Source organism: Puma concolor, chromosome D1, assembly GCF_028749965.1.
Source record: "Puma concolor isolate L17-30 chromosome D1, mPumCon1.1.hap2, whole genome shotgun sequence".
NCBI lineage: Eukaryota > Metazoa > Chordata > Mammalia > Carnivora > Felidae > Puma > Puma concolor.
In genome coordinates this window covers 19,733,427-20,021,784 of record NC_141676.1, presented here as the reverse complement: position 1 = coordinate 20,021,784, position 288,358 = coordinate 19,733,427, and the positions used below count along the sequence as shown (strand labels likewise).

The window sequence follows — 288,358 nt, the reverse complement described above, 5'->3', positions numbered from 1 at the left end:
ATGTAAAAGATATCAAAGATCTGTTCATGGGGGCCCTAAAACCCATGAAATGAAGAATAATATCAGTGTCCATGTTTCTGGAATATCCAACTCTATATATACTCTATATATATACTCAGAAAGAGTTCTCTCTTATTTTATTCTCTGTATCCCCTCACAATAGCCAATGACAATATTTTACTTTGTGTCAGAAAAATTCTGAGAAGACTAGCCTCTGGGTTGCTTACCAGCCCGATAATCACTAATACCGTTTTACATAGATCAATTGACTTGTTCAAAACTTTTCTGTTAGTAAATGATGGACACAAAACTCAAAATAGGCTTTCTGATTCCCAGTCCACTCTTCTTTAGGAAGGGAAAGGATGGCACAAACCAAGCCCTTTGGCAAAATGTCAGAGTTTAAAAAAAAAATAGAAAGGAGCAAATATGAAAAATAGTTTCTCAAAGCTCCAGAAACAGCTGAACTCAAAAATCTGAATCATGTTTTTGTTTTGTTTTAAGTTTATTTATTTATTTTGAGAGAGAGAGAGAAAGTATGCATACATGCGAGTGGTATGAGGAGTAGAGAAAGAGAGAGAAAAGCAGGCTATGTGCTGTCAGTGCAAAGCCCAACACAGGGCTTGATCTCATAAACCATGAGATCATGACCTGAACCGAAATCAAGAGTGGATGTTTAACCAACTGAGCCATCCAAGCGCCCCCCCAAAATTAATCATTTTAATTCAAACTTTCATGAATCAACAATACATCAAACAAAAAAAAGTATTTATTGAGCTCTTTCTTACTATGTGAAAGACACTATGTTGATGTTGGCGAGGATGTGAAGAAAAAGGAACCCTTCCGCCCTGCTAATAGGAATGTAAATTGGTACAGCCACTGTGGAAAACAATATGGAGGTTCCTCAAAAAATTAAAAATAGAAATACCATATGATCCAGCAATTCCAGTATTGGATATTTACCCAAAGAAAATGAAAACACTAATTCAAAGAGATATATGTACCACAATGTTTATCACAGCATTATTTATAATAGCTAAGATATGCAGACAACCCAAGTGTCTGTTGATAAATGGACACACACACACACACACACACACACACACACACACACACAATGGAATATTACTCAGCCATAAAAAAGAATGAGATCTTGCCATTTGCAACATGGAGGGACCCACAGGGTATTAAGCTAAGAGAAATAAGTCAGAGAAAGACAAATGCCATATGATTTTGCTTATGTGTGGAATGTAAAAATAAAACAAACAAAAGAGCAGAAACAGCCCCATAAATATAGAGAACAAACTGGTGGTTTCCAGAGGTGAGGGATGGGAGGATGGGCAAAATCAGTGAAGGGAAGTGGGAGGTACAGACTTCCAGTTTTGGAATGAATAAGTCATGGGGATGAAAGGTACAGCACAGGGAATAGAGTCAATGGCATTTTAATAACATTGTAGGGCGACAGATGGTGAGCACAGCATAACATACAGACTTTTCAAATCACTATGTTGTACAACTAAAACTGATGTAACATTGTGTGTCAACGATACTTCAATTTTAAAAAATAGGAAAGAGTAGTTCTTTCCCATAAATTGTTTAGGGTCTTCAATAGGGAATATCAGACTCTTTTATTGATTCATACTGCTACCAGTGGCCTTGAGAAATTCTGTGTGGGGCTAAGTAGGAGGGGGTTCCAAAGAAACAGGCCATAAGAACTCAAATGGCAAAGGAAAGAAACACACTAATTACTGGAAGATTCTGTCTGTACTGCAGCCCTGCCCAGAGGTAACTTCCAATAGCTGAGTCAAAGTTTTCACACCACCAAGACTTTTCTTTGTGTTTTTGCTAACTCGGATCACTTATGATTCTTCAAATGTCTGTGCAGATGTACAAAAGAATTTCTGCGCCCAACAATGAAAGCACTACCAGAGGGAAACTATGTGGAAGGAAAATTTATAGATTTCCTTCTCTGTTTTCTTAGAGTGTAACTTCAATTGTTGGGGCCATGACAAATAAATGGACTAAAAAACAGGAGGCAAACATAGAAGACCACATTATTCTGAAGATGAGTAACAGGCACTGACAGAGAAGAAAGGAAGGAATAAAGGAAAAATGGTATTGGCTCTAAAAATAAATGCAGGGGCCACATGTGGATACATAACTGAGAGGTAAGATAAGAAGTGCTGAGAATAGGTAGTACATCGAACTATGAAATACTGCTAAAGAAGCAATAAAAGGATCCACGCAACCATCTTCAGAGAATAATGCTGATTCACAACAACCAATCTCCAAAGGTAACATACTGTATACTTCCTTTTATATAAACTGTTTGAAATTACAACATTATAGAAATGGACAACAGATTCATGGTTGCCAGAGGTGCAAGAGACAGTGGGAACAGGGGAGAAGTGAGTGTGGCTACCAAAGGGCAGCAGACAGGATCTTTGTGGCAATAAAGGGTTCTGTATCTTGGCTATTTCAGTGTCATGATCCTGGATGTGGTATCTACTAGAGTTCTTCAAGATGTTACTGTTGATGTAAGCTGGCTAGAGGGTACATGGGACTGCTCTGTATTACAGATTACAACTGCATGTCAATCTATAGTTATCTCAAAATTAGAAATTTAACTTGGAAAAAATGAGGTGAAGTCCATGACAGAATCAAAAGTGGTTGACTCTTAGAAGTAGATATTAAAGATGGAGAAGGATGGGAAAAGTGGCTGCTCCTTTTCTTTAAAATTCTTGCAGAGCCATCTAGATTTGTTGAATATTTTATAAAGAATTAAGGTTTAGATACTAGTGTGATGAAAGACATAAAAATGGCTTGGACTTGTGAGGCTTGACCTTTTTTAGTGGGAAAAATAACAATTATTAACGTTTACTAAGCATGTGCTATTTGCCAACCACTGCACCGAGCATTTCACATACACATCCTCATGTAATCCTCAGGAAAATCTATGACATACATGCTATCTTTCTCTTCAATTTCACTCAGGTGCAACTGAGGTTCAAAGAGTTTGAAGGATTTCCCAAAGGTCACATAGCTAGTAAGCAACACAGTCCAGCCAGGCATTCAGACTTTAGGTCCATGTCCTTAATACTACTCTTCGGGGCAGGAAATATCAGCTGCCAAACTTTCTTGGTGCCCAGACCTACTCCTGGTAAGCAGAGGGGGAGAACTTGGTGGTGGGGGCAAGATAGGCTTTGGAATCAAACAAATCTGGACCTGAGACTCATTCTACAAATTTCACTTACTTCACCTTGGTCAAGTGACTTAACCAATCTGAGCCTCTGTGTCCTATCTACAATGTAGGAATGATGGTACCACCCAACCTCAGAGTTGTTGGTAGAATTAAATGAGGTAATATGTATCAAGTGCTTGACACAGTGCCTGACAAATAGCTCTCAATAAGGGGTAGGCATTATTACTATGATTATTATAAATTTTTACTTTGTTATTTCTCATAACAGATTTCAGGTAAAGCTTTCTCTCAACCATATCCAGAGGCAGTTAAACTTTTCTTTATAAAGGTAACTCTGAACTTTATGTCTTATATCAGATGAAAGAGCAGGAAGGGTTGACTTTCATAAATGACATTAGTCAGAAAACCTCCAGGGATTCTGTGATTGCTGAGCTCTCCTTTGGTATCCAGGAGACTCAGAGGAGAAAATGCTGCCTGGCTACTTAGTTACTATTTTTTGCTCTGTTTTATTGTTTTTAAATGAAATATATCAAACATGCAGAAAAGGCAAAGACTGCCATGGCACCCACGTTCCCATCTCCCAGATTTAACCAATATGAACATCTTTCCATATTTGCTTCATATCCTTCTGCTAAGAAATAAAAACCTTACAAATATTACACATGCAGGTGAAGGCTCCCCCATCCCATCCATCCCCTTCTTCTTCTCTGACTTCCCCCCATTCCCCTTCCCCAGCTTTCCAAGGCAGCTTTGAATGCATCTGGGTTTCAGGCTATGACCCACGAAGCTCACTTCCTAGTCTTAAGGGCAGACAACACATGTAAGTCCATCAAATAGGAAATGGTTTGTTGAGCTTCTGCCCCATGTTAAGCATGAAATAGGGGTCTGATGCTACCCTCCAAAAATAGCGTACTATAAAAACTGGAATGGCAGATACTGAGGTAGACTTATGCCCTAATTTCTCTATGGGGGACCTCCCAGCCACATGATTTGACCAGGGCTAACTCTACCCTCTATTTCCATGGTCTGGACAGTGAGAATCCCAATGGATACCAACTTTGGTTCACCTGTAGACATGTGATCTGAATTGGGCCAATTAAAGCTATTTCAGAATTTTTGCTGGGGCTCACAGGAAAGAGGTGCTGCAAGATGGGTGTGTGAGATTGTAAATCTAAAGCTGGAGGGGGCACCTGCCTGGGAATTAATCCAACACAGAGAAAAAGCATTGCTGAGTGTCACCACCGAGTCCCTGGATCAAGTGATGCCCATGTTAGGCATATCATTGGATTTCCCAGTTAACAGACCAATAAAGTCCCTTGTTTACACATGCTTAGATGTGTTTCAGCTGAATTTCTGTCCTGAATAACATAAAAGACAACAATTAATGAACAAAGCAGGACATAACAGCAAACCACATATATAGTACTTGATATAAACACTAAATTCTTGTAAGTGTTTTTTTCATAGAAACTCATTTAACGCTCACGAGATCCCTCTAAGGTATAGATTCTATTATGGCCCCCAGTTACACACGGCAAAACTGGCTCAGGAACACTGAAGTGTTAAATGGTGGAGCTGTGGTTCAAATCCAGGGAATCCGAGTTGGAATCTAAACTGTTAACCACTACTTCAACAATTCAGAAAATTAATAGTTATAGGAATTTACAACAGAAGAAAAAAATGTAAGCCACAGTTATCAAAGAAAATACACTTCATAAAGGGCACTGTGTTTTCAAGTGGGCTTGGAAGGATGAGAAGCGTAAATAGTAGATTATAGAAAAGGGGGAATTCCAGGGAGGAGGAAGACTTGAGCAAAGGCAAGAAGTGAACACAATAATACCATGTGGGGAGGGTGAGTAAAGACCTTGTACTGATTTTTTTTCATTCTAGGGAACCACGGAAACTGTATGTAAGATTTAATGTGTACTGTGACAGATACCCTTATTCTATAATTACTATCTCAGGAACACTAATGGGAAGAGAATGAGTTTAGCCAAATCCCTGAGCATGTTCGATTTGGGGCAGCTAACCTCCGCTGTGAGTCTCCTGTCTCTCTAACCAAGTTTGAGCCTCTCAGAGCATATTTTGGGATCTGACTAATGGTTAAGAGCTTTAGAGTCAGGTAAGTTGGGTTATATGACCATGGACACGTTACTTACTATCTCTGAGGCTAGTTTTTTCATCTGTAAAATGGGGTTGGGAATCTCTAACTTACAGCATCACTTTACAGTTTAAATGAGATCGTGTATGTTGGGAAAACTGGACAGCAACATGCAGAAGAATGAGCCTGGACCACTTTCTTACACCATACACAAAAATAAACTCAAAATGGTTGAAAGACCTAAATGTAAGACAGGAAGCCATCAAAATCCTAGAGGAAAAAACAAGTAACAACCTCTTTGACCTCAGCTGCAGCAAGTTCTTACTTGACATGTCTCCAGAGGCAAGGGAAACAAAAGCAAAAATGAGTGATTGGGACCTCATCAAGATAAAAATCCTCTGTACAGCGAAGGAAACAGTCAGCAAAACTAAAAGGCAACCAATGGAATGGGAGAAGATATTTGCAAATCAGATAAAGGGTTATTATCCAAAATCTATAAACAACTTCTCAAACTTAACATCCAAAAAACAAATAATCCAGTGAAGAAATGAGCAGAAGACATGAGCAGACATTTTTCCGAAGAAGTCCATATGGTTAACAGACACATGAAAATATGCTCAACATCACTCATCATCAGAGAAATACAAATCAAAACCACAATGAGATACTACCTCACTCCTGTCAAAATGGCTAAAATGAACTCAGGCAACAACAGATGTTGGCGAAGATGCAGAGAAAGGGAAACCCTTTTGTACTGCTGGTGGGAATGCAAATTGGTGAAGCCACTCTGGAAAACAGTATGGAGGTTCCTCAAATATTTAAAAATAGAACTACCCTGTAAATCAGCAATTACACTACTAGATATTTATTCAAAGGATACAAAAATGCTGATCCAAGGGGCACACGCACCTCGATGTTTATAGCAGTGCTGTTGGCAAGAGCCAAATTATGGAAAGAGCCTAAATGTCCATTGACTGATGAATAGATAAAGATGTGGTATATACATACAATGGAATACTACTTGGCAATCAAAAAGAATGAAATCTTGCCATTTGCAACAACGTGGATGGAACTAGAGTGTATTATGCTAAGTGACATAAGTGAGAGAAAACAAATATATGATTTCACTCGTGTGGAATCTAAGAAACAAAACAGATGAATATAAGGGAAAGGAAGCAAAAAGGTAAAAACAGAGAAGGAGGCAAACCATAAGAGACTCTTAAACGCATAGAACAAATTGAGGGTTGCTGGAGGGAAGGTGGATTGGGGGGATGGGCTAAATGAGTAATGGGCATTAAAGAGGGCACTTGTTGAGATGAGCACTGGGTGATGTACGTAAGTGATGAATCACTAAATTCTATTCTTGAAATCATTATTACACTATATGTTAAAGAACTTAGATTTAAATAAAAATAATAAATAAATGAGATCATGTACACATGTGCTTAGCAGAGTATCTGGCACAAGTAAATTCACAGTAAATGGTCAGCACTGTCAGTAAGATTATTAACGTCAATATACAGTAAGAATCAATAAGGAACATTCTCCTTGGTGCTGAAAAGAGCTAGACCACTTGGCTAGACCATTTAAGCTGTCTGTCCACTCCCACCAAGAGGTAAGAAAGAAGACATTGAGGCCAATAGAAACCATCTATCATTTTCCCTTTTCTAGCCAACTAGAGTAATTTTTCAGCCACCAAACTCATAAAGAAGATGTTCAATCTGCTGATAATTTGATTCTAATTAGAACCTCCATCCACAATGCTGGAATTGCAAGGGGGAAAAAAGCAGAAATGAAATAGCAATTAACCTTTAGTTCTGAGCTTTATTTGCTTCTACCCAACACGGGTCAGTTGCCATAGAGATTATACCTACGTGATCTGCAGATGTGACCAAAGCCGCCTGGAGTCTCTGAACCAGCCTCCTCAGAGCAGAGCTTTGGGATAATTAAAAATCTGCTAAAAGAGAATTGAAAGTTGATCTGAAACTCTAATCCAAAGCTGGCTTGAATGGGAGAGAGAGAGAAGGGGGGAGCAGGGAGGTGAGGAGAAACCAGAAAATAAAATTAAAGAACACACACTACTTTGAAAAAAAAAAAAAAAGCCAGTCTCTTTTATCCACAACTTTCCAGAGTCTCACTATCTGCCACTTGGAGACACTGAAGGATAGGAAAGAGGAAATGAGGGCGTTAAAAGTTTGTCTCTTCTCCTAAAGAGACTTTGTAGCTTCAGATTGTGACCAAGCCCCCTTAGCCAAGGAAGACAAAGGGTAAGGGTGTTAGCTATGGTGAGCCTTCTATTCTAATATCTAGAAACATGGGTGCGGATGAGGCCATGCAAAGCCAGTGGGTGGGATGTAGACTTCTCAGTCCAGGCCATACGAGCAATAGCATGAGAACAACTGTCTGGACCAGGATAGCCAGTGTGAAAGAACCAGAGACCATGAAGCCCAGACCCTGAAACCACCTCCCTTCAGAAAATCCATTGTCCATTCGTCCAGTGGATTACTTAGTAGACAGATAGAGTTTAGTCTACATCTGTCCCTACCACCCAGCTACATCCTGGCCCCTTTTACTCCTTTGACTCAGCACTAACAAAATCAAGGTCAGGCAGATAATTAAGTTATTTTCCCCTCCAAATCTAAGAGCTGTTAATTACCCAAGACAGTCCTAATCACTATTAGGGAGCAAACTAGCGTCTGACTTAAGTGGATTCTAATTAAAACTTGAGTAGTATCTCCTAGAGCAGTGACTTTGAAAGTTTTTTTCTTTCATACACGTAAGATATATGACTTCATTTCAGGAAGCATTTTCCTTGAGGTCTTCCAGACATGTCCCCTACTCAGTGAAGCCTCCTCTGACCACCCTCTCATCATTCTTGACCACCTCATCCTGTTAGGAATAAATTCTCCATAGAACTTATTACTTGCTGGAATAATCATGTTTTTTTTTGTTTGTTTGTTTGCTAATATTTGCTATAAGCTTCTTAAGAACAGGGAACTTGGTGCCTTACTTTTAACTGCATCTCCAGTGCCTAGAACAAGGCCCAGCGTAAATACTCAATATTCATTTGTTGACTAAATAACTATATATCCCCACAGGCTTACTCAGTAGATGTGCAACTTACAACAAACCAGTTATCATTCCACCCTTTCCTTCCCTCTCTAGAAGTGTTTCAGAATGTGTAAGAGTGACAGAGCTATCGAACTATTCTTTCTTTCCTTCAACAAATATTTACTGAATGTTTACGACGTGTCAGGTACTGTGCTAAATGCTGCCAATAAGATGATAAATAAGTTAGACAAGGCCCGGCCTTATGGCAGTTCTGTTATATTAGTGAGGATGGCTGCTGTACATTGATATACAAATAAAGAGTAAGATTTAATCATTAACGATGGTGATCATTGCTATGGAGGCCACCAGTGGGAACAGTAGGTGCAAGAGGTTATTCCAGCTCAGGTGGACACCTCTCCCATAAGGTAACATTAGGCATCCCTTTATGGAAAGAGCCAGGATAAAGGAATTCTAGGTTGTGGGAACAGAAAACACAAAGTCTCTGAGGTGGGAAGGAACTCAGGACTTTCTAGAGCTCAAGGGTAGAGGTGCAGGGGGAGAGAAAGAGATGTTGGTGGACAGGTGCGTTCATCAAACGACGGGTCTTGAGGCTTCGCAAAGCTATTTGCAGTTTATTTTTTAGTACAATGGGAAGGCACAAGCAGATTGAAGCAGGAAAATGACATGATCTGAAGTGCATGTGAAGAAAATCATTCTGGCTGCTGAGTGGAGAAAGGGGAGCCGGAATAGATGCGAAAGAGCAGCAAGGGAACCACTGCAGTTAGATGGTGGCTCACACTCTTCCCTTGGCTGGTTGCAAAGGCAAAGAAGGAAAGTGGAAAGAACTTCATCTTATTCTGCTATATATTTTTATTAAATGTGTTAATAAATCATTTGTGAATCTGTGTTTCTCATTAAGGTAACAAAACATGTATCCTACTGCCTAGGCCACACTAGCATGTGGGGATGTAAAGACTGGGAACTGAAGTTCTGGAGAAATTTACCCTGATGGGGCAGCTCTAGGAAGCCAGGTTTATATACATGCACTTTGGGTCCTATAGGTATGACTACTTTGCCTTCTCTTCTGGCCTGTTACTGGATTTGTCATCTCTCACTGCCATGCATCACCTGGGGTCTGACCTCAACAATGCCATTTTGATCACATCTCTTTAGGGCAGAGTTCATGGCTGCTGGGTTAGTTAGCACCCTGACTCCACTACCAGAATTCTCAAGTGATCAGTATTACCTCAATAAGTCACTGGTGACCCCCAGGCTGGGAACCCAGTCACACTGAGACACAGGTAGAGGTAGACCGTGCTTCCTCATCAAAACCATCTGCCTCCTAGGATTGCGCCATAGAGTGATTCTCAACCAGCTACACAGACTCACCAGTAGCTTGGAAAAAAAAAATAATATTAGAGATGAGAATCTCTGGGTTCAAAGGTCATTATGATTTTAAAGAATTTTTTTAAATTTTATTTATTTTAAGAGAGACAGAGTGAGACCATGAGCAGGGGTGGGGGCAGAGAGAATCTCAAGCAGGCTCCAAACCATCAGCGCAGAGGCCAACACAGGGCTCTAACTCGCAAACTGTGAGATCATGACCTGAGCTGAAATCAGGAGTTGGACGCTTAATTGACTGAGCCACCCAGGCGCCCAGATCATTATGCTTTTAAATCCCACCAAGTAATGCTAATGAATTGGCAATCAAGTGCCTTAACCAACTGTACTATCTACCACAGACTACCTTATTTAGGACCTCGTGGGAACTCTGGCTTCTCAATCTTCACTCCTACATTGGGTGTGGATAAAGGAATACATTCTAACGGCCTCTAACAGTTACCATTTATGTGGTGCTCATGGGATGCCCAGTAATGTGATCTATACCTTGCCAGTGTTACTTTATTTCACCCTCATTACCACCTTCTGAAGTAGCAATATCAAGAGAGGCTGAGAAAACTCTGGTTCAAAAAAAGTTATGTAACATGCCCAAGGTCACACAGCTATTAAGAAACAGGTCAGGGTGTTATGATTTCATAGCCTATGCTCTTCATCACTAAGCGACTGGAACTCTGTCCTTTACAGAAACCAAGGTTGCAATCCTAGTCCTGCTCCTTATTAGCTGTGTGATTTAGGGTGAGTTACTTAACCTTTCTGAATCTCAGTTCCCACTCTGTATAGAGTTTTGTGCTCACTCCAGCCCTCCCTTGTGCTCCCCCGATTCTTTCTCTGCTAAGAGTTCTTAGTTCTTAAAAGTATTGCATCTCCCTCCTACCTGCCTTAGTCTCCATATGCCATTTCCCCATGGAACCCTTCAAATCTTGGCCAAAAATCCCCAGTACCTAGCACAGTGCTTGGCCCAAAGTAAGCAGCCAATGTCCATTGAATTGAACACTATGGTGTCCCACTGGGCTATGACACATAATTTGGAAGTTTGAATTGTGCTCTGGCCTTCAGTCCTTCCTCCCACAGGAGCCACATTGACCCCCACTGGCCTCTCCTATCAAGAGACCAGGGGCACTCAGTGGAAAGCTGCAAAGGGCATATTGTCCGTGTGACCCTAGTGACTAATTTAGGAGGACTGACTATATTTGCATAACTTTGCATACGTTATGCATCAATCTATGATATATTTATTCAAGGCAAAGTAGTTGCAGATGCAGAATACCAAAGAAGAATATTTTCCCACAACATACAAGGCAAGTGTTAGAAAATCATGCAATTCTACAGCCTTGCTCCACAATGCAGCCAAAATTCAAGCTTCCAATATTATCAAAAAGTGACCCTTGACAGCATAAGGAGGGTAAACCTAGGTCAGAGTTAAAGATCAAAAATCAAGAAACTTAATCAACACCCTTTGTCTCCACTTCTACAATTTTTCTACTGTGAAACCTGAAGGCTACAGGAGAGGAAGACAGAGGGCTCACTTTTGTACTTCAAACTCCTGCAAAGTACCAAGAGAATATTTGCAGTTTGGGGACCTTTGTATTAGAGAAAACAACCATTTCTTCCATCTCATAAGAGATTTATCATTTAAATCTTTGTGAGATGGCAGGTGTGCTCTATTGGGGTGAAGGGGAGAATGTCATGAGATCCCTATTGTAGGACTCAGAATCCTAAGAGATGAAAAACAACAATATACTACATGAACCTGAGAAACTCCATTCTTTTGGCCCTAGTTTTTTTTTATCTGAAGAATGAGAATAAAAAGCCAATTTTCCATAGTTAGTGTAATAGAATGTGTGGCTTCTGGTACATAGTATGTACTCGATAAGTGAGAGTCATCACCACAATTATTGCTACCAGGGAATACAATGAAGTTACTACGGAATTACAGAGGCGGGAATGCCTAACTGTGTGTAACTATTCAGTAGGAGAATAAAGGCATTGTGTCACCAAGTTAACACTATACTTCAGGGTTTTACAGCATCACAGCTTATGTACCATTTAGCAACTCCCAAATGCCTATTAACTTGTCATCTGGAGACCTCAACTCATAGCTCTGTCTCTCTATCTGTCCATAGTGACATTCGACGTCTACTCTTCACTTTCCTGATAGACCTGGGGGTCTGCTAGGGAGAAAAATAGAGGGAAATTGAGAGTACATAACCATTAAAATTAATTGCTCACAAACATTTGAACCCAGACGCCCATTGTAGTCATGAAATATGGATAAGGATTTGCTGAAAGCTATTTATATTAAATTACTTTTATAATAATATTTTTTTAAGCATTAAATATTTAGTGCTCCTTTTTTGTCATTTGCAAAGAAGCTTCCAGCTGTTTCATAGCTAGGGGGATCCATGCCCATCCTGTTTTGAGAGGCTGTAGGGCTGAACAACATACCAGAAGTTCTGAAAGTTGAGACCAGCAGATGTCAGTGACTCAGTATTAGCCAGCTCTCACTCATTCAACGAAAACTTACTGACGCTCTTGGTGTTCCAGATACTGGGTTATAAAGATATACAAAGCATGATCCCTGAACTAGAAAACTGGCAGGAAAAGACAGATATAAAAACCTACTAATTACAAAGAATTGCTTACATTTCCCTCATACTTATCTCCAACAAAATTACTTAGTAGTTTTTCAAATGCTTAGTAGTTTCTCACTTCCCTGTCTTGGCTATTCTTCCTGTCTTGAACAGCACCCCTCTGCCTAGTCATCTCCCAGTTCTCATTATTGACTTACTTCAACTGATGCTGGAGTCTTCAGTGCCAGGAGGATTTCCTAAGGCACCACCTGCAGTGTGATTTGGACTCTTGTCCTATTAACCCTCAGTCCACCTGTGCATACGTTAGTCCCCAGGCTGCTCTACAATTGCTGATTCATTTCTGGTCTCCCCTACCCACCTGTGAGTTACCTGCATCAAATTCATTGTTGTATCCCCGATGTTCTCTGCAGTGCCTGACACACAGAGTAGGTGTTCAATAAACTTTTCATGAGTCAATAAATCAACTGAATAATCAATTAATTTGATATGTGTTATAATAGATGTATTTATTTACATACATGAGGACATAACCACCTATTTGTGGGGGATGTGGAAGAGGGACGCTATCAGGAAATAATACTTAGAATTAGTAGTGATAATGACATTTGAACAAATTCCTGGAAAAACCAGATATGTTATTATAATGGAATTAAAAATTAAAATTACTTATTTAATTATCATTATACCCTCAACAAACTACTTCAAATGTTTTCCCATCTAATTATCATTGCATGGCCTCTGGTCCTCTCTTTATTCCATCATCCATTGCATCATCATCACCACACCCATCAACACTGTCTTGAACACCAAAGGACAAGTAAAAACAAAGGGAAGAAGAAATAGTCCTTCTGCCACTTCCTCCTACCTAGTGTATGTTGGGTGCAGTCCCTAACTGTGAGCCTTTCTGCTAAGGCATACAGAAATAACTCCAGCCAGGCACCTGGATGAAGCCTGAGTTGCCTCCCAGGAAAGTCTCCATCAAACCCAACCCTATGCCTCCAACTCATCAGTTCATTAAAACCATTCCCATATCTAGGTAAACCTCCTAATCCACCAGATTCTAGAGCAACAGTAGAATTCACAGAGATACCAAATTTTCTCCTGACTCCACTTCAATACCCTAGAAAGATCTCAAGAGACACAGGGTCAAAGATAGTTCTGAGATCTTCAGCCCTAAATTAAGTAGAATCCTGTGATTATCAGGATCACTAACATAATCTTAGTGCCAATTAACACCAAATAAAGTTGATGATTCACTAAGGGGGAATAGAAATCTGTTACTATTCCTAAGAACGCTTTCTCTTTTTTTTATTTTTTTACAATTTTTTTAAAGTTTATTTATTTTGAGAGAAAGAGAGAGGGAGAGGGACAGAGAGAGAGAGAGAGAGAGAATCCCACACAGGCTCCATACCATCAGCACAGAGCCCAACGCAGGGCTCAAACTCACAAACCAAGAGATCATGATCCGAGCCAAAACCAAGAGACAGACGCCTAACTGACTGAGCTACCCAGGCACCCCTAGGAACACTTTCTTATATGATAAAAGAATTAGGCTGATCTCTGAACAAAGAGACAGGACTTTCATCTGCTTTCTCTGTAACTCTGAGTTCATTAGGCTTGCAGTGCCCTGGAACTTTCATTAAGCAAACCCAAAGGATACCTACCCCTTGCCATGTATGCAAGGCTTACAGGCTTCATCTCTAAATTCCTTTGACCTAGTCCCAATGCTTACTTGGAACAGCCATGCTGGGTTCTCTAGAATTTTTAAAAAAATTTTTAATGGTGTTTTGTGTAATTTGGGTGGCCTACTATCTCTAAAAATAGATCCAAAAAAATGTCTGGTGGCTAAACACAAAAGAAGTTTATATGCTGTTTATATAACAGTATGGGCAAGTGAATGGGTTATGAGTAGGGAATGGGGACTAAGGTCCAGCTCAACACAGTCATTCAGAAACCACTCTAACAGAAACTACATGCATGTGGGTTCTATCACCCCAAGGAAAATCTCTATTACAACTAGCTACAAGGAGAAGAATGTCTGGAAGTGAGGCATATCACTTCTGCTAGCCTTCCATTGAATAGAACTCAATCACATGGCCACACCTACCTGCAAGGAAGGCTGGGAAACGTAGTCTAGCAATGTGCTCAAGAAGAAGAGGAACACAGATTTTCATTAAGAAGCAGTTGTTAACGGAAAACACACTGGATTTTTTTTAAGAGCACTCACGTAATGATCAGCCTATCATAGGCAATAGCAAACTTAGGGCAACAAGGGCAAGAACACAGATAGACCTGAATTTGAACCTGGGCACCTCCTAGCTGTAATCCTCTCTGACCCTCAGGGTCTCTTCCCCAAAACAGAGATGAACTCTGATGTAGAATTAAATGAGTCCATGTGTGCAAAACACCTATCACAATGCCTGGCACACAGTAGGTGTTGAACAAATGTAGTGGTGCTAGTAATAATTTGCAATTAATTTCTATTCATGAGTAAAAGAATGTCATTATTTTCAGTGTGGAAAACAAGTAAGCACTGGTTCTAGCCCATGCTGAGGAATTAGCTTTCAGTTCATACTCTCCCTCCTCCACCTCAGCACTTTGCTCCCTGTGGCCCCGTCACCTGCATGGGAACTCTTAGCCCTTGATAAGAGACCAAACATCCAATCCCTACTCAGGATGCTCCTGTTCAGCCTTTCACTGCAGCCTGGACAAACCACTGGGATTGTTCTGCCTGTCACAGCACAGAAAATTCCAACCATCATATGCTGATGACATTGCACCCACCACTGGGTGCACAAATGCGTGCTGGCTAGAAGGAGGTCTGATTGCCCAGCAAGTCCATTTGTTCCTTGTTTTAAAGTGATCAATCATTTACTCAGATTTCAGTGAAATGGCCTGCAACGGGGAAGGAAAAAAGAGCCCAGAGCTTGGACACAGTAGATTAGAGACAAGTCTTAGCAGTGGCACTGAGCATGGCACCCATATCAGGAACTGCAAAGCCCCCACCCCACCTCCCCACCTCCACCGGGCCCAGGGCTTCTCAGCCAGGAGTCGACAGGGTGCCGTGTGATTGAGTCTCAGTAGGGTTCTGCTGCTCTGGCTCCTGCTAAACTTCAGCTGCCATCACTTGCCAGAGCTCTCAGAGCCTTTTCAGTTCAAGGTCACTTCTGGAGTCCTACTCTCCACTTCTGGAGCACCCCCTCTCCAGTTCATTTCAAGCAGCTCTCTTTCAGCAGCTGCCAAAAATAGGTGTCAAAAATCTTTCACCCATGCAGATTCTCTAACCCAGCAATTCCACCTTCTCTAATCTGTCCTAATGAAATAATCATGAATATGGAAATAGCCTTACATACAAAGATGCTCGCCAGCAAGACTATAATAACAAAACAACCTATGCGATTGGTTGGAATACTAACAGATGTCCAACAGTAAGGAAATTGTTTAGAATATGGAATATCAAGACACTGAATATATACTTACCATGATTTTATGTTAAAGGAAGGTGTACAGATTATTATGTTAAGTGAGAGGAGAAAGAAACAACAGCAGTAAGAGTTTAGCTCTATAAAAAAAATAGCAGAACTATAGTTACATAAGATATTATCATCGCTGGGTGAAGCTTGATGACAATTACACAGAAAATCTCTGTACCATTTTTATACCTTCTTGTGGGTCTCAAACTATTTCAGAATAAAAATTATATTTTGAAAAACAGAAATAATTGTGAATGAAAAGGCAACATAGAATAATAGCTAGTAGCACATGCTTTTAAAAAAATTAAGTGTAGGGTATCATTAGGGAAGGGATGTTAAATCTAACCTGTTCTTTCCATTTCCTCTCTGCTCATCATAAAGCCCTCATAAGAATCATTTCTGAAAACCTCACCATCTCCTTGCAGCTGACTATCCTATTCCTTGAGTCTTCTTAGCAGAACAAGTCAGAAACCACAGTTGACCATGGAGTTGGCCCCTTATAACCATAATCGTCAGAGCAATAGTAGCATTTATTCATCATTTACCACTGTGTGCCAGGCACTGCACTAAGTGTTTTACAAATACTATTCCTCACTACAACTTTCGAAGACAGGCCTTATTAATTCCATTTTAAAGATGAGGAAATGCAATTGAGAGAGGTCAAATGACTTGTCCAACATATCATAGCCAATGAGTAACTCAGGCAGGATTTAAACCAAAGCCATTTAACTACAAACCCCAGACTCCTTCCAACACAAGGTAATAGTCTGTTTTTCTTGTTTTGTTTTGTTTTGTTTTGTTTTGTTTTAGAGTCTCCTTATCTGATATAGCAGCAAATACTCCTCTGGGGCCTCAGGTGCTCATCTGTGACACAGAGTTGTTGCATGGGATGAGGGCCACAGTCTCCCCAGCCCCAAGACACAAGGATTCCCCAGCAACTTCAGCCCTCTGAGACATTTCCCCCATCAGGCAATGGTCTCCTCATTCAGTAATGCCCAACCACTCAGAGAGCTTTTAATTCTAAGGCTGGGACCACAAACCCAGAAATGCTGATTTACCTAACCTGGGATAGGTTTAGCCATAAGTGGTATAGCCTGGGTTGAGAACTACTATTCTAACATGTTGACCTTCTTCCTTGTCCATTCTCCATCCTATTCCACAATCCCCTATGACCCTCCTAGCCTGCCTTTCCAAATCATGCTTCACTGAAACCACAATGATTTTTCTTTAATTTTTTTTCAAAGTTTATTTTTTTATTTTGAGGGGGAGAAGGGGCAAAGAGAGAAGGAGAGAGAATCCCAAGCAGGCTCCTCACTGTCAGCACAAAGCCCAACATGGGGCTCTATCCCACAAACCATGAGATCACGACCTGAGCTGGAGCCAAGAGTCAGACGCTTAACCAGCTAGGCCACCCAGGTGGCCCCCACAATGATCTTTCTAAAACAGATGTGACCATGAGACCCCCTGGTTTATACAACTTCAGTAGTTCCATATAGTTTATCAGATAGAGTAAGGAAGGCTCACAGGGCCATTCCTAACCTGGCCTCAGACCAACCCCCCAGCATCTCCCACAGTCACTCCAGACCAGCACCCCACACAGATTACCCGACATTTCCCAAACACACCATATGCTACCACACCACTAAGCCCAAGCTCAGCCTGTTTCCTCCTATCAACCCGTTAACTATTTTACCCATTCATTCAGCATTCACATCCACTGCCTGCCTCCCCTTCTGTTCTCACCTTCACACCTCCCTTATCTTCTGAAAATCCTTTCCTGATTCCCTCTGGCAGAGCTAAGAATTCTGTTGTCCATGTGCCTATGTATCTTTCAGGCAGCCATTGAAGCCCTGACCGCTGAATCATTAAGAGCACCAATCTTGCTCACCTCTCCTCTGAGACTGTGAGTTCCTTGAGAGATCATACCATGTTCACTCCTGTACCCCAAGAGTATGGTATGGGTCTGAAATAGCCCCCCTATTTGTTGAATAAGTGAATGACTAAATGAAATGAAAGAACAAGCAAATGCTGTGCTCAGGTTTTCCCAAAGAGGCTCTTCTCTAAACCAACAACAAAGTCTCCTGATGAACAGCCACTTCCACTGAAACCAAATAGAGCCAAGTGGCAGGGAGACATGAAGAAAAAGTAGCCAGAGCTGGAACTTCTCACAGCTTAAATCAGTGTGCTAAAAATGGCAGCCCATACACCAAACAAGCCCACAGAGATATTTTGTTTGTCCCAGAAAATGTCCTAAAAATTAGAAAGGTTCACACAAAATCCAGCTCTATACTTTCTCCAGAGTTATCAGAGGATCAGGCAACCCTCCACCTGCATTCCCAACAGGCTGCAACGACTGGAGCTGGGAAGAAGATGCCCCCTTCTGAGAAACTACAAGAAAGCAGTTTGCCATAGTCCCCACCAGCCCCCCCCCCCCCACCGTTGTCTTCACCTAACTCGCCTCTCTCGGTAGCGTTCCAGCCTGGCCCTTGCAGGCAGCATTTGAGTTGCAACCCCTGGTTTAAACAGTCTGCCTGGCTTAAGGAGTTAAAGTGCCAGAGTGTGCTCATTCTTTGCACCAAGAATAAGAGAAAAGATCTCTTCAGTTCCATTTCTCTCCAGTCTAGGGAATTTAATAAACACCCAGCGGAAGCTGCGTGGATTTAGCCCCGAGAATGCGAAAGGCCATGGCTAAAAAAGGAGAACGAGGCGAGGGAGGAGTGGGCATCGTGACCCTCCGCTCCGCCAGGCTGAGATAAGCTCCTCAGTGGACTGTTTGCTGGACACACGCGGGGAAAGGCTCAGGCAGGAATTCTGAGCAGGTCTACTGGACAAGCCCCGGTCTCATGAAGCTTTAGCTCCACTCACTGGCTGGCTATAAATTAAGCTTCAGGAAGTGAGCAAAACTCTGTGAGGATTTCCAGCAGCCACAAGGCTTAAAGAAGAGGAGCTCAATCCGTGCTGTAGCTGAGCCCCTTGGAGGGAGTCACAGCCTGTGTTAAGGAGGGGGTCGGCCAGGAACAGGGTTAACATGGCCCCCGCCCTGCCAACCACCCATCCCCTGAGGTCCGTGTCTCACTTTGCCTATTTCTTCTTCTTTCTCCTTCCAGTCCCTAGACCCCACTGTCTAGGAGAGAAGGCAGCTCTTTTCTTTTGAGCACCCACTACAGTTAGGCTCACAGGCAGAGGCAGGTTGAAAGTTTATATGATTTCAGATGCCCTTTTTTGGCAAAGAGTTATAAAATTATGAAAACAAAGTAGATTCCATGCCTTGAAAGGGAAAAGTTGTGGTAAATCCTTCTCTGGCCAGGCATGTTCCATATGCTATCTTAGTGCACAGAGATAGAGCTCGAATTCTGATTCTGCCACCTAGCAACTGGCAGAAAAACAACTTCCCTGCACCTCAGTTTTCTGCTATGTAAAATGGGGATAATACTGGCAACTAGCTCATGTTGTTGTTAGGAGGACTGAGGTAACACCTGTAGATGGTATTTGCTTCAGAAATGATACGTGTTATTGTTTCTTCATGTTATCCTTACAACAGCCCTGTAAAGCAGTCATTATTCTCCCAATTTTACAGGTAAGACTGGGAAGCCTCTACCCTCCCGCCCACTGCAGACTACACCCAAGCCTGCCTTTGTTGGGTGGGATCCCCCAAGTGCCTGGACCTACTCTTTTTATCTCCTCAATTACAACCAGGATGGACTTGACTAGCTAGCTTCTGCTCTGTGAGGGACCAGCCAGCTAATCCGACAACATAGCGGGGATGTATTAACAGGTGATGATGCATGGCATGTATCTCCTCTTGGAGGACACACTGGCAGGAGCCTTTAGGAAAGAAATCTTTTCCCCAGGGGATGGAAATGTTAGGTCAGTGGTAGGTCATTGAGAGAGACATGAATCAAGAAGGAAGAATGGTAGGATGGAAAGAGCACCCAACTCGACATCTGATGACCTACCTAGTGACCTTGTTTAAGTCACCCCACTTCTCTTAACCTCCATGGCCTCATTTGTAAACTAGGAAGAAGATGAATAACATAGGGTTATTGTGTAGTGCAAAAGAGGCTAATGTGTATGAAAATGCTTTTGCTGCAATACACTAAAAAAAATAAATTTTTTAAAGTTCTTATAATAATTTTTATTTTTCAATAAAAACTAATAGGTGTACCAGCCAACAGTTATCTGGATACTTACTTCATGTCAGATCCTGTTCTAAGTGCCTCAAAAACATTTAAGATTTACATTTCATCTGCACAACAGCTCTATTAAGTAGGTACTACTTGTCATCTATGTAGATAAGGAAACTGAGGCTCCTAGAAGTTAAAGAACTTCCCCAGCTCACAGAGCTGATATGCTCAGGAGCTGGGAGCTTTTCTCCACTGAACTCCCAGGAGTCCTTCATGCACACCTCTAGCAAAACGCTAAGCACACTGCTTTGTTACTGTCAGTCCAAGTCTTTGCACGGCTGCTCTATGCCAGGTACTGTGCCAGGCCCCAAACACCAAAGATGAAGACACTGGCCCCATCCTGTAGGAGCTTACAGTCTAGAAGAGGTTGTAGAACTTGCTATAGCCAACGGATGTGCTAAGTACTGTGGCACGACAAAGGAGGCAGTGATGAATCTTCTTTGGGAAAGGAGACAGACCAGAAGAAGCTTCTCTGAAGAGGAGAGCCTGGAGGACAGAGAGAATTTTACAGTTTGGCAATGAAAAGTCATGGGAAGGAGCTTGACAAAGGGAGCACAGAAGCATGAAACAGCACACTGAATCCAAGGAAGGACGCATTCAGGGGAGCACAGAGGGGGGGAGAGGGAAGAGGAGATAACACCAGGGAGTTGCAAGGTCTGGAACACCAGCCTAAGGGATTTGGGCTTTATTTAGTAGGTCATGGGAAGCCTTTGACAAGCTTCAGGTAGACGAGCCAGTAAGAAATTGTGGGTTTTATAAAGAGCATTCAGTTTAACTGAATTCGTGAATGAATAAATGAATGAACATTGCTAAAGCCCATCTACCCAGGCTTCTCTTTTCTGCAATATAATTATAATAATGAAACTAACTCTCACACTAATGAGCCTATATTACCTAATGGCTAATTCTTAATACAAGAAAGATGTAAATAAATTAACATTTTTTGAGGAACTGTTTTTTATTTATATATATATATATATATATATATATATATATATATTTTTTTTTTTTTTTTTTTTTTTTTTTTTGAGAGAGAGAGAGAGGGAGAGACAGCATGAGCAAGGGAGGAGCAGAGAGAGAGAGAGGGAGACAGAGGATCCAAAGCTGGCTCTGTGCTGACAGGCTGATGGCAGCAAGCCGGATGCAGGGCTTGAACTCACTGACTTGAGCCAAAGTCAGACATTCAACCAACTGAGCCACTCAGTCATCTGCATTTTTGAGGAATTTCTATATGCTATATGCTTTAGATTTATTATCATGTGAGATAAATCTAATTACCCCATTTTATAGATGAGGAAACTGAGGCTAAGAGATGCCCCACAACTTACTTCAAATCACAAAGACACCAGTAAGAAAAAGCCTATCTGAATTCAGGCCTGTATGACTCCAAAGTCCGTACTCTTTACTCTACTTTACTGCCTATATTCAATGAATAAAAATATTTGTTTTCTTTGAGCAGAGATTATATTTTCAAAGAGGAGGTAAACAGTCTAGCCATATTCCTCTGTATGAGTTTTTCAATGACCTAAGCTATTTTAATATATACCATTACCTCAGCATCCATACTAATTAAAAAAAACAAACATGTCTATCATGTAAAGTTTCTTATTTAGAAAATAGAGCATAATTTACTCAAGTGAAGTCACATCTGAACTGGAAAAATTACCCCAAAGGGTACTACTGAATGCTGACAGAATTGTCTCTAACAAATGTTTGTTTTGATGCACACATTTCTGAAAAGCATGTAGTCAAGGATAATAAAATAAAATCTTATTCTCATCAAGTAGGGGATAGTGGGAAAAATCTTATCTCTGGAAACAAAGAACAAACAAAAAAATGAGTTCAATTTGGGTCAAGACAGTGACCGTTTGAACCTTGGTCTGCTCCTCCATAAATTGACAATGAGAATACCTACATCACAGGGGCACCTGGATGGCTCAGACAGCTGAGCCAACTTCAGCTCAGGTCACGATCTCCCAGTTCCTGGGTTTGAGCCTGGAGCCTGCTTCAGATTCTGTGTCTCCCTCTTTCTCTGCCCCTCCCCCACTAGCACTCTGTCTCTCTCAGTCTCTCAAAAATGAATAAAAACACTTAAAAAAAAAAAAAAGAATACCTACATCACAGAAGGCAATGTGAAGACTGTTTGAAATTGTAAACCCCTATTCTATGTGAATTACTCATTCTTAAACAGAAGACAAGTTCCATTTAAGAGCCTAAAATAGTTTTTTGTTCCTAAGGGTATGTGCATTTTAAATGAAAAGGCCTGGGGAAGATAATGTTAAGTTAAAGAAATAGATCACACACTGATGTTACGCTGTTGTAGCATTTGACCTAGAAGGGAAGGGCAGTGTCAACCGGGCATTTTTTAGATCTTATCAGAGAGATAGCCTTCCATCAAGACAGCACATTCAGTGCCAGCAGCCACCCAGTCAAGGTATTGCCCTTGAGCCGGGAGCACCATTCACAAGACTGTAATGCAGTTGGCACTTTTTAGGGTTGAATAGTGCACAACAGGCACAACTGTTGACCACAGGTCGGGCTGGGTGTTAACAACAAGCCTCCTTGATCAAAATGGATATTTTCCAGGAATTCTCAAATGGGAAGATGCCATTGTCAGAATGGGGAATGAGGATCAGCTTCTGACCCACTTGGCGTGAGCCTCTCTTCTAAAGAGCAGCAGAGTGGCGCCTGGGTGGCTCCGTCAGTTTAGCATCCGACTTCGACTCAGGTCAGGATCTCACGGTTCGTGAGTTCGAGCCCCATGTCGGGTTCTGGGCTGACAGCTCCGAGCCTGGAGCCTGCTTCAGATTCTGTGTCTCCCTCTCTGTCTGCTCCTCCCCCACTCAGGCTCTGTCTCTCAAAAATAAATAAACATTAAAAAAAATTTAAAGAGCAGCAGAGACAGCTATATGCTTCCATGCAGGGTTGACTGGGAATGAGGTTTTTCCATTTTGCAAAATGAGGCCAATAATTATTGACCTCACAGGGCTGTAGTAAGAATGAAAAGGCATCAAAAGAGGGCAGCCCGTTTGCACAGGTAAAGAATTGTCATCAATAATGTGAAGAGGCCCACACAAGGCCCCACTGAGGCTTGGATTTAGGTTTCTAATATTAAAAGATACAATCCACCTGGAAATGCAATGCCCATCTAAGTTCCAAGAGTGTCCGTGCTATAAAACCCAAGTGTGAGGTCACTAAGGCTGTGACTGTCAACCATTCTACATATCAGGACAGCCGGGGAGATTTACAAATATATTGATGAGTAGCCTCTCCTCCAAAGATTATAATTTAATTGGCCTGGGGATAGTGTGTAGCCATCAGTATTTTTTTTTAAACTCTCCAGGTGATTTTAATGCACAGCCAGCATTGAGAACCCCTGCACTACAGGATTGTTCTTCCAGCAGCCAAGCTACCTTTTGAGACAACTGTGTCCCACCTGGCTCCAAAGGGGCCCATCTGAGAGGGCAGAAGTGAGAGTGACAATCTCAGAAAGAATATTCCAATATCTGTAAAGTGTGTTACAATCACAAAGTGTTTGCCCAGACCCTCGTGCATTTGGTTTTCACAAGAACATTGAGGGGCAGATATTACCTCTGCGATCCTCCTCTCCTAGTTAAGGAAAGAAGCTCAAGGGCAGGACTCGAATCCAGAAGATCATGCTCACAAGCCAACAGCACAAACATCACAGGGTTGGGAAGGAGAATTCTGTGATGCACGAGAAGGAGACAGAAGACCTGAGTTTCTAGTTCTGGCGGTTTGATCTCGGACAAGTCACAATGCCTCCCTGGTGAGGTGCTAGACACATTTGTACCAGGAAGGGTCTGACCCCCTGAGCTCTAAGCTCCCTTCCACTGGCACGTTAGGAGACAGGATCTCAAGAGTCTAGCCCCCAGTGTGTCATTAAACTGTGACTTTCAAAACTTTAACTACTCTGGGCCTCAAATTCTCTGTCAAATCAGGAGAGGGCAATGGATTAAAAGAACAAGATGAGGTACTATGGTGAAGCCATAATGCTCTCTCCCTGTGATTGTATCAGCCAACCAAACACCTCCTGGCATAATTCTTAGGTTCCCTGCATTCATCTGGAGTGAAGCAATTATGCTTCTCTGCTCTGCTGGTTGTAAGCCCAGCCCTTCCTAAAGGCATACCCCAAGGTCCAGTTGTAGCTGGAGTCGGGGGAGTATGAGGAAGGGCATTTGGGCATAGATCCAAGACCTGAGATCCAATCCATGCTATCCACCTGAAATTGGAATCCCTGACTATCGTATATATTTTGCACACAATACAGTATTCAAAAGAATGAGGAATCTGATTAAGTGGCCACTAAACTCCCAAACCAAATTCTCCCCCGGGTATCTCCAAAGGGTTGTTGTAAGGATCCCAAGAGACAATGGATAAGACAGTCCTTGCTTCCCTATCTTTTCTCCAGCAGCAGAAGGTGAATTTCTCAGACCAGGCTCCAAGGCAAAGTGAAGAAAACCACTTATTCCAGGGATTCTCTTAGAAAGGCAACCTCATGTTTTAATCATGAGTTTCAGTAATTGCCTAATTAGCATGGCATTTTTACCTCCCTGGTGCCACTGCTGTATGCTGAGCCTCAAAATTCTAATGGGAATTTCTCCTCCAGTCAAGTTCACTCCTGGCCTTTTGAGAAAGTGCTCAAAATGGTTTTGACATTCACTCTGTTTTTTGGTAAAAGGAGGAGGAATGCAGAGCCAGGGGGAAGCTGTCAACACTAAAGCACAGGGAGGAGAAAAGGGGTAGTATAGTGGTTAAAGACTATCGGCTTTGGAACCAAGGAGGCTGGACCAAGCAAGGCTCTGCTCTGAACTGACACACCACTTCAGTCCTTTCAGGCTGCTGTAACAATACCATAGACCCGGTGCCTGATAATCACCTGAAATATATTTCTCACAGTTCCGGGGGCTGGGAAGTCTGTGATGGAGGCACCAGCAGAGTCCATGTCTGCTGAAGTCCTGGTCATGAGGGGTCTGTCTTCATGCTGCCTCCTCACATGGCAGGAAAGGCAAGGGACCTCTCTGGGGTATCTTTCATAAAGTCACTAATCCCATTCATAAGGGTGGCGCCTTTAATCACCTCCCAAAGACCCCACCTATTATTAATACCAGCACATGAGGGGGTAGGATTTCAACATATAAATTTGAAAGTGATACAAACCTTCCATCCATAACACTAACGATGGGACTCTGCAATTTGTTTCATTTTACTGGTCTTTGTTTTCCTGACCATAAAATTGGGGTGGCAGTAATACCTATCTTCTCCAATGGTGTGCAGATTCGTAAGATGCTGTGCATCCAGCACCTAGTACAAAACTTAGAACATGATACACACGCCATTTAGTGACTGAATTTTCAATTAGCCATTTACAAATAGTTGGACAATATACTTGGTCTCTCTGAGCTTCAATTTTCTGTTTGGAAAACAGAGATGGTAAAATGTCTAGAACTAGAAAGGGACGAACATCACATCTAGCATTTAGAAGGAAGGCACTCAATAGGGGTGCCTGGGTGGCTCAGTGGGTTAAGCATCTGACTCTTGGTTTCAATTCAAGTCGTTATCTCACGGTTTGTGAGTTCAAGCCCCGCACCAGGCTCTGTGCTGACAGGGCAGAGCCCGCTTGTGATTCTCTCTCTTCTTGCTTCTCTCTGTGCCTCCCCTGCTTGCTCTGTCTTGCTCAAAAATTAAATAAATAAGCTTAGAAGGTATTCAATAAATATAGCTATTATTAAAGAGATCATAAAACTTTGGGGAAATTAAACATAGGTCTTCATTAGGAAACACTTTAGGATGGGCTTTTTAAAAGCTTCTGTTCAACAATAAGCAATTCAAGAGAAGAAACCATGTCTCTTTTCATCTCTGCGCTCCCAAGGCCTGATACCTGCAACACAGTACACACTCAGCAAAATTTTGTTTAAGTGAAGCAGACAAACTCCCTACCTCATCCCTCAAGCTTGACTTTATGGGTCAACTCTTCCAAATTTTCCACCAGCAAAGAAACATTCATTAAGATATTTTTTCTTAAACTCCTGAGGAACCTTGCTTTAATGTGGTTAAGGATAATGTAGTTTTCTCTTCCAAAATATGGACAAGAAAAAGCCCCTAGATCTTACACTGATCTCACAGTATTTCTTCTGACTGGATCTCCCTCCTCCCTTCCTTCTTCTGTCCCGTATCTGTTCCTTATTTCATGCCTCACCCTCAATTAATTATTTCCTAAGCATTGAGGAGCCTATACATGCTATCTTCGGGACTCACAGAATCAAGGCACCAGAAAGTCCTGTGAGTATTTTAAAGGTCATCTAGAATAACCACTCCTCAGACACAATAATGCCCTCTACAAATGCTGCCACTACAAATCAATTTGCTCATCCAGATCAGCTGCAATACCTTGGATGACAAAAAACTTGCCTTCACATAAGGTGGTTCAACCCATCTTTGGTCAACTCTGTTAGAAACTTACATTTAACCCAGACCTCTCTTTCTATAGCTTCTACCCATTTCTTGGCTGTAGCTTTGCCTGTTACAGGCTCACAGTATGGGATGACTCTGCCTTCGATATTACAAACCTTGAATTTCACTTATGGTGCATGTACATCCTCAAACCAGATTAAAAGCTTCTAGCAGGCAGTTACCATGTTTTATTTTCTCTGTGCCCAATAGGTGCTTAACAAATATACACTAAATAAATGTTGGAAACACTTCTTTGCTATGTTGTCTACCTTCTCTTGGCCAGACTTATCCCATTGGGGTCACCATAAACAATTCCTTTTTCTCCTCAAGTGCTTAACAACAGAGTCACGTAATGCTGAGTAAATGGAAAGAGAAAAGGAAGGAGGAAGAAACATTTTTTAAAATTCTATCTTCAAGTGCACCAGGAGGCAATTCCCTTTTGCAGACACATTATTTGCAACACTGACAGTCACATATCAAAGTAAGGAACAATCAAAGTGCTGTCCATTTCCTTCCCAATATGCATGGGAGCTCACGTTATGTCCTGGTGAGCTATGAACGAATGGAAAAAAGTAGAATATATCCCTAATTGCTGTTTGCTTGGATTATTTTGAAAGTGGTCAGAGGGCTTTCCACTTTGCTGAGCGTTTTATAGAATACATCCAAATTTCTACTGAATATTTAAGTTTTTGGTCCACATTCAAGTGTTTGACAGCTGGTTGAGTGGGGTTTTTTTAAACCAAAAGAAGATAAAGGGTCCCACACTTCCTGTAGAATACTGAGTACAAAATTGTTTGACTAATTTAATACTGTTTAGGGCAAAGGAACCCAAATCTGGTCAGATTTACAAAATATTCTGATTTTTTACATAAGAATGGTCGGTGTTTTATATGGACCCTGGGGAAGTTATGTGACTGGAGACCGTATTCATTAAAATTATGCAAATAATGGGCATCTGATCATATCACGTTGCAAGAAAATATTAAAATGGCAGTTTTCTATTGTCTCAGGTTGGACTGAAGCCCCAGGGTTCAGAACAATAGTTGCCAATTACACCCACATTATAGAGAAAGGCCTGGGTTTGCAAAGAAGATTGTCTAGGGCGAGGCTTGCATATCTCAGCCCACTTGTTCAGCCAATCGAGGATTAATAAGGAAAGCCTGATGGATCCTGGGGTATTTCCATGTGTGGGTAGCTTCAGAAGAAACATCTAAAGAGCTTGGCACTGGCCCCTGGAATCTGGGAGAACACAAAGGCAGTGAACGCATGCCTGAAAAGGTCTGAAAACAAGAATCTGGCCAGCCTAAAGGCAGAGTGAGTGAATGAAGTAAGGCTGTTGGCAAACAGTTGCACTCTTGTTTAGTCTGACAGTGAGCCTGCCTCCTGCAGACTGCTCAGCCCCGAGTCACCATGAAAAGGGTTTCACCCAAAATGACCACTTGGGGTAGAAGATGAGCCCAGCAGAAAGAGGCTGAATATGAACTGGCAGAAGTTAGGGTTTAGAAGTAGGGATGAGGGATGGGCACCTGGGTGGCTCAGTCAGTTAGGCGTCCAACTTCAGCTCAGGTCATGATCTGGCGATCCGTGAGTTTGAGCCCTGCATCAGGCTCTGTGCTGGCAGCTTGGAGCCTGCTTCTGATTCTGTGTTCCCTCTCTCTCTCTCTGCCCTCCCTTGCTCATGTGCTCTAGCTCTCGCTTGCTCTCTCTCTCTCTCAAAAAATAAACATAAAAAAAATGTAAAAAAGAAAAAAAGAAGTAGGTGTGAGGGCCCAGAAAGAGAAGCACTGTTGACAACAGGAAACTACAGGCGCATTAAAGAAATCTCTCAGGAAAGGGACAGCCTTGTCCCTCCTCGACCTCCAACACAGGAGGAGCCAGAGGTAGCACAATCAGTGACAAGAAGGCAGAGGAAAGTAATGTGGGGAAGCAGATAACCACACCTTTCCCCAAAAGCAGCTTCAAAGTCTGCCTTCGGCCTTGGCAAAGAGAAAGAGGAACTTTATAATTGGATGAAAATGTGGAGTTCTGATATTAGACTGTACTAGATATTTCACGACAGGACCAGAAAAGGAATGGCTCCTTAGCCATAGCTTATCCAGAATCTAGGAGGAAATGACTCAGCGGAGCAAGTTTAACAGGAAATGTAAGAAAGAATACAGTTGCTTTCTACTTGTACCCCACTGAGTCCAGCTGGCAAAGCACGTGAGCTATCAGTGTCTTGCTTTAAAAAAAACAAAAAAAAAAAAACAAAAAACCCACACACACAGAAAGAAAACAAAACAATAAAGTATTACTCTTCAGATAAAGCCCCACAGCCTCAAATGGCATGTGCTTATATATTTGGCTCCTGCCAAGCTTTTGAACTTCATTTCTGACCACTCTCTACCTCACTCATTACCTCCAGCCACATGGCTTTCTCACAGCTCCTCAGAAATTTTATAAGCAGCTTATCATCTCAGGGACACTCCTCTCTCTGGCTTGCAATTGTTTGCCTCCTCTTGTCCTCACCTGGCTGATTCCTTCTGTTCTAAGAACACTTTGGTTGTAAGCAACAGAAACCAGCAGAAACCAAGGCAGGAAGTGAATTTATTGGGAAGAAAGGATGTAGTCCACACAGTTAGAAAAGAACAGAAACCAAAGAAGCCTAAGAGGTTAAGATGGCAGGAAGGGATGGGCAGACTGTTATGGAAGGTGGATCGTCCTCAGCTATTTGTTTTATCGGCAGCATGTACCCAACGCTAACTAGAGGAGGACAGAGTACAATGAGCAGAAATTCCTCCAAAGAAAATCAGGACACATGGGGCACCTGGGTGGCTCATTCGGTTGGGCGTCCGACTTCAGCTCAGGTCATGATCTCGTGGTCCGTGAATTCGAGCCCCATGTCAGGTTCTGTGCGGATAGCTCAGAGCGTGGAGCCTACTTCTGATTCTGTGTCTCCCTCTTTCTAACTCTCCCCCACTCACACTCTGTCCCACTCTCTCTCTCTCAAAAATAAATAAACATTAAAAAAATTTTTTTTTTTTAAAAAAGGAAAATCAGGGGCGCCTGGGTGGCGCAGTCGGTTAAGCGTCCGACTTCAGCCAGGTCACGATCTCGCGGTCTGTGAGTTCGAGCCCCGCGTCAGGCTCTGGGCTGATGGCTCGGAGCCTGGAGCCTGTTTCCGATTCTGTGTCTCCCTCTCTCTCTGCCCCTCCCCCGTTCATGCTCTGTCTCTCTCTGTCCCCAAAATAAAAAAGGAAAATCAGGACACAGCCTACACAATAATGGTAGGCAGGCAAAACAACCAGAATCCACTCCATTTAGGGACCACTTTAAATACTTCTCACTCTGCCAGTTAGTAGCCACAGACCCCTGAGCAGGTTACTAACAGTATCTGTGTCTCAGTTTATTCATGTAGAGAGAGTAAAATACCTATCTCATAGGTTAGTGGTGAGGATTAAATTAATGAATATATGTGACCCACTGAATATAGTGCCTGCACATAGTGTTAGCTATTACTAGTTTTTAGCAAGAATTTCCATGACCTCCCTAGACTTTGCCAGATCAGTCCACTATACTCTCCCATCCCCTCTTACATTTCCCCTTTGAGCACTTGCCAAATAAACTTGCAGAATTATTTCTGTAATTTGTATTTAAATGTGTGTATCCCATCTACACTATAAGTGAAAATCAAATCTTTATCTTTTTTCCCTTGTATTCCCAAAGCATAGTACCTAGCAGAGTATAGTAGGCTCAGTAATAGCCCCAAAAGATATCTAGGCCCTAAACTCTGGGACCTGTAAATGTTACCTTACTGGCAAAAGCCACTTTGAAGATGTGATTAGGTTAAGGATCTTGGGATCCTTATAATCTTGGGAAGATTATCCTGGATTATCTGGGTGGGCCCTAAACATAATCACAATTTCCATATAAGAGGGAAGGCAAAGAGAGATCTGACTACAGAAGAGGAGAAGGTAATGTGGCATCAAAAGCAAAAGGTTGGAATGATAGATACAGCTTTCAGAAGCTAGAAAAGACAAGGAAGAAATCAGCCAACACCCTGACTTTAGCCCAGTGAAGCAGATTTTAAATTTGTGGCTTTCAGAAGTAGAGAATAAACCTGTGTTGCTTTAAGCCACCAAGTTTGTGGTAATTTGTTACAGCAGCCATAGGAGACTAATACACAGGCATTCAAGAAATATGTATTGAATGAATAAAAGAGACTTAGAAAATGACAAAAAGAGTATAAATCAAAGCCAGCTTAGAAACTGAAGTACAGGACTAGTTTTCACGACATATATAGCTCTGAGCAATTTATTTTTGTCCATACATCTAAAATTCCATTATAGGTGGATCAGTTAAAGGCTGAACATCCCTGTGTATGTCAAGCTTCTTAGCTGAAAACTGAAATAGTCATTGTTGCTTGATTTAAGTAGGGAAACAAATTTATTTAAAGGATAGCGTTTACCTCAGACTCACCACAATGACTGAAGAACTAGGTTCAAGGCCAACTATGCACATTGTGCATTGCAACATGGGAGCCCTGTAGAAGCTACGCAGCCAGGAGCAACATACAAAATATGCCTCACCATTGGTCTGGGGAAGACACCATCGGCTCCACCAACAAACACATTGTATCATAAGCTCTCACCAAACACTGGCTGCCACCATGATCAGTGCAGCTTCTAGTCTTCCTGCAGCACTCAGAGTTCCTCAAGAGTCCCACGCTGCAGTGAAGGCTAGAGAAGGAAGTAAGAACCGGCACTTTCAGCTTCTGTAGGAGGATGCAGCTCAGCCTCCTACCAAGATTCAGAATGGGGACAGAGGATATTCCCCAAACATGGGAAGAAGGGGTTCAGGTAATGGGGAACCATAAAGGATAAATATGTACTACAATCTCATATCCAAAGCTTATAGTGAACAGATTTTCAAGCATCAGACTTCAACAAGAAGTCACACAATCAGAGTGTCTAATCATGCATCTGATGACCTCCTGTGTCTAATCACTACTAAATTCATATGAAAGCAGGTAACAGAATACAGAACCTATTGAGGTTAAATACGCCCTCTTCAATTTCTAATTTGATCCCTAAATTAAATGAAAATGTCTTAAGGAATTTTTAAAGACTGATCTCCTTGTCAGATCCACAAATAACATGATCAACAAAGCAATGCCTTGTTTTATTTCTCTATCACAAGGTCCCATCAGCCTGAATTAAAGTCATCTCAACTACCTGTCAAAAAAAACAGAAGGTTTCTTATAGACAATAAATGTCTATCATTCTAAGCCACTCAGTTTTTGGTACTGTGTTATAGCAGCCCTGCATTCTGCAAAATTGCAGGATAGAAATCAGTATACAAAAATCAGTTGTGTTTCTATACACTAACAATGAACTATCAGAAGGAAAAATTAAGAAAACAATCCCATTTAACAATGCCATCAATAGAATAAAATACTTAGGAATAAATTTAACCAAGGTGGTGCAAGAGAACAAATGTTAGTGAGGATTTTCACACTGTTGGTGGGCATGTCAATTGGTGCAGCCACTATAGAAAAGAGTATGGAGTTCTTCAAAAAATTAAAAATAGAAATAGCATATGATCCAGCAATATCACTTCTAGGTACATATCCAAAAGAAATGAAAGCAAGATCTCAGAGATATCTGCACTCCCATGTTCAGCAGTATTCACAATAAACAAGAGTGGAAACAATCTAAATGCCCATCATTGGATGGCATTGAATGAGTAAAGATAATATCATATGTACGTGCAACAGGACATTATTGGGCTTCAAAAAAAAAAGAAAAGAAAGAAAAAGAAAATTCTGCCATTTGCAACAACATGGATGAACCTGGAGGACATTATGCCAAGTGAAGTAAGCCAGACATAGAAGGATAAATAAACATTACATCACAGTACTAACACGAGAAATCTAAAAGAGTTAAACCCTTAGAAGCAGAGAGTGGAATGGTGACTGCCATGGGCAGATGCAGGGCTGTGCAAGGGAGATATTACCCAAGTGTACAGAGTTTCAGGTATACAGAATGAGTAAGTCCCAAGGATCTGCACTGCAGCACAGTGCCTACAGTTTACAGTGCTATATTGTATACTTAAAAATTTACTGGGAAGGAGGACCTTATGTTGTTTTTTTTTAATGTTTATTTACTTATTTTGAGAAGGCAAGACAGAGTGCCAGCAGGGGAGGGGCAGAGAGAGAGGGAGAGAGAGAGAATCCCAAGCATGCTCCATGCTGTCAGCACAGAGCCAGATGTGAGGCTTGATCTCATGAACCGTGAGATCATGACCTGAGCCAAAACCAAGAGTCAGACACTTAACTGAGCCACCCAGGTGCCCCATTTGTCATGACATAATAATAATCATTATTATAAGTAAGGAAGGCAAGTGGAAATTTGGAGGTGGGGAACATGTTTATGGCATAGACCGTGGTGATTGTTTCAAGGATGTGTACTTATCTTCAAACTCATCAAGGTGTATACAATAAATATGTAAAGATTTTGTATGTCAATCATACTTCAATAAAGTAGTTTTAAAAAATTAAATCTAAAGATATAATTCACTCTACCATTCTTAACAAATACACAGAAATGATACTGTGACCACCAATATGGGCTCATTCAAAATGTAAAATGTTGACTTGGTGCAGTTTTAATAATTACAAATTATGCATTCTTGTTGAGTGACTGGAATCCACATTAAATCATGAAGAACATATTTGTAATTTGGAGAATTTATACCTAATGACACAGAGTTTCCAAAACACATTCTAAGTTACAAAATGTCTAGCACGAATGTCTACAGATGGTCATTCATTAATTCCACAAATATTTATTGAGAGAAGCTTTGTATTAGGCATTGACCAAGACAACAAAGTTTTACATACAAATATTGCAAATTAAGAAAGATATATTAGTTATATACTAAATTGAAACATTTCTGCATTTAAACTGCTGGGCAATCACCTAATTCACTTTTTTTACATTAAAGAGTTAGCTCATACCAAAATTAATCTATAAGTCCAATGCATTGCTGATCAAAATCCCAACAAAGTTTTTTTACAGAACTGATATGTCAATTCTAAAATTCATATATATGAGTAAAGGGCCACAGTAATCAAAATTATTCTGGGAGAAAGGATGGGAGACTTGTCTTACTAGAGATTAACATATATAAAACTATAGTACTTAAAACAGTACAGTTCTGCTTCAAAGAGGGCCAATATACTAAGAAAACAGAATAAGAATGCCACAAACACAGGTGGAAATGTGATATAAGACAAAATTAGTATTTCTGATTCCTGGGGAATGGATAGACTATTCAATAAATTACATTGTAGCAATGGGATTTCCATATAAAATAAATTATATCCCTTTATCACATCATCTGAAAATTTTGTAAGCTCCACATGGATGAGAGACCTAAGTGTAAAAAACAAAATTTTACAACTATTGGGGAAAAAATATAGTAGAATGTCTTTATGACTGTAGATTGGGAAAGGAATTTTTACTTTACCCATACACTTGACCTCAAAGATAAAACTTTTGCAAGACCAAAGACATAATAAACAAAATTAAAAGCCAGGGAACAATTTGGAAATAGACCTTTGCAACATATATAACAAACAAAGAATTAATTATACGAAAGAATACAGTTAGGGAAACCAAGGCCTGGGTGATCCAAGAACCGCATATTCAAGATCAGAAAACTCCAGCCACTGGGACTAGTCACTCTCTTCAGAGCTTGCTGAGAGGTACAGATGCAAGATAACTGACATTACCATAACCTATAAACCTCTAATTTATACATAGTTGGAAGGAAATTGTAAACTGTCTCTGTGTGTAAATAGAAGCTATTCCCCCACTCCTCCCCTCTCTCTGAGGGAAGAGAAGGAGGGGCTTCATCTTCCCCAAACCAAGGGAACACAAAGACAGTGATTACTAAAGTCTGATGATGCCTACAAGAAGGTCATATTGCTTCCTGGTACACTGTTTATTTTGCCACTGAACTTGATAATCTGTCTTGTACTAATGGAGTCGCAGAAGAGAGGATTGGGAGCAATGGCAAGGTGGACCACAGCAGGGCAAGAAGAAGGAGGGCCAAGGACTCCCCAGTCCCCACGCTGAGTTCAGGCTTCCAAAGGATTCAGATTTGGGGCTCCAGTCTCACTGGTGATGGTCATGCCAAGAGGCAAAGAGGTGCTCAACTCAAAGATGTGTTCTGCAAAGCTGACCACTGAGGATCAGTGGAAGATGCCAATCATGTAAGGAACCCCCCAGTGGGATCCAAAGCAGCTTGAGAGGGAAACCATCATCTACTTAATCTGTTGGAGCCATGATCTTGCCCTGTGGAGCCCACAGACATCAAGTTCAACCACCATTGAGAAAAAAAAAACTAAACCTCAACACTTAGAAGCAGTGGAGCAGGGCAGCATCCTTCCCACTCATCTCTTCTGCCTGCCTGGTGTCCCATGGTGTGTGAGATGAGACATGTCTCACACCCACCCACACGCACTAACTCCTAGTGCTGCAAGGCTCACCTATTCAGAAGGGAGATCTAGAGGATTCTTGCATCAAATCAGAGATTTATCTTTTAAAACACAGGGATAAATCTGAAACAATGCTACAAGTCTGTTCTAAAAACAGAATGTGGCTGAAAAGTAAGGAAGATGCTGAGCTATCCTCCTGGTGGAAAAGAAGGCTTCAACATAGGATAAATGGTAGCAGTTGATGGAAAAAATAAAAGCATTTGGGTTTATACCTCAATGAGTAGAGAGTCCTCACAAAAGTATCAGTAATTGTAATATATAAAGCATAACATATAAAGAATACTTTCTAATTAATACAAAAAAAAGAAATACCTGTAAGAAAAACATGGGTATTTTGATTATCTAAACATAATGGCTCAAAACAACAATAACCATTTCTTTGCTTTTGATTCTGCGGCTTTGGCAGGGCCCCAGTGGGGACAGCTTGCCTGTGTATCATGTGACATTTGCTATGGCTGGAATCTCCAAGGTGACTTCTTCACTCATATGTCTGGCACTTCAGTAGAACAGCAGGGAGGCTGGAGGGACTTTCTCTCTCTCTCTCTCTCTCTCTCTCTCTCTCTCTCTCTCTCTCTTTCTCTCCCTCCCTCCCTCCCTCTCCTCGTGACCTCACCACGTGGCTAGCTTGGACTTCCTCACAGCATGGCAGTCTCAGAGTAGCTGGATGCCTTACACAGTGGCTGATTTCCTCCAAAGAGCAAAAGTAGAGCTTGCCTCCTTGCCTTAAGCCCAGACTGGCACAGTGTCAATTCTGCCACATTCTGTTACTTATCCTACAGTAACTTGCCATCACTGTGCCAAGACATAAAGATGTTCATCACAGCATTGTTTGTAACATCAAAACACTGGAAACAACCCAAATGTCCAATCAGTAGGGTTTAGATTAATAAAATATGTTATAGTCTTATTATGAAGCAAAAGAGAATTAATAAACTACATCCTTAGTTATCAACAAAAATAGATATAAAAGTAACATTGAGTGAGAAAAAATAGTTGAAAACTCACGCGATATGAAACAAATTATGTATTTTTTAAAAAACACAACCTAGAACTACATAATTTTTTTGTATATATATGTAGTGAAAGTATTAAATTGTAAGGACACATACCAAAATCAAGACAGTGATTGCCTCCAGGAAGGAAGAGAGAAGCAATGTTCTAAGAAAAGCCCAAAGTAGAATTCAACTTTTTTTTTTTAACATTTATTCATTTTTTGAGAGAAAGAGAGAGACAGAGTATGAGCGGGGAAGACACAGAGAGAGAGGGAGACACAGAATCTGAAGCAGGCTCCAGGCTCTGAGCTGTCAGCACAGAGCCCAACGCGGGGCTCAAACCCATGAACCACAACATCATGACCTTGAGCTGAAGTCAGACGTTTAACCAACTGAGCCACCCAGGTGCCCCAGAATTCAACATTTTTAAATAATATTTCAATTATTTTATTTTTTTAAATCTGATGTAATTATGATGACATTTTAACATTGATTGATGTCTTTTTATGTTAGTCTGAAATATTCTAAAGTTTAAATATTCTTCAAAACTGAGAAAAACCCCAAAAAACTAAAAACAATAAATTTATTTTTTTTAATTGCTGATCTAGCTGGGGAGACCAGACGGTTTAGTTGAGAAATTGTTAAAAGCTATAGACAGTCTGAGATTTTACCCTACTAATCACCTAATAACGTAGCTTGTCACATATAAAAATATATGCTAACAGAAGACATGAGACTCTTGCGTCAGAAACAAAAGACTTTATCATGGTAATAGCAGTAGGCAGAAAACCAGCATTTGTGCCAGTTCCCCAAATCCCAACTCCCAGAAGGCAGTACAAAAAGAGTTATATTCGGACAACGTGCTGAGGGAACCCTAATTTGTTGGTAATGGGCAGTAAGACTGGCTGGCATATACTCTAGACACTATCTCTATCTTCCACGGGTATGAGGGAAGCTGCCCTCTTCTCCAGCTGGAGACTTTATTATCTGTCTTCCAAGTCTGACTACAGGTATAAGCATCCTTAAAAAGATAGTCCAGAGGGGCATCTGGGTGGCTCAGTCGGTTAAGCACCTGACGTCAGCTCTGGTTATGATGTTGGGGTTCATGGGTTTGAGCCCTGCATCAGGCTCTGTGCTGACAACTCAGAGCCTGGAGCCTGCTTTGGATTTTGTGTCTCCTTTTCTCTCTGTCTCTGTCTCTCTCTCTCTCTCAAAAATAAATAACCATTTTTAAAAAAATGTTTTTAAAGATAGTCCAGGGGCTCCTGGGTGGCTCAGTTGGTTAACTGTCCAACTTCAACTCAGGTCATGATCTCACGGTTCATGGGTTCCAGCTTCACATTGAGCTCAGAGCCTGAAGCCTCCTTCAGATTCTGTGTCTCCCGCTCTCTCAGCCCCTACCCCACTTGTATTCTGTCTCTCTCTCTCTCTCTCTCTCTCTCTCTCTCTGTCTCAAAAATAAATACACATTAAAAAAATTAGAAAAAGATAGTCCGGGATGAAGGCAGACAATGACTTTGCTATAAAATTTTCAGAAATGCAAGTGACCTACAGAGAATGGTCTCCTAATAGGACACTTGAAACATGTAAAGAGGTACTCCACTGTAATAGCAATATCATAGGACTAATTATTACATGTGCTAAAGAACTACACCTAAAGTTTTAAAATTTTAACACAGTACTTTCCTTATTCCTTTTTGTTAATGTTTATTTATTTATTTATTTAGAGAGAGAGAGAGAGAGAGAGAGAGAGAGAGGATGCAGGTGAGTGGGTGAGGGGCAGAGAGAGAGGGAGAGAGAGAATCCTAAGCAGGCTCCTCACTGTCAGCGGAGAGCCAGATACAGGGCTCAGTCCCACAAACTGTGAGATTATGACCTGAGCTGAAATCTAGAGTTGGACTGACTGAGCCACCAGGCACCCCAGTACTTTTCATATTCTAGCCACAAACCTCTACAAGCCAAAAACCATAAAATCAGAAAAAGTAAACCTTTAACACAAGCCAGGTCAGTAAGATACTAATGATTATGAAAAAAGCTAACTTGTAACAGAATAATAAAACAGCTTTGTACCTCAAATACAATGTTTCTTGAAACATTAAATGTCACTTTAAAATTTTATCAGGAAATAAAAAAACAACTACATAGGACCAGAATATTTAAAGGTATCCTAACCCATAAATATGCTGTACCATAAACAAGGTGCCATGGCATAAAATAAAATGAGCTATAGATATGCTTCAGAATTAACTTCAGTACACATTATGATGCATAATAGCTTCTGGGATCTTTAAACAACTCATAATGTATGTTTTACTTCTTTATGTTAATATAAAAATGTTCAAAATACTGTACAAAGTTTTTTTAAAGGTCTACATTGAAATTCCAAGAAAGTCAACCTGAATTTTGACAGAAGAAAAATGATAACGGATAGTTATATAAAACTTTTCAGTCTGTAAGAGACATAAAGCATTTTTACACGCAAAATATTAAAATGCTAATTTTCAAACAACTTAGGAGCCAAAAAATTATGAAGACACTTACATGTCCCTAACTACGAAGGGCTTCTTAGTACATAGTGGGCACTCTTTAAAATATGATTATTGTAGGGTCTGAGCGTGGGGCCAGAGTGTGAGACAGTGGGAAACCCACAAGCGTTGGATCCTAACTACCAGGTTGGAATCCCAACTCTGCCATCTCGCTGCTTTATGACCGTTAGCAAGTCACAACTTCCAGAGCCTCAGTTTCCTCACTTGTAAAATGAATAGAATATCTAACTCATATTCAAAAGGGCCAACACTACGTCTGGTCTTTTTACTTGATATTTAACGACCTTAATAAGTAGAAGAATACAGGTCACTGTGGCTATGAAATACAGTTTATTACATGCCAGTAATCTTCTTCCATGACTGTAGGTCAAAGTGGAACATGGTTGATGGACTCTTATGGGGAAAAAGACATTTAAATGTGCGTTCCCTTACTTAAGTTTCAGGAAAAACATATGTGTTGTGTAACTTAAGCCATTCTATCAAATATCCAAAAAATAGAAAGAGAACATGTTGCCTTATCTTTTCTATTAATAATAAGACAAAAACCAGTAAGTGGCTTTTCTGATAGGAGGAACTTCAGGCCCAAAATGAGTACAAGCGAGCTACAGTTCCACTTATTCTTCTGATTAGCTGTGTGGTCTTGGGAAAATCATATACTTCCAATAGGAAGAGAATACTCAGGGCCTCCTTTTATCAGTCAGAGAGGTTCATTTATTCTAGTATTTATGGATTTTTTGTGTCAGCTCAGGCATTTTCAAAAAATAAATCAGGGACAATCCTTGCCTGTGGCTGAAACTATTAGTTTCCTTTCCTATAGCCATTGGCTCTTCTGCCCCACAATCTTCCCAGATTTAAGAGAAAGAATGAAAAAGAAAACCCTATTTCGTTCAAGCTTCAATGTGCCCAGCTCCAAGAGATAAACTGCAAGTTTTCTAAATGAATCATGGCAATTATTCCCTTTGTCAAATATTCTCTTTTCTAACCTCTCTTGAGCCCAGTAGTGGCTATGTCGCCCATTTCTGGTAAGTAAGGCATAAGGGAACATGAAGTGAACTTCTGGAATGAATTTTCTTCACTAATGAAAGGAGACCTCTTTTCCACATACTCCCTTCCTACCTGCTTGGGATGTTAGGGATACAGTGCCTGGAACTGTGGCAGCCATCTTGTGATCATGAGGATACAAACACAAGGAAGATGGAATCAAATCACTTAGGATGATGGAAAAATATAGGGTCTTTAATAATATTAACGAGGGGCGCCTGGGTGGCGCAGTCGGTTAAGCGTCCGACTTCAGCCAGGTCACGATCTCGCGGTCCGTGAGTTCGAGCCCCGCGTCAGGCTCTGGGCTGATGGCTCAGAGCCTGGAGCCTGTTTCCGATTCTGTGTCTCCCTCTCTCTCTGCCCCTCCCCCGTTCATGCTCTGTCTCTCTCTGTCCCAAAAATAAATTAAAAAAAAAAAAATATTAACGAGCCACTAAATACTCCTTCACAACTTTCTATTAAATAAATAATATACATCATCATGACTTAAGCTACTGTTACCTGTATATTTCTTACTCAGTCGCATTCCTATTTGATAGAATACATTCATGGGAATTTTCTATTGGTAGAGGAGGCAGACATATCATTAGAAGAGTGCTGTGTAGTTAAATAATGACTATCATACAGGTGAAGATAATTATTTCTGTTTTACCTACTGACACATTGCTGCAAGGACAAAGAATAAAATAGATATGAAAGTCCCACTGAAAAAAAGCATTGCAGTTCAATGTAAAAGGTCGACAGTATGAAAAAATGAATTGCATCAAACATCTGGAAAAGCCAAAATCTACAAAAGACATATAATAACAATGATGATCACAGCTAACTCTTTTATTTAAAAAATGTTAGGGGTGCCTAGGTGGCTCAGTCAGTTAAGCATCCAACTTCATCTCAGGTTATAATCTCACAGGTCATGAGTTTGAGCCCCACATCTGAGCTGTGCTGACAGCTCAGAGCCTGGAGCCTGCTTCAGATTCTGTGTCTCCATCTCTCTCTGCCCCTACCCAACTCATGCTCAATATCTCTCTCTCTCTCTCTCAAAAATAAACATTAAAAAAAACTTTAATAAGTGTATTTAATGAATATATCTCCTTTCCCTTGAATGCTTCATTGTTGGTGTATTTGACATATTGGGTTTGGGATAACTTTTACTATTTGTGTGTGTGTATGTGTGCGTGTTAAGAACTTTTAACAACTTTAAGTATAATAATACATTATTGTTGGCTACAGGTACAATGTTGTACAGCAAATCTCTAGAGCTTACTCATCTTACTTAACTGTAACTTTGTGCCAGTTGATTAATAATAACTCCCTATCTCCCTCTCCCCTCAGCCCCAGGTAATTGCCATTCCAGTCTTTGACTTTATGAATTTATAATATTACACACCTCATATAGGTAGAATCATATAGTGCTTGTCTTTCTGTGTCTGGCTTATGTCACTCAGCATGTCCTCAAAGTCCACCCATGTTCTTGAATACAGAATTTCCTTCTTTTTTAGGCTGAATAGTAGTCCATTTTATGCATCTACCACATGTTCTTTATCAATTTGTCTGTTAATGAACATTTAGGTTGTTTCCATATCTTAGCTACTGTAAATAGTGTTTCTAGGGTGTGCTAATATCACGTCAAGATCCTGATTTCAATTCTTTTGGATATATACCAAATATGGGATTGTGGATCAAATGGTACACCTACTTTTAATCTTTTGAGAAAGCTCCATACCACTTTCCACAATGGCTGCACCATTTTTCCTTCCCACCCATAGTGCACAAGACTTCTAACACTTGGTATTCACCAACACTTGATCACCAACTCTTCCAGGCCCTGATCTAAGGTCTCTACATAAAATCTTCCCAACAACCCCATGAGACCAATTCTATGATTATTTCCATTTTACAGTGGAGGGCAACACAGGCAACAAAGTGATACAGAGGCCACAAAGGCTGCACGGTAAAGAGCTGGTATTTGAACAGAGGCAATCTTATGCCAGAATTGAAGGACTAAGGCATCACACTGTACTTCCAACCTGCAAAGCTGTTTTTAAAAGAGCTATTCATCCTATTTACTTTTTATAAAACAGTAAGAATTAACTTCTAACTATAAGAATACCCAAGTCCTTCAAGAGACAGTTAATATCAGAGCACTGTAGTCCCCATTATGTACTGATAAAATTGCTTCAGATAAAATGGTAAAGAGTGAATTATCCTGCCTTTTATCAAGCAGCAGAGAGTCCACACTGCACACATTTCATGAAGATGTAATTAACTATAAGAGAAATAATCAAATGCATATAAGCCACGTATGCTGCTCTCCCATGCTATCTGTGCTAAGTTTGTATCCTGTTCTACAAGTTGCTCACAGGTAGGGCCACCACATAGCTGCACAGCCCTGGGGACACCAATTATATTGCATCTTTTGTGAATGGCTCTGCCTAGACCTATAGAGTATTGTGCCCTGCCGACATCCCCCTTGCTCAATCTTGCTTTCTTACCATATTCCTCATACTTTGCTAGTACTTTAAAGGTAATTGAAGTGCTCAGCCAAGTACTTTGGAAGCAAAATAAAAGTGGAAAACATTCATGCACAATGTACAATGTACACACAGGTGCGTGAGCGCACACACACACACACGTGTGTGCGCACACACACAGGCCTGCATGACCACAATGACACGCTGATTGTGTTTAGCATTACTGCACTTATAAATGGAAACTCGGGCTATCTATACAAGAAGTGGACCAAAGGCCATCTTCAGTGACATTGCCATCTGGCTTCAACCCTCCATAGAGGAGTTATTAAAATACTTTATTAAAATCTCAATATTATTCTGTTTTCTTATCCAGTCAGGACAAGCCCAGAACGCTTCTCAGGAATATAGAGTCACACAATGCAACAAGAGCTTTGAATCAATCTCGCAGCCAATAAATGGAATATCTCAATTGCCAAGTGTAGTTTCCACTTTAATGTTTATTCTGTAACAGGTATTGTGCTGAGTGCTTTGCATACGTTATTTCATTTAATATTCTCCAGGCAAGTGACATAGGCACATAATACAGATAGAAAATTTGAGGCTCCAAGGAGTTAGCAAGTTGCAGCGAATGCTGTTGGCTGTCTACCCCTTCTTCTTTCCTAACAGAATACCAGTTTTGTTCAAGTATCCACTCCTCCCTCAAATTATTCACAGTGATCTGAAGCTCAAGCTCCCAGAGACATCTGTTTAGTTTGTGTTAATCATTATAATCCCATTCCCCTGGCATGATTGGTTTAAAAATGGGCATGTAAATGGGCTCCTGGGTGGCCCAGTCGGTTAAGTGTCTGACTCTTGATCTCAGCTCAGGTCATGATCTCCCAGTTTGTGGGATCGAGCTCCACATTGGGCTCTGAGCTAAAAGTCTGGAGCCTGCTTAGGATTCTCTCCCACCCTCTCTCTCTCTCTGTCCTCTCTCGCTTGTGCTCTCTCTCTCTCTCAAAAATTAATTAATTAAAAATAAATAAATGAAATAAAACTCTTGAAGATGGGAAAGTGAGCATGCAAGCCTATTCTGTCCAATGACAAATGGGGGAGAGGTTTGCTGTGGAGCTTTTCAGAAAGGTTTTATCACTCCTGCAGAAAAGCCACACAAATAAACTAGCCTCCCTTATTCCTGTAGAGACGCCCATGCCTAGCTCTGCATGAACTCCTGACGCTATTTTTCCACCCACTTGGAATTAAGCCTGGGAAGGGCAGAACCAAGAGAAACGGAGCCAGAGCCCTGACATAGGCCTGCAGCCTGTCTTGCCTCAGTATTTCTTGATATGTGAGAAAATGAATAGTCTTATCCTAAAATCCACATCTAATGCTGAAGCCTTAACTGTGACACTGTATTTCCTGTGAGGCTGAGGTATAGGCACAGCATTTCTCTCCCAACCAACCCTACACGTACACGCACTTTGGCGTGGGGGCGCGGGGGTGAAGTTCCCTTCATACATACACTTCCGTCCAAGACTCTGAAACTCAGTCTTTCGTTCGTTTTTCTCCCCCAAACGAGTACTCATATTCCCAACTACTTGAGCTCATCCAAAAACTAGCCTATTTGGTAGAGACAGAAACTGATTTAGCTCTTGATAACCAGGCCCAGTTCAAGGTGCAAGCCTCATCTCAACTCTCAGTCACTAGAATGGCTACTTCTTAGGACCACTCCCAGGACTCCTTCCAAAGAACGAACATTACCATCTTGTAAGATGTACTAACAACTTTTTAGCCTATGCAGGTGTCATTCAGCTTCTATCTGCCACCATTGTTTGAATAATCTGCTAGTTCCTACATTGTCTCTCAACTCAGATAATGTAGAGCTTTTCCTCAAATAAAATATTTAGCTCCACTACTACCTGCTTTCTTTAGAAAATCCGAATATCAAATCTTAGAGCTGCTGTCACTTGAAACAGTATCAGGAAAAAATAATATAGGAAGAGAACCTAGGCTCATAGCTTTGCATCAAGAATTATCAATTCAGGGGGCACCTGGGTGGCTCAGTCGGTTAAGCATCCGACTTCAGCTCAGGTCACGATCTCACGGTCCGTGAGTTCGAGCCCCGCGTCAGGCTCTGGGCTGATGGCCCAGAGCCTGGAGCCTGTTTCCGATTCTGTGTCTCCCTCTCTCTCTGCCCCTCCCCCGTTCATGCTCTGTCTCTCTCTGTCTCAAAAATAAATAAACGTTAAAAAAAATTTTTTTAAAGAATTATCAATTCAGAATTACCTCTGAAGCATTAAGACAGCATCCACTGCTGTTCAAATAAGGAAAGGAAACTAGCTTTAATTGAGCATCTATGTCAGACCCTGTGTTAAATTTTTTGTTATCTCATATTATACTCAGAATAATTCTATGAGATAGGTAATGCTAGTCCCTCAATTGACAGATGAGGATAGCCTTTAGGCAATACAACTAGTAATTTAGAGCGAGAACTGGAACTCATGTCCAGCGGAAGCTGATCTCTGCAGAGAAGAAGGCCATCCATGAGTATTCAGAACCACTCCAGCATACTTATCTGATTAGATAAGTACACTTGCTGAGTCTCATCTATAGCCTTTGATGTTATATTTTAGCCAGACATGGTGCCTGTACTCTTCCTGCCAGACACATCGCCCAGTGCATTAGTGAGGGGGAAGACGTAATAAGAGATTAGATAGGACTATTGCAAAAGGTTTAATAATAGTCATGACTGCAGAAAAGAGGCAATCTGCGCCATTTTCTACCTTAAAAGAAAGTGTGGGTCAGGAAATAGCTAAGGTTAAACTAAGTCTGGGGCTCATCATAATTCAGCACCAAAGGCAGCAAAAGAGGGACAATAAAACTGAAATATGAGACAGACAAGAGATAAAGGGAGAAGAAAGAAAATGCTTAACTCCCAGGTTCCTCCAAAGGAATTTCAAACTGTCGAGGGTTTTATTCACCCTTTTATTCAAGGCTATTTATCTCCCTTATGCCATCCAAGCTCCTTCCTGCAGAAAAGCCAGTCTCCCTCATACCTGACAGTGCAAATTACTTCCTCCAAAGGGCTCAAACCAGTTTGTTTAACTAGTTCTACAGTGGCTTTACTGACACAGGTACATACCACCCTTCTAAGAAACATTTCTAGGAGCATGAGGTGAGGGCTGACCACTTCCTCTTCTGGTAGAGGTCAAGCAGCACCATAGACCATGAAGGATGTGGCACTGGATTCATCTGGATTAGTTAGGCAAGCAAAAATTGTTTCCATGTTACTAACACCATGGGGAGCACTGTAAACCTAAGAAAGTGGAGACCTTGATAAGAAGCTGATTGTGGTTCTGCATTCTCCCCTAAACCATAGAAACATCCCTGGAGTGATCATCAGCCTTGAGGAACAGATGTTGGGAACAAAACAGAGGTACTCTAAAGACAGGGAGTGATAGAGGTTGCCCAGGAATACACATTAAAGACAAAAGACCAGGGGGCCTGTGTGGCTCAGTCAGTTGGGCATCTGACTTTGGCTCAGGTCACCATCTCATGGTTTGTGAGTTTGAGCCCCGTGTTGGGCTCTGTGCTGACAGCTCACAGCCTGGAGCCTGCTTCAGATTCTGTGCCTCCCTCTCTCTGTGCCCCTCCCCTACTTGCACTCTTTCTTTCTCTCTCTCTCTCTCTCTCTCTCTCAAAAATAAAGATTAAAAAAAAATTTTTTTAAGACAAAGACCAAATTCCTAGAATAGAATAGAGCATTATATGAATTCACCAAATACATTCAACCTCTTGTTAAGCTAAACTGCAGATTTGTGAGAATATGCCTAGACCAGTCTTAAAGAGTTTCTCTAGTGTTCACATGCTAATGGATCCCCAACTCCACCATGACCAGCTCCACTCTATGGGTCCTTTATTGGACCAACCTGCCCTGTGCTTACAATATTCTCTGATAATCCTCCTACTATTATACTATAATTACATCACATATAATCATATAAAATTATATCATATGACATATATATTATAAAACATATAATATTATACTACTCTTTGATCTTTACTGGGCAAGGGTACCACACCTTTCACATCCCTAACAAGCTTATGAACAAATGTCAGCATCAAAGTTTCCCCCAAAATAAGCCTCATTTCATATTTGGATTTCAGTAATAAAAGAGAACTACTTTTATACTCTTTTTCAAAGATATTTTGTCTCCTGTCGGAGAAAGTTGCTCCTCCTCAGTGTAGTAGAAAGCTGTACCTGAAGCATAGTAGAAAGGATAGAATATCCACAAAGCTATCAGATCAGCCAAACCAACCAAACCAACCACAGTGGTAGTTATTCACCGGGTGACAAATGTCATGAGCTGGCATACACCCTCATTCCCAGAATTAAATCCCAAGCTGATTTATGGGTGTTAGAAGAACCTATACTCAACAGTTTGAACCAAAAGAGCAACTTTCCATAGTGGGATAGTAACTGGTATTTACCAAAAGGGGTTAAAAAGTGAACTAAGTTTGGGAAACACTGAGTCAAAGAAATAAAGAGCAACTTTTTTTTTTTTATTTTTTTTTTTCAACGTTTATTTATTTTGGGGACAGAGAGAGACAGAGCATGAACGGGGGAGGGGCAGAGAGAGAGGAAGACACAGAATCGTAAACAGGCTCCAGGCTCCGAGCCATCAGCCCAGAGCCCGACGCGGGGCTCGAACTCACGGACCGCGAGATCGTGACCTGGCTGAAGTCGGACGCTTAACCGACTGCGCCACCCAGGCGCCCCAAAGAGCAACTTTTTAATGAAGCACTTCTCGGAGACTTTAACCTGTTCATCTCCATTGTAGGCTGCCCAGACAAGTAGTATATTATGCAGAATTATAAAAATAAAAAGTTTCTGTTTGGAAATTCTTTTCACATGAAGCAACTTTCTAGACAATGTCCTGCAGTGGGAAATGACTGCAAGTGACCCAAAGAGAATATTATCATCTTGAAGCTTGCACTTAATCATAGATACAATAACCAGATGATAAAAGGCATCTTCACTGATAAAACAAACAGACCACGACAGGGGAGCTAATTTATACCTATGATTTCCTTGATTTTGATAATGTTTGTTGTTGTGTCGACTGGAGATGTTATAACATTTGAACAGAAGTGCATGACTATAATGTGAGATTATCTGAGATTGACTAAAAGATGCAGACAATTGCACGCCTTCACACAAATGAGGAACATGAGTTTCTTTTTGTAAAACTGACTAGGGTGAGGTCCTCTTTAAGGAGATTTTACTGCATGTAATCCAAGAGTTAGACAAAAGAGGTGATTGATCATAAAGTCACTTTTACACAAATTAGCCTTTCTGAAAAAAAAAAAAAAAAACAATCATGTCCTAAGTCCTACTTTTCTTTCCTAAAATTTCAAAACTCTACTTCCAAATTGGGGTTATAACATTGTAAGTCTGGCTTGACACACATGAATGACCATCACTGTACCAATTTAGTACCATTATCAGCAGAAAACAGCCAAATATTCAAGATAATCACACTCAAATTCGTTGTATTTTAGAAAAAAAATAAAGAAGCAAAGTCATACAGCACACAAACATACCATTCCTTCACATATTTATCTGTTGCACATACATGCTATTAATACAAAAGAGAGGGATTTAAAATTTCCCCAAAAGCCAATTTGGATCAAGTCATACAACAGATATAAACCTACTCTGAATCCAAAAGAAACATTACATTTTCTTTAACGAGAATCCCTCTGTACAAGTAGATCGGTTCTAATCTAGCTTCTCCCTAACACATCCCCTCTCTGCTACACCCAACTCCCTTTAGAAAACATTGCAATTCTGTCACGACTTGCCAAAGAAGTTGTGAACACTTGAGCACTTCATTTATAAAATGACACAATAAAGCAACTGATGCCTTCAGACTTAGAACAGGCTTTCAGAACAGCCCATGATCTCATTCCTGTTATGCCCAGGATAAAACAGTTAGGTGGTAAGAAACGAGTCAATGTAGCCTCAGGTATCTTCACTTGCGAACCCCAAAGTGGCAAAGACATATGTATCTCTTCACGTGTCACTCTTCAAACATAACTAGTGGCTTACATTAATTTCTTTGTCTTGGAAAGAAACATTGTGCTTTGCTTCTGTTTTAAAAGCATTTTGGCCTCCCCGGAGATTAAATCCTGTGTCTAGTCTGAAAGCAGCAAAAAGGTAGAGTTTTACTCTCCACCATTTCTGCATATCTAAACCTCTAAATCTACCCGAAATTATAAATACCCTGAGAGGCTCCCCTGAATTCTCAACAGTTCAGTTATTACACATTGTAATTACTGTTTAGAGGCACTTCGCACAGTGCCTAACACATGGTAAGTACTCAATATATATTTGTGGAATGAGGCACGATACCACAAATGGGGATAGTTTTACCAAAACTAACTAGAATGACACCAACATTTCATTCACTGTCTTTCATTCATTCATTTAAGAAATATTTGTCAATCATGGCACTGGGCTAGGCACTAACAAAACAGTAAATAAAACCTACTCTATACCATCCTGGAGTTTTTAAAGAATTAAAACAATATGGAAACCAATTTGACAATAAACTTCATATATTGAAAAAAAAAAGAATTAAAACAAGGTCAGTGTTTCTGGACTGCAGAGATTAGAGGCCATATGATTACAGAGCATCCAAGGTCATGTTGCAAACCTCTTTTTCCTGAGAATAAGGGAAATCCACTGAACAGTTATGATCTGTAGTTTTAAAAAGTCCATGTGACTCATGGTGAAAAACTGATTGTTGGAAGACAAGAGAGGATGAAAGATTCCAGTCATTACTAGATTGTTCTACAGAAGATGAGCTTAAAAAGTTCTATGCCATAACTGGACATGCTCTTAGCAAGTCCACTAGATTATTTCATGGGCACCAAAATAATCCCCTTGCCCAGAAAAACTCCTATTCTCTACTTCCTGTAATCATATTAAACACCAAATGGACTTTCATTCTATACTTTAAGAAAACTTTCAAATTCAAACATTCACGGGAGGGCTGGTTTGATAAAGGGAACAGAGGAAGGTGACAGTGTTCCATAGGTGGGGGGGGGGGGGGGGGAAGAGGTGAATAAAATCAAGGAATAAAAACACATTTTTACTACTTCCCAGTTTTACCTAAATTTTAACCATGTATCCGTCTCTGTCTTAGAACAGAACTGCGCCAACAGTGCTCTGAGAATCAAAATCAAGCACCTTGATGTGTCAAATCCCTCATTTCTCCAAAGGCTCCGAATATGTTTTCTCTGATTGCATTTCCATTTGCTTCCTTTTATGAGTTAAGACACTTTCACTGCTTCTGAAATTACATTGTTCCAAACACAATAAAATACATCTCTACATGAAGGGAAAATTAATAAGCCAACTTTCATGTAAGTTAATTTCCTATTTTTCCTTCGGCTTTTCAATGTTTCTATTGCATTCATAAAAATAATGTAGAGAGCCCTCCAAAGGATAATTAAATAAATTACTTTAGTTTTTACCCAGTGACTATGCAGCCTACAAAATAATTTCTCTTTAGTAGCTTGTGAATTATACTGGTCTGTTTGCAACATATATGGAGTACTACTGAGAGTCTGTCTTGCAAGTCTTAAACTACAAAAACATCCTCTCAATACAGGATGATCTATTTGATACAGGCTCAATTAAACCTGGAATTTGTTTTAAATGAGCTACAGGCACTGCAGGCAATTGATCATTCGGTTTTGTTACAGTTCAGCAAGTGGCTTCTGCTCTTGGCAACAGAACAAGACAGCTTCAGTATCGTGGATAGAGCCTGGCTCCCACCTTTGGCTGTTTATCTGTATTTACAACTTCCTTAGGCCTCCACAATTCCTAGCCATAAATACAGAAACTCAATGCCAAGTGTAAGAATAATAATGTGTAAGTGTGTGTAAGAAGTTAAGAATCAAGAGAGTACTTGATTTGCCTTTTGAAACGATAAATGCAATTTTTCTAGAAAGAAAACCAAAAGCCGAGCCAAGCATGTTAAAACTCTGCAAGAGATTGTACTCTCTTGAAAAGATGTCCAACTGAAGTATTGTCATGTAAACTAAGAATCTATGAAATTTCCTTATTCCATGGACTGCCGTACTATCATAAGATTCATGCATATTTCTTGGGATGTCAAGAATACCTCTTTTCAGCAGGTACTTATTAAGTAACTACTATTGCTAATAAGAAAGGACCTCTTTTAAATCAGTCAAACTAAAGCAGAGTTTGGAATGTTTTGTTTTTTTTTTCTTACCAGAAGACCCACTAGGTTCTAGGTCTTAAGAGTCTTTGCTAGGTCTGAACTCTGAGGTAGTTGACAGGCCATAGTCATAAATCTTAACTGAGACCATGTAAAAATATCCCTTCAAGATTTAAAAAAAAAAAACCCTAAAGACTATTCTATCAAAACGACCACATGTGATATTAACTACAATAAGCCAATACCAGAAAAAAAATTTTTTTTCATATTCATGCATTCTGAAACCAGGAAAGAAATATAGGCCTAAAATCCCTTCAGAAATCCTTGGGGTAAGAATTCTTATGTTCCAGAATTCAGAAATTTTTACATTTTAGAAAGTTAGTAAAATGTATATTATGTAATGCCCCTAGAAGGGTCTGAAACAGCACAAGTAATCAAACACTTATGTTTATGCAGCAAAACCTACAAATATTCACACACAGTAGGATAAAGACCATAAATAACTTCACGTGAGCAGATGAAACTTCTCTGCCAAGTAAAATCAGAACAGTTGAGGTCTTGTTACCAAGAGGAATTCAACAAAACAATTTTCACCACTTCTGGAATTCAAAATTTTGAGTATGAGACTGTGAACCTAGATTTATTGAGCAGTAGGCACTGCTTCTGATGTAGAATTTAATATTTACAATGAACCTCTGAGGAACATCTTATTAGTTCCATTTACAGAGGAGAAAATGTAGACTCGAAGAAATTAAATACCATGATGAAACTCACACATCAGTAAGAGGGGTAACCAAGAGTCAAAGGAAGTCTTTACAAGGTTTATATTGAGTTTAATTATCACTAAAAGAGAAGCAAGCCAATGCTTACCAAGGAAACTAAATGTGATGATGTATTTACCTAGGATCATCTCAAAGTATAATTCTCAAAAAAAAAAAAAAAAAAAAAAAGAACAAGAAAGAAAGAAAGATGAATTGAAATGAACATCCCCCTTAGCAGGAGCAGAGTTTGGAGAACTACAAGTAAAGGGAGAGGCGACATGTGACTCCCCCCGACCCCCGGCCAAACAGTACACAAAATATTTATCAATATGCTTCTTATATGACAGCATTGCCATAAAACTAGACATGACTTTAAAGACAACTAGATATTCCTTAAAAGAAGCCAATTTATCATGTATGGACATCAATTTCATTTGCATCACTGGCTTTTCCAGTTATATTTGCTAAGAGAAGGATGGTACTATCCCCCCAAACTGACTATTTGGCCAAGAAAAGTTCCATACTGTTAACGACAGATGGAACTGCACGAAACAAACAAGCACCCTGAACTGAGATGTGTCAGTATGTTAAACAATAATGAATTTGACCCTGTGTGTGAGTCAGCCAACATAGGGTAATGGTGTCATACAAAACCGGTTGACATTCCCAAGGAAGACTGAGCCTTGACTTTGCCACTTATCATCAGATCAGCATGACCTTAAACAATTTACTTATCTATTGTTTCAAAATGTTGCATATTGATTATGTGTTGCTTTCATAGTAATAGAATAATATGTTAACTGAAAAAAAACATTGCTTTTACCATCTATGGTGAAATTATTCTTTATGCATATATATTGGGCATCCAGAGGTCAGGCAAAATGATCAAACCAATATATAGGAGAAGATTATAACAGAGAAAGAGCATGAATTAACACAGCCTTTTACAAAGCTATCATTGCTATGCATTTCAGTTTCCTCATATTTCCTTATTAGCATATCTATCTAGCCAGATATCTAAGATTGAAAAATCCAGCCTTTACCTGCTGCATAGAATATGCTCAAAAAATGATAGCTATGATTTTTATGATGCACCTATGTCTATATATGTTCTTTAAACCCCAATCCAGATAAGTTCACAAAGAATTTTAAGAGTAGTATTTTCTTCTTATCCAATTTATCCAATTTATGGGTTTATTTTTCTGATCACATTAAACCCCTAACTCTCTTCTCCTGTAGGGAACACAGTCTGTTAATTTTGGATCCAATTGAATTGAAACAGCCTGTATCCAGGATATCTACTCAGGAGGAACCCAGACACTGAGGAAAGCCCAATCTGGTGCCTGGGAATAATTTGGCAGGCAATATATAGAAGGAAGAAAAGAATAACTTGGCAGGCAATAATATACAGGGAGGAAAAGAACTGCGACAAAAGGAACATAGTATCCAGCTGTAGGGGAAAGCCACTGAAGGAGCAAGGGCCAGAATTAGATGATGATGATGGTGGTGCTGGTGGTAAAGGTGTCAATAATGGTGATGAGAAAACTGAATCACAGAGCAGTTCAGGGAAATAGTCAAGGTCATACAGCAGTTAAGGGGTAGAAGATTTAAATTCAAATCTTAGAAATCTGGCTCCAAATCTCTAGCTCTTAAGCCCCAAATGATGAGGTAAATACAATTCCCAGCTCACACAAAAGTGGAAGTGTGGCTCACTTTACTGTTTTGGGGGCAAGTCCAGATGTTTCCATCACAAACCTGGCCCTCGCCTACCACTCAGAACTTGGCCTTCACACTCAGCCACGATTTCTCATTTCAAACCATTTTTTTCTGATCCTATACAAAGTAACCAACCCTGTTTGAAATGACTTAAGTAAAGCATTTTTCTAGAGGTAGGTTGGCCTGGTAAGGCCCTCTCTATCACTATAATCATAAGATTCAGTCAAACACTCAAAGGGGAATAGAAACCAGGCCTGGTTTTTCTTCACTGGTAGTTGCTCGTTCTGAAGTGATTAGGTGGAAAATAACCTTGGCTTGCACCCCGTATAATTACAGCCCACAGCTCTGATGTAACAGAATTTGAGAAACTAAAGAGTTTTTCTTAACCACAGACAAGGGATATGGATATGCATGTAACCACACAAATGCACAAGATATGATGGGTATGTCTGCTTGTGCATGTAAAAAGATAGAGGGGTTGAGGTGTTCTTGGAAGATAGGTCATTGAAAACTGGAACTGGGTCACTGCTAGCCCCCAAGTTTCCTCGGTGTGAATTTGAAAAGGCAGCCCTTTTGAGTGATTACAGCCACAAGGGAACATGGCTTGACTAACATAGGATGTTTCTGGCTAACTTAGAAAGGGATACCTCTTTCTCCAGATGGATACTGCTCCATGACAGGGTACATGGCTTGACAAACAAACCACAAGTGGAGTGTAGCTCCACATGCACCCTTAACAAGATGTCCTTATACTTGGCACAATCCACGCAGCATACATGAAGATCCCAACTGGGGACATCTAGAAGAACAAAGAGTGAACTAACCGAATGACATGGTACCCTGGGGAACCAATGGGGACATTCAGACAACGCGTTGACCAACAGACCATAAGAGATACAAGGACCACATAGGACAGAGAATTCTGCCAACCCTAAACACCTTACCTTGGCGCCAGAGACACAATTAACCTAGAGTTCATGAAGAAAAGGCTGGAGATCCAGAAGTCAGAAAAGCATATCGGAAATATTAGAAGCCACTCCTGGTTCTCGCTCACTTCTTCCACCAACATAGACAGGCCTCTTTAATTATCCTTCTAACATTTATCAAGAAGGCTAGTTCAGGGATACCTGGGTGGCTCAGTCAGTTAAGCGTCTGACTTTATCTCAGGTCACAATCTCACAGTTTGTGGGTGCAAGCCCTGCATCAGGCTCTGTGCTGACAGCGTGGAGCCTGGAGCCTGCTTCAGATTCTGTGTCTCCCTCCCTCTCTGCCCCTCCCCCACTCTCTCTTTCAAAAATAAATAAACTTTAAAAAAAAAAAGGTTAATTCATAGGGACCCAGAATCATTATTGGAACTACCAGAGAATCAAATAATGCCCAGACTCAACACAGATTCAAAGGTCTGAAGAGGTATTGCTGAAGGAAGCCAACTTAAGAGTAGGAAGAAAGATTTTGCAGAAAATGAATCCTTGTGGTATACAGTTTTCTCTCTCTCTTCTGGATGATGCTCATAACCTTCTGGAATCCTATCATGTCCCTGGGAGCCTTCAACTTTTTACAATAGATCCATTCATTGGCTGTCACCTGCCCCACAGCAGAGCCTTCACCCTTGTATGGAATTACTCAAGACCCCTCCCCCAGTGTGGCCCTCCCCCACCCCCCCCCACCCCCGCATGTTGGCAGTGACTGAGCACAATCTGCAGGACTCCCAGGTCTTTGCTCCACAACCATCTCCCCTAATCGTCATCTGAAAAGCCATTATTAACTTTTTATTTCTTTGAGTTGAACATGTCCTTCTCTAGTACTCTAGCAAAGATAATAGAATACATTCCCTCAGATACCTACACAGCTCTCTTCTTTACCTCCTGATTACTGCTCAAATGTCAGTGATACCTTCCCTGATAACCCTATTTAAAGCTCTACTCCACCACCACCCCCACTGCTTTCTTGGTTTATTTTTTCCTGTAGCATGTACCACCATCTGCCATGTGTACCTTATTTTATTTTTTATTTATTTTCTAACTCCTCCCTGCTTCCAACTTGAATATAAATTCTATGGAGGCAGAATTTTCTGTAAATTTTGTTTATGCCTGTATCTCTAGAGCTAGAACAGTACCTATGACATAGTAAATGTTCAATGACTATTTGTTGAATGAATAAACTAATCATCTATCAGTGAATAAATAAATGAATGATATATTTGGTGTAAATTGGTCTGAGGATTTTTTTTAATGGAATACCAGGCAGGATAGGAGTCTGGAAACCTGGGAGAAAAGATTGGAGAAAGAATCTGAAAAGTAGAAAAGAGAGCTAAAAAGCTCTATTCTCATCTTAAGTGAGGTTTTTTTTTCCCCAACATTTTGTAAAATCACCTGAAAAAAAAAATCAGTCTTGATACATTAGGGAAAATATATAACTATCTTCAAAAGACATGACCTATTACAACTGAATTGTCTCCTCTCAAGTATGGGACTCGATGAGTGTATTTTAACATTGTTTCCTTCAAGTGATACATGCATTAATCATTTTCTCTCCCCACTACTTCCTCTAGATTTGTATGTTTGCCTATGAATGTGTCCCCTTGCTCATTTAATTTTCCATTTTTATTCCTTTCTTCTGCTTTCCTAAGTCTTCCCTTCAACCTCTCAAGCCAAAGACAGCCACCCAGACCTAAAATTATGACGGTTCCACAGAAAGCACAACCAAAACAGCCAACAAATAAAAGAAGTCTGTGTATTCTATTTATAGAATTTTGGAAGAGGGTCATTAGAAGCATAAAAACCCTTTAATCCAAGACATTATTTTCAGCAAAGCTGTCACTGTTTCAAAACTTTTAGCTCCCGGGGCGCCTGGGTGGCGCAGTCGGTTAAGCGTCCGACTTCAGCCAGGTCACGATCTCGCGGTCCGTGAGTTCGAGCCCCGCGTCGGGCTCTGGGCTGATGGCTCAGAGCCTGGAGCCTGTTTCCAATTCTGTGTCTCCCTCTCTCTCTTCCCCTCCCCCGTTCATGCTCTGTCTCTCTCTGTCCCAAAAATAAATAAACGTTGAAAAAAAAATTAAAAAAAAAAAAACCTTTTAGCTCCCAAATTAAATTTAAAAACACTGTGGGGAGCCTGGGTGGTTCAGTCAGTTGAGCGTCCGACTTCGGCTCAGGTCATGATCTCATCGTTCATGAGTTTGAGCCCTGCATGGGGCTCTGTGCTGACAGCTCAGAGCCTGGAGCCTGCTTCGGATTCTGTGTCTCCCTCTCTCTCTGCCCCTTCCCTGTTCATGCTCTGTCTCTCTCAAAGGTGAATAAACGTTAAAAAAAATTTTTTTTAATTTAAAAACACTGAATACTTCCTATGGCTTTATGTAAATTCATATTATTTAGGTCAATTTTCAAGTTTTAAAATAATAATATATTCCCCATATGTGTGTGTTTTAAAGCTTTCCATGTTATTTAATGTAATTTTATTATGCCTTAGAGTCATGTGTTTCCCACGGGTGTTCCAGGTTCAGGCTCAGCCCTCATCGCTTTATCTATGCTTCAGAGAGTGCTATGGCATTAGAAAAACCTTATATGCTAATATCAAAGACTGGAATGGAGGTTATCAGGGACTAAGGGGGAGGGGAAAATGGGGAGTTATTAAATAGCAGGCATAAAGTTCCCATTGAGTAAGATCTAGACACCAGCTGTACAATACTGCACCTATAGTCAACAATAATGTACATGTAACTTTTGTTAAAAGGATAGGTCCCAGGTTAAGTGCTTTTATCATAATAAAAAATTTTAAATTTTTTTTAATGTTTTTATTTATTTTTGAGACAGAGACAGAGCATGAGCAGGGGAAGGGGCAGAGAGAGAGGGAGACACAGAATCTGAAACAGGATCCAGGCTCTGAGCTGTCAGCACAGAGCCCAACATGGGGCAGGAACTCACAGACCGTGAGATCATGACCTGAGCTGAAGTCGGATGCTCAACAAACTGAGCCACCCAGGTGCTCCACAATAAAAAATTTTAAAAGAAGATATCCATACACTGATTAATTCCCTAACATTTAACTCTAAATCTGACCTCTACCTCTGAGTGCCTGGCTCATATCTCCTTGCCCCCTGGACATCTTCACTCAAGTATGTATGTAATAAACAGATTAAATTTTTTTTATGTTTTATTTGTTTTTGAGAAAGAGTGAGACAGAATGTGAGCAGGAGAGCGGCAGAGAGAGAAGGAGACACGAATCTGAGCAGGCTCCAGACTCCCAGCTGTCAGCACAGAGCCCCACGCAGGGCTCAAACCCACAAACTATGAGATCATGACCTGAGCTGAAGTTGGACACTCAACTGGCTGAGCCACTTAGTCGCCTCATTATGTAATAAGCAACTTATCAACCCCCATCAAAATAACACCAGCATTCTCCACAGAGCTAGAACAAATAATCCTAGAATTTATATGGAACCAGAAAAGACCCCAAATAGCCAAAGCAATCTTGAAAAAGAAAACCAAAGCTGGAGGCCTCACAATTCCAGACTTCAAGCTGTATTGCAAAGCTGTAATCATCAAGGCAATATGGTACTGGCACAAAAACAGACACTCAGATCAATGGAACAGAATAGAGAACCCAGAAAGGGACCCACAATTGTATGGTCAACTAATCTTTGACAAAGCAGGAAAGAATATCCAATGGGATAAAGACAGTCTCTTCAGCAAATGGAGTTGGGAAAACTAGACAACAACATGCAGAAGAATAAATCTGGACCACTTTCATACACCATACACAAAAATAAACTCAAAATGGATGAAAGATGTAAATACAAGATAGGAAGCCACCAAAAGACAGAAGAAAAAACAGGCAAAATCCTCTTTGACTTTGGCCACAGCAACTTCTTATTTGACATGTCTCCAGAGGCAAGGGAAACAAAAGCAAAATGAACTATTGGGACCTCATCAAGATAAAAAGCTTCTGTACAGGGTATTTATCCAAAGGATACAAGAGTGCTGTTTCAAAGGGGCACACACACCCCAATGTTTATAGCATCACTATTGACAATAACCAAAGTATGGAAAAAGCCCAAATGTCTATCAGCTGATGAATGGATAAAGAAGATGTGGCATATATATACAATGGAATATTACTTGGCAATTTTAAAAAATGAAATCCTGCCATTTACAACAACATGGATGGCCCTAGAATGTATTATGCTGAGCAAATAAGTCATTCAGAGAAAGAGAAATATCATATGATCTCACTCATATGTGGAATTTAAGATACAGAACAGATGGACATAAGGGAAGGGAAGCAAAAATAATACAAAAACAGAGAGGAGGATTCCTGGGCGGCTCAATCAGTTGAGCATCCAACTCCAGCTCAGGTCATGATCTCATGGTTCACGATTTCAAGCCCTGCATTAAGCTCTCTGCTGACAGCTCAGAGCCTGGACCCCGCTTCTAATTCTGTGTCTCCCTCTTTCTCTGCCCCTCCCCCATTCATGCTCTGTCTCTCTCTCGCTCAAAAATAAATTTTAAAAAAATATTAAAATTAAAAAAAAAAACAGAGAGGAAAACAAACCATTAGAGACTCTTAAATACAAAGAACAAAATGAAGGTTGCTGGAGGGGTGTTGGGTGGGGGGATGGGCTAAATGGGCAAGAGGTATTAAGGAGGACATTTGTTGGGATGAGCACTGGGGGTTATAAGTACGTGATGAATCACTAAATTCTATTCCTGAAATCATTATTACACTACATGTTACCTAACTTGGATTTAAATTAAAACTAAATAAATAAATCTATAAATCCATCCCATGGTATACTTTTAAGGTTTTACCGTCTTAATATTTACTACATTTTGGGTCCTGCAGGAAACTGCCTCCTAAAAGCAGAAAAGAAGATTTATAATCTGAATAGATTAGAGTTTCATAAAGCACAATGAAGCATGCAAGGGGCTCTATCAAAAACCATAAATAAGCCACCATGCTTGTATTATGCAGTCAATTCCCTGTTTTTCATGTAAGGAAGGAAACAGAAGGAGACAGTCCAAAAGAGTGAGTAATCTAAAAAAAAAAAAAAAAAACCCTTAGATTTATCTTGACATTTGCACTGAATTCAATTGTATATGATAGCCAGAGAAAGGGATTTTTAATGTATTTTTCATATAAAAATCAGATTCTGGACAATCAGCCTGACCATGGCCCTTTTCTGTATCATTTCCCACACAAAGACTAAGCAGACCCTCAATGAGGTTGATTCAAAAAGAGCAGTGTAAAGCTTCACTCATTCAAAATTTCCCAACAACAGATACAATTTCATGCATTGATAAAATCTGCATGCAAAAGGTGAAAATGGAGTGAATATGGAAATATCAATAGAGCAACTAATTGGACCACCTCAGATAAATTAAAACATATGTAATTAAAACATATATAGTGAAGATTTGGGTACGTTTTGCTTTGGTGATAATTCACAGTATTAGTTTTGCAAAGACAGAAGGCCTAGCAACAAAAATCATGTTAGTATGGTCTAAAACCCAAAAAGAATGTCCATGAGAACACAGCCCCATGAAGTACTTACATTGGGCATTGCATTGATAACTGGAGACAGAGGGCATTTCAGTCAGCCCCATGGAGACCTCTAAATTCTAGACCTATATTTGGAAATTCCTAAAAAATACAGTCTAATGTTTTCTTCAGACTTGCAGAAACTAAGGCTCCATAACCCAAAAAATCTATCCCAAGTAAAACACAAGCCATCTTCAGGCTGTAGAATATTGCTTGTAAAATATGGTCTCAATTATTCCCTTCCCTGTATCCACATTTCTTGCAATGTCACTTTGCAGATCCTTCTATCAAGAGGTAGAATTTATTTCCTCACCCCCTCCAATCAGGACTGCCCTTTTGACTTGCTTTGAGCAACAGAATGTGGCAGAAAAGACTATTTACAAGTTACAGAGCCTAAACCTTAAGAAGCCTTGTAGCTTCCATACTGTCTCAAAATCTTGTCCACTAGTCATGTGAACAAACCTAGGATTGGATACTATAGGATGACAGTCCACATGAAGCAGAGATAAACTATCCCCACTGAGCCAATGCTAGCTAACCAGCCACAGGACAATCTGAAGTTAATTAAAATAAAAGATTGAGCCCATCAGAGAACAGAAAAGCCTAGCCCAAATTTCCAACCAACAGAATTATGAGGCAAATAAATGGTTGTTGTTTTAAGGCAGTATGTTTTGGGATCATTTGTTACACAGCAAAAGCTAACTGATACACCATCCCAGGAATAGATGTTTGAAATACAAGCTTCAACTGGCAACATCAATGACCCTGGGTTTGGAGGAGGATATCTGGTGAAGGACTGACCCTTGAGATTAAAGCAAGGGAGTTCTTAAGGTGGGGTGAGTAACACCAAGGTCTAGCATCACTTTCTGAGCCTCCATATAGCACTTCACCTCATAACATAGTAATCATCACAGGGCACCAGATTTTTACAGTTTTCCTACATTCATTAAATGGCTACAGTGAACAGCTATTGTGCTTTTACCAAGAGATAGAGCCCAAATTCTGTCATCTCCAGCAAAGTGGCTTCTCCCACTTCAAAATACTTCACAGGCTTGTAGAAATTTCCAAAGCAAGACTTGACTGACCCACAGCTAACAGCATACTCAAAGGTGAAAAACTGAGAGCTTTCTCCCTAAGATCAAGAACAAGACAATATCTACTCTGACCGCTTTTGTTCAACATAGTACTGGAAGTCCTAGCCACAGTAATCAGACAACAACAAAATACAGCTACATTGATAAGGAATAAGTAAAACTTTCATTATTTGCATATGATGTGATACCATATATAAAGGTCTAAAAACTCCACCAAAAAACTACTAGAACTGATAAATGAATTCAGTAAGGTCACAGGATACAAAACCAACGTACAGAAATTCATTGCATTTCTATACACTCATAATGAAGTAAAAGAAAGACAAATTAAGAAAGTAATCAATCCCATTTACAACTGCATCAAAAATAATAAAATACCTGGGAATATATATAACCAAGGAATTGAAAGACCAGTACTCTGAAACTATAAAACATTGATGAAAAGAATTGAAGACAATACAAACAAATGGAAAGATATTGCATGCTCGTGCATTGAAAAAACAACTATTGTTAACATGCCCATACTACCCAAAGCAATCTATACATTCAATGTTTTTCCTATCAAAAAGCAGCAGCATTTTTCATAGAGCTAGAACAAACAATCCTAAAAGTTTTATGGAACCACAAAAGACCCCGAATAGTCAAAACAATCTAGTAAAAGAAAAAGTTGGATGTATGGCAATTACAGACTTCAAGTTATATTACAAAGCTGTACTAATCAAAACAGAATGGTACCGGCACAAAAGTAGATACATAGATCAGTAGAACAGAATAGAAAATCTAGAAATGAACCTAAAACTATATGGTCAATTAATCTTTGACAAAGCAGGAAAGAATATCCAATGGGAAAAAGACTGTCTCTTCAACAAATGGTATTGGGAAAACTGGACAGCAATAAATGAAAGAATGAAATTGGACCACTTTATTACACCATACACAAAAATAAATTCAAATGTATTAAAGACTTAAATATGAGACGTGAAAACATAAAAATCCTGGGTGAGAACACAGGCAGTAACTTCTTTGACATAGGTCATAGCAACTTCTAGTTACGTCTCCTGAGACAAGGGAAAAAAAACATATGTAAACTACTGGGACTACATCAAAATAAAATCTTCTGCATAGCAAAGGAAACAATAAAACTAAAAAGCAACCTATGTAATGGGATAAAATATTTGCAAATGACATATCCAATGAAGGATTAGTGTCCAAAATATGTAAGAACTTATCAAGCTCAACACCCAAAGAAACAACCCAATTAAAAATGGGCAGAAGACATGAACAGACATTTCTCCAAAGAAGACATACAGATGGCCAACACATTACAAGATCCTCAACATCATTTATCATCAAGGAAATGCAAATCAAAACTACAATGAGATATCACCTCACAGCTGTCAGAATGGCTAAAATCAACAGCACAAGAAACAATATGTGTTGGTGAGGATGTGCAGAAAGGGGAGCCCTCTTGTACTACTGGTGGGCATACAAACTGGTGCAGCCATTCTGGAAAATAGTATGGAGGTTCCTCAAAAAATTAAAAATAGAACTACCCTATAATCCAGTAATTGTACTACTAGGTATTTACCCAAAGAATACAAAAATACTAATTCAAAGGGATACATGCACCCCGAGGTTTATAGCAGCATTATCTACAATAGCCAAATTATAGAAACCACTCAAGTGTCCATCAGCTGATGAATGGATAGAAAAGATGTGGTTTATATATACAATGGAATATTACTCAGCCATAAAAGAATGAAATCTTATCATTTCCAACAACATGGATGCAGCTAAAGAGTATAATGCCAACTGAAATGAGTCAGAGAAAAAAATACCATATGATTTCACTCAAATGTGGAATTTAAGAAATGAAACAAATGAACAAAGGGGGAAAAAAACCAAGATTGACAAACCAAGAAACAGACTCTTAACTGTAGAGAACAAATTGATGGTTACCAGAGGGGAGGTGGCAGGGCAGGGTTGGGGGGGGAGGTGGGGGAATAGGTGAAGGGGATTAAGAGCACACTTCTCATGATGAGCACTCAGCAATGTATAGAATTGTTGAATCACTATATTATACACTTGAAACTAATATAACACTGTATGCTAATTATACTAGAATTAAAATAAAAATGTAATAATATTTTTTAAAAAGACTGAAGACCTCTGGGTCTCCCACATATCAGTCTCTCTCACATTGCGACTAATTTCCTTACTCTTTAGATTTGAGGGCAACAAGTACCAGGAAATATGTGAGGACCCAGAATTACCTCTGGGAATTGATCTAAAATGACCAAATTGTTGGGGTGCCTGGGTGGCCCAGTCGGTTAAGCATCCAACTTTAGTTCAGGTCATGAACTCATGGTCCATGAGTTCGAGCCCCATGTTGGGCTCTGTGTCTGAGCCTAGAGCCTGCTCCAGATTCTGGATTCTGTGTCTCCCTCTCTCTCTGCCCCTCCCCCACTCATGCTCTCTCTCGAAAATAAATAAATAAATAAATAAATAAATAAATATTAAAAAAAAACTTTTTTAATTTTTTTTTTCAACGTTTATTTATTTTTGGGATAGAGAGAGACAGAGCATGAACGGGGGAGGGGCAGAGAGAGAGGGAGACACAGAATTGGAAACAGGCTCCAGGCTCTGAGCCATCAGCCCAGAGCCTGACGCGGGGCTCGAACTCACGGACCGCGAGATCGTGACCTGGCTGAAGTCAGACGCTTAACCGACTGCGCCACCCAGGCGCCCCAAAAAAAACTTTTTTAATGACCAAATTGTTTTCATCTTTACTTAAATCTTCATCTGTAGATTCCATCAAGAGACTGAAATTTAGTATGACAGTAGTGACACTTCACAAAACCATTTCTTACAGCAATATATTTGTCTTTTAAGTTACAATTAAAAAAGAACCATCAGAGGCCAACAAAAGCCTTTGCCACCTCTTATAGGCAGCAGACCACACAAAAGTACAAGACATTGTTTCTGTTTCTTTAAAAAGAAAATTGGGACTCCTGGGTGGCTCAGTTGCTTAAGCATCCAACTTTGGCTCAGGTCATGGTCTCAGTTTGTGGGTCTGAGCCCTGCACTGAGCTCTGTGCTGGCAGCTCAGAGCCTGGAGACTGCTTCCAATTCTGTGTCTCCCTCCCTGTCTCTCTCTGTCCCTCCCTTACTGTGCTCTCTCTCTCAAAAATAAACATTTTATAAATAAATACTCTGGATCCATTGAGAACTGCTGGACTTAATAATCAGTATCAGAGGACCTAGGCAAAAATGAGCTGATGCTCACAAAGGGATACCAGGAAGCAGTATCCTGAGAGGAAAGAGAATTCACTTTGGTTTAGAAGTGATCCTCGGAGGGGTGGGGCACAGAAGTTTGGGGGAAAGTACTGAATGGAGCAAATGCCCAAAAAGATAAGCTTAGAGGAGACTTAACACAGGAACATGTAGGATGAGGCACAATTGTTAGAACAAAAATCAGTTCAACCAAAAGTTCTGGGTTGGTCATTTCTAGTCTAGTTTCACAAGAAGAGGAAAAAAAAAATGGACAGCTGAAGGAAGAAGTAAGACTCTTACTCTTTTAGTCCTTAAAACAAGGAATACACCATATCCCTCTCCCCTCAGCCATGACAGTGGTTAGGGCTTTGCTCCCCTCTCTCCAGTCCTCATGCTCCAGAGACAATGGACACAAAAGCCACCATTCCCAAGGCTACCTGCAACCTCCAGCCCACTCTGGTCCTGGACCTGCCAGGAGAGAAAGAGCTTAAAGCTAATAGTTCTTGGATAAAAGCAGTTTGATGAAAAGGAGGAAACAACAAGGGGGCTCTGTGGTCAATATCAGGCCTTTGGAGACATAAAGACAATGTGCACTTGACCTTTGGGTGGTTGTCCCAGCTCCTTCCTTATCTGAGCACTAGGTCTCACCTGCTGCCTCCCAGTTAATACATCGTAAGAGCTCTCTGCTCAGGAGAGACAATAAAAACAGTCATCTCCTCTCGACAGTATTCTTTCTATCTTGCACTCCTCTGTCGGTATTCTCTCTCCTGCTGCTCCCTCTGTGGCACAAGAGTTTAATTTTGGGGGCTGAAGAGAGAAATTCCCATTTTATGGGAATACCTACACAGAACGAACCCGAGGGCAACACAATACATACCATGACCAGTTAACTCAGTTGATTAGCTGAGTTTTGTGGTTAGATCCCAGGGATAACGAACACCAAGGAATAGAGGGTAGTCCCCCAGACAGGCTGGCACATACTATCACCCCAGCACTTACCTTGGGGGTGTTAGTGTAGGAGACCCAGTGCTCATCCAACCTAACGGTGAGAAAGTGAATCAACCAACATGTCGCAGGGACAGCAAGCCCGGTGTGCCATCCACTTGAAGAACAGCTTGCTGTTACAAGGTATCATATTTCTTTTCCCCATTCAGAAATCATACCCTTCTCTACCGATGAGAAAGTTGTGAGACTTTACCCAATTGGAGACCTGATTTACTTCTACCTATCATTTTCTGAAAAATTCCCCTTAGAAGCCTTGAGAATGTGTCACTACAAACAGCATACTTTCAAAACAGCAATACTGGTCTTGCCTGCAAATCCAACGTGAGAAGCCCACAGAAATAGGTCTCCTTGGGGATATTCTCTCAGAAAGGAAGTTGAAGAAGCTCTCAGATCATTTCCTTCCAATGCAAGCCACGTGGGTATGGCAACAGCACTAAATGCCCAGATGTGGGTGTGGCTGTGTGGTTAAAGCTCTTCTTTTTTTTTTTTTTTTCTTATTTATTTTGAGAGAGAGAGAGAGAGAGAGAGAGAGAGAGAGAACACATGAGCAGGGGAGGGGCAGATAAAGAAGGAGAGAGAGAATCCCAGGTAGGCTCCGCACTGTCAGTGCATGGAGCCAGATGTGGGGCTCAAACTCACAAACCACAAGATCATGACATGTGCCGAAACCAAGAGTCAACTGCTTGACCGACTGAGCCACCCTAGTGCCCCAAAGCTCTTTTTTTAAACCCACATTTCTATATCCATTGGCTACTTGTCTTAACTTTTCCCTCTGTGATTTTATATATATTGCAAAAGTCAGCCACGATTTTCTATATATTGCAAAAGTCAGCCACGATTTTCTAAGTACTAGTCCCTGTTTGTTGCATTTGGCCAGACCTCCCTGATGTTCTCTCCATCCATCTAACAGCTCCCTATGCAGCACCTACTGTATACCTCCTAGTGCACTAAGGCTTTATTTACAGTTATCGCATTTAATCCACAAATCGTTATAGCACACGAAATTATCCACTTTTCACAAAAGAGTTCAGAGAGGATGAGTGGCTTGTCTGAGGTCATAGAGTAAGAAAGAATGGAGGTCAGGACTCAAAACTGGATCCTGAGCCAAATGCTTAATGACTGTGCTCTATAATTCTTTAATTCTTTCACCTGCTAAATGAATCCATCCTATCCCTGAAGGCTTCCAGAGCCCACTGCCTGCCTCTGTCAAGACTGGCTATTGTCATCCCAGGAAATCACGATGGCAGCACTTGCTAAAAGGTATTACCTCTTGTTCAAAGTCTTCTAAGCTACTCTGACATGATGTCCAGGAACAGAAATCAAATGTGTCCTCTCTTCCTAATGTCCACTACTCTCCTATGAGAGTAGCACCTACTAATAGGTACACCAGTTGGGGTCTGGATCATTCAGTGGTCAGGATTAAAATAGCAATGCCACCATTTACTTATGTGGCTTTGGGCAGGCTCTTTTGCTCTGTTTCCTTATATGGAAAGGGGACAATTACATTGCCCCACTTCCTGCAAGGACAGTTTAAGGTGATTAAAGGAAACAATACAGATGAGGTGTTTAGTTGAGATAGCACCTGACACTAAGGTTTAGTAAATGGAACTCAGGTACTTTTGTACTGGGGCTAGGGGGCAATATTTTTACATACAGCAAATCAGATGTGCAGAAAAAAGACATTAGTTCACTTTCCTTTACTGGATATTAAGTACCTTCATCTGACCCCACACCATTCATGACTGAGGAGATAATAGTGCAGGAGTTTCTGTCATCTGTTTTCTCCTTTTTAATCTCTGTTAAAGTATGGAAATAGAAATATAGAACGAGATCCATTTTGGGGTGGCTGGGTGGCTCAGTCGGTTAAATGTCCAACTCCAGCTCAGGTCATGATCTCACAGTCCAAGAGCTCGGGCCCCATGTCAGGCTCTGTGCCGACAGCTCGGAGCCTGGAGCCTGCTTCAGATTCGGTGTCTCCCTCTCTCTCTGCCCTTCCTCACTCACACTATGTTTCTGTTTCTCTCTTTCTCAAAAATAAAATACCATTAACAAATTTTTTTAAAGAAATGAGATCGATTTCATTTTTGTCAGGTTGGCAAACTTTCAGCATTATGGGTACCACAAGCATTATGGAAGATGTGGGAAAATGGAAACCCCCTTTCATGGCTGAAAAAAGTATAAATTGGTAAAATAACCATGAAGAGTAACCCTCCCCCATGTCATTCCAACCCAACTCTTCTTGAATCTGTTTGAGAATCACTCATCTTCAACACTTAGAATGTACCTGGAGTTATTCTATAAATGTATATACAAAAGTTCTACTATTCATTCTATCACACAATTTTTATCCATTATAATTCACTGGATGGTAATTTGTAACATGATGGATGATCGTCGGATTTAATCCAACACTGGATTACAAGTGTAATCTAAAATTACATTGAACTTTTAAATCTTAGTTCCTTAGAAGTTTGGTGTTTAATTTTTAAATCTAAGAATGACTAACCTTTTGGAAATAACTTCTAATACATATTAGCAAAGATTCTAATAGATGAATTAATTTCTCAATACAATGCCTACATTCTCTTATAAAATTGTATGCCATTGCCTGTAAGAGACTGTAGACAGCTGATCAAGTTCTCAAATAACCCTTCTTTGGGTCCTTGTTGAATGTCAGTGGTATAGGCAGAGTGATAACTTCAATATAGTCATGACTTGCTACGTTTTGTGAAACAGAGCCAGTAAAAGTGAATTCTAGCAGAAGAAAGTCTTTAAGCTCCCTCTCCCAGGCTCCAGGGAACTAAGCAGCAGAGTTATCATTTAATATAAAATGCCAAAATGAGCAACATTAAATGCTTTCTCATCCACACAGTATAGCATAATGTTTAAGAGCGTGAGCTCTGGGGCAAGACAGCCTGAGTTCAAATGCTGACTACATCCATTACTAGCTCTGTGAACATGGGGTAAATTACACCCCTGTGCTTCAGTATCTCAAAATGAAGGTATTAATGGTACCAACCTCATAGGATCTTTAAGAAGTAATCAGGATGACCATGAAAAGCACTTAGGGCAGTGGCTGACTAGCAATTAATGGTAGCTATTTTTACTATCCATACCTTCTTCCTGATATTTTTCTGAGGAGGTGAACTGCTTATGAATTATGAAGCAAACTGGCCTCAAATAAGAACCCACAAAAGTAAAAGAACTGAATGCTTAAGAAAAGTTTCAGGAAAGGGGCACCTAGGTGGTTCAGGTGGCTAAGCATCCAACTCTTGGCTTCAGCTCAGGTCATGATCTCACAGTTCATGAGTTCAAGCCCTACATCAGGTTCCATGTTGGCAGTGTGGAGTCTGCTTCTGATTCTCTCTCTGTCTCTCTCTGTCTCTGTCTCTCTCTCTCTCTCTCTCTCTCTCTCTCTCTCCCTCTCTCTCTCTGTCCCTCCCCTGCTCACACTCTCTCTCTCTCAAAATAAATAAATAAAATTTTTTTTAAAGTTTCAGGAAATATAAACTACATGTAAGTAGGCATTTGAATCACTTCATTGATACATACTATGTACTTTAAAATACTGTTATTGAAGTCTAGAAAAAGCAAAATTCTAGAATACAACTCCAGTTTGAAAAATTCTAAGCAAGTAGTTCTGGGATTCTAAATGTGGTCAAAGTAAAAAGAATACCGGACTAAGAGCTCAAAAAACAATATTCTTGTTCTAGATCTACCATTACCTTCTGTATATCCTTGAATAAACTGTTTTAACTCTTGGAATCTCAGCTGCCTCATCTAGGACATGAGAATAATAATAATAATCCAAGTATTACATACTGCATATCTATGTACATGTATGTATAACTTTGTTGTTGTACAGGTAAAAGAGATACTGTGTGTAAAAGGTTAATACATTGCAAAATGCTATGCAAATTTGAGTTATTCATTACTATTACTCTTAGAATCTTTCTTTGCCTGGGTTTCCCCCTTAAAAAACCTAGAGCTAAGGTTTATTTGTGTGCACAGTTTACTTGGAAATATTATCCCCAGGAAGAGGAAGAAATCATGGATAGAGGAAATGAAGTAAAATTAAAAGAAAGATTAAGGGTGTGTTACTGAGTTGGCCACCAACTGGATCCACCAGGACCTTCCTGGATACCTACCAAGGTGCATCTCAGGACCATACACCAGGAAAATAAAGAGGATTTTATTTATCAGTTTCTGTTTCCCATTGCTCATGGGAGGTGCCACGGGGCATTGAATACTTCAATTTGATAGTTGCATCTGTTCTGATTGGTGACCACCATCATGATGTCAAAGAGGTCCATGGCAAGAAGTGAGGGGTGGGGAGTGCTTGAGTTGGCTCTACCTAACCTGGTCTATGTCTGCACAGAACTGGTTGCCACACAATGGTTGGAATAAAAGGCTTGGGATAATTTGAAGTGGTGTGTACACAAGGGATGTGCTGCAGAGCCCTATGGAAAGATGGTAGCCCTTATTATCCCTCTCTTAGGATAACAAAGAAAAGCAAGCATAGTCACTCTGCAGTTTGGAGGGCAGAGTTCTTGTCTTGTCTTGCAGCCAGACAGATGTTCACCTGATCCCATTTTACCAAATCTCTGCTGACCTCCCTCACTTCTTTTGTTTCTTGTCTTGCAGCCAGACAGATGTTCACCTGATCCCATTTTACCAAATCTCTGCTGACCTCCCTCACTTCTTCCTCTTCCCGGTGCCCCAACCTAAAGCTACAAGATAAAAACTTAATGTATAATCCATAGTTCAAAGATTTTTACAAAGGAGCTCAAAGCTGGATGGCTTGTGTATGCATAATGAAATGAAAAATATAATTGGAAGGTTTGATGGCTGCATGGGCACAATTTCTTATCTTCCCAACTGTGATGGGGAGATAATTCAGCCATTTTGAACTGCCATTCTGATGTAGTCAATCTTGATCTATAGTCAGATAAGTGATACACAAATTGGTATTTAGATGGCTTTGCTCGCCACATTTGAAAAACATTCTCAATGGACAGTGTCACAGAAAGGAAAAGAGTACCAAATTCCCTTGTTGTCAGGTACGCAAGGGTTCCTTTTCTTGCTCTGGCACATATAGCTAAGAGATCTTAATCTCGCTAAGCCTATATTTTCTCATCTGTAAGAACAGAGTATTGAAATTTATGCCACAGAGTCATAGCAAAGATTAGAAATTAAAGATGATGTATATTCTCAACTAAAACTATGCCTAGAAAATAGGAAACATTCAATACATAGCCATTATTATTATCAATACCATTTATTGTTATTAATCTTTACATTTCTGATGCTTCTTACAGAAAATGCTTCCAGCTCCAAATTTGAGAGCAGTGGCAAGCCAGAGGGAAAAGTCATATCTATCCACCAAAGAGACCCTCCAGCTCAGTGGTGTATTTGCCAGGCACAGAATTCAGTCCATTCAAGACACATTTATTGAGCAACTACTCTGGGCTACACACTGTGCTAAGTGCTGTGGAAAATACAGATATGGCTAAGGTTCACATTTGATGAGCAGACACCCAGTCTTATCTCTCATTGTTTACTTAATTTTTCCTTTCAATTTACCCTCTTAGTTTTTCTATTTTAGCTACATTCTAAGAAATGATAATCATGAAATAATAAATTTGATACAACAGTTACACATTTTTATAACACAGTTTACCCTATTAATAAGTAGTGCTCAGCTTTGCGCTATGTTAAAAAGAGAGCATTATAAAAACCACATATTTGGAAACATGAACCTAGTATGTTGCCAAGCAGACAGATTTGCCAACTGGAAACCAGGTGAATAGATGAATGAATACATCAATCTATCACCTCTGAGTTTGACTCTAGTAAGAACCTAGCCAGGAGATGGAGGGTCTCGGCCTGGCTTCTGAAATTCCTTCCTGCGCTAATTATTTTGTTCATTAAACGAATCAATCAATCGATCCCATGCCTGCATCCAGAGCAAGCTGCAAGAAAAGAATAGAACTGGCTTCTGAAATTCCTGATGTGGTCACATGGACAAACTGTGTTTGAAAGGAAAGAGACATTTGTAATCCCCAGGCAGTAGTTTAAGAGTGCCTTTTTTGGCTGCATCTAGAGTTGCAAGAACATCCCTCCCCTCATGGCCCATTAGATTCCAAGAAACGTTGAAGAGTCTGGCAACTGCCTTTCACTTGATCTCTGCTTCCCTCAAAGGAAGGAAAGTGCTTTTAGGCTGAGCTCTAATGGAACTGGAATCCATCTCTGCTTTGGTCATTTTAGTTACTACCCCTTACTGAACTCTCTCAAATCCAACCATTGCCTGAGCTGTGGGCTGAGCATTCACACAGGAGAGGAGGGGGTGGGGGCGGGTGTAGGGATACAGATTCATTACTTCCTGCACAACACATTCCATGTCATGTATACTGTCAGTCTCAGTGTTAAAATTAAATGGTGGGTTTTTTTTTTCCTTTTGCTCACAATGTATGTTTATTAGTTAGGGCCAGATCTAAAAACTGCATGTTCTAGTACAGTGGAAATATCATGATTGTTAGAATTCAGGGAAAAAAAACAAAATTTTAATTCACATTTTGCCACTTACTCCTTGTGAGATCTTCAGTAAACTATGAACCTAAGCGAACTTCGATTTTACCTGCATAAAAGGAGCACAGCAGGATTTAATCACCCAACATGTTTCAATGTGAAAACCTAAGTCTGGGAATTTTTCCTCCTTTATTTTGTTTCATTAATAGTGGCACAGCCCAATCAAGAGATGAAGCTAATCATGGTCAATAGACACATGAAAAGATGTTCAGCATCACTCATCATCAGGGAAATGCAAATCAAAACTACAACAAGATACCACTCACACCTGTCAGAATGACTAAAATCAAAAACACAAGAAACAACAAATGTTGGCAAGGAGAAAACGGAACCCTCTTGCACTCTTGGTGGGAATGCAAACTGGCACAGCCACTGCGGAAGACGGTATGGAGGTTTTTCAAAAAATCAAAAGTAGAACTACCCTACAATCCAATAATCACACTACTGTCTATTTACTCAACGAATACAAAAACATGAATTCAAAAGGATATATCCTCCCATATGTTTATTGCAACATTATTATAGCCATATTATGGAAGCAGCCCAAGAGTCCATAAATAGATGAACAGATAAAGAAGATGTGGTATATAAATGCAATGGAATATTACTCAGTCATAAAAAAAGAATGAAATCTTGCCATTTGCAACAATATGGATGGATCTACAGAGTATAATGCTAAGTGAAATAAGCCAGTCAAAGAAGGAAAAATACCATATGATTTCACTCACATGTGGAATTTAAGAAACAAACGAACAAAAGAAAAAAAAAAAAAAAGAGACAAGCCAAAAAACAGACTCTTAAATATAGAGAACAGATGGTTACCAAAGGGGGTGGGAGAAGGTGGGGAGATGTGTGAAATAGGTGAAGGGTATTAAGAATACACTTGTCATGATGAACACTGAGTAATGTATGGCTGAAACTAATACAACACTGTATGCTAACTACACTGGAATCAAAATTTTGAAAAAACTAAAAGCCAAAAAAAAAAAAGAGAAGAAAGGACAGACAACCCACTCCCTCTCTAAATCCTATCTTCTCCAGAAAAAAATAATATCTTTCATCTAGGGGAGATGACAAAGAGTCTAGGTTGTTTTGCTTTTTTTTAAGATTGAAGGGTTTCCCCCCGCCCCCCCAGGTATTAATGATTTGGGATGCTCACAATTGTGCATGAAATTGGAAGAGAGAGAATGTGTGTTCTTCCCATTGGGGAATGGTGAGAACTTGGAGGGAGATCAGAGAGGGAACACACTGGATATGGGTAGTTTGCTGTGGCTGGATCTGATACTGAAGAGTTTTCCAAAAAGCTTCTCCTGCATTCCCACTACCCATCCCAATACACAAACAAGGGGTATGGTCTGAAAGCCCAGGAGCCATATTGGATTCAGTATTTGCCAGGCAACCCCCTCACTTTTACTCAACAGAGAGCTTCTCATTATGTGCACACCAAAGCCAGCCTCTAAGGAGGAGGAATTTTGTTCCATCTGTAGCAGCCCCTTGCCTGGTGACCACCCAATAGGAATGACGGATGACCATTTCCACATGAATTTATTCTGCAGGTGTCCACATATCCTCTGCAGTAGATGGCTCTTCACAAAGTTTTAATAGTGCCAAGTGTATTAGAAAGGAAACTCACCTTAGTTTTATGAGAATCGTTAGTAAACATTATTACTGCAACATGTGGATAATGCTAAAGTTTAAATAAGTTAATTAGACAAAGCATACAAGATCTGTTCGATGGCTCTTCTTCCTTTTTATCTGCCCGTTTTCTATTCTGAGTTTTTCCATGGCCAAGGAAACTATTAAATTCAACACATCTATCTCCCCAATAGTAAGTGATTTCAGATGACCAATACCTTTTTCTCTTTAGTTGGAGGAAAGCCAACCCTAGTAATCTCAGGAGTGAAACTCTAGCATAGTTTGTTTACAAAGGTGAAAGTAAAGTATGTCCAAGAAATTTTTTTTCCATTTTTTGATTCATTAGAATATAATAGCAACACTTCAAACTGTGTTGGTGTTAGGACAGAGTGCATCCTCCAGGAGGAAAAAATGGAGTATGTTTAAATATTCATTGAAATCTTCCCAAACTACTCTTGACTTTCTTCATTACAAAGGGATGGGAGAAGTGTAGGAGTTTGGGGGATGGCTCAAATGAGAAAAAACACACAGTAAGACTCTGGATTTAATATTTGAGGATAATACAGAAGGTCCTGAACGTGTAATAACTCTTATGGCCATTCAGCAGAATGTGAATCATGGGTCACAAAGCTGGTGTTCTGGACCAAGTCATTTAGTGGGTGAGCTTAATTGATCATCTAGCCTCTGCATCTCAAGGCCACCACTTTTTTTTTTCTGTATTCAGTGACTCTGATGGAGCTATAAAAGAAAAATATTGCTTGGTGACAAGAAAGCCAACTACTAGTGTTGATGTTGGAAAGAGAAACCTGAGAAAGCAATGAATGAGTCAGAAAGTAGAACCTGTGAACAAATTTAAAAGTAAGCAAAGCTGGTATCAATTGCAAACCAGAGATTCAGGTATTCTAGAAATGTGATTTTAAAACTTAATTTCTGGAGCACCTGGGTGGCTCAGTTGGTTAAGTGTCTGAGTTTGGCTCAGGTAACGATCTCACAGTTCATGAGTTCAAGCCCCATGCCACACTGAGGTCTTTCCATCTCTTTGGGTTCTACTCAGAAGAGAGGAGTATGGTCAATTGTACAATTGGCTTGGTTCTTCATATCCCCCTGTAGTCATGCCTTTTGCAGTTCCTCCAGTAGACTGTATTTCTCTGCCCTTGGATTATGATTTGGTCACATGACTTTTCTTAAATAATTGAATGAGATAAAAGGGACATTGTGCCCATTCCAAGCATAGGCTTTAAGAGGCTTTGCATGTTTCCATTCATTCTCTTACACCTCTACTATAGCCCTAAGTATATACCCAGGCTAGACCACTGGCCTGAGGAGGAAGAGAAACATGAGGAACAGAGTCAAGCTTCTCCAGTGAGCCCAGGCTAGATCATCTGATCCCAGCCAACACCCAAACACTGAGTAAACAAGCCCCAGCTGAAATCAACACAACCACCTAACCAAAACAAATCCATATCACCCACTTCCCAGCCAACCCACAGATGCATGAGGTAAGTAAATTCTCATTATTCAGGGTACTTTGTCACAACATTAGTTAACAAATATAATACTAGATTTCCTCTCACTGGACACAACTCTTATCTTACCTAGAGGATTTTTTTGCCCCAGAACTCAGCAAAGGGTGCACAAGGTGCAGTGTCCCCCAAAATGCCATTTTCTATCCGCTTCTCTCCAACCTTCTTTCTCTATTTCCAGAGGTCTTGTCTAGGCTGTGGCCAGAAGTTTTGCCCTCACTCATTATTTAGTTCCCTCAAGACTTAGATTCTGTTTTAACTGCATTCTGTTGGATCAGTCCTTCACTAAGGTAATAAGCATCAAGTACATTATCTGAATGCAAGGGGGGGGACGAGTGACAGGGAGGGACATCTAGGGATATAAGAAATGAAAGATGAAGGGGAAAATCTCCCTTAATATTTCAAAACAGTGCCAAATCACATTTGCAATGATAGAATTTGCCAGTATGGGACTTTTACAATGGCTTAGAGCCCTCAAAGTGTCCATATGTATTGAACTTCTGAAAAGATGGTCCCCTCTTTCATACCAGGCAAACTTAGAGGCTCTCTCATTTTAAAAGATTCCTCCCTCACCAAGAGATAGCAGACAGAGCTTAATTTCAGAGACACTGGAAGTGTCCTCAGTCCAGAAATATCCTCCCACTCACTATATTTAGAGCCCGAAATTTCTTGATTATACTTTCATCCTTTTGTGTCTCTATTATATTTTTTTCCTTCAAGAATCTTAGGGTAATGATAACGTCTCAAGCCTTTAGGAAAGAGTAAACCCTGCTGTAGTACTAGACAGGGCATTGTCTGAGGTCAAGAGACCCCGTTGTGGGTCTGTAACTGACCAGCAGGACAATATACCTGATGTCAGTCCATTTTTGGGGTCTCAGATTCCCTATCTATAAAATGAAGGGCAAGGATTACTGCTCCTTATAATTCTAAACACCACTGAGCTCTAAAACACTGTGACTCACAAGACAACTGAAGAGCAATGCCTTTGAAGAGAAGAAAACAGGATAGGTGAAAAAGAAGGGGCAGTGCAGGGAGTATGGGACAAGAGAAGGCAGGATTCAGGAAGGCTTTGTGAAAAGGGAAGCCAGAAGGCCCCCACAGTCAAGCTTTGTCTATTTCCTGATTTCGTCCCAGCTGCTTCACCTCTCCCGTATCCATTCCCTGTCTCTAGCTGCAAAAACAGGTGCAACCAGAGACCCAGATGGATGGCTTTACATGTGCCACCTATTCTACTGGCATCTCCAACTCCCCTGCACCCGCCTTTCCACCGCACCCTGGCCACTCTCATATCCTCTGTGACCTGTATATCATCTTTATAGGCTCAGGTACTAAAAACCAGGAAGTTATTAAAGCCTAGGTCTGGCAATTCCACTGAACTTGACAGATCATTAAGAAGATTCATTCTAAATACATTCAGATCAGCTCTGGCACCTTCCCCAGGACTGAAAGATAGGCTATAGTCACACAGGGCAGAGGAAAGCCAGCTATGTCATATCAGCCCCACTTTGCCTCTAAGACTGTCAGGGACCCCAGTTGGGTTTCTTTGGCATACAATTCCCAGAGCAAGGAGTGGAACTGTAAATCCTGGTAGCCAGCCCTCTCATCATGGTGCATTTCTTTTCCAAAGATGACTTTGAAGTTATGTGTATTTTCATATGGCTTATTTCTTTTTTGCCCATAATTGACATTAATTTGCTGTCAGTTCTATGTCATTTCTCAAATTGATGTTTTAGTACTATTTTTCTTTTGAGAGTGTGTCTTGATTTCTCATATAAACCCCTTTATATCAAATGTAAACAGAAGTCAAGATGATGAGCAAAGCCAATAGGTTTTAAAAACCATCTATTCCAGTGGTGTTCTGCCTGATATATATAGGGCACTCAATATTTTTTTGAATGAATGAATGAATGAATGAACAAATGGACATTTACTCTGAGTGAGATCTTAAGTAGACATTCCTATCAGTTACTACTGCATTATAAGCAACTGCAAACATATCAGTGTCATACAATTAAACATTTATTGTTCACATGTGTCTGGCTATGCCTCATGTGTCTCACTCTGGAGAGTGGAGAGTGGAAGCTTGAGGAGCAGCAGCTTCCTGGCGCATATTCTTCCTGTGGCTGACTTTGAAAGCTCCCAGTGGGGTGAGCAGAAAAAGCAATGCCTCACCTCTGCTCAGACATGGCACCTTGTTACTTGTGCTCATATCTGATTAGTCAGAGTAAATTATACAACCAAGCTCAACATCAGTGTGTGGGTAAGTCTTCTCCACTGGGGGCAGAAAAAGAAAGGAAAGGAATGCTTACCTCCCACCAAATCATCTAAGCTATCAGAGACTCCAAATATAAAATAGGAGCAACTATGGCTGCCCTAGTTGGTGGTCGGGACAAGCCAGCCCAGATCTTCTCTGGAAACCTTGGTTTCTCTCTCCTGCCTTCCATGGTGGTTTCGGGGGTAATTCATCAGGAATCAAGACTCCACAGGGGGTGCCTGGGTGGCTCAGTCGGTTAAGCATCCAACTTCAGCTCAGGTCATGATCTCACAGTTCGTGAGTTGGAGCCTCACATTGGGCTCTCTATCAGTGTGAAGCCAACTTTGGATCCTCTGTCTCCTTCTTTCTGTCCCTCCCCCTCTCATCCTCACTCTCTCTCTCAAAAATAAATAAATGTTAAAAAAAATTTTAATGGACTCTACAGGACACAACCTTAAAATAAAAGCAAGTGCTTACATTCATTCATCCTAGAAATGATACCAAAGTACCAGGTTCATAAGTGGAAAGGAAATTCTAGAATGAGACAAGAGAATAAGCAAAAGACGGTTTCTAGGGTGTGTGTTTTATTTTTAGCATTTGTCCCTAATACCAATTACCATCCTTAGTCCATGGTAGGTGCTTATTAATTAATGTTTGACAAAAATGAATAAAAATCATAGTGAAGACACAGACTCAGCCTAGCTGAACAGAATGGTATGTAAAATATTCAGCTGGGTTTCAACTTAAATTTATCATCAAACACCCTTGGTACTTCATCCCAAAGGCTGTCAATGGAGTCAATGTAAGTAGGACTCTCAAGATACAGGTGGATTGAATCTTACACAGGAACCATGGCTTGGAAGGCAAGAACCTCATACCTAGTTTGTCTGGCAAGAGCAGAGCTGGTTTCCAGGATCCTGAAATGCACTGAGAAATTGCTAAAAAGATGCTGAGGCACAAGTGAAAGACATAAACATACCCATTATACATTTCATCCTTATGAAGCAACTAACCCAGATCCGAAATCTTAATCCAACCCTTCCACCATTCCAGATATTGCCTTTTGACCTCAGGGCTCCTGGGCTGGCTGACCCACTTTCTAAACTACTTAGCAACTGCTCAGGAAAGTGTTCATGCAAGCAGACCAAAGGGCCATAAACTTCATGATCAGCCCACTCTTCCTAGGTATAATAACTAGTAGCAATGAGGCTGGCTAAATTTACTACTATTGAGATGATTTCCAGGTAAGAGGAGTCATTGCTATAGAATTTCCCTCCTGGTTGCACCGATGCAGCTTTTAAAATCTGGACTATTTCCCCGCATCCAAATGGGGCCACTTATAGTTTATCATCCGCTGATAGGAAAAGTTATCTGCACAGCTGTGGATCCACATTAGTTATGCTCTGAGCAGGACAACACTGTAAATTATTTGCAATATGCTGGAACTCAACACAGACTGAGTTTATAAATATGATATTAAACTCTTAAGAGGGAGTTTCAGACCTTTTATAAAGCCATTAATTTTTAAAGTGGTTTAGAAGTCCAAATTAGCAGCTGAGGGTGAGTGCCAGCTTCCAAAAACAGATGGCAATGGCTTTTCTAAAAGCAACAAGATCCTGAGATCAAATAGGAAGATCAGGACTGGGATGCCTTTTGGAAATCTATTTCAAAGTTCTGAATAATGAGTAAGATTCAAAGTCCTTCTCCTGGAGGCTTCCTTGACTGCCCTCAGTCCAGTCTGAAATTCCTTGTGAACCTCTATTACACTTGCCGCATGCTGACTCATTTTAAAACTAATCACATACAACGTTGCATTATATATAGCATTTCATTTCTCTTATTTATATCTTATTATATTCCCTGACTGCATACTAAAATACCACATGACTAAGATGCTTCTGCTTACTATAAAATCTTCAAGAAATATATTACACAGAAAGAAAAGTCCCCCATAGTTTGACCTCACAATGGTAACCACTGTTAACCACTTGCTACAGAGTTTTTCCAATATTATTTTTGGTCCACGTAGTGAAATATATGCATTTTTAAGCAGAAATAATAAAATTGATACTATATTATGACTTTCTTTTTTCATGTTTCCCCATGATACATACATTGGAAACTCCTTGAAGGCAGAGATTAGTAAATTATTTATTCCACACTTATTAAACATCTACTATATTTAGGGGCTACCATATGGAAAAATGAATAAAGCAAAATGTCTCAAATTGAAGGAGTTTGCCTAACTTGCCAAAAAAAAAAAAAAGCATGAAAAATAATTACTATAAAACAATGTCACATAGGCAGTAATGTAGGTTTCCATAAAGTGCCATGAAGAAGGCTTTTGGTCTACCTACAGCAAGAAAGGACATACCTCTGTCTAATTTGACCACCTACAAAGAGACTTATTTGGATCAGGACTCAGCTCTGGACTCCTCTCTACATGCCCATACCTGGAAATACCAGCTCTGATTTCTTGGAGACAGTTGGTGTACAGTTCATTAAACCCTTCTCTTGTCCTCTTGGCTGACCACACTGGCATGAAAGTGGAATATTTCACTACACACCTGAATCTAATTTTGTGGGATTCCAGGATTCTGAAGGTGAATGCATTTCAACAAGAAGGATATCACTGAAATCACATCCTGCACTTCCCTGCCACCAGCCTACCATCCAACCCTTCCTAGATGTGTGATCTGGTCAGGTTACTTCCAATCTCCAAGCCTCAGCTTCCTCCTGTAAAGTGAGAATAATCATGCCACTTCAAACCCTAAGAGAAAAATATATGCTCGCCTTAATTCTGATGGTTAAATAAGAGAATATATATGACAGCTCACAGCTTTTATAATGCTTGCTCAGTAACTGCTAAGGTAATGGGTATATAAAATAGGCAGGACCCAGGGAATATAATCAGCAACTTTATTTTATTGTTCATCCCAATATCCTTTTAGAAAGCTCTGGATAAAATTTCAAGTAGATCCCATGACACTTCTGCTTACTCCAGGGAGTCCTAGGGTTATATTAAGCTGTAAACACAGTCTCAACTCAATAATTCTAAAGTGGAATATTCTAAACTCCAAACCCAATTTAATGATGAATCTCCCTTCCTCAGCTGGGCTGAATGCAAACTACCCACTTTCAGTGAAAAGGGGTTGTGGTCTGTTGTTTTTTTTTTTTTTAACATTTATTTATTTTTGAGACAGAGACAGACAGAGCATGAACAGGGAGGGTCAGAGAGAGAGGGAGACACAGAATCTGAAACAGGCTCCAGGCTCTGAGCTGTCAGCACAGAGCCTGACGCAGGGCTCGAACTCACAGACCGCGAGATCATGACCTGAGCCGAAGTCGGACGCTTAACCAACTGAGCCACCCAGGTGCCCCTGGGTTGTGGTCTTTCTTATCACCTTCTCCACACTGCACTTACAACCTATTTCTTCTTGATCATTAAGGTTTCCGGCTTCCCCACAGTGGTGCTGGAGGGTTGGGAGGTGGAGGGTAGAAGCAGGGAAGCTGGGAGATGTTAGTGGAGGGTAGGCATGCTTCCACGTGACTGGCATGTGTACTTCAGATGGTTCTGTTCTCTTGGAGCCTTTAAACCTGGCTTTCTCTTGTAGGTGCTTTTTACTCATTCTTTAGAGACCCCCAATATCACCTTGATCTACGCCAGAGCTCTCAACCTTAGCACTATTGACATTTGGGTCTGAATAAGTCATTGTTGTGGAAAGCTTCTCTATGCATCAGACTATGTTTAGCAACCTCCTTGCCCTCTGGACCCTAAATGCCAGTAGCATCTCCCCCCAGCTGTAAACAAGGATGTCTCCAGACATTGCTAAATGTCTGCTGGAAAGCAAAATCGCCCCTGGTTGAGAACCACTGATCTAGGCAAATATACTCTATCCAAGCAGTCTGAAATGCTCCCTGTGCTATCCCACGAATCCAGCAACCACTTCAGCTTCCTTTCCATCAAAGCACAGTTGCCCTTGAGGGGGCCTTTTTTTTTTGGCTAGATCTAAGGTGACTCTTGTACCTGCTCTCTTGCATGCAAAGTCCACATTCAGTCCATGGGGTGGACACTCCTACATGATTTTCCTTTTAAAACTTCCAGATTATATGCCAGTCACAAAGTACAACAAGTTTCCAGACTACATTATCAAAGCATTCACTGCTTAACCTCTCATACTCTGAATTTTCTGGGTAAGATTGAGGCAGACTTTAATCCAGTGTGCCCTCCAACCATGGAAAACACATATCAAGCTCCTCCAGATGGTCCCATTGAAGTCTCCTGCCCTAGAAGCAGGCACTCCACTATAGTCTCTACTTTGGAGAACATGCTCTAAGGAAACAATCCTTAGAAACTATTTTCCCATCTTTATTCAATATCCTTGTATGCCCTCAATCTGGTGATATCTAAATTATCTTCTAGGACCTCTACTTTGAACTTTCTACTGTTTGCTCTATATCACAACCTATTTTGGTGACAGAAGGCTATCTTATCTCATTACTCCAATCAGAACTCCCAGTTTAACATCCTTTTGTATTGGTATCATGTCTTCCATCTTTCTTTTCTAATCAGTCCCAGAGGCTGCATAATGATGGTAAGAAAATACCTAAATCTGTATTAGTTATCTCTTGCTGAACTAACAAACCACCCAAGGCCAATGGCTAAAAACGGTAAGCATTTATTATTGCTCATGGGTCTATTGGTCAGCTGAGTAGCCCTTTTGGCCCCAGTTGGACACACTAATGTATCCATGGATAGCTATGGGCTGGGTATGCAGCTCTGTGGATCCTGGCTTTGGTTTCTCACACATTTGGGGAATCAACCAAATATCAGAACTTGTCAAGGATAGCCTTGGTTGTGGAGGCAGGGGTCCAGGAGGGCACACAAGCTCTCTTGAGGCCCAGGCTTGGATCAGCACACTGTCACATCTTCTCTGTTCTATTGACTAAAGCAAAGCACAAGACCAGCCCAAATTCAAGGGATGGGAAAACAGACTCCATCTCTTGATGAGAGGAGTTTCCTGGTCTCATTGCAAAGGGTATAGATGTAAGGATATGTAAAGAATTGGAGCCATTTCCAATGTGTATGGTGGAGAATCTTAACTATCCATCTACTCTCCATTCTTCCATAGTAATAGAACTGCAGCCAGCCACATAGATTCTATTTCTCAGTCTCTTCTTACAGATATATGTAGCACGGGTGACTAAATTCTTGCCATGGACTGAGTTTTCACCAATGTAATGTGAACAGAAGTGATGTATGCCACTTAAGGTATCTGGAAATGTTTGCTGGGAGGCCCTATTCCACCTTCTCATCAGCTGCAATCTCAATGTAGCAACAACCTAGCATCATTTATGCAGCTGATGACAATGTCTCAGGGGGTAAAGGAGTAATGACTTGCAAGAAGCTTGGGATTTCAAATGACCAAGATAAGCAGAACTTTCTCCCTGACCTGAATTATTCACATCAGGAATGTTGTATGAAGGAGGAATAGACTTTTTTTGTTCTTTTAACTGCTCTGTCAGATCTCTTGGTTATAGCAGCCTACCCTCTCCTAACCAACACACTGGGGCAACTGAAGTTATGGTCTCCATTCATTTAGAAAACTGGGTCAAAAGACACTTCACTCTGGTATTTTGTAGAAAGGACCCAAAGTAAGTCCTAAGACCCTCCATGACCCAAGGCTTAAGGGAAGAAAATAAAAATGATCTGAATATTTTTTAGGTTGATTTGGGTTAGGAAGGCATCAAGGAGTAAATACCTCTGTCAAAACTTTATAAATATATCCATTTATATAGAAGCTGGTATTTTTCTCATCTGATGAATCCATAGCGTGGATCTTTAACCTTTGCCTGAAGTATTTTTGATTATGATTGCTAGGGCTTCATAGCACTACAGCATTGAAATTCTGACATCATAAATCACTGGTGCAGGGTCTGCCGTTCGCTATACTTTCCTCCCAGCTGGAATCTCGGAAACTGACTTCAAGAGTGATCAAATAGAGCTTCCAAATTAGGAGGTACATCATTATTGAGCTTGAGGGGAGCCTGGCAACTAAAGAGTAGGATCACGTTGTTCCTATATTTTTAAAATCTTCAAATAACTCCTAATCTAAAATCTTGAACAAGGGCTACCAGGTCCTGAGTGATCTAGCTCTTTGCTGTCACAGTCTCATCTCATCCACCTGCCCCCTTACTTGCTTCCTGCCTTTGTTCCTGCCTCACCGGCATTTTCCCTATCTCTCTACTGCACTAGATTTTCTTCTAGACTTCTCTCTGCCTGGATGGTCCTGTTCGTACTTCAGATCAAAGCTGCAGTGTCCATTCCTGAGGGAAGTGTTCCTTGAACCTGAGACTAGAATAGAGACCTCATTTTACACTCTCATGGGACCCTTCATAGCGCTACCACAATTATAGCTAAACAGGTATCTCTTTAATGTTGAATACTGGATTAACGGTCCCTAGCGGGCAGGAAATGCATCCGCTTTCTTTACATGCTATCCCAGCATGTAACATAGTACTGCAGACCCTCAATAAATATTGAATGGGTGAAGACATAAATAAATGAATGGGGGGGGTGTCAGGAAGAGAAGGAAAGAGAAGAGAAATAGACAGATATGGAAAGGGGGATAGGCAGAGGATCAGCCTGTATGAGTGATTCTCATATCAATGAGAATGGGGAGGTGGGGGGATACACCCTCCTCTCCCAGTTCCCAGAACAGTCATAACACCTCCTCTCCATGTCCAACTAGTAATTTCAGATGTCAGGCAACTCAATTCATTCTCTGTGGAGAGACACAGACTTGATGAATGGGAATATACCTCACCGCACATTCCCTTGTAATAGCAAACACAGTGAATTGAATCAGCAGCCTGGGCTTAGGGACAAATTGCATTTGGAAATTGTATTTATGTATCAAAAAACTAATTACTGCCAAGTTCCACCTCAATAGTACTTGATGATTTCATTATTGGATCTAATTGCACTTCTATTCAGGGTAAGAGTTTACTGTCTTTTAATTGATAATGGAAATTGAAGATACAAAAACGTGAATGGCTACAAGGCCTCTTTCTTTAGCTAATTTCTGGCCCATGGAAAACAAAATAGCCTTTTCCACTCTCAGGCCAAAAGTGCAAATATTTATTTTCAGTTTACCCATGTTTGGTGGTCTTTTAGGGTCTGCTGACCTTGAAAGATTAGACCTAACAGTTTGTACCCACATTTAGGAATACAAGTAAATGGTATAGCTTTCAAATCTGAGGTACTCATTTTCACAAAACCACAAATGGCTTATCCCTACAAACATCTACCATTCTTCCTCTGATATAAGAGGTGAGGCAATGGTGGACACATTTCTTTATAACCACTTGGAGAGTGGGTTGGAGCCACTGACCCCAGACTCAGGGCTGCTCTATCCTCAGCTAGGATGGAAGAAGCTCTTGGCTAGTCCCATGGGGTCCCCAGCAGGAGAGCTGAGACAGGATACTTCACCAAACCTGGGAGTAGCAGGGTCTCCTGTGTCCCATTTGGTCCTGCCACATTTGAATGAAGTAAAGCACTAGATTTTCTCTGCTTACCTTGTTTCTGATTTGTCATTTTATCGAGTAGCAAAGAAGGCTGCCAGTTAGTAGCCTGAAGCAGAAGAAAGAACCTGAACTCTCAAAATTTGACAGGAATGTCCTCATCTTGGCCTATATCCAGAAAGAACGAACTTCTCTGTCTCAATGATGGATTTTGATTTAAAAAAAAAAAAAAAAGAAAAAAGAAGAAGAAGAAGAAAAGAACCAAGGCATCATCACACAAGACTCTGGGGGTATTTTCAAGATGGTGGCCTTCCTGTCACCTCCATCCAAGGAGCAAATGTTTTGCTGTTGTGTTTCTCTGTTATAACCAAGGCCCTCGATTATTCCCTGACTTCTCACCTCTTTACCTCTTATGAGTGCCTCTATTTGGCTTGTGTCTCTTCAGCCCAAGGAGAATGCATTCAGTCAGTTAGAGAATGAGAGTGTGTGACCACAGTGTGTGGAGACCCAAGGACCCACAGGCAGCTAGAGGACAAGGGCAAGCTCCTCATTAGGAAGTGGCGTTTTGTGGGGCTTCCACTCATTAGACAAGACAAGTGTTTAATATGCTGTACTTCCTGGTTCCATCCCATGCTTCTGTCTCAGCAGAGCAACTGTGTCTCTCTCAGTCTTGGTTGTTTTCTGTTTTAAATTTCTTCCTTATTCTCATTTTTCCTCCCCATCTCCCTGTCCCCACTCTCTCTGTCTCTATCTCTTTTTGTCTCTCTTGGTCTGTGATTCTCCCATCTCTCTTCCTGTCTCCATCTGTGTCTCTACTTGCCTCTCTTACCCTTGCCTCTCTTACACTTCTCTCAAGCAATGGAAAACCAAAGCCCAGACCTTCTTCCCAGTTCCTGTGGAGCTGCCTTTCCCCAGCCCCTGATATCTCCACAAGTTAATGCTTGCTGGCCCCACCTCCCCCTTCTCCCTAGAAATCTCCCAGAACCAGCTCCCATCTTCCCTGGGCCCACTCCACCCCTGCTCCACAAATTTCTAGCTTTTCATAATGGTTGCTCCCTATGACCTTTATTGGTCCCTCCTGATGGCTACTGCCCAGCGGCTCGCACTTCCTCTGCTAATCTTCCCGCACAACCTCTCCAACATTCTCTTCTTTACCTACTTCATGGAGTAACTCACCCAGGTGCCCAGTGCTCAGCCTTTCTCAAGAAGACTGAGCAAAACATGGAGCAACACGAAATCATTCCAGTGCAAGGTAAATATGTGCATATCTAACCTCCATTTTTAGTAAGATTGCTCCATTGCTCTTGGCCAATTCAAATAAGGAACTGCCAAAAGCCATACCCATTTTGTAAAGGAGAGATTATGCTGCACAATCCCTGCAGTGCCTATTTTGAAAACATCTCCTTTGCACTTTTGTAAAAAGGATGTATTCATTCATCCTACAGACTTTTACTGAAGACTACAGCTACATACTTGTACATAGTACCTTTGACATAAAAATAAAAAACCAGGCTCCCTGACCTCAACAGGCCATGATCCATCACACCCACCCCTTATTTAATGATTCCAATTCACTCCTGAAAATCCTGCACTACATGAAGAATCACTAAATAAAACAATACCTTTATTCATTTCAATGGAAAAAAATTGAAAATATTTCATTCTGACCAATGATATCCAAACAATTTACACAGAATAATAAATCATTTGAGGGATGCCTGGGAAGCTCAGTCAGTTAAGCATCTGACTCTGGTTTTGGCTCAGGTCATGGTCTCACGGTTTGTGGATTTGAACCCTGCACTGGGTTCTGTGCTGACGTTGCAGGGCCTGCTTGGAATTCTCTCTCTCTCTCTCTCTCTCTTTCTCTCTGTCTTATGTTAATTCACTCTCTCTTTCTCAAAATAAATAAACCTTTAAAAAAGAATGATATATCAGTTGAAACAATAAAATGGTACATCTTTGCCTGTAATGCTGGAATATCACTCCATATAGCATTTGTTAGTGTGTTTTAAGATTTAAAAAAAAGAGTCATTATACCAAAAACAAGAATCAGTGTTCAAAAAGCAGAGTAACATTTCAAGAGCTGTTATAGTAAACAGTCTCCAGCTGAACAGCTTTCTTGTGACATGAGCCTAAGGGCTAGTAGCTCTGAAGCAGAGTGGGGGATACGAGGAGAAATGGGCGGTGACAGATATGCAGGTCAAGCTCCAACTTACCTGAAAAGTAGGCTCATCCCAACTAAGACAAATTGCTTCACAAAGGCAGGAACATCATTAGCCCCAGAAAGTTGAGTACCAAACCACAAAAAAATAAAGAATACCCCTGCCCCAAGAGACCTGTCAGCCACATTCACCTATTTCATTTGGCCTACCCAGGATCACATGTTGTAGCCCTAATCCTACACAATTAAGTATCAAATGAAACCATCAGTCATAAGGAAGACTGGATGAGAAAGTGTGCACAACACTGGAACTCTATTTCTCCTAAAGTAAATGGTATTGCATCCTTGCATAAGATACAATAAGTTGCATTACTGTTCTAGAGTCAAATGTATTTGTCTCAGAAATGAGGACCTCTACTAGCCTATGAGGTGCTTTGGGGAAATTTTGAGAATGTTGTCCAGTTTGGGAAAATCAAGGTAAATCTATTGTTCATGATACAGAACAATGACCAACATGTAGTGTTGAATGAAGAGTAAAAAACAAGCTGTGGAAATAGAGGACAAGCATGACTTATGCACACATAAATATATGCTTGCTTTTACTTAAAGTGATCTTGGATAGGTAACACAAGAAATTGTTCACAGTTGTTAGTCCTAAAGGGTACGATGGACAGTTAAGGGGTAAGAAGGAAGTCTTGCTTTTTTCTTAATAAGCTACATCAGGCACACTTTTTCTTTTAAAGTTTATTTATCTATTTTGAGAGAGTGTATGTGTGGATGGCACAGAGAGAGAGAGACAGAAACAGAGACAGAGAGAGAATCCCAAGCAGGCTCTGCACTGTCCGTGCAGGGCCCGATGCTGGGCTCGATCTCGTGAACCATGAGGTGATGACCCCAGCCAAGATCAATGGTTGGATGCTTAACTGACTGAGCCACCCAGGCGCCCCAGGAGGAAGTCTTTTACTTTTTTTTTTCAACGTTTATTTATTTTTGGGGGGACAGAGAGAGACAGAGCATGAACGGGGGAGGGGCAGAGAGAGAGGGAGACACAGAATTGGAAACAGGCTCCAGGCTCCGAGCCATCAGCCCAGAGCCCGACGTGGGGCTCGAACTCACGGACCGCGAGATCGTGACCTGGCTGAAGTCGGACGCTTAACCGACTGTGCCACCCAGGCGCCCCGGAAGTCTTTTACTTTTATTTTATATCCCCTGCAACTGTTTGAATTTTATCAGAAGCATTGCTTACTTTTAGGATAAAAAGGAGATTTAAAACATTTGAATTCAGCTCAAAATATAGAGGAAATTCTGTTAATCCTGAAAATCCCAGGCCATTCTCTAGATATGTGGTTATTTCAGGGTCCACAGCAATGCTGGGAGTGTTCCCATTGGGGTCCCTTTTACACTTGGGATTTTCCTCGGTGCTCTCCCCTCTATGTTCCAGCTTTGCCCATCCTCCTCAGCTTTGCCTGGTGAAAGGGGCATCCAGATTTACCCTGTCTGTGAAATCACTTGAGGGTTTTTCCAAATAACAGCTCTCTCTCCTAGATATTAATTAAGAAGCCCTGCTGCGGTTTCACTATTATAATGTCCAAACAGAAAAGCCGAACTTCTTTGACTCCACAGACACCAATAAAAGTGTCTCTGAGGAGACTTAACATAAGCAAAGAAAATTCATTTGGAAAGGTGAAGCCCATCAGTCAGCAGGAAGCTCCAAATCCCACAGCTGGTACATGTCAGTTGCTGACCTCCACAGTAATACTATCTGTTTCTGTTAAAGGTGAACTAAAATCCATCAGGCTGGGCTCTCAGGGCCTCAGTTCACATCACTGACCTGTGCTGATGCCTCTCAAGGTGAATCTGTTTTTTTCATCATCCCCTCTATTCCAGTGTCTCCATCTCCGAAATGGGGGTGCCTATTTTTGCCTCTGCTGCCTCTAGGGTGAGAAAAAAATCGATCAAGGATGACCAAAACCAATATAATACAACAAAGAAATCCCAGCTATTATAACTTGAAAACTCAGCAGGGCCTCCACATCACTTGAGAAAACTATTTTATATGTGAATACAAATCACAACATCTGTCACACTCCCCTAATTTTTAAATCAGATCACTGTCAAATCCAAACAGCAAAGATATTTTTTTTAAATAAGACCATTTTGGGGGTACCTGGGTGGCTCAGTTGGTTGAGCATCCGACTTCAGCTCAGGTCATGATCTCACACTCCGTGAGTTCAAGCCCTGCATCGGGCTCTGTGCTGACACCTCAGAGCCTGGAGCCTGTTTCAGATTCTGTGTCTCCCTCTCTCTCTGCCCCTCCACTGCTCATGCTCTGTCTCTCTGTCTCTCTCTCTGTCTCTGTCTCTGTCTTTGTTTCTCTCTCTCTCTCTCTCTCACACACACACACACACACACAAACATATAAGTGTTTTAAAAATAAAATAAAATAAGACCATTTTTAGCTTTATCATACCTTGGGGTCTCTTTACCTCATAGTAGTTCAGTTTTTCCTTCAAAGACCTCAGTCTTCCCTGAGGATATTCATTCAGATCAACTTCAAATTGATTGACCTTTTTTAAATGTATACATTACACACACACACACACACACACACACACACACACACACACACACACACACTGGAAGGCCCTCTCCAAATACTGAAAAGAATTGGATTTAGATTATCATGTAGGAAAGAAAAAAGAGGTTTTAGAAATTACCCAAACTAGAGATCTAGTTCTGAAAAAGTTGACGAAATAGACTAGGAAGGACCACCCTCACATGCAAATACATGTAGCCTAGCTCCAACTCCAACTGATATTAGCCACCTACAGGAAAGAGTGGAAAGAGCAAAGGCTTTGGCAAAGGAATGAGGCTGGTTCTACTACTTGTTAGTTCTTTGGTTTGGGGCAAGTGCTTCATCTCCCATCTTTAGATTTCTCTTTCATTAAATGGGGATTTTAATATCTCCTTTACAGACCTGTCTTGAGAATTAATAAAACATACATAATGGGTACTAAGGAGGACACTTGTTGGGGTGAGCACTGGGTGTTACATGTAAGTGACAAGTGGCTAAATTCTACTCCTGAAACCAATATTATGCTATATATTAACTAACTAGAATTTAAATAAAAATTTTGGGGGAAAAATGAAATAAAACATATGTAAAGTGCTTAGCACAGTCCCTGGCATAAGGGAGACACTCAGGATGTGTTAACTATTCTCATTCTCTGTCCTATGCAATGGCAAGAGAAGAAAAGAATAAAAATAGTCCTGGCCCTCAGAGGTCTCACCACTTATAAGAGAAACTTCCTCCCCAGTCCTTTCTGGTATAAGGAAATAGTAAGTCACACCTAGATCACCTAGATTGGGGACGTTAACATCTCATCTGCTTCCAGCTCACAAACACAGCGAAATCAGACACGCACAAGAGAGGATCAGAAAACAAGGAAAGCTTTTCCGAGGAAAACTGGGGCCAGCCCTGAAAGGCAAAACTGCATTACACCAATTATTCCTGATCCAGGCTGAGGTGTCTGGGTGCACTGGATAATTAGAGGCTGCTCCAGTCTTTGCACTGACATGACTGGTGCTATTTAATGTAATTACATTACAGTAAAATGATGAGTTTTCCCATAATTGGTAGTTACAGCATAATTGTGACTACACAGAATATTAACACCCTAATTGCCAGAGCCTTCCAAAAATTGTTAGCTAAGTAAATGTTTCCCTTCTCTCTGGGCAGCGAAATGAGAGAACTGGTACTTCCTAGGATAGCCTATCACATCTGCCCTTTTGTTTCTTCCTACACCAGTCCCCTCAGACCCTTCCAGGGATCCTCCTTCTCCTCCTGCAAGGACACAAAGTGATGCAACCTTCTACCTTCCTTCTGTATTAAAATCAGCTCTGCCAACTGGCAAACATCTGATAAGAGTCATTTCATTGACAAGGATTACAGCAAGCACCTAAACTCATTGGGAGGCAGGCCTAGTTCAGTCCCAGCTTGCCCACCTTATCTCCGTGTGCCTTTGGCAATCATGTGACCTAACTAAGTCTTAGTTTCCTCACCTGTAAAATAGAGATTATGCCACCTACCTCCTGGTACATGTAGCGAGTAAATGAGTTAGAGCACATAGCATGCACTTATGAAATGCTAATTGAACTTGAGGGTGATTTACCAATCAAAACTAATAGGATGTTGGTCCAGGATTATTTCCACTTTTTTGTGGTAAAACAGATACCTTGAATTAAATCAGTCAGTCATTATTCAACAAGCAGGTAAAGTATTTGAGGAAGTAGAACAATTTTTCCAAAACTTCGTAAGTCCCATAATAGTTTCTGGCCACATAAGAGGTGGGACAGCATGACACATTAATGCACATACTACAAACCCATAAATCTCAACTCTGCCAATTTCTAGCCGTGTGACCTTGGGTAAGTGACTTAACTCATCTGTGTTACTATACATCTCCACCTGCAAAAGAGAAATACTAACTGTACTGAACTCCTAGGGTTGTTATGAGGATCATGTATATTAAAACATATAAAACTAACAGTCGCTGGCACCTTGTAAGCACCAAGTGTTGATGTTACTATGATTATTATTCTATTGACTGCTGATCAAATTGTGCATTCTTCGATGAATGGGATAAAATAATCACTGGAACCAGAACATCCCCTTGCATAGGGGGCTTATAGCCATAACTGGGTGGTAATACGCACAAATGATGAACAAACTCAGCAGTAAAGAATATATTTTTTTAATTTTTTAAGTATTTATTTTTGAGAGACAGAGAGACAGAGTACAGGCAGGGGAGGGGCAGAGAGAGAAGGAGACACAGAATCTGAAGTGGGCTCCAGGCTCTGAGCAGTCAGCACAGAGCCTGATGCAGGGCTCGAACCCACAAACCACAAGATCACAACCTGAGCTGAAGTCAGACGCTTAACCGACTGAGCCACGCAGGCATCACAAGAGTATATTATTATTTTTAAATTCAAGGATTGGATTAATCAGGCTGTAGTAGGGTATATATATTTATGCTTCTTCCTTTGAAATTTGACCAGTCCTATGAGATGCTTTCAACTGGAATTTTTCTTTTTGCCTTATATTTTTGTCAACTTCTATTGCCTTGTATTTTGAAAGGAGGTTGGAAATACTGAAAAAAACAGAAATTTGTTTCATGTCATCTCAGAATAAACATTGAGGGGAAGATCCACATGAAATAGAATTCGTTACATAAGAGGAGACTGGGTGATCCCTAATAGTGAGATTGCTATCATTTCACCTACATAGCACTGGCTTCCTGGTGGGAACGTTATTCCCTGCCCATCCTCCCCACATAAAAGCTCTAACCATGAGGTTTATATAAGAATAGCCACATTCTTCCAGATCCCAACCCCACAACCACTAATATTTGGTCCTGGATCAGGCCCTGACCTAAGCAGGGTCAATAATAGTACCTTATCCACTGGCTACAGCTGATTGGCTCAAGAGAGGCCATCTGACTCTCCCATCACCCCAATCAGGCACCCTTCTAATGACTGAGGTCAGAGATTGTGTGATTATGTCCTGTCCAAAAGTAAGAGCTATAAGACACAAAACAGAGCTATTGGTAACAAAGGTTCCCTTCCATGTGGAGGGGAAAAAAAAAAAAAAAAGAGGAAAAAGAAGCAGTCTCCAGTGGGAAAAAATGCAGGAGACACCATGAAAAGCAGTGAAAGAGCTAGTGATGTTCTGGTCCTTCTTCTAGTCCTCCCCATATCCCAGATTTCTAAGACCTGGTGAGCCAATCTCCCTTAGATTCCATGGGCTAATGAACTTTCCTTCCTGACAAGTTGTATTTCTGTCTCTTGCATCCAAAAGAGCTCTGATATGCCCCTAAATCCTGGGAAAAAGCATATTGGCATCTTTAAAAATCGCAAGTAGCTGAGCTTTGACACCCTCACCAAAAACCTTTGCAATTTCTTTCACAAAGGGAAAGAAGAGACGGGTTGTGTGGTATAGTGAATAAAGCAAGAAACAGGAAGAGTCGCAGTCTTTGGAGACCTTTCTCTACCATTACCTAGGTATAGACCTGTTAGCCTTTTTAAGTGAGAACTTCCCATTTACAAAATAAGAGGGTTGGATTACAAGATTTCTAAGACCCATCCAAACCCCTAAATCCTAGTTTTCAGTTTTGTTTCTCTAAATTAATTGCATCTAAACTGTCAGGATTTACTAGTGTTTGTCTAGCAGAAGTTGTTTTTCAAAACTTCTTCCCATTCTCCTTTTGGTAGTCTGGAAGCTTATGTTATCATTTGAGCCACTAAATTTCCCCGCTCTCAACCTTTCTTCAGTGAAGTCCAACACTTCTTGGAAGCTGACTGGAAGGTTACAGCTAGGAAAGCTGAGAAAGAGGATTAACAACAGTTGCTCGTTGGTGCAGTAAGACTAATGAAGAAACAGTGTGTGGTGATCATTTCTCTGAAGAGCAGTTTAACCTTGGGGAGGATTGCACCAATGGTGGCTGAAGACACTGGTCCATTTGAGAAAGGGTTGCAGGAATTAGCCTAGGGTTACACTCACTGACAGAGAGACCCTTAAGTAAAGGCACTTGGAATTTGTTCAAGCCAATCTGTGGGGAGCAGATGTCACCAGGAGCTCAGGGCTGGGATGTGAGCCAAGGTCAGGGAAGAAGTCAGGAAAACCCTACCTAGCAACAGATCTGCAGAGCCAGTGGCCATGTCTGTTGTAAGCATGGAGCGCTTCCTTCCATCCACTGCTGCCAGCTTTGCTGTATCGGAGAAGAATTGGAAGCTAGATGATCAGATAAAAAGTGCCTACCAAGCTGATAGCAGCCTTGCCTGCCGTGTCTGAGATGGCATGCTCAGTCACTGTGGCGTATTTTCTCGAGCCTGCTAATGACAGAAGGAAGTTCCTAATGAAGTTATTGCTCTGCTGACTGAATTAATGATTTCCAGTTCCAGTGCTTGTAAACACACCGTATTCAAAGCGCTCACGTGTGAACTGAGGCAGCACTTTGGAGACACTGAGTCCACAGTGAACTCTTCACAGGTAGCAAAGTGCTGGGAGAAAACAGGGCTAACCAAGGGGAACCGGCTACGGTTGCCGGAACACTCTAAGCCCGGTGAAGTTATTTCTGATTGGGAAAAGGGAGAAGGGAGAGAAGAGGATGAGAACTACATTTAAAGACAGGAAGGAAGGTAATAGGGGCAAATAAAGCCAACCACGTCCCCAGTGGGCAGCCCCTTCCATCTCCTACACCCAATGTCATTCCCTTCGGCCACCTTCAGCTCCACTCTTTTTTTAAAATGTTTGTTTATTGGGGCGCCTGGGTGGCGCTGTCGGTTAAGCGTCCGACTTCAGCCAGGTCACGATCTCGCGGTCCGTGAGTTCGAGCCCCGCGTCAGGCTCTGGGCTGATGGCTCAGAGCCTGGAGCCTGTTTCCGATTCTGTGTCTCCCTCTCTCTCTGCTCCTCCCCCGTTCATGCTCTGTCTCTCTCTGTCCCAAAAATAAATAAACGTTGAAAAAATAAATAAATAAATAAATAAATAAATAAAATGTTTGTTTATTTTGAGAGAGAGAAAGAGAGGAAGAGAGAATCCCTAGCAGGTTCTGCACTGGCAGTGCAGGGCCAGATGCGGGCTTGAACTCATGAGCCGTGAGATCATGACCCAAGCTGAAATCAAGAGTCAGACGCCTAAACGACTGATCTACCCAGGTGCCTCTCAGCTCCACTCTTCATCACAAATCCCAAATGTTAAAGTTATACCGGTTGCCCAGGGGAGAGCCTCATACTATGATAAAATATGTTGGAGAGAGAGGAAAAAAAATAATCTTTTTTCTGAATGTGCTTTTTAAAGCCATCACAGGGCAGGCATCTTTAGAGGTGACAAGCTCACCTGCAGCCTCGCAGGGTTCACAGCGAGGATGAGACACACAAGCCAGTCTCGGAGGTGACAGGCTGCATCCCACTTCCTGTGGCTGCCGCTGCTGCCATCTGCATCTGAGTTAGTCAGGGACCCAGTGCGCAGCGGGTCCCCGGAGCAGAACGGCTGCCAAATTACAGAGCAAGGAGCACTCGGGTGGTGGGAGGGGGAGGAAGGAGGAAGCTAACTAATAGCTTGCAAGCATGCCTTCTAAAAAGCGTGTTAACCAAACAAGCTGCCATCCCTTAATCCCTCCCACTCCTGCCTGAATGTACACTAATTGAAAATTAAGTTTTCAATTTGAAGCCATTTTCTAATTCTGTCTCATTCAGGAGCAGTTAGAGCCCCGGTGTTTTGCTCAATTCCCAGTGTGCTTTTCATGAGTTCCTTCAGGAAGCTGACAAAGGAGTCTTGTCAAACACGTTACTGACAGCAGCGGGTGGGAAGGTTTGTATACAAGGAGTCATCTTGGAAGCTAAAGAAAGCCAGGCCAGGGCCAGGCTAAAGATTCTGCCAAGTGAAAGACACTTTCCCCTGCCTTTCCCCTCTCCTTCTTCCTACAGTTAAACTGTACTTGCAACCTGGCAAAGGGGACCTTCCCACTAACCACTGTCCTGTCCCCAGTGTGTTAGGAAAGCTTCCCAATAAGACCAGAAGCTCCCTGAGGGCAAGTTCTCCAAACTCCAAAGGCCATTGACCTTGATCTCCACGGAGGAACGGAATGAATCTACGTTTATAAAAGGAGAGCAAATTGTCATAGTAAATAGTGAAAAACAGGTTTGTCAGCGGCGTTCTGTAAAAAATTGAAGTTATAAAACTTGATTTATTTTTTGCTTATATTTAACAAAATTGAGGTCATTATTATTCCATAGCAAATAATAAATCATGTATTGATTCCTGTTGCATGATTTTCCCCACATAATCGTATGCTTGCACAATAGGGTATTCTTGATTTCATGTTTAACTTTCACAACAAGAGCAAAGAGAGTCATTTTTGGAAAACACAAAGTGGTCCTCAGTTTTCCAAGGGACTCTCTTAAGCATTTGATATGCTAAGCATTCTCTCTTGAAGAACCTCAGGCATTCTTACCTTTGTCTCCAGCTTCAATTTTTTTTTTTTTTTTAACATTTTTGAGAGAGAGAGAGAGACAGAGACAGAGTACAAACAGGGGAGGGGCAGAGAGGAAGACACAGAATCAGAGCAGGCTCCAGGCGAGCTATCAGCACAGAGCCCAACGCGGGCCCCTAACCCACAAACCGTGAGATCATGACCTGAGCTGAAGTCGGACGCTCAGACAAGTCACCCAGGTGCCCCAACCACTGCAGTTTTTCCGTGGTTCTTCCCAGTCCTGTTTTGCCAAACAGCATGCATGAGATTCAGACAGCCTTCCAACATTGATTCCATTGACTTCACAAAATCCTACATCTTTTGCAGTATTTCCAGTTTCACTTTGCAATTGATTTACATTGAATTGCAGTTATCAGATGTTTACCCTTCGTAAATCATCAGGAGCCTGACAACCACCCACAAGGACACCGGGTGATATAAGGGGATAGAGGCTAGGGCTAATAGGGAAGGATGCCTGCCTGGGAACTGCTTTCAGAGGTGAGTTCATTCGTGGATATTTTCACTCACAAAGCCTTTTCCATGCAATTTCATAGGACAGGACCCCCATGATTTCCTAAGAAACTCAGATATCTGCCATGGATTTCTACCAAGCAATGATTTGAAAATAATACGATTCTAATGAATGATTGGGCTACAAGGAAGAAGGAAGGAGGCTTTGTTTGGGAGCTTAATTAATGAAATCTTCCCAAAGCATCATTAGAGGTAAACTATGTTAAATGACATAATCTTTATACCCCTTTCTCAAAGTCTTGGGCAAGTAAAAATCACATATGCCTTGATTTAAATGTAGGTCTGAAATGTAAATGTTGTGATTAATTGGGACTTGAGTGACAAAATGGAATGCAGGAGAAGATGGAATCTTGGGGACAGAAGGAAATGAGAGAATAACATGCATGAATTTGCAAGCCTGAGGCTTGAGTAATTTGGGGGTGGATCAGGGATGCTCGGTGCAGTAGCTCAAAGAAGCATGAGATAAAAGTAAAAAGAGAGGAGGAAATTATAAGCCCAGACTGGAGAAAAAAAGGAAAAGATTCAAGGAGTTAAGATATCAATTCACCTTGCCAGGCAGGAACTAGGACCCCAGCTATTAAAAGTGCTATCACAGGGAGAAAATCAGTGGTTTGTGGTCTGAGTGCTGTAGAGAATGTACTTTCAACAAGGAACTTGAGAGTTACACTTGCTTCCCCACCAGATCATTGTGGTTCAGAGACTGACTTAACCATTGCCATGGCCACAAATAAGTGATCCAATTGTCTGACCTTCTGCACCTTGGTAACAAAATGAGGGTGTCACTCTGCATTTCAAAGAGTTTTTGAGGGCTACAATTAATTTCCATGTTATTTTATACACACACACACACACAATCATACCCTAGTCTTTCACTACGTGTAGCTAGTTATAATGATAATAATAGGGATGGGGCCAAGGTGTACCCAACCAACCTGAAGACAGGCAGGTGGAACTGTGTTAGGCTAATGGAACAACAGTTACTAATCCCTGATCCTGTGAGAGAGCAGACTTTGCTGTCTATACAAATGACTGAGTAACAAGCACTGAGACATGGGCTGTCACCGTGAAAGCAAAAAGAGCCTGTAGCAGTCCAGAGTGGAGGCAGAGTGAAGCATTCCAGGTCTGCATACACTCTGAGAGGTGTCCAGTAGCAATGAAGGAGCAGCTTCCCCTGGGTGTGGCCAAGACGGTCCCAGTCCAGGAACAGTCAGTGTGTATGGGAAAAACTTGGACATTCTTGACAAGATTAATGGCAGGAAAAATAAGACCTAATTGCAGTACCAAATCAAGGAAAAGGCAGGAGGACTGGGAGATTAATTCCTGGCTCCTTGAAAATGATAACAACATCAATCCAATACATGGGCACTCATGTCAAATAGGGTCCCCTAGAAGCAGAACCTGAGGCAGGACTTCAGATGCATTGGACACATTAAGACCATGCTCTCAGGAAGGACCTGTAAGGGACTAAACATTAGGAAAAAGCTGAGATAAAGTCTCAGATAAAATCTAGCCTTGGTCAGCGACCCCAGGGAGGAGAGATCAACGTCCCAGGCATCTCCAACAAGGCGGTTCCTAAAGCCAAGGAGAATTCTCCATAGAAGGCCACTGGTGTAAGCTGTTAACAATGGATGAGAATGGGTGCACCAGCTGGCAAAGGGATCCAGGAAGAACAACAGTTTCTACTATAATATCATTCTAGGTGGGTGCTTTAGGTGTATTAATTCATGACAATCTCCTAGGAGAGTCTTCTGACTTACAGAGGAGAAAGGGGAGGCTCAGTTACTCTAAGTAACTTGCTTTAAGTCACCCAGCTTACATGACAGAGCCAGGATTTGAACGCTGGCACTTTAATTCTGGAACGCACATGCCTAGCCACTATTCTATCTTACGAGATGCTGTTATAGAATGAATTACATCCCCCCCCCCAAGAAAAAGATGTTGAAGTCCTAATCCCCCAGTGCCTTAGAATGTAACCTTAGAATGGATAGGGGAGCATTGCAGATGAAATTAGTTAAGATGAGATCATACTAGAGTAGGGTGGGCCCTTTATCCAAAATGACTGATGCCCTTGTAAGAAGAGAAAACACAGACACATGTGGAAAGAATGCTAAGTGAAGACAGAGGCAGACATTGGAAATGTGCAGCCAAGGAATGCCAAGGATTACCGGCAAACCACCAGAAGTGGGGAAAACGTGATGAATTCTCCCTGGCAGGTTTCAGAGGGAGTATGGCCCTGAGGATGCCTTGATTTTATACTTTGAGCCTCCAGAACTAGGAAAGAATGCATTCCTGTTGTTTTAAGCCTTCTGGTTTGTAGACCCTGTGGCCACCCCGGAAACTAATACAGATACAAAGAGAAGAAAGCAAACATTGGGGAAGAAACTGTCCTGATATAATTACTAATTTTAGCTCAAAAAATGATTTACTCAAGAGTACATTATAAGTACAAGCAACTGTTTTTAAATGATGTATATACAAGGAATTTACACAACCCTCGAGAAATTAAACTATAGTATTTAAGCTCTCCAGCTTGGAGTCATACTGGTTTGTGTTACAATTCCAGATCAGTCATGCATTTAGCAGGGGCACGACCGTGGGCCAGTGCACTGACCTCTCTGCTCTTCGGTTATTCATTTGTGAATGGTGACAATGATAGTACCCTCTCCTAGAATTACCAGGAGGATTTCATGAGATAATACATTTAATAAAGCACATGATCTGATACATGGTGAGGACCGAACATTAGCTCTTATTTCTATTACAGTAATCCTTTCCTTATCCGTGGAAGATACATTCCAAGACCCCCAGCAGATGCCTAAAACCGCGGATGTATCCAACCGTATGTAGACCATGTTTTTTCCTATATGTACATACCTATGATAACTTTTAACTTAGAAATTAGTCACAGTAAGGAATGAAAAACAATGACTAATACAAAAATAGGACAATTATGACAATATACAGTTGACTCTTGAAAAACATGGGGGTTAGGGGTGCCAATCCCTGCACAGTGGTAAATCCACGTGTAACTTTTGAACACTCCAAAACCTAACTAGTAATAAATAGCTAAGTCACTTAGCACATATTCTGCATGTTTTCTGTATTATATACTATACTCTTATAATAAAGCAAGCTACAGAAAAGAAAATGTTAAGAAAATTATAAGGAAGAGAACATACATTTACAGTACTGTACTTATAAAAAAAAATAAAATTGCCTGCATGTGGACCCAGGCAGTTCAAATTCGTGTTGTTCAAGGGTCAACTATACTGTAATAAAACTTATATGAGTGTGGTCTCTCTCCCAAAATCTTTTTTTAATGTTTTACTTTTTTGTATTTATTTTTTTTAACATACAATTTGTTGTCAAATTGTTTTCCATACAACACCCAGTGATCATCCCAACAGGTGCCTTCCTCAATGTGTTTTATTTATTTTTGGGAGGGAGGGAGAGAGGGAGGGAGAGAGAGAGAGAGAGAGAGAGAGAGAGAGAGAGAGAGAGGGGAGGGGCAGAGAGACGGAGACAAAATCAGAGGCAAGCTCCAAGCACAGCGGTACTCGAACCCGTGAACCGCAAATCATGGCCTGAGCTGAAGTCGGCCCGCTTAACCGACCGAGCCACCCAGGCGCCCCTCCCAATATTTTATCTTACATACTCACCCTTCTTGGGATGCTGTGAGATGAAAAAAGGTCTACGTGATAAGAAGTGAGGGGAAGGATACGGCCTGTGACGCGGTGTTAGGCTGCTATTAACCTTCTGATGATTGGTCAGAAGGAGGACCACGTGTTCCGGACTGCCCTTTGACCCCAGGGAATGGAATCTGCAGAAAGTGAAACCGCAGATAAGGCGGAACTGCTGGTGCCTTGAAATCCAATCACCGTGGGCTCGGGACACCTGAGCTCCCGTCTCATCTCAGTTCTACTCGTGGATACACGGGCACCGCTTGGGCTCATTCCCTCAGTTGTACGTGGGGTTCAGCTGAAGTACTGTTGGAAAAGTAAAGCAATCAAATAGGACGATACATATAAATGTCCTCTGGGAGTAATAACCCTCTTCGTAAATATGACACATGATGAAAATGCTAGCTAATTATTCTCCCCTGAATTAAAGAGAACTAATTATGGGCTGGCAGGAGGAATCCTTTTCTTCTCAAACTTGAATGAGTGTAGAGTTACCTGCATTGCTTGTTAAAATGCAGATTCTGGGGGCGCCTGGTTGGCTCAGGTCATGATCTTACTGTTCCTCAGTTTGAGCCCAGCATCGGGCTCTCTGCTGACAGCTCAGAGCCTGGAGTCTGCTTCGGATTCTGTGCCTCCCTCTCTCTCCACCCCTCCCCTGTTCACACTGTCTCTCTCTCTCTCAAAAATAAATAAACTTTAAAAAAAAAATTTTTTTTAATGCAGATTCTGATTCACCAGGTCTGGGATGAGGCCTGACATTCTGCATTTCTAAGAAGCTTCCAGGGGGTGCCCATGGTGTGCATCCAAAGTTCATGGAGATAGGAAGATGCCTTGCAAAATACCATGAGATTTGCCAGTCAGGTGGGGTTCACCGCTTAACCATTAGGACTTCCAGTCTGCTGGAAGATAATTTACCCTCTTTCTGGTAACAAGATAGAAGGTCTTTTGTTACAAATATAAATTTTGTATGTGTACTTGCTGTATTGGGGATAAAAATCACCAGAAAAGCTCTAGAGAAGTCCCTCTGGGGTGAAGATGAAGGCCTATGTGTGCCCTGAGGGGTGCTTAATGCTTCCCAAGGGAGGCCCCAAAGTCTGGATTGTTTCAACCACTCCCAATGGCCCCTTCCACAACGCAGCCTGTACTAGGGATGAGGAGTAAATGCTGGATAAAGAACAATGATGGAGGTTTATTGCCACCTACTGGATTAAGAAAGAAAAGAATATAGCAAACTATTTCATTGATTCCAGTTCTCACATCTAATCTGAAAAGAGCCAGAAAGAGGGGTGTATTGTAGAACTGCAAAAGACCTTGGAGACTGTAGGTTCAACCCTCTGATCCCTGAGTTCAACCCTGAAGCATAAACCATGTAGGACTGAGGACTATTTCCTCAGTCTCTTTGCCAGGTCCCAGAAGAATAACAGCCATAATTCAGGGAGGGCTTAATATGTGCATCCAGGGGCATTATTTATATTATCTCAATCCTCACAACAGCCTTCAAGTTAAAGAGTATTGTTATCACCACTTATGCAGAGGCAGAAACTGAGGCTTGGGGAAGTTGAATTTATTTAAAATCACCAGTATTAATAGGAGACTGGACGTAAACCAGGTCTATTTGCCTACAAAGGCTGAAAACCTTAACAGGTAAGCTAAAGTCAGGCACAGGGCCAACTGGCACTCAGCCTTCCTGATTGTGTGAGAAACACGCAGTCATTAAAGTAAAGAGACAGGCTGCCTCTTCTGTTCTCCTGCCTGTTCCCCCATCATCCACAAAACACGTCCTCAACCTTTGTTCTTAGAAAGACTTCAAAGTTTAGGCTCCTTTGTGCTGATCAGCTAGCCACCGAATCATCCATTCTTTCTCTATCCTAGAATGCATACTCCACTGTATTAGTTTCCTAGGGTAGTCATAACAAAGTACCATGACCTGGATGGCTTAAACAACAGAAATTTGTTTTCTCCAAGTTCTGGAGCCTAGAGGTCTGAAATCAAGGCACCAGCAGGACCACGCTCCCTCTGAAACTGTAGGGGAGAATCCTTCTCCACTCTTTGCTAGCTCCTGGTTTTGCAGGCAACTGTTGGCATACCTTTGCTCACAGATCTGTCACTCCAATGTGTGCCTCCACCTTCACATGACCATCTTCCCTGTGCATCTGTGTGTCTCTTCTCCTTTTCTTACTTATAAGGACAGCAGTCACACCAGATTGAGGGCCCATACTACTCTAGTATAACTTCATCTTAACCAATTACATCTGCCACAACTTATTTCCAAATACGATCACATTCTGAGGTTCTGAGAAGGACATGAATGGGAGATGGGGGGGACACTATTCAACCCAGTATTTCAACCCTAGTGGTTTTTGAGTATGACCACTGAAGTCCAACCTCCTGAATTCAAATCCTGGCTCCAGCCCTAACTACTTGTGTGACTGGGGACAAGCTACCTAACCTTGTTAAACCTCAGTTTCCTCACCTATAAAATGGGCATGATAATTATCTCCATCTCATAGAGTTATTATGAAGATTAAGAGTTAATACATATATGGTAACTCTCAGAACCTGACAGCGTGATATAATTTCTAGAGCCCAGTTGCCTGGGACTTAAACTTTGGCTTTGCTGCTTACTAGCTGTATAAGTCTTGGGCAAGTTATTCAGCCCCTCTATTCACAGCATCCTCGTTTGTAAATTGAGTGGTGCTGATGGTGATGATAATTGTACCTACCCATGTAGAGGGGAGAGGTTACAAATACTTAAAGAGTTAGAATACTTGGCATATAATAAATGCTCAGGAAATGTTACCTAGCTAGGATCATCTCCCTCAGAGTTCTGTTGAAGGATTAAATTATGTAATTCAGTTAGATCCTGGGTTTCAGTATATGCTCAATGAATCATGATGATGATGATGATGATGGTAAGAAGGAGGAGGAGAAGAATTATTTACACTAGGTCCATAGGAAAGAGAGAGAGAGAGAGCTGGAGCCTTAGGGCAGAGAGACTCCATGGGAGAATGGAAAGATCTCAGTTCTCTGATTTTACCTCAAAGGTAAGGATTATGATGAATGTAACTGAGTTTATACCTGGTGGCCTAATTGAGTCTCCAGACTGTTAACTTCCTAGGGTGACATCTCTGTTCCCTTCCCTCCAATATAAGCCCAAGAGCCCTGCCATGTTCCTGCCTCCTGGTCTACCTCCTGGGTTCTCTCTCCTTTGTGTAATGAGTGATACAATCTCTCCAGCTCCTCCATTCTTTGGGGTCCTTGCCATAAAGCCCAGTTTCCTTCCCAATTTGAGAGCTGATTCCTAACCACTGGGGAAAAAAAGTAAAATGCAACAAGTTAGGATAGTGACAAGTGTTCCTTATTTTTCTACATTACCCCAGACACAGTCCAATGTCTTTTGTTTCAGATTCTGACTCCCTCTCTTAGACGATGCCTGCAAATCTAATTGTCTCTTTTCCTCTCTTTCCTGAAGATGGCACTCACCAAACCTCTGGCTAGCCCAGACCCCAAGACTTCCTATATGCATAGGCCCACTGGTGCATTCATTCATTTGAAACATGTTTATCCAGCCCTTTCCAAGGGCACATGCTATGCCAGGCTCTGAGGATGCAGCAGTGAACACTGAACCATCTAGAGCTCTGCTGCCTAATAAGACAGCCAATAACTAAATGTGGCTGTTTCAATTTAAAGTAATTAAAATCAGGGGCGCCTGGGTGGCGCAGTCGGTTAAGCGTCCGACTTCAGCCAGGTCACGATCTCGCGGTCCGTGAGTTCGAGCCCCGCGTCAGGCTCTGGGCTGATGGCTCAGAGCCTGGAGCCTGTTTCCGATTCTGTGTCTCCCTCTCTCTGCCCCTCCCCCGTTCATGCTCTGTCTCTCTCTGTCCCAAAAATAAATAAACGTTGAAAAAAAAATTAAAAAAAATAATTAAAAAAAATAATTAAAATCAAATAAAATTTAAAATTTAATTCCTCAGTTTCACTAGTCACATTTCAAGTACTCAAAAACTACCAGTGACTCTTGGCTACCATATTGGACAGTATGGATATAGTACATTTCCATCATTGCAAAAAGTTCTATTGGCAGATGCTGGTCTAGAAGAGGAGAGAGACACTGAACTAATGTACAAATAAATGAATTAAATAATTGCTTCTCTCAGCATCTCCAGAAAAGAGGACATAAATCTTAAATGGCCTCTGACTTAATACTTAAGTTGTGCCCAATGCTCCTCCTGGGCCTTCTTAAGCCATGGGGATTCTGAGAGGGAGTAGAAGGGGGTGCCATTTCTTGCATGCCTCTTCCCTGCCTGGACTGTGAACCTACAGAAATGTGACAGTACTATGACAATAATGTCTGCATGCTTACAACCAAGGCAGCAAAAACTGAGAGAAGTCATACTGGAGAGAAGTCAAACAGAGCTAGTAAACATTGGAGCCAAGATTTGAACACGAATTCGACTCAGACCTTAGGCTGCCTCCAGAAGGGTAAGGCCACCAAGAAGAGGCAGAAGGTACATGCACAGAGAATCCCGGGGTGACTCTGGAATCCAGTCGTCCAATATTCTCATTTTTTGTGATCCATCAGAGGGCAAACCTTCTCGGGATTCACAGCCTAGGAAATCTGAATTCTAGTAACTGTAACTTGGCAATTCTTTAGGCTTTCTATCCCTATCCCTCAGTCTTCTCGGTTTTATTTTATTGTTTTTAGTGAGGTATAATTGATATACAACATTACATTTGTTTCAGCTGTACAACATAATAAATCAATACTTAATAGTCAATGGCATTGCAATAGCATTATATAGTGACAGATGGTAGCTGCAGAGCATGATGTGTGGACTTATCAAATCACAATGTTGTACACCTGAAACTAATGTAACATTGGGTGTCAACTCTACCTCAATAAAAATATATATATCTGTATACATTGAGAAATGATCACCACAATAATTCTACTTAACATCTGTCACCATACATGGTGACACATTTTTTTCTCGTGATGAGAACATTTAAGATCCACTCTCTTAGCAACTTTCAAATATGCAATACAGTATTATTAACTACAGTCACAACGCTGTACATGTTATATGTCCCCAGGACTTATTTATTTTATAACTGGAAGTTTGTACCTTTTGAAAACAACGCTTCACCTATTTTGCCTCACCCTCTAACCCCTGCCTCTGACAGTCACCAATCTGTTATCTGTAGGTATGAACTTTATTTCTTAGATTTCACATATAAGTCAGATCATATGATATTGTCTTTCACCATCTCATTTTTCAAATGAAGGAGAATAGTACTGCTTATGTTACCGGGTCTTATGAGTTCTTTTAAACTGAGTTATAATTGACAAGACATTGAAAGTGTACAATGTGATCATTTGTGTACATATGTATTGTGAAAGGATTGTCCCTATAAAGGTAATTAACACATCCATCACCTCACATATTTACTTGTGTGTGTATGTGTGTGTGTATGCGTGTGTGTGTGTGTGTGTGAGAGAGAGAGAGAGAGAGAGAGAGAACATTATGGGTTTTAAATGAAGCAAACTTTACAAATCACTTAGCACACTATCTGGCACACAGTAAGCACTCAGTTGTCATTATTACATAATGATCGGGGAGCCAGTAGAATGTGGAGGTCAAAGCTCTAAGCCAGACAACCTGATCTAAATAGCTGGTTTGCCCAGCCAGCACTAGCTTGTAACTGGGGAAATTGCTTATCCTCATTTGTAAATTAGGGATAACAATACCTTTTTTAAAGGGTTGTGGTAAGGATAATGAGATAATTTATGTAAAGAACTTGGCATAGTAACTTCCTGGGCACACAGTACCTTCTCAATAACTGGTAGGTATTAATACTGTTAACACAGGACAGAGGAAAGAAGGGAAAGAGGCCATCAGCCCCCCTAGCAGCAGGAGCCTCAAGAATAGAGGGTGAGCGCCATCTAGTGGTCTCCAACTAAAAGCCAGCACAGCAAACAGTCAAGCCAAAGGCACCAGACTTCATTTCTAACTTCCTATTCCCAGGTAAGATCTTCTAGCCTCTCCCCACCACCTTCTGAAAGTCGTGGCCATGTCCTAGGGACTGATACTGGAGTGGAGGGGGTGGGGGGGAAAGCAAAGCAAAACAGAGAGTTTGCTAAAGCCTTCTGGGCCACCATAGTGAAATGCTCAAAGCCCGTGAACTGTGGCTGTCAGGAAGCTTCTGAAAGCACTTGCAGCATCAGGGATGAAGTTAACAGAGTTCAGAAGTTAAGCTGCATCTCAGCTGCCTTCTTTGTCCCACATTGTCGTGGTCTTGCTCCTTTTTCCCAATGTACAACTTCCTCATTCCTGCAAAGCAGCATCCTGCCTGGGAAAGAGCACCCCACAGACCTGAGTTCAAGCCCCAACTCTGCCCTCAACTAGCTCTGAACTTCAGGAAAGTCACTTAATCTCACTACACATCAAGTTCCTTCTCTGGAAAATGGATCGGTACTTCCCAGTGGGATGGGCATCGGCTCTGATAGGAAACAGAGCTCGGTTCGTGTACTGAGCACCAACGTGGCTTTTCTGAACTTCCAATTTTCTCTTCTGAACTTTCTCTTCCACCAGATGCAACAAATAATTCCAGCCCTGATGAGCTGCTAAGAACATTACATGAACTAAAAGCTTGACATATAGAAGGCACTACACGTATCACAGCGGTCTTCATTTGTTATTCTATAGATTTGTTGTGAGGTTTGAATGAAGTGATGTACATGACAGTCCGTAGCAGTATGCCTGGCACACAATAGAAGCTGTATGTTGTAGACATTGATGTGTTGTAGACCCAAATCACCCCCAAAACCTTCAGCACAGAGTGGCGACAGCCGAATAGCCCCTGAAATATGTTCTCAACCAAAGATGGCAGCCTTGCCCAAAGTCACACCCCTTACTGGGGGTGGCCCCCACCCAGTGACAGCCAATTGGTCGGATGCCCCAGACCTTTGTTGCAGCTGAACCACACCCCAACTTCTCCCTCTGTGTGCTCTTGTTTCCTCCTGTCCCCACAACTGTGGAGCCAGGGAACACTTTCCAGTGAACTTGTGTCATGTACATCTTCTCAGTACGCTTCTTGGGGATTTGCCTGCAACACTTAAATGTTAGTTATTTCTTATACTCCTCATGCCCCTGCCTCTTCCTTCCAGACATGTAAACTGAGGATATGGAACAAGGGTGGAGACAAGGGTACTTGTCTCTCACCACTTCATTGGGCAAGAATGAAGAAAACTGGGACATTAAAAGAATACCATATACCTCAAACTCACTTCCCCCTTAAATTGAAATTAATTATTACTGAGTTACGTAGTCCCCAAATTTTTAGGCAAATAACTGAGTTAGAGAGGTGAGAACTCTTCAGAAAATAATATAAATATTCCACAAAAATTTACAGAATGCAGAAACGCTGTTGAATTGACTGACAGTGAGTTAATAATTATAGTAGCTACAATTTACTGAATATTTAGTACGTACCAGGCACTGTGATAAATATTTTACCTGGATTATGTCATTTAATCATCACAAAAATCATAAAGGTAAATGCTATTATTATCACCATTTTATAACCGAGTTAACTTGGGCTTAGAGTATTAAATGATTTGCCCAAGGTCATGTAGTTATTAAATGGATGGGAGGCAGGATTTGCTTCTGGGCAGCTTGACTCCAGAATCAGCACTCTTAAATGCCAGATACACTGCCAACTAGCACTGAAATAATAACAGGACAGCTTTTCTATTTCCTTGATGGTTAACCCTTCATTACGCAATAATTCTGATTTTTGAAAACCATTACTTAGAGTTCTAGGAATTCTAGCAGAAATTCCAGGAAATCTGAGGGCTTCTGAGCAATGTGTGGATTGTGGGTCAGAAGCCACCATTTTAAGGGGACAGCTGAGTCTTTCTAATGACAAGAGGAGACTATGAGGCTAGGACACTTCTATTATATTACCTTCAGCTGCCTCTGATTCAGCTTGAAGTCATTTTGCTCAGACTTGATGGGGCCTTGGGGGCCCGGGGCAGGGAGAGAGTCTGCTCCACTCATTTGGAACTTAGGAGCCGGCACCTTCCACAACCATTTCTTTTTAGCCCTCTTATAAACCTTTCAACAGGGAAGCTAAAAACACAGCTTGCTGACTTTCTAATTTTCCAAGGTCCAGGCCTGAGAAATGAGGGCATTCCACCCCATGGAGCCATCAGGAATGAAGTCATAGCAGTGGAATGTTCCCAGGAACAAGGACACCTGGAAGAAGGAGAAGAGTATGGGGGGGGGGGGGTTGTTTCCATTATTTACTGCAGCAAAACAAACTGTCCCAAACCGAGTGGCCAAAAACAGGGCCAGTAAACCATAGTCCACGGGCCAAATTCAGCTTGCCACATGTTTTTGAAAATAAAGTTTTTGTGGAAGACAGCCACATCTCTTTGATTACATATTTTCTGTGGCTGCTTTCGCACTGTAAAGGCAGAGTTGAGCCATTGTGCCAGAAATTGTATGAAATCCTAAACTACTTACTATCTGGCCCTTTCCAGGAAAGGTTTGCTGACTACTGACCTACCATAATAATTTTCTACATCTCACAATTCTATGCTTCGTGTCATTCTGCTGCTGCTGTCCTGGGCTCACTCAGGCAACATCATTCAGCTCCAGGGTGAGCTGGGGGTTGGGCTCAGCTGACACAGCCATGATAACTGAGCTTTTCTCTGACTGTGGTCCTTCAGCCTGAAGAAGGCTGGACTACGTTCCCCCATGTGCTGGTGGAACTAGCCTGGTGCATAAGTGCTTATCAAACCTCTGCTCTGCTCGCCTCGTGCCCGTTGGTGTTCCTTCAGACACAGCAAGTCACGTGAGCAAGCCCAGGGTTAATGTGGAAGGTCATTATCCAGGGTGTAAATACTGGAAGGCATGTTCCTTGGGAGCCACCAAGGTAATCATGTATCACATTGGCATTCAATATTTTTTGTCAAAGAAATAAGTGCAGTAGGGCTGGCTGGAGGATAGAGTTTATTCACCCACTCATTCAACAAAGATTTAATAGGCCCCTACCATTTGCCAAGCCTGATCTGAGTGATTGCATGTGCCTGACAATTTGTCTAGGAGTCAGTTGCTGATATATTTTTCACAAAAGCCAAACTTGTGTTGATTCTCATGGAGTGAAGATATATTGAGCTTTTATGTTTTATACAGCATGGAAGCATTTTATTTTTTTTTTAATTTTTTTTTTCAACGTTTATTTATTTTTGGGACAGAGAGAGACAGAGCATGAACAGGCGAGGGGCAGAGAGAGAGGGAGACACAGAATCGGAAACAGGCTCCAGGCTCTGAGCCATCAGCCCAGAGCCCGACGCGGGGCTCGAACTCACAGACCGTGAGATCGTGACCTGGTTGAAGTCGGACGCTTAACCGACTGCGCCACCCAGGCGCCCCAGCATGGAAGCATTTTAATGTACCCCATGAATATTCAGTTCAGTGTAGATAAAATGCCCCCCCCAAAAGGAACTCAAAATAATTATACCTTTACTGTGTCCAGTTTGTGAAATGAAACCACAGGTAAGGCGAGTGAAGTGTGAGTTTCTCTGCTTGCTTCCATGAGGTATAACCTGGGTCGTATTGATCTCAGAACACAAGCTCTTGATAGGGGTTTAGTTTCCCTTATGGTAGTGCCACCTCCAAAGGGAAGGGTCCCAGACTGGATGGCCAGAGTTCTAGATTCTCATCCTGTTCTACCGGCCTCTCACTTGGTCTTAAGGTAATGAAGTCAAGATCAATTTTTCACCAAACACGAACACGGTTTGCCAATATCTGCTTTGGGGCACAAGCAAAGTTTGTACTTCTCTGCTCCTTGTGGTTAGATATAGCCATGTAACTTGCTCTAGCCAATGAAATATGAGAGGAAGTGACTGTCCCTTCTGGGTGGAAGTATTAAATTGCCAGGGCTCAATTCCACCACACTCTTATCCTGCTGCGGCAACTTTTGACAGCACATATAGATAGAAAGAGTGAAACACTGAACCATCATATGCAGGCTGAACACCCCAAAAAATCATCCAAACCTACATCATAGGCGACATAGGCAATGATACTGGAATAGTGTTGCATGGTGACAGACGGTAGCTACACGTGTGGTGAGCATAACACACAGAGATCTTGAATCACGATGTTGTACACCTGAAACTAACACAACACTGGGTGTCATCTACACTCAAATAAAAAGTTACCCAAACCCACAAAAGACATTGTACGGGCAACCAATCCGTCTTTCCTGTTTTAAGCCAGGGAGATCCCAGAGATGTTTGTTGTTACAACATAATAAGACCTCCCCTAACAAAACCAGGCTTCTTAATAATAGCACCGGCTCTGTTTGGGAAACATATTCCTAATGTGCTGTTGGTGCACAGGAGGAGAATTTATTAGACGCTCAAGCAACAAAAGATAAGCTAAACATCTATGGGTGAGATGGGGAAAGAAACTCTTTTGCTCTAGAGAGTGAGATACAGGAAAGGAAGGAAAGCAGTAACTTATAAGATGATGGAACTCTGAGTGCTAATGTCACCCCTCCTTGTGATCTCCAAGTTTTCAATAAGGTGGACTTTAAATCTCTATGAATGCTTCATAAGAATGGAATGGTTCTTATCACTTATTAGTATGCTTTTGTTTATTGTTCATTTGTTTGCTTGTGGGTTTTTGTTTGTCTGTTTTTGTGAAAGCCAGTGAAGGGCTGAGTTTCGAGACACAGGCTGACACAGGGAAGGATAGACAGCCCGGTCCATCACTACACACAGACTAGAGGCAGAGAGGGCCATACAGTAAAAATACAAGCCTCCGGGAATCCAAAGAACTCCCAGCACTTCAGCAACAATAGCTAACACGAAGTGCTCACCACATGTCAGGCAAGGATGTAAGCATTTTACACTGAGCTGTTTAAATCCTCGTAATATTACCTTTAAGTTCAGAACTATTGTTATCCTCATTTTACAAAGAAACTGAGACACTGAAAAGTTAGAGTCGGCATGCAAATAGCTCCCCCTATTGGGGGAGCCACTCTCCAAACGACTGGCCCCTTCTCCTGTAGATCTTAAGACAAATGTTTTGTCTTCACCGGCACTATCCCCAAGCACGATATCTGCCTAGGTCATTCTATATCACAGCACCTGTCACAATCTGTGGCAATTTTTATTTGTGTTTTTAATTTATGTATTGTTTTCCTCCCTTCATCTCTTTGCACATAGTAGGCCTGTTTTGATTAATGAATGGAGAACATGGAGGAAATAGAGAAGCACAGAATCTGCTCATTCTCCATGAAGGGAAAGCAAATGGAGGGAAGAGTTTTTCTCATCAGCTTCAGTCAGTTGCTGCAATGGCAAAAGGTGGGGAAGACACAAGACTGCAGAATCTAAGAACTTAGGTTCTGAAGTCAGATGGATCTGAGCTTGAATCTCACTTCTGTCACCAATCAAGGTGAGTAAACTTGGAAATTCATGTAACCTCCTGATTTCTCTGATATGGCACAGAATTAAGCCTATACTTCACAAACCAGGAGGGAGAAAGGGAGATCCCACGTGGAAAGCACTCAGCATAAAGCATAGAGAAAATACTTAATATGTGAGGTGTCACTTTTGTCATTGTCACTACCATTATTATGAAAAGCACTTGCTGCGTCATCTCAGCTACTCTCCTTCCCTCTCTCACATGCTCTCCATCCTCTGAGACCCCACAGGGCTAACAATCAATCCAAGCTAGGAAGGTGGGATCAGCCCCAGGCTCCACTACACCTTTATCACTGTTAATTCACAAACTGTTAAATGTCCTAATGATCAAGAATAAAATGCCACATGATCCAATAATTCCACTACTGGGTATTTACCCAGAGAAAATGAAACACTAATTAGAAAAGATATATGCAGGGTACCTGGGTGGCTTAGTTAGTTAAGTGTCTGACTCTTGATTTCAGCTCAGGTCATAATCTCATGGTTCATGAGATTAAGCCCCACCCACATCATGCTCTGGGCTGACAGCATGGAGCCTGCTTGGGATTCTCTCTCCCTTTCTCTCTGCCCCTCCCCGACTGGCACTCTATCTCAAAATAAATAAATAAACTTTAAAAAAAAAGAAAAATAGGGGCACCTGGGTGGCTCAGTCAGTTGAGCTTCTGACTTCAGCTCAGGTTCATGGGTTCGAGCCCCACATTTTATTCAGCACTGACAGCTCAGAGCCTGGAGCCTGCTTTGGATTCCATCCCTCTCTCTCTCTCTCTCTCTCTCTCTCTCTCTCTCTCTCTCACACACACACACACACACAAATAAACTTTTTTTTTAAAGAAGAAAACATATATGCACCATTTTGTTTATTGCAGCGTTGTTTACAGTAGCCAAGATATGGAAGCAACCTAAGTATATGTATGTATGTATATATATATATATATATATATATATATATATATATATATATACCCATATATAAAATTGAATATTACTCAGCCATAATAAAGGATGAGATCTTGCCATTTGTGACAACATGGATGGACCTAGAGGGTATTATGCTTACTGAAATAAGTCAGACTGAGCAAGGCAAATACTACATGACTTCACTAATGTGTGCAATCTAAAAAACAAAACAAATAAACAAAAAGCAGAATCATATCTATAACTTCAGAGAACAACCTGTTGATTCCCAATGGGAAGGGGGAAGGGGATAAGTAAAATGGGCAAAAGGGAGCAGGAGATGTAGGCTTCCAGTTATGGAACAAATTAGTCACGGGAATAAAGGACACAGCATAGGGAGTATAGTCAATGATACTGTAATAGCACCATGTGATGACAGACAGATGACAGCTACACTTGTGATGAGAATACAATGGTATAAAGATGTCGAATCACTATGTCATACTCCTGAAACTAATGGAAGCTTATGTAACTAATATCAACTATATTCAAATGAAAAAAATTTTTTAACTTAAAAAAAAAAGAGTGGACTCTATTTATGAAACATTTCGTACTGTATAAAGTGCATACAAAGTCTTTTGAAGAAGGTGCCATACTTCAGACAAAATGAACTTTCTTTAGCATAGGGAAAAATTCTCAATTGTTTTCACAAACTCCACATTTAAGAAATCTAGAGCAAATTTCCAGAGCTTTTAGCACTTTGCAACACAAAGGGTTCAAATGGAAGGCTTTTTCAAAAGTATAAAATAGGTAGAGCCAGCTGTTAACAACTTAAGCATAGGCTGAAATTCCTTAAAATAAAACAAGTTGTTCATCCTCACAGTACTTTTTTGTCTTTTCAGTCTTCACAACACATTAATGTAGGAATTCCTCTTACCTGAAGATAGAAAAAGAAGGCTGAGGCAGTACAATTAACTGAGTGATTGGCCAAGAAGATTTAATAATAAAAACTGCTGCCATTAACCTCTCTTGGTCTTACTTAACTTAAGCCTCAACACCTTCATTTAGGAGTGGAATGCCCGGGGGCACGTTACGGAGAAACACTCAAAATATGGTACCAGTTATTATTAGCATTATTATTATTAGGCTGTCCTTATGTGACAGGTTCTGGGCAATATGCTTTCATTTTAACCTCACAGCAACCCTCTGATGTGGAATAATTATTATTGCCATTTCAAGATGAGAACACTGAGTTTTGGAAGAGTTTAGTAACTTGCTGAAACTCACAGGGGTAGAAATGTTATTGGTCCCCTCTGTCCAGTTTCCTATCCAGGGCAGTTAACCCCTTTTGGTGTCTCCTTCTCAATTGCCCTTCTATAGCAGGGATCATATTGGGCAACATCTGGGCCTACAATGGATGGCAGACAGTGGAAGGAAGTGAGTTGACCCTCAGCAGATTGCCCATCCAGAACTTTTTTCCAGGTAAACAACCCAACGTTTTCCTCTGGCTGTTATCTCCCTCTTGGTTAGTGCTTAGGAACCCAGTCTGAGTTCCTGGGCTTTGTGACACAATGGATCCTCAACTAATGTTTGCATAATCAACTGGGTAAGTCCTGTGATGGTTAATTTCACTTGTCAACTTGACTGAGTCAAGAGGTGCCCAGATATTTATTTAGTCAAACTTTATTCTGGGTGTATCTGCAAGGGTGTTTTTGAATGAGATTAACATTGTAATCAACAGAATAAGGTAGATTGCCCTCCACAATATGGATGGGCCTCATCTAATCAGTTAAAGGCCTGAACAGAAGTTAAAAAAAAAAAAAAAAATCCTACCTCAAGTAAGAAAAAATTTCTCCAGCAGACTGCTTCAGGACTGGAGCTGCACTGTTAGCTCCCCCGAGCCTCCGTCTGCCAGGCAACACTGCAGAGTTGGGCTTGCCAGCCTCTGTAACCACATGAGCCAATTCCTTATAACACATCTCTTTCTATGTGTACATATTCTATTGTTCCTGTTTTTCTGGAGAATTCTGACTAATACAAGCTCACCACAGTTCTAGGAAAAGGAAGTCACCTTTGGTTGTCATCCTCTCAACATGAGGACAGAGAGAAAAAGAACCACTGACCCATGACTTACAGGAAGAAAAAACACCTTTATTGACTATCACTTTAAGAATCCCCTACATATTGGGGGTGCCTAAGTGGCTCAGTTGGTTAAGCATCTGACTTCAGCTCAGGTCATGATCCCCTGGTTCATGGGTTCAAGTCCTTCGTCCGGCTCTGTGCTGACAGCTCAGAGCCTGGAGCCTGCTTCGGATTGTATCTCCCTCTGTCTCTCTGCCCCTCCCGTGCTCATGCTCTGTCTCTCTCTGTCTCTTTCTGTCTCTCTCTCTCCCAAAAACAAATAAACATTAACAAAAAAATTTTTTAAAGAATCTCTTATGCATTGGGGCACCTGGGTGGCTCAGTCAGTTGAGCATCCAACTCTTTTTTTTTTTTTTTAAGTTTATTTACTTATTTTGATAGCTAATGGGGGAGGGGCAAAGAAAGAGGAAGAGAGAGGATCCCAAACAGGCTCCACACTGTCAGCACAGGGCTTGAACTCAAAAGCCATGAGATCATGACATGAGTCAAAACCAAGAGTCAAATGCTTAACTTACTGAGCCACCCAGGTGCCCTGAACATCTGACTCTTGATTTCAGCTCAGGTCATAATCTCATGGTCATGGGATCAAGCTCCATGTCGTGCTCCATGCTGACTATGAAGCCTGCTTGAGATTCTCTCTCTCCCTCTGCCCCCTCCCCCATGTGTGTTCTCTCTCTCTTTCTCTCTCTCTCAAATAAAAATAAATAAATACAAGCATTTCTTACTCATCGAGCAAGCAGCCCAGCCAGAACCAGGGCTGTCTGACTCCCAGGCATCTGTTCTTAACCCCTTATAGTGGGTTGAATGGTGGTTCCCAAAATGGTATGTCCACTTCCTAATCCCCAGAACCTGTGCATGTGACTTTATTTGGAAAAGAGGGTCTTTGTAGATGTAACGAAGTTAAGGATCTCAAGATGAGATAACCCTGGATTATCTGGGTGGGCCCTAAATCCCATAACAAGCGCCTTATAAGGGACACACAGGAGAAATTTGATAAGCAACAGAAAGCCTTGTCTATTATTTTAAGCCACCAAGTTTATGGTCATTTATTATTACAGTCACAGGAAACTAATACACACTTGTTTCTAATATTGGGAATATAATCACAGGGAGCAAATTGACCTCCAGAGAGCAACTTGCAGTGACCAAGGATCATCCACTCTTGAAACATAAATGAAGAGATCTTAAAATGGTACAAGGGAAGGGGGCTAACATTGACTGGGTACATCCTGTTGGCCTGGCACTGTGCTAGGCACTGACCTCTATCGTTGCATTTAATCTTGACAACAACCTTATAAAGTAGATTTTACTAATAAGTATGCAAATCTTCCCTGACAGGGCCCAAACTGGATTAGGAGGATGTGCTTTGATAAAGAACTGTAAGACTCCAGACATACCTTAACACATCCAAGAAATAAACACATTTAACCAAGAGGCAGTTAGGTGTCGTAGTTAGGGGTACAGCTATCAGAGCCAGAATGTCTGGATATAAACCTCAAAACTCCTACTCACCATCTATGTGACCCTGCTCAGGTATTTAACCTCTCTGTGCATTGGTTTCTGCGCCTCTTAAATCAGGATAATGCTGGAAGCTGCCTTAAATAATGTTGCTGTAAGTTAAAGCATGTAAAGCATTTAGAATGAAGTCTGGCAGATAGCAGCCACTCCATAAGGTTTCACTATTACTGTAGCACACACGCTATTAAGCACGCAGTAAACACTCAATGGATATTTGCTATTATTATCATCATGAGTTCAATTAAGACCTCGCTAGACCCTAATCTTTCTCTGATATTTCGAGGGAACCATGATCCTTTTTTCTGCGAGAATTAAAAAGACCTCCTTGGAGATGGAAATTGGATTAAAATAAAAGCTCTCAGAATGTAGGCTCTCAGACAGATCCAAAGTACAAGGCATATAAAGTAATAGCAGGGGAGGGGGGCGGTTCTTTAAGCCTTTCAACATATATTTAATAGAGAATTACACCCAACCGCAAAATTACAGAATAAAGAGATTCAAACATAGTCTCAGCACTGGCAATGTCACATCTCACTAGAGCAAATGCGCTGATTGTTAGGTAGGTAGGTGAGGGAAGGGGTAGGTAAGCAGAAAGAGCGAATGGTTTTCCTAAAAATAAAATAAAATAATGAAAATAAAAACAAAGTAAAAAACTCCTACTGCCAAGAAATATGTAGGCGCACTTGCCATACTATGATAAACTGGTCAGAAAAGTTTGAATTCATTTGTTTATTCCTTAGCCCATTCCTTCAGTTATTTAACATTTACTGCCCAATAATAAATAGTTCCAAGTTTTATTGTCTCATGGTAGTGTATGCAAACAACTGCAATACAGGCTGGAAAGAATTGAGTGTTGTAGAGGAACAATAAAAGGAAAGAGATGTTCACCGCAAATTTGCAGGCGAAGTGTTAAATCAGACAACTGTCCACATCTCTTTGCGTCCCTCTAAGGCTAATTTCAGACTGTGTCATCAGTCACATGCCACAGTGTCAGCCTGTGAAAACCTTCCCTTGGCTGGTTGTGCTGTACATTGATGTTATTGCTTTGTTGTAAACCAAATGCATTTTATTTATGTGTTTTGTTTATCATTTCTCTCCCTCTACCAGAATGTAAGCTTCCTGCCTGCTTGACTTGGTTGCATTCTAAAACAGTACTGGCTCATAAGAGGCGTTCGATAAATACTTGCAGAACAGTAAGCCGAAAAAACACAACCTCTATTCAAGCGCTCAGCTTGATAGAATGGAATCCAGACGGCCTTTAAACATTCCCATTGATAGAGGATGCCATTGCAAGTCCCCCAAAAGGAAATCAGCACCCTCCTCACCTCTCCCTTCTCTGGGAAAAATCCCAACCTCCTCCATCTGTACATATGGGCCCCTGGAAACTGTGTTTCCTTTGTATGACGTTGCATTCTTGGTCTTAACCGATTGGACCAAAGCAGATATGTCACCTAAGCTGAGCCAATTCAATTCTCTTTTCTGGGACTTATTTTGCCTTTGTAAGAAGAGAGGGAGTTCAACAAAATGACCTCTGAACCCACTTACAGATCCCATGGCAAAGAGAGAGAGTATATGTAAAATTACAAAACTCATTTTAGAAAAGCTGGACATGATAGAAAAGCATAAAGAAAGAAATAAAAATCACCCATTTATGAGAGTTTGTAGTAATGAAAACTGGGAAACAGCCTAGATTCCCCCAAAGAAATAGATAAATAAACTACGGTACATCAATACTAGGTGCTACTTTCATGGAAAGATCTACAGAACATATGTTAAATAACTAAAACAAGGCACAGAACAAAATTTGCAATGTAGTACTATTTACATATATATATATACATATATATATAGAACTATGTATTATACATAAAGGTATATAAGAATATAAACCATACTGGTAGCCATAATTTTCTCTGGAGAAGAGAGATGTGAAGAGGAACTTCCGGTTTTCATGTGAAATATGTTTGTAGTATTTGAATGTAGTATGACAGTACCCTATTCTTATATTACCTTGTTTAAAGGACAAAACTTAAAATTATGAAAAGATACTCAGTAAGCAGAGTCAACTGAGACTGGAGACAAGGAAATCTTTTAGGAAGCTGTGCTTCTAAATTTGAATGTGAGGTGATGGGGCCTGAACTTGGGCAGAAGGAATGGTGAGAGGGGTGCCTGGGTGGCTCAGCGGGTTGAGTGTCTGACTCTCGGTTCTGGCTCAGGTCACGATCTCACAGTGCGTGAGTTCAAGCCCCATGTCCGGCTCTGCACTGACAGCGTGGAGGCTCCTTGGGATTCTCAGTCTCCCTCTCTCTCTGCCCCTCTCTCACGAGCTCTCTCTCTCTCAAAATAAATAAACTAACATTAAAAAAAAAAAAGAAATGGTGAGAAAGAGATAAATCTGTGACAGATTTCAGGTGTAGAGTTGAGACTTCTGATTGGTTGAACATAGTGGGGTGGGGGAGGGAGAGTGTTTGGGGATGAGTGGCAATGAGTGGCAATATACTTTTTTTTTTTAACGTTTATTTTTGAGACAGAGAGAGACAGAGCATGAATGGGGGAGGGGCAGAGAGAGAGGGAGACACAGAATCTGAAACAAGCTCCAGGCTCTGAGCTGTCAGCACAGGGCCCGAAGCGGGGCTCGAATTCACGGACCGTGAGATCATGACCTGAGCCGAAGTCAGATGGATACTTAACCAACTGAGCCACCCAGGCACCCCATGCAATATACTTTCATGTAAAGAGCATGGGCTTTGGAATTCGGCCACCAAGGCCCAAAGCTCAACTCAGCCCTTTACCAACTTCAGGGACATTGGGTGACTTAGTTCACATCTCAGTGTCTCAGTTTGCCCCTTTGTAAACAGAGATGATGATACTATTTCCTAGCTCATAGGGCTTTTGTCAATCAGTTCATGTAAAGTGCTTAGAACCTTGTCATTGCTCGGTATATGTTGGCTATTATTAGAATGACTCCTGTTAGTATCATCACCACCATTATCGTCAACATTTTCTTCATGAGGGCCAATCCCAGGCCTTAGCTCAGGGGACTAGCTGGAAATAGGGGAAAATACAAAATGATTTAAAGCATTCTCCAAGAGTGAGAGTCAGAGAGGAATAAGGAAACCAAGAAGAGCTCACAAGCCTGATTACTGTGTCTTGCGAACAGGCTGCACTGGGAAGGGAAAGACATCATGCTGAATAAAACTGCCAGGAAAGTTAGATAAGAGATAGGTTTGAAGAAACTTATATGATTAGCTATATTTTAAAGCAGAGGACCACTGATTGAATCTCTTTTTCTTTTCTTTTCTTTTCTTTTTTTTTTTTTTTTTGCTTTATGTTTAAAATCTTAGATATGCAAAAAACTAGAGACATAGAAATACACATCATGTATATATTAGCATATTCTAATTGTAATGAATTAAAGCATGAAGCCAAAGCAAAACATGAACATGCATAGCCTCACTTCCTGCCCCTGACCCCTTTCTCTACGTTTACACATATACCCAACACTACAGTGAATACTTAACTTGAAGGACGTCATCAAAATACACTTTTATTATTGTCTTCCATTATCTCTTCAAAATTTATTTTTGAGGTGGAGTAATCTCTGGCCCTAGAAAGAAATTCTGGCAGACCCATGACTTTTCTGCTCACTCTTAGTTAAGAGATACTCCTCAGTTCAGAAATTAAAATGTCCATTCCAACACGTGAACCCAAACTCCAAGTCTAATTTGCAATCACATCTTCTCTGTCCCACATGGGGCCTCCTTCCTATCTTGCCCTTCTGCTTCTCATCCCTGACTAAAGGGAAGGTGGTTTCTGAGCCCTCCTGGGCAAAGGGGGAGTGAGAAGAGGGGAGAAATTAGTACATGAGAAACATCTTGAATTGTGCAGTACTCCAGACATTCTCTGGCCTGGTAGAGACCAGGTCTTCCACATGGGCCACTTTGTGGGACGCCCATGAGGTGCTAAGCTGTTCTCAGTCACCACCTACTTTCTGCCGCCCCTGACTCTTGCCGTGGGGCTTTCTCACCCTCAGGCAGAAGACCCCTGGAGCAGGACTTTGAATGGATCTATTATCTCTCTCTGTTATGGCCCACAGTTGGTACAAGGAAATCACTCCAACCCCCTTCCTCCATCCAGCAAAATCTGGGAATGTGTGTAGGTCCCAACATGGACACCTCCACTCTGCTGCCACAGGAAACTCAAACTTTTTCAGGCATGCTCAGGCACCGCTCTTTTGCGTCTCCCAACTACAGGCACCACATCTCAGGCTCCTGAGAATAGACCCAGGCTTCAGGGAAGGAGGTAACAACTTCCCTAAGCTACTCACATTGCTAAGTACACCTCTACCAGAAACAAAACAAAACCTCACCAATTCCTCTCCTTTACTCCATAATCCTTTTTTTTTTTTCTTAATGTCTATTCACTTTTCAGAAAGAGAGTGTGAGCGGGGGAGGGGCAGAGAGAAAGAGGGGGACTGAGGATCAAAAGCAGGCTCTGCATTGACGGAGCCAGATGTGGGGCTCGCACTCATGAACCATGAGATCACCACCTGAGCTGAAGTCAGATGCTCAACTGACTGAGCCACTCAGGCGCAGGCGCCCCTCCTTTTAGATATGCTTTATCTGAGTCGGAGTAAAAGAGCCAGGGAATGTTTTGTAACCGTTGGCTGTGTATATTCTGCACCAATTGATCTGGCTTTGAAATTTACTGTCTATTATAGTTTAATGTTTCAACCCTGAAGCTCTCCCATCCCTCATTCTACTTTTCTCCCTTTAAGATCAATTTTCTGGATGATGGGAGATCTTTTAAGAACAGAAACGCACCTTTCTGTTTTCCTCTGTTCCCCACCAAGAGCTCCTCGCCAGGCACAATCCTTCAAAGGAGCCCGAGCTAATTTAATCATCATTGCCGCTTTTTGCACCGCCAAGCGTTAGAGGGCGCTAGAATCTCAGACTGTGATTGGCGCTCAATGAAGGCCGCTCCCGGCGCGCAGATCTTTACGTAAACGTTGGGGGCGGAGCCGCCCTGAGCGCGGTGACTGGCGGCGGCACTGGCGGCAGCTGGAGGCGTAATAGTGCGGGTCGCGGGCTTGGAGAAGTTAAGAGGCGGCGGTGGCGCCGGGGACGACGACGACAGTAGGAGCGGGCCCTGGGCTTGTCGCTCACCATGCCGACCGTAGAAGAGCTTTATCGCAACTATGGCATCCTAGCCGACGCTACGGAGCAAGTTGGCCAGGTAAGTCCCCGAGAGGCCTGCAGGGCCCGGCGCTCCGCGGCCTCTCGAAGGCGCTCCCCGGGCCGGGCGGGGGCTCCTGCTTCGCCCTCCCGCGGACTCCCAGCGGCGCCCGCTGTTTGGTCTCGATGGGCCCCAGTGGGAGTGTAGACGCCCGCTTCGCCGGGGAGAGCGCGGGTCCCCGTCCCAGGTTATTTCTCTGCCTCCCTTGACCAGCCTTTTCTCACCGTGGCGTTTCCTAACTCAGCCTCGCCAGCCCCCCGTTAATTGTCGTCCCGAGCCTTGCCCCGCATATTGCTTTAAGTCTTTCTTCTTTGCGGTGGACTTCAGCCCGTCGGAAGATTAAGATTGAGAGTTCTCGAGAGGTCAGAAATGTCTTTCTCGAAGCAAAACAAACAAACAAAAAACTTGCTATTAATTTAGGAAGAGTGTTTAGCGGACAGAAGTTTGTGAAAACAGAAGAGGGGCCCTTTTACCCAGATTTTAACAAGGACTTACGATTTCGTTTATTCAGTACATTTTTGAGCGCCAGGTGCTGTGCCGGGCGCTGGAGGTACAAGACAGAAAGTTACTGGTGCTCTCCGGAATGTATCTTTAGTGAGGGGGACTACCGATAAATAAGAAAGAAAGGTCTGCCACCACCACCCCCCCCCCCCCACTGAAAAGTGTAGTACAGAAAATATAACAGAATCGTGCAGTGGCAGTGGGGAGGGGCGGGAAAGAGTGCAGCTTTAAATAGAGTTGTCTGGCAAGAGCTCTCCGCAGTGTTTGCCTCAAGACACACAGTTTCCGCAGTGTTGAATTTTTATGCAGGCTTCTTTGTGAGTTTTCAAGTACTGGAGTACATTGAACTTAAGGAGTTGGGGGTTGTGTGTGTGTTTTCTTAGGAAAAGAACCAGGCTCTCCCAGAAGTAATCTTGGTCATTGTCGTTAGAAATTCTATGCGTATCTTTTCAGTACTTAGAACTTAATGTTATTCATCTGCTTACCCATCCCATGGAGTAAGAAGTGGAAGATCCTGTATATAGTCTACTAACGTTATCAAGGCTGTGGCAGCCCCTCCCAACCCCTTTTTCTGGACATGTGTAATTCAGGTAAATCTTTTTAGAGCTAAACAACAATAAAGTTGTGCTGTCAGGACCTTAGTTAATCTTTATCTAGAATTGTAAATTTACCAGTTTGAAGTACTAGATCATTTTCCTTCGGTACATATTTCCATTTCAGTAGCAAATTTTGACATCATCAGTCAGTGAGAAATATACTAACAGTGTGTTGTAGACAAATATAGAGTGGGTGTTAGGTCAATACTGAGGGAGAAATTTTCTACCGGTTAAGACAAGATTGGGAAAACTATGATCAGTCATATTTTGATTTTGTTGTTCCTAGAAAGATGTGGTAGTGAAGATACTCTCATTCATTGTGACGGAGTTGAGGGAGATTGTAGCAAATTGTTGTCCCAAAAACTGATTTTGTTGCAGATCAGCAGAGGAGATGGGGTAAAACCTACAACAGTGATTCTCAGTTTGTAGATGCTGCTCTCCCAAAGAGGTATATCAGGAATTTTTTAGGGAAACTTAGAAACTATATACACAGTCCAGTCCCGTTCCCCCAGCCTCATTCTTTGCTGGTAGCAAACAGTTGACCGCCATCTACTATGCTAGGGCAAACAGAAGTCAAACTGGAATTTATATATTCGCTGTGAATGACTGAGAGTTGCTCACATTTTTCTCTTAATGCCATCTTTAATCTCTTAAATATATGTACATATTTATTTATTTTGAGAGACAGCACATGGGGAGGTGGGGGCCAGGGGCAGAGAGATAGAATCCCAAGCAGGCTCTGTGCTCACAGCACAGGCTTGATCACCTGACATGTGGCTTGATCCCAGGAACGGTGAGGTCATGACCTGAACTGAAATCAAGAGTCAGACCCTTAACCAAATGAGCCACCCAGGCGCCCCTAATGTCATCTGTAGTTTTAAATACCAGGTAAGATTGAGAGTTCTCCCTCAAGAGGTCAAAAATGTCTTTCTCAAAGTAAAAATCTGCTTTTAATTTAGGAAGAGTGCTTAGGAGACAGAAGTTTGTGAAAAACAGAAGAGGGTTTTTTTTTTTTCATGCAGACTTTAATGAAGGCCCACAGTCTCATTTATTCAGTACATTTTTTCAGTGCCTACCATGTACCAAAAACACTGTGCCAGGTGCTAAAATTTTAGCAGGATTCCTTAGCACAGTGGGAGCTCAGTACCTTCATGACACTGTAGTGACAGCTGTCAGGCAGCTATTTGAGACGAAAAGCCCTGTGCATAATTAGGTGTAGGGATTTTCTCAGCCTCAAATAGTGAATTCTGGAAGGACTGAAGCTCGACTGAACCATAATGGCTACTAAGTCTGCTCTACTGTATAATAACTTCAACCTTTAGAGAAAATTCCTAAAACTTCTCACCAAAAAAGATAGTGGGTTTCACGACCCTGCATGTGAATTTTAACTAAAAGCAAGAGGCAACTTAATGGAAGGAACACCACTGACAGTTCTTTAAGGAGAGAAAGTCTTTACATTCTTAATGTAGCAAAGCCTGACTTTCATGTTAACTTAGGAGGTTTACAGTCAAGGGTTAAGGTATCCTGGCAGGTACCTATGTGGACATTTCTGAGACCATATATGAGTTTTTAGTCTAGAACTTCCTTCTAACATTTATGTTCGGTTTCATCCTTTGCCAAAGAGCTGAGAACCATAGTTGCTTTTGCTGCTGCCGCTGAGGGGAGTACCCTCTTCTCTACTGTCAGAGAGTAATGCTCTCTGAATACATCAGGAAAAACACAAGTCCTCCGAGGTTTTCAGCTAATTTTCTCCAAACAGATTATTCTCTTGATGAACCTCCTTGGCACTGTGTATTCATTTATAGTACTTCATATTTGTATTTTATTTCATGTGAGGGCTTTTCTTATTCCCTTATTAAATTATAAAGTCTTGAGGTTAAGGGTTAAATTGTCTTTTTTTTTTTTTCTCCTTGCACTGTACCTTCTACTTCAGTAGACATTTTTTCTTTAAAGTTGAAGAAATACATTAAAAGAGAGAACAGATCTAATTAATTGTATATAACTGTATAATTATATTAATAAAGTTAATAATTATACAACTAATATATGTCCTACAATCACATATAAATGTAATTATTGTTATGTGTGTATATATACATGAAACAAAAACCTGTTTACAAGGATTATCTCTTGGGAATGGAGGTGAGAACTGTATACACTCACACATCATATATGTGAACCATGAGCATGTGTTTTCTAATAAGCAAACTTCAAGTGAGAAATTCTAAGTGATGTATTATTTAACACCTGAAAACATTTCCCTCCTTTTTTGTACCTGCTATTCAGCTTCCCTTCCCCCCACTCTGCCTCTGCTGCTCCTTCAGGTCTCCTTGCTCTGCTGAGTGTTCCTCTACCTCCCTAACCCCCTTTCCACAGTGCTCTGGCCATAATAAAGTAAGGTGTTGTCCATTAGTATTTTACATTTGTTTCTAATTTTTCCGAATTTACTTAATTTTTAAATGTAGATATTTAGTTTTGTATTATGTAGTCAAAAACTTTTTTAAGTTAAAAAAAATACCAAATATCTGTGAAGGGACTGGGGCGGTTAGGCTGAGCTAATAAGATCAATATAATGCCTGAACCCTGATTTCTCCTTTGTTCTCTTAAACGGGAGTACACTGGCTCTACAGAGTGGAAAAGCATAAGCTTGATTGACTTTTATTTCATGAAATACCACTCTTTTGGTGCCTTTTTCCCCTATGATTAAGCTAAAAAACACAGACCAAGTTCATACTCCTTCAAAAATCTGTAAAAAGTTGGGTGATGACAGATGGTGACTACACCTATTGTCATGAGCATTGAGTGATACGTAGAATTGTCGAATCACTGTGTTGTACATCTGTCTGTCAACTATACTTCAATAAGAAAGTGTTAATTTTGTGTTACAAACTAGATTTATTCATTGAGGAAGAAGTAATAATATAGCTTTGCATATCCATTTTATTTTTATGTCATACTTGAGAAATATGTTTGTTGAAACTATAAACTTCTCTAAAATAATTCTTTCTTGCTTAGAAGCTGCATCCTGGTCCCAAACAAATATGGCTTTACCTGGCATGTAACTGATCACTTACATATATTGGTTGTGTTTTGACAATCACTATCACAGACTTTTTATTTTAGAAGGTATATGCTGAATGTGGGTCTACCTGTAGCCTTTTATTTTTACTTGAAAATATTGTAGTTTGCTTTTTTTTTTTTTTTTTAATTTTTTTTCCAACATTTATTTATTTTTGGGACAGAGAGAGACAGAGCATGAACAGGGGAGGGGCAGAGAGAGAGAGACACAGAATCGGAAACAGGCTCCAGGCTCTGAGCCATCAGCCCAGAGCCCGACGCGGGGCTCGAACTCACGGACCGCGAGATTGTGACCTGGCTGAAGTCGGACGCTTAACCGACTGCGCCACCCAGGCGCCCCTAGTTTGCTTTTTTTTAATTGTATATTAAAGGCATACACAAATGGTTTTAGGAATGTGTTCAAACATTTACAATTAAAACTTGTTAGTATCACAGTTATCTAGCAGAACTATGCAGTTGTAGTGGAAGAGAAAAAATAAGCCATGGTGTGTAGTACTTGGAATACTTTATTATGGTTACATTCCACCTGTCACTAAATCACTGCGATCACTGAGAACATCGCTTCTATTGTGTTTCCTACTTTGAAAACCAGAAGTAATAACTACTTTAGGGAGATTCTGTAAAAAGTCTTGTTCCTATGCTACAGTTAAAAGACAAAGAGCTGGCAGTAGAACATTTTATTTTGTATTACATAAAGGGTAATGAGTTTGAAGTCTATTAGTAACGTTTATAGAAATTATTTGATATGGGGCGCCTGGGTGGCTCAGTCGGTTAAGCGACCGCCTTCAGTTCAGGTCGTGATCTCACAGTCCATGAGTTCGAGCCCCGCGTCGGGCTCTGTGCTGACAGCTCAGCCTGGAGCCTGCTTTGGATTCTGTGTTTCCCTCTCTCTCTGCCCCTGAGCCGAAGTCAGCTGCTTAACCAACTGAGCCACCCAGGTGCCCCGGTAGATTTGATTTCTAATTTGAATTTGTAAAAATATTTTAACTTTCCAAAGAACTTTCTCTGTTTGGGATGCTGCATCTCCATTAACATGCCTGTATGGAGCCTATATTTAGGACTCAAATTTTGCCTTTGATGGTCCTAAATCTGGCAAACTTTCTTTCTCTCTTGCTTTCTTGACTAAGATCTCAGAACTTAAAGAAGCTTCATATTAGGCACAGATCTTGACTTTAGAGCCTGTCAGAACTGTGTTCAAGTCTGGATCTGCTACTTGTCTAGCTATGAAGCTCTGGGCAAATTATTTCACTTTCTGAGCCTTGGTTTCCTCGTCTGAAAAATAGGCATAGTGGTAACCCACAGTACCCCACTCACGGGTTTACTGTGAGGCATGCACACAAGGCATTTCTCAGTACCTGGTAGGCTTTCAGTAAATGTCGCTAATGATTCCTTTTTATTCTATTCCAGATGCTTTTTTTCCTTGACAAAAGGATGGTTTGAAGTAAGGTTTCTTCATTTAATTTCAGACAATGTAAGGAGTTTCCTCAAAAGGCTTTAGAAGTAAAGCTTTGTTTGAGTTAAAGGAAATTGGACTGTGATACCCTGTAAAAAGTAAGGATGTCAGAACTGTTTAAAACTTTGATTTTATGAAGTCTGTCTAGAAGACATGAGGCAAACCACAGGAATGTGAATGGTAGAGAAGTTAGCCATAATTTTTCAAACCTTTGCAATAAAAAGTATGTAATATACTTTTGAAGTAGTAACTCCTGAAGACTGATTTCGTTCCTGCATTTTATGAGGAAACGAACCTAATTCAGAGAAATTTTTTTTATTTAGGAGTTGGTGTTATGTTTAAGATACTAAAATTTGTCAATCACTTGATGGAATTTTATGTTTTTTAGAACTAATTTTTAGAATTTATGTTTTTTAGAAAGGTGGCAATTTATGAACTTCTAAAGTTACCTAGTATTTTTTGTAGAATATATTAAAACCCGTACCTTTAAAAGATCTAATCGTGACCATAGCCTTTTGACATGAGAACACTTTTAAAAGTCCTTGGGATTCTACTGTACCTTAATAACTTTGTATTTTGCTTTATTTATTTTAACGTAGTATTGTCCATAAAAAAGAGTTACTATAGAACTAAAGTTTATTGGATATTTATTGGCTATTCTACTTTTGAAGGCATGAGGTATCTAAAGCACTTCGAGCATTGCTGTGAACAGAGTAAACACTATGCCATATACGCATTAGGTGTCATTACTATAATGTTTACTGTTGTGCAGTAATTAGAAGTTTTACCCGTATGTCCAAACAGAAGATGTATCTAGAGTCTCAGTGTTTATTACTCTCATTTGCCAGTTTGTTCACTGTCATTTAATAAAAGAACTGGTTTGAAGGCAAGTGTGTCAGGGGGATTGGGAACTTGTTGACTCTTCAATGATGAGTATCTGAGGGAGAGCGCTTCTGAAGTTTTTTGGTTTTTTGTTTTTAATAAGGAAACAAATGAGCTTTGAATGTATTGTTGTAGTAAAAAGTTAAATATGTGACATTAGAATCTGTCTTAATCCAAAATTGACTATCTAGAATGAATTACTGTTTTCATATCATAAAAATATGAGGCTAGGGAAAAAAAAGCTTCCTAACCTTTCTGTTACTGCTTAATTTTCAAGATTGTATTCTCTCCCTATTCACCAAGGTGCTAATTGAAAACATAAGTATGATTATGTAAATGTAACACAATTCTTTGAGAATTCTACAATATTCATTATAGGTTTTAGCCATGATACAGTCACAAGATTGGGGTCAGTAATCACTAGAGTGAAGTTGATGCATCTACAGACTTACTTGCTTTTTCTATTTAAAATTCAAGTTGTCAGTCTCTCTTCCCCAACTGATGAATAATGCGGGGGGGGGGGGGGGGGGCAGGGAAAAAGATGTTAGAAAAGTAGGTGTCCAATTTAAGCAGTAAAACTGCAAAAATAAGTCCAATTTTTTAGCCTGAGTAAAATTTTAGTAATATAAAGCAGACTTGAACAAGTTTGTTTAGCTTCCCATCTTTAAAAAATTGTTTCTTCTGTTTTATTCTTTCTTTCAGCATAAAGATGCCTATCAAGTGATACTAGATGGTGTGAAAGGTGGTACGAAGGAAAAAAGATTAGCAGCTCAGTTTATTCCGAAATTCTTTAAGCATTTTCCAGAATTGGCTGATTCTGCTATCAATGCACAGTTGGACCTCTGTGAGGATGAAGACGTATCAGTAAGTGTATGATTGATGCTTTTCAGTGAGCTTTCAGATGTCTCACTTGCCGTTCTCAGACACTTTCTATGTGTAGCTAATGGAACAGTGTGTTTTGGTGTGATGCCATGCTGAGGCTTAAACCTACATGTGAGAAAATATTTTCTCTCTTTCACCAACTTTCAACTGTGAAAAATGCGTAGAATCACGAAATATTTTGTTTTGCTTATCGTTATCCACTGTAAAAATGGGTTGTGGCTCACATTTTTTCATAGATTGTTATACATTGTGCACATGAAATTAGACTAATGTTAGTTTTTAATCAATTTATACTTGCTTAGATATTTAAAATATTAAGTATTAGATCGTATAGTTTGAACACCCCTAAATCTGGTGCATAGCAGAAAAATAATTGGTCTGTGTAATAATTACATATGATTACTAGAATAAGAAAAAATAGTTTTTCCTTGGAACGGAATTATATTAGCATATCTGGCTGCTGATACAGATTCCTAAGAACTTTCAACTATTACCTCCTGGCTTTTCAGATGCAGTTAGTGAATCGCCAACATTCCATGCACAATTTGCTACATATAACTCCTCCATTTTTTTTAAACTATGCCCCCCCCCCCCCAAAATACAAATAAAACTTAAAGTAATAAACAAGCCAAGACCACATATTTGGAATTAAGTACGTAGTATATATTCACAAATGTTGTGTTAAGTAGTCAATAGGGAAATGTTAAAGTAAATAGAGGTACTGGATATGACTTTGCCTCTCCAGGGTACTGCAGTATATGCCCAAAGGTAGTAAAAATGCAACAGTTAACATGTAATCAGTGTATAAACTGTTGTTTATGATCTCAGATCTGTCTGCTCCAGTCAGTTAATTGTACTTAGCATCCCTTTTCACCACATTTTGTTTTAGTGATTCTGTGAAGCTCGAATATTAAATTGGAGCAAATTATTTCTAAAACTGCAAGAAGCCTCATGTTTTATATTTTGGTGACTCATGCCCCTAATTATGGTTTCTCTCCAGTTTTAGTTTTCTTTAAAGATTGGGGTTGTTGTTTTTATTGATGATAGTACTTGGTTAATTTTTTTGTTTGAAATCATATTCAGATTCGACGGCAAGCAATTAAAGAGCTGCCTCAGTTTGCCACCGGAGAAAATCTTCCCAGAGTGGCAGATATACTAACCCAACTTCTGCAGACAGGTAAGAAATTTTATTATTACCCTCTTATCTAAATGTAACTTCCCTTTGAAATTTAGCTTTTTTGTTTTCCTTTTTGGCTGAAGGTACTACTTTTGATAGAAATTAAAATTCTTCTTTTCATTCAGTAGTTTGAAGCTTATTGTGATTATCTAATTCCTGGTGTTGTTTTGTTTTTAATTCTGTTCATAAAGACATAGTGACTGGATTCTTTTGGGAATTTTGATGCATTGTGATTTTTTGCCCCAGTTTTCCTGTAGCTTTTTAATTGTACTATCTTAATGTAAAAGCTTTCCTGGTGTGAGATCAGGTTTTTCTACCTTTATAGGGAAGATGTATTTTCTTGGTAGTTGAGAAGAATGCTTAGTTACATGTCTCCTCTCAATGTAATCTGTGAGAAACTACGTTGAATCTTAGGTTTGAAAATGCAGCAAATATTTTTCATTCCTTTTATACATTGTAGTATTTTTTCTCCATCCAGATGATTCTGCGGAATTTAACTTAGTGAACAATGCCCTGTTAAGTATATTTAAGATGGATGCAAAAGGTAAGCCCACCACTTGTTCTGAATTGTGCTTGATGTGTTAAAAAAAAAAAAAAAAAAAAAAGTTGGAGAGCGTGGCATTCCTTATTAAGGATAAAATCAGATTCATCCAGAGATCTATTTCATAAAAGTTCTGAGTGTTCTTTAAAAAAGCTGCTTAGCACAAGATATTTGTGACGTGAAAAACCTAGCAGAAGTAATTGCAAAAACACATCAGACTTTTCCATTAGAAATCTGTTGGGTGCTTGGTGGCTTAGGCAGTTAAGTTGTCCGACTTCATCTCAGGTCTTGATCTCATGGTTTGTGGGTTCAAGCCTCGTGTCGGGCTCTTCGTTGACAGTGCAGAGCCTGCTTGGGATTCTCTCTCTCTCTTTCTCCCTCTCTTTCTCTCTCAAAAATAAATTAATACATAAAATTTAAAAAGTTGTTGAAAACTCCCTTTGCCACATTAAAGAAATTCTCCAAAATGCCTGGGTTTATTATTAATGATTATAAAGTCATTCTTTTTTTTTTTTTTTTTTTTTTTTTAATGTTTATTTTTGAAAGAGAGAGAGAGTGTACACACAAGTCGGGTAGGGCCAGAGAAAGAGGGAGACACAGAAACTGAAGCAGGCTTCAGGCTCTGAACTGTCAGCACAGAGCCTGACACCGGGCTCGAACCCACGAACCATGAGAATATGACCTGAGCCAAAGTCGGATGCTCAACCAACTGAGCCACTCAGGAGCCCCCAGAAAAGAAAGTCATTCTTAAACGGATTCTGAGTCCATGAACAAAGCATCTGATTACTGTTACGGTTGGGGCTATAGAAATTTCAAACTAATTTAGCCAAAAACAGTCATATTCAGGATGCTTATTAACTCACTGGAAAATAAATACTGTTAAATGAGTTAAACAGAGAAACTTCATTACAATATAGAATTGATTTGCTACACACAACTATTTTGTTTTGCAGGGACTTTAGGTGGCTTGTTTAGCCAAATACTTCAGGGAGAGGACATTGTTAGAGAACGAGCAATCAAATTCCTTTCTACAAAACTTAAGACTTTACCAGATGAGGTTTTAACAAAGGAAGTAGAGGAACTTATACTAACTGAATCCAAAAAGGTAAGCTTCAGTCATCATTTAACAGGACTCCTGTAAAGCAAAAGAACATATTTCAAATTGTAGTATTCATTAATGTCTGTAGCTTTTGTATAAAATGATACATCCCATTAGAACCACTAAAGAATGTCAAGCTTTTCTTATATTGTATTTTGCACTTTGGTCACCAGTAATGATGAATTGGCATATTGATTTAAAGGGATGTGATCACATTTAAATCTTTCATGGGGTATCCTCAAAATTTATGCATTCTTCAGGACTCTGTACAAGTAATTTCTTTCAGGAAATTTTACCCAATTTTTACCCCCTCCCCAATTTTAGGATCTTCTCCTCTAGTGTTCTGGATCATTTCAAAATGAAAGTGAAACACATTGAAGTGCCTGTTTTCTCATCTTACCCCATGACACTGTAAGCTCAGGAGACCATGTTTATTTGTGCTCCCAGCGTCTAGCATAGTTAGAGACGCTAAGATTCACAAGATGTGTCACAGCTAACTTTGCACTCATAAAGTGCCAAAGTTTGGAGATCATTATTTTTATATATATGTTGAGGAAAATTCAAATTTTTCTCTAACAGCACCACTCCCTTGCTTACTGATGAGATTTCTTCAGTGAGAGCGAAAGGAGCAGCTCTCCAGCTGGGAATATCAGTATCTGCTCCAGCTAGTAATCTGGTGGAGTATGTAAGGATTGCTTGTTTCTTCAGTCAGTGAACATAAAGACTTAGACCCACTCATATGGAGCACTCAAGACTTGCATGGTCTCAGATTTTGTATACAGTTGCCATATTAATGTGAGCGAGCTGCTTATATTTATTTTTAAAGATTTTATTTTTTCAAGTAATCTCTACACCCAGAATGGGGCTCAAACTTACAACCCCAAGATCAAGAGTCGCATGCTCTACTGGCTGAGCCAGCCAGGTGCGCCAAGCTGCTTTTAAATTCAGGAAACTGAATCTGATTTGACAGCTGACTATAGAATTTTCAGGGTTTTTTTCCCTCTTACCACCCCACCCCCTGCCCCGGTGAAGAGCCTTTTTAGATATTCTTTTCTTAGCTATTCTCCTATGAAATTTTAATGCCACAGATATACTATATCTATTTATGCACTGTTTGTATATCTGTGCTTTGTACATAAAGAAGAAAAATTTTCCGAGAACCACATTTTGCCCCTCTGGAGACAGTGTTGTGCCCTGTTGAGAATGCATGATGTATTCTAAAGCTAAATTTGACTGAAGCTAGAAGCTGTCCTCTCATCAGTATTTCAGAAATACTAGCAATCCAACTTTAGGAACTGAAATAAATTTGCTACAGTTTCAATATTGATCTTTCTTTCCCATTCAAGTGATAACAATACTGTTATTCTGAATTGTCTCTTTGCAGGTCCTAGAAGATGTTACTGGTGAAGAATTTGTCCTGTTTATGAAGATACTATCTGGGTTAAAAAGCTTACAGACAGTGAGTGGAAGACAGCAACTCGTAGAGTTGGTGGCTGAACAGGCTGACCTGGAACAAACCTTCAATCCCTCCGATCCTGACTGTGTGGACAGGCTCTTACAGTGCACTCGGCAGGCAGTACCCCTCTTCTCTGTGAGCTCTTTGTTTTACATAGTTGATATTTTGATTACTCTATTAGCGTATATTTCTATGGATTCTCACTTGAGGGTTCTCCTCAAACCTTTGCATATAAGTAGTAACAGTGGAGTGAATATTTACTGGGTGGGGTTGATGAGAGCCCCGAACACCCAGAAATTTCTTTAAAGTCTTGCTTAGAGACTTTTTAAAGGTCGAGAGCATTTTGTGTCTTAATTTATGGTTTGGCTGAGTTTCTAAACCATTTGGTTTAGTAATTTAGCTTTTTTTTTTTCTTAAATTTTGTAACAGATTGTTGTTATAGGTAAATACGCTCTTTATCTCTGGCTTTGTGCTTCTCTGCTCATGAGTCTTCTAGGATGTGCATAGAGTAGTTTGAAAAACACAATTTAAAGGACTCTTCCTTTTTTGCAAAATGTACAGTCTGAAATTCAACACTAAAATATCCCCTAAAATTTGACCTGAGCATTAAGGAAGAGTTTGAAAGTCTGCAGATGTCCCAGTGCTCCAGATGACTTGGTTACGAAGTGTGTATTGTCACAAGGTTATTCCTGGAGTGCTCTGGGGTGTGCACTGTGTTGTAACTACACTGCTTGATGCTGTGGTGCTCAGCATTTTTTGAATGACATTCTGTTATTACATTTGAAGGAATATTCCCCCCTTTCTTTGACAACTCCGTGTTCTTTGTATTTTTGCAGAAAAATGTGCATTCCACAAGGTTTGTGACTTATTTCTGTGAGCAGGTTCTCCCTAACCTCAGTTCCTTGACTACCCCAGTGGAGGGCCTCGATATACAGTTGGAGGTAGGAGAAAATGTCTGCTGTTAGTACTGAAAAGACATTCTCATATTCTAACATAAATATAAACCACTAACTTCGAGATCTGATTTCTAAGAGAGTAAAGTTGTGATGGCTAGCTAGTAATCTATACCAGGATTAATCACTTAGGAATGCTTTATGGATTTAATGAAAGTTTGCTGCATTGGGAAAGCACTGCCTATAATGTTCATGATACTCTCTATCTTTGTAGCCTTAATACTTTTAAATAAGGTATTTAATTCATGATTGCTCCTCTCTGTATCTATAATCGATAGAGCCAGATTTAAACAGACTAACACAAAATATCTTTTATCCCTTCTCCAATATAATTGACAGCTCTCTCTTTTGTATCTCAACTGTAATGTACATTCATATTTTTTTCCCCACAACACATATAACATTTACATTTATTTATCTCTCCACATTTAACTGATGCTTCTCTATATCCCCAGAATGTGTTGTGGAGTCTGATTCTGGAAGGCACTTAATAGTTGTTGAATTATGCTGAAATAATGGAAATGTATATGCCATTCTCCTCTTAGGTTTTTAGGCTAGAGAACAGTCCTACTGTGTACTGTCACTATCATTTGCTTCAGATGTCCTGGGTTTGGCTTATTAGACTGAGATGGAGTACAAGACAGGTGGAGCCCAAGAATAGTGGCAACTACCAGTGCTTTGAGTTAGTGTCCAGAGACTAAATTTCATAGCAAACAGGGCCCACTCCAAATATTCGTAAGTAATTCTTTGCTGTTAAGAGTTCTTCCTCGGTGTTTCTTCATAGTACAATATTAAGCCGTAACAGAAAGCAGCCTTAAAAGTTACCTAGAATCATTCTTACTTTACAGCCCTTGCCCATTCAAAAAAAATAATGCTAACAGCAGTGAATTGTGTGTTTTAGGTATTGAAACTATTGGCAGAGATGAGTTCATTTTGTGGTGACATGGAAAAACTAGAAACAAATTTAAGGAAACTGTTTGACAAGTTATTGGTAAGAGCTTTTTTCTTTCTTTATGGCGTAGTCAGTATATAGTGTGGTGTAATTTCTAGAGAATCAGCTTTTGAAATTCAGATTAGATAGAATAATTCTAGCAAGTGTTTTTTAGTTGCTCAGGCCACATGTTATCTACTTTTAAAAGAAAATCTTTGACATCTGTTGTTGATATTTTGCATAAAAGATAATACAGGATTTATATAGTAGGTCTTTCTGTTATTCCTTTATCAAAATTTTTTCACATTTGCTCCCGGTCACCATCCAGGTCGCTGCCCAAGGCCAAGTAGCTTTAGCAGCCAGGAAGTAAGGTCATTTAAGTCATAATTGTGGAGAAAATAGGCCACCTGATAAAATCATTATCAGCATCACCAAGTGATTTTCTTGTTGGATGTGAGCAATTGTGTAACTGACACAGTGAGTGATAAACATCAGACCTGTAGTATAAATGGACTCTTCCCACATCCCATGCTCTCTCTATTCCAGACCTGTAACACCTGCTGGGGTGTTATAGCACTCATATTGAATGCCTTTGGCAGTACTTGGAATGTGAGAGTCAAACAGTGTGGGATAATGTTCAGAAAAGATTTTTGGAGTTAGCATAGTAAAGTGATTAAAAACATCAATTTTGTGAGGCACCTGGGTGGCTCGGTTGAGTGTCCAACTCAATTTCAGCTCAGGTCATGATCTCACGATTCCTAAGTTCGAGCCCTGCATCAGGCTCTGTGTTGACATTGTGGAGCCTGCTTGGGATTCTTCCTCTCTCTTTGCCCCTCCCCTGCCTGTGCTCTCTCTGTCTCTCAAAATAAATAAATAACTTAAAAAATATATCAATTTTCAGTGGCGAACTTAGATTGAATCCTGACTCTTCAGCTGACTATTTCATCATAGAAAAATTATCTAAGCTCTCAGAATTTCATTTCCTTCATTATTAGCATAAGTGCCTAATAAATGTTAGCTACTTCATTGTCATCAGTAACAGCAGCAGCTATGACAGGTTAACATGGAGAGTTGACAGGCTGGATCATTGATCTAATAGGTAAAAGGGATATCTTACCTAAATTTCTGATGTTGGCAGTTTTTAACACTTCATGCCTTAAAAGGGTGCAGCTATGACAGGTTAACATGGAGAGTTGACAAGCTGGATCATTGATCTAAAAGGTAAAAGGGACATCTTAACCTAAATTTTTGATCTTGGCAGTTTTTAATGCTTCATGCCTTAAAAGCATGCCCTTCATTTACCTCATTATATGTTAATAATTAGAGCATTTCCAGTAGATTGCAAACATCTTTGTATTTCCATCTCTTAGGAATACATGCCTCTCCCTCCGGAAGAAGCAGAAAACGGGGAGAATGCTGGTAATGAAGAACCCAAGCTACAGTTCAGTTATGTGGAGTGTTTGTTGTACAGCTTCCACCAGTTGGGCCGAAAACTTCCAGATTTCTTAACAGCCAAATTGAATGCAGAAAAGCTCAAAGATTTCAAAATTAGGTGATGTATGATTGAAGTGGTCCAATCCCTGGCAAAAATGATAGCTATCTTGACACTCCCTTGGTTTTGTTTTTGTTTTACAAGAGTTCTCTCTCCACCCTGCTTTACCCCAGTAGAACAAAATGGAAGATCCACAAAACAGGAATGTATACAAACCGGTGGCATAACATATCCACATAGGAGGAAAGAACTTTTTCTAAAACGGACTCTAGGTCTCCTTACTTGCTTTATGATCCCCAGCAGATTCCCAGTCTCTCTAACTGCCCACATTTTCCTCAGCAGTTACATTAAATGATAAAGCACCTGCCTTGTGGAGTTGTGGGAATATTAGACAGTGAATGGAAACCTTGGCACACGCGGGTACCCCATAACCTGGAGCTGCTATTGTTGATGTCTTAGAGTGTTCTGGAGGAGCACCACCGGAGAAATCATAAGTGATTATCATGAAGACACTTTGTATTGAATCATTTTATTAACAGCTTCACATCTTATAATTTGAAATGCTTGTCCACTGTATCATGTTACTGTCCTCTACTCTTGGGTAAGGCAGAGGTTTAGTACTTGGTGAAGCATTTGAGAAGCAGCAGCATGTTAAGAAATTACTCCGAAAATTAAATAATGCCAAGTTGTTAAGTGGAGTTCCTAGAAGTCAGCAGGTGGGGCTACGTACTGCCTCTCTCCATGTATTTGGGAACAAACTTGAAAAGGGAGTTACTTAGGACCCTTTGAGATTTACATGAGCTTGTAATAAATTCTCAGATCTGCAGTTTTGTTATACTTTTAACTGGACCTTGAGGTCTAAACAGGTCAAACACTGTCCCTTGTTTGCAGATAAAAACATAGAGATTAAGTGATTTGTCTAAGGTCACTTGACCTTCAGTTGGCCAGTGAAAGAGTAGAACCCAGGCCACCTGATCCTAATCCATGCTCCTGAATGGTTCACTGACCATGCCTTGCAGGTAACATAAAGAGCACAGTGCTACAAATCTTACTCTTGCCAGGTTGAGTGTGGATTTATTACCATTTTTGATAAAGGAGGACTGCTTTTATTTCACTTATTTATGTATTTCTTGGGATCATGTATTGATAACTTAAAAATTAGCTATAGTGTAAGATTCTATGAATTTAAAAACAAAGTTGAAGTTGTGATTTGCTAATTAACCAGTACTTCTTTATTTAGGCTGCAGTACTTTGCCCGGGGTCTGCAGGTTTATATCAGACAACTTCGCTTGGCTCTGCAGGGTAAAACAGGCGAAGCCTTAAAAACAGAAGAGGTAAGAAGAGTGGATCACATCTTATAAGGAAATTTTTTTATTATACCCAGAATGTATTACAAATTCAGGCTCAGGGGCACCTGGGTGGCCTAGTCGGTTGAGCATCTGACTCTATTTTGGCTCCGGTCATGATCCCAGGGTCGTGGGATTGAGCCTCGCGTTAGGCTCTGCTTAAGATCCTGTCTCTCTCCCCTCTGCCCTGCATGCGCGCGCGCGCACACACACACACACACGCTCTCTAAAAAAAAAAAATTCAGACTCAATTCATATGTTGAAATGTAACAGGTAATACAAGTCTATGTTGAAGATCCCATGTTAGAAGATTGTCTGCAGATTCACTTATTTACTAAGTTATATTTTCATATGTTTATCCTTGTTGAAATGTTTTGTTGAACGTTTCCAAGTTTGTGAACAGTGCTACCAAACTTAGATACATACCAGTCTTTTGCTAGGGTCTCATTAGCACATTTTGTTCAAATATTTGATTGACATTTGTGATATTTAAAATTTTACCTTTTTGATAACCAAATATCAATTTACATTGAAAAAAAGATTAAATTGCCAGTTCTACCCCAGACTGTATGTGTATGTGGCGGGGATTTTTGGATTTCTCTGATTTCACCTATTTTGATAAATCTTCACCCCAATCCTAATGAAATATTTTAAGTTTTCATTATGTTTTCATCTAACTTAAACTGATGATTTTTAAAACAACTCCTGTGCACATATGACCTGCCCCTCACTCATTTTTTCAGATAAATGGTAGAAAACACTTCAGTGTTCTAACCTATAAAGGGAATATAAAGATTATTTGCTTTCTTTGCCATCTCTGCACTGGTTTAGGTTAAAAAAAAACAGGAATGAGAAGAAATGATTCTGAAAGAGAATTGCTCTAGTTCTATATGGGAATGGAATATACATCATGAAAGTTATTGGCACTTTAATTTTGTTTTCCTTTTGCAGAACAAGATTAAAGTTGTTGCATTGAAAATAACCAATAATATCAATGTTTTAATCAAGGTAAGTCTTCCTTTCTTACCCAGTCCTCCACTAGAAAGCTAGTGCAAGAGGTTTTATCCATCTGTCTTTAGGTCTATTATGGTACACTGTTAAAGGGAAATGCCATTGTATTCTAGATATTTGGCCTTTTAAAACTTTACGCTTTTTACAATACCAAGTGACATTTCTATAACTATTATGAAGTCATACATCGTTTTATTTTTTTTTTTTAATTTTTTTTTTTTTTTTTTTTTAACGTTTATTTATTTTTGAGACAGACAGAGACAGAGCATGAACGGGGGAGGGGCAGAGAGAGAGGGAGACACAGAACTGGAAGCAGGCTCCAGACTCTGAGCCATCAGCCCAGAGCCCGACGCGGGGCTCGAACTCACGGACCGTGAGATCGTGACCTGAGCTGAAGTCGGAGGCTTCACCGACTGAGCCACCCAGGCGCCCCTACATCGTTTTATTTAAAAGCTACTGCAGAAAATACTGCAGAGGAAAACGTGCAGATTTTCTCTGGCACAAAGCATTGGAGCAAATACATTTAGATTTAGAAACTTCACTGACTTAAGTTCTGGTGGTCTTAATGTTGTGTCCTTTCACATGGCCAGTAAAATTCTGCTTTGCTTATTCTAAGCATGGACAAGTCTGTGTGGCACCTGAGATGTTTCCCTATGGTTCTTTTCTGTTAACTTATCTATGCAATAAATTGAGAGCTGTCTGTACTGTAGACTAAGGTGTACCTTACCATTAAGCCATAAATACCCTTCAGTCCTATTTACCCTCCCCAAGCATCCATAAACCTAAACAAAAGACAACCTGAGAAAAAAAAAGAATCACAACAAAGTAACCGTCATTTGTTCCTACAAGTTAACTTTCTTGTTAGCCAGCTGGGAAAAAGAAATATTTGTTAACAGAGCACAAACCTGACAGTAACAAATTAAGACTAGTGGTATACCTTAACACCAATCTGGTAAAGATCTCATGGAATAAATACTTTTTTATCAGAGGAGAGGGAAACTTTTCAGAGAAAGCAACAGGGAGACATTGAAGGATGAGTATCATGGTGTCAGCACTCTCATCTCCTAAGGAAATTTTTATAACAGCCACCACTTATTTCGAACCTTAAATACAAATAATAATTTCAAATAGTGAATTCATATATTAAATGTGAGACTTTTGAGAAATAATTTATATACATCTCTGTAAGTTTAAGGTATACAGTATGGTTGGTAGACCTGTATGGTGAAATGATGACCACGGATAGATTCAGCCAACATCCATTTTCTCGTATGGATTACAGCAAAATCCCTTTCTTATGCTAAATCATATGCTAAATTGGTCCAGCTAGAAGTCTCAGGCGTTTTTAATTCAAAGGACTGTACATTGACTAATTCCTTACATTTACCTGGCATGGTGGATTTAAGGTTTATATAGTAGGATGTGGTCTTTTGTAGTATATTTAACTATGGAAGTAAGTCAGTTTACTTTTATCATATTTTACCTACATATAAAATATGTAGGTAAAAAATAAATTAAAAAATGATTTTGACACGTAAAAATCAGAGTAAAGCTGGTAAGAAATGTTAGGTAAAATACTAAGAATAAATATATTTAGAAATGTATCCAAGTTACATGAGGGTATCATGAGGTTAGATTATTTCAGTTCTGGATTGCTTTAACATTTAAATTCAGGAAACATTTGCATTATTACATATTGATAATTTCGTATTTAAATCTTGGGGGTTTTTCCTTCATTGGTAATTTGGAGACATTTAAGAAGAAAAACATGGGGTGCCTGGGTGGCTCAGTCGGTTGGGCGTCCGACTTTGGCTCAGGTCACGATCTCACGGTCCGTGAGTTCGAGCCCCGCGTTGGGCTCTGGGCTGATGGCTCAGAGCCTGGAGCCTGTTTCAGATTTTGTGTCTCCCTCTCTCTGACCCTCCCCCATTCATGCTCTGTCTCTCTCTGTCTCAAAAATAAATGTTAAAAAAAAAAAAAGAAAAACATGATTAGCCAGTCCTTTAGTTTTGTTCTAATTTTGAAATGTATAAAAGTCTGCAAAAGCAAATGCAGGCTGTACCATTTTTTTCCGTGAAAGCACCTTGGTGACTGCCTCTGTGCAAAAGAAGTGCTTATTTATTTACTTTGTTTATTAGAGTTGATACATTTTATTCTAGAACTCAAAATAATCATCATTTAGAAAAGACTTAGCTACAGTTTCTGAAGTGATGTACACAAAATAACATTAATGAAGTGTAATAGATGGAATTTTAAAAAATTGTTTACTTTTTCTGTTGCAGCTTTTTTTAGGTGAGCAAGAAGGATAGATTAAAGTTTCCTCTCCTCAGTTGTGTCTTTAAGATGTCTCCACGTTACTTACCCTCACCACCAAATATGTTACAAATCTTGTCTCATTTTGTCTTTTCAGGATCTCTTCCACATTCCTCCTTCTTATAAAAGCACAGTAACATTATCCTGGAAACCTGTACAGAAGGTGGAAATTGGGTAAGATATATTTAAAAGAGATTTGAGTGTTCTAATATTTATGATTTATAAATATGAAAATCTCTGACTTTGGATATTATATTTATTGTACAAAATGGTACCTTATTAAACAATCTTAGTAAGATGTTAAAATATGACAATTAGAAGCATGACTTAAAATATAAAGTCTGATTGCAGTATAAACTGGTGGAATACATCGCTGGAATGTTCAGGCTTCTCTGTACTCCTGTGGCATAACGAGACTTCTGACAAGTTTTATAAACTGAGTCCCTTGCCTGTATAGTTCTTGAAGCTACATATTCCAGATTATTTTAAAGCCTTGTAAATGCCTTTTGCCATTGTTGCATAATTAAGGCACAGTTAATTTGATGACATCAGAACATTATATCCCTTTTTCTGATGTGACTGTCATCTTTAGGATGTCTTTTGACCAATATGCTAAATTACATGTGTATTAATGGCCTCTGGTAATAGAATTTTTTTTATTGCCCTTCTTACTGTTACAGGCAGAAGAGAGCCAATGAAGATACAACTTCTGGTTCACCACCGAAGAAATCTCCAGCAGGACCAAAAAGGGATGCCAGGCAGATTTATAATCCTCCTAGTGGGAAATATAGCAGCAATTTGAGCAACTTTAATTATGGTGAGCGTTTCCGTTTGGGTACAAGTAATATGAGAAGTTAGGCAGAAATTGTGTTGTACTTGGTTTTACTTATTAATTGTATGTAGTAATATATATAATGGCTCTTTCCAGTGACTTTTCTGAGTTAGCTTGGGGAACTAGAGCTACTGGGGAAACGAGCTACCCCATTCCTTTATAACTCTCTCTTGTAGACTTACTGAATTAACCATACAACACTAAGAACTTGGAAAAGAAAAATATTCCTCTTCTATTCAGAGGAAGGAACCAAAAAAAAGGAAGTTGATATGAACCATCCATTCCTCGTTTTCCTTGTTGTAACTTCAGGGCAAGACATTCTGTGCATTCTCCCTCAAGGGTAGATACAGCTTCTAGCAGATATGATGATATTAATGATCCTTCTTGGACCTTATCTGCCTACTGCTTGTCCTTCCCATCTTCTTAACTACTATGGAAGAAGTCCTAGTAGTGGAGTCAGATGTTAATGTATCACCGGCAAGGAAGATGTGTCCCATTGCGGTCTCTCCCCACTGCCCAGGGTGCAGTCTCCCTGTTAGCTTTAGCCACTGGTGCCAGGAGAGCTTCCCTCTAGTCCATTCTCTCCCAGTGCTGTGGAAGAAGAGCAGTCTGTTCCATATTGACTTGTATCCTCATAGATCCTTTCAAAGAAGAATGGATGAAAACATCACTGAGTCACCTCCTTGTTTAAGAAGACGAATCTTAATAATACTGGCAACCAAATGTAATTAGGATTGGTCTTATTTACCAGTCAGAATTAATTCTTCAGTAATTATCTTTAAAAAAGTACATTGTGAAACATGTAACTCTATAATTGTTTCCAAGGTGAGATAATTCTGACATTAAAGTCTTCCCACAGTAGCTAAATTCCTTTAATACCTGAGCAAACAGCTTACAGAAAGGTGATTTTTTTTAGACTGTGAAATGAACCCTTCTATTTGTCAGACTCTGGCAAATTTAGCGTAGGAAAGATCACTGAACTCTTACTACGTAAATGTGCATCTCTTAGCCTCTTCTCTTACTTGAAAACTAGGGATAACAGAGCTCTTAAAAACTTCAAATAAGAGGGGGAAAATACCCTCAAGAATATTTGTGCAGACATTTTGTAAATGGAAAGGATTCTGTTACTTCATCGCAACAAAGATCGTCTTCTATTGTTTGTATGATTTGTGGTGTCTTTCAGAATTATTCTTAAAATCCACTGTTACCTCAGATACTATCTTCATTTGACTTAAATGAAAGTAATCAAGAGCTATGGCAATACATAGAGAATTGTATTCCTTTTCACTTGGGCAAATGAGTTACTCTTGAGTTGCTTTGAGGATTCTGCCCTGTGAAACTCACTGCCTGTTTGATGGGGAGAATCAGATGACATAATGCATGTGGAAAAGAGATGTGAAAAATGCAGAGCCTTAGATTATGATTTTTTTTTCACTATCAGTGTGAAAAAAGTCTCTGAGTCACTTACAACCTCAGTTGTACCATAGTCCTCAGAGTAATATGGGCAAAACAAGCATTCCTGTTAATTGTGTTTTGTGTCTGGTATTACAGCCCCTGAATGTTCCTAAAGGGGTCAACCTTGTTGTTGGGGTGCTGGTCATAAACAGAACTACAAAGAAACTAAACTCTCATCTTTTTTTAGAAAGTAGTAGCCAAATTTCTGCTAGCATTTTAGATTTCAAGAGTTGAATGTTAACAGGTTATAGGTATTCTCATAGTAGCAATTTCAAGAGTTTTCTTGGCTTTCTTTCACCCATTCCATTGAAAACAGTTCTTGATACTACAGATGAGATTTGGTGGGCCTATCTACCTCAAGTTTTTTCCCCACCTTTTTTATGTCCTTCCCTTAGGGAACTGAAAAAAGAAGCATGTTGTATTTTTTTTTTTTTTCTGGGATGTCACTGTTGCCTCAGAATTGGAGGGGAGAACATGTTTTATTTTCTTAATGCCTTCTAATACATAGTTTGTTAACCACCATAATTCCACTTTCCTGTGTCAGCCACACTCTCGTTTTATTTTTCGAAAGGCTGGTTAGATGGCTTTTTTTTTTTTTAAGTCATGTATGCTGAGGGGTTAGGAAATGGACTCCTTTTGGTTATTAGAGAACCAAGTAGTATTAATACTTATTACCTTATTACATTGAAAGAAATAGGCTGTGATAGGCCTGAACTTGTTCATCATAGAAGAGGAACCAGAATTGCAATTGTTCTTTAAGTCTAGGCAGGAATATGTAGCCATTTTTTTTCCTTATCCAAGTTTATCACTTTACTAACCAAGGTCTCTTATTTGCTTTATAAACATTAACTCAATTCAACTTCTTGGTGCATTTTTTAATCAAATTATTTATAAACACCTGCCCACGTTTGGTTTTCCCTCCTGCACATATTTGCTCTGTAACCTAGAAGTACTAAGCATGATATATTTTGTGACTTGTGTCCTGCATATTTTACATTTTTAGAATGTAAAAATAACTTTTAAATCATAATTGTAGCTGGGAGCAGTGGTTTTTTTAAGTTAGTAATGTAAGCTTGAAACCACTTAAGAAATCATGCAAATGCAGAATGGTGCCTCAGGATAAAGCTCTTCAAAAAAAAAAAAAACACCTTTTTTTTTTTTTTTTTTTTTTTTTGGAGACTCTGAACTGTGTAGAAATGGCTACATCCATTGCAGGTCAAAAAGAAATAGTATAGACAAGATAACCATGTCAAACAATATCTTCATACAATGTATGTAATATCCTCATTAGATACGGCTGAATAACAGAGGGCAAGTAACCTAGTTCTGCACATTAAAATTGATTGAAAAAAGTTGAAAGGGTGAGTTTTAGTAGTCAGTTTACACGGAATAATGATACGTGTGAAGATAATTTCTTAAGTGTGTTGTTAAATTAACTGAGAAATGAAGGTTTTATAATGAGCACGATAGGGGGAAAATGTGCCTACATCTGCGTAGATGAGGCCAAGTCTTAGAAATGCTGGAGTTACAGCATACATAAGGGTTGCTACATAACCTGATGCATTCGTTGCATTTCTGGGAGAGTCTTACTTACCCCCAGACCACCTCTGATTTTCTCAGTATGTTCAGGGAATAACCAACATGGTGGTTTCATTTAAATGGCTTTCAAACGGATCAGCTTAGAAAAATGTGTTGGGGCAGGAAAGATGACTTTGAAACAGATTCCATGCTATTACACATGTAAATGTTGGCTAAGCTGGGGAATGATCCAGTTAGTTTTCTAACTCAGAGTTGCTGGAGGAAAAAAAAGACATCAAAACATTACCCAAATAAGGTATCTATATTTCTAGCCTTAATAGCAAAAAAAAAAAAAAAAATGGATTGCAATATAGATTTAATAGGAATTTTTCAAGCATCCATCCAACATTATGGATCCAAAATGGCAACACCTGGTGGTTTTCATTGCTCCTAACAAGACTGCTGCAGTGAGGAAGTTTGAAGGTTCAGTGAAGAGATTTGATTTCTGGAATTAGAAGTTTGAGACTCATGACTCATTTATGTATAATCTAAAGTCCAACCTTGCTGATAACTTCAATCAGTTTTCTTCACTAGAGGATTCCTTTAAGGACTATTTCTCTGGAACTATAAAAGAGACTAACCAATGAATCAAAGCTCATTCTACTGTATGACACAAGTGACTTGATTTTTTAGCAAGATAAGCTTAATTTACATTAATAATCTGAATACTGTATACAAATCACCTTTTGGGCAGCTCATGTTAGCTGATAAAGTAGTGAGAAAAGCTGTTGGCATTTATATCAGCATTTTTGTGAGTCCAGGTGCTTGAAATACCGCAACCAAAACAAATTGCCTGTCCACTGCATTTCAAAGGTACATTTTTCAGTCTAGGTTAATTTGTCAAAATTGATCATTGATAATTTAAGCTATTTTGTTTGCACTCATGGCACTAGCTTTTGAAGGCCAGTGGCATTTTTGTTAATTCCATATTAAGTATAGAATTTTTAATAGTTTAATTATCTTCAGTAGTGATAGGCACACCAATAACTAAGAAATGTAGTTACAACGTTATCACTTTGAAATATCTAGTTTTTGGGTACATTTAACTGAGTACCTACTTTGGATAGATTTGGCACCTTGCCATCGTGCATTAGTATGTATGTTGCTCTGGTTTATGTACACATTGAATTTGTAGACGAGCAGAATACCAGCGCTGCTTTTATAGAGTCTGCTGCTACACGCAGAGCTACGAGCTACATTTCTTCTGCATTTGCTGTACCATGAAGTCCTGAGCAAGACCTAAACCCTTGTTCGCTTTTTCGTAGAGCAGAGAGGAGCCTTCAGGGGAAGTAGAGGTGGCCGAGGTTGGGGAGCACGAGGAAATCGTAGTCGGGGAAGACTCTACTGAATAAGACATCACATTCTTCAGCATTGTCATGAGCTTAATATACTTAAATTCTACTACTCATTGGATTGCCGGGGATGTCCCTTTAAAAGGACTGCTGCCTTCAGCTAAAAACTTAATGTTCTTTATACCTTTGTATGTATGATCTACTTTTGTAACAGACCATGGTTGTGTCCAAGGTAAAAACCACAGTGATATTTTTGGATGCTTTGTTCACAATCTTGACTTGTTTTTGCAATATCATTATTACTCAAAATTCATATTGTGAATCTTTTACTTTTAACATCTTGGTAATTTGTTATTGAAAGCTATTCGAGTCTAAAATGTAATGAAATTCAGTCCATTTCTGGTAACTGGTAAAGATGATCAGTTGAAAGTTTACGGATTTCCTCTACCCTCTGTCTTTTTTTTTTCTTTTGCCCAATATATGGAGAAGAATAATGGTCAATCTTAACATTTTATTTTCATTGTTTTTTAAATAAAGCTGCTAGGCATTTCCTACCTAGTGTTATAAAAGCAAAATACTTAACAGCTTTCTTAAAATGTAAAAATGACATTACATTTTTAGGAGGAAGTAAGTTACTTTGCACTGCTTACTTAACTCTTCTCCATATGTTGCGATACTAACTTTTGACTATGGGATCTTACTATTTGAATAGAAATGTGTATGTATAATATACATACATACATAAGCATATATGTGTGTGTGTGTATATATATATATACACACATGCTGTGAAACTTGACTACGCAACATAAATCATTTTTTAAAATTGCTGGAACGGGTAGTCTTTGACACGGTGATGATCCTTTTAAGAATGAATCCATTATTAACTTGTTACCTAGGTTTTCCTCCCAGTAGTGAGGGATTTTGAGTCAGTTGCACTTACATGATTATTGTTATTTAAAACTAAAAATAAACAAAGGCTGCATTTTCAAAGATAAATTTGGAGATCCCTGCTGGAGAAATACAGCCAAAATATTGAATCAGATGTACATATAGGTTTCTACAGGATGAGACAGAATAATTTAGAATTGGGGGATTTAATAACCAGGGCAACCCAGGAAAAGTGACTTGAAAACATGGTGTACCAATAAGTAAGGGATGCTCTCTCGGTTTGCTTTTGCCACTTTCAAGATTTTAACTTCTCAGGTTATTAATCAAAATTATTGTATAAGTTAGCTAATAGAATCTTTAGGTTAAAACAACAGACGGGGGGTTTGTGGAGTGTTTAATGTCATGGGCATTTTTAGTAGCATAGGCCCTTTGCTCTGCATTTGAATGTTTCATATATTTTTGTTCCACAGTTAATCTTCCCTCCCCCAAGTTTGCTATCCAGATTCAATGCCTGAATGACATTTTCTAGTAGTTTGACATATTTTTTGAGGAATAGTTTGTGATTCCAATGCAGGTGTCTTCATTATTGTTACCTCTACATTGGGGAAAAGGCAAAACCCCTTTGTTAGAATTACTGCACATGTTTATGGGAAAAATGTTTTTTTTAAAGACTAGAATGATACAAGTGAGCAAAAGAAGTTGGTCAGCTTGACTATGGAGTGGTGGCAATAATCTCTAAAACATTCCAAAAGACTCTGAGCTGAACCTAAGCTCCCTTGGAATCTGAACAGACATAGGAACAAGGAATTGCATTTGAAAACTGTGACCAGATAGTCTGGACCTCAGAGGCATCAGCCAGTGGCCTAAAGCCATTTCAAGTACAGAAACTATTGGGACTACAGCTATATAAATTTGAACATTAAGTGTAACTTTTCCTCTTTTTCTTTTTTAAAGCATATTTGTAAACTCAAAGCTGAGCAGAAATAACTTTACTTTCTCAAGTTTGACACCGAGTTGATTATGTTCCTTCCTTTGCCACCTCATTGTTCCCTTATCTTTCCTAAGGCAATAGTGCACAACTTAGGTTATTTTTGCTTCAGAAATTGAATGAAAAACTTCATGCCATGAATTTTTTTCTTTTGCAAGACACCTGTTATCACCCTGTTCAAATGTAAATGTTCCCTTATGCTTTTGAAATAAATTTCCTTTTGTAATTTTGTTTTGTGTCTTGATGTGTTATGATTATGTAACTTAAGATTCCTGGATATCCATTATTGATTGCTTTTATTTTGCCAAGCAATCAATACTGCCAAGCAGTGTGTTAGACTGAAAATACAAAGATGGACAAGTTGGCTCTGCCTTCAAGGAGTTCAGTCTTGCAAGTTATCTTTAATTTTCATCCTTTGAGGTTTATGTTTAAGAACTCACATACTTCTGAAAAAAAAGGATTTGGTCATTTTTATTGAAGTAAAACAGCAGATACATACTTGCCAAAACATTGTGAAATAACTAATTATCATCTTCAAGTTAATATGTAAAGTAAGTCGGAATGGCTTCATTTGACGGCCAGCCTTTAGTAAAAGTCTTCCTGAAGTAGAATGGTTAGGAGTGTTTTATTTTTATTTATTTATTTTTTTTAACATTTATTCATTTTTGAAAGGCAGAGAGAGAGCGCAAATGGGGGAGGGGCAGAGAGAGAGGGAGACACAGAAACAGAAGCAGGCTCCATGCTCCAAGCAATCAGCACAGAGCCTGACACGGGGCTTTAACTCACAAACCATGAGATCATGACCTGAGCCGAAGTCGGCCACTTAACCGACTGAGCCACCCAGACGCCCGTTAGGAGTGTTTTAAAGCCAAAATTTAAATGGATCAGAACGAGATATCTAAATTCCCTTGATGATCACAGCCAGTCCTGTAGCTTTAGTACCACCTACATGCTGAGGACTGCCAAATTTCTTTGTCCATCATTTCTTGCCTGGAGTTTCATAGTAGCCTTCTAACTGATCTCCCTGCTCTTACACTGGATTCTTGACAGCCTGTTCTAAACATGACAGCAGAGATCCACTCCTACTTGAAGCTGTTCAGTGGCTCATTTCAGAATACAAATTTTAAAAATGCCATGGCTTTTCATCCCTGACCTCAGCTGCTGTCCTTCCTCTCCATCACTCTGCCCCAGTCACCTGGCTTCCTGCAGCCTAGGCAGACACACCTGCCTTAGGATTTTTGCACTAGCTACTCTTTCCCTTCTATCTGCTTGTCTAATTCCATCTCCTTCAAATCCTCAAAAGATCACCTTCTCAAGGAACATGATATATTGCAATGCCCCTTCTCTATCCTGCCAAGACTCCAAATCCCACTTAACCCTGCTGCATGTTCTTTAGAGCATTTGCCAACTTCTAACATACTATATAGTTTACTTGCATGTTGTTTACTCTGTCTTCTCCTGATAGAATGGAATGTGGCTAAAATGCCACAAAGGGAAATATTTTTGCATTTTGCTCACTGATAATCACAACTACCTAAAACAGTGTTTGGCACATGGTAAGCTTTCGATAAGTCAAAGGCAGTGTTTCAGGCTCTGGAACATAGTAATGAACAAGAGAGGCAAACTGTTGGGAGTTCACATTCTAGTACACAGAGCCTGATAAATAGGCTGATTTCAGAGAGTAGTAGTATGAAAATGCTGAAGCATTCTAATGTGACAATGTGTAAGAGCTAACATGGAAAGAATGGTTAGGAAAAGTCTGTAAAGAATTAATTTGAGCCAAGACCTGGGTGATGATTTGGAGCCAGGCTAGTGAAGATCTCAAGGAAAAGCATTTGAGATGGAGGCAACAAAAACCACAGAACACTTGGCTTTAAGAACACCAGGCTGTGCTAAAAACAAAAAAGTGGGTTGGGGTGCTATCCCAAAGCTTTTAGTTCCTAGTTTCAATCCCTGGGCTCCTAAATTCCTCATCTATGATAATGAACTACTTTCAGTGACTCAGAGGGCACCGTGCTCTTTCTGATACTGAGGCATGTTTCCCCGGTCAAGAAAATCATTGTCACCCACCCCCCACTCCACCCCTATTCATCCAGTTAATGGATTCATCCTTCAGACCCCACTAGATTCCATTCTGCTTTGGAAGCCTTTCCTCCCAAGGTGTGTACAGGACCATGCACCTGTGTGCTCCCTAAGCACACTATCTTCTCCCGTGTTAGAAACTATAGGAGGAACTCAAAGCAGTTCTGGTCAGGTGGGAAAAAATGAGATTCAATTCTAGCAAGTGTGATGGAAACTAAAACTTAGACCAATGAAATCTAATTTATCAAAAAACCTAAGAAATTGTAGATTGATTCCTAGAAGTTGTACATTTATTAGGTAAAACTAATGCAATCAGAAGTAAGAAAATCCAGTAAAATTCTGGTCATAGAGAGTTGATAATAGAAACAAGATTTCAGGGGCGCCTGTGTGGCCCAGTCGGCTGAGCCATCCAACTTTGGCCAAGGTCACGATCTCACAGTTCATGGGTTTGAGCCCCGTGTCGGGCTCTGTGCCAACAGCTCAGAGCCTGGAGCCTGCTTCAGATTCTGTGTCTCCCTCACTCTGCCCCTCCCCTGTTTGTGCTCTGTCTCTCTCTAAAAATAAATAAACATTAAAAAAAAAATCTGAGATAAGGCCTAGATACACAGAATACTGGATGTAGCTCCAGTTAGTATTCCTCAAGAAATTTATCAGAAAAGGAACAGAGAACAAATAAAAAATGAGGAAATGGTATTCCAATGAGGAAAAACTAAAATTTAACTTTCTATAAAGTGATAAGATCAAAAAGCCCAAACTCACAAAAGGTTTTAATAGCATGAACTTGAGTTTCATCATAAAATGAGGATATTAATTGTATGGAACCAGAAAAACCCCAAATAGCCAAAAGCAATCCTGAAAAAGAAAACCAAAGCTGCAAGCATCACAATTCTGGACCTCAAGCTGTATTACAAAGCTGTAATCAAGACAGTATGGTACTGGCACAAAAACAGACACTCAGATCAATGGAACAGAATAGAAAACCGAGAAATGGCCCCATAAACGTATGGCCAACTAATCTTTGACAAAGCAGGAAAGAATATCCAGTGGAATAAAGACAGTCTCTTCAGCAAATGGTGGGAAAACTAGACAGCGACATGCAGAAGAATGAACCTGGCCCACTTTCTTACACCATACACAAAAATAAACTCAAAATGGATGAAAGACCTAGACGTAAGACAGGAAGCCATCAAAATCCTCGAGGAGAAAGCAGGCAAAAACCTCTTTGACCTCGACTGCAGTAAGTGTCTTACTCAACATGTTTCTGGAGGCAAGGGAAACAAAAGCAAAAGTGAACTATTGTAACTTCATCAAGATAAAAAGCTGCACAGCAAAGGAAACAATCAGCAAAACTAAAAGGCAACCTATGAAATGGGAGAAGATATTTGCAAATGACATATCAGATAAAGGGTTAGTATCCAAAATGTATAAAGAACTTATCAAACTCAACTCCCCAAAAAACAAATAATCCAGTGAAGAAATGGGCAAAAGACATGAATAGACACTAACAGACACATGAAAAAATGCTCAACATCGCTCATCATCAGGGATGATGTATGTGTGTGTGTGTGTATATATATATACACACACATACTAATCAGTGATCAAAAAGAATGAAATCTTGCCATCTGCAACAACACGGATGGAACCAGAGTGTATTATATGCTAAGCGAAATTAGAGAAAGACAAATATCATGACTTCACTCGTGGAATTTAAGATACAAGACAGATGAACATAAAGGAAAGGTAGCAAAAATAATATAAAAACAGGGAGGGGGACAAAACATAAGAGACTGTTAAATACAGAAAATAAACTGAGGGTGCTGGAGGGGCTTGGGGTGGGGGGATGGACTAAATGGGCAAGGGGCATTAAGGAGGACACTTGTTGGGATGAGCACTGGATATTATATATAGGGGATGAGTCACTGGATTCTACTCCTGAAATCATTTTTGCACTATATGGTAACTAACTTGGATGTAAATTAAAATAAAAATAAATTTTAAAAAATGAGGATATTGAAATTTGAGTGTATGTGGTAGTAAAAACGGGGGGTGGGGACAGGTATGACCTTTAGCTACTTACAGAATGAATAGACAATACAGTTACTCCACAGAAACTGTCCTCCCCAAATATATTAACAGCTGTAAGGCTTTTGATAAATTAATGTCTGGGAAGTCTGTATCTGGAAAATTCTTTTGGGGCTGACCATCATGCTATCCTCAGAGCAGCCCTGGTGTCACTGTGAATTAGAATCCTTGGCTGACTAGACATTTGGTCTCATCCATAGTAGTCCTCATGCTTCAGACTGCTTGATCTACTTGGCAAACTATTTCTAAATGAAATTATTATATTCAGGTACTCTCTGCCTTCCCTTTGTAAACTGTGTTCACTTTGCATATAGCTGTTGGAAAGATATACCTCCACAGCCCTCCCTGCCATAACTAGCCTCCCTCCCTATCCACCTTTTCAACTTCTATCAATTCAAAATCCCTCTAAAGGAATTAACTATATGCAAAGTAAGCTGCCAATAATTCCTTCCATATCTGCTTGAACATAATGCTTCACTTATCAGGATGAGTCTATTTCCTTTTCCCTTCGAATCTGAGCTACCCTTATTCCCTTCTCTGACCAGTAGAATGCAGAAGAGACACTTCCAGTTCTGGGTCTGGCCCTCAAGGAGCCTGGCCACCATGTCAGAAGCCTCTCTAACTATCCTGAGAGACAACCCAGCCACTCCTAGCCATTTCACCCACTCCAGCTAAAGCACTAGATATGTATGTGGAGTCATTCTGGGACAGCCCCCGCTGAGGTCCCAGCTGAGTGCAGCCTTATGAGTGACCCCAGCCAAGCAGGAGAAGAAACACCCAGATGAGTCTAGCCAACAAACTATGAAATAATAATAAATCATGTTTTAAAGTTAAACATTTAAGCCACTACAATTTAAGTTGGTTTTCCATGAAGTGAAAGATAATCAGTTAACAGAATTTAAACCAGAATGTTAATTCTCTCAGTTATATTTATATCTTATATTTTCTCTAAGGAATAAACAGTATGGAGATTCTCTGCAACTTTCAGTTAAAATGGCCCAAAGGAGGAAATGATCCAGAAAGTTCATTTTATCACTGTCCAATTCCTGGCTTCAAAAATTCTATAGAGATAATAAATAAAAGTCAAACTAACCAAGGGTTTTGGAAGATAAAAATATATTTGTACAGGAAATGCTTCCTGCTATCGTATGCTAAGAATGTATAATTAATTGAACAAAGAATTACAAGTTTAGCTGTTCAAAATTTACAAAGTACCACCAAAACAAACATACAGGCAAGTATCTCTGGTGAACATAGATGCAAAAATCCTCAACAAAATGCAAGCTGCATTCAAAAATACATTAAAAGAATCATTCACCTTGGTCAAGTGGCATTTATTCCAGGGATGCAAGGAGGGTTCAATATTTGCACATCAATCAATGTGATACACCACAATGACAAAAGAAAGGATAAAAATCATATGACATCTCAATAAATACAGAAAAAGCATTTGACAAAATTTAACATCTATTCATGATAACTCTCAACAAGGTGGATTTAGAGGGAACACACCTCAACATAATAACAGCCATATATGAAAAATCCACAGCTAACATCATATTCAATGGTGAAAAACAGAGCTTTTCCTCTATGATCAGGAACAAGAACAAGGATATCCGCTCTCACCACTTTTATTCAACATAGTACTGCAAGTCCTAGCCACAGCACTCAGACAAAAAAAATAAATGCATCCAAATTGTTAAGGAAGAAGTTAAACTGTCACTATTTGCAGATGACATGATACTATACATAGGAAACCCTAAGGACTCCACCAAAAAACTATTAGAAGTAAAAAATGAAGTCAGTAAAGTTGCAGGATACATAAAAAACCAATTGTGTTTCACTTGCTAATAATTAAATACCAGGAAGAGATATTAAGAAAACAATTCCATTTTACAATTGCTCCAAAAAGAATAAAATACTAAGGAATAAACTTAATCAAGGAAGTGAAAGACCTTACTCTAAAAACTATAAAACACTGATGAAAGAAATTGAAAATGACACAAACAAATGGCAAGATATTCCATGCTTAGGGACTGGAAGAACAAATATTGTTAAAATGTCCATACTACCCAAAGCAATCTACAGATTCAATGCAATCCCTATCAAAACACCAACAATCTTTTTCACAGAACTAAAACAATTAATACTAAAATTTATGTGGAACCACAAAAGACCTCAAGTAGCCAAAGAAATCTTGAGAAAGAAGAACAAAACTGGAGGTATCACAAACCCAAATTTCAAGATATACTACAAAGCTGCAGTAATTAAAACCATATGACACTAGCACAAAAATAGACATATAGATCAACAGAACAGAACAGAACAGAACAGAGAGCCCAGAAACAAAGCCATGCTTATCTGGTCAAGTAATCTACAACAAAGGAAGCAAGAATATACAATGGGGAAAGTACAGTCTCTTCAATAAATGGTGCTGGGAAAACTGGACAGCTACATGCAAAAGAATGAAACTGGAGCACTATTTAGTTAGTTGGTTAGTTAGTTAGTTAGTTAGTTAGTTAGTTAGTTAGTTAGTTAGTTAGTTAGACACAGCAAGAGCGAGTGCTAGTGGGGGAGAGAGAGAGAGAGAAAATTCCAAGCAGGATCTGCACTGTCAGTGCATGGGGCTCGAACTCACAAACCATGAGATCATAACCTGAGCTGAAGGCAGACGCTTAACCAACTGAGCCACCCAGGTGCCCCTGGACCACTTTCCTACATAGAAACAAACTCAGAATGGATTAAAAACCTAAATATAAGACCTAAAACTATAAAACTCCTAGAAGAAAATATAGGCAGTAATTTCTTGGACATTGGTCTTATCAATATTTTTCTAGATACGTCTCCTAAGGCAAGGGAAATAAAGCAAAAATAAAGTACTGGGATTGCACCCAAAAAAACCCCAAAAAACAAAAACAAAAAACAAAAAAAAATTGTGCACAGTAAAGGAACCATCAACAAAATGAAAAGGCAGCCTGAATGAGAGAAGATATTTGCAAGTGATATATCTGATAAGGCATTAATAGCCAAAATATACAAATAACTTACACAACTCAACACCAGAAAACCCCAAAATAATCTGATTTTAAAATGAGCAGAGGACTTGAATAGACATTTTTCTTCCAAAAAGACATACAGATGACCAACAGACACATAAAAAGATGCTCAACATTACTAATTATCAGGGAAATGTAAATCAAAACTACAATGAGATATTACATTACACCTGTCAGAATGACTAGAATCAAAAAGACAACAAGTGTTGGCAAGGATGTGGAGCAAAAGGAACACTTGTGCACTGTTGTTGGGAATGTAAATTGGTGCATCCACACATGGAAGTTCCTCAAAAAATTAAAAATAGAAATAGCATACAATCCAGTAATTTCACTACTGGGAAATTATCCAAAGAAAACAAAACACAAATTTGAAAAGATATATGTACCCTTATGTTCTATTGCTGTATTATTTACAATAGCCAAGATACAAAAGCAACCCGAATGTCCATGGATAGATGAACAGATAAAGAGATAAAGAATATGTAGTACACACACACACACACACACACAGGAATACTCAGGAATAATACATCCTGTATTTCAATTGTTAACCTGCCAATATTCCACTAGCTTGCACATTGCTCAGTGGTCAGATCTCCATACCCACTGTCTAGCAGAGTACTAGACAAAAAAGCAGAAAAGCCACACATTTTTAGGGAGATGCATGTTCATTACTGCAATCCTCTAAGAAAACCTACTTTCAGAAGGAACTAAAAACCAATGCTGTGATCATTGCTTCCATAGTATGAAGTTATATTTAAACACTTGGCAATTATTTTTGTTTTCCAGCAATATGCCAAAGTAGGGAAGTGGTCAGGCAAAATTCTCACCCTCCTTTTCCCAAAGAGAAAACCAAAAGCTTAATGAACCTACAAAGCTAGAAGGCAGCCCTGAAATACCTAAAACAACATATCTAACTAGAAGCGAGAAGGCAGGCTAGTCGCTTGGCCCCACGTTGGTTCACTAGAGGGAAGTGCTTCTTAACGTACATACCAGTACCCTGGGACTCTTGCTGAAAGGTAGAATCTGATGGGGAGGGGTGGAAGAGCCAAGAATGTGCATTTCTAATAAACTGCCAGGTGATGCCAATGCTGTTTAGGTCTCCAGATCTAGACTTCCAGCCTAGACCTGAGGTAGCCACTACCCACATACGGCTCTTAAGCCCCAAAATCTCGCTAGCCTGAAATTACCTGAGCTCTAGATCTAAAATACACACCTATTCCCACGACTAAGTACAAAAAATATCTCAGTAACTTGTACAGATTTCATATTGAACTAATACTATATTACATATAATGGGTTAAATAAAATGTGTTATTTCACTGTCTTTGTTTAAAAATTTGTATGTGGCTCGAGGCTTACGTACTTATACTGAAGAGCGCTGCCCTTGGCTGACAACCAGTCCAACTCTGAAGCTTCTACTGTTAAGAGACTTGAAGAATAAAAGAGAATCCATCTCTTCCCTTAGGCGTTTTCAAAGCATACCTTTTATTTCCCAACTATATTGCACAACCAGGAATTAAAATGAAATAAAGCGAAAACCAAGATTTTATTAATATAGATCAATATATACACACAGACATACACACTCTGTACGTATTCTCTGAATCCTGTTATTTCAATTTAGGCTCCACCTAGAACACTACTTTTATCTCCCTCTGGTTCCCACCCCACGAGATCGTATCGCGTACAGGAAAACAATAACAAAAACGCGGTCTCCGACCTAAAGCCAAACCCGGCTGCCCCGGTAGCCCAAACCGAGGCTGAAAAAGCCGGTCGTCAGCGGGCAGCGCCCCCTGGGCTCCACCTCCTCCAGCGCCGACCTCCCCAAGATGGCGGGCGGCGGGGGCCCGCTTCCGCTTCCGGTGTGAGCAGCCGGGCCGGGGGGGCAAGATGGCGGCGGCAGTAGGGGTCCGCGGCCGGTGCGAGCTGCCGCCTTGCTCCGGCCCAGGCTGGCTCCTCAGTCTTTCCGCCTTGCTGAGTGTGGCGGCTCGAGGGGCCTTCGCCACCACGCACTGGGTCGTCACGGAGGACGGGAAGATCCAGCAGCAGGTAGCGGCCATAGGCGTCCCTCTCCGCCCGCGCCCGCCCTCGCCCCGGGGGATTCCCAGGTCCGGCCCCTGGCTATTTGGCTCCACGCGGCCCCGCCCCCAGCCTACCTTCCCACGGTCCGGACGCTAGGGCCCGAGCGACCCCGACGCTGAGACCCGGCGTCGCCCCCCTCCCCATTTGTTCTCTGGCCCTCGCCTCAGACGCCTGCAAGTTCTCAGCCTTCCACCCCTGGGGCAGCGTGCCGCGTGGGAAGAGTCGCCCGGCTGTGGGGGTCGGACTCTGGGGACATCTTGTTGTGCTTGGGCTTTAGAAACCGCAGATTCATTATCCTTGCCTCTGGTTCCTCTCGGGCCCACCACGCGTCACCAGCCCTCCCTGAAGAAGTAGAAAGCAGGTGGCAGCGCCCGGCTGTGCGCGAGTCCCAGGGCGGTGACAGCTTCGGCACCCCTAGGCAGTGGGTCATCTAATGCTTCCTACCCCAGTCTCCTCTTCCAGTGCTGGAATTCGTGTCGGGACGAGGTGGTTTCAGCTTGTACCGTTACCCAGGTCAACAGGGGCTCTTTAGGGACAACATACACCTTCCTTCCGAAGGAATGCTTGAAGATGCCTCTGGTGGCGTTGCCTGCATCTTTTCGGCTGTAACTGCCCTCGTTTCCCAGTGTACTTTGCATTGTTTCTTTACCTAGTTCCTGTAACCCGGCCCCGCAAGGAGGATGTGCGATTTCCTGGATTCTTGTGTGTCCGTCCGAACTAATTCCTCAGAGGAGGGACTGCTTTTCTTACATAACTTTATGATTGCCTACATTTTGTGAATGCCGCTGATCCCTAAACAGTACGTGCGTGTGCTCGGCTGCAGAATCTTGGTAAACTTAATGACTTCCAACACTTGAGAGCAATCCTGAAAAGTCCAGTAAACATTTAGGAAGTGAATTGTGTGCCCCATGCAGTCTGGCCCCTTGATCTCAAGTGTATTAACCGTCATCGTGTGAAATTATGGACCTTTCGATTGTGTGTCATGAATGATGATAGGAACACAGTGCAAGGTTTACTTTTGTATGAAGTGGGGTTCTCGTTTAGATTTGCCTTGTGATGGCAAATTTTACCTCGTGTAACGAGTGAGTAAAACAATGTAAAATCGGCGTTGGTATTGTTCAGTGGTTTTTAAGTAGGTCTGAGAAAAGACTAACTTCTTATTGGGCACTCTTTTTCTCTATACCAACTTACACTGGAAAAGATTTCCTTTTCATGGCCATACCATTTGAGATTTAAAAGATAGGTGTGCATTTCAGAAACTCTAGAAAGCACTGCAAGTTTATTTCTTTCACAAAAGATCAGAAATCTCATGGGAGTCCTGGCTGCTACCCCCACCCCCTTTTATTTCCTGATGATAATTTTCCTTGAGGCCCTCATGAAGGGATACATGGAATTAAGTCACTCCTGCCGCAATTTGGGGAGCCCATCTCCTATTGGCTCTTCTGCAATATTGTTTTTGGCCACAGCTATTTATACACTATGACATTGACTTCTCCTTCCCATTTTGGTGTCCTGCCTCTCAGCCTAGGAAGTGGCCCATCTGAAAAGTGAAAGCTGGTAGAAATGCATTATTTGCTGAACATTGCAATGTGGAAGTAGCACCTGATTTGTTTTTTTAACAACAAAAAAAAAAACCCCAAATTCTTTCTTTTTTGCACATTGGATACTTATGTTTCAGTGGGGGAAAGGTAGAGGTTTCTGTAACTTGCCTCAGAAAGGGAGAGATTTGAACAGTCTTTTGGAAATTTGCCAAGTCACTCCTGCAGTAAGTAGTTAGGCTTAAGGTTAGGAAAGCAAGATTTCTTTACTATAAGCTTTTAACAGTTGTCTTTTTCAGTGAATTTGTCCAATACTTTGCTACATAACATTTACAATGTTAAGTTCATACAACCACAAAATTTTATACCAGAAGACATAAAGCTGGTGTCTTCAGCGTAACAAGAAGAGGCTAGGGAAGGAAAGTTGGATTTAATCTGAAGGAAAAGCAACATTTATAAGTAAAGTAAGAGAGTTGAATACATGATCATCTTCTGAGTGCCACTCGGATAGCTGGGTATATTACCTATGCTTTCCTTCCTGGCAATATTTCAAATGCGGGCAGAATCCAAAACTCAATTTAGATTGTGATGAATTATCACATTTGCATATGCTTATTAAAGAACTGAAAGATCCCTTTAGTATATGGATTTGGGTGTACTGCAGATCTATTCATATGTTCAGCAACAATTAATTAAAAGCTTAATATATATATATATTGTGTCCTAACTGACATACCATATTCCTTGCTACTTGTTTTTGGTTATAATATCTAAATGAGAGCAGAAGTGTGATTTTAGCTTTAAAGTGGTCTAATATCAGGGAGAGGGCTAAGGGTAAACTGAAATGGCAACTTTAGAATATTAGCGTGGCAAATACCTTTTGAAACTCTGTCTGATATTTAAACTTGTCCAAATTAAATAGGTCATTGTTTTCCATAGTGAACGTGGAGAAGTACTTATGAATTAAAAATCTGAATTGCCCCAAATACAGACTTACATAGGGATATTTTCCATCACTGTAAAATTGTAAGTACAGTAAGCAGTTCTTCCCAGGAGAAGAGAACAGTTGTTTGGTTTTTCTATTTCAAGCCTTAGCAAATGATAAAGATAGACACCCACAAGTTACAACTACAAACTTGTGAACACACAAATACATTGGAAGACCTGGCCCTGAAAAGGGGTTGAAATGGGGCTTCAGTCACAGCAAGGAGGCAGCCATTCTTCCAGGCAGGGTCCTCCCAGTCAGAACTGTGGTCACTTCTGGCAGGAGCAAGTGGTGAGCTCTCAGCATGGCATGTTAGGGAATCATTCCTTTCCACAATCCCTGTCTCAGCTGGAAAGCATACCTTATATGTTTTTAGGTTCCATGTTTACTGAGCTGCCACTAAATTCCAGGAGCATTGCTCAGGGAATCCTTAGCTGGGATGTGAAGAGAATGTTCTAGAGTCTGAGTTCCTTTCCCACTGCAGTTGGGATAGTCAAGAAGAGGTGCTCCTCTTCTCTTCACCTTTATGCTTTTCTCCCAGCTTTGGGCTTTGGCATACCTCTGATCCCCTTGTGTCCCCTGTACCTGAAAATTTTTCTTTATTTAAGCAAGAGTACTTGGGGTCCATGGACTTAAGGAGTGGGCTGTTATAATCTCATTACTTGGAGCATCTACAGAGTAATCAGGTCAATGGATCCTTTGGTTGACTTCACTGTGAAGAATAGGCTTTGAGATAAATTTGTGGTTTTTTTCATTTCCTTTTTTTAAAAAAATTTTTTTAACATTTATTTTTGAGAGAGAGAGTGCGTGCACGCGAGAGCATGGAAGAGGCAGAGAGAGAGGGAGACACAGAATCCAAAGCAGGCTCCAGGCTCTGAGCTGTCACCACAGAGCCTGACATGGGGCTCAAACTCACAAACTGCAAGATCATGACCTGAGCCGAAGTTGGGTGTTTGACTGAGCCACCCAGGTGCCTCTCTTTTTTTTTTTTTTTTTTTTCCTAGTATGGCAATATTTATTTTTCTATTTTTGTCAAAATTGTCTGGACAGTCACTTGAAGATTAAATTCAATTTTGTGAATTAGCCTAAGAGCCTAACCATAATGTATCACATCATTACTGTGGAAAAACCAATATTCCATGTTCTGAATTACCAGCTAACAAATGAACTCCTGAAATGTTACCAGTTTGTCTTAGACTTATTAAATCAAGAAGTTGTACTTCTAAAAATAGGTGGGGGAGGGGAAAGGGGCACCCAGGTGTCTCAGTCGACTCTTGACTTCAGCTTAGGTCTTGATCTCAGGGTCATGACTTCAAGCCCCACATTGGTCTCCATGTATGAAGCCTACTTAACAAAAAAAAAAAAAAAAAAGTTGTACTTCTAGCACTGGGGTTCATGGCCCCTGGATATTCTCTGTCTTCATAAGTGGAGGTCTAAAACTTTAAGTAAATGAAGAGTATAGTTGTTATCAACTCTCATAACATTATAATATTTCTTAGCTACCGACTGTTTCCTTCTCAAATCTTAGAACAATAGTACTTTAGACTAGGAAAAAATTCTTAAAGGGTATATGGTACAACTCATAGGAGAGAAAGTTACCCACAGTCACATAACTGATGAGTGGCATTTAGTGATAGCAGTAAGTAAAAATCTGCAGTAACATGCAAGTGAGCACTTTGTACTCGGTAAGTTTGAAGTGCTTTCCCCCCCTTTGATAATACCTACCAATGAAGAAATAGAAAGAAAAGTAAAAAATGGGAATAATGAAGTAAAAGTCTTCTCTTTTCCAGTTTGCTTTACCTCTGCAGAATGTTTTGTGATGACTTTAAATTGGGGGTGGGTGGAGAAGCGTCAAAAATAGGTGTGATTTAATTTGGGGGTTATTTCATCATTTTGCCTTCTATCAAGCAAATGTCTTTAAAGTACAGATCCTTTTAACTGCTTAGAACAAATGAAGTTTCTGACAAAGCTGACGATCTGAAACCTAGCAACTTTGGCATAAGAAGTGTTTGGTAAGCAGTAATATTTCAGCAACTATCACCTGAGCAAGAGCTGTCAGGTTTAGTTGGACAAACAGACTAAATCTTTATCTATTGGTCTTTAATAGCTTATAAGTGAAGGAGTGGCTTGATTTGGGTATTAAGTAATTGGTTAATCTGGGAGAGAGCATCTGGATGATACTATGAAGCTGACAGGTTTATTTCAGTGCTTTTCAAAACTGAGCCCATCTTTTTATCATAGAGCTTTGCTTCTGTGTTTATATACTTCAGGAATTTACTTGGATCTGAGAGGCCATGGTTGTTTCTTCACTAACTTGCTAGGTACCTGCTAAACCTTTGTAATTTGTCCTAGACATTGACATCAAAGTGATTCTCACTCAATCCTTTTTTTTTCCACTTCCTACTATTCTATTATCTTATAAATTCCCAGGGGTTAACTTTGTAATAGCTTATAAGTATACAGAGGTAAATTATAACTTTAAATACTTTTCCCAATTACTTATTAAACAAGTATTTACTGACAGCTTATTTTTCACCAGCCCACTGTGCTTTGATGGATATGCTGTTTTCCAATGGCTACCGTGACACGAAATTCTCATTTTTCATTGGGGGTGAGCAGAGTACAGCTCCTTCTTAACCTTTTTTTTTTTCTTTTCTTTTCTCCAGCTCTTCTTCCTCCACTCATCTTCTAGATCAGTGGTTCTCAAACTTTACCTTACACAAAAATAATCTGGGGTACTTGCTTAAAATACAGGTTCCTAGGCCACTAAAGTATCTGAACCAGTAAAGCCAAGAATTCCACATTTTTACCAAACCCCTCAGGAGATCATGATACAGATGGATCACAGATCATTCTGAGAATTTCAACTTTATATATTGCTTTACCTCCAGCTTCTGTTTCAGCCTTCTCTTTTTACTCTTTACATATACCTGGGCAATCCTATCTTTTCTCAGGACTTAAGTTACCATATATGTGCTGAGAATAGCCGCATTTCTTTTTGTAAGTCAGATTTTTTCCTCCAGGGTTATAGATTCAGGACCTCTAATAAGCTTTGAATTCCATGTGAATGTCCTCTAGGTACTTCAAGCTTAATATGATCAAATCTAAACTCATTTTTACCCTACCTAAACCTGTGTCATGCCGTTTTCCCAAACTGAACAAAAGACCCCACCATTCACCATCCACCCATTTGCCCATGTCGGAAATCTAGTTGTTTCCTATATTCTTTACCAAAATCTTTCCATTTTACTTTCTAATTATATCTTCTTCCCATAGTCACTGCTGTGACTCCAATTCAGGCCACCTGATTCTTGCCACAGCTTTCTAACTGCTCTCCTTTCTCTAGTCTTGTCCTGCTTCCAACCCATTCTCCCCAGTGCAGTTAGACTCAGCTTTTAAAACTTTCTTTGTTTTGGGGCACCTGGGTGTTTTGGGGCACCTGGGGCTCAGTTGGTTGAGCATCTAACTCTTGATCTCAGCTCAGGTCATGATCCTAGAGTCGTGGGATCGAGCCCTGCATCCAGCTTTGTGCTGAGCATAGAGCCTGCTTGATTCTCTGTCTGTCCTTCCCTCTCTCTTCCTCTCTGCCCCCTCTCCTTTGTGTGTATGCTCTCAGTCGCTCTAAAGTAAAAATAAATAAAACTTTTGTTTTGTTTAATTAAAAATTTGAATTACAGAAGGAATGCATGGCATTCTAAAAAGTAAATGTCCAACATTATGGGGGTATTTAAAATAATAAAGTGAAGTCTTCTCACCTCTCCCCATTCTCACTTCTCAAGGAAAATTGCCTTTAAATCGTTTGGTGCATATCCCAGGACATGGTCTTTCTTTAATGTGTCTTGTGATCTGGCCCCTCCTTCTCTCTAGCTTATCTTTGTTCATTCTTCAGTGCCCCACTTTCACCCCCAGAATACACACACATAACACTTGGCCATATTTAACTTTGGTCAGTGCCCTCAGATGTGCTGTGTTCTCACTTGCTTCTGGGCCTTTGCACATGTTCTTTCCCCGAAATGCTGACTGTCCTAATCTGGCTAACTCAGTACTCTTCACAACTTAAACATCACTTACACAGGGAAGTTTCTAATGCCCAAATTTAAACAAGCTGTTCTTTCTATGTGCTTTTATAGTGTCTGGTATTCCCTTATGAAGGCATTTACCATGCCATATTGTGTCCATTTACTAATGTAAATACCCTACTAGACTCCTACATGCCCCATGAAGGGAGAAGCCATACCCATTTTCTCTGCACCTCCTGCCTCTCTCATGCTAAATCCCATAGGCTGCAATAGTATCTATTGAATGGATGACATAAGGAAGTATGAAAACTGGTTCCTGCCTCTCAGGAATTTACCACTGTCCGAATGAAGCCTCACACTGCTTACTAATGTGATAGTCATTTTGGAAGCTAACCTACAGGAGGCCTCAGACTCCTGGAAGATCTTTATTTATTTATTGATACTTATTCATATTTGAGAGACAGAGAGAGAGCATGAGCAGGGAAGGGGCAGAGAGAGGGAGACATAGAATCTGAAGCAGGCTCCAGGCTCTGAGTTGTCAGCACAGAGCCCGAGCCCGACACAGGGCTTGAACTCACAAACTGTGAGATCGTGACCTGAGCCAAAGTCGGACGCTCAACCGACTGGGCCACCCAGGTGCCCCTCCTGGAAGATCTTTAAAGCTCCGAATAACCCATCAGTGAGTCAGCCATTGGGCCTTCAGATAAGGTGCTATATGCACATGAGAAGAGCCTTACTCAGAGATCACTGTTGGCCTGTCTTCTCTGGTCAGGTTGTGTATGCAAAGGAAATCATCCTCTTTGTCACTGATGTTACATCTAAAAGGTCAGCTTTATTTTTCAGGCACTGAGAAGTATGGAGAAGTGACAAGAGACAAGGAAGAAAAAAACAAGAAAAATCATCAGGAAGGGCAGAGGCAAGATGGATGAGAAATGGCAGCTGCATTGTTGAGGGGGGATTAGGGTCAGCTGTGGGGTTTGGCAGTTGTTGCAGTTTAGAAGCAGCTTGGGTGGAAATGGACAGAAGGGACTCTGACAGTGAGGAATAGGAGGGCTTGCCAGCAGGTCAGGTCAAAAATGAGAACAGCTTTGCGCTCCAGTGTGTAGGGGCATGTGTGAGCCCTACCTGCATCTCCGTGAGACTCTGTGATGGCAAAAGCAAGGGGAATTCTGTAGGGTGGCTCTTTACAGCCAGGCACTTCATTTGGTTTTTTTTCTTTGTTTTATTTTTTACCATATTATAATTTATTGTCAAGTTGGTTTCCATACAACACCCAGTGCTCATCCCAAGAAACGCCCTCCTCCCTGCCCATCACCCACTTTCCCCTCTCCCCCACCCCCCATCTACCCTTAGTTTGTTCTCAGTCCTTAAGTGTCTCTTAGGGTTTGCCTCCCTCCCTCTCTGTGTCTCAGTGTGGTTTTGATTTGTATTTCCATGATGAGGAGTGACGTTGAGCATCTTTTCATGTGCTTGTTGGCCATCTGGATATCTTCTTTAGAAAAGTGTCTATTCATGTCTTCTGCCCATTTCTTCACTGCATTATTTGTTTTTCAGGTGTGGAACTTGGTGAGTTCTTTATAGATTTTAGATGCTAGCCCTTTATTTGATATGTCATTTGCAAATATCTTTTCCCATTCCAGTTGATTGTTTTGTTGATTGTTTCCTTTGCAGTGTAGAAGCTTTTTATCTTGATGAGGTCCCATAGTTCATTTTTGCCGATAATTCCCTTGCCTTTGGAGATGTGTCAAGTAAGAAATTGCTGCAGCTGAGGTCAGAGAGGTTTTTTTCCTGCTTTCTCCTCTAGGGTTTTGATGGTTTCCTGTCTCACATTCAGGTCCTTCATCCATTTTGAGTTTATTTTTGTGTATGGTGTAATAAAGTGGTCTAGTTTCATTCTTCTGCATGTTGTACAGCCAGGCACTTCTTGAAAATTGTGCTCATGGGCTCCCCCCACCTTTTTTTTAAGTTTGTTTGTTTGAGAGAGACAGACACAGTGTGAGAGGGGAAGAGGCAGAGAGAGAGAGAGTGACAGAGAATCCCAAGCAGGCTCCATGCTGCCAGCATAGAGCCCAGTGTGGGGCTCAAACTCACGAACTGTGAGATGACTTGAGCTGAAACCAAGAGTTGGAATGCAAGAGTTGGACACGCTTAACTGACTGAGCCACCCAGGTGTCCCTCTCTTTGTATAGGTCTCTTCAAGCCACTCCAGTCAGTCCTTCATCCCCACGAGTCTTGTCAAAATATACCAGAGCCTGCCTTATTGCCAAATTTGGTGCTCAGCTTGAAGTTGTCTCTCTCACCCTCTTTGCTCCCCAGCCAGCACTTGTCCTCTGACCTTATCGAACTGTTTTCCTCCATGGCTTCCAGGACATTCACTCCTGGCTTTCCCTCTAAATCCCTCACCATGACTTCTCATTCTCTTCTGCTGAATTCCTCTTTTCTTAATGAGTCTTAAATACTGATGTGCTCATCAGATGGTCTTATGCCCTGTCATGGCATAAAATATGACATCTATTCTGAGGATTCTCTTAAATCATATCTGCAGTCTCTCCCTCAACTCCAGACTCTTGTATCCAGTTGCCCACTCAACATCTCCACTTAGCTGTCTTACAGACATCACAAATACATCATGTCCTAAACTGAACTCTTTATTTCCCACCCCACCACACTGGTTAACCAGATTGCTCAGGTCCAGAATCTTCCTCGACTCTTGTGTCGCATACCTAATCTATCAATAACCTGTCAACTTTACTTCCAAAATGTCTCTTGCATCAAGCCATGTCTTTCCACCTCTACTTCTACAGCCCTAGTCCAGTGGTCTTCATCTCCCTTTTAAACCTATGCACAGTAGCCTCCTGACCAGTGTCCTTGCTTCTACTTTTGCCCCATAGAGTCTACTCGCCACACTTTTTTTTTTTTACGTGAAATTTATTGTCAAATTGGTTTCCATACAACGCCCAGTGCTCATCCCAACAGGTGCCCTCCTCAATGCCCATCACCCACTTTCCCCTGCCACCCCCCACCAACCCTCAGTTTATTCTCAGTATTTAAGAGTCTCTTATGATTTGCCTCCTCCCTCTCTGTAACTTTTTTTTTCCCCCTTCTCCTCCCCCATGGTCTTCTGTTGAGTTTCTCAGGATCCGCATATGAGTGAAAACATATGGTATCTGTCTTTCTCTACCTGACTTATTTCACTTAGCATAACACTCTCCAGTTCCATCCACAGTGCTGCAAATGGCCAGATTTCATTCTTTCTCATTGCCAAGTAGTATTCCATTGTATATATAAACCACATCTTCTTTATCCATTCATCAGTTAATGGACATTTAGGTTCTTTCCATAATTTGGCTATTGCTGAAAGTGCTGCTATAAACATTGGGGTACAAGTGCCCCTATGCATCAGCACTCCTGTATCCCTTGGGTAAATTCCTAGCAGTGCTATTGCTGGGTCATGGGGTAGTTCTATTTTTAATTTTTTGAGGAACCTCCACACTGTTTTCTAGAGCGGCTGCACCAGTTTGCATTCCCATCAACAGTGCAAGAGGGTTCCCGTTTCTCCACATCCTCTCCAGCATCTATAGTCTCCTGATTTGTTCATTTTAGCCGCTCTGACTGGCATGAGGTGGTATCTCAGTGTGGTTTTGATTTGTATTTCCCTGATGAGGAGTGACGTTGAGCATCTTTTTATGTGCCTGTTGGCCATCCGGATGTCTTCTTTAGAAAAGTGTCTATTCATGTCTTCAGCCCATTTCTTCACTGGATTATTTGTTTTTTGGGTATTCTCTACACTTTTAAAGATCATAAGTCTGGTCGTGTCACTCTTTTAAGGCTTGTAGGGGGAAGAGATCCAAAGAGCATCAGAAAACCTTCAGTGGTTTCCCATGATACTTTTAAGAAAAAAATTTTGGACTTTGTACCATGGCCTATAAGGCAGGCCCTTGTAAGATCTGGGACCTGGCCCCTGGCCACCTCTCTACTGCAAATACCACTTTCCTTCTTGTATTCTGTGATTCGGCCATACTGGCCTTTGGGGTGGGTCTTGAGAGAACCAACTTTGTTCTTGGTCCTTCTGTTGCTTGAGAAATTTCTGCAGACATTCTCATGGCTCTCTTTCAAATCTGTTCACATGTCACCTATCTTCTGACCACACTATCTAAAACAGCATCTCCTTCCATCATTCTGTCTTCTTACTTTGCTTTAGTTTTCTTCATAGCACCTATTACTCTATTGTAATGTATTACTGGTCTTCCTACAAGAACATTAACTTTTTCGTTGACCTTTGTTATATTCAGTGAGGTAACCCCCATGGCAAAAATGGTCCCTGACACATCGTACACACTCGGAAGTATTGCATACGAAAGAGAAAGGGAGGGTACCTGCATGTATGTGTTCAGGCAGTTGCTTACACTTGTAAAAGCTCTTGCATATTAGCACAGTGAAGGGCCACCATCGTTTTAGTAGTCTGGAGAAAGCGCAGTGCATTTACTTTAAAGGGGGCAAGCCAATTTATGCATTCTCCCTGCTAACAATAAAAGCTCTAGATAAACCAAGACTTCTCTAAGAATGTAGTATCTCTGAACCAGAGTTGTAAAATGGTGTCTCAGATAACCTACATTCCGATTGGCTGTTTGGAAATACTATCTCTTCAACATACCTTAAATGATATGCTCAAAGAACTTTGAGATTGAGACATTACTGAAATTAATTGATTACTATACAAATTTAGGTAAGTCCTTAACGTCAGACATTTAACATACACAAAAGAAACATTTGTTAAAAATCTATACCGTCATGACACTTTTAAATAAGCTAAAGTATATGTTTGCTTTCAAGGCCTACTACCAGGAATTCACACTAGCCAGATCAGATTGTGTCTCCCATATTTATTTAGTCAGCAGTAACTACTTCATGAGTCTAACTTTGAAAAGAATTCATTTATGTATTTTTATTACTAACATCTCACCTCATTCTTCACTTACCCTCTGAGGCACTTAGTTATTTAAATTAAAATCAGGTGACCAGCAGGAGAACCCTCCTCACCTTGTGCCCTCATGATCTGCCCTTTCCTCTTTTAGTCTAATTGCTTGGTCGGGAGATGAGATGGATAGTTAATCTTTAGTAAAGCTTTAGAGAGTGGTACATGCCCAAAATGGTCAAATGGAGTCGGGAACGTTTTATTTGAGCAAATATTTGCTGAGAGCTTTTTGTGTGCCATTACATTTGACAGGCTTAGTTTGCTCGTTAAACACATATTGGAATCCTTTCTGTGTTAGGTACGTGGAATACAGCTGTGATTGAGATTGTCCTTGCCTTCACAGAGTTTGCATTTTATAGTCATACATGGAAGGGACTCTAATTTAGGATAATGTCAGCAGGTAGCTTTTATAGCAATAAAAATTTAATGTCAATTCCACTGAGCACTTTACCAAGTGTTTTCAATATTCATTTGTCATTTTATGGTCATATAGACCCAGTAAGATGTGGGTATTGATATCTCAATTAAATAAAGAAATTTAGGCCGAGTGTGGTTAAACTCCTTGCCCAAGGCCATGCAGGTAGGAAGTGGCTGTGTATAAATTCCAGCTTAGATCGCATTCTAAACTGTTCTCTGTACTGCTAAACATTACTACCAATGTAAAGAAAAATATTTCTGTTGTTTTGTATATAAAACATCAATATTTTCTCTATTTTTAAATTGAATTTGATTTTTTTTAAGTGGGTTCCATGCCCAATGTGGGAGCTGAACTCAGGACCCTGAGATCAAGAGTCAGATACTCTACTGACTGAGCCACCCAGGCATCCTATAATTGAATTTGAAAGTATAAAATACGTGATCATTGTTCAAAAAAATATTTTCAAGCTACTTAGTAGGACATAAAATGAAAAGTGAAAGTTTCATAACCACTCATAGTGCTTCCTGGAAGTAATCACAAAATTATTTGTGTATTCTTCCAAAAAGTTCCCATGCATTTGCAAACGCTCATGTGGATTTTTAAAAAACACAACTGGGGGTGCCTGGGTGGCTCAGTCGGTTGAGCGTCTGACTTCGGCTCAGGTCACGATCTCGCGGTCCGTGAGTTCGAGTCCCGCGTCGGGCTCTGGGCTGATGGCTCAGAGCCTGGAGCCTGCTTCCAATTCTGTGTCTCCCTCTCTCTCTGCCCCTCCCCCGTTCATGCTCTGTCTCTCTCTGTCTCAAAAATAAATAAATGATAAAAAAAAAAAATTAAAAAAAAACCACAACTGGAAACATTTTGTCTCACCACTGCTTTTTATTAATAGAATTAGACATCTGTCAGAAATGAAAAGCTACTCTCTTTGCCCTTAAAATTGCATAGTATTTGATTGTATGGCTATTCTGTAATTTATTTAACCAGTTCCCTAATGACAGGCATTTAGATTGTTTCCAGGTTTTTACTGCTGTGAGTGTGTGTGCCCATTCATGTGTCTTCACATGCTCCTGTGAACATATTGAGTAGATCTGTAAGAATTCTTTGAAGTGGAATTTACCTGTTTGAAGAATGCATATTTAATTTTCTTATTGCCGAGTCGTCCTTTTAAAGGATTGCATCAGGAGTGTTTAAAATGCCCAACAGTGTTTGGGATATATGTCAAATCTTTGTTTATATAATCTGCTTCTAGTCAGACAGCCCTTATCCCATCCATTGCCCTTAGCGAAACAGTGTTACGGCTGTCAGTGGAAGTATGAACAAAAAGGAACTTTCAGTTTGGTTTGGTTATCTTCATGGAAAAATTAAACCTTTGTCATTAACGCTTACTTCACACTTGTTGGGATTGCAGTAAAAGAAATTAGTCAAGCTGACCCCCCCACCCAGAGTTAATACTACTACTGTTTGATGAGTAATAAAGTTGAACTTTATTCAATGGTGTAGTACAGCAGTGATTTCTAGCGTGACATAGCGAAGTTATTTCCTGGCTGTTGAGTTGCCGTCACCTGAGTAATGATAAAAATTAAGGTTCAATTTCTGGCACTCATTTCCGTGTCCCTTTTCCAATATTTGATTAACAAACCTCAATAACAAAATCCTGTAAACTGAGTGACTTAAGCACCGAAGTTTTTCTCACAGTTTTGGAGGCCAGAAGTCTAAGGTCAGAGTGCCAGAGTGATCAGGTTCTGGTGAAAGCTCTGTTTCTGGCTTGCAGACCCGCTGCATTCTTGCTGTGTCCTCAGGTGGCAGAGAGAAAGAGAAAGCAAGCTTTCAGTGTCTCCTCTTATAAGGGCACCAATCCCGTCATAAGGCCCCAACCTCATGACCTCATCTAAACCAAATTACCCTCCAAAGGGCTACTCTCCAATTACCATGACATTGGAGGTTACAGCTTCAACGTAAAATTTTTGGGGAGACACAGTTCAGTCTATAGCACCCAACTAAGAATTTTTATGCTTACATATATTGTACTTATCACCTTTAAGCCTGGCATTGTGTCTGGAACTTAGCGGGTGCTTATATTCGTTTTCTGTTTGCTGCTGTAAAAAATTACCACAGTTTATGTCTTAAAACAACAGAGATTTATCATCTTACAGTTGTGTAGGTTAGCAGTTCAACCCATTTTGCGCTGGGGCTAAAATCAAGGGGACAGTAATGCTGCACATCTTCCTGGAGATATTAGGAGAGTCCATTTCCTTACCTCTTTGTAGTTTCCAGAGGCCACCCACATTCCTTGCTTCTTGGCCCCCTTTCATTGTATCACAAAGCTAGCAACATTGCATTTCTCTGACTTTTCTTAGCAGCATCTCTCTCTTTGACCTCCCTATTCCACTTTTAAGGACCCTTGTGATTACATTAGGCCCACATGGATATTCCAGGTTATATTCTGTCTTAAGTAAAGTAATCTGAATAGCAACCTTAACTCCATCAGCTACTTTAATTTCCCTTTGCCACATAACCTAACTAGTCACAGGTTCTGGGGATTAGGACATGACCATCTTTGGGGGCCATTATTCCATGCTCAATAAATATTAGCTGCTGGAATGAGAGTCACTTCTGAGTTACATATAAAATAGCTCTAATTGCACAGCGACATTGTTCTGTATATGTTTACAAGAATATCATAAATATGCAAAGGAGAAATATCCGTGACTCTCGTGTCCCGATCCAGCATTTCATTTTCTTTCCTTGTAAAGTTGTAAATTGTCTACTTTATTCATTGTTATTTGTATGTTTCCTGGTGATACAAATCAGAACGTGTAGCCTGGTAGCACGCGTGTATAAGAAGTTGTTCATTTGTTGTTTATGTTGAAAATGGTTATTAACTTGCTTATTTATCACTTTGGAAAATGGTGCTTGTTTGATATGATTGCTCTCATAAAATTGGCTGCAACACTGCACATGGTCAAATCTAGACTATAGCTATATAATATACTTCAGATACCTAGATTGTTTTTTGTGTGTTTAAGCATTTACGACTTTGTCTTCCAAGAACTGTGAACATGGGAATGTAAATCTAATTGAGAGTAAAACTTTAGGAAATAGAGATACGAGCCACAAAAATTCATGTGATGGTCAAGATTCAGTATTTTTATTTATTTAAAGTTTATATTTAGCTTCAGTAGTTTATATTTAGTTTCAATAACCTGATATCCTACAAAATTGAAGTCCATGTTTTAAAACATTAAAATACCATATTGTACAAGTACACTAATGGCAAAAAAAAAAAAAAGTCTTCTTTAACAAAAATATTTCCGGGTCCTGACAGTTCATAATAATAGTGTTTTATTGATCTGAAACAATTAAATGTTTCCAGTGAAAGATCTGCTTCTCTATTAAAGTTTTGAAAGTTATTATAGTCAGGAGCCCATGAAAGTCCCTTTCCAGAGCTGAGGCTGGACTGGTATTTTGTTTGTGAATTTGTACTTCTCTCGACCTGGAGGAAAGTCCAGGTCCATGATGGTCAGACTTGAATCCTAAAGAAAGAATTACATGCAAAGTCAGGCAACAGACTTCTGCCTCCCTCATTCCATCCCTATCCACTCATCTTGCTTGCCCCTGTATTCACCTGCCAGGGGTCACAAAGGTGAGGGTTCTTTGGTCAGTCATTTGAAAATGGTAGTGAATTAGATTTGAGATAAGGATAAAAATCTGAGGAGACTAAGGTAACAAACAAAAAATACAAAAGATGTTACCTTTTAGAAGTGTTTTGACTGGCCCCACATCTGGGAGAGGAACTTTTTTCTCTATGAATATATAAGGAAAAGCGACAGGGTTGTTCCTCAGACCTAAGTTGTCATCACAACTCATTTTTTGTTTAAAAATACACATCACATAACATTCTGAGGTTTCACTTTAACAAGACCTGTAGGTAGTACTTAAAAAGAGAGATATGTTTTATAAACATAAGTAATATATGTTTGCTGTAGAAAAAGTCAGAAAACAAAACCAAGAAGATAATCATGTTGAGTCTCACCAACTGGAAACCACCATTCATAAAATTGTGTTGTAAAGTATCAGTGGGTTTAAAGGGAGGCAATGAGGAAGATTTTTTATAAGCACACAAAAGAAGAAACACATGTGGCCAACAAAGAGATTAAAATGTGTTCACTCTTTTCCCTTTGTTTTTAAGAGTGTGGAAAAACTCAGTGACTGTTGGTAGGAATTTAAGTTGATTCAGCTATTCTGGAAAAAAGCCAGCAAAAAATAGAAATTTAAAAGTGTAGTCCCTTTAACCTAGCAATTCTTTTTTAAGAAAAAAATAAGTAAGCAGCAATAAAAAAAATTTAAGTGTAAGGATATTCATCTCAATACCATTAAAAAGGGAGAAGAACTAAAAGCCCAAATTTTAATTAGCAGTAACCTGGATAAATAACTTTAATGTAATATTACCCACTAAATATGATGACATAGATCTGTAATTCCTGAGAAAACAAGCTGATAAAATTTAGGAAACAGTGGGGAAGGGAAGGATGCAGTGTAGTAAATATGATCCCGTTTTTGTAAAAATGTTTTATCTACATAGCAGTGTGTGTGTATACATATGCAGAGAAGTTATTCTGACATAATTAACTAGGTCTGACAGCAGACTTTTCAAGTAATTTTAATTTTTTTAATATTGTCCATAATGTCTTTGTTTTTATTGTAAACTATATATTTAGCTTATGATCAAACAAAAATTTCTTTTCCAGTTGAACTTTGTTAGAATTAAGTGACATAAGGACAGGGAGAGCTAATTTTGCCTGTGACACAGTGAACAACTTAACTGCTCAGAAATAAATAGCCACTGCTAATTGGAACCTTGGTTTAATTTGACAAATTGACAGTTTAAAAAATGCTTTCAGCTGCAGCTTTGGAAAGAGTCCCTACCTAGAGCAAGTACAAATTTATACCGGCAAATTGAAAGAATGATCATTTCATTCATTTGAATATTAGATTCCTTCAGTGGCACCTGAGACTGATAAAAATGTGACACTTTCACGATAGTGTTAAATCTTTTATGGGGGTTGGATATGAAGAACATATGGAACTTTAAAAGTCATCAGGCTGGGTTCCCTCAGCTTATAGATGAGGAAATGGAAGCCCATGCAGAGAAGGTGATTTGCTTAAGGTTGCACAGCTAGTCATAGACCTGTGAAGGACTTACTTTTCACAATCCCTGGAAGCCTAGACCTGTGAAGGACTTACTTTTCACGATCCCTTGAGGCCTAGACCTGTGAAGGACTTAACTTTTCACGATCCCTTGAGGCCTAGCCACTTTATCTCCTGTACAGGTAGTCATCAATGAATGATAGTCTTGGTGGAGATGGATATTCTACCAAATGTGACGTCAGACAACTTCATCAAACAACCAGCAGCATATTAAGTGCTTGACATGTTCCTGAAAGCATATGAACTACTGGAGGTAGAACAAGGAATACAAAAAATTTTTTTCTGGAGAGACAGACATACAATAATTAATGTAATAAGCACTATTAAAGGAGTGTGTAAAAAGTACTATGGGAGCTCAAGAGAGGAATGGCTTCACAAAAGAAATGTCATTTGAGCCCAGTCATTTGGCCTTCAGCAAAAGCATCAGGATAGAAGTGTGTTCCAGGTAGGAGAATTAGCATGTGCAAAGGGACAGAAGATCTGAAAAGAGCCACTAGGGTAAGAAGAGGCCCTAGGCAGAGGGTTTAGAAGAAATTTTGGCAGATGTTTGGAAATAGCATCAAGACTTCTGTAGAAAATTTTTATTGGAATATTTGGACAGATTCTAAGTGCTGCAGATACAGTTCGATCCAGGGCTGATAAAACAGTATAACCACAATAGGTTGCTCTCTGTCTTCATTTCTCTGCTTCCTTAACCCCATTCTCAGGCTCCCTGTGAATACAAGACGGCTGGTCCCCGTAGCTCAAACAAAAAGTTCTGGATTAGAGTCTCTTTAGTACCAGCTGACCAGTTGGTTAATGTCCCTTCTCAAAGATTACCATGACCAAGGGAAAGGGATCTACTGCTCAGGACTTCCCACGTAGGGAAGGATGCTTCCAGCTAAGCAGGGCAGGTGCTTTTGCCACAAGAAGGGGATTCCAGATACTAGATAGCAAACATTGTAAATACCCACGAAATGGGATCACTTCAGGTAGTGGTAAAATCTGCATTGCTTTGAAGATCTTTATTTATGTTTTCCAGCATATTGTCTCAATAAATAATCTAAAATTTTGAATAAAAAAATTTAAACTATTCCATCCCTAGTTTCTAATTAAGGGGAAATTTTTTAATTTTAGTATATGTGCTACCGAAGCAAGCACAAGGGGAAATTTTTTAAAATGGGTATAGCATGGAGCATCTGGGTGGCTCAGTTGGTTAAGTGTCAACTTTGGCTCAGGTCATGATCTCACAGTTCGTGGGTTCGAGCCCCATGTCGGGCTCTGTGCTGACAGCTCAGAGCCTGGAGCCTGCTTCGGATTCTGTGTCTCTGTCTCTGCCCCTTCCCCAGTCACGCCTCTGTTTCTCTCTTTCTCTCTCAAAAATAAACATTAAAAAATATATTAAAAAGATAAAAGTGGATATGGCATAATAAAAGATTTCAGTATGGGCACCTGGGTGGCTCAGTCGGCTAAGTGTCTGACTTCCGCTAAGGCCATGATCTCTCAGTTCGTGAGTTCCAGCCCTGTGTCGGGCTTTGTGCTGACAGCTCAGAGCCTGGAGCCTGTTTCAGATTCTGTGTTTCCCTCTGTCACTGCCCCTCCCCCACTCTCACTCTGTGTCTCTCTCTCTCTCTCTCTCTCTCTCTCTCAAAAATAAAGATTAAAAAAATTTAAAAAAAAAAAGATTTCAGTAATGCTGCTCTCATGTATTCATTTGAATACCATTAAAAATAATAGGTAAGAATGTTTAGCATATGTGAAGAATAAGTTGCATATGAGGGCTGGAATTAATATTATAATATAGAAGTATTCAATCTCCTGTCATAAAGGACCAGTGGAAAGTGATTGCCTCTGTCTTGCTTTTGTAGAACTCAAAAATGTTTATACCCTTCAAATGGTTATTTTAAGTTTAAAATAGTCACCTTTTATAGATTTGGCAGTGAAGTAATTATCCTTATATAGTGACATTTCCCTCCGTGACCCTGTGAATTTACTGAGGTAGGGTTCCAGATTAGAGAGGTAGTTATTAACAATATCTCGGTTAGAGAGACCAGCAGCAAATGAAATATATGAAAATGAACTTGATATGAGTCAGATATTTACTGCTGTTCTATGTAATTGGACACATGTACTTATATAATATAATGTATTCAAAGGAAAATAAAATTGAATTGAGAACTCTTAGAGAATGAGTCATTCTGTATAATAGAAGTCCGTTTAGCTAATTTCCAAATATTTGGTCAGTTTTTCCTTGCAGTATAAACTTTGCTGTAAAAGATATTTCATACTTTTTTAACCATCTTAAGTAGAACAAATTTGAAAATAATTCCCTTTTCTTTATGATTCAAGTCATTACAAGCATCATTTATTATGCTGTGAAGTAATGGAATTTTGTAGGGTTGCTTGTCCCTTGTGAAAAAGCCACAAGGTGCTTTGAGATCTTACATATGAGTCATGTCCTTTTTAACCTACCTCTCTAATTCTTGTCACCTTTTGCTCCTGGGCTGATAGCAGCCTCTCCTAAATGCTAAAGATTTTGAAGGCATTCACACTGTGAATAAAATTGGAGTACGTAGGTTTCCCATATTGACATGGTGGGCCTGGTTTACGGAGGCTTAAGAAACGTTTATTGGCTGAGTGGATGTTGTACCTTTACAAACATACTCTCTTTTGTAACCTGAGGAGGAGAGGCGTTTGAAAGGAGAGAAATTCAAGCTGATTAGCATTTGTCAAAGATATTATAAAGCCTTAAATTTTAAGAACTTGAAGTTACCTCAATAAAAATATACGCCAGGCATAAATCTGCAACCAACCCTTATCTGGCAAAGAGCCATGCCATTTGCTGCCGTGTCCAGAGGGGAAGCACAGCTGTCAGTGCACTCCCTTCCTTCTGTGATAATTTTATCTTTGTGTCTCCTCTAGCTGTTGTATCTGTGTTGAACTTAATGAAACTTCAGGAAATGAAAAGTACTTCCTTACAAAGGAACGTTGGCCAAACCCTTGCTATGCAAATATGATAAAGCCCTGATTAGCTAGTATCTTTTTAATCTGAAACTAAGATTGTGCTTTCAGTCTTTCTTCAGTGTAAGTCTTCATTCTTTTGTTCCTCATGCAGTTCTCCAGGTGACCAGAACGTTTAGGTATTTTGGAATGGGAACATCTTACTCCCGCATTCCTCCCCCTTGCCCTGTTTTTGGTTTTGTTTTCTTGTCTTTTTCTAAAAACCTTGTTTAAAAATACCGATACAGTCATGTACTAAATAGCTACCTCTTGAAGTCTGGATGAAGTAGCAAAGTAAGCAGATTTTCTCTGGCCTCCTTATGTAAAGCTCTTTTGCACTCTGACCACTGGCTATAGCTTTTACATTTTCTTCTGTAAAAATTTTGGTGTCCTATAATGTATCACAAATAATATATTACAATGTCATAAAAAAAGGTTGATGGGCCTTGGGAGTTAAATCAGTCCATATTCAATCCATTATATAGTAGCTTTCCCTGCCCTATATGCATTTGACTGTTGGGAATATGTTCAAATACTTCTCAAGAGAAGCAAAATGTTCTATGTCTTATTGAGATAAACCTAACGTTTTGCTTGCAGGCTTTTGTTAGCTTTGATTGATAGAGGAGATTTACGTCTCAGGTGGTCAAGTACTATAGGCCTTGCTATTATATTTTTAGTGCCTTTTAAGTACAGAGTGCAGTTTTGATATAAATTCCAATATAGTGGAAAGGCCAGGGGAAGCAGTGAATGAATCTCATCTTAAAAGCAAGACCATGGGCAATGATTATCCATAATGATACAATAATAATTATACATCCAGATAATTACAAGGGAAGTTATTCTGGACTAGCGTCTCTTTTTCCTCTGGCATCTCTGAAATGATAGAATGAGCAAGGGCAGATGAGTTTTATCTGTAGTCACTTAACATTGTCCAATTTAATGCATATTATTAAAGCAAGCATCCAACTTTATTTCATGTTGTTTTTTTTTTTTAATTTTTTAAAATTTACTTATTTATTTTGAGAGAGTAGAGAGATCACTAGCAGGGGAAGGGCAGAGAGAAAGAGAGAGGTTGAGAATCCCAAGCAGGCTCTGCGCAGAGCCCGATGTGGGGCTTGAACCCACAAAACAGTGAGATCATGACCTGAGCCGAAATCAAGAGTCAGACCCTTAACCAACTGAGCCACCCAGGCACCCCTATTTCATGTTGTTCTTATTTCTTCTTTTAAAATATTTTTTAGATTGTTTGTTTATTTATTTATTTTGAGAGAGAGAGAGTTGGGTAGAGGCAGAAAGGGAGAGAGAGAAAATCCCAAGCAGGCTCCACGTTGTCCAATGTTGGTGTAGAACCCGATGTGGGGCTCGATCTCATGAGCTGTTAGATCATGAGCTGAGCTGAGATCAAGAGTTGGACACTTAACCAACTGAGCCACCCAGGCACCCCTAAAATCTTTTTTAATAGGCCGTTGTATTCACCAAGATCTATGTAAGTCTACCTTCTGCACTTAAAAAGCTAGCTCTAAATTCAATTAGTTGAGCTGATACCCATTTCTTAAAGATTACAAAAAGATAGTTTTTTCTCAAAGTGGAACTTCCTGAAGAGCTTGTATATAATTTGATAACTCCAGTCTAGCACCATGTGATAGCAGGAACTTTATCTTATCCCTTAGGCGCCAAGAACGCTGTCAGATTTTTCTGGAATTCAAAAACCGTGTGTGTGTGTGTGTGTGTGTGTGTGTGTGTGTGGTTTTTTTTCTTTATTATAAATGTAATATGTGTACATGATAAACAGTTTTAAAATGTACAAATATAAATAAAGAGAGTGTGCCTCTCTTCTTAATCCCACTTCCCAAAAGAAACCACTGTAAACTTACTTGGTTTTGTGCATGTAGAAACATGTATACATTTATAAAAATATATGCACGTAATTTCTTAAAAATATCGTAGTATACATATTCTTTATTTTTAGTTAATTATACATTGTGAACATCCTCCCATGACAGTATGTCTAGTCTTTTTGTATCCTATTTTAGACTGTGGATTTCCCCATTCTCTTATTGGTGGGCTTAGGTTGTGTCTAATTTTTTTGGCAGCTTAAAGTGTTGTAGTGAGCTTTGTTGTGTGTGTATATATATATTTTTTATCCTTGTGTATATTTTTGCCTATTTGCTTAATAACGTCTATAGGATAGTTTTCCTAGAGTTAATATTGCCAGATCAAAAGATAGGCGCTTTTAACATTTTGATACATGTTGTCAAATGACCCTCCATTCAACCAGAACAAATTTATAAGCCTCCTTTTAGCAGAGGAGGGCTCATTTTTCCTACATCTTCAACCACATGGTCACTTGTTTATGATCCAGAGAACATGAGCTGTAAATAAGAGATCTCAAGATTATTTTATATTAACTTTGATTTATGGATTCTACAAATAGCCTTCAAAAATAGGTGCTTTTAGTGTTTTCCTTTTATCACTCCAAACCTGTTCGGATATGGAATATTCTGTCAAGACAAGACAATTCCTTTTTTATTGTTACAAGCATGAATTATCTTTTAAGCAATTTACTTTATCACTCATTGCCAAATACTTCTCTGCTCGCATATTTCTTCTATGAGTGACCAAGTTAGAATACTCACTTCAAAAGCTTAGTCTTTCAAGTTGGAATTCAAGGGACAGCTATTGAACATGATATTCTCTTTGCTGAAATTTATGTGCGATCACTTTTGAAATAGTCCTTGGGTTTTAGTAAGCACCTAACACTGATTATAGTGGTAGTTGAACAGTAATTTAAAGCATATTAAAGGGAACTTTATATGAATCCAAACAAATGTTAATGAAATCTGAGCTTTATTTATCACTTACTTGCTTGCAGGTGGATTCGCCGATGAACTTGAAGCATCCCCATGACTTAGTCATATTAATGAGACAAGAAACAACCGTTAACTACCTCAAAGAATTGGAGGTGAGGCAATGGGCATGTGATATGCAGCTGAAACTTGTTGTATTTCATGGGGAGCTATTGTATTCAAAGAAAAATGAGAGCGAATTATTTCTTAAGCTCAATTCTTCTCAGTTTTATAGGAATATATTACTTTCATTTTTAACTTTTTTAAAAACATTTTATTTATTTTTGAGAGACAGAGACAGACCATGAGCTGGGGAGGGGCAGAGAAAGAGACAGAATTCGAAGCAGTCTCCAGGCTCTGAGCTGTCAGCACCTAGCCTGATGTGGGGCTCAAACCCACAAACCATGAGATCATGACCTGAGCCGAAGTCCAGTCCGATGCTTAACTGCCTGAGCCACCTTGGCACCCTGAATATATTACCTTTAAATCCTGATTTTAAAAATAACCTCTAATTAGAGGACATTTGAGCAATAGTAAGAGAAACAGACTAACTTGGGTTTTGCTTGATTCTTGACTCCTATCCTTGTTCAGGGTTTCTATGTATAAGTTTTTCCATCAAGTATGAAAAGGAACAGTCTCTATACATATGTTTAGAAGGAGAGTTTGGGTAAAATACAAAAAGGAAGAATGGTTTCAATACTCTATAAAAATGTAATTTTTATTAATTTCCAAGTAATTTCTAAGGTCTTGTTATTATGTGTTCTTACGATGAGATGAAAGCATTAATCACTTTGCACCTTGAAAACTTGAAACCTATTGGTGATAATAAAATCTGACCTTTTTGTTTCTATCATTTGATTTCCATAAACTGATTTTGCTTAATTACACACAATATTAATTATTTGAAAAACTGGGAATAAGACAGTAGGTATATTTATACAGCTTCGTGCTTGGAAGCTTTATATGTTTTTTTTTTTAAACACAGTGTTCAAAAAGTGCATCGGTGCAGAAAATAGTTTTTATTTTCAAATGCATATACACATTGTATATGTTTATTTCCATTCTTTTTTTTAAGAGGCAGTATGATATAAAGAGAAGGAGACTTAGAGTATGTGAAGGGGGAAAATGCCATTCATCATGTCAATGAAAACGAAAATGAAAAATGTTGACTCCATCAGTTTTTGATTAAGGTACAGGCTGGAGATAAAAATTTGTTATTCACTGAAATGTAGACTTAATGCCATCACACTAAACAATATCATTTTTCTACAAAGTAGTGACAACTAAATGAACTTCATAAGGTGCCAGAAGACAGTGGAGGAATAACCTCAAAGTGCTAAGGGGAAAACCAGTCAAACTAGAATTTTATGTTCTTTTAAACCATCATTCAAGAGTGAGGGTAAAGCAAAGATGTTTTCTGACATACAGAGTTTATTTACCAGACTCTCACTTTAAAGAAAATTAAAGATGTACTTCAGCACAAAGAAAAGTACACCCAGTAGACACGCGTAGGATATACATTGATGAGTAAAAATACTAATGAAGAAGTTGCTAACCTTATTTAATTATTTTTTTGTGCTTTGAAAGGTAAAACTAGATTAAATTAATATGTAGTTGTGTTGAGGTATATGTTCAGTGATTAGTTAAGGCTTGTTAGACTCTTCTGTTTATGAGAAGGTGAAAGTAACAAAATCCTGTTGGAAAACTTATGGGCATACATACTAAAAATTTAAGAGTCTTGCTACCTTTCAAGTAGTCTTGCCAAAAGAAATAGGAATTCAGTCAAACCACTGTATTTTCCAGTGTCATTTGTTTTCAATGACATTTCCTTTGCCATTCTATATTTTTTATGCATTTAAAAGATCATTCTGAGAAGGGAGTCTGCAGATTTCATCAGACTGCCAAAGAAGTCTATGACACAAAAAAGTTAAGAACCCCTGGATCCTGCTGTCAATATTTAGGAAATGTACAAGACAAAGAAAGGGACACGTGAAATGAACCTAGGAGATGCAGTCAACAAAATCGTATAGAGTGGCAAGCTTTGCAGGACAAATGACCCAACTTTTTAAACAAATTATAAAGATTAAAAAAGGTGGGGAGGGGAACTGGAGGAATTACCAGTAGATTAACAGATTTATAGACAAATCAGCCATTGCAGTGTGTGGGTCTCATTGGATTTTGATTCAAACAAACTGTATTTTTATTTATTTATTTATTTATTTATTTATTTATTTATTTATTTATTTTAAGTTCTTTGTTTTATTTATTTTTTTATTTGAGAGAGAGAGCACGAGCAGGGGAAGGAGCAGAGTGGAGGGGGTGGGGAGAGAGAATCTTAAGCAGCCTCCACACCCAGCGCAGAGCTCAAAGGAGGGCTTAATCCCACCACCCCAGGATCATGACCTGAGCGGAAACCAAGACTTGGATGTAACCCACTGAGCCATCCAGGCACCCTCCCTTTTTTTTTTTTTTTTAAAGAGATTTTTTTGTGTGTTTTGTGTGTGTGCGTGAGTGTGTGTGTGTGTGTGTGTGTGTGTGTGTGTGTGTGTGTTCCAGAGAGAGAGAGCAGGAGCAAAGGAACGGCAGCGGGAGAGGGAGAGAAAATCTTAAGCAGGCTCCGTGCCCAGCATGGAGCATGATGTGGGGCTTAATCCCACAGCATTGGGATCATGACCTCAACCGAAATCAGGAGTCAGACACTCAACCAACTGAGCCACCCGGGCACCCAAACAAACTGTATTTAAGGAGTATCTTTCAGAAATACATTAAAATATTTACTGATGAAAAACTTAACCAAAAATAAAGTAGAGGCAAGGACTAAAATAATGGAACTGCAATCTGTAGTTTCCAAACCTACAAGTTAAGAGAAAATACAGGAGGAGAGGAGGGAACATAGAAAGTGTTGACAAGCACATGACAGGCAGGAAAAGAGAAAACAGTAGCAAAGAAAAAGAATGATAAACATACCTGAAACTAATACAACATTTTGTGTCAGCTACACTTCAATAATCTAAAAAAAAAAAAAAATTTAACAGAAAATCCAAAATAACATGTTTAAAATAAATTCAGATAGATCAGCAATCACAGTAAATATATCAGATTAAACTTGCTGATTGAAACTCAGACTATCAGATTGGATTTCTTACTTAGTCCAACTGTATGGGACGTGTAAGAAATACACCTAACACAAAGCCAGTGTGGTGATAAATGGATGGAAAAAAGTTTTCACTATGTAAATACTAAGCAGAAAAAAGCTGTGATGGCAGTACTTACACAAATTCACCGTCCCTCATCTGAAATCACCAGGGCTATATATGGTTAGAATACAGCTTTTTACTTTTTTTTTTTCTTTTAGAACTGTTATAGGTATAGATCTCTAGTATTACATTGTACTGCCAGCAGGTTCTGGTCCCAAACTCCATATTCAAAGACATTAATATTTCTTTAGCGAAATGTGTGAATATTCACACCAAGAGGATAAAAAGTATAAAATGGCTTTTCATCAGGTTTTGCTACCACATGAATATTAGTGCAAAATTCTATTTTCCATGGACAGCAACCTCATGACCTAAGCACCTCTGAAAAGCTCCACATCCTAATACCATTTTCAGGGGTTATGATTTCAACATATAAATTTTTAAGGGTGGAAGGGACACAAATGTTCAGACAATAGCACTAAATGTGAAAAAGTAAAGCTTTAAAACTTAAAAATAAGAATATATTAATATGTTTATGACATTGGGATAAAGAAGGGCTCCTTAAATAACACAAATCACAATTAAGAAAATTAATTGATAGTTTTGTCCATCTTAAAATTGTCTCGCAAGTGACACCATGAACAAAATTGAAACATAAGTTATAAGCTGGGAGAATACTGTTATAACTGAAGAATGAGTTTACAGAATCACTCTTCACAAATGTCTACAAATCAGTGAAGAATCACTAGGGAAAAATAGGCAGACTCAATCAAGCTACAAAATATCTCATAAATATTTGAAAATATGTTTAATCACATTAAGGATTGCATTAGTTAAGATAGTCTAAATTTTGCAATGTATGTCAACTTTTGCATTGGCAACAAACAGTCCCAAAAATCTCAGTGCTGTTTCACAGAGGAAGGTGGAGGCTCAAGGAAGACTAACCAAATATACAAGCCTGTTTAAACTTTCTACTTAGAAGTGACATCATTTCGGGGCACCTGGATGGCTTAGTCGGTTGAGTTTCTAACTCTTGATTTTAGCTCATTTCGTGATCTGAGCCCCATGTTGGGCTCTGCTCTAACAGTGCAGAACCTAGTTGAGATTTTCTCCCTCTCTCTCTGCCCTCACTCATGCTGTCTCTCTCTCTTAAAATAAATAAAGTAAAAAAAAAAAAAAAAAAATTCTACTCACGTTCCATTGTCCAGATCAAGTCACATGGCCAAGCTTGAAGTCATAGGGCAGTATAGTATAGTTTACCTACAGGAGGAGAGTGGGGAGGGAGTAAGTGGAAACATCATTTAGTAACATCCCAGTAATCTTAATGGTTTAAAACAATAAGATCATATTAAATGTCACTCTGGTCCAAAAGCCAGAACTCAAGATGACAGAACAGCTACTGTCTGGAATATTGCTGTTCTCAGTACCTGAGGGAAAAGAATATACACTGGCTGTAAAAATGCTTCCCTCCAGAGGATTTAATGGCACCTCTCATGTTACATTTGTCAAAATAGTCATACTGACCACATATGAGTCCAGCAGAACAATGGTGTAGAGTCCTTTGTGAGGAGTCCTTTGTAAGGCCACAAGTTCATTAATAGTAATACAGTCTACTCCAATAATTAAAACATTTCATACCCATTATTTTTTTTATTAATTTTTGAGAGAGACAGAGTATGAGTGGGGGAGGGGCAGAGAGAGAGAGGAGACACAGAATCCAAAGCAGGCCCCAGGCTCTATGCTGTCAGCAGAGCGCCCGACGCGGGGCTTGAATTCATGAACTCTAAGATCGTGACCTGAGCCGAAGTCAGATGCTTAACGGACTGAGCCATCCAGGTGCCCCGAGTTTTTATTCTAAAGTAGGCTCCACACCCAGTGTGGGGCTTGAATTCCCATCCCTGAGATCAAGAGCTGTACACTCTACCAACTGAGCCAGCCAGCATTCCAATAGATGCAGTTTCATAGGTGGTCAGATATCATATTATGGAGGTATTCAGGTGCCATTAGTGTGAATGTCATTTTCTGTTACTTTCTGTCCATGAATACCTGTTTAGAGACGCTTATTTAGTTGTCAACTAATTAATCCCCCTTTATCCACAGTTTTACTTTCTGTGGTTTCAGTTACCCATGAATTAACTGTGGTCCAGAAGCAGATGATCCTCCTCCTGACCTATCGTCAGAAGGTCACTAATAGTCTAACACTGTGTCACAGTGCGTACGTTGTTCACCTCACTTCATCTTACCATGTAGGCATTTTATTATCTCACATTATCATGAGGATGAATACAGTACAAGAAGATACTTTGAGAGACTACGTTCACATAACTTTTATTACAGTATATTGTTATAACTTGCATTTTATTATTATTGTTATCTGTTACTGTGCTTAATTTATACATTAAACTTTGTTATAGGTATATATGTATGGGAAAAAACATAACATATATAGGGTTGGTACTGTTCACAGTTTGGGGTATCCACTGGGAATCTTAGAACATACTTCTGCAGATAAGGGGGCACTAGTGTGCTCAGAATCCTTGTCTGTATAGAGGATTCTAACTTCAACACATTAAATTCTCCTCTTATGTGGTATCTAGACTGAAATAACAGAAAAATGCATTATGTTCTTATTGTCTTCTCAACAGAAGCAATTAGTTGCTCAAAAAATTCACATAGAAGAGAATGAGGACAGAGATACAGGACTGGAACAGAGACATAATAAAGAAGATCCAGACTGCATCAAAGCCAAGGTGCCCTTAGGAGACCTGGATCTCTATGATGGCACATACATAACTTTGGAAAGCAAAGACATCAGGTAAAAGAAAATCTCTCTCCAAAAATAAAATTAACGTGTTCCCGAACAGAACTTTCTCAAATCAGTAAATTATCTAATGAGAATAAGCTTCAATCACGAATGAGTTTATTGAAATTTGAAATTTCAAAATAACTCACATGTAGAATTCTTAAAGATTGACTTAAAATGTTGAATACTACAGTAGAAGATTGAACAGTTTATAGTAAAAGAAATACAAATGGTCCATAAACATGTGGAAAACATATTTCTCAGTAAGGATCAAATAAGTACAAATTAAACCATTTAAATTGTTTTCACCTATCAAACTGGAAAAAAATATTTAAAAATCAGTAACTGGTAAAAATATAGAGAGGCTGTCAATAGAAGTGTAAAGTGGTTTAATATTTCTAGAAAGAATTGTAAAAAGCTTTTCAAACAGTCCCATGATCTTAACATTCTTTGATACACCTACTATTTTCTAACTCTCGAATTATCTCCTTTAAGTTGAACTCTCAAAATATTGACTCCAGCAGTAGCAATGTGAAAAAGGTTGAATGTTGACTAATATTGGTTGTAAAGTAGAGATGCTATGAAAATATGGTTCCATTAGGGGAAAATTAAACATTTTTTCACCTTTCATTCATTCCTTGCTCCCGGCTTCTTAATTTTAGCCCTGAAGATTATATCGACACAGAATCTCCTGTCCCTCCAGACCCTGAGCAACCTGATTGTACCAAAATTCTAGAACTTCCATATAGTATACATGCTTTTCAGCACCTGCGAGTAAGTAGAGAGATTTAGGATCTTGTTTTCTACATTTTTTTCTGTAATTTACTCTCTTGCTTGTAAATAGTCTTTATATTTCTTCTCCTCCTCTTTCAAACAGCTTTATAATTTTACAAATATCTCCTATTTCTTAATATGCCTTTAAAATAAATGCATTAAGATACTGAGTTACTTGTGAGCTTTTGTCTTATGATCTCCTTTTTCTGTTTTGTTTTAGTTTTTTTCACTTTTTTTCTTCTTTTCTTCAGGGTGTACAAGAGAGAGTTAATCTTTCTGCACCTCTATTACCTAAAGAAGATCCAATCTTCACATATTTATCTAAACGACTAGGAAGAAGTATAGATGACATAGGCCACCTCATTCATGAAGGCCTACAGAAGGTAAGTCATCAGTGATTGAAAGAGTCAGGGGCGCCTGGGTGGCTCAGTCAGTTGAGCATCCGACTTCGGCTCAGGTCATGATCTCATAGTTTGTGGGTTCGAGCCCCGCGTCAGTTTCTGTGCTGACAGCTCGAAGCCTGGAGCCTGCTTCGGATTTTGTGTCTCTGTCTCTCTCTTCCCTTCCCCCGCTCAAAAATAAATAAAAATGTTTAAAAAAATTAAAAAAGAAAAAAAGAAAAAGCCAGAGACTGTGCTCACAGAAGGTCTTTTGTTCTCAGAAAATAACCTGCCTAGATTGTTTTTGTGTAGAGAGTGATTTTTTTTTTATTTTAAAGATTTTTTTTAATGTTTTTTATTTACTTAGAGAGAGAGAGACTAAGCACCCCCAAAATAACTACTTTAAAAAAAATTTTTTTTAATGTGTATTTATTTTAGAGAGAGAGCGCGTGAGCTGGGGAGGGGCAAAGAGATGGAGACACAGAATCTGAAGCAGGCTCTTGGCTCTGAGCTGTCAGCACAGAGCCAGATGCAGGGCTCGAACTCATGAGATGGGATATCATGACTTAAGGTGCTTAACTGACTGAGCCACGCAGGCACCGCAAAAACAACTACTTTTTAAATAACTATTTTTAAAAGAAAACAATTTGTCATTATAAAAAAATTCAGAGTTTATAAAAGTCTATAAAAGAGAATGAAAAAAACCTCAGTTAATTAATGTTTTATAATAAAATCTTCTGGATCTTTATTTTTATGCACCTTTATAGTTAAAACACTTATTTTCATAAAATAAATTTTTAATAGTGGAATTTTGGGCATCAAAGTGTAATCATATTTTTAAAGCCCTTTATATAAATGTTGTCATACTGTCCCTCAGAAATGCTGTACTTACGTAACTTTTCTACAGTTAATATCTGAAGTTATTATATAGTGTAGCCAGCCGTGAGTGTTGGCATTCTATTTAATCTGTGCCAATTTGTAAAAGGAAAATTTGTGTCTCTTTTATTTCTATTCTTTGATTATTAGCCATTGTTTCCTATTTCTGAATTGTTCATGTTTTTGGCCCATTTTCTCATGCATTTTTGTCTTTCTTTTTAGATTTCTTAGGACCTCTTTATATATTAAAGATATTAAACAATGGGTGTCATATGTATGTTTCTGTTTATCTTAAACTTTATGACTGTTTTAAAAAACTTAATTTGACTGTTTTGCACTGCTGAGTTTGAATTTTCTCTACATGGGCTTAAACTTATTTACACTGAATTGTTTGTAGTGGTCCAGTATAGTATTTTGACCTCTGTGTGGTTAAAATTTAGGATATGTTATGAGACGAAGATCCAAGCCACAGAAGGAATCGGAATTTCTGTTTAACTTCAGTAACTGATCCACTTATTACTCTGTACTGAAGACATAATTTTTTAGCAGTATTGGTTTGCATTACATTGTGAGCATGACTAAAGAACGAAATAAAAGGGGCACCTGGCTGGCTCAATTGGTAAAGCATGTGACTCTTGATCTTGTGACTGTGGGTTCAAGCCCCGCATTGGGTGTAGACATTACTTGAAAATAAAAAATCTTTAAAAAAAAATTCATCTTTTACAAAAGCATAAGCTTGTCATTTGCTTACATATGTACCTTCATTCAGATATTAAATTTGTTAACTTCAGGAATTTCACATTAGAACAACTGGCAATTCTAAGTAGGTTAGGTCCTAACTTCTGAAATCCTGAAATAGGAACCAACAAGTTGGGGCCGGTTGGCGGGCTTTCAGCATAATTCACCCCTTGGAGTGATAATTTGGAGTTGAATAGTCTCTCTGTGGAGATGACACCTTAATGCCCTTTGCTCCTGATGATGATCAGGAGGCTTTTTTGGCTTTATCACTGCTGTAATGTCATGTTCTTCTTCATATGAAGTTTCAGAAGAGACAGAATAGTAAAGGTGCTCACTTTGAACATTCTAAGTCGAAGAAAGTGTGTCGAGTTGTGTTTGATTGTCATTTTATTTGTTTCATCTCTAGAATTCTTCCTCATGGGTACTGTATAACATGGCTTCATTTTACTGGAGAATAAAGAATGAGCCATATCAGGTAGTGGAATGTGCCATGCGAGCACTTCACTTCTCTTCCAGGTAAGGTTTCTCCCTTTCTGGACTGCCTGAGTCTCCACATAACTCAGGACTGTTAAAGAAACAATGCATAAGAAAACAGTATGAAGAAGCATTCTTTTGTACTTAACACTCTCCTCTATCCCTGTTCAAAGAATTTAGTCCCATCACAAAAAAAAAAAAAAAAAAAAAAGACCAGTGTCAGAAAGCTCAAAGTTCAAATACATTATTTGTTCAGAGTTCAAAATGCAAAGTTTAATAATGTTCTTCTAATTTCCATTAAGGAAAAAATATATAATATAGACACGCTCTGATTCACTTGAGACTTGAATATAAGAAACTTGCCTGGAGGAATTAGCATAAATTAAATTTTTCTCAAAACAAATAATAAGCCCTAAATATATTTTAAAATCATAAAATGTCTGCAAGACCTTATTTTTGTGGCAAAATTTGTAGCTATCAGATTGAATAAGCACCATCAGTTATGTAAAAATGAAACAGTATGATTTTCTTAAGTTATTTTCTCCATCTATCGGTATACTCAAAGTTAAGTTCAATAACTTCAGATGTAATTTTCCCTTGTCAAGTAGTTATGTAATCATATAGAGCACATGCTTCTTTCCTAACGTCTAATTACGCCTCTCCTTCTCTTTTAGGCACAATAAAGACATTGCCCTGGTCAACTTGGCAAATGTTCTGCACAGAGCTCACTTCTCTGCAGATGCTGCTGTTGTGGTCCATGCAGCTCTGGATGACAGTGACTTCTTCACCAGCTATTACACTTTGGGAAACATATACGCAGTAAATACAACGTTTTTGTTTTCATGAGCCAAACCAGTTGCTCTTTTCCTTTCTTTTTTAAATAATTTATTTCCAGTTAAAAATTACCTTTTTTCCTTCCTCTTTTGGTCTGAACAAGAAAAAGGGAATGGAAATGAAGAAATTAGGATGAAAAACCTCAACACAATAATGTATCATAATTGTCTTAGCCTCTTGACAAAAAAGAAAAATAATTAAATTGATAGTAATATTAAATTCCTGCAGAGTGCACCTCTTAAGCTAGTTATACTTTCTAGTTATCTTATACCATATCTTATGTTGTAGATTTGGTCACTGATCAAAAATAACGTTCACTGTAGAGTAAGATGTAAGTGTGAGCTCATAAATCATTAGGAGATTTGGACAGATCCAGCCAGGCCGTGGCTGACGTTTTTCCTTGTGTGTGTGTGTGTGTTTGTTTGTTTTTGTCTCTTCAGATGCTGGGGGAGTATAACCACTCAGTGCTCTGTTATGACCATGCTTTGCAAGCCAAACCTGGGTTTGAGCAAGCTATAAAGAGGAAGCATGCTGTCCTGTGTCAGCAAAAACTCGAGCAGAAATTGGAAGCTCAACATAGGTAATTGGAAAAGACAATTTCCCTGAAGCCCTAAGTTAGACCTGTGTAGGGTGATGTCAATGTTAATTTGTTCATTAGAATTAAGAAAAACCTCTTCATTACTGCTAGTCCTGTCCCTTTTCTCTAGGTGTAGGAAGCTCAGCACAATTCAGAGGAGTCTTTAATAGCATGGATTCCAGGAGCTAGAGAATCTTTGCTGTAAATTCTGTCATTTTAGATCTTTACACTTCTGACCATCGATTGCTTTTATGAAGTCAGATGGATTGGGGTGCTCTTGAACACTAACTCTATTATGTTTTCATTTCCATAGAATGCATTGTCAGTAAAATCACTTGCATGTGCTATATTTGATCTTTCTCCCCTTTAGCTGCCTTGTTGGGTTATTGTTAAGTTAGTTAAGTGATGTTGAGAAACATTATTTGGTGCATATTTTAATCAGATTTCTATAAATTGTACAGTAATGAAATTCTGTTGTAGTTGGCCCTTGCAGTATGCTTAATTTAAAAAATGTATTTGGGGCGCCTGGGTGGCGCAGTCGGTTAAGCGTCCGACTTCAGCCAGGTCACGATCTCGCGGTCCGTGAGTTCGAGCCCCGCATCAGGCTCTGGGCTGATGGCTCGGAGCCTGGAGCCTGTTTCCGATTCTGTGTCTCCCTCTCTCTCTGCCCCTCCCCCGTTCATGCTCTGTCTCTCTCTGTCCCAAAAATAAATAAAAAAAACGTTGAAAAAAAAATTTTTTTTTAAAAATAAAAAATAAAAAATGTATTTGATTCCATAAATAGTAGGGCCAGTTAGGAAACTTCACATAACTCAAAGTGAATTGTTCTTCTCTTATGAAAGAGAACATTGAGGCTACTTTGATTATCAGAGAACTAAATGGACATTTGGAACTCCTTAGATTACTGTATTTGGTTATTTTCCAGTCAATTTAAAGCATAATGTGGTGAAAAGGAAGGAATGACCACTTACTTGTTTATACCTGACTTCTGTTACACCTGATCAGAACTTGTCCTGGCTGAGTGAATTGGTTCTCTGTGTAAGCACAGTCTGTACAGCTCCTAAATCTCCATATGTTACAATGTAATAGGTAGAAAGGATTTTATGACTAAAAATAATCAGGCAGCTGATCTATTGATACCAGGTGGTAGAAAATATTCCTTTCTAAGCCAGGCTTCTATGGTTTTTCCCAAAATCACAAACCCAGGGAGCTACAGTTCAAGGGCTAGGTACTGTTGGCCTTTTCTGTTAACCTTGTCTTTATGCAGAATCAAAAGAAAAGATGGTAAGGAAGCTTTGAATGTCAGTGGAACTAACACACACTTTGTGGAGGCAAATAGTTGTTGAGATGCAAAATGTTATAGTATATTGTTTTATATCTTTCGGGTACCTGAACCATCCCAACACACCATTTAAAGTCAGGATAGTTGTACTTAAGGGGAAGAATTTTGCATCCATCTTTTTACCCCCAAGTTAACAAACGACAGGTTTATTTTACCCCATTGTTTTGAACTTGTGGTACATTGGTTGTAGCTTAAAAGGAAAAAAAAAAAAATTTTAAGGAAAATAGAATCCTTGCTGATGACCACAAAATCTATGCAGTAAGTGTGTTTAAAAATTCAATTTTAAAGCTCTATAACTTTTTCCTGGTGTTGAAAAATGTTAAGATCCCTCCAGCGAACACTGAATGAGTTGAAAGAATACCAAAAACAGCATGACCACTACTTGAGACAGCAGGAGATCCTAGAGAAACATAAGCTGATTCAGGAGGAGCAAATCTTAAGAAATATCATCCATGAGACACAGATGGCAAAAGAGGCACAATTAGGTAAGTATTGATTCCAAATCATTGAAGACAGGTTAGGAAGTTCACTTCTAGCATGTTCTACATTCATAACTTTTGTGTAGCCTTAAAGTAATATAAAGTTGTGGTTTACGACTCCCCTCAGTCTTAAAAGTGAGTCCTCATAGTGGGTATACCAACAGACCTGGGGAGCTGGTTTCTAAAAAAGCTGGTCTCTAGCTTTTTTAAAATGCACATTTTATTGTAAAAAATTTTTTAGATCCTAGAAGTCTTAACAACAGTTGTTTGGTCAAGTGCATGCCAGTCTCTTGGAGATCTTTTTGAAATGCAGGTTCTGATCAGTAGGTCTGAGGTAGGACTGAAGATTCTGTATTTCTAACAAGCTCCTCCTATTGGATGTCTGTTGCTGCTGGTCTGAAAACACTGTGAGTAATGTGGCCCGGGCCATATATCAAGTAAACACAAGCCAGACACACCCTAGAAACAAAGCATCCACACACTCCAGCCAACACAAACTAACTCTTATTTTCTTGCTCCCTTAAAAACAATTATTTTATTTTAAAAGATTTTAGACTGGTATTTGTCTCAAGCAGGAATTCTTAACCTGGTTAGTTTCAGGAGGTTCTAAATCCTCCCCAAAATTATATGCAGTAATGTGTGTGTGCACAATTTTTTTTTTTTTTCCTGGGAAGAGGGCATATAGATTTTATTAAAACTTCTTAGAGTCCAGGGGCACCTAGGTGGTTCAGTCAGTTGAGTATCCAACTCTTGATTTCGGCTCAGGTCATGATCTCAGGGTTTGTGATTTTGAGTCCCTCATCAGGCTCTGTACTAGCAGTGCAGAGCCTGCTTGGGATTCTCTCTCCCCCTATCTCTCTCTGCCCTGCCCCTCCCCCATGAACGCTCATGCCTGCGTGTGTCCACATGCATGGTGTCTCTCTAAATAAATAAATAAATAAATAAATAAACTTAAAAAAATAAGAATTATTAAAACACAGAACAAAACAAAAACTTCTTAAAGCCCATGACCCAAAATAAGAATTATTAAAACACAGAACAAAACAAAAACTTCTTAAAGCCCATGACCCAATAGATCCACTGTCTTAAGGGCACTTGGGTTGACAGGATATCAGTGACTTGGTTATATCCAGAATGTCTCATTTCTGATAAACCCCATTGGGAGTAGATCTAACAGCTAGACACCAAAGAATAAATTAATAGAATCCCTTATATTATATACTTCTCCCTTGATAAATATATTGATCTGGGAGGCCTCTTAATCTTTAAACCTTAGCTGTGACCATTTAAAGTCCATTATACAGTCCATCTAACAAGTTTTCTTTGCTTTTTTGCGTGTAAGGAGTATGTTCAGTCCTTGGGATTATTTACTGCTTGCTCTGTACTGCAATACAACCAGAGCTCTTAAACATACACATTTAAAACAAAAATATGAAGTAGATAAAGCAGACTGTCTCCAGAGAGATGGCAAAAGTCCCTTAAAACAGTGTAATTAATGATTTTACAGCCATAGAATGCAATTGCCACAAGATACTTTGGTGATTTAGCCGCTTTGTTTTTATAGGTGGAGAAACACCCTTCTTTAGAATGATTTTAGTTAACCATTAGTTTCCCTGTGTAAGCACACCCTGTGTAGGTACTCTACCAGGCTCTGACACCAAATGGCTTAGACTGAGGAAACCATGTTGGCATTGCTGATCTTTCTCCACAATGGTAATTTCCTTTCTTATTCCAGGAAATCATCAGATATGCCGGCTGGTCAATCAGCAGCATAGTTTACACTGCCAGTGGGACCAACCTGTGCGCTACCATCGTGGAGACATTTTTGAAAATGTGGACTATGTTCAGGTCTTTTTCTTGGTCTCTTTTAGTTCTTATAACTTTGCATATCTAAGAGTAATATTGCTTCCTCCGACGCTTGATTCCTTGTATATTCGATCCTGAAAATTTGTGAATAATTTAAGGTTTGAGTATGTTTATGAAGTCAGATTTTATAGATAATACTCATTTGCTTCATGCATGACATTTCCAGATCCCCCAAGTACTAGCTGTAATGTCTATTTGTGTGTCTTTATTTCTTTTCTCCTTTACCATGAGAGCTTCATTGGATTGTTATTAGTATTTAACTCAAAGCCTTCATCTCCCCCGTTTAACTTATTGGAGTAATACCAGTAATTTAAAATTTGGGAAAGAGTAGCTGTGGTCTTTCCTGAAGTCATCAGTCCGGTTATGTTGCTTCAGCTAAAAACTTTAACAAAATGACCATTATCAATAGAAAATTTTTATTAAGCCGTATTTCTACATGCATGTGTGTTTTCTCTTTCTGTTTCTGTTTCTATGTATATCCATACGTATACGTGTACTTATATGCATACATATATGTGTAGTCATACACACACATACAATCCTAGCCTATCTAATTGGGAAAAAATAATACATAATTATAATGATTCCAAATAGCATCTAATTGGTGCTGTTATAGATAGCAAACACAACCAGAGTTCCAAGTGTCATCCACAAGGATGTTGGGAATAAAGTAACACGTTATCTTATCCTATCAAAATCTTATCATGTCTTTAATCATAGATCTAGGAATTTCCAGAGAGAAGCAGTTAAATAATTAAAAGATTAAAACAGCTTCTAGGGGAAGACAAACGGTGAAGAATTAATACACTTTAATCTGAAAAACTCCAGACCTCATTGAAAAAAAGAAGCAAAAATTAAGAGGCCATTTAGGGGAGAAGTAGTATAGGGACCACAAGCTTCCTGTGATTTGTCAAGTAGGTGCTAGCAGTATCCCAGGTTTTATTTTCAAAGGACGATAAGACTTACACCTCTGAGATTATAGCTCCCGGCCTTGAATCCAAGCATTATTTTAAGGGGAAAAAAGGGAATATTTATAAATGAAATAGACTAAAACCCAGGTAACTTTGGGGACATACCTTGGAAGACTCCCCTGTACCAGTGTAGCGTTCAGTCTTATATATCCATAGGTTACATCTCTACTATATAGTGAAAGAATCCATTCTTTTCTACTCCCTCCCATACTGGTCCCATTTTCTTATCTAACAAGGTTTTAGAAATAAACAGAAGCTGTGGTATCCTGTAAGAATATCAAACATTGGTTTACCTTGGTTTGGAGGAAGACTGTATTTATATTTGGAGTTGATTGTGTAATAGTTATAATGCCTAAATCATAGCTATATTAAACTCTTGAGCCCTTTTTTAAGTTCCGTTGTTTCTACCGCAGCACACGAATTTTATAGAGTAGCAATCATTTTAGTCTAGGTAGGGGAGGGGAATAATGAGCCAAACCTCTAGATAATAAGCTCATCATTAAACCTAAAAGAGACTAAATCATGAAAAGGAAGTAATGGGACAATAAAGAAGGGAAGTAAAGAGTCCATGCCATTTTCCTCATATCCCAAGGGCATAGTTGATTGAGAATCGCTAACTATGCATTTTCTAAGAGAATGGTGTTGGGACCTAGTTCTGAAAATATAAACATCTGATTGCTTTGATACTAACCTACTTTCAGATTTCCTACTGGGTTTGAGTATTCACTAATATTTTGGGTTAGGTTAAATCTTAGTCATAACTTCTTTCCTGCTTTCAATTTGATTGAACTGTTCTTTTCATTTTCTAGTTTGGTGAGGATTCATCAACCTCCAGTATGATGTCTGTGAATTTTGATGTTCAGGCAAATCAGAGTGATATCAGTGATTTGGTCAAGTCTTCTCCTGTAGCCCATTCCATTCTCTGGATCTGGGGCAGGGATTCTGATGCATATAGGGTAAGAGAATGAATTTCTCAGGAGTTTTCTCAGACAAGATTTTTTAAAGCTGTGACCCTCACCTTCATTGATTAATATGGTCCCTATCACTGTTCAGCTTAGTTCCACAAACACTTATTAAACTTCTATTAAACAGAAGCCATTCTGCTAGGTAGCAGTTTAGCAAGACACAGGGTATGTCTTGAGGTCTTCTTCCAATCAAATGGGGCATATAGACACCCTGATTTTAGTTTAAAACTTTGGGCTCTGAGTATAATTACCAACCCTAGAAAGCTTCTAAATTTGACCTAAGTATATGCTCACATATACAGTTGACCCTCAAACAACATGGGGGCTAAAGGGGCCAAACCCCCATGCAGTCAAAAATCTGTGTATAACTTTTGATTCCCCCACAACTTAAGTACTGACAGTCTACTGTTGACTGAAGCCGTACTGACAACATAAACAGTAGATTAACATGTATTTTTTGTTGTAAGTATTATATACTATATTCTTACAATAAAGTAAGTGAGAGAAAAAAGATTATTAAGAAAGTCATGAGGAAGAGAAAATACAGTTTTAATACTTGCGCTGCATTTATCAAAAAAATCCACGTGTAAATAGACCTGCATAGTTCAAACCTGTTATTCAAGAGTCAACTGTATTTCACTTTAAAAAATTTTTTTTTTATTTTTTAGGGAGAGAGAGACAGCATGAGCATGGGAGAGGGGTAGAAAGGGAGAGAGACAGATAGAGGGAGGGAGGGGGAGAGAGAGAGAGAGAGAGAGAGAGAGAGAGAGAGAGAGAGAATCTTAAGCAAGCTCCGTGCTCAGTGCAGAGGCCAATGCAGGACTCAATCCCACGACCCTGGGATTATGACCTGAGCCGAAATCAAGAGTGGGATGCTCAACTGACTGAGCCACCCTGGTGCCCCTGTATTTCAGTTTTTAATCAGCATTCTTGTATCAAGCTCCCAACTGTGTGTCAGGTTGGGACTATGAATACAGTACACAAGCTCTTTGAGGGAGCTTACATTCTGCCAGATGATATAGGTAATAAGTCAATAAGTGTCTTTCTAAGCTAGCTAAGAAATAAATAATCTGAGGACAGATACCATATATTTTTTATTCACTATTTAATTTTCCGAATTTAATCAGGTTTTTGTTCTAACAATATGACCACTTAGATTTAGTTATATGTAATACAAATTCTCCAGAGTTTCATAGCTTCAAGATTTAAGTTTAGTGGGACGCCTGGTGAGTCAGTTAAGCATTGGACTTCAGCTCAGGTCATGATCTCAAGGTTCATGAGTTTGAGCACAGAGCCTGCAGATCCTCTGTCCCCCTCTCTCTCTGCCCCCTCCCCCACTTGTGCGTTCACTCTCTCTGAAAATTAAATAAACATTTAAAAAAACAGATATAATTTTAGTAAGCCTCTGATGTATGTTATTTATGTTTAGAAAAATGAACATTTTACAAATCAAAAAATTGTTAAACTTTGGCATTGGCAAAGAAAAGGTCTTAGTTCAGGGGAAGTAGTTTTCTGTGCCAGTTTTATAAGCTTATATATGCTTTCAGTTACAAATTATAAACTCTACTTCAAATTGGCTTAAAAGATAATATGCCTCATATTATAGGACGTCCATAGATTAGAGCAAACTTTGGTTGGTTCAGCCCATTGATATCATCAATTACCCATTTCTTTCCCTTTCAATTTACCATCCATAGTATTGGTTTCATCCTAAAGCTTGTCTTCCTCATGGTCATGAGGTGACAGCCAGCAGCAACTGGAGTAACATGTTCTTTGCTCCTATGTGGCTAAGAGACTTAGACCGGCTTTTCTTTCCCAGAAGCCCCAAGCAAGCCTCTCCTTGTATCTCATCGGGCTCAGCTGACTTAGCCCAACCCTGAACCAGTCTTAAGACCAACACTCTTCAATATAAAGAATTTTACAGTCTACCACTGTGTCTACGATTATCTTAAAATACTAAATTGTTCAAACTATCCTAGTATATTTATGTTCTTTTGAAAGTTTATTTAGCCTGTTGAAATACTGAATCCAAAGAAATTTATGAGAACTTTCTCTCTTCATTAGGACAAACAGCATATTCTGTGGCCTAAAAGAGCAGATTGTGTAGAAAGTTATCCGAGAGTCCCTATTGGTGGGGAATTGCCAACGTATTTTCTGCCTCCGGAAAACAAAGGACTCAGGCAAGTGCTGATGGATTTGGCAAAGCACTTGATTCTGCATGATTGTCATCTGGCAGTTCTTTGAGAGCACCATCCTTGGACTTGAAAGGTTAAGTCTTTATCTTGAAATCACCCAAACTTTGAAAATATGAATCTTGTTCCTTTTTCTTGTGCCAGGATCCACGAACTCAACAGTGATGATTATTCTTCAGAAGAAGAGGCCCAAACCCCTGACTGTTCCATAACTGACTTCAGAAAAAGCCAGACTCTGTCCTACTTAGTCAAAGAATTAGAGGTCCGCATGGATCTGAAAGCCAAAATGCCAGATGACCATGCACGAAAAGTAAGGCTCACTTAGGCTGGTGTTTATTGCCGTCCATACTGGGTGACTTCACAAGCCTCTTAGGCAGAACAAAAAATTGGTAGTTGTTGAACTTAAAGTTTTTAAAACTAGAGATAGAGTTACAGAATAGGTGAAATCATTAAGAAGACAATCATGCCGTTGAAGGTGCTTCAGGGCTGCTGTTTACACAGACCACATAAGCACTCTCTCTAAGAGTGCTACAAAGATGAGCAACACAGAACTCTGTTTAGTTAAATGAAGCTCATCTACTGGAGGCCATTCTAACCACTTCAATTTAGTGGTCAAGCCTCCAGGAATTTATATAAATTGAAAGCTTGAAGATTCTCTTTCTGGCCTTATCAACCTGCTCTGGCCTTATATGAGGTCCTTAGAAGTTTGTATGAATTACAGCTACCTTACAGACATTATAGAGAAGTTCTGTTAAGTTTTGTTCTTTAATTCCTACTAGTTAATGTATAACTAGGAATGTTTTATTACTGAATATAAATTCTACATTCAATACCATACCATTCCATAGATACAAATGAAAAAATTACTTTTTTGGCAGAGAAAACACACCATCACAATAACCTTTTTAAAAAGTCAATTTTAAAACTGAACAGTTACTACTTACAGTCAACAAACATTTACTGAGGCAGAAAACATTATGTGCCAGGCACTGTTTGGAATACTAGGAAAGGTAAATAGACCATGATCCCTACTGTAGAGTTGCTCACAGTTGCACAGATGTTACAGGACCATAGAGCAATTGAGATCCAGTGCTTTTCCCACTAGAAAAGATAGAAGATTTTTTATTGTATCAAGTATTAGATGCTATTGTCTTTTGAAAAATTTCTCTTTTGATTTTGGACACTTATGTTGACTTTAATGGGGTATGGTATATCACCTTAATAATGTATGTGGTATACATCTTTTAACATGTTTTAGTTAAAGGAAACTAGGGTATTCATATAAGCAGGTCAACACCTGTTGGTATGCTGATGACTTCATGTTTTTATATATGTATGTGTGTATGTATATATGTGTGTGTGTGTGTGTATCTATATATATGTTTATAAATATCTATTCAAATTAGCTGTTCCTGAGGAGCTCAAGTCAAGACTGCTATCTGTAGAATTCTTTCAAATGTATTCCCTGTTATTTTCAATTGAGTCAGTCTTCCTTTTGATGTTTTCAGATTTTGCTTTCCCGTATTAATAACTATACTATCCCAGAAGAAGAAATTGGGTCTTTCTTATTTCATGCTATTAATAAGGTAAGTCATCTACTTTAGACATCTGAAATTTAAATGCTTAGTAATTGTAATTAAAAGTTAAACTGCATGCACTAAAAATCTGTCAGAACAAGTACTATATTCTTGCATTAACTGAGGTATTTTGGGTTTTTTTCAGCCAAATGCTCCTGTCTGGCTGATACTCAATGAAGCTGGACTCTACTGGAGAGCAGTAGGAAACAGCACTTTTGCTATTGCTTGTCTTCAGAGGGCTTTGAATTTGGCTCCACTTCAGTACCAGGACATTCCTCTTGTGAACTTGGCCAACCTTTTGATTCACTATGGCCTCCATCTTGATGCCACTAAGCTGCTACTTCAAGCTTTGGCCATCAATAGCTCTGAGGTGAGGTTTTATGTTTGTAGCTCCATGTACTGTGTCGTGGTAGCTCAAATTCAAAGCACAGTTTGTATTTTTCTGGGGAGGGCATAAAAAAAAAATCTCGCATACTTTTCAGAGCAGAATTTGCATATTTTGAGATGACATAAAACAGATTTTGTTTCATTTTATTTCTGATGTATTCATTTTTTTTTGTATTGATTTGTCTTATTTTGTACAAATGTAGAATCATGCTAATTATATTTTTCTGTATCTTGCCATTACAGCAATATATCCCTGATATATTTTAGATGTATTTAATTTCTTTTTTCTTAATTTTAATTCCAATGACATATAACATGCAGTGTTATATTAGCTGTACAATGTAGTGATTCAACAATTCCATACATCACCAGTGTTCATCACAAGTGCACTCCTTTTTTTTTTTTTTTAATGTTTATTTACTTATTTTGAGAGAGAGTGTGAGAGCATGAGCAAGCACAGGCGAGCATGGGGCAGAGAGATTGGGGAGTGCGGGAGAGCACATGCATACTTGTGAGAGCACAGGGGAGGGGCAGAGAGAGGGAGAGAATCTCAGGCTCCATGCTGTCAGTGCAGAGCCCCATGCAGGGTTCCATCTCCCTAACTGTGAGATCATGACCTGAGCCAAAATCCAGAGTCAGGTGCTCAACCGAGTCACCCAGGTGCCCCTCAAGTATGCTCCTTAATCCCCATCATCTATTTCACCCATGATCCCCCTGCCCACCTCCCTTCTGGTAACCATCAGGTTGTTCTCTATAGTTAAGAGTCTGTTTCTCAGTTTGTCTCTTTCTGTCTCTTTTTTTCTTTTGCCTGTTTGTTTTGTTCCTTAAATTTTACATTTGAGTTAAGTCATATGGTATTTGTCTTTCTCTGTCTTATTTCACTTGGCATTATATTCTCTGTCTTCATCCATCTCATTGCAAATGACAAGATTTCACCCTTTCTTTTTTTTTATTATTTTTTTTTTATTTTAATTTTTTTTTCAACGTTTTTTATTTATTTTTGGGACAGAGAGAGACAGAGCATGAACGGGGGAGGGGCAGAGAGAGAGGGAGACACAGAATCGGAAACAGACTCCAGGCTCCGAGCCATCAGCCCAGAGCCTGATGCGGGGCTCGAACTGACGGACCGCGAGATCGTGACCTGGCTGAAGTCGGACGCTTAACCGACTGCGCCACCCAGGCGCCCCAGATTTCACCCTTTCTTATGACTGGTTAATATTTCATTGTGTATATACACCTCATTTTCCTTGTCCATTCATCAATCAATGGATATTTGGGCTGCTTCCATATCTTGGCTATTGTAAACATCAACATAGGGGTTCATATACCCCTTTGAACCCTTTGAATTAGTGTTTTTTTTATTCTTTGGATAAATATCCAGTGGTGTGATTACTGGATCATAGGGTAAGGGGGTTTTTTTGGTTTTTGTTTTTTTAATGTTTTAAGGAACTTACTATTTTTCACAGTGGTTGCACCAGTTTGCATTCCCACCAACAGTGTACAAGAGTTCCTTTTCTCCACATCCTTGCCAACACTTGATGTTTCTTGTGTTTTTCATTTTAGCCATTCTGATAAGTATGAGGTGATACCTCATTGTGGTTTTGATTTGCATTTCCCTGATAATGAGTGAGGCTGAATATCTTGTCATGTGTCTGTTGCCCATCTGGATGTCTTCTTTGGAGAAATGTCTGTTCATGTCTTCTGCCCATTTTTTAACTCGATTATTTGTTTTTTGGGTGTTGAGTTGTATCAGTTCTTTATATATTTTGAATACTAACCCTTTACCAGATATGTGATTTGCAAATATGTTAATTGTTTGTTAATTGTTTTGTTAATTGTTTCCTTCACTGTGCAGAAACTTTTTATTTTGAAGTAGTCCCAATAGTTTATCTTTGCTTTTATTTCCCTTGCCTCAGAGACATATCTAGAAAAATGTTGCTATGACAGGTGTCAGAGAAATTGCTGCCTGTGCTCTCTTCTAGGAGTTTTATGGTTTCAGGTCTCACATTTAGGTCTTTAATCCATTTTGAGTTTATTTTTCTGTATGATTTAGAAGGTGGTCCAATTTTATTATTTTGCATATACCTGACCAGTTTTCCCAATACCATTTGTTGAAGAAATATTGGATATTCTTCCCTGCTTGTCAAATATTAATTGACCATACAATTGTGGGTTTATTCGTGGGTTTTCTATCCTGTTCCGTTGTGTATCTCTTTTTGTGCCAATACCATACTGTTCGGATTAGTACAGCTTCGTAATATAATTTGAAGTCCAGAATTGTGATTCCTCTAGCTTTGCTTTGCTTTTTCAAAATTGCTCTGGCCATTTGGGGTCTTTTGTGGTTATATATTAATCTTAGGATTTTTCTAATTCTGCGAAAAATGCTGTTGGTGTTTTGATAAGGATTGCATTAAATGGGTAGATTGCTTTGAGTAGCATAGACATCTTAATAATATTTGTTGTACCAATTCATGACTATGGAATGTCTTTCCATTTCTTTTTGTCATCTTCAGTTTCTTCCTTCAGTGTTTTATAGTTTTCAGAGTACAGGTCTTTCACCTCTTCAGTTAGGTTTATTCCTAAGTATCTTATTATTTTCGATGCAACTGTAAATGGGGTTGTTTGCTTAATTTCTCTTTCTGCTGGTTCATTATAGTGTATAGAAGTGCAACAGATTTCTGCACATTGATTTTGTATACTACAACTTTACTGAATTCATTTATCAGTTCTAGTTGTTTCTTGGTGGAGACTTTAGACTTTTTTTTTATTTTATTTTTTTAATTTACATCCAAATTAGTTAGCTAGACTTTTCTGTATATGGTATCATGGCATCTGCAGATAGTGAAAGTTTTACTTCTTCCATACTAGTTTGGATGCCTTTTATTTCTTTTTGTTGTCTGGCTGCTATGGCTAGAACAGCTAGTACTATGTTGAATAAAAGTGGACATCCTCATCTTGTTCCTAACATTAGAGAGGAAGCTCTGATTTTTCCCATTGAGTATTATGTTTCCTGTGGGTTTTTCATATATGGCCTTTATTATGTTGAGGTATGTTCCCTCTAAACCTACTTTGTTGAGGGCTCTGATTGTCAATGGATATTATACCTTGTCAAATGCTTTTTCTATGTTTATTGAATTGATCATATGGTTTTTATTCTTTCTCATTGATGTGATGTATCATATTGATTGACTTGCAAATACTGAACCACCCTTGCATCCCAGGAATAAATCTCACTTGATTGTGGTGAATGACTTTTTTAATGTATTGTTGGATTGAGTTTGCTGGTATTTTTTGTATCTATGTTCGTCAGAGATCTTGGCCTATAGTTGTCTTTTGTGTGTGTGTGTGTGTGTGTGATTTATTTTAAATGACTGAAATTTATAATTACATGGTTAATTTACTTGTAAGAACTGATGTTTAAATAAGAATGATCTAGCTACTGGGGTGCCTGGTGACTCAGCTAAGCGTCCAACTTCCAACTTCTGCTTAGGTCATGATCTCACCGTTCATGAGCTCAAGCCCAACGTGGAGCTCTGTGCTGACAGCTCAGAGCCTAAAGCCTGCTTAGGATTCTGTGTCTCCCTCTCTCTCTCTCTCTCTGTCCCTCCCCCACTCATGCTCTGTCTTTCTTGCCTTCAAAAGTAAATAAACATTAAAAAAAATTTTTTTAAAGAATGATGTAGCTACTAAAGATATACTGCTACTTTTTTGTCAATCTGAAACATCTGGTTCTTTTTTTATCCTTCTCATCACAGCATGCATGCTGCTTAATATTATACTGTTTTACAACTTTAATTTATAGATGTCTTTTTACCAACTAAGCCAGAGCACAGTTTAAAGGTTGTATTGATAAGAATAGGTAAACGGATAATATTCATGCCCTGAACTTTCCACATGCAGGCCATGGAGTTAATCACTCCTGTGCAGTTAGTTACTTTTGTTCATAGTTTCTAAGATACCACTTCTTTTTCCATATTTTAACATCTCTGAAATAAGGATGCATGTTACAATTGATGACATCTTAGTTTGATGAAATACAGTTATAATAAATACATAAACTGCTTTTATACCCAGTGTTTAACTCTTTGTAAATTTTATAACCAAAGAAACTTTTAGAAGAAATGTGCCTGAGTGGTTTAAGTTTATCTATGGTATTATTAGAACTAATTTTTTTTTGAGTATGAGAAGAAAGTATTGCCTGTTAAGAATTTCCTTTTAAATATACAAATTCACAAGTAGATTTTAAGTGAAGGTTTACAATTGCTATACTATACAACAGGCCAAGTGCCAAAAAAGTATAGCAAATATTTATCAAATGTTTGCTGTGTGCCAGGTGCAGGTACAGTGAGAACAGATGCTATATAAAAGGGATGTGATGATTGGGCGCCCAAAGAAAGGCTAACACAGTTGTATTCCCCCAATACTTGTTTCGCTTTCTACTGCCATCAGCTAAGGCAATCAGTATTCTTCTAAAGAAAAAAGAGCTCCCTTAGAGATTAGTTGTGGTACTACAGTAATAATAAAAAGATAAATCAGTGGATCAGAGTAGATATCACAGAAATATACCTTAATCAGCACCCCACCCCCAAATGTCAACATTTGGAAATAATTCCTGTATTTCTTCTAACCAAATATTTCATAGTGTTGCAACACTATTGTACTGGTGATCGTTAAAGAATATTATATAAAAAAGTTTTAGTACCAGACAGTTTTTATTAGCCATCAATAATGACTCTATCTGAATTTATATATCACAGCTTACTCCTCACTTGTTGGGTATTTAGGTTCCACAGTGCGTAGCTGTTATCAATAATAATTTTCTGCATAAGGCCTTTTCTGTATTCCAGATAATTTTCTTAGGAAAGATTGCTAGCAGTGGAATTACTAAGTCAATGAGAGAATGAATGTTATGATGGCTTTGATACAAAATGCCAAACATCTACCAAAAGATTTGGGCCAATATATATTGCCATAATCAAGGTCGGAAAATATTCATTTCCTGTGTATCTTCACCGAATTGGGCACATGAATTAACTGGTAACTTTTAATTGATTGCTTATTAGAGCCAGGCACCATAACGATCAATTGACATGTGATAACTCATTTAATCCTCAACAACAACCCTGTATGTACGATTTACCCATTTGATAGATAAACTCAAAAGGATTTACCAGAAGTCACAGAGCTTGGATTTGAACTCAGGGAGATTAGCCACAGAACTCATGCTCTTTAGCATGTATTGCCTCTGAGTAAACATTTGTAAAACAAGTTTACTTAAAAAAATTTCACTTCTATTTTGTAACATAAATTTCTTTATCCTTTAATTGTATTTTTGTTTTTGTTGTTTCCTAAAGACTTTATGTTTTTTAAGTAATCTCTACAGTCAGTGTGGGGCTCAAACCTACAACCCTGAGATCAAGAGTCGTATGCTCCACTGAGTCAGCCAGGCACCCCTTTAATTGTATTTTTTTTTTAGATACTTTTCTTCTTTTTTTTTTTTTTAAGTTTTTTTAAGTTTATTTATTGATTTTGAGAGAGAAAGAGAGACAGCATGAGCAGGGTAGCGACAGAGAGAGAGGGAGAGAGAGAGAATCCCAAGCAGGCTCTGCGTTGTCAGTGTAGAACCCCATGTAGGGCCTGGACCCACAAACCGTGAGATCATGACCCTAGCAGAAATCAAAAGTCAGACACTTGGGGCACATGAGTGGCTCAGTTGGTTAAGCATCCCACTTTGGTTCAGGTCACGTTCACAAGGTTCATGAGTTCAAACCCCACGTCATCGGGCTCTGTGCTGACAGCTCAGAGCCTGGAGCCTGCTTTGAATTCTGTCTCCCTCTCTCTCTGCCCCTCTTCTGCTCACGGTCTGTCTCTCTCTCAAAAATAATAAAAATAAAATAATAAAAAAGAGATGCCAAGCAGGTGCCCCAATTATATTTTTAAAGTAAAAGTTGTGTATGCATTTTGCTCATTTTCTTTTGATTTTTATTATTAGATTTAAGGTGTTTTCACAAGATGTGTGAAAACAAGTAGTTCTATGTTAGTTTTGCTATTACTTGTCTTCAAATAGTTGACTCTCTGGGCACCTGGGTGGCTCAGTTGGTTAAGTGTCCGACTTCAGCTCAGGTCATGATCTCTCAGTCTATGAGTTCGAGCCCCATGTCAGGCTCTGTGCTGACAGCTCAGAGTCTGGAGCCTGCTTCGGATCCTATGTCTCCCTCTCTCTCTGCCCTACTTCTGCTCATGCTTTGTCTCTTCATCTTTCAAAACTGAATAAGTGCTAAAAAAAAAAAATTATAAATAAATAAACAGTTAACTCTACAATATGCTAAAATATTTCCCTATGTTGTCTTCAAAACGATTTGTAGCTTTAGGTTTTACATTTAGGTTTGTAATCCATTTCAAGTTAATTTTTTTTTTTGTACTGGGAGGTAGAGATCAAAGTTCATTCATCAGAGTTCATATCACATAGATATCCAGTTGTTCTAGCACCATATCTTGATAACTCTATCATTTCCCGTTGAATCACCTATCACCTTTGCTCCGAACTGCAGACTTCTTTATCCGACAGCTTACTTGACATCTCCATGTGGATGTCTAAAACACACTTTAAAACTAAAGGCCCAAACTAAGCTCCTTAACATCGTTCCAATCTTTACTGCTCAGTCTTTCCCATTTCAGGAAACAGTAAAGCCTGTAGCTCAGGACAAAAGCTTGGAGCCGTCCTTCATACCTTTTTCTCTCTCAGGGTAATTAACCTTGCTAATATTTTCAAAATATTTCACTATTTATCATCATCTCCATTGCCAGGCTGTCTGATCCAAACCACCATTATCTTTTATCTGGATTATTTCATTAGCCTCCTAACAGTGTCTTTGCTTTTGGCCTTTGTCCCCTTACAGTCTCTTCACAATACAGCAACCAGTGAATCCTTATAAAAAGTCAGATGTTGTCATTTTGTCTCTTCAGATCTCTGCAGTGGCACTCCATATAACTCATAGTAAAAGACAAGAATTTATAATAGTGTAGAAGATCCTACATGACCTTATTACTTTTCTGACCTCATCCCCATGAAATCATTCCTTTGCTCATTCTGTTTTAACTACTTGGCCTGTCTGCAGTTCCTTGAGCATACTAGGCATGCTCCCACCTCAGTGCCTTTATACTTTATATTCTCTCTGGAATACTCCACCAAGATTCTTGAGAGCTTGCTTCATCTCCTTAAAATCCTTTAAAATACTAACTTCTTAGTAAGTCTTTCCCTTACTACTCTATTAAAAATGGCACTCCACACCCCACTGTGGTCTACTTAATGTCTCTTCCCTGCTGTGCTCTTCTCCATCACATTTTTCTCATACTTGCGTGATACCCTCATGGTTTCGTGACACTTGACTATTAGGTCTTCTAAGGCAGTGACTTATGTTTCTTATTTTCTGCTGTATCCCCAGTGTCCAAAACAATGTCTAAAACATTAGTAAACACTCAGTAATTATTTTCTAGATGAAATGATGAAAATTCTTTTTTTTTTTTTTTTTTTTTTTTTTTTACAAAATGGTAATTAGTTTATCTCAGTGTAAGATATTTGCACAACCATCATTCTGGTCATAGGAATAGACATTTGTTTCCCTATGTAAAAATATAAAGACACTTTGAAATCTAAGTCTAAATTAGAAATCTAAGTCTAAATTTGAGTTTGTATCTGGGTATGAACCATTAAGTAAGATTTTAAACGTAATCTGAGAGCTACTTTGATTATACCTCTGTAATCTGGAATATTTTATACATCTTGGCTTGGTTATAGTGAGACATTTTGGATGACCTTAACAGCCTGAATCAAAAGCAAGTAGTTGTATAAATCATAGGTATTGCTTTTCATAGGGGTATATTGCACAACTTGAGAACAAAACATTCTTAGATCCTTTAAAATATTTTTAATGATAAAGTAAGTGTAGAATAAATGGTTTGTACACAAGCAAATACAAATTACCTGGCATTAGGTGTATTTCAACTGAAATGACCTAAACCGAATACTTTGGGTTGCTTATGAAAACAGTAACAACAAACATTTGAAAAATAGAATACAAAAACTATTTATAATAGCATCAAAATATCATATATCTAGAAATAAATTCAAAGGGAAGATGTATAAGGTTTCTATACCGGATTGTAAAACATTACTAAGAAAAAGAAGCCCTAAATAAGTGGAAAGAGACACTATGTTCATGGATGGGAAGAATCAGTATTGTTAAGATGTAAAATCTCTCCAGATTGATTTATAAATTCAATCCCAAGCTCCTGGCACTTAATGCATATGTATGCATAAATGGATAAGTTGATTCTAAAATCTATGCGGAAATGGATCTAGAATAGCCAAAATATTTGTGAGTGAGGGGGAGAAAAAACAGAGTTGGAAGACTTCTATGACTAGATTTCAAGACTTGCCGTAATTAAGTCAGTATGGCATTGGCCCAAGGATACTCAAATATATCAATGGAACACATTAAAAATTTTGAAATACGCCCCTACATATATGGTCACCTGACATATGACAAAGGCACACTAGTAGTTTCGGGGGATGGGGGCACCTTTTGGTTTTCCAGTAAGTAGTGCTGGAATACTTACTTGGATATCCCTATGGAAAAAGGAATGAACCTTGACTCCTCTCTCACTTTGTACACAGAAATAAATTGAAGTGGATCATGCACCAAAATGTGAAAGATGAAACAATAAAGCTTCTTAATGAAAACATAAAAGAAGGTCTTCATGATGTTACAGTAGGCAAAGATTTTTAAAAGCACTAACTGAAAAAAGAAGCACAAACTGTAAAATACATATTTTTATAAATATGTAATATTTTATATATATGCATATATGCGACAATTGAACTTCATTAAAATTAAGAAGTCCTGTTTATCAGAGATACCAGTAAGAGAATAAAAAGGCAAACCCCAGATTGGGAGAAGATACTTGCAATAAATATTTCCAATGAAGGACTCATATCTAGTGCACATATGAAGAACTCTTTCAAATTACGAAGAAAAACACAGCCTACTTTTTTTTAATGGGGAAAACAACAGGCACTTCAGAAATGAGGAAATTCAAATGACCAATAAGCACATGAAAAAATATTCAACATCATTACTGATACAAGTTAAAAACCACATTGAAGGGGCGCCTGGGTGGCGCAGTCGGTTAAGCGTCCGACTTCAGCCAGGTCACGATCTCGCGGTCCGTGAGTTCGAGCCCCGCGTCGGGCTCTGGGCTGATGGCTCAGAGCCTGGAGCCTGTTTCCGATTCTGTGTCTCCCTCTCTCTCTGCCCCTCCCCCGTTCATGCTCTGTCTCTCTCTGTCCCAAAAATAAATAAACGTTGAAAAAAAAAAAATTAAAAAAAAAAAAAAACCACATTGAGATGATACTTTATCATCTCACTAAACCAGCTAAATTTAAAAGACTGGGACAATACCAAGTCAGTAAATTCTCCTACTTGCCAGTAGGAATGTAAATTTGTACGTCTGCTTTAGAAAACTGTTTGTTTGTAGCCCATAAAACTAAATATATGCCTACCTTAAGACCCACTGCAAAGTATATAGCCAAGGAAAATTAGTAAGTACGTCTGTCAAAAGATAGTTGCAAGAATGTTCATAGTAGCTTTATTCATAATGGCCCCAAATTGGAAACAATCCAAATCTTATCAGAAGGAGAAGGGATAAGCAAACTATGTATATTCACATGGTAAATATTGCATATCAATTTTTTAAAAAAATAAACTGATAACCCAAAAAACACTCCATTTCTTAAGCCTTAGATATTGTACTGACTGAAAGAATCTACAAAAGGGTACAAGATTATATACACATAAAAGGGGAATATGCTATTTGATTCCATTTATATGAAGTTTAAGAACAGGCAGAGCTAATCTATGGTGATAGAACATCACCACAGTAGTTACCTCTAGGATTAGGGTTGGGTTGCCTAAGGGAATCTTTTTTATCTTAAGTTTATTTATTTATTTTGAGGGGGGGAGGGGCAGAGAGAGAAGGAGGGAGAAAGAATCCCAAACGAGGCTCCACACTGTCAGCACTATCACACGGGGCTTGAACTCACAAACTGCGAGATCATGACCTGAGCTGAAATCGAGATGGATGCTTAACCGACTGAGCCACCCAGGTGCCCCTTCCCAAGGGAATCTTTTGAGGTATTAGAAACATTCTAGGGGCGCCTGGGTGGCGCAGTCGGTTAAGCGTCCGACTTCAGCCAGGTCACGATCTCGCGGTCCGTGAGTTCGAGCCCCGCGTCGGGCTCTGGGCTGATGGCTCAGAGCCTGGAGCCTGTTTCCGATTCTGTGTCTCCCTCTCTCTCTGCCCCTCCCCCGTTCATGCTCTGTCTCTCTCTGTCCCAAAAATAAATAAACGTTGAAAAAAAAAAAAAATTTAAAAAAAAAAAAAAGAAACATTCTAAATGTTTTATATCTTGAGATGAGTGCTGGTTACAGGGATATATATGCATATAAAAATTCATTGAACTGTACACTTAAGACTAGTATATATTACACTATGTATTTTTTATCGTAGTAAAAAGGTAAAAAAATAAATTTACATTTGTTACAGTGTAGATTTGACTGGTGTAATTAAAATAGGTAATTAGCCATTAGCTTTTATGGGATAACCTAAAAGAAGCTAAAAGACATATACTGTGAAAGTTTTATAACTCTCAGAAAATATTAATTCACTAACATTTAAAATTTTTTTTTTTTTTTTTTTTTTTTTGTCTTTTCAGCCCCTGACCTTTTTGAGCCTGGGAAATGCTTACCTTGCTCTGAAGAATATCAGTGGGGCACTTGAGGCCTTTAGACAGGCTTTGAAATTAACTACCAAATGCCCAGAATGTGAAAACAGCCTGAAGCTGATTCGCTGTATGCAGTTTTATCCTTTTCTGTACAACATCACCTCTTCTGTTTGCAGTGGTAAGCAGCTTATATTAAGTGCCGACAAAATGATGAACACAACCAGGGTTCCTATTCTGATCAGCAGAACACAAAATGATTTTCTCGGTTTTTCCCAAGGATTTTATGTAACTAGTATATTCTGTATACATAGGAAAGAAGTTAATTCATTCCTTACTATATAGAGCCTTGGGGTAATTCCCAGAACCCTAGATGAGAAAGGCCAGCTAAAGTATATTTGACTAAAATTGATAGACTTCTCTCCACAAAATCTATGATTTTTTTAATGATCGATATTAATGGTAAAGGGTACATTTTCTGTCCATAAAGACAATCTGCAATACAATTTAAGTGGTTTTTCTGTCTTCTTTCACTGAAATACACCCCCTTGCCTTCCAGTGAAAGTGATCCAGATCTTGACTGCACCTCTAAAGCAGTCACGTGACATTAATTGGTATCTTCTTGCATTCTTCCCCTTTCTCATACAGCCACCAAAATATATGCATGTGCGTAAGTGTGTCCACCTGGGTAATGGTTTGAGTTAATATCTGAACTACTGTAAATTCATTAGTTAGAACTCCCTAGGAGTTCGATTATGTTTACTTACTTATTTAACTTTGACTTCAAGAAAAAAGAGTTTGACTTGAATTATGAGGGGTGAGGTTTATATACATATGGATCCTCAGAACCTCACTGTTGTAGAACACACAGTGGGTGCTTTGTCAATGTGGAAATTAGATCATAATATTCAAGCAGAGGGCTATCAGTCCATCACCTTCACCTAAGGAAAAAAAAATCCCTAATGCTCACTTGGTTAAGTGATTTATCTAAAAGACATCAACAATATACCGGTAGATTTAGCACTTCAAACTGGTTTTCCAGATTCACCTGTACGAGACTGCCTTAGGATTTTAATGAAATGACAGGCAGTAAGTTGTATTTACATTTTTAAGTATCAGAAGCCAGTTTTTTATTTTTATTTATTTATTTTTTAATCTGGTTGCTTTTTTATTTTATTTATTTATTTATTTATTTATTTTTTAAATATATGAAATTTATTGTCAGATTGGTTTCCATACAACACCCAGTGCTCATCCCAAAAGGTGCCCTCCTCAATACCCATCACCCACCCTCCCCTCCCTCCCACCCCCCATCAGCCCTCAGTTTGTTCTCATTTTTTAAGAGTCTCTCATGCTTTGGCTCTCTCCCACTCCAACCTATCTTTTTAGAAGCCAGTTTTTTAGTGAAGAAACCAAAAATCCCGCAGCTCCGTAACTCCGTAGCTCAGCTGTGGCTCAGTACTGAGCACGGTGTAAACTGGAGTTCTTGCACGAAGGCTGAAGGCCTAAGACAGTGTTGACGGTGCAGCAGTGGAGGGACCCATGCCAGAGTCCTACAGATTCGTGTGTGAGCCCTAACTCTTCCATTACCATGTTTCTCATCCCAGCAAAGAAACTTGTGTCCTCATGTGTAAAATTAAAGGCAAGATCTGTCTCATAGACTTGTTGGTAGGAGTAAATAAGACCCTTATCACATAATAGGTGTTGGGTAAAAGTGAGCCATGAGAAATTCATAATAAATACAGAATATTGAGACCTTAATGGATCTTACGGGTCTTACTTAATCATAGAAAACATGTCGTGGACTTTTAAATTCCTTAGATTACTAACAACAGCCTTGTAAACAGAATTTCACTTTTTTCAGTGAGCTGCTTTTACTAATAGTCTCTCTCTCTCTCTCTCTCTCTTTTTTCCCCTGCTATCATCTCCCTCGCCTCTCTCGACTTCTTTGTTATCAGAAAGAAGAATTTTGTAGGTATATAGTGCCCCCTTTTCTAAAAAGCCTTTTCCTTAGTATTAGTTTTACATGCTTTTGCTTAGGATTTTAGTTTGTTGAAATTTATTATTATTTTATGTCACTCATGTCAAGAAAGGAAATTCCATTGTCTGGAGGTTTTTTCCCAGAGTATAACTTCAACTAGCCCAGGAAACTAATAACCTGAAACAAATCTACAAAGGTGTAGTATCATAGTATTTAGTAGTCTAGATATCCCGCAAATGTTACTAGATCCAATACAATAAAAGTTCTTTCAGAGAGAGCTCACTAATAAAAACATTTTTTTTTTTTTAGTTTAGCCCCTGTTACATTGTGATTAGTTATCTTAGAAGAGAATCTGCCATCTAGTAACACCTCCGTAAATAGTGGTACCCCTGATTAAATGTATGCTGTAGCATTTTCTAAGTTTAAAACCTCATGGATAATACTGACTTCATTCAGTATTGATTTTTTTTTTTGACAGTGTTTTTGCATTACTTGTTTCCACAGTAACAAGTAATGCTTTGCTGAGTTCCAGCTTTGAAAGGCTGAAACTTCATAGAAACAAATATCTCTTACAGATACCATGAATTTCTTATATTTGAAAACCCAAACAGTTTCTCCTCCTGTAACTATCTCTGAGCTTTACTAAATGGTTGATGAAAAATAGAGAAAAACCTCTGAATAATGATTAGCATTTCTGTACCTTCACATGATTGTCTACCTTTGGCTTTTTCTTTTTTGCAATATTGAAATAAGCTTCGTAAGTTCTCTTTACTTGTCTGCCATGTTATCTGAGATTTTTATTATGACGATATGAAGTTTTCAAGATACCAACAAAGCTTATGATTCTTTTTCCATATAATAATCAAGGAATTCATATTGGTTTTTATTAGAGAAGAACTTAAGCTGCCCTTCCCCACCCCTTCCCCAGCCTAAGTCATTCTCTTAGGAAGGTCTGTTTGAAAGCTACCATTTTTAAAAACTCTGAGATAAGCTTTTCAAGACCAAAAAATTGTTAAACTCTTAGAAAACCTATCTTAAATACTGTTTCTGCCCACTGTTATTCTTTGACAAATTATTTTCTTTACAAATACATATTGGTAACTATTTTTATAGCAGCTATAATATAGTATAATCTCTTGGGTAGTATGAACTTAATGGTAAAATTGTAGGCAGTGTGTTAACATGAGTAAGTATTTTATTGCTTTCAATATGTAATCATGGAATTTTTCACACAGATTTTCAGTTTATGTTTCTTGGTATGTCTGCACAGGTATTGTATTCTGGTACCTCTCAGTACCAATTAGTTCAGTTTAAAAAATACATAATCACTATGCTTACAAAAGTTTTCGACTTATGAAGGATACATCAGTGCTTAATTACTTATCTGACATTTTTCCCAAACTTTTATTAATCTGGAAATCATTTTATTGACTGCCGTGTATTAGGTGTGTATGTTCTTATATAGAAAGTGCTTGACATCATCTCTCTCTCTCTCTCTCTCTCTCTCTTTCACTCCCTCCTTTGAATAGCATTTAATAAATTCTTGTCTTTTGTAGGTAGTTTTATATTACCACCCCAATTTCAAGAATGCTGGGAAGGAAAACTTAATAGATTGCTTTATACGTTGTCGGCACTCAAGTTGACTGTTACAAGAGAAGCTAGTGCTTTCAGTTTTGATTAAGCCTTTATCTTGGCAGTTTTGAAATACATACTCTTGTACCATATTTTATTGGTTTTGTTATTTTACAATCTGATTTAAACATAGACCTGAGTAAGTAGAACTGAGTGTGCCGCTTCAGCAAGCCCATTCTTAAATAACAACATACTTGGCCCTTTTTAAAGTAAAATGGAATCTGTTAAATAAACTTCCAGTGCTTTTGAGTATAACTAAGTTCTTTTCAGTGCTCAACATTAAACAAAAGGACTTTTCTTTTTAATTGGAAAAAATAAAGGTCTCACAAAGAATGAAACCTCATGAAGTAATAATGATTATCTTCTTTAAGGACCAAAAATGGAAAATAAGTTTCAATAACCATCTAAACAGAATAATTAAATATTAAATCTGAAGAGAAGTCCAGAAATACATGTAGCGGATTTTCCAAGCATTCATTGCTCCATAACATTTTCTAAATGCTATTTCCTTCAACTTCACTAATCTGCAAATCAAAAAGCTACATGTAGTGAAGATATTTTCTACTTAAGCAGTCTAGATTGTTTTATTATTATGTCTCTGATATGCATAGTTTTATTTTTAGTATATTTCATCCAGTATTATTTTACTTTTATTAGAAAACGTAAGACCAATTGTAGGTCATATTTATTAGACTTCATTTACATCAGATGCCTACAGTTATGCCACTGATAGTGGCATTGATATTTGCTGAATAAAATTAAACACCTAACCCAGGATTTCTCTGGTCTTGTCTTAATTCACTGAGACACATGTCCATTTAAAAATATTGACCACCCCCCCCAAAAAAAATATTGACCCAGATCTTTAGAAATGATGGGTAAACGTTATATGTAGAACTCAGACTTAACGTCTAGGTATGCTTAGAATTTTATGCATGTTTTTCTTTAATATGTATTTGAAAGCTTTCACCTACAGACAAAAATAATAAAAGAATTTCCAAATCATGTACATGAGCCTTAATATCTGTTGCAGTGTGCAGAAGGATTATCCATCATCACAGTGTTTCTGTATTTATAGTTATCTGTTTACCTAGATCATAGCTCCTTTCATAATTAGGTTTATTACCTGTGGTTTTAATCTGTGTTCTTCAACCTAAATTTCTGTAGATTTATAACTTGTAGCTTAAAGCAATCTTACCTGGAGTTCAGATTTTGAAGAAAAAGAAATCTTGGACTTTGCTGCCCTCCTGTGGACTATCCAGCATATGCTACCTGCAGTTAGGGACTTTTGTTTTATGACATTCTTCCTAAAAGTTAATGAAGATGTCGGCTTAAAAAAAAAAAAAAGATACATTCATAAAGATCCGTTTTTTCATAGCTTTTTGAATATGCTACTAGTTAGCTTCCCTCCATTTATTCCTGTAAGAAGAAATAAAACGTTGGTTAATTTACTACAGGTCTCGAAATCCTAAAATTTCAAGCATATTGTGCCACAGAGCCAAATGTAACTCTTGATAATGTAATCTGTCTAGATTTTGTATTTCTTTATTAAAAAGGGCTTTAGTTATGTGGTTAACAAATAATCCTTTGACAAATATCTATGTGGTAGAGGGGGAATAAGGAGAGCCCTCTTTTTATGAATCTAGAAGCAAAGATCATGGGTTACTCAGTTCAAGTGTCACTCAGTGGTAGAGCTAAGACTGAAATCTGAGTCCTCTGCCTTCCAAGGCCAGTGTGGTTCCTGTGCACAGTTCTCTTACTCCAGCAAGTATAATTTATCCCACTGCTGTGATTGAAATAATTCATATTTATAAATTCCTGAGACATTTTTATGAAAATGGTATATTCACCATACTTTTTATGTCATCACTCAAAAGAGATACCTACATCCCTGTATAAAATCTGAATCTGAACTAGATTATGAGGCAGTCCTAACCCTAAAAGCACACCTGAAACGGTCCCTTTCAGTTTAGCACCTTTGTCTTTTCCGAATTTTGCATGATTAGATTGCCACGTGGCCTTGGGTTGCACACAGATCTGGTGGCTGTACTTGCATTATTATCTCAGTAGGTAATATTTATCTTTTGGGATTCCCAGCATTTAGCTTTCATGAACAAAATGGTTACCTTGGGTTTTCATAAGAACTTAGGACAGTCTGTCAAATTCTGATAACCAGTGGTTTTACACTTCAGCCTCCAAAAGACATTGAATATGTGTATACATATTTTAATACTTTTTGGTTTTTTGATGTGAACTTTTCTACATGCAAAAAAGCATTACTTTTCTTTTGAGGAATGAGCCTATTGGTCCCTGCTTACGATCTTCCACAACTATCCTCCAGTTATTACAGATTGTTAGTCTGGCCAAATAATATTTAAGAAAAAATGAAATTTAATGGTGGATATAACCTTCTAAAGCATCAGAATGTTTTCTTTTAACTAAAGGAAATGGAGTGTGGCTTAGTTATTCATCCATTCAACTAATACCTCTCATGTGCCAGGCATTAGTCTAGGAACTGGAAACCAAACAGAAGAAGAATTCTGTTTTATGGAGCTTCGTTTTAGTGGAGAGAAACAGAGCAGATGATAAATATAATAAAGTATTTAGTATGTTAGAAGATAGTGCTAAGGGGAAAATAGATTAAGAGGTTGGGTGAGATTCAAACTGTGTTTAAAGAGGCCCCACTGAGGAAGTGCCAGTTGAGCAAAGACTTGAAGGAGGTAAGGATTTAGGCCATGCAGGCATACAGCATAAGAGCATGTCAGGCAGAGAGAATAGTTGTTCTAACAGCTTTTGCAAGGAACAGCAAGAAGGCCTCTATGGTTGCACTCGCTTGTAAGAGATGAGAGCTGAGATGAGTGGGAGGAGGAAAGAGCCATATCTTTACTGCCTTGCAGACCATTCTAATAATTTGGGCTCTTACTCTAAGAGAAAGATGTATGATTTGGAAGATTTTGAGCAGAAAAGAAGAACGATCTGATTTACATATCAACAGTTTTCCTCTGGCTGCTCTATTGGAAATAGATTGTAGTAAGGTAAGGGCAGAAACCGGGAGACCCATTAGGATACTGTTGCAAAAATATAGGTGAAAGAGAATATTGGCTTGAACCAGCCAGGTGAGGTGGGAGGAGAAGGTGAGAAGCCATCATTGTACTGGGGATACATTTTTGAAGATAGAACTAACAAGACACCACCAGAGGCAGGGTAGGAAATGAAGGACAGAGAGGTCATGGATAACTCCTAAGTTTGGGACCTAAGCAACTGGTGCTATTTTTAATGAGATTTGTAATCACCATTGGTGCTGTTTAATAAGATAGTAAAATCTGAAAAGGAGCAGGTTTAGGGAGAAAAATAAGTTTGGTTTTGTGAATGTTAAGTTTGCGTTGCTTATTAAATGTTTAAATGCAAGTATTAGGCAGGCAATTAGATATATGAGTGTCATGATGGTCAGGGAAGAGGCCCAGGCTAGAGATGCTAATCTGTGAGCCATGGGCTTATGAGTGGTTTTTTAAGTCTTGAGCATGGACGAAGTCACCTCAGTGGTTAGTATAAAAAGGAAAGTAGGTCAGCAATTAATTACTAGGGCATTCTAGTACACATTAAGAGGTTGAGAAGAGAAAGAACAATAAGGAAACAGCCAGCTAGACAGTAGGAATATCGGGCAAGTATTTTGTCCCAGAAAGGAAGAAAGTGTTTTGAGAAGTGATAGATTGTATCATTATTGCTGCACCACACGGTTGCATCCTAAGAGGCTGAGTTGGATGAGGACAGCGAATAAATCGTTGGATTTAGGAACCTGGAAGTCGCTGGCAGTTTCTAAAAGTTTGTATGAAATGGGTTGTGAAGGAGGTGAGGAAGTGGAGATGGCTAGCAACTCTTCCAAAGAGTTTCGCTGTAGTGAGGAGCAGAAAAATGGGATGGTAGTTAGAGAGGGATGTGGGATTAAAGATAAATTTGGTTTGGATTTTGTTCTAAAAATAGAAAAATTTGCAGTATGTTTGCATAGGACTGATCTAGTAAAAAAGGAGAAATTAAAGATGCAAAAAAGAGAAACTAACTGTAGAAGCAAAGTTCTTGAATAGATGGCGGGGAGGGGGGTGGAATCCAAGGCACAAATGTAGGTTAGGAATGGTCTTTAGATAGGAGCAGGGACAATATATAGGTATCGAAGTGGGACTTTTGATTACTTCTCAGTGAAACGAGAGGCTAGTTGTGAGATCAGAGTGAAGAGAGGCAGAGGGTGTTGGAGACAATGTTGAGACAGGAAAGGGTGAAAACAGCAGACTCAGGATGTGAGTTGAGCGGAGATTTCTAACTTTGGTAACTGCCTAAATGTCAGTATCATTAATTAAGAGAGAAAATATGGGAAAGACATAGTTTATGCATTGATGTAAGGCTGGAAAATAAGTTGTGATAGACCTGTTCATTTGGAGATGCCTCTGGCTCCCTCAGAGAGAATATGCAAGGTGAGAAGAAAAGACCAGAATGGAATCTTAGAAAATACTAGTATTTAAGGAGCAGAGCCAGTGAAGGAATAGAATGGTATTGGGAAACCAGGGGGAAGCTAGGTCCTGAAGGTCAGAAGAACAGAGGGTTTGAGAAGAAGAAATCAATAGTACCCTGTTCCGTATTGGTTCCCAAAGTATGGTACATATATCACGAGAGGTGCGTAAGCTTTCAAGTGGTACTTAGGTTAACATTTTTTAATAATTTTAATGTTTATGGTTAATTTTAACGGGCATTAATATATCACTAGCACATCAAACCTGTGATTTATGAAAAGCGGTACTAACTTACCCTTTTAACATAATGTAAGATTAACCAGCGAAGCCATTTAAAGGAGAACGTCACATAAATAATCATAGTGGTACCTACAGGAAAATCATGACTGTAGTTGGCAAATGAACAGTGTGGACGCTCTGGCTTTAACAGTGTAGAAAGTCATTGGTGACTTCATTTTATCAAAAGCATTTTCTGTAAAATGGGGAGGTACCTACACTAAAACAACAAGAATAAATCTTAGGATAACAGAAATGTTAAAATGAGCTCTGTATGTATAGTTGAACTACTTTTGAAGCTATTGGCATAGTTTCTAAACTAAAGCTCATGTTTCAGCTGTCATTCAGTGACTAAAATATCTTTAAAGCAAATAGATAATGATACCAAGAAACATATTAATGATAGGATACAAATAAGGAAGATTTTTTTTAACTCACCTTTTAGAAATATGAAAATGTCACTATGTTTGAAATAAAATAGAAAATTTGGTGAGTGAAGAAAGAGGATATTTATCAGGAGGATATTCTAAGCCTCAGGATCTAGTACACAAGAGCAAGTAGTTTTATTCTCTGTCAATGGACTGTTGCAACTGTATCACTATAGTCTTGGCTGTGATGCTCCAGATGGACTGAGACCAAGGGTAGCAAGTGACTGTCACTATAGACATTTCAGTAGCACTTCTTGAAGTCCTCTAGGATGCGATGGCACTGGATGTTGTTGTTACTCAGTTATGGAATACTTTTCTTCATTAATCTAAAAATAAATTTGTAGTCTCTCGGAATTACAGAGCTTAACACTTAAGGTGTGCAAATGGTCCTCGCCAGTATTAGGGTTACTATCTTGAGTCTCCAAAAGGAAGTCAGTTATGTTTTTAGGCACTAAACTAAGTTTAAATCACAGTTCTGCTTCCTTTCTGCTCTGAAGGTAGTATGAGGATACCTACTGGATGGCATCATCAATCATATTTCGTGATCACTTATCTACAGATAGGGTTGGAAAGTTATGTTTAGACATCTTTCTTTGTATGTAGGCTCTATTCTGCATCAGGAGCCTACTGTGATTCCCTACACTCATAGCACTGTAGACAAAGTGATTGTACACCAACAAGAAACTGTGAAGGGTGAACAAGGTGGGGTCTGTTTATGGGGCACCTGGGTGGCTTGGTCAGTTAAACATCTGACTGGCTCAGGTCATGATCTCGCGGTTCACGGGGTCGAGCCCTGTGTCGGACTCTGTGCTGGCAGCTCAGAGCCTGGAGCCTACTTTGAATTCTGTGTCTCCCTCTCTCTCTGTCTCTCCCCTCCTCATGCTCCATCTCTCTCTGTCTCCCCAAAACAAATAAACATTAAAAAAAATTTTTTTTAAAAGATGGGGTCTGTTTTATCTAGCTCTCATTAACTATTCAAAAAGATACTTTTAATATGGTTTGTCACTGCAGTCGTACATCAGCCTTCTGAAAGGAACTGCAGGCGGCTAACTCTAGTTGTATGGACTTTGTGTGTAGTGAGTTAGGCAAGTTCATTGGCTGTTGCCCTTTTATTTATTTATTTATTTATTTATTTATTTATTTATTTATTTATTTTTATGTTTATTTATTTTGAGAGAGAGAGAGAGAGAGCATGAACGGGGGTGGAGCAGAGGGAGAGAGAGAATCCCAAGCAGGCCCTGTGCTGTCAGTGCAGAGCCCAATGTAGGGCTCAATCTCATGAACTGATGGGAGATCATGACCTGAGCCAAAATCAAGAGTTGGATGCTTAACTGACTGAACCACCCATGCGCCCCTCTTCCTTTTTAAGTCTTCAACTTCTATTCATTGTTGCCGATGCTTTCAGAGATATTTTGACTTATGTTAAGTTTTGCCATTTCTTGGGGCGCCTGGGTGGCGCAGTCGGTTAAGCGTCTGACTTCAGCCAGGTCACGATCTCGCGGTCCGTGAGTTCGAGCCCCGCATCGGGCTCTGGGCTGATGGCTCAGAGCCTGGAGCCTGTTTCCGATTCTGTGTCTCCCTCTCTCTCTGCCCCTCCCCCGTTCATGCTCTGTCTCTCTCTGTCCCAAAAATAAATAAACGTTGAAAAAAAAAATTAAAAAAAAAAAAGTTTTGCCATTTCTTTTAACAAGGCTTTGCATGACTCTTCCCCGTTCAAAAAGATTATTCTAATTGCAGAACTCATACACACGCATACACACATGCACACACACACACACACACACACACACACACACACACGAAGTCCATTCTACATTGGTAGAACGAGCTCTTTTTTTTTTTAAGTGATTTGTGCCTAGGTAAGTTCTTTAGTGCACTGTGAGCCAACTAGTTGAAATGAACTCCCAGTTTTAAAATTTTTGTTTAACACAGTGAGCACTGAGTCTTTAAACCCTTTTACAAATATGATCATTGAATGAGTTCTACTCAGTTTCATGGCCTGATTGAAATAAAGCAGTTGAGCCTGATAATCACTAGAACAGAACATTAGTTTTAACGTGCATAACTGAGAATACGTGGCATATATCTGTGAATGTGGAATGCTAGCTTGGGGCTTTTTCCCCCTTTTTTCTTTCAGTGTTGTTATTACTAGTAGTCAAATGTTCTTCCTACTAAATTACTGTGCTCTTTGACCAAGAACATTTCAGTAATCTGTTACTTTTTCTTAACCACCAAGGTTTATTTTTGTGGTTTATCTTGAAAATGTAGGAGAAATTTAAATCAAATTTCATAGCTGCTGAAAAGAGCACAGCTTTGGATTTGTTTTTTCTCACTTAGTTGCTTTTTATAACAACTAAGCCTAAATTTGCTGACCTCAAAGCAATTTAAACCTCTTTGGCTACCAGGCATTGCTTAATAATCCAGTCAGATCACAGATATCCAAAGTGATTATTATAAAAAATAACAAGCATATCAAATTTCAGGAAAAAGGGCTGGAAGTCAGTAGCAATTGATAGAGTACCCACTGTTGATCAAACGTTCTGCTTCCTGCTGCACCTATAATAACATAGTCATGTTTCCCTTGACAGTGTGAAATATAGCTAGGGAAAAACCTAACATGAACAACAACAACAACAACAAATAATTCACCACTTCTCTGACTGCCTAAAAAGCATAAATGCTAAAAGTTGGGAGAGAGTAAGGTCTTAGAAGTGATGTTTTCAGGAGCCAAGTGGCCACCGAAGTGAATGCCTCCAGGTAACTGACTTGCATTTGGTGACATAAAACAAAAGGAAACAGTATAATGCCACCATTTATTTCTCTTAGCTTTTTTACTTGATTTAGTGCACTGGCTATATGTACTTACATAGATGCTCAAATCAGACTGCTTGTTTTAATTCCATACATATGAAGTGAGGTTTGCATCTAGGGAAGTGAACCTTGAAGTGAAGTCAGTCATCACATCACTTGAAGTGAAGTCAGTCATCTAGGGAACTTTGTTTCTGAAATCCATAAGGCCTTACTCAAAATGTTGTGTGGTAGAGGGACTTAAGTATCCTTTAAAAATAAAACAAAACCTTGGTTTAAATATCATACTCAGTACCCATGCCAATGAAAAGGACAATTGTTAACACTCTTTTCATATCTGAGCCATATGAGCTATTACTAGGTTCAAACCCTTATCGATTCTGGAAATACTAGGGTCTTGGGTTCTCATTTAAATACATCTGGATAATTCACTTAATCTGAGAAATAAAAAAGACCAGGTAGCCTTTGAGATCTTATTAGCTTTGACCTAGCATAATACACTTGCAGTAGGAAAAAGGCAAGCTTGATAATGCCCAACAAGTGCTTCTGATGGTAGGTCCCTTCCCCACCAAGCATATGTCTGTGGCTCCATTAATAGCTCGAGGAAGAGGACTAGAGTTAAGGTCTATTGATTTTCCCCACTAGATTCCTTTCCTCGACATCACCAGGTGACCATTCACTTGCAGCAGGAGAAAAGAGAGGCAAATGATAAACCCCCAAGTTGTGGGTAGCTAGGAAATCTAAGTCCTTCCCCCTATCTCCTGTTTGTAGGCTTATTCTAAGTATTAAGACTTGAGTAAGACCAACTCAACTGTGTGTGGTTAACTCAAATAGATGTGCTGACTTTAAACTCTCTGACCACATAAAAACTAATATCATTCTTCCTTTGGCAAAGGCAGTGAAAATTGTAACAAACTGTAATATATGGTGATGATACTGTGGATAGCCTGTTTTCTTTACTACCCACATCCTGCTTTCCTGGATCCATGTGTTTGCTCATGTTTTTTGCAGCTTTCCCTCCACAAAAATCCTAATCTTACCCTTCCTTCAGAGCCCAATCCTACCATATGCTTTACCTGATTCCTTAATTATAAGTAATCTGTAACCGATCATTCTCCCTGTTCCTCTCCTTCAGCTCCTGTGTCTTGCCATCATAGTTGTGTACAAGACAGTGCTCACCTACAAGACTTCTTCAGCTCATTGGGAGCAGGGACCAATCCTTTTTTCATTTTCATACTCTGGCCCACCATGCATTCTACACCCTCCTTCCACTGTTTAGCTCATAGAATGTACTTAAGTGACAAATTAGCTAGTGATATTTCAAGTTTGAACTACTGAGAATACCTAGTAATAAAGAGTAATTTAACTTGTGTCCACCCACTGTTTACCCAGAATGCTTTACACCAAACCTTCACTCAATACACATATATAAATATAGATCTGCTTTTCAGGTCTGCAGCCCCCACACCAGAGGAGGGAGAAGATGGAAGGAATTATATTGTCTGTCTTGTCCAGGAGAAGCTGATACATCTTACAGCCTGCATTCTCTCAGCCCCTGCATGCACTGTTTTTAATGAAAGTTGCAAACAGGTGTCCTTGTTGACCCTCATTGGAAAACTATCATTTATGGGTAAATCACTACGTCTGAGAAAATCTGTTGGGCTTATTTCCCCAGCATACTTGCTTGAAACAAATTTTCCTCTCCTGAGGTAAACCAGAGAGGAGTGCTGCTGCTGCTGCTACTCCTACTACTATTACTATTGCTAGAGCTTTGGCAGTTAATTTTCTTTCTTCTTCAGTATACTTTCTGCATGGGAAAATATTTTGTAGTAAACTTCTGGTGAATGTTTAAAGTCCCTTGTTTGGAGGTCAAATGTGATCTTTCACATTTCTAGAGGAAACAGTAGCTGCTGAGAGTTTGGATTCCATCACTGGTGTCATTTCTTCCACAGACTGCAGGTCATGATGTCTGTGTGTCAACTGGCCCTGACTTTGCCCTCCATGCCACAGTCACTTAAGAGAAGGCCACATGGGAAGACAGGCCAGATTTACACCCAGCTCTCCCTTTTTCTCCTGTAAATGGAGGCAGGGAGCATAAGTCTACAGAAACCAGTGCATTTCAATCCCTAGACAAAGCAGATTGCCCTGCCATATGTAGACCAAGTGGTCCCCAGGTGAGAGTTCAACTCTGTAATATATAGTAAAAGGAAAACACGCACACACGCACACACACCTGTATTTGAGGTCACAGAGGTTTCTTTCTTAGTCTTTTTTTCTTTTATGTTTTATTTTTGAGAGAAAGAGAGAAGGCAAGGGCGGGGGAGGTGCAGAATGAGAGAGGGAGACATAGAATCTGAGGCAGGCTCCAGGCTCCCGAGTTGTCAACCCAGAGCCCAAAGCAGGGCTCAGACTCGCAAATCATGAGATCACGACCTGAGCCAAAGTCAGACGCTTAACCCACTGAGCCACCCTGGGCGCCCCCTCTTAGTTTTTCTTTTTTAAACTTACTTCTGACTCATTCACCTCACCAGGAGGGAATGCCTATGTAATTCTGAAATTGCTGATTTCAAGTCTTTAATATGGTCTGTTTTCTATCTGGCATTGCACTTTTAAGGTCAGTCCGTACATAACCATTACTTTAAACCTCCTGCGAAGAATTCATTTGGCAGTAATTGCTGAATGAGAACAAGTCTAAGGAGCCGATACTTCTGTTGAAATGATTTCTCTTGTGTTTTTCTAAGGAGAGGGCAGCGGAGGCCAAAGGAGGTGAGGCAGTCTCACCCATCTCTTAGGTGTGGTCATCAGCAAGCTAGGTCTCACCCAGACCCAGGAGCTCTGAGTGCTCCTGTTCACAGTGGTTTCACTAAGGCAGTTTCCCAGGAATCCTCTCATTTCAGATAAAGAATCTAGACACAGAGAAGTAAGTTAATTTCCTCAAGTTCATACGAAAGGCTGCAGCTAAAGCTGGATTTGAATTTATACTGCGGAATGTTCCTTTTGGAACCAGGTCTATAGGACCTCTGTCACAACTTCTGGAGGTGGAAATCATAAAGGTACCTGTTCCCAGAAAGGTTTCTTTCTTCATCAAATATACCTATTAACTGTGTGTGGTGCCAAGCCCCACCTACCACCCACAGTTAATGTTTCCTGCTAATATTTTAAAGTAATTTTGCATAGCAGTGGTGAGCAACTTAAAGATATACTTCTGTTCACCTCATGATTTATCTTACTACCTTTTCTAAAAGATTAGTAGGGAAATATCATGAAATTATGAGGCAGCTAAAATTATAATAAAACATTCATAGTGTGTCTTACATATATACAGAAAAAAAAATGGCTACAAAGCTGCATAATTTGAGTGCAGTTGAGTAGAAAGGTAAGGAGAAAGACAAATACTATAAAAAGTCACTCGTATCTGTTTAGAGGACAGTGTTACCTGTATTTTCCACCCAGGTAGCTTACATTTAGTGCTATACACCAGAATGCCTCCTATAAGGTACCTTTTCCTATAGGCACAAGAAAGGCGCCTTTAGAGTATAATATAACCCTATTAGAACAAGGATGGTAGGAATATCTTTAGAATATTCCATTATTCACAAAGGCCATCTTTCTAACATCTGTTACTTTGTGTTTAGCAACGTCAAATTCAAAGTCAAATTCTAGTTCCCATTAGAAATCAGTTTATTTATGTCTTCGAAATTCATTGTATATAATAGGAAGCATAGAAGTATTACACTTACTTGTACGGGGGAAAAGAAAGTACATTAGAACAAGAACAATTTGGGGCAAGTAGAGCAAGCCTTTAAGGTGTCACAACCTAACAGCTGTGGAGCAGCAGAGAGGTGGTAAGCTTTGATTGAACAGAACATAGGATCTACAGTCTGTTCTCATACTGTAAGGCCATGAATTCAGAGAGCACAGAGCAGACTGAGACAAATGTCTAAATGTACTAAATATTTTGGGATTCAGATATGCCAAGCAGTGTAATCTGGATTAATTGCTCTCTTCTTCTAAAAGCCCAGTGGAAATCAACTCTGCCTACCTTCAACATCTCCTACACACACGTGTGCACACACACACACGTGCACATATGTTGGCAATTGAAATTAGGCAGATACCCTGATAACTTCTCGAGCCAGTTGTTCATATCAGAGATTCTGAGTTAGGCTGTAGCTAAAAGGCCATGGTGAAAGAGATGACATTGGGATAATTTATTCCTTTGCAGCTTTTCGGAGAGCCAACAATAATAGCTTACCATGTGCTAGGCCATGGTCTCAATGTGCTAGGCCATGGTCTCATTTCTTATATTTCAATCTCAACAACTTAGTGAAGTGGACACTATTATGAAACTCAGTTTGCAGATGAAGAAACTAATACACAAAAAGAATAAAAGTAACGTGCCCTGCTTTATACAGCTAGAAAGTAGGAGAAATAGGATCAGAACTCAGTCTGGCTGCAGTCTGTGGTCTTACCCACTATGGTCTAAGGCTAAGAGAATTACATGAGCCTTTATTAGTTCTATTTGACTAGCTCTAGTTATGTGGCTCTTCCAAAGTTCTGCTGCCTTTCAATTATTTGTGGCATTTCTTTATTATAACTCATCCTGGAGGATCCTAAGGTACCCAACCAGGAATCCCCTGCCAACTTATGAGATTCAGAAGGTAAGGAGTCTTTTTAAGAAGTCAGTGGCTACCTAACTCTAGAAAATATTCTTCTGAGACCTTTGTAAATAGAATTATGAGAAAAATAAGAGATCTCCTTAGCTTTATTAATGATGAGTTCCTGAGAACTTAGTTTACTCTGAAAACCTTTTTAGCCACTGGATAAGTTGTGCCTTTGCCTTTGGAGACTTATACTTTGACAAGACCTATTAAATATCTAGTTGTTGTCCAGAACACCCTTGTAGGGTAGGTTAATATTAATAATCCAGTTTATACAGGTGACACTCTAACCGCAGAAAAGGATGTTGACATGTCTGAGATCGCCTAGCAATTCTAGAATCAGAAATACCCTACTTGGAGTTTTGTGCTTCCTTAGTATTGCCTTGTACTCATCCACTTCCAAGAAAAACCAAACTGCCAAGATTTGAATTAGATGCTAAACACTTTGTAAGCAAGGATAGAGCATTGAGCGCAGAAAAGTGTTTCCATTTTCACCTGGGACCTTGTTATCTAAAACACTGTCTTTAAATCATGCAGTTCCTTAAAAAAAAGAAAAAGAAAGAAAAAGAAATCCTACCTCTCAAGGTTAGTTTAAGCTACACAATCTCCTCATTTTTGCCTCAGCAAAAAATGATAGTCCTATGCACGGAAGATGACGTGTTCCTTCTTAGGTATCTTTCCATTTTTCCTTCTCCAATATTTTCTTGTGTTTCTTTAATGAGGACATCATGTCCACCTCTGCTAGGAAGACAGGTGACATTTTCCCCTGTGGACAACTTTTTCTTCAGTTCCCCTTTGAGCTAGGGCAGACCTATACCAGCCCAACGAATCGAAGCTTTCCTTCTTTCCAAAATGCTTCAGTTCTCCTTCAGACAACTGGAAGGAACAATTTAAAAAACAGGCAATTTGACTTTGTATTATTAGCCTAGATAATTATGTAAATCACACCAGAACACTGAGCCACCCTGCTTTTAACTGTCAGCCTAAGAAAATTAATATTAACAGCTCTAACCTTAAAGCATTTAGTTTTTACTTGATCATTTTGATTCTGCCTACTTCCAACAAATATTATAACATAAACTTCTTATTCTGCCTTTTTATTCCCAGTTCTCCCCGATCCCCTCTTCGGCCCTCTCTCTCTCTCCCTCAGATGTTGGCCCCAATTTCTTGAATTGGAGGACAAGACATTCTTAGAATGCACAAGGCTTGCTTCAAGAGGGTGTCTGGGTTTGAGGTCATGCAGGAGGACTAATTTTAGATTCATGCACATCATATCTTATAAATTACCTATGAGGCATTTTTAAATATTGCAGTCATTTAAAAAGATGAAACCAATTAAATTTTTATAATGGGAAGAGAGTGGGAGAGAAAAATAAGAGATGCAAAGGTTAGAGGAGGAAGTCAACTGCAAAAAACACAGAATTTCGCTGGGTTCCAGTGTTAAAGTTTTGTCCTTTGTTTTTGTAACAGTGTTTTACTTAACCTGTGTCAGGGTGAAAAATGCTTTAGAGGCAAATTCACCAAAGCTGAAAGCAGAGAATGTACACTAGGAATAACATGTTTTAAAATTATCAGCATCACTGTCATCGTTTTCTGTCTGTTTTTAATAGTCATGCTTATTTATATCCCAATTAAGAGTTGTCTCTAAGAAGCATGACGTTCTTCATAGTAAATTGTAGTCAGTTGGGTGTGTACAGTTGTTTGTTGTCATTTCTTTATTTTAATGCTCTTATGCTTCACCTCCCCATATCTAATCTGCACATACTAGATGGTGAAGACAGAAGTGGAGACAAATCCACTACCTCTGTCCTCTCACAGGAGAATTTGGAGGAAAAAAGTGACTATCATTGATCATAGCATCTTTCCTATCAGCCTTACATGGGCACACACACACACATACCCAACACCTTCCACCTCTCAAATTGTACTTCTCATCGCCTCCCAAACACAAATGAGAATTCCTGTTCCTGTTGCTTTGCTTAACGCATCATTATTCACTGCGTAGAATGCCAACCTTCTCTTTTCTGCTAAAGAGGTAGCATTGGCTGGTAGAGAGCCAGGAAGCTTTCTACTAAGAGAGAACTGATTAAAATCTTAGATCTACCAGTCACTTACTATTTGACCATAGGCAAGTTGTTTGATTTCACTGAGACTCAGTTTCCCTATCTTTAAAATAAAAGTTAATATTTCACAAGGCATTTTTGAGGGTAAGTAGGAGAAAACATACAAAACATTTAACAGATATTGGCTCTCCTTGTATTTCCCCGTTTAAGTCCTATCTATTCTTCAAAATTCAAGTTCTGCCTGCTCCAAGTCTATTCTCTGAAGCACTTATGTTGCACACCATGCTGCCTCATTATTGTTCGTTGTCTTCTATTTACTGTCTTCCCAAGTTGCTTGCAAGTTTCTGGACAGCTAAAGCTCCTCTGAAACAAAAAAATTGGTTTCTGACATGACCTTGTTAAATATGGTAGCCTCAAATGTGTGATAGTGTAGAGTTGGAAAATGGAAGAGACTCCTTAAGCATGCAGACCCTTTACTCCAAACTCAGTAGGTTGGGAAAGGTTTTGAGTCCATTATGCTTTTTTGGCACAACAGAAAAGGCGTGAGAGGTGCTTTCCTAAATTATGGAATCTAAAAGGGAGTCTTCAAATCCAGAAAGAGACTGTACTTCCATTGCTGCAGAGAGAGCTTAATTGGATACATACATCTCTTTGTGACAGTGTTCTATTAAAAATAAACCTTTAGAAAAAGAAAAGCAAACCTTTAGAGTATGTTTGAATGTTCTGGTAAAGGAGGGAAGTTACTTAGATACTCTTACCCAAAGACTTGTCCTGTGAGAAGAAAGTTGCAGGCTTCCACTGAACATTTATCTTTAGGGACAGTGCCCATCAAACATAAGAGAGGAAGTGGAGTCCTATTCAGATAGCCTGATCACTGCCACATCAGACACAACAACCTCGTAATAGATTCCCTAGAGAATGACCATCAGGCAGAGCAGGATGGTTGCTCTTTATCCGTGTAAACACACAGTCCCTAATAGGGTCAGAGCTCTTCAACTTACTGGCAAAATTGTAGTAAGAAGTCAGACTCACTATACATTTCAGACAGTATCAGAGAGTGCTATGATTGCATTCAAGATGTGACATTTTATACTAAAGTAAATCTTTACACGACCAGAATTTGTTTTCCAAAAGAAAAATCAGCATCTTTGTGATATTACAGTCTTGAACATGGATTCTCTGCCACCACCATCCCTCTTTAAGTCCTTGGTTTTTAATTTATAATCTGTTGCCTTTTGATGTATCTTTCATTTTAAGCTGTAATGCAAGAACGGTATTATTTCTGTGCTATAGTTCATCTACCTCCAGACTTATCCGGGTACTAATCTGTCATTTCTCACCTTTGAAAAGCAAATAGAAGGAAAACTACTTTTTTGTGATGTTTTTGACTTTCAAAGAAATGTTTCTAAGTTATTCATTATAAATGGAATGAGATCTTTGGGATGTGATCTTTGTTGTCATAACTTTTTATCACCCAAGTACTTGGTTCTTACAATAGCCTTGCAGGTGAAACGATCTTGAGTCGCAATCATGACCTGGCTCAGAGTGCCAGCTCACGGATTTTTGTGTGTTCTGCTGGAGAAGAACTGACACTATCATCTTTTTGTTCTTCCTGATACTTGAAGACCTTGAGCCATGGGACTACCTAAGAGAGATGTTTCTAATGTGCTGTCTTTGTGTCTCTTGTCATTGAGGTAATTGTCATGAGAAAACCCTGGACAACAGCCATGACAAACAGAAATATTTTGACAACTCACAGTCACTGGATGCTGCTGAAGAAGAGCCCTCTGAGACAGGAACAGAGGAGGACCCTGTACTCTCTGTTGAGAATTCAGGGAGGGACTCAGATGCCCTTAGACTTGAAAGTAAGTTGATTTGACCTGAGCTGTGCTTCTGGGATAAAATCAACTCTCAAGCTTCGAGTTTAGGCTTTTCTCTACTCTCAGCAGTTTCCTTCTTTTAATAGCCACTCATTATATTGTAGAATTATGAGGTGACCCACAGGTGGTGAGGTAGAGGTTTTTATCATGTAAAAAAGCTCTTCATACTTCTTTTTCCTTCCACCTCAGTGTTGTCTTTTGCTAGAACAAACTTGCTTCATTTATATACCAGTCTTTCTTCTTAGTATCAGTAGTCTACTGAGTACGTCATTGAAAAAAAGCAAGATCACTTGTATTTACACTAACCCAATAACATTTAAAGATTTGGAATAAGAGACATAGCAGGGCCTCTCCTAAAATTCTGTGGCCACATTTTGAGCTATGCTATACTGACCAGTTCTTAACATTATCAGTCAATGCATAATTGCCAAATTGAATGACTTTTTAGTACTCATCCTGCTTAACCACTTTGCTGCATTTGGATCTATGCACAGCTCCCCACTCCTTGAAACTCTCTTCCTTTTCCTCTTGGCTTCTGGGGTATCAGTTGCTCTTGGCTCTCTTCCTGTCCTCAGGACATCTGCAATTTCTTTCACTTATTTCACTTAATTTCTTTACCCCTTATTTGTTAGGTTACACAGGATCTCAACCTTGGCCTTTTTTTCTTATCCCTCTTCTTATCCCTCTGTGTTATCTCTTGTATCTCTTGTATCTGGTGTCTCAGATACTTTGGAATATATCAGTGACTCCAACTCTGTATTTTCAGCTAGGACATTCTCTACAACTCTAGATCTTAGTTCCACTTTTTTAGTGGTCTCTATCTAGATGTACAATAGGCACTTCAAATTTCATATATCCAAAATTGAGCTTGTTCTCATTTTCACCCTATTTCTTGAACTGCATCTAATTCCTATATCCCTGCTGTCTGTTAATGGCATCACAACTCACCAGTCACCACTGTATCCAAGACCTGTTGCATCTGTTTGTCTCTTCATCTATTCTTCCTGCCACTGCCTGAATTCAGACTTTTTTCATTTCTGCTTGGGCTATTGCAATAGCTTCATAATTGAGTTCCCAGTATCTAGTCCTTTACTTTAGTCTGTGTATGGAGTGTGTGTGTGTGTGTGTGTGTGTGTGTGTGTGTGTGTGTGTGTGTAGGAGAGCGATAATACATGTAAATGTTACCAATGTATTGTGTGTCCAAAGAGTTGTTTCTAAAATAAGAGCTGATTGGGACACCTGGGTGGCTCAGTTGGTTAAGTGTCCAACTTCGGCTCAGGTCATGATCTCACAGTTCATGAGTTTGAGCCCTGCTTCGGGCTCTGTGCTGACAGCTCAGAGCCTGGAGCCTGCTTTAGATTCTGTGTCCCCCTCTCTCTCTGCCCCTCCCCACTCATGCTCTGTCTCTCTGTCTTAAAAATAAATAAAACATTTAAAAAAAAAAAAAAAGATCTGATCAGGTAAGTTGCCTGTGTTTAAATTTTTCAGTGGTTCTCTATTACCTATAGGAAGAGTCCAGGTACCATAGTGAGGGATAGGAAGCAGTTTGGTCCTTAGTTTTGTCTTCAAGATTACCATCTACTAGTATTCTACATAGCAGGATGTACAGTCCTTTTACCATTTCCCTCACATGCCATGCTTTGGAGTCTCCATGTCTGCACAGGCTGGGAATGGCCCCTGTGTATTTTTTGCTTTATATGGATGACTGTTGTGCATCTCCAAGATCCAGCTTAAACGTCACCTCTTCGGTGAAGCATTCACAAGGGTCTCCAAGCACTTAGCTGCTCCATGTGCTGTCTTGTTCCCACTTTTTTTTCAGGGTACATTTCATACAATACAATGCTTGTGTGTCTTATCTCCCATCAGACTATGAAATTCTTATATGTCATGTCCTATATTACTGTTACTTCTGTGTACAATAAATATATTCAAGTAATGAGATGTGGCATTTGCCTTCCTGTGTAGGTTGGATTAACATATTTAGCAATTACAAAATCTGTGTTTCCTTATAAGTGGTATTTATATATATATATATATATATATATGTGTGTGTATATATGTGTATATATATATATATATATATATATATATATACACACATATGTATGTATATATATATAAAGGATGTCTACAAGAAGCATCTTAAAAGAGAAGTCGTGACCTTCCCCTTTGCAGGTTTAGAAAATTAATTGCATCAGTTCTGTCAGAAATCATTGGGCTTTAAAGAAACAAATTTCTATTTACCAATTCAAAAGAGATGGATTCTTAAACTGGGTAGTTGTTTTGTTAATTTACAAGGGAGCTACTCCTCTCTGGTGCCTGACAGCCTCATGTCTCCTTCTGGCATCAGGTACCCACATAACCAAATGGACATCATGAAGTTGCTTGATAAACTCAGAATCACCAGAAATGAAACTGAGTGATGTTAAGGGGTATTTTATTCAATTTATACAAACTGTTCCTATTCCAATATAATATAACTCCCTAGTGACCAGAATACTCATGACTACCAAATTAGTCTTTTTTCCTAGGATAATTCAGAATAAAACCCAACCAGAACCTTACTGTTGGTCTCCCCATTTTCTGGGTAGTACATCATTGCTTGAGACAGATTATAACCTAGTGCCTAAGTTTCTTTAGTCTCATGTTCCCCATGGAGTTGTCCCATCCCTGTCCTGGAAAGGCAGTATGGTTGCCCTGGCTGAGATGGGAGCTTTTCTATGTCCCTTCAACATCAGGCAGACTATCTCTTAGGGTGGATTCCTTTTCAGATTGCTAATTCAATCCATAGTGTGATGATGACTCTTACTAGTTTCACTCTCAGGTACTAACTTTTCTTTGCTATATGTCTAAATTCTGGGAGTACCTTCTTCTTTTCCCTAGATACTAACAAGTCCACTGGGACTTCATTCGTGGTATGTTAGTATATTCATGCCAGCAGGCTTCTTATAATGTGGTTAGCAGAGTGAGAAAAACTCCCATTTTTTAATGCAAGTAGTGTGTTGTAATAAAAGCCAAGCATAGAGTTAAAGAATTTTTGAAAACTCTGTTTTTGGAGGAAAATTTAAAGAAGTACAAATAAATTTATTATAAACATAAGTAACCATAAACGTATGAAAATGACTGCCTTTCTGTGATACTTTATAATTTACAAAATTTATGTGCTCGCTTTGGCAGCACAGATCTATAATTGGCAGACTTACGAATTATGTATTAACCATGTGAAATAGGTATTATTATCAAGCCCATCTTATAGATGAGAAAATTGAAACTCAGAGAAGGTGAGTCCCTTGCCCAAGATCATCCTCGGGTCTTCTGATCCCATACATTTGCCTGTGGGTCTCAGAAATCGGGGGTTGGTGCATTAGAACTTATTTTTCAGTTGGTGAGGTCATTTTTAAAGAAAACTAGCATGTGCTGTTACCATTATTTTATAGAATAAAATTTTAATGTCAAAAAGTAACAAAGACGATCTGAGAATAAAGGTCAGTCTTTTTCAAAAATGGACAGTTGGCAACCTTACAACAAAAACTTGTGTCTGGATGGACGTGTGTGTGTGTGTGTGTGTGTGTGTGTGTGTGTGTGTGTGTTATAACTCTATGTACGTACCCTTTTTCTGTTTCTCATTTTACTAAGGATTGGTACAAACTGTGTCACTGATTAACATTTGGGAACCACTGCTTTAATACTTCATCATCTAGTACAAAATTCCTCCCCATAAACCTTAGCTGTAGAAGGAAGAACATAGGTTTTGTAGTTGGAAATAATGCTACCATGTCCTTTCTCCACCACCAACTAGTTGATAAATCTTGGGCAAGTTACTTATCTTTCTGAGCTTCCCTTACCTCTTTAACTTAAAACTAAACAAAAAAATGCCTCAAGTGATTAGTATTTAAATGAAATAACAGGGAAACATTTATTTTAGAGCCCGGTACACAGTTGGAAGTCGGTAAACGTTCACTTCTGTACACATAGGTATGGCTCTATTGCATCTGTTAGAGGCTGCTTGTGAGCCACAGTCCTCACAAGTACATATACACAGTATCTGCTCAGAAAACATCTGTGCAGTTAAAGGGAGCCCTGGCATTTGCACAAGAGTTGTTCCAGGAAAGATTATATGCTTTTCTGAGGTATCCTCTTGAAATTCCTAGTTTTCTCTTGCTATACTGACCCCGCTCAAAGAAGGAAGAACATCATTGGTGCAAATCAAAACTGATGACTTGGTGTCGTCTTCTCAGAAGTGAATCATTTTCTTACCTACCGAGTCTGAGTGATTTCATTTAAACCTTTTGTGCTTTGTGATTACTGGCTTTAAGTATTACACCATTGTTTATGCATTAAATCTTAAGGTAGTCTGCAGCTTTACACTATGACTTCAGAAGCAGATCACTGCCTTTTTTTTTTTTTTAAGTTTATTCATTTATTTTGAGAGAGATTGAGAGAGAGAGAGTATGAGCAGGGGAGGGGTAGTGAGAGAGGGGGAGAGAGAATCCCAAGCCGGCTCTGTGCTGTCGGCATAGAGCTGGACGCAGGGCTCAATCTCACGAACCCAGAGATCATGACCTGAGCCAAAATCAAGAGTCAGATGCTCAACCAGCTGAGCCACCCAGGCGCCCCCAGATCACTGCCTTTTAAAGAAAATTCTAGAACTCCAAGACAGAATTGCCCAAGGTCTTATGGTGGTGGAGTCCTTATTTAAAAACAAATGTGTCTAATTCCACAGTATACTCTTCTTATTTTGTGAAACAGAGGGATGTATTTCTCTCTGGTATCATTTTCAAAGGTAGAATGTGCCCTGGGTGGCTTCAGAAACCACAGTCTAGTACTCCAGCCTGTTGGTATTAATCATGCAAGATTTTCTAGAAGAGATGTTTTGAGTCAGATTTTGAGGGAGGGACTTTTTTGTTGCTGGTCATCTCTTTGAATGTGTGATCTTTACCTCTGTGTACTGTCAATCTGTTCTGTTTTGAATGTAGAACTCACCTTTTCATCCTCTGCTCCCTAAAACTTTTCTTGAAATGAATCTCCCTTCCAAGATTATTAATACTGTTTCTCACCCAATACAGTCACTTTCTTTTACTCCTCTTCTGATGTCCCACTCCCTCTCAATGATTCATTGTGGGGCTTCAGCTTCTGCTCCAAAGGGAGCTCAGTTTCCCCTTGGCAGCCCATTCCATTTTCTGGTTGTTCGAAAGTCTTTCCTAATATTGAGCTAAAATGTGGCTTCTCATCTCTGGTCCTGAAGCTCACAAAGTCAGTCTTGTGTCTCATCAATATCACATTTAAAGATGATTCTTTTCCTACCTACCCTGCCCCTCTATGTTTTTGTTTCCTTCAGCTAAATGTCCTCATTTCCTTGAACAGCTCCTGTTAGGGCTTTTAGTACCTTACCACTCTCAAAGTAATCTCTCCAAAATTAAAAAAAAAAATGTTTCTAGCAAAATATTTTTCAAGCTTGATTTTTTTGTGTGCAGTATATCAGCTACTGTTCCTTTGATGGGATCACCTTTGGTTTCTTTAGTCTTTCATTTAATATGATTTTGGGTACTCTCACCAAGTCGCTTTTCTGTGAATGTGCGGTGCTTTGAAAATCTCTTAAACTGAGGCGCTCACATTTAACCCTGAATCTCCAGGTGTATCTGGAACATTGCAAGATTATGCTGGACTTCTTTTTCTTCTCCTTCCACCTCCTTTTCCTCTTTCTCCTCTTCCTCTTCTTCCTCCCCCTCCTCTTTCCCTCCCTCTCCCTTCCCCCCCCCCCCCCCCACTTCTCGTTCTTTTTCATTTTATCAGATTTTTTTTTTCCTTTTAAATTCAGGACTACATATGCTTCTCTCCATCTCTCAACACTTCTGCTAGTCCCTGTGATTCTTAACAGATTACCTGACATGGCTCAAACTCAACTCTAAATTTTCCTAATATTCTGAGATAGGATTTCTCAAGTGAGAAAACATGAACTCATCTGAGCCTCACTGTGGGTGCTTGCAGTCTCTTCACTTCATAATATTTATTCTCCTTTTTCCAATATGAAAATGGTACATGTTAAAGAAGGTAAAGAAAATAATAGAGATATTGATCTCAGTTTCTCTGTTTTCAGTTTATAACATACCATCTGTCCCATAAGCAGAAATCCTAATATTTACTTTTTATTCTTACTTTCAAGTATAATTTAAAACGTTCTGAGATCCCACTATAGTCCAGACCTCTCTCCAGACCTGCATTCTGTGTTTCCAGCTGCTTATTAGACAATGCCTGGAGCTATGCTCCTCCATCCATTCTAACCTAGACCATAAGCTACATGAGATGTTATATTCCGAGCTCTCAGCACATTTTTGGACACAAGCAACAAATGCTTAAATGAATTTATTAGTAAGTGTCTGAAATCCCAATATGTTGTATCCTGTTGCCCTTTCCTAATTCCATAGTCTTTGTAAACAGCATTGTTTACATTTTCACAGATTCTAAAACTTCATATAGTAGGAGCGCCTGGGTGGCTCAGTCGGTTGAGAGTCAGACTATTGGTTTTTGGCTCAGGTCATGATCTTGCAGATTCGTGAGATAGAGCCTTGTGTCAGGCTTTGCACCAACAACATGGAACCTGCTTGGGATTCTCTCTCTCCCTTTCTCTCGCACCGCCCCCCCCCCGCCCCACTTATGCTCTCTCTCTCTCAAAATAAATAAGTAATAATTTTTTTTAGAAACTTCACATAGTAGAAAAATATCATTATTTCACATTAGGCTTTGAAATCCTGAAATCATCTTTGAACTTATGCTATTCTTTGTTATGATATCCATTTAACCACCAAATTCCATTTTTCTCCACTGAAATATCAAGTACCTCTTTCCCCTCCCTTTTTAACTTTTCCCTTTTACAGGGGTACCTAGGTGGCTTAGTCTGTTAAGTGTCTGACTTAGGCTCAGGTTATGATCTCACGGTTTCTGACTTCAAGTCCTGAATCGGGCTCTGTGCTGACAGGTCAGAGCCTGGAGCCTGCTTCAGGTTCTGTCTGTCTGTCTGTCTGTCTCTCTCTCTCTCTCAAAAAATAAACATTGAAAAAAATTGTTTTAATTCCCCTTTTACAAACCTCACCCTAAGCCAGTTTCCCTTTAAATAACTATATATAGATTGTTGAAATGCCTTTCTAATTGGTCTCTTTGTCCTCGGTCTTCCTTCTCCACCCCCAGTTATGCCAAGTGATTTACCACTCTAACCTTCACAAACACTGTGGCTCTCGTCTTGTTATTCTTCTGCTAGACAAAAAAGAGGCTCCCTTTACACTTAGTCTTGCTCCCGACTTTCCCAGATATCCTCATTATTCACCTACCTTCCCTAAGTATCTTGTTTGCTGAGATCATCTGTATACATTCTATGTTCTAATTCTTGTGAAAGTAGTAATGCCTTCACATACGTTCTTCCTTACACCTGCAGTATTTGTACATATGGGTGTGAGAGTATATATATTCATATGCTCCTCCCTCTGGGGAGTGCCCTCTGTCTAAATCCCGCCTCACTAGCCTGCCTTCCTCTAAGAAGCATGTTGTGACCACATTCAATTATGCTTTTCCTCTGGAAAAAAAATATTTAAATGTAATTGTTCTCTGATTGTTTAATGTATGTAGTTTTGTGTCTCCAAATTGATTATACAGTTGATCCTTGAACAACACAGCTTTGAACTGCATACATCCACTTACACACAGATTTTCTTTTCAATAAATACAATATAGTACTGTAAATGTATTTTTTCCCTTATTATGTTCTTAATAACATTTTTAGCTTACTTTATTATAAGAATATAGTATATGACACCCATAACATACAAAATACATGTTAATCAACTGTTTATGTTATCAGTAAGGCTTCCTTCCGGTCAGCAGTAGACTATTTGTAGTTAAGTTTTTGGAGAGTCAAAAGTTATATGTGGATTTTGACTGTGCAGGGGTCAGCACTCCTAATCCCCATGTTGTTCAACTGTATTTAATACCTCAGAGTCAGATTCTCTATCTCATAGCATGGAAATAGGCACATAGTAGGCTCTAAATAAATAAAGATTGATTTATTGTTTAAAACTCATAGCACATTTTGATCTCCCCATTCCTCACCTTTATTTAGCACTGTTCTTTAGGAATTGCTACTACCCCAACCCCTGCAGCCTTTGAAAAGGATTAATGGCTGCCAGCAGGGAAAGCCTGCAGCAAGTTCCATAGTCTCTCTTGACTGGAATACTGATCTCCATCAATGAAAGGCCCTTTCTCTAAGAACTATTTAATAATGATAGATATTACCGTATGGTATGGGCGTAGGGGAGCATTAGCCTTTGGACCTGGGCTTGCAGAGCTCTTTGCAACTGAACAACTTCATTTATTTAGAATGCTTTCTAAATAGCAGTAGTGGAAATAATGGAAATGGAAATAAGGCTTCCAAACACAACATCCCTATGCAGCTCTAACTATACACTGGGGAATTAGTTACCTGCAGTCTACCTTTGGCCAGAAGCCACTTTTCTTTAAGCCCATACTCTTGGCTGCAGCCAAATCTATCAAAAACCCTTTCCTGTCTCAGGACCAGGTACAAGGAATCCCATGATAGCCATAGGAGAAGGAAGGAAAGGAAGCTAAAATAACATGAGGAATACTTAGAATTCTGTTGCTACAAGTCAGACGGCAGGCCATTCTTCTAATTAAGTTGCTTTTTAGGGTCCCTACAATAACCCTGTCCAACTGCTTTTCTGAGTAACCTACTGAGAAATTTGTAAATCATATAGTATGCCAGACTCTGTTAGAGACATGGCGCCTGCTTTTAACCCATAACAAGGTAAACCTTAGACCTTAAAAAGTCTTTAATTGCCAGCAGGACAAGACAAAAGTAGGAGCAGCAGATCCTCAAGAACCTCACAAACCAAATTATTCCTGAATTCCATTCGTTCATCCTACAACCAGACCTATTAAGTGTCAGGTACAATGTTGGACATTCAGGATATAGTAGCAAACAAGATAGAAACTGAAAAGTAGAACTCTTTGTCAACCCTACATTTATACTACTTGCTACATAATTTGGTCAAGTTACCAACCATTTTTATCTGAATATCCCAAAGAAAATGCTTTTACAAACCCCTATTTTACTTCATGCTTTTTTCAGAACTTCATTAATAATAATGATAATAATAAGCAATAAAAACCAGCAGATTGGTTCAAAAAACCTAAAAGACACTTACCTGAAAGGAGAGCAGTGTATTTCCAAGTCACTTGTTAAATGGAGAAGCGGTAAACTTTTTCAAGAAAGAATAACAGATTTCTAGTGGGATTCCCAGCCTGAAAACAGACCTTCCTACTTTCCGGAATAGAAAGTGGGATGGAAGATAGAGATGCCACCAGAGTCAAGGTTGACACTGCAGACCTCATGTGAGTAGGGCTCAAAGCTTTACATTGCTTTTAGCCTTGTGGTCAGACATCTTTCTCACCCCACGCCTCCTCAGAGACTAATACTATACATTTCTCATGTGGGTTACTCACTATGGGTATAGGTCTGGTCAATATGGATACGAGATTCCTGACCTTGGCCTTATTAATACCATGTTCTAAATCACTGAACAAGCCAGAATTACCACCTAAGGTTATTGGGGTAACTTAACCAGAATAACATAGACTGGCATTTTGTAAGCAATCAACCCCAAGCTCTCAGGTCGTCCGGTGACCTTACAAAAGGAGGCATTCCGTTTTATTTGTTTTTGTACCCTATCTATTTCCAGAAAGGAATGGAAATGGCTTTCATGGAGCACACAATATAAGAGTCAGCCATTAATTCAAAATAACAAAAGTTAAATACTAAGGTTTACTTATTTTATTACAAAAGGAAAGCATTATGTTAAGAAACTCAGATGAATTTTTGCATGAGCTTTCTAGTTATCTAGGTACAGAGGGGAACCTATAGGGTTGTGTAACCTTTAATGTAGAACAGTGGACACACTGACTTCTCAGGAGAGAGAAGTTTTCTAGGCCATTGCACTGGGGAGCATCCATGGAAGTCTTTACGTAAGAAACTTGAGCAACATAACAAATAATGTCTTGATAACCATTTTACAAAAAAAAAAAAAAAATTACACTAGTTTATTATTATTTCTTATACATAGCCATTAGTGAAAATGGGACTCTGAGATGTGGAATTAGGATAATTTCCCATTAAATCATCATTCAGTTAAGGCAATTAGACTGTATGGCCTGGATATACATCTATGATATTTCATATGCTATTTGAATAAAGCTTCAATAATCCCACCTATTCAATAAATAACATCATAACAAACTTCATCTTTGCCATCTGTGTCTTATATCTAAAGCAAGTTGGTCTTTTTTTTTTTAAATACATGTATAAAATAGCCATCCTCATGCTCACTAGTGACATATTCTATGCCTCTCTGCCATCTTGCTGCTGCTGTTGTTTTCATCCAGCCTTTTGACAAAGCTACACAACAAAGATGGTGTTTTATTATGAATTTTGAAGATGATGAATGGTATTTTTATTATGAGGGTGGGCTATAGAAGTTCCTCTAGGCAGGACCAAAACTTCTCAAAAAGCGAGGTTGGAGTCATTCAAGTACTTTAGTGAGTACTATCTAATTTTTAATACCATGTGGGCACTTGAATTTCAGGTACAGTGGTTGAGGAGAGCAATGGTTCTGATGAGATGGAGAATTCAGATGAAACAAAAATGTCTGAAGAGATACTGGCTCTGGTGGACGAATTTCAACAGGCATGGCCTCTGGAAGGCTTTGGGGGAGCACTGGAGATGAAAGGGCGGCGTCTAGACTTGCAGGGGATACGCGTACTGAAGAAGGGTCCCCAGGATGGAGTGGCCAGAAGCTCTTGCTATGGAGACTGTAGAAGTGAAGATGATGAAGCAACAGAATGGGTGAGGTTTGCCAACTCCAGTCAGACCAAACTGTACCCCAGGTCTTGGTAGGGGTTTGCAAAGTGTGATGAAGCTCTTGGGGTGTGGCACTGCTTTATTCCACTCTCCAGTCAGCCTTCACACTGGCATCATGCTGCAAGAAGCATTTCACAGTACTTCTGTATTGCCAACTCTTTCAGGAGGCAGAGGGAGTGCAAGGGCGTTGAGCTGCACTCAAAGCCTGCAGACTTGGAGCTGCCCAGTTCAGGCATCTTAATTTTCAGTTTCCTTTATATGCCCTTCAGGGCTAAGTTATTCTGTTTATTTTACTAAACATTTTTCATTTATACCTTTAAGAATTAAACACAAGGAGAGAATCCTCTCTAGCACAGGACTGGTTACTCTTTTTAAAAAATTTTTTTTTTCAACGTTTATTTATTTTTGGGACAGAGAGAGACAGAGCATGAACGGGGGAGGGGCAGAGAGAGAGGGAGACACAGAATTGGAAACAGGCTCCAGGCTCTGAGCCATCAGCCCAGAGCCTGATGCGGGGCTCGAACTCACGGACCGCGAGATCGTGACCTGGCTGAAGTCGGACGCTTAACCGACTGCGCCACCCAGGCGCCCCAGGACTGGTTACTCTTAAAGCCACCAGTATTTGATAATTGGTCTAATGTGTCCCCAACATGTTTCCATTTTCCAGATCACATTCCAGGTCAAACGTGTAAAGAAACCCAAAGGAGAGCAGAAGAAAACCCCTGGCAAAAAGGTAGAACCAAATCAAGCAGAAAATGTGCATTGTTACCAATCAAACCTGGAGATCACTGGCCCAAAGGTAGCATCTCCTGGGCCACAAGGTAAATTTGAATGTACAGTATGCCAGTTTCTTTTTTCAGATTTCACTGTGTCAGTTCTCACTGAGAATGCGTTTGTGACTTGAAGGAGATCAGATGAGAAGGTAATGGGGCTAAGTGAACAAGAAACCAGACGTTGGTATAAAAAGTTTGTTTTGACATTTACTTGATTTTTTTACCCATTGGCTATTGGGCTTATATTCTTTTTGTTTTTTATTTTTTTAATGTTTGTTTACTATTTTTGAGAGAGAGAGAGACAGAGACAGAGCATAAGTGGGGCAAGGGCAGAGAGAGAGGGAGATACAGAATCTGAAGCAGGCTCCAGGCTCTGAGCTGTCAGCACAGAGCCCCATGCAGGGCTTGAACTCACTGACTGCAAGATCATGACCTGACCCAAAGTCAGACACTTAACTGACTGAGCCACCCAGGCGTCCCTGTTGGGCTTATATTCTTATCATCTTGAGCTTAAGTATCCTATTGATTCTTGATAGTCTAGTTTAATATGGGGATAATGATCACATCTATCTTACAGGGTGGTTGTGAGGACTGTAGGAGTTATATGTATAAAGTGCTATAAATGAACTGGCCACATAAGGCTCGATGAATATTTATTTAAACATTTAATCTTTTTGTGTGTCTGATATCTCTTTTAAGTATTGGATAAATGCTTTGGAGCCACTCCCAGGAAAAATGCATATACATCAAAATTTGTCATATACTTTTAGGGTTCATAATTGTCCTGAAGTGCATCTCTGAACCCCAGGTTCGGGCCCATTGCCATGGGTCCACTTGACTTTCTTTTCCAGCAATGAAATAGTGGTGATCAAATGTCCTTTTAAAAAAAAATTTTTTAAGGACATTGTCACTGTCTTAGACATCAAAATCCAAGGTAACTTCATGAAAACATGTCTTATTTAATTTGGTGTACTTACCAACTGAAAGCAGAGGGCACATAATAAAATATAAAGAATGAGATCATGTTGGCTATGTTCCAGAGTGAACTGTTACTTGTGAAAAATACTAAGGGCCCAAAAAGGACATCTTGTCATGACTGGAGTTGAAAACATGCAGTAGCTTTACTGTTTAAGGATGACAGTATGTGTGAACAGGTTACAGAAAGAAAGCAACACTTCCTCTACTAGGTCTGTCTTCTGTAACAAGAAAAGGGTGTTCAAAATGTAAAACATCATTATGGAAGTGAAAATTCCAATCAGTTATATAGTAAATGTAATGAAATCATAAAAGTAGAAAATTTAGGGAATAAAAAAGGAGGGGACACCTGGGTGGCTCACTTGGTTAAGCATCCGACTTCAGCTTAGATCATGATCTCATAGTTTCACGAGTTCAGGTCCCACGTTGGACTCTGTGCTGACAGCTCAGAGCCTGGAGCCTGCGTCAGATTATGTGTCTAACTCTCTCTGTGTCCCTTCCTCGCTCTCTCTCTCTCTCTCACTCACAAAAATACATTTAAAAAATTTTTTTACAAAAAATAGTAGAAAATTTAGGTGAATGTATACTTTCAGGTGTAATAGGACTTTCTAAGGCAGAGAGGAAAAAGAAAAAATAATTCTGGCACCAGAAAACACCATAAAATACAAGGGCAAAGGACTGAAACAAATTATTTTTGCAGAATATTTGTGTATCTTTTACATAATATGTGATAAGCAAAGGATATCAATATCATTTAAAGGGCAATTACAAATCAGTATGAAAAATACAGCATTTCTATAAGATGTGCAAATATATAGATTGTTCACCAAATATACACACATAAGTTGGTGAGTGAACATGTTGGAAAATGTTCATCCTCACTAGCAATCAAAGATGCGCAAACAAACAGCAACATTCCATCTTTGTTTATCAAACTCTTTAAATGTGCAATACACAGACTTAATGAAATGAATTTGGGGATCATTTGACCATAGGTATCAGAAAATTTAAAAATATACCAACAATTTTACTTCCAGTAATGTATCCCAGGTAAATCATCTTACAGGTGCCAAAGACAGAAGTACAAAGATTGACCTGAGTTGCTTATCGTAATAAAAAATTGTAAACAACCTAAATGTTAATTGCCTAAATAAATTACAGCATGCTGATGCTATGTACTGTGCAGCCAGGATGTTTGTAATTTAGTAAGTGAACAAAAGCAGTTTATTAAATAGCATAGAGAATACTTTAATTTTTGTAAAATAGTAAATATACTATACTTTGACTACACTTGTTCACATTTCTGTATCTCTGCAATTGAGATGTATCTTACAATTGATATTTTAAATTTTTTTTTTCAACGTTTTTTTTTTATTTCTATTTTTGAGACAGAGAGAGACGGAGCATGAACGGGGGAGGGGCAGAGAGAGAGGGAGAGGCAGAGAGAGAGGGAGACACAGAATCAGAAACAGGCTCCAGGCTCCGAGCCATCAGCCCAGAGCCTGATGCGGGGCTCGAACTCACGGACCGCGAGATCGTGACCTGGCTGAAGTCGGACGCTTAACTGACTGCGCCACCCAGGCGCCCCACAATTGATATTTTAAATAATTGGCAGTGTTTCTCCCTTTTTTTTTTTAATGTTTATTTTTGAGAGAGAGAGAGAGACCGTGTGCGAGTGGGGGAGGAGCAGAGAGAGAGAGGGAGGCACAGAATCCAAAGCAGGCTCCAGGCTGCAAGCTGTCAGCACAGAACCCGATGTGGGGCTTGGGCTCATGAACTGCGAGATCATGACCTGAGCCGACATCGGATGTTTAACTGACTGATCCACCCAGGCGCCCCGTGTTTCTGTTTCTTAAACCATATAAAATAATGTACATATTACAGTTTATGACCTCATGGGTTTGATGAAAGAAGCTAAAATAAACAAGTACATAGAAATAAGTATAAGAGAGAATAAATACACCAAAATGTTGTGAGTGATCATCTCTGGGTGCTGATAGGGATATGGGTGATTTTTTATTTTCTTCTACATGCTTTTCCATTTTCTAAATATTTTATAATAAGCCTATGTTACTTGTACAAACAAAAAACTAAAAATTTCCTGTAAAAATGAAACTTTAAAGTTCAATATGGTTGAGATGCTGGGAAAACACTTAAGCAGTTTTAAATGGATTCAAGTGTGTAGGCCCAGGTAGTACATTGAATGTACTTGCAAATGACATCATGGAACTACTTAGTGTCACTAACGTGAAAAGTTCTAAAGCTTGGCAGAGATGCCAGACATCTAGAGAGGTTCATTATCCCAGTTTCCAAATAAATACGGATTCTCCTCACTACCAAGAGATAAGCTTCACGATAAATCCTGACAGAGTTCTAAAGCAAATTATAAAACAGTTTGTGAGCCCATGGGGAAAAGTGGAGATCAATAAGGACCACTGTAGATTTACTAAGAACTAGTAAAACTAATAATGCGTAACTAATTTCATTTCCTTTTTTTGGCGAGGGCTACTAGACTGGAAGACCAGGGAGGTGCTATAAACACAGTGTAACTAGATTTCAGCAGCACATTTAACAGAGCCTCTTAGGATATTTCTGTGAACCAGATGGAGAGATGTGGGCTCAGAGGCTCCTCATTGCCTACAGAATAAAGTCCAGACTTCTCAGTGTGGTGTACAGGACCCTGTATAAGCCAGCCTCTCTCTACCCTTCATGCTGTTATTTTTCTAAACTAACCATGCTCTTATTTTACCACTTGCCTTTGCACGTGCTGTTCCCTCTGCCTGGAATGCCCTTCTGCCACCTCAGCAGTACTAAAATATCACTCATCCATAAACTTCAGACTCACATGCCATCCGTTCCTTGGTACTTGTGCACAATTAGTTGCTGTCAGCCATTGTACCCTAAGGATTTGTTTCTGTTTACCTACCTTGCTAGACTGTGAACTCAAGGACAGACACCTTCTGTACTATTCCCCTCTGTACCCCTGGTGTCTCAACGTGGTTCCCAGTCCCTTGTGATAGATGCTCAATAATATTTTTCAAGTGAATTTCTTAACCATAAAAGAAAAATAAGCTTTATTGTGAAATTTATGGTTTAATTATTTCAGTTATTCATTTAAACAGGGTTCATTTGAAATTCTTCCAAACTATTATTTTCTGTTTTATTTAAATCTAAAGCCCTGCCTACACCTCAGACAGTATTCCGTTGTTGGTAAATTCCTACATTATAAAAAAAGTTATATAGAACCAAAGTTCTCCTTCCTGTCCATTCATTCGATTGTAATTCCTCCAGAAGACCCCTTCCCCAACAAGACTTAGTTCTCTTCTTTTCTTGGCCGGTCAAAGTACAGATTCTGCACACACAAAGTACCTGTGAAGGGTATCCATTAACAGAGCTTTGAAAGCTCAGTATAGGGGCGCCTGGGTGGCTCAGTCAGTTAAGCGTCCGACTTTAGCTCAGGTCTTGATTTCATGGTTTGTGGGTTCAAGCCCCACATCAGGCTCTGCGCTCCAGCTCAGAGCCTGGAGCCTGCTTCAGATTCTGTGTCTCCCTCTCTCCTCCCCTGCTCGCAAGCTCCCTGTCTCTGTTTCTCTCTCTCTCAAAAATAAATAAACAAAAATAAAATCTTAAAAGCTCGGTATAGCTTTAAATGGCATGGTGATATCTCAGTGTGGTTTTGATTTGTATTTCCCTGATGAGGAGTGATGTTGAGCATCTTTTCATGTGTCTGTTGGCCATCTGGATGTCTTCTTTAGAAAAGTGTCTATTCATGTCTTCTGCCCATTTCTTCACTGGATTATTTGTTTTTTGGATGTGGAGTTTGGTGAGTTCTTTGTAGATTTTGGATACTAGCCCTTTGTCCGATATGTCATTTGCAAATATCTCTTCCCATTCCGTTGGTTGCCTTTTCGTTTTGTTGATTGTTTCCTTTGTAGTGCAGAAGGTTTTTATCTTGATGAGGTCCCAATAGTTCATTTTGCTTTTAATTCCCTTGCCTTTAGAGATGTGTCAAGTAAGAAATTGCTGCGGCTGAGGTCAGAGTGGTTTTTTCCTGCTTTCTCCTCTAGGGTTTTGATGGTTTCCTGTCTCACATTCAGGTCCTTTATCCATTTTGAGTTTATTTTTGTGTATGGTGTAAGAAAGTGGTCTAGTTTCATTCTTCTGCATGTTGCTGTCCAGTTCTCCCAGCACCATTTGTTAAAGAGACTGTCTTTTTTCCATTGGATACTGTTTCCTGCTTTGTCAAAGATTAGTTACCCTTACATTTGTGGGTCCAGTTCTGGGGTCTCTATTCCATTCCATTGGTCTATGTGTCTGTTTTTGTGCCAAGACCATACTGTCTTGATGATTACAGCTTTGTAGTAGAGGCTAAAGTTTGGGATTGTGATGCCTCCTGCTTTGGTCTTCTTCTTCAATATTACTTTGGCTATTCAGGGTCTTTTTGGTTCCATACAAATTTTAGGATTGTTTGTTCTAGCTTTGAGAAGAATGCTGGTATCACACCGGTCAGAGTGGCTAAAACGAACAAATCAGGAAACTATAGATGCTGGTGAGGATGTGGAGAAATGGGAACCCTCTTGCACTGTTGGTGGTAATGCAAACTGGTGCAGCCGCTCTGGAAAACAGTGTGGAGGTTCCTCAAAAAATTAAAAATAGAACTACCCTATGACCCAGCAATAGCACTGCTAGGAATTTACCCAAGGGATACAGGAGTGCTGATGCATAGGGGCACGTGAACCCCAGTGTTTATAGGAGCACTTTCAACAATAGCCAAATTATGGAAAGAGCCTAAATGTCCATCACTTGATGAATGGATAAAGAAGATGTGGTTTATATATACAATGGAAGACTACTTGGCAGTGAGAAAGAGTGAAATCATGCCATTTGCAGAAATGTGGATGGGACTGGAGGGTATTATGCTAAGTGAAATAAGTCACTTTCTCACATCTGGAGAAAGTTAACAGAAGACCATGAGGAGAAAAAAAAATTATAGAGAGGGAGGGAGGCAAACTTAAATACTGAGAACAATACTGAGAACAAACTTAAATACTGAGAACAAACTGCGGGTTGATGGGGGGTGGGGGAGAGAGGAAAGTGGGTGATGGACATTGAGGAGGGCACCTGTTGGGATGAGCACTGGGTGTTGTATAGAAACCAATTTGACAATAAATTATATTTCATAAAGAAATAAATAATATAAATAAATAAATAAATAGCATGGTGATTGGGAGCATACATGTTAGACTCAAGCAGACCTGGATCTGGATCCTAGCTCTGCCATCTACTAGCCTGGTCACCTTGGGCAAGTCACTTGATCTCTCTGTGCCTCCATTTTCTCATCTGAGAAATGAGGACTGAAACCTGCCTTAGCAGATTGTGGATGTAGAGCACTTAGCACAGGGCCTGAACACATAGTAAGTGCTCTGGAAATAAATGGTAACTTCTCATCATCGCATTATTCTCCATCTGCTGCTGTTCTTTACAACTGTGGTTCTCTACCAAGAGTGATTTTGTCTTCCCAAGGGTCATTTGCCAGTCCCCGGAGACATTTTCATCATCACATGTTGGGGAGGGTGCTACTGGGCTTTATAGAGTAGAAGCCAGGGGTGGTGCTAAACATCCTCCAGTGCACAGGACAGCCCCCAGCAGAGCTCTGTCCAGCCTACAGTGTCAGTAGTGCCAGATCGAGAAACCTGGCTTTAGCGATAAATACTTCTCCTAAGTTGTAGTTGCCTTTATAAAATAAAAATGTAGAGGAGTAAAACTGAAATTTGGTGAAATGTATTCTTAGCTCTTATCTCATGTTGATCAGTCTTTTTTTTTTTTTTTTTTTTTTTTTTTATTTATTTTTGGGACAGAGAGAGACAGAGCATGAACGGGGGAGGGGCAGAGAGAAAGGGAGACACAGAATCGGAAACAGGCTCCAGGCTCTGAGCCATCAGCCCAGAGCCCGACGCGGGGCTCGAACTCACGGACCGCGAGATCGTGACCTGGCTGAAGTCGGATGCTTAACCAACTGCGCCACCCAGGCGCCCCTTGATCAGTCTTAAATCCAGTGAAGGACTCGTTTATTTTTACTTCGTCACCTGTCTTTGAGAACAAGACTTAACTCACTTGATCTTTATAGTCCCTTGGCCGTGCGTGACAAGATTTTCATTCTCTAAAAGAATGACTGGCACCTCCAGTGACACCAGCCGGGGTGAAGTAATCACCGGGCAGAAAACACTGTGGGTTCTGTTTGGTTCTAGTTATGTCAAGTGATGCCATGCTTTCCTTCTAGGGAAAAAACGTGACTACCAGAGTCTGGGATGGCCCAGCCCGGACGAGTGCCTCAAACTCCGCTGGGTAGAGCTGACTGCCATCGTGAGCACCTGGCTCGCGGTTTCTTCAAAAAACATTGAGTGAGTATCTTAAACTGCTTCATCCTGCAAGGCGTTTGTGTACCAGTGAACCCACTGAGCCTCTGTTTACTACAGCGGTGCCCTTCTTTGTCAGCAACTATTTGAAGAGTAGTCCTTTTTAGGGTTGGTGGTTCTGAGGAGCACTGTTGCTGACCACAGGCCACAGATGGACTCAGCCCATTTTGCTGAGACAGTGAACATGCCCTCTCTTCTTAGTGCCTTCATCCGTACTTTGTAAGTCCCCCAGAAGTTTTTATGACTTACTTAGGTTGAGTTGAAGACTGGATCCCTCTTTATAGAAAACCCTGTGTTCTCTCACTGACATAATGCACTTAAAGAGGGAGCCAGAGCACATCCAGATTTACAGACACCTACCAAGACACAAGCTGAACAAGGTTGCCTCTCTGATAACTGCTTTTGCCTCCTTGAATGCTCATTCTCTTTTGCTGGCCCTTTTCCTACCGTTTAAGTGTTGGAGTTCCCCAACATTTGCCTCTAAGCCTTCTTTTCTTAGAATCTCTCCTGGTCAGACTGACGTACTCACAGAACTTCTGTCACCACCAATATATTGACCGCTCTTGAATTGGAATATCCAGACCCCATTTTTCTTCACATTCCTCAATCCATAGGAATTTACCCAGTTGTCTACCTGTCCCCTCTGCCTAGATACCTCTGAGACACCACAAGCTTAAGAAAACCAAACTCATAATTTTCTTGTCCACTCTCCTTGCAAAAAACCATTGTTCTGTGTGTTTTCTGTTTCTTATTCTTAGTAAATAGCTCCAGCAGTGCTTAAGCCGGAAACCTGGGAGTCATCCTTAACAATTCCTCTCCCTTCACCCTCGGATCCAGTCTGTTACCCATTCTTACCACTTTCACCTTCTGATTATTTTTCAAAGCCATCAGCTTTTCTCTATCTCCATTGCTGCCCCTTTAAACGAGATCACTGTCATCTCCACTGGGATTCACTCAGTAGCCTACTAGCTGGTCTTTGGGCTTTATTCACTCTTGACTCTGTTCAGCCCCTTCTCTCTACGGTAATCTGTACAGAATCCTTCCTCAAAGACAAGTCAAATAATTCTTAAAATGCTCTAGTAACTTCTTATTGCTCTTTACCATTCTTTGCAAAGCCCTTGGTGATCTGCTGCTACATGTCTTTCCATCCTCAACTCCACCCTCCCTCTTGTCAGGCCCTTCACACATGGTGTCCCTTTGCATGTGGTGATGTTCTCACCACCTTCTTCCTGCATGATTCGTTCACACTCATCCTCCTGGTCTTGACTTAAATCTTCCTCAGGGAATCTTGCACTAACCAGCTCCTTCCTCCATCAGCAGAGAAGAAATATATAACCCCCTGTTGCATACTGACATTGTACCATGTTTTCATCTTCTGTAACATCTGTAATAATTCAGTCACTCGTGAGACCACAAACACCATAACAACAGGGATTGGGTATGGTATGTCTTGTCAATTATTATAGCTCTGATGTGTGACATGTAGTAGACCCTGAATAAATAATGAATGAGTGTTTGCCTAATATGTATTAAACCTTTTAAATAGCTAGAAATAAAATTTGGGAATGCCAACTTGCCGTATCAGCATATACATGATAACGTATAACATTTAGCCTGTTAGGAAAATGACCACTTTGGGACTACAAAGGGAGTTACATCTTGTGCATTTATACATTGAACAGTTATATCTGTGTAAAATATACTATCTGAACTTTAGGTAACTTTTTCTGTGGGATATGCTTCTGTGCATAAAGAGAAAATAAAAGGAACCACTTGCGGGCAATTGTCGCTGTCTATATCCTGAAAAAAGAAATCCCAGAATAAAACCTGTCTGGTTTAAAACTTCCCCAGGAGAAAAAGTGGCCAATGGCGGTGACCAAACCAGACACTATGGTCCATAGAAAGGACACAGCTTGAGTAGATCAGGAAATCAACGGAGTTTAGGACTCAGATTCCAACACTGCTCCTATTGCCGAGCACTGGAGTCCTTGCACCTGTAAAATGAGAGATCAGACTTCTGAGGTCTCTTCAGTCTGAGATTCTGTGGTTCCAGAAAGTCCGGGTAACACATTGAAGTTACAATCAGCTGATTAATACTCTTGCTCCCCACCCACTCAGATTTTCCCTGGCTAACGTGGTAATCTCCCTTTTTCAGCATCACAGAACACATAGACTTTGCCACTCCAATACAGCAGCCAGCAATGGAGCCTCTTTGCAATGGCAATCTTCCTACGAGCATGCACACCCTGGACCACTTGCAGGGGGTCTCCAACCGGGCCAGCCTGCACTACACGGGTGAGAGCCAGTTAACAGAGGTGAGTGCTCAGCTCTCTTCAGCCCATCTGTAGTTTTTGGCCCCACAATTATGATAGCAGAAAACTCAGTGGCCAGGCCATATTTTTTTGCCTTTTTTTAGCCGGCTGTCATCTGGGTGGCTTTAGGCCACGCCTGATTTCTTTCAGGCCCTGGAATTGAGCTAATACCTTTTTTTTAATGACCAGGAGACGTTAATTCTGATTTATTCTTCGAGGTAGGAAACATTCTGCTTGCCACCAGAGAGAGGCTTTTGTAAGAAATGTTAAGGTCAGCTTATTCTCCTGCTGGCATTCTCAAGAAGGAAAGGAAGGCGAGTACAGCCATCATATACCTAGCAAACAGTACACCAAGAAGAGAAATTGGAGAAACATAGCACAAATGTCCAAGAATAGAGGATTTGTTAAAGAAATGTTATATAGATATAAGATAGTATACAGTGGAGCTGCCAAGAAAAATGTAGAAATACGTTTACTGGCATGAAGGAATCTCCAGACTATGCGACAATGTGGATGGCAATGTACAGTATGACCCTATATTCTGTGAGAGATGTAATATGTACATACACATGTTATTTCAGAAAAATATCTGAAAGATACATATAAAGATATTAAGGGGCACCTGGGTGGCTCAGTCAGTTGGGCGTCCAACTTCAGCTCAGGTCATGATCTCATGGCTTGTGAGTTCAAGCCCTGCGTCGGGCTCTATGCTGACAGCTCCGAGCCTGGAGCCTGCTTTAGATTCTGTGTCTCCCTCTCTCTCTGCCCCTCCCCTGCTCATGCTCTATCTCTTGCTGTCTCAAAAATAAAAAAAATATTTTTAAAAATTTTTTAAAAAAAGATACTAACAGTGGTTGCCCCTGGGTGACAGAATTATAGACAGTTTTTTTCTTTATTTACTGTTTTCCAGCGTTGCTGTAATGAATGTGCTATACATGTCTGTAGTTTCTGTTAAGTGGGAGGGGAATAAGGAACAGTACAGTGGTTTACATATGTCTTCCATAAAATGCCTTACCAGCAGGGCCGCAGCGTGTACCCCAGAGCAACAGTTTGGTTTCGTGCTGTAGTGCCCAACTCAGCATCAACAGTATCACCTAGATCCTGCTCCTTTTCATTGCTGTAACCTGCCATTTTCCCCTACACCAGGTATTGCAAAATCTTGGCAAAGACCAATATCCACAGCAATCACTTGAACAAATCGGCACCCGAATTGCCAAAGTTTTGGAAAAGGTAAGTCACCCTGTAGGGAAGCTGGAAACTGCTGCCCACCTTCTAACTTTCCTAGATTATTTGTCACCAAGTGGCTCTAACCTCTTCTGTTAGTTACCCAGCACTTACCAGCTAAAGGGACAACGTGAAATAATCCCACACTGAATGTTTCCATTACTTTTTCCATCACTTGATTGGTACTCTTTTTTGCTGCTTTGCTTACCTTCTGTGGTGAAGCCTACCTTATCCGTTTTGTCTCCTTTACTCCAGCACGGGTACATAGAGGTGGTGGTACTGGGAGCCATGGAATCTCGGTAGATGATAAAGTCAGGTGTTCTTCTGGTGGTGAAGAATATTTGGCATTCCAGATTGTGGATGGGAAACACAACTTTAAATATCTTCTTCTCTTGAAATCATGAAACAAAATATCTGCAAAACTACATTTTCATAGAGCCTACAGAATATATAACAGAGTTTCTAAGACCATTCATCTGTTTCTGTGTGATATTTATGTGAAGAGGAGTTTTTTTTAATTAAAATTAATTACTTTGTGGTTAGGTGTCTCTCCATACAATGTTAAAGTGGTAGTATAGAGATTGAGAGAATCAACCCCGCTTCCAGCATGACACTAAAGTATGGTAGGAATAGGGCAATCGCGTCAGTTTTAAAGAGAGGAAATGGGAAAGGCATTGCAGTCACTGTTCCCTCTCGATTCTGAAACCCACCTGGCCATATGTCACCAGTTCCCCTGATTACATGCATTACAAGGAATATTCCTTGATTATGACCCATTTTGGTTTTCTGGGTTTGGTTCCCTAATCTCTTTCTCAGCTCTTGACCCTTCTCTCTGAGCAGTGTGTCCTTTTCCATAAGGAAGGCCTCTGTTTGCAGCCGAAGAGCAATGTCAGCTTGCTTCCCCCCATCTTTCTCCCTTTGAGTCCAGACTGGCGCAACGCCTTTAAAACAACTTTGTAGACCTTCACATTGTAAGTCACTCCATCACACAGAACCCAACTTCAAATCTCTTCAAGAAGTTCCTGTCTACCTTGAATATGAGCCCAGGACATAAATACTCCTAAGACTTCTAGACGCCTTTTGTCCGAGAGAGTCTTCTGAGGCTTACATCTAGACTTAACATTCTTCTGAGGCACAACTTTGTAGACCTTCACATTGTAAGTCACTCCATCACACAGAACCCAACTTCAAATCTCTTCAAGAAGTTCCTGTCTACCTTGAATATGAGCCCAGGACATAAATACTCCTAAGACTTCTAGACGCCTTTTGTCCGAGAGAGTCTTCTGAGGCTTACATCTAGACTTAACATTCTTCTGAGGCAGGAGTAACAAAGGGTCCTACTGCCATGCTTTTGATTTGAGCTTGACCCTGAGGCCATAGTTTCACTGGTAACATTCTGGATTTTTAATTATTTATTTTTTTTAGGTTCTTTAAAACCTCATGCTGATTGGAGAAGCTGGCAATTGAGAAAGTTTCATTTTCTAACCCTGCAAGTCCCAGCATGAAAGCATTTTTTTTCTAAATCCTGCTTGAAAACTGTACTGTTTCTTGTTTAAGTTCTCTCTTTTAATATCTTACTATAGAGGATTTTTCAAAAACTCTTTGTCCTTTTCAGTATTATTCTTGGAAGTCTTCCTAGCCAGATCCACAACTCTGTGAGGTATTTTATTTATATTCCAAGAAACAGGCTCACCATTTGTTTTGCCAGTAGATGAGCCTGCCCCTTCTCCAGACTCCAACAGCGATGGCCTCCATGCTTGTCCAGTCTCACTGCTGCGCTAAGCAGACGTACTCAACCCATTCCCAGAGCTAACGCCATAGGCTCTGAGTTTCTATTATGGCAACACTCCATTCTGAATACCAGACACTATTTCAGTTACCCATTTCTACCTCAGAGACCACCCCAAAATCTACTGGCTTTAAACAAAACTTATTTGCTCATGATTGTGTAGTCTGAGCTGGACTCAGCTGGGCATTTCTTCTGGTCTCACTTGGAGTCGTTCACGCAACTGCAAGACATGTGGAGACTCATCTGGGGCTGGCCACCAGAAGGTTCTACTCATGTGTCTGATCCATCAGCTGGAGTGGTTGGAATAGCTGGGGCACAGTCTCTCCAGCTGGGTAGATGGGCCTTTTTGTAAGGGGGCTCAGCACTCCACAAGGCTGAGAGCAGACGCACACAGGCCTCTTAGAGCCTGTGCAGAGAAACAGAACTGCTGTGGCACCACTTCTTTCCAAGCAGGTGTAGGGCCTGCTCAAAATCAAAGGCAGGGGAACGTCCTCCCTCTGCTAGCAGTGACAGAGAGCGCACAGCCTGCCTTTAAAGCACCATGGGTCCCTCCAGAGGAGCAACGAGACTGACAGCATCTCCCCAGGGATGGTAGAATCCAGAAGCCAGTGTAACAACATGTTTAAAACTAGAGGGAAAAAACTGCAAGCCTTGAATTTTATACCAGCAAAAACATCCTTCCGATATTAAGGAAGAAACGGAAGAGACAAAAACTCAGAGAATTTGGCACCAGTGGGCCTGCACTGAAATAATAATTAAAGAAAGTTCTCAGGAAAATATCCCAGTTAGAAATATCGACATGCAAGAAGGAAGGAAGAACACCAGGACGGTAGCTGCACAAAATAATAACCAGTAGCTGTACAAAATAATAACCCCAAAACCCTGAGGCGCTTTACTTTTCTATATAACTAAAATCCATGGTAACAATAACAAATTATAGGAGCGATGGAAATGGAGTTTAAATGTTCTAAGGTTTAATTAGTATCAGCCAAGTACTAAAAGTAATAATTTGCATTGGTCTGTGATAAGTAACAATGCAGTTTTAGGCTCTAGGCTAACTACTAACAGTGGTTTGGAAATGTAATTTAATAGATGGGAAATAGAATAATAGAAAACATTTGATTAATCTATAGAAAGTCAGAAAAGGAGAGGCACATAAAAGTAGACACAAATGGTAAAATAGTAAGTATAGACCCAAGTATATCTGTAGTTAAGCAAAAAAGATTATATAATTTGAGCATTTAGTATGGAATGGTTTTTTTTAATCCAGCTATATACAGCTTATAAGAGAAGCACTTTAAATATTAGGTACAAAAGTGTTGAAGTGTAAAGATGGAAAATAATATACCATGCAAACAAAAAAAAAAAAAAGCTAAAAGACAGGTGATATAGCTGCCCTCTTATCAGAAAAAATAGTATGGGGAGCCTTGGCGGCTCAGTTGGTTGAACATCCAACTTCAGCTCAGGTCATTATCTTGCATTTGTGAGTTTGAGCCCCACATTGGGCTCTGTGCTCACAGCTCACAGCCTAGAGCTTTGGATTCTGTGTCTCCCTCTCTTTCTGTACCTTCTGTACCTGCCCTGCTCGCACACTGCCTCCCTCCCTCTCTCTCTCTCTCTCTCTCTCTCTCTCTCTCTCTCTCTCTCTCAAAAACTAAAACTTTAAAAAAATTTGGGGGGTTTTAAATGAAAAGAAAAAAATCAAGTTTGAAGCAGGAAGCACTACTAGCATTAGAAGGCCTAAAATGAGGGACGCCTGGGTGGCTCAGTTGGTTAGGCACCTGACTTCAGCTCAGGTCATGATCTCATGGTTTGTGAGTTTGAGCCCTGCATCGGGCTCTGTGCTGACAGCCTGGAGCCTGCTTCGGATTCTGTGTCTCCTTCTCTCTCTGCCCCTCCCCTACTTGCACTCTGTTTTTCTCTCTCTCTCTCTCTCTCAAAAGTAAATAAACATTTAGAAAAGAAAGGCCTAAAATGAAAAAGATCAGTAATGACAAATGTTGAAGATGGTATAGAGCAACCAGAACTCTCTTATGTTGCTCATTGGAATATAACATAGTACAGTCATTTTCAAGATCATTTGGTAGTCTATTAAAAAGTTAAGCATATATGATCCAGGAACTTTACCACTTGATGTTTATTAAAGAAACATGAATGTATATGTCCACAAAATGCTTGTTAAAAAATATTCACAGCAGATTTATTCATAACAGCCAAAAAACAATGATGTGCCAACCAATAGAATGGATGAACGATGGTGTATTTACACAGTGGATATTAATTATACTAATGGATTCATCAAGAAAGATCCAACATCCATATTGATGAATCTCAAATTCATTTTATGCTAATAAAAGAAATTGGGCACAAAAAAGTGCATAGTGTATGATCCCAACTATATGAAATTCTAGAACAGGCAAAACTCACCTATGGTGATAAAAATAAGATCAGTGGTGGCTTTGTGGGGGAAGGGGATGACTGAGAAGCAGCTTGAAAGGACTTTCTGTAGTGTTGGAAATTTTCTCTGTGTTTAGTAGTCAAAAATGAACGTTTTACTTAAGATCTGAGCATTTCTCTCTATGTAAATAAAATCTATTTTTTTAAAATGAAGGTTAAATAAAGATTTTAGACCACCAGAAACTGAGAGATGTACGTTACCAACAGACTTGCACTAAAACTCACTAAAGGAATTTCTTCAGGCAGAAAGAAAACTATCCCAGATGCAAACAGGAAAGAACAAAGAACAAGAGAAAGTGTAAATATTAAATACAAATGGGTATGACTGTACAAAATAATAACAGTAGTATCTTCTGATAGGAAACTATAACAGTGTTAGTCGTGTACCTCCAGAGTGAGCCCTCCCTTAGGCCAGGGACCATTCTCTGCCCACCACCCTTTCCTGCCAGGTGACAGTTCAGATGCAAGGGAACAAGTCAATTGATGTATTGTGGGAATTATCCTGGCTTAGATGTCCCAAATTCCATATGAAAACCAGTATCTTTTGTGATAGCCCCTTGAACACAGAGTCCTGGAAAGGGCATAGCTATTTATAAGAACCACGGCACTCAGAAGCTCCAAACTGGCTTTCCATGAGGTGTTTATAGTTTATTTCCAGTCCTCCTAGTCCACATACAATTTACCAACTGAGGTCATTTTTACTAAAAGCTATCTTGCCTGGTAATGGCTAACATTCCCCCTTTATTAGGTTTTCAGGGAAATAGAGCTAGAAGGTTGATCTAGTAACCACTTCCATTGTGGGCTCACAGACCAACGTCCATGACCTTGAGTTACTAACTTAAATAAAATAACTCTCAGACTTTAGGGTACATTAGAATCACCTCATTGCTGAGCTTCCTGATTTAGTGGGACTAGGATCGCCTGAGGATGTACATTTCTGGAAAGCTCCTGGGTGATACTCCTGGTATGAATATCACATTTTGAAACCACTGCCTTAGAAAATGGCAGCGATGACAAAGCAGAATGCCCTTTTCTATTTATCATTCACAGAAGAACAAGCATCTCCATATCCTCTTTGCTTTAACTTTTAGAATAGTCATTATCCTTTGTTATTTCTTCAAAAGCCCATCTATACTCGTCCCCTTAGGGAGTTAGTTTACATTGCCATTAGTTATCACTGAGTGTTAGCAGATGACATAGGTCAGTCCCCATTTTAGGATTGAATCTGTATGCACTGTCACAACTCTCGGAACACTGCCCCAGGTTGTAGCCGAGGTCGCTCCCACTGTGATACTCAGAAGCCTCTGCCACCCCAGATGTACACCACGCAGCTGCCATTGCCAGTGCAGCCAGTTTGTGTGCCAGGTTGCCACATAGCCCTTTCTGACCTGTGCCCTGGTGCAGAGTAGTTCTCCCACTTATGTCCCCTGCTTCCCCAGCTAAGGGCCTGTGGGCGCCATGTCATGCTGATTAGATCTATGGAGAAGAGCCAACCCCACTGCTCCACCCTCATGTCTAGTCCAGCCCCAGTCACAAACACGGAGTCAAGCTTGTATCTCCTTCCCACCCCCTGCCAGGTATCAATGCCTAGTTTCACCTAGCTGCATCAACTACCCCAAGACAGTGTCATTCTTGCCAGCCAGCCCACTTGCAGCTGTGCTTCTGTTCAGTTCCATTTCATGGACGGTGGGAAGGGGAGGGGTGGGCAGTTTCTGTCAGCATAAGTTTGTCTCCAGCTTTTATCTAGTCCCACAAGGGAAAGATTTATCCCCTATCACACAATGTCAGTTTTTTTTTTTTCTTTTCTTAAGTGGGCTCCACACAGGGCTTGAACTCACTGAGATCAAGACCTGAGCTGAGATCAGGAGTCAGACGCTTAACCGACTGAGCCACCCAGGCACCCCTCACAATATCAGACTTTTGCCATCAGACTCTGGGAAAGTTGGCCCCCACTGAGGCTTCAGTTTCATCTCAGTTTCATCTGCATCTCCCTGGACATTCTTTTATGTCACAGTGCCTTGGCCATATTGAACCAAGGATATGAAAGTCCATTCTGCAGTACCCACTGCCAGGGGATTTAGAGCCAGTTAGATAAATATTTTATGCCCGCACAACTCAATAGGGCACTTACGGTCTTGCCTTCACTCAGGAGGACAGAATAGGAAACCCAGTAAGCCAGCAGTGCAGCTCTTTGTGTGTTTTTCCGAGTCCCCATAGCTTTCTGGCAGCAGTCTCGGGGACAGTTATCTGCCCCTTCCCCTAGGTGATAGCTCAGGGATAAAGGATTAAGACCACATGAGTGAATATGGGAACAACTCTGGCTTAGAACTCTCAAGTTGCACATAGGAATCAGTATCTTTTGCAATAGTCTTGTGCGCCTAGAGTCCAAGAGTTCCCACAAGGGACAAGAAACGACACACTCAGGAAAGGTCATAGTCCTCCCAGTCTGCTGCAGTTTAGTCAGGTCATCTTTGCCATAACCATGTTGCCTGGTAACATGGCTGGCATTGTACCTTTATTAGGTGTCCAGGGGAACACAGCTAAAAGGTTAACATGAGATTAGTTTCCCATGAATACACATGGGTAGGGTGTTAGGTTTTAGCATTATCAGGAAAGTAGTAAAATTAAAGTAAGAATTTATATTTTTAGTCTGGAGTAATTCAAGATGCATATTGTAATTTTTAGGCTAATTGTTAAAAGAACAGTTAAAGAATATATAGTTAAGGAAAAATGGAACAATAAAAAACATTTGATCAATGAAGAAGCAAGAAAGGAAGACAAAAGGAATATCAAATAGATATCTATAATATGTAAAATGTAAAAATGCATAAAATAAAATATAAATAGTAAAGTGATAAAGATAAGCCCGGTGTGTCAGTAATCATGGTAAGTACAAAAGGACTACATATTCCAACTAGAGTACTAACATCAAACTGGGTTAAAATATTGAACGCGATTATGTGCTATTCACAAGTAGCACACTTTTTAAATATTTTTTATTTTATTTTTTAACAAGTAATATGCTTTAATATATGAAATGGTTGAAACTGAAAGATGGAAAAAAGATATACAAACACTACACAAAAAATGCTGGTATAACTACACTATCATCAGACAATGTGGAATTTAAGGCAAGAATCATTGCTACAGATAAAAACAATTCATAATGATAAAGTGGTCAGTCCACCAGGAATATAGAAAACTGTATGTGTAACCAGTAGCATAATTTCAAGTTATATAAGACAAGCATTAAACACTGGCAGATCTAAATGGAGAAACAGATGAGTCTACAATCATAACAGACTTCAACCTCCCTCTCAGTAGGTGGTAGAACTGAGCAGACAAAAAAATTAAAAATATAGACCATCTTGCTAATAAACAAATTTGATCCCATATATTTATATAATTTATTTAATAAACAAATCTGAGGCAGTATAATATATATAATATATGTATATATTTATATTTAATTTACATTAAATTGTGACAGAATTCTCATTTTTTTAAATACTTATTTTGAGAGAGAGAAGGAGACCCCGGGAGAGGCATAAAGAGAGAGAGAGAGAGAGAGGGAGGGAGAGAGAGAGAGAGAGAGAGAGAGAGAGAGAGAATCCCAAGCAGGCTCTACACTGTCAGCGCAGAACCCAATGCAGGGCTTAAGCTCACAAACTGTGAGATCATGACCTGAGCCAAAATCAAGAGGCAGACACTTAACCAACTGAGCCACCCAGGCGCCCCAGAATTCTCATTTTAAAAACTGCATGGGGACCAGGCACCTGGTTGGCTTAGTTGGTATAGAATGAGACTCTTGATCTCAGGTTCATGAGTTTCAGCCCCACATTGGGATGGAGCCTACTTAAAATAAATTTTTAAAAAATGCATATGGATCATTTACCATGTTGGTCATAAGCTGAGTTATAAATTAAGCCTCAATTAAAATTTAAAATATTGAAATAATTTAGAGCATATTTTCCAAACATAATTGAATTAAGTTAAAAAAAAAATAAAGATCAGGGGCACCTGGGTGGCTCAGTTGGTCAAGTGTCCATTTAACTCTTTGGTTTCAGCTCAGGTCATAATCTCATAGTTTGTGGGTCAAGCGCCACATCAGGCACTGCACTGATGGTGTAGAGCCCGCCTGGGATTCTATCTCTCTTTGCCCTTTCTCTCTCTCTCTCTCTTTCTCTCTCTCTCTCTCTCTCTCTCTCTCTCTCTCTCAGTATAAACTAAACAAACAAACAAAAGAATAGATGGAAAATCCTCAGCTATTTTGGTGACATTAAACAGTACACCTTTACATAACCCATGCATCAGTGAAGAAAGCCCAAGCAAAATTAGAAAATGTTTTGAAATGAATGATAACAAAGCATATCAAAACTTGTGGGATGCAGCTAAAGCAGTGCTTGAGGGAAGTTTATAGCCCTTAAATGGATATATTAGTTAAATAAAAAAGACTGAAAATCAATGATCTATGTTTCTATCTCAAAAACAAAAAAAAAGAAAAGAACAAGTTAAAACTACAGTGAGATATTTCTTGCCATGACATTGGCAGAAATCCAGAAGTTTGATAGACTCAGTGAGACTGTGGGGAAATTGGTATGGCCATGCATACATTGCTGGTGGAAATGCAAAATGGAATAACCTTTATGGAGAGACAAATTGTATCTAGCAAAATTATACATTCATTTACCTATGTAGCCAGCTTTTGGGAATCTTTTCTAAAAGTACACTGGCAAAAAAAATGTATACAAAAATGCCTATGATAAGGCTCTTGATTATAGCCTGATTTGTAATAGCAGACTAGCAACAACCCAAATGCCCAGCAGAAGGAGACTGAATGAATAAAAAGTCCTCTGTGGATGTTTATTGGGTGTGAACATCCACACAATGGAGTCTTCTACAGCTGTCAAAAATAATGAAGACAATTTCTTTCTTTCTTTCTTTCTTTCTTTCTTTCTTTCTTTCTTTCTTTCTTTCGAGGAAGAGAGAGCACGTGTATGCATGCAAAGCAGGAAGGGGCAGAGGGAGAGAGAATCTTAAGTAGGCTCCACACTCAGCATGGAGTCCAGTGTGGGGCTCGATCTCACAACTGTGAGATTATGACCTGCGCCAAAATCAAGAGTCAGATGCTTAACCGACTGAGGCACCAAGGTGCCCCAAAGACAATTTCTGTTAAATCTCTGTGAAATAATCTCCAGGATATAGGCAGTGAAAAAGAAAAAAAAGTGGAAAAAATCGTATCTTCAATTACTATTTTGCTTTTTAAATAATGGTGAGGTGGGGGATGTATGCAGATATTTTAAAATGGAAGAGTAACTTTTAAAAATACTTTTCAATGGTTTTCCATAGAAGGAAGGTGGAAATAGGAAAGACTGAGCATGAAGCTAGATTTCCTTGAATCTACATTGTCTTTTCAATATGACTTTGGAAACAAATATTTTGTATAATTACAAAACAGATTTTAATAAGGCAATTCCTAATTAAAAGTAAAATTAAGTGAGCCCAACTATGTATTCAATTGGTAGTATAACCACATCAAGAGAAACTATCCCAAGTGACTTTAAAAGACCCATTATTTGACTACCTCCCTAATGGGATTTACCCTAAACACAAAAGAAAACCTTATTTCGTTTTCAGTAATACATTTGTTAATAATATTGATATTGTCCTGAGATTGTAGGTGTATGCAATGCAAGATAAATGAGTAGTTTTGTTGGTGATGTTGAGAACTGGAGCTTGGGTTTGGGGGAAGGACATAAAAGTGTGAACATCTGTAGTCATGTTAAGTAAACATCTGTAGTTGTGAATTAGAAATACTAGCAAGACTTTTTTGTATATTTGCACATTTTCTAACTTTATTTGCTGAAAAGACTAATATCATTGAGTAACCCAGTAGTAGTAAGCACACTTTGTACCTACATATTGATCTTTAGATACCATTTTCTACTAAAAGGAACCAGAATTCCTTGGAGAAATGGCTTCTACCAAGTCAGGGAAAGCAAAGAAGCTCCCGTAGTCAACAAAGGTTGTGTCCGAAGAACTCAGAACCAGCTGGAATGTGTATCTCCTGTTGGCCAAAGATGGAACGCAGCACTTTGAGCAGCAAAAATCAACAAAGCAACTGCAGTAGATGAGACACATCACGTTTATTAAGCTATATCTAAACTCCTGAATTCACCAGGAGGATTTTGTCTTAGACGATGCATGGGAACAGCTTGTTTTTTTAAAGTAAAAAGAAAGTAATAAGCATATTTCCTTCCCTTCTAAGTGAACTATACTTTGGGGTAAATGATTAATTGATGAGAAAAAGTCTTTTTATAGGAATATTCTAACTAGTAAACTAGAGTTGATAAAATTAGAATATTACAGTTTTGCTGCTCCTAATTAATTTATGGCAGTGAACATCACTGGCTACTCAATTCACAGATAGACGGTATGTGGGTAGCATTGGAAGTTCATGTTACCACCTGTGAAATGTTTTGCCCCCATTCCCTCCCCAGTAACTCAAATCTGAATCCAGTCAAGCCTCTAACTGCCAACTACTGGGAAATACAGGAGACAAAGGAGCATGTTAAATGGGTCCTTGAGGATACAATCAGCAGAGTCCAGTCAGTGGGAAACTACAGGATAAATAACCCTACTTCTTCTTCAAAAATTTTAAAAATTAGATGAAGATGAACCCTAGAGATCAAAAGAGATTTAACGAACACATTAACCAGTTGCACCATATGGACTTTATTTAGATTGTGATTCAAACTATAAAAGCAAAACGCACTTTTGTAAGACAACCAGGGGAAATAGGAGTACAAGCTGCATGCTGATGATCTTAAAAAATAATTTTCAGTATTTTAGGTGAACTTTATTAATCTTATATTTTAAACGTGGTTTTTAAGAGGTGCACACTGGAAAATTTACTGATGAAGTTATATGAAGTCAGGGATTTCCTTCGAATTAATATGGATGAGGGTTTAGATGAAATAAAGAGTGGCCGTGAGTTGATAAGCGTTGAAGCTGGCTGATAGACAAGTGCATGGAAGTTCTACATTGTATTTTATTTGAAATTTTTCATTATAAAACATTTAGGGGCACCTGGGTGGCTTAGTCAGTAAGTGTCCACCTTCAGGTCAGGTCACGATCTCGGGGTTCATGAGTTTTGAACCCCACGTCAGGCTCCACACTTACGGTGCAGCGTCCCCTTGGTATTCCTTCTCTCCTCTCTCTGTCCCTCCCCTGCTTGTGCTTCTTTCTCTCTCAAAATAAATGAATAAACCTTAAAAAAAAAAAAAATTTAAGAATGTTATCTCATAATGGGAGCAAACATTGTATCAGAAATGAGTTTGTATAAGTTGAAAAAAAAAACCCTAAACTAAAAATATACTTATTTAGGTCAAATACTCAAGTGAGTGAATTAGATACCATTAAATAACCAGTGAATTGCAAGCTTTGTGTAAAAAATTACCTAAAATATTACAGAGACAGGAAGATGAGTGAATCAGCAGATTCAGGAAATAATGCTGTATTCCAAGCTGGCTAAATAAAAGACATCCATGCACAGCTACATTATATATAGTAAAACAGCAAAGGCAAAGATCATCTTTAAAAAATGTATTTCAGTCAGGGTACTGTCAGGAAACTGGAAACGACATTAGGTATTTCAGAAGAGCCAATTTAATTTAGAGAATTGATTACGTTTTTGTGGAAGGGTGAAAAAAAGGAAACACCTCCTGGGGTAAGCCAGAGATACCAACTGCTGGGCCTGGCTCCCAGGCAGGCAGTGAGGTTTTCCAAAATCTAGGAGTTCACAGGAATTCTGGCAAGTGGAGCTTCTGCTTCTGAAGAGGGAGCACAGCCCGACTGTGAAAGGGTGTAGTGAGGCTGGGTCTTCAAGTGCAAAGTGCTGCTGCTGCTAAAATGACACTGATGGGAGCAACACGCAAACAGGAAGAAAAAAGTCCTTTCTCCCTCTTGCCTGCCAATTTCCCAGTGTGCACATCTGCAGAACCTAACAAGCTTCTAGCAAAGGAGAGATATGGTTTGGAGAGTTCCAGTCACAGTACCACAAAGCAGGCTATAAAATTTGGCATTTACATCTGATCACCTCATATGTATCACAGCATGCGTGCATGAATTTATTCATTCAAAAAATATGTAGTAAAGTCCCACTGTGTGCCAAATACTTTTTAAGTGCTTGGGATACATAAGTGAAGAACAATTTAGACAGAGATATCTGCCATACAGAGGAATGATGTTTCAAATGACAGCCTGTCATAGCAACATTCTAAGCCAGATGATAGGTTTTTTTTTTAAGTTTGTGTATTTGTTTTGAGAGAGAAAGAGTGTGAGGGAGAGGGGCAGACAGAGAGGAAGAGGGAATCCCAAGTAGACTCTACACCACCAGCAAAGAGCCTGACACAGGGCTTGAACTCACAAGCCGTGAGATCATGACCTGAGCCAAAATCAAGAGTCAGATACTGAACCGACTGAGCCACCCAGGCGCCCCCAGATGATAGTTTTGAAAGGATACTGTGCCCCCCCTAGAATTGTGTGCCTTACAGTGATAGAATACGAAAGGTATTTCAAAATAAAAAACTGGTAATAGTTTACTACCAAGAGTCCTACCTCAGGGAACTTCTCTGTATGAAAGCCAAAGAAGGATTGTCTCAGGCAAGATTTGCTAAGCAAATAAAATGATGTAGGCATGCAAACCCAGACAGACTCTGTCTGTAGAAAAGGATAATTTGTGGGATTTTAAGAGAAATGACTAAACTAAAATACTGGACAAAACAGAACATACATTTGAAGGTGGAGTAACCAGAGTCAAGGTGTTCAAAGGCTCTCTTAATGTTGAGGAGTGAGTTAATATATTGCTTGGACTTTAAGTTAAATAGAGTGAAGATTTATGGTTAACTATTAAAAAGAATGCACAAATCCCAAACCTGTGAGGATACAATTATGAAGGTAGAAAGGGGAGGACCAAAAAAAAAAAAAACAAAAAAACAAAAAACTTATGCAAAAAATGACAAAATGGAGGAGAAAAGGCGCAATAAAGAATCAGAACAAGAGCAACAAAAAAATTGATAAGAACCAATAGAATCCAAGAAGTAAACAATCTTAAAATCTGTAATGGAAGTCACAATAATGTCAAATTGGAAATTTTTAAAGGAGCTACATGTTTTAATAAGAGCCATACCTAAAACATAAATGTTGGAAAAAATGGGAAAATATATACCAGATACATACTAGTCAAAAGTGAGTAGATACATTAATTACCTGAAAAAAACATATTTCAAAACAAAAAATTATTAGGGGCAGAGGAAATGACTATGTAATGATAAAAGATTTAGTTCACCAGAAAGATAATAGCAATTCTAAACTTAGCATACCCAATAACCTCAAAATACATAAAGCAAAAAAAGATTGCTCTACTGAAAGAAATTGACAAATACCAGCATAAATACCTTTCTCCACTATTGATGAGCCCATCAGTGTCAGAATCTATATTCATGAAGTGTGTTAATCTGTGGTTTTCTTTGCTTGTAATACTTTGTTTAATTTTGTTCTTAGGTTAATAATGACTTTGTATAATGAATTGGGAAGTGCTCCCTTCACCTCATTTTTCCAGAACAGTTTATAGAGAAGTGCTATTATTTCTTCCTTAAATATTTGATAGAATTCAGCAGTGAAACCATCTCGGCCAGGATTATTTGTGAGAGATTTCTAACAAATTCAACCTCTTTAGTAAAAGTATTCAATTATCTCTTGAGTGAGTTTTATTAGTTGTGTCCTTAAAGAAATTTTTCCACTTCGTCTAAGTTGAATTTATGGGCATATAGATGTTCGTAATATTTTTTTCTCATTTTCTTAGTATCTGTGGGATCTGTAGTAACATACTGCTCTTAATTCTGATATTGGTACTTAGTGTCTTTTCCCTTTTTTTTTTTTTTTCCTGATCAGACTGACTAGAAATTTATCAATTTTATTGATCTTCTCAAAGAACCAAGAACTCAAGGTTTTGGAGCCATTGATTTTTCTCTGTTGTTTTTTATTTTCTCTTTCATTGATGTCTGTTCTGTATTATTTCCTGTCTTCTGCTTGCTTAGGATTTAATTTGCTGGGGTTTTTTTAGTTTCTTGATGTGGAAGCTTAGGTTATTGGTTTGAGCCCTTGCTTTTCTAATGTAGGTGTCTGCTTTAGCTGCACATCACAAATTTTGTCATATTTCATTTTCATTCAGTTTTACATAGTTTATAATTTTCCTCCTAATTTCTTCTCTGATCTGTAAGTTAGTATGTTCTTTGGGTTTCCAACTATTGGGCATTTTCCAGATCTCTTTCTTTAATTGATTTCTAATTTAATCCCATTGCAGTAAGTGAACATAGTTTGTATGACCTAAATTCTTTTTAACTTATTCAGACTTGTATGACCCAGAATATGATCTCTTGGTAAATGTTCCATGTGCATCAGAAAAGAATACTACTGTTAGAGTATGCTAGAGATGTCATTTAGGTCAAGTTGTTTGATAATATTGTTTGTGTCTTCTTTATCTTTACTGATCTTTTTGTGTAGTTCTTCTATCAGTTTTTGAGAAGCATGTTGAAATCTACAACTATAATTCTGAATTTGTCTTCTCTCAGTTTTTGATTCTTGCATTTTCAAGTTCTTTTTTTTTAAGTTTTTATTTAAATTCCAGCTAGTTAACTTATAAGATAGTATTAGTTTCAGGTGTACAACCTAGTGATTCAACACTTGCATGCATCACCTAGAGCTCATTGCAACAAGTGCCCTCCTTAATACTCAACACCTATTTTCCCCATCTTCCCACCCACCTCCCCTCTGGTAACCATCACTTTGTCTCTATAGTTCAGAGTCTATTTCTTGATTTGCTTCTCTCCCTCTTTTCTTTTCCCTTTGCTCTTTTGTTTTGTTTCTGAAATTCCACATACGATTGAAATTATATGGTATTTGTCTTTCTCTTTCTTATTTTGCTTAGCACAGTATACTCTAGCTCCATCCTTTTTGTTGCACTCTAACATTTATTTATTATTGTGAAAGCAGAACTGCACAGAGTGTTTACATGACTCACTATATGCTATCAGAATCAGCTGTTGATTTATCGACCTTGTAGAACCGAGGTCTCATTGTTATTCAACATAGTAGTAGAAGTCCTAACCTCAGTAATCAGACAACACAAAGAAATAAAAGACATCCAAATCAGCAAGGAGGAAGTCAAACTTTCACTCTTTGCAAATGACATGATACTCTCAATGGAAAACCCAAAAGATCCACCAAAAAACCTGCTAGAACTGATCTGTGAATTCAGCAAAGTTGCAGGATATAAAAATCAATGTACAGAAGTCAGTTGCATTTCTATCAACCAATAATGAAACATCAGAAAGAGAAATCAAGGAATTGATCCTATTTACAAGTGCACCAAAAACCATAAAATACCTATGAATAAACCTAACCAAAGAGGTGAAAAATCTATACACTGAAAAAGTATGGGAAGCTTATTAGAAATTGAATAAGACACAAAAAGTGGAAAAATATTCCATGCTCATGGATTGGAAGAACAAATGCTTTTAAAATGGTGATACTACCCAAAGCAATCTACATATTCAGTGCAATCTCTATCAAAATAACACCAGCATTCTTCACAGAGCTAGAACAAACAATCCTAAACTTTGTATGGAACCAGCATAAGACCCTGAATAGCCAAAGCAATCCTGAAAAAGCAAACTAAAGCTGGAGGCATCACAGTTTCAGACTTTAAGCTGTATTACTAAGCTGTAATCATCAATACAGTATGGTACTGGCACAAAAACAGGCACATAGATCAGTGGAACAGAATAGAGAACCCAGTAATGGACCCACAAACATATGGCCAACTAATTTTTGACAGAGCAAGAAAGAATATACAATGGAAAAAAGACCGTCTCTTCAGCAAATGATGTTGGGAAAACTGGACAGTGACATGCAGAAGAATGAACCTGGATCACTGTCTTGCACCACACACAAAAATAAACTCAAAATGGATGAAAGACCTAAACACAATACAGGAAGCCATCAAAATCCTAGAGGTGAAAGCAGGCAAAAACCTCTTTGACTTCAACTGCAACAACTTCTTACTCAACATGTCTCTGTAGGCAAGGGAAACAAAAGCAAAAATGAACTAATGGGACCTCATCAAGATAAATAAAAAAAGCTTCTGCACAGCAAAGGAAACAATCAGCAGAACTAAAAGGCAACTTATGGAATGGGAGAATATATTTGCAAATGACATATCAGATAAAGGGTTAGTATCCAAAATCTATAAAGAACTTCTCAAACTCAATACCCAAAAAAATAATCCAGTGAAGAAACGGGCAAAAGACATGAATAGATACTTTTCCAAAGAAGACATCCAGATGGCTAACAGACACATGAAAAAGTGCTCAACTTCACTCATCATCAGGGAAATACAAATCAAAACTTCACTGAGATACCACCTCACATCTATCAGAATGACTAACAACTCAGGCAGCAATGACAGATGTTGGTGAGGATGTGAAGAAAGAGGATCTCTTTTGCACTGCTGGTGGGAATGCAAACTGGTACAGCCACTCTGGAAAACAGTATGGAGGTTCCTCAAAAAAGTAAAAATAGAACTACCCTACGACCCAGCAATTGGACTACTAGGTATTTATCCAAGGGACACAGGTGTGCTGTTTCGAAGGGGCACATGCACCCCAGTGTTTACAGCAGCACTATCAATAGTAGCCAAAGTATGGAAAGAGCCCAAATGTCCATTGATGGATGAATGGATAAAGAAGATGTGGTATATATATAGAGTATATAGTATATATATGTGGTATATATATAGAGTATAGAGTATTACTTGGCAATCAAGAAGAATGAAATCCTGTCATTTGCAACAATGTGGATAGAACTAGAGTGTATTATGCTAAGCAAAATTAGTGAGAGAAAGACAAATATCATGACTTCACTCATGTGGAATTTAAGATGCAAAACAGATGAACATAAGGGAAGGGAAGCAAAAATAATATAAAAACAGGGAGGGGGACAAAACATAAGAGACTTAAAATATAGAGAACAAACTGAGGGTAGCTGGAAGGGTTGCAGGTCGGGGGAAGGGCTAAACAGGCAAGGGGCATTAAGAAGAACACTTGTTGGGATGAGCATGGGGTATTCTATGTAGGAGATGAATCACTGGATTCTACTCCTGAAATCATTATTGCGCTATATGCTAACTAGAACGTAAATTAAAAAATAATAAAAATAAATTTAAAAAATTTTTAAAAGTACCAAGTTCTCAAAATATGCTATCTTACCCATAGTAAGTTCTTACCCATATCTTACTATATAAGAAATATACTGTTTTACCCTCAGTACTAAGCTATAAGCGTCCTATATTTTTACTAAAACATCCAACTTAGACTTCTTCTGATTTAAGCTTTGTGTGTGTGTGTGTGTGTGTGTGTGTGTGTGTGTGTGTGTGTGTGTGTCAATGGCTATTTGGTATCCATGGTATGCTTCTTTTTTTTTTTTTTAATTTATATATATGTATTTTTAAGTTTTTATTTAAATGCAAGTTAACATGTAGGGTAATAATGATTTCAGGAGTAGAATTTAGTGATTATGTAAGCATTTTTAAGTTCTATTACTAGGTGCATAAATCAATGAAATAGAAATCAACAGTCCAAAAGTTGTTTCTTTGAAGCACTGTTCGGGCGAAATTAATCAAGAAAAAATCAAGCATAAATAACCAAGATTGAGGTAAAAGGGAAGCATAGCAACAGCTAAAAAGATAAGACAGTGATACAATTACCAATTTTATGCCAACAAATTTGAAAACAATTGTAAAGAAGACAAAGTTCTAGAAAAATGTAATTACCCAAATTGATTTGGGTATTATAACTCAAATGAAAGCAGTGTCTTTAAAAAATCTTCTCACAAAGAACACAGCAAGGTCTATTGATTTTATATGTGAATTCTACCAAACTTTTGAGAATTACACTATCTCAATATAAACAGACTCTTATGGACAGCAGAAAAGGGAACAATTTCCCAATTCCTTGAGATGAGACTACTGTAATCTTGAAAGCAAAACTAGGCAAAGACATTATGCAAAAGAAAAGTAATACACTAAGGTCACTTATAAACATAGGTATCAAAACCATAAGCCAAATATTAACAGACTAAATCCAATTGCGTATGTTTTTCTTTAACAAGGTGCACCTTGATCAAGTTGGGTTTACCCCAGAAATACAAAACTGGTCTAACTTTAGGCAAACCTTGTATTTCATCAACCAAATTAAAGAATTATGAAATTATTTCAATAGATTGCATTTCTGCAATCCCATCCATGATGTAAAGCTAATGCAAATTAAGAATAGACCAGGACTTCCTTAATCTGATGAGAAGAATCAACAAAATATCTACAGCAAAGATGAATCTTAATGGGGGAAATATTTAAAATAATTCTTTGAAATCAGAAAAGAGAATGCCCACCATCACCACTGTTTTTTCAAACTTGTATCAAAAGTCCTAGTGGGGCACCTGGATGGCTTAGTCAGTTAAACATCTGACTTCAGCTCAGGTCCTGATCCCGCGGTTCGTGAGTTCAAGCCCTACATCCAGCTCTGTGCTGACAGCTCAGATCCTGAAGCCTGCTTCAAATTCTATATCTCCCTCTCTCTCTCTCTCAAAAATAAACATTAAAAAAATTTAAAAAGTCCTAGCAAGTACAGTAAATCAAGAAAAAGAAATTAATGGCATAAATATTAGGAAGAAAAAACCCAAAATCTTATTGAGAAATGATGTGATTATCTACATAGCAAACCCAGAAGAAGCTACAGACAAATTTTTAGAACTAACAGCATTTTTGGGGTGCCTGGTGGCTCAGTTGGTTAAGCCTCCAACTTCGGCTCAGGTCATGATCTCGCGGTTTGTGAGTTCAAGCCCTGCATCAGGCTCTGTGCTGACAGCTGTGCCTGTGTCTTCCCCCTCCCTGCCCCTCCCATGCTCATGCTCTGTCTCTCTCTGTCTCTCAATAATAAATAAGCATTAAAAAAATTTTTTTAAAGAAATAACAGCATTTTTGTCAAGATGGCTGCCTACAAAGTCGATAAAAAAACTGCATTTCTATATAGCAGCACAAAGTATTAGAAAACATAATTTTCAGAATGTATTTCCATTGTTACAAAAATATAAACCTCCCAGTAGTAAATCTAACAAAAATTTGTATGCCTTGTCTGCACAAAGTGATAAAACTTTATTGAAAGGCATTTTAAAAGACCTAAATAAGCAGAGAGATATATAATGTTCATGGATAAGACAACACACATCATAAACATGTCACTTTTCCCCAGTTTGATTTATAGAGTCAATGCTGTGATAATCAAAATAACAAGCTTTTTTTTTTATGACACTTGAAAAGCAGACCTTTATATTTATATGGAAGGGTAAAGGAATAGACATGACACTCAAAAAAATTAGGGTGTGAGAATTGCCTCACCTTTATGAAAAATTATAAAGCAAGACCTAATGCCATATGCTCAAGGATAAACAGAAATAATGACCGGGAGGAACTAAATAGAAAGCCCAGAAGTCGACTCTGACATACATGGGACCGTGGAGGATCAATAGGGAGAGAGGGGGTTTTGCAGGAAGCTGTGCTGGGCAGTGCTGAGCTAATTCCATCCTCACCTCATCACTTAACAAAGGAATCCCATGAGTATCAAGGACAGAACTTTAAAATTTAGAGTAAAATGGGGCACCTGAGGGGCGCCTGAGTGGCTCAGTCGGTTGGGCATCCGACTTCGGCTCAGGTCATGATCTCACGGTTTGTGGGTTCGATCCCCATGTTGGGCTCTGTGCTGACAGCTTGGAGCCTGGAGCCTGCTTTAGATTCTGTCTCCCTCGCTCTCTGCCCCTCCCCCACTTGTGCTCTGTCAAAAATAAATAAACATTAAAAAAAATTTTTTTTTAAGTAGAGTAAATTGTAGGAGGTGATCTTTCTGGCCTTGGAATATAAGATGATTTCTTAAGATATAAAAGCACAAACTAGAAGAGAAAATATGAATAAGTTCAACTATTTTTAAAGTTTACATTTTTGTAAATTGAAGACATTTTTTTTTTTTTATAAAAAATTTTTTTTCAACGTTTATTTATTTTTGGGACAGAGAGAGACAGAGCATGAACGGGGGAGGGGCAGAGAGAGAGGGAGACACAGAATCGGAAACAGGCTCCAGGCTCCGAGCCATCAGCCCAGACCCTGACGCGGGGCTCGAACTCACGGACCGCGAGATCGTGACCTGGCTGAAGTCGGACGCTTAACCGACTGTGCCACCCAGGCGCCCCTGAAGACATTTTTTAAATTAGAAGACAGAGAGAAAAAATGTATAACATATTCAACCTACAAGGACTGATATGCAGAACATATAAATAAATTGATGAGAAAGATAAATAATAAAATGGAAAGATATATAAAAGATATTAACAGACATTTCACTGAAAAAAAGATGTGTACGGCCAATAAACACCAAGAAACAATTTTTAGTCTCACTAATGATCAGTAAATGCAAACTAAGACCACAGTAAGATGCTATTTTACCCCCACTGATGATACCAAGAATTAGAAAGGATATAAAGCAAGAAGCACTCTTAAACATTGCTGATGGGATTATAGATCGTATAACACCTTTAGGGAACACTTTCACATTCTCATGTTATGTTGGACATTTGCATATCTTGTGAACCAACAATCCTACTCCTGGATATCTACTCTACACTGGAGAAATTCTGCACTTTTATTTGCAACAGGAAACGTAAAAACAGGAAGTAACTCAGAGCCCTCATCTACAGAAAATGGATAAATACATTCCAGTATATTCACCTAGTGGACATTTAACCATGCAGCAAAGCTGTTGAATGAGCTACAAGCTATACACAACATGGATGAATTTTAGAAATAGTGTTGAGTAGAAACTTCAAGTCCCAGAAGACTCCTTACAGTATTATACCACTGTTATAATGCACAGGAAGAAGCACGCTAAGTATTAAATATTGTTGAAGCGTGTGTGTGTGTGTGTGTGTGTGAGTGATGGGACAGTGTTTAAAACAGCAATGGAATAACAGACCCAGCATTTAGGATAGTGTGTGCCTCTGAAGAAAAGGCAAGAGGATGGAACAGGGAAGGCACACACAGGTAGATGCAAGTTCATTCTTCACTAGGGTGGTAGCTTCTGGGATATTCGTTATTTTATGCTTTATAGCATAAGTATATATTTTTATATGATTACTATGTATACATGTAATTATATAAATATGTTCTTTTGTATGTGTGAAATATTGGCATTAAAGAAAGATCATTTTAGTTTTAAAAAAAGAATCCTTTCGAGGAGCCAGTCAACAGGATCAAATCACTGAGGGGAGAATAAATCAGGCAGCTTCAGATTTCTCTGCAGCAGTCATCCAAGCCAAGTAGCAATGGAGGAATGCCAACACATTATTCAAGGAAAGAAGGAGCCATGGTTTTGTATCCAACCAGCTGTCCTTGAGGTATGAAGGCTACAAACAGAAAGTTTTGAACACATATGATTATATTAACTTGCTAGGGCTACCGTAACAAAGCACCACAGACTGGGTGCCTTAAACAGTTGAAATGTGTTTTCTCACATTCCTGGAGGCCACAGGTCCAGGATCCAGGTGCTGACAGAGTCGGTTTCCTCTGAGGCCTCCCCCCTTGACTTCAGATGGCTAGCCTCTCACCGCCCCTCCACAGGGTCATCCCCCTGTGCACACGACCCTGATGTATCTCTTCCTCTTCTATAAATCCTTCATAGAAACCCAGTGGTGTTGGATTAAGGCCTCACACTGACGGCCTCATTTTAACTTAATTACCTCCTTAAAGACCTTCTGTCCAAATACAGTTATATTTTGAGGTACGAAAGGTTGAGATTTCAACATGAATTTTGGTGGAGCACGATTCAGCCCATAACAAAAATTGCAAAGAATATTGTTCCCATCAACAGTATTGGGCTGAACCTCAGCCAACCACAAGATGATTGGGGAAGCCACACAAAAGTAATGTCAATGATCAATGAATATATTTAACTGCAGAACCAATTGGAAAACAAAAGTGGGAAATGGAGTGATAGAACAGAATATAAATACTATATGCCCTGACAATGAAGAATGATAAAATTACCAAAAAATTAGACTGGAAGAAAGAAAGAAAGTAGAAAGCAGGGTAAGTTTTCTGATTGCTTCATCTGTATTGGCTGAGAGTCCATCCATCAAAAGGAAAATCCAAAATGAGACCTAAATTAAGTACTGAAATTTTGTGTATGGTAGAGGTAGCATCTTGGTGTGGGAGGAGGGATGAATTATTCATTAAATATTATTGGGACAACTTAGTAGCCATCTGGAAAAAAATAAAATTGGAGCCATATCTTTTCTTTAACACCAAGTTAAATTTCAAATGGATCAAAGATTTAAATGTGAAAAATAAGGGGCACCTGGGTAGCTCAGTCGGTTAAGCATCTGACTTTGGCTCAGGCCATGATCTCAGGGTTTGTGAGTATAAGCCCTGGGTCAGGCTCTTTGCTGACGGCTCAGAGCCTGGAGCCTGCTTCAGATTCTGTCTCCCTCTCTCTGCCCCTCCCCTGCTCGCTCGCTCTCTCTCTGTCTCTGTCTCAAAAATAAATAAACATTAAAAAAAATTTTAATGTGAAAAATAAAACTATAAAAGTTCTGGGGAAAAAAACATGGTAAAATTTATTGATAATCTGAGGCCTTCTCAGCAACAACTGAAAATCCAGAGACCATCCAAATTAATAAGCTGAGCTACGCAGAAATCAAAATCTATATCACAAAAAGCACCATAGGTCCAAAAGTGGACTTCAGAAAACTGAGAGAATGTATCTGTAATTCATATCATAGGCAGGGAACTAATCCCTCTAATAAATAAAGAGCTTTTTCAAATAGAGAAGATAAAGACCTCTTAACAAAATATAAGAGCAGCTACTTCACAGAAAGGAAATACAAAGGGCTGTCAAACATGAAAGGATGGTCAGTTCCATTCATAAGAAGGGAAATGCAGATTTAAACCCCATTCTTTACCTCTCAAAGAGTCCAAGAGTTTAATAACAGACTGTGGTGAGGCTATAACAAAACAGGGACACATGTATTTCTGGTGAGGAATTGTTACAGTCCTATGGAGGGCAGTGTGATGGTATCTATCAAAATGACATGTGTATTCCCTTGTCCACATCTGGAAATGTATCCTACAAATTCACGGGCACAAATGCAAAACTATACCTAAGGTTATTTTTTCAGTGATGTTTGTAATAGTAAAAAATTGGGGGAGAGAGGAGTAGTCATTCATAAGGATCTAGTTAAATAAATAATGGAACATCCATACAAGGAATAATAATGCAGCTGATAATAAAAGAACGAGGAGGCTTTCCATACACTGATGTGGCGAGAACTCCAAGGTGTATTGTTTAGTGAAGAAAACAAAGTGCAAGTGAATGTTACCTTTTATATAAGTAATACGTGACCTCATATGAAAAGATGGGAGTATCAGCCTGTATTCATATTTGCTTATATAAAGCGTAAAGAAACCCTGGAAAGTTACATAGGAAACTAAAAATACGGTTTACTTGTATACAATAGAGACAAGAATGGGAAGGAGACTTTTCACTGTATAACTTTGCATACCTTCTGGTCTTTGAAACATGTAAATGAGTTACCTGTTCAAAAACTTAAGTAAATTTAATTCCAAAAGATCATGGGCATGAAACATAGTTCTGCTATTTAATAGTTGAGCGGATTGGGACAAGACAATCTCTTTGAGTCATAGTTTTCTTATCTATAAAAGGCTGTAATATCAGTATCAAGCCCGTAGGATTGCTGTTAGGGTTACTGAGGATGCACATGTGTGGCTGCCTCCAGCACCTTGTAAGTACTCAGTGGTCATGAATGCATGTTACTGTTCTGAGTCTTGGTGGTAAATTCGTATGTTTAAGAGACACCAGCTTCAACTGACCATTCTTTTGTAGAACCAGACATCCTGGGTCCTTTCCAGCATGGCAGCCCTCTACTGGAGAGTAAAAGGCCAAGGAAAGAAGGCAATTGACTGCCTCCGCCAGGCCCTCCACTATGCTCCACACCAGATGAAGGTGAGTGGGACTCAGAAGGTGTGAATTTCTGTCTCTTGGTGCTTTCCATTGTTTATTCTGAGGTTTCAACTAGCCGTCCTCATTCTTAGCCAGTAAGAAAGTGGCAAAATAGCATAGGCTGGAAGAACCTATGACCCCACTTATGCTACCACAAGCCTGGACGTTATATCCACCACCATGCCTTCCTGCCTCAGCAAATGGGAACTTGGGGGAAGGTCTTCAGGATCACTGGAAGGTGTTTCTTTCTATTCAGAGCCACCTGGCATAAAACATACTGGCCTAGGCAGCCTGTCACCCTGCAAGTCGTTCTGGGTTTAGCTCATCCCCAGAGGCCTGGAAGCCTGTTACACTTGTTTTGCTTAGACTGCTGACTTAAGCTTGCTTCCAGACACAGAAACTGAACCAGTTTCCATCTCTTCTTATATATCGGCCAGTTCCTGGTCTTCATCTGACTTCACCTTTTCCACAAAAACGAAAACTTCAAAAAGCCCTGCTAACTCAGTGTAACATCAGTCTTTTCAAAAATGCCAGTTGTAGTTATGACTGAGAATGTTCAGCTTTTTAATTTTTTTTCAACGTTTTTTATTTATTTTTGGGACAGAGAGAGACAGAGCATGAACGGGGGAGGGGCAGAGAGAGAGGGAGACACAGAATCGGAAACAGGCTCCAGGCTCCGAGCCATCAGCCCAGAGCCTGACGCGGGGCTCGAACTCACGGACCGCGAGATCGTGACCTGGCTGAAGTCGGACGCTTAACCGACTGCGCCACCCAGGCGCCCCGCGAATGTTCAGCTTTTTAACAGCACATTTGTGTCCACATGTGCTGAGTTCTGCATTAATCTCCACATCTCCTACTTCCTGATGACATGGCTCATGTCTTCATGAGTGGTGGAAGGAGCTCACCTTTCCTTTTAGGCACTGTTGAGTTCCAAATGCAGCTGGGCCCCTTGCTAGCTTTGTGACCTTGGGCAGGTTATGAGACCTCTGTGGCCTCACGTAATGCCCTGCACTCTGCGAGTGTCCAGTAAGGACAGAGGGGTTCTCCTTTCCTGTGTCTTCTGTATCTCCTATAGAACTCCAGACTGTGTGATTCAGGTGGTAATTGCTTGGGTAACACATTTAAAGGACATAAATATTTGTGATGATAAAAATGTCGCTACTTGTTCAGCCTGTCATCCTGTGCTCTGTACTGCTAGACAGCAGCAAGGGCCAACACTCTAGGTCAGGGGTCAGAGAATGTTTTCTGTAAAGGACCACATGCTAAGAAATTTAGGCTGTGTAGGTCAGACGGCCTCTGTTCTTGCCACTCGGTTCTGCCATGGTAGCGTAAAACAGCCACAGAAATACGTAAAAGAATGGGAATGGTTACATTACAGTAAAACCTTACAAAAACAGGCAGCCAGCTAGATTTGGCCTGTAGGCCAAAGTTCACCAGCCCCTGCTTCAAGCAGATGATGCTGTGGACCTTGCAGAAGGCACTTTGACTCTGTGACAGCATGACTCAGAGTGTGTGGTCTATGGTCAGGTGTCAGTCCATGAGCCGTTTATTACCAATCTGCAACAAGATGGGAGCCTATACCGGAACGTAAACCACCAACTTCACTAAGCAGATTGTTTACTCAGATGACATTTCTGCTTCGTGTTTTGAGGCTAGACTTTCCTAATGAAAGAAGTAATGCATTGGTTTATATTCTCTCGCAATCGCCTCATCTATCACAGGCCAGTAGCAAATAGAAGACCAGCAGGTTCAGTTGCATTACTCAGTCATTGACCAGGAAAAACCTACTGCATTATTTATGAACAACTAAGAATGAAAGCTCAAAAACCAGTATCTTTCCCTTCTCGCCATTCTCCTTCTGTTCCCAGGATGTGCCCCTGATTAGCCTGGCTAATATCTTGCACAATGCCAAGCTCTGGAACGACGCTGTCATAGTAGCCACCATGGCAGTAGAGATCGCGCCGCACTTTGCTGTGAACCACTTCACGCTGGGCAACGTCTACGTGGCAATGGTGAGATTGGTAGTGGGGGCAGAGCACACCAACTCTGCCCCTCTCTCCCGGGCACACCTTTGATTGCAAAACTTTCTTGACTATCAGTGTCCTCCAGTTTCCTGTACATTTTGTGTCTGAAATGCTAGGTCCACCAAAGGTATATTTTATGGCTAAAGGGTTTGTGCATTAAAAAGACAGTACATAGGGGCACCTGGGTGGCTCAGTCGGTTGAGCATACGACTTCAGCTCAGGTCATGATCTCACGGTCCGTGGGTTCGAGCCCCGCGTCGGGCTCTGTGCTGACAGCTCAGAGCCTGGAGCCTACTTCGGATTCTGTCTCCCTCTCTCTCTGCCCCTCCCCTGCTCATGCTCTGTCTCTCTCTGTCTCAAAAATAAATAAAAACATTTGAAAAATTAAAAAAAAAAATACAGTACAAAAGGGGCTCCCAGGTGGCTCAGTCAGCTAAGCCTTTGACTCTTTGATTTCGGCTCAGGTCATGGATCTCATGGTTCATGAGTTCAAGCCCCTCATCAGGCTCTATACTGACAGCATGGAACTTGCTTGGGATTCTAGGTCTCCCTCTCTGTCTGCCCCTCCCCTGTTCTCTCTCTCTCTCTCTCTCTCAAAATAAATAGATAAGCATTTTTAAAAATAAGATAAAAATATAGTACATGAAACTCACCTAAGTATTTGCACTGTGTAGCTCCTCCGCATGAATTTAACACTAACAATAGTGTCAGAGTTACCTACAGTTTTCTGGAGCCAGAAAAACTTACCTAATGCTCACATGGACATAAACACTCATATTCTCTTGCCTTCAGGTTGGGCTAGGTACCTGTCATTGCACTCATGATGCCCTGTGCATGTTTTTCTTGCCACATTTTCACCTTGTTTTATAATCTTTTTTAAGTGTCCATCTCTCCCCCTAGACGAGGAGCTCCTTGGAGAAGAGACTCCTCTTCATCTTTCCGTTCCTAGCACTTCACAATGTTTGGCACATACCAGGTCTCTTCAAATGTTTAATGAATGCTGGAGTGCCACTGGTTACATGGGATCCCATTTACAGAGAAAATACCAAAGCCATCATCCGGAACCCTTGTTCTGGTCAGAAACAAGGACCAATTTCAGAACTTAAAATCCCAGGGGTCCTCTAGAAGCTGTCATAGCTGAATTTAACATTAGGATCATGCCTTGCACTTGCATCTAAAGCTGGGTGTCTCACATGGGGCAACACCCAAGGTATTCTCAGTAAAGGCTAATAGAATAAGCAGCTTAAAGCTCTAAGTTTTATGTGTCATCCTTGACTTGAAAGGCGGCAAGTATAATTTGGCCAGGTAGGTATTGCTGAATGTGCAGATTTCCCTCTCTGCTTCTTAAAAATCAAAGTATCTATTTTTGTCCCCAGTAAATGTGAAATTTGCTACTATAAATGAGAAATTCTGCCTCTCACTTGCCTAGGAGGCGTCATTCAACCAGTTGGTTTGGGCTCTTCTTTGAGAGTGTTGGTCTACGTAAAAGATTAATGCCTTCAAAATGGCCATGATCATTTCCAAACAACGTTTGTATTTTTAAACACTAGAGAGGACAAAAAAGCTGTTTGAAAATCTACAATACCTGACTTTGAGATACCTGACTTTACTTCCATCTCTCTAGCTGTAGTAAAAAAACTTCAGGCAGATGCATAAGGAGCATTTGCCAGGCATAGTTCTAGAAGTTTCTGTGAGGATTAAATGGAGGGATTTTGTAAAGCACCCAGCACAGGGCCCGGCACAGGGCAGGTACTCAGGAATGATGGCTCTCACTGTTACCTCCAGGATGCCTCCCAGTGTTGGGTTAGACTTTTGTAAAGGTGATCTCCCCTTCCATTTTGGCTCTTGGGCTCTGCCTTCATTTTCTTTGTGATATTGTACCTTGGGGGTGGAGGTAGTTGTTTCCTTCCAGACCTCGGAGTTTTCCTCAGAGATGTAGACCTATTGAGAAAATACAGCAGGATTGCGACTGGCACAGAGGCGCTTCTCGAGAAGAAACCAGTGATGACACATATTTAGCTGGGTATCCCTCTCACGTCTGTCCCTTTGCCTCTCACAGGAAGAGTTTGAAAAAGCACTGGTGTGGTATGAATCGACACTGAAGCTGCAGCCTGAGTTTGTTCCGGCCAAGAACCGAATCCAGACTATCCAGTGTCACTTAATGCTGAAGAAGGGACGGCGCTCTCCCTAATGCATCCCTCCTCTCTCTCTTTCTCTCTTTCTCTCCCTTCATGCTCTTAAAAAAAAAAAAAATAAGAAAAGAAACCAATCATTGTCAGTATCTACTTTTAATGACGTGTGTGAGAATAACTGAGTAAGACTTAAAACAGGACTTTTACATATGTGGGAATTGGTTTTGTTTTGTTTTTAAGTTCCTTCTTTCCCCCAGCCAACCTCCGCAACACAGATTTCTCAAAAGGAAAATGCAGCCGAAAGATACCGTGTAAATACTGAGCCAAGACGTTTCTGGAGCTGCGCTCTGTCTCCAAAACCTCGATGCCTTTAGGGCTTTCTTCAGTGGTCCAGCCAGCCTCCTCCTCTCTCTCGGGCGGAGGATGAAACCGCGTTGCACATTCTCTGCTTCCTGTCGTAGCCTCTGTTGTCAGTGGAAATGCAAAAGCCCATCTGGTGCCAGTGAGAAGCAACGTTGTGCGCTCTCCCCATTAGATCCATGCTGTCCTCGGTCGCGTCCGTTCCATGCTGCTATGTTACAAACTCTCAGAGGTAGTTTGCAGGGGAGGAAGGGGAAATGATTTTTAAAACAAAATATTTACAACAACAGAAACTCTTAGGATCACCTGACCTTTGTGATGTTATTTATGTTGGGGAGGGAGGGGGACTGAGAAGGGGAAATCAGCCGTGTACACCATCTATATCATTTGTACTTTACTTACAAATCACAAGGAAACCAATAAGTTGAAATCCTATATAACAGGTTTATATATATAGAATATGTATATTTGAAGCCCTCTACAGACCGAGTCTATGTTTTACTAATTCTTTGTTCACTGTGTTACCCGCCTTGGAATAAGGTGTGAGTGTGTGCTCCCTCTCTCTGAGGCCTTCAGACTTAGCTCCTCAGGAGAGAGCGACGCACCAAGGTTGAGTATTTCCGTACAGTGCTCTTCCCTCTGGTCCCAGGAGAGTCAGAAACTCCAGACATTTTGGAATCTTCAAGGGCACATACTGAGAACAAAAATAAAAGTTGTTTATGAGCAAAATAGGTCTGTAGCGTGTTTTTTCTTCAAAACCAGACTAACGTGGACAGCTCTGAAGCCAATGATAACTCTGGATCTGATCCTCTCAAGTCCTGGGTCATCTTTATCTTTCTTTCCACAACAGCAAGGTGAGGAGAGAGATAATCCATCGCTAGATTGTATGGCTGATGAACTTATCAGCGTGATACATTTGACCGGCAAAGATGCACAATCAGCAAGTGTTCAGAGTTGGGTATATAATTGACCTTCCCGGGAAAGGAAGAATAATCTAAGTCACAAAGTCACATCCCCTCAGGGTGAGCACTGATCCTGAAGTTCATCCATGTAAGCGTCATGGAGAACTTTGGTGAGGGTCATGTCGTGGGCGGGCACACACTACGCAGCCAGTGAACGTTAGCTCTTCTTGTTGGCAGAGGTCTTCAGGCCTGCCACCAAATCTTTTCCCAGTTCTAGAAATAAATGATTTTTCCTTCACGTTAAAAGAGTTTTGTTCCATTTCTGGACCCTGATCCAAAAGCTTGGTGGCTGCTTGGGGAGCCTGGGGTCTCAGTCGGTTAAGTGTACGACTCTTGGTTTTGGCTCAGGTCATGATCTCACAGTTCATGAGTTCGAGCCCCATGTCAGGCTCTGTGCTGACAGCATGGAGCCCGTTTAGGATTCTCTCCTCTCTCTGCCCCTCCCCCACTCACTCGTTCTCTGAAATAAACAAACTTTAAAAAAAAAAAAAAAAAACTGCTTCCAACAGTGATTCCTAGCTGGAAGGTGAGGAGCTTGAGAGTATTTAATAGAAATGCCACCCGGAGAAATTTTGATCTTTCTGTTTTTCACTCCGGTGGGTTTCTTCGATTCTGTCTTCCAATCCACTAACTCGTCAGCTGTGTCTAGTCTACTGTTTACCCATTGAGATTTTTATTGCAATAATGATATTTTTTACTCTTAGGATTTCTGGGTGGCTCTTTTTATCATATCTGCTTGCTCATGTTTCATGATCTCTCCTTGTTTGGTGGATGCTAGTCTTTGTTTTAACGACTTGAACATTTTCAGTATTCAAATCGCACAATGATTTCTTGTTCATCAGGAATGAATTCTATTTGTTGGGCATGTGGACTGGTGACCCCATAATGCTTGAATTCCCTGGTCCTCAGTGTTTACATCTCTGCTCCCCTCTGTGTTCTTTCCCATCCTTAGTGATCTCATCCAGTTACATGGTTTCGGATTCTGTCTCCGTGCTTATGACTTCCACATTCATACCTCAGGCATGGATAGATGCCTATTAGCCCTAAACTCATTTGTCCAACTGTCTACTCCATATTTTCACGTGGTCCAAAACTGAATTCCTTATCCTTCCCAAGGAGTCTTGTCTAACTTTGGTCTTCCCATCTGAGTTTCCTGCTTCCAATTAATCAAGTCAAAACAAACAAACAAAAATCCTAGAGTAATCCTGACACCTGTTAAAACAGAAGTCAGATTGTGTCATTTCTGTCCTTAAAACTAGTGACTTGAAAGGACATATAAAGCCTTACCAAACACACACACACACACACACACACACACACACACACACACACACACACTGGCTCACTTCTTGGGCTTTATTATTCTCCCTCTTCCTTTTTTTTTAAATATGAAATTTATCGTCAAATTGGTTTCCATACAACATCCCAACACGTGCCCGCCTCAATACCCACCACCCATACTCCACTCCCTCCCACCCCCCATCAACCCTCAGTTTGTTCTCAGTTTTTAAGAGTCTCTCATGTTTTGCCTCCCTCCCTCTCTAACCTTTTTTTTTTTCCTTCCCCTCCCCATGGTCTTCTGTTAAGTTTCTCAGGATCCACATAAAAGTGAAAACATATGGTATCTTTCTCTGTATGACTTATTTCACTTATTTCACTCTCCAGTTCCATCCACGTTGCTACAAAAGGCCGTATTTCATTCTTTCTCATTGCCATGTAGTATACCATTGTGTACATAAACCACATTTCTTTATTTTTTTTTTTATTTTTTTTTCAACGTTTATTTATTTTTGGGACAGAGAGAGAGCATGAACGGGGGAGAGGCAGAGAGAGAGGGAGACACAGAATCAGAAACAGGCTCCAGGCTCTGAGCCATCAGCCCAGAGCCCGACACGGGGCTCGAACTCACGGACCGCGAGATCGTGACCTGGCTGAAGTCGGACGCTTAACCGACTGCGCCACCCAGGCGCCCCCTACCACATTTCTTTATCCATTCATCAGTTGATGGACATTTAGGCTCTTCCCATAATTTGGCTATTGTTGAAAGTGCTCCTATAAACATTGGGGTACACGTGCCCCTATGCATCAGTACTCCTGTATCCCTTGGGTAAATTCCTAGCAGTACTATTGCTGGGTCATAGGGTAGATCTATTTTTAATTTTTTGAGGAACCTCCACACTGTTTTCCAGAGTGGCTGCACCAGTTTGCATTACCACCAACAGTGCAAGAGGGTTCCCATTTCTCCACATCCTCACCAGCATCTATAGTCTCCTGATTTGTTCATTTTAGCCACTCTGACTGGCGTGAGGTGGTATCTCAGTGTGGTTTTGATTTGTATTTCCCTGATGAGGAGCGACGTTGAGCATCTTTTCATGTGCCTGTTGGCCATCTGAATGTCTTCTTTGGAGAAGTGTCTATTCATGTTTTCTGCCCATTACTTCACTGGATTATTTTTGGGGGTGGGGGTGTGGAGTTTGGTGAGTTCTTTATAGATTTTGGATACTAGCCCTTCAAAAACAGACACATAGACCAATGGAATAGAATAGAAATCCCAGAATTAGACCCAGAAAAGTATGGCCAACTAATCTTTGACAAAGCAGGAAAGCATATCCAATGGAAACAAGTCTCTTTAACAAATGGTGCTGGGAGAACTGGACAGCAACATGCAGAAGGATGAAACTAGACCACTTTCTTACACCATTCACACACACACAAAAAAACCTCAAAATGGTTTTGGTTTTACTCAGGTAAAGGACCTGAGTGTGAGACAGGAAACCATCAAAACCCTAGAGGAGAAAGCAGGAAAAAACCTCTCTGACCTCAGCCACTGCAATTTCTTACTTGACACATCCCCAAAGGCAAGGGAATTAAAAGCAAAAATGAACTATTGGGACCTCATGAAGATAAAAAGCTTCTGCACTGCAAAGGGAACAATCAACAACACTAAAAGGCAACCAACGGAATGGGAAAAGATATTTGCAAATGACATATCGGACAAAGGGCTAGTATCTTCCTCCTTTTCAGCCAAACTAGCCTACTGACTGTGTTTTGAAACTTCCCACCTGCTCCTGCCTCAGGACGTCTGCATTTGCTGTTGGCTTTATCTGAAATGCTCCTCCCCAAAACCCACTTGGCTTACCTCCTCACCACCTCTGTGGGGCTTCCCTGATCATGAGATTTTACATTATGGCACCCGCCATCACAGTGTCCTAACCCCCTTGCCTGTTTACTTCTCTCCATAACGAATCATCATTGAGTCTACCAGCATATTTATTGTCACTCCCAACCTAAAAGGAAGCTCTAACTGCGAGGTTTTTATCTGTTTTGTACCCTGATGTGCCTCTAGCCCCTGGTACACAGTAGGTATCCAGAGAAAACTGTTGAGTGAATTAATTCATTAGTGGAGCTGGATGCCTCCCTATGAAGGAAGTTTTTGAGGTGGTCTCTCCTGGGATCTCTACAAGGTCAAACATGTTTGTATGTTACTTTCTGTGGGGTTTCTGCACTGTATGGAGAGTGAATTAGGGCCCCACCTTCCCAAAGGCAGGAGACTGAGGGTCCCAATATTTTACCTACTGGACAAAAATGTCTCATCCCTGGCTCCTGGCCTTATGCAGACCCATTTACATCTCTCAGTTGTCCATGAGTCCTGATTCCTGTCCCTGTGTGGAGCCTATGACCACAGTTCCTCAGCCCATAGTGATTCTCAGGCCTTGTGGATTGTTGCAGTGAGTTCCCACACCATTGCTGGCACGTGGTGATTTCTCTTTCTTGACTTTACATTAGCTCAGTATTTAAAATTGTGTGTTGAAGTTGAGAGTAGGGGATTCCAGAGTGTGTGCCCCATGTGCTTTCATGACTGGAAGTTTGGAAAGGCCAGTTCTATACCACATATGACCTTTCCCCCAAGAAATCTGGAACTTCCCCTGGGGATACTGATAAACATGAATTATATTCTTCATAAGGGCTCAAATGGAAAAAGACATTCAGACCCACTAGCTTCAGAGCATACTCTTTGTCTAGAATTTACCTTCTCCAGAGTTACGCCATGGCCTTCAACCCCAAAATCTCTGCAGGGGTCTATTACAGAAAGCCCAGCTACTCTGAAAATGTCCAGCTCCTTTGGGGAAGTACTCCTTACCATGTGAAAACAAGCTCAGGCCCTTTTGGAAATAAGGCCTGGCCAGACCCTTACCACGTTAGCTTCATTAAAATGGTGGATGGGAGCCTGGGGCTTCTCCATTAAGGCATCTCCAAGAGTTTTGAGAATGTGTCCAGAGTCATTCTCAGCAGCCATTTTCTCTATAGTCAGGTAAGGCTAGTGAGGACTAGGGGCCCCAGGGAAAAAGGACCAGGCCAACTTCTGCCCATTACTCTCCAAATCCTGCAGGTGGCAGCTGGACACCAGGCTGAGCTTCTGAGGACCAAACTTGGTAACTAAGGGGCAGACTACATGGCATTCCAAGTGCAGAG

General features: G+C 39.6%; 2 protein-coding genes across 4 annotated transcripts; both read left to right on the top strand.

The window, feature by feature from the left end:
* The first annotated feature begins 120,689 nt into the window (after nucleotides 1-120,689).
* On the top strand, nucleotides 120,690-147,874 carry API5 (apoptosis inhibitor 5). Of its 2 annotated transcripts, none has more exons than XM_025928113.2 (14): nucleotides 120,690-120,897; nucleotides 128,110-128,271; nucleotides 129,373-129,466; nucleotides 129,945-130,010; nucleotides 130,961-131,112; nucleotides 132,491-132,697; nucleotides 133,399-133,503; nucleotides 134,417-134,506; nucleotides 135,817-135,998; nucleotides 137,179-137,272; nucleotides 138,236-138,292; nucleotides 140,706-140,782; nucleotides 141,289-141,425; nucleotides 145,739-147,874. In XM_025928113.2, the coding sequence occupies exons 1-14, from the start codon at nucleotides 120,829-120,831 to the stop codon at nucleotides 145,819-145,821; spliced, it is 1,575 nt and encodes a 524-aa protein (XP_025783898.1). In that variant the 5' UTR covers nucleotides 120,690-120,828; the 3' UTR covers nucleotides 145,822-147,874. The 2 variants fall into 2 exon arrangements, with proteins under 2 accessions (XP_025783898.1, XP_025783899.1); XM_025928114.2 differs by having other exon boundaries at nucleotides 120,691-120,897; nucleotides 145,744-147,874.
* An 8,856-nt stretch (nucleotides 147,875-156,730) lies between these two features.
* Nucleotides 156,731-283,652, top strand: TTC17 (tetratricopeptide repeat domain 17). 2 transcript variants are annotated; one of them, XM_086677641.1, is made up of 25 exons: nucleotides 156,731-156,919; nucleotides 179,944-180,033; nucleotides 185,760-185,929; nucleotides 186,580-186,691; nucleotides 186,943-187,074; nucleotides 189,092-189,201; nucleotides 189,834-189,978; nucleotides 190,434-190,573; nucleotides 192,237-192,397; nucleotides 194,127-194,239; nucleotides 196,038-196,184; nucleotides 198,258-198,373; nucleotides 198,530-198,695; nucleotides 199,894-199,971; nucleotides 200,108-200,332; nucleotides 211,124-211,310; nucleotides 231,175-231,345; nucleotides 242,007-242,266; nucleotides 242,949-243,102; nucleotides 250,310-250,430; nucleotides 252,601-252,760; nucleotides 253,904-253,987; nucleotides 278,291-278,410; nucleotides 280,276-280,419; nucleotides 282,491-283,652. In XM_086677641.1, exons 1-25 carry the CDS (start codon nucleotides 156,761-156,763, stop codon nucleotides 282,620-282,622), a joined length of 3,597 nt encoding a protein of 1,198 aa, XP_086533767.1. In that variant the 5' UTR covers nucleotides 156,731-156,760; the 3' UTR covers nucleotides 282,623-283,652. The 2 variants fall into 2 exon arrangements, with proteins under 2 accessions (XP_086533767.1, XP_086533768.1); XM_086677642.1 differs by lacking the exon at nucleotides 231,175-231,345.
* Nucleotides 283,653-288,358: the final 4,706 nt, after the last annotated feature.

Bases quoted from the DNA above. Each gene is read 5' to 3' on its own strand.
- TTC17 (XM_086677641.1), top strand. From the start codon at position 156,761: ATGGCGGCGGCAGTAGGGGTCCGCGGCCGGTGCGAGCTGCCGCCTTGC. The intron at 180,034-185,759 runs GTGAGGCAATGG...TCTTCTCAACAG, and splicing joins ACTACCTCAAAGAATTGGAG to AAGCAATTAGTTGCTCAAAA. The intron at 185,930-186,579 runs GTAAAAGAAAAT...TCTTAATTTTAG, and splicing joins TTGGAAAGCAAAGACATCAG to CCCTGAAGATTATATCGACA.
- API5 (XM_025928113.2), top strand. From the start codon at position 120,829: ATGCCGACCGTAGAAGAGCTTTATCGCAACTATGGCATCCTAGCCGAC. The intron at 120,898-128,109 runs GTAAGTCCCCGA...TCTTTCTTTCAG, and splicing joins CTACGGAGCAAGTTGGCCAG to CATAAAGATGCCTATCAAGT. The intron at 130,011-130,960 runs GTAAGCCCACCA...TTTGTTTTGCAG, and splicing joins ATTTAAGATGGATGCAAAAG to GGACTTTAGGTGGCTTGTTT.